The 288,358-nt window shown below is 43.7% G+C and overlaps 4 protein-coding genes and 1 pseudogene across 12 annotated transcripts; 4 read left to right on the forward strand and 1 right to left on the reverse strand.

Moving 5' to 3' along the window:
• The first annotated feature begins 51,982 nt into the window (after positions 1-51,982).
• RNF130 (ring finger protein 130) lies at positions 51,983-173,074 on the forward strand. Of its 3 annotated transcripts, XM_036847172.1 has the most exons (9): positions 51,989-52,285; positions 80,938-81,132; positions 100,632-100,882; positions 131,194-131,265; positions 133,143-133,225; positions 140,394-140,490; positions 142,227-142,431; positions 145,610-145,703; positions 152,794-152,981. In XM_036847172.1, the coding sequence occupies exons 1-9, from the start codon at positions 52,039-52,041 to the stop codon at positions 152,807-152,809; spliced, it is 1,260 nt and encodes a 419-aa protein (XP_036703067.1). In that variant the 5' UTR covers positions 51,989-52,038; the 3' UTR covers positions 152,810-152,981. The 3 variants fall into 3 exon arrangements, with proteins under 3 accessions (XP_036703068.1, XP_036703069.1, XP_036703067.1); XM_036847173.1 differs by lacking the exons at positions 145,610-145,703; positions 152,794-152,981 and adding an exon at positions 172,952-173,074 and having other exon boundaries at positions 51,983-52,285; XM_036847174.1 differs by lacking the exon at positions 145,610-145,703 and having other exon boundaries at positions 51,986-52,285; positions 152,794-152,916.
• Positions 124,921-125,685, forward strand: LOC118892434 (annotated as a pseudogene).
• A 9,177-nt stretch (positions 173,075-182,251) lies between the features above and the next one.
• Positions 182,252-226,502, forward strand: TBC1D9B (TBC1 domain family member 9B). Of its 5 annotated transcripts, XM_036847057.1 has the most exons (23): positions 182,311-182,435; positions 183,960-184,177; positions 185,437-185,547; positions 189,802-189,920; positions 194,465-194,693; positions 195,737-195,995; positions 197,507-197,714; positions 200,233-200,445; positions 210,643-210,804; positions 211,116-211,266; positions 211,780-211,994; positions 213,505-213,622; positions 214,765-215,050; positions 216,793-216,922; positions 217,051-217,149; positions 217,918-217,986; positions 219,005-219,245; positions 219,660-219,725; positions 221,395-221,466; positions 221,730-221,780; positions 223,349-223,408; positions 223,996-224,102; positions 225,209-226,502. In XM_036847057.1, the coding sequence occupies exons 2-23, from the start codon at positions 184,174-184,176 to the stop codon at positions 225,893-225,895; spliced, it is 3,657 nt and encodes a 1,218-aa protein (XP_036702952.1). In that variant the 5' UTR covers positions 182,311-182,435; positions 183,960-184,173; the 3' UTR covers positions 225,896-226,502. The 5 variants fall into 5 exon arrangements, with proteins under 5 accessions (XP_036702949.1, XP_036702950.1, XP_036702953.1 ...); XM_036847054.1 differs by lacking the exon at positions 183,960-184,177 and having other exon boundaries at positions 182,252-182,435; XM_036847055.1 differs by lacking the exons at positions 183,960-184,177; positions 221,730-221,780 and having other exon boundaries at positions 182,252-182,435.
• Positions 226,503-229,777: 3,275 nt separating this feature from the next.
• Positions 229,778-248,235, forward strand: LOC118892050 (MRN complex interacting protein). Of its 3 annotated transcripts, none has more exons than XM_036846082.1 (8): positions 229,778-230,355; positions 232,425-232,484; positions 238,422-238,510; positions 242,605-242,692; positions 243,954-244,111; positions 245,764-245,851; positions 246,126-246,227; positions 247,585-248,128. In XM_036846082.1, exons 1-8 carry the CDS (start codon positions 230,290-230,292, stop codon positions 248,071-248,073), a joined length of 1,140 nt encoding a protein of 379 aa, XP_036701977.1. In that variant the 5' UTR covers positions 229,778-230,289; the 3' UTR covers positions 248,074-248,128. The 3 variants fall into 3 exon arrangements, with proteins under 3 accessions (XP_036701977.1, XP_036701978.1, XP_036701979.1); XM_036846083.1 differs by having other exon boundaries at positions 242,617-242,692; XM_036846084.1 differs by lacking the exon at positions 246,126-246,227 and having other exon boundaries at positions 247,585-248,235.
• A 27-nt stretch (positions 248,236-248,262) lies between these two features.
• Positions 248,263-260,511, reverse strand: SQSTM1 (sequestosome 1). Its single transcript, XM_036846081.1, has 8 exons — positions 260,256-260,511; positions 258,107-258,202; positions 257,013-257,242; positions 256,776-256,917; positions 255,891-255,971; positions 250,607-250,821; positions 250,143-250,338; positions 248,263-249,129 (listed from the first exon to the last, which is right to left on the reverse strand). Exons 1-8 carry the CDS (start codon positions 260,458-260,460, stop codon positions 248,972-248,974), a joined length of 1,323 nt encoding a protein of 440 aa, XP_036701976.1. The 5' UTR covers positions 260,461-260,511; the 3' UTR covers positions 248,263-248,971.
• Positions 260,512-288,358: the final 27,847 nt, after the last annotated feature.

Genomic DNA, 288,358 nt, shown 5'->3' on the forward strand with positions numbered 1-288,358 from the left:
TTCCAGGAGCTGACTAGAAGCACCTCCTGATCCCCTCGTCCCTACCCAACACACTCCCTTGGTGTCTGGGGCAACATTAGACAAGACCCCTACCAACATCAGCAGGGACTGTCCCTGCGTCCTGGTCACACTGAGCGCTGCCTGTCAGGAGCAGGGGCAAGTGGCACAGAAGGGGTTAGTGGCCTTGGAGACATGTGATGGCCGGTCCAGGGCTGATGCCCATGGAGCTCTGGGAGGCCTGCCCGGGGAGGAGGAGGTTATATCCTTCGCCAGCCACAGGGAGACAGGACACTCTGGAGGGGGTTCCCAGTCTACGCATGGGCCCCGACCTTGCCAGTCACCTGGCTCCAGCTCCCTACTCCTGAGCAACTCAGTGCAGGGACCTACGAGGAAACCCCAGAATGCTGAGCTTCAGGAAGCAGCAGGTGAGGTCAAGGGGCTGGGGGCAGCTGGCCACAGTGTCCCCCCTGCCTCATGCAATCCCTCACCCAGGCCCAGGATCCCAGCTCTCTCTTCAAGGCCAGATCCCAAATTCCTCAGCTCAGCCATACCCCTCGCAGTCCTCTCCATCTCATACTGGGAGATTGCAGCATCCTCCCCAGGCTGTGGGGAACATGAAGAAAGGATGTTGGAGAAGCAGTACAGGGCCCGCAGCTGAAACTCTGGAGGTTAGGTGAGAGGCAGGTCAAGCATGTCACTGCAGATAGAGGCCCACCCCCAGGCCTGAGTCTATTTCCTATTTCCTAGTTCTGTGGCCTTGCAATTGCTCTTCCCACTGCCTGGCATGCTGTTCCTGAGCTTGTTGATCTAGTCGGAGCTGCAACCTCAGCTGTAAGTTCCCCCTTCTAGGGAGGGGTTCCTGACATGCAGCCCCCTCACCCACATCTGCTCCCTCTAGCCTGCAAGCCCCTCAGTGGCCCAGTGCAGAATAGGTGTCAGGTGAGGATGGTGGTGTGAGGTCTGGGCTCATCCCCAGCTGGGAGAGGGTCCAGAGAAAGAGGGAAGGAGGCAGCCCATGGCCAGCCCCACAGAGATCACAGGGCCAAGGGGAGTCAAGCTGAGTGCGTTTGTGCCTTAGATTCATCCCAGGGGCCCTGCTCCCCGCCTCGCTGAGCACCCACTTGGTACCAAGCCCCAGGTGCCCAGGCCAGGAGGAGGGCCTTCTCTCAATAACTCCGCAGTTGGGGATCTTGGTGCCCTTTCTCCAGGTGCAGCCTCGGAGCCCAGAGAGGGATGGTGCCCTGCTCACAGTCATTTGGATGGTTCCTTAGTCACATCCAGGACTCCAGGCCCTTCCCTGTAGAGGCCCTTTTGTCCTCCTGCCATCCTGGCCTCAGTCCCTATGGCCAGGTCAGATGGCCCACAGGGGATGCAGCAGTTGGAGCCTATTCCTGGGGGGCAGGTGTCAGCCACACAGGTGGTGCCCAAGAGTGATGCCCGTGAGGCCAAGTTTGGTGCCAGGTGACACAGATCCCTGCCACACAGCAGGTTTGAGGCTGCCCAGCTGAGCCACACAGCAGGCACTTGGGCCTCAGGGCTCCGGGGCGACCAGCAGCCCCACTGTGCACAGGAGGCCAGAGAAGGGCCATGGCTATAGTCTCTCCTTTGTTGTCTAGCACTTTTTCTCTGAGCCCTCCAGGGAAGGAACGGGGGGTTAGGACAGGAAGATGTCCCTGTCTGGGGTTTGCCTCAGAGACCCCTGGGCCTGGCTGGGGTCTCAATTCATCTCATATGGGCGATCTGTGGGTCCTCTGAAGCCCCTGCCCCCTACATTGCTTCCCCACCCGCCCTAGTTTCTTGGGGCGGGTGTCTCCATTGTGGCCAGTGACCAGTGACTTATCGCAGGAACTCAGCCACATCCAGGCTTCTGTGGAGGCCTGTCTATCCACCTGACAGCCCTCCAGGGCAGGACCCCAGACAACCCCAGGGTGGTTCTCAAAGGTGTGTCCAAAGTTCTCCCAGAACACCACAGACCCTAACAACTCAGAGACAGACAGCCACCAGTGTGGCCCCTCGTCCTTCAGATACCGCAGGCAGGTATCAGACCTCAGGGCACTGCATCCCCCACGCTGCAGGGCTCATATGAGGTTCCCAAGGAAGGGGTACCCCACCCACAGCACGCCCAAGCAGTGCCCTCCCCAGTCTCTAACTCTTGACCACTGATACACCCCATCCATGAGTCAAGGGAGCAGGGAGCCAGGTAACTCAGTCAAGAGCCACAGTCGGGGTGTGCCTCAGCTGGAAGCTCCATTTCACCCCAAAACTGAAATGCTTCCATCATGGGTGCTTAGCCCCAGACCTGGCACTTTATATACAGCCTGACACATCCCACGAGATAGGTGCTATCACCATCCCCCTTGCCAAGTGACAAAACGGAGGCTCAGAAAGGCAAAGCCATTGCCCAAGGACACCCAGCTTGCATGGACAGAGCCTGGGCCTACCAGGGTCCATTGTCCACCAAGGCTCTGCTGCTCAGGGTGCTGAGGAGCCAAGGCGAGCTCCAAATGGCCTCTGGGTCTTCCTACAAGCACAGACACAATGACACACATCTTTCCTCCACTCGTGCCACTTCCTCTTTGGAGGGTTGCTGAGTCCCCTCGTGGCCCCTGGTGTTTCAGGTGTGCCATCTACTGTCTCATGTATGCTCAGGACAACCTCCCCGCTCCCCTATTGCACACACCCCTCTGTGGGCTCTGCTGGGCACAGCTGTGCCTCTTCCCCAGCAGCAGAAGACAGTAGGCCTCACCCCACGCTCCCCATCATGCTACCCTTTGCCATCGGCATCCAAGCTGTAAGGTTCACATCCCAATACACAGCGTCTTCAGTGAAAATGGCTCCATTTTTCACTCTCAGGACTCAGATGGGAGCCCTAGATCCCTGGGCCAGGGAACAGATCCAGACAGATCTTAAAACACACACACCAGATGCTTCTTAGCACAACCAGGCCCTTGCCCTCAGGCTGAGCAGAGAGCCTGACACTGCCTTAGATATCCAATGCTGGGCCTCCAGGCCAGACCAGAAGGGTAGGAAAATTAACTGGGGATGAACAGACCTGAGGCATAAGCTAGAACCCCCACCAATAGACCTCCACCAAGTGGGCAAGCTGGGGAAAAGATCAGCAGAGAGACGGGGGAGACAGGAATCCAGTGTGTTGGGAGCAGAGAGCAACGGCAGGAAAGACTCGCAGAGACCAGATGGTGAAATACACCCCCCTCACCTGGGGAAGACCAAGGAGCTTGGAGTTTACCCTGGAGCTCTGGGTTGGGGCAGGAGGGACACTAAAGTGTTTTAGGAGGTGATGTAATTGTTAATTTTATGTGTCAACCTGACTGGGCCACAGGGTACCCAGATATTTAGTCAAACATTATTCTGGGTGTGTCTGTGAGGGTGTTTCTGGATGAAATTAACATTTGAATCAGTGGACTCAGTAAATCAGATTGTCCTTCTCACAATGTGAGGGGACCTCACCCAATCAGTTGGAGGCCTGAAAAGAACAAAAGGTGAAGTAACGGAGAATTCACTCGCTCTCTGCCTATTTTCCACCTGGGACACAGTTCTTCTGCATTTGGACTGGAATTTACACCATTGGCTGTCCTGACTCTCCACCTTGCATACGGCAGATCTTGGGACTCTCAGCCTCCATAATTACATGAGCCAATTCCTTATCATCTGTCTATCATCTATCCATCATCTATACCTATCTATCTATCTATCTATCTATCTATCTACCTATCTACCTACCTACCATCTATCTATCTCTCCTATTGGTTTCTCTGGAGAACCCAGACTAATATAAGAAGTAACATGGTCAGTTTTAGAAAGATTTCTTTGATACCTTTTAACCCAATAATTCTACTTTTGTAATTTATCCTAAGGAAAAAAATTTGATTAGCACAGTATTTGCATAATAGGGAAGTAACTAACGGTTACATTATTCCTGTTCCTGTGACAGCAGGTGGATTCTGCTCCCCAGCCCAGCCCAGAATCTAGAGAGCCCCCACCTGCTGAAGAGGCATGCCTAAACTCCTTCTTGGAGCCCAAGTGGGAGACTGGTGCATTATCCTGGCCTCTGCATGCACACTGGATGGGCTGACAGTGAGGAGCTAAGTCAGCAATAAGATTAGTGCAGCATAGCAATGCAGAAAGCTCTTCAGCCAATTTACTTACTCTTACTGCTTTTGTGGACAGTTACATCTCATTTACTTCAATAATTATTTGCCTTTTTGCATTAAAACATAAATAAAATACATCAGGGTAGAGCACAGTTTGGTTTAAACTAAGATCTCTTAACGCTAACATATACAACCTCTCCGTCTAGGTCTGTCTTTATAGTTAATCACTGGATCTCACACACGCAGGCACTTAGCAAGGAGACCCTGCTAGGAGGCGCTAACAGGACGCAGGCGAGAGAAGAAGGTAGCCTGGGCCAGAGTGTAACAGTGGAGGTAGCAAAACATGACCAGGTTTGGGATATATTTTGAAGGTAAAACCTTCAAAGTATTTGCTGATGGAGTATAAGTCGAATGTGAGAGAAAGGGCAAGGTCAAGACTGACTCCAAGGTTTTGGGGCCTTAGCAAATAGAGGAATGGCACTGCCATTTACTGAGCTGTGGGAGACTGGGAGAGGAGTAGGATTAAAGGGGAAAATCAGGAATTTGATGTGGAGCATGGTCAGTTTGAGATGTTCGTTAGGCAGCCCAGTGAAGGTGTTGGGTACGAATTGGAATGACATGACTCTGGGGTTCTGAGGGCAGATCTGGCCTGGGTATATAAATCTGGGGGGCTTCCCTGTGCAGGCTGCTTTACAGCCAGGGGCACAGATAAAGCACCTAGAGAGCAGGGCACAGAGAGAAGATAACTGAGCCCTGGGGCATTCGAATGTTTAGAGGTTGGGGCAATAAAGCAGATCCACCAAAGGACATTGAGAAGGAGTTTCTAGAAGTTAAGAGGAAAACCAAAGAAGAGACAAAAGCTGATAAAGAAAGATTCAAGAAGGAAGGGATGATCAGCTGTGTCCTGTGCTACTGAAAATTCAAATAAGACAAGAACCAAGAGCTGACCTTCACACTGGGTGGCAGAGAGGTAAACAGCAACCTCAAAGGGAGGAGTTCTGGGGAAATTTGGGGGGGGAACGTATGACAGAAGACGATTCAAAAGAAACTGGAAAGATTGACTATCCAATAGAAAAATGGGCAGGAGATAAAAAACAGTTTCGTAGAAGAAGAAATGCAAATGACTCAAATGTGCGAAGAGATGCTCATGGATGGCAGAAATGTTCAACCTCACTCAAAAGAGGACCACATTGGTATGCTGTTTTCACCTCTTAGCTTGACAGAATAATAATTGCAAAATTGTGTGGGCAAAGATGGGGAAACAGACACTCCCACATTGCTCTTTGGAGTGTAATTGATACAGTCCTATGGAAGTGAATTTGGCAATTTTCACCAGAATTGCAAATATGTGTATGCTGTGACATAGTTATTCCATCTCTTGCAATTTATCTTACCATCATGCTTGTACACCTCCAAATGAATAAGCCTGCAGACAGCTATTCATCACAGCACTGTTTGACAGAAAAAGATTGGAAACAGCCAAGTGTCAATAAATAGGAAACTTGTTAAATCAATCACTGCACAGCCCTACCACAGAATACCGTGCAGCTGTAATGAGGATGCTCTTTACGTACTGATATAAAAAGGTACCCACTCTATGATACAGGTATAAAAAAGCATGTATAGTATGGTAGCATTTGTGTAAAAACGGATGGGAAGAAATATATATTTATATTTTGCTTATATTACATTAAAAGTCCGTAAAATATTTTAAACGTTTTAAAATACACAAAAATCTAATAATAGTTAACTTTTGGGAGGTGTGGACTGGGTGGATAGAAATAGACTTTCTGCTTCTGAACTATGCAATGTATTACCTATCCAAAAATTAAATTGATTAGTTAAAATTTCACACACACAGAGAGCGTGTATTTGAGAATCTGAAGAGTGAAGAGTTCCAGCTTCTAGCTGTGGGAGATTTCTATGCACGTGGGATTACTGGACAGGATCTATACATTCTTAATTTCACAGAATATTGCAATATTGCTTTCCAGGATATTTGCCAGTCTATATCCCCACCATCAAGATTCAGGGGACCCCTCAAATCCTTGCCAACACTTAACATCATCAGGATATGTTCCTGCTGCAAGATATGTGTGCCAAATAAGGAAATAAGAAAGGTGATGAGCACCAGCAATCATAGGCTACAACGCAAGGAGAGAACAAGGGAAGACCTGGGGAGACAGGGCAGACTGGAGCAAGTAGGGCAGGAACTCCTGGAAAAGCCTGCTCTGAGGGATGGCTGGAAGGTGTGACCATCCTAACCATTACCCCAGAGTGCTCTTGGGGAATGGAAAAAGGAAGGGAAGGGGAGAAAAGGGATAGCTGACCTTTGTTATAAGCCCTTTAACACTATAGATTATTTTCAAGCAGTACTTTGATTTTTTAAATTAATTTTAAAAATAATTTCTAAAGCCATATTATAAAATTCCATTCGAGGATTATACCCAAAAAATTACAGTAAATCACTGTGGGAGGTAGAATGAGGCTCCCAAACCTGAGAGGGCTTGTGTACCCAGAGTAATGAGCAGGGAAATGGGGAAGTGCAGGGACAGCAAAAGATGGGTTTATCTCTCAAAGGATATCTCCTTCCAAAGTAATACGATTCCAAACACTTGGGGCTACCAGAGGAGGAAACACCTGGGGACAGGGGACAGGGAGGGCAGGGCCAGAAAAGTTTCTCAGGGCAGTGATGATGAAGAGTCTCTTTCAAGCATCAGGAGCAGAAATCTCAAAGAGCAGGTGGGAGGAGTTCCACTTCTAGAATGGTCATGTAAGGAGCTCCAGGGACCCACTCCCCAGTAAAACAAGCATAGGTGGTGAAAATGATTTTTTTTAAGTTTCTGTAAATTGTCTTAAGAGCATAGAGTAAATGAAGAAAAATTTATTTAAGAATATCTACTGAAACTCAGTAAGAACAGTGAAAGTTTATGGTGTTTGAACCGTGACCCACTTCCTCACTCTTCACTCTCAGCTCAGCATGATAGATGCTCCACTCCAGGCAGGTGCAGCCAAGAACATAGGGCTCCCTCTCCCCCCAGATTCCAGTCAAGGGCTACCATATCTCCCCAAGAGGAAGACACTGCCAGTATTTCTCATCCCCGCACCCCAGTTACATGTTGTAAAGGTTAAACCCTGAGTTAGTACAGCTGAGAGGTCAGAGGCTCCCTTCCTCCACCAGCTCCCATTCATAGAGTGGAAACTCTATCCCAGGTGCTTTAGTCAGAGAATATTGGAGCCCTGATTACCCTCACCCCAGCTCACTTGTAAGGTGAAGGTTCCACGCTGGGAGAGGCAAGCCAAGGAGACCAGATGCTACAGCCCCCACACAGTGCTCTGCCCATAAAGCAAAGATATCACTCTGAGAAAGTGGGTCACTGTCCCCATTACCCATGATGGAGCAGTGGCTCAGAGACTTTGCCCTGGAAGAGGCAGGCCATAAGAACAGAGAACTCCCAAGCTTTACCCAGAGGAAATTACTTTATTTGAAACATAATGTAGCAAATTTCAAGCCTAAGGTCACTCTCAAAAACAATAGAAATTTCGGTAGTAAGCAATTAGTAGGAGACTAGTAGCTTCATGAGAACTATAAGCTAAACCATAAAACAGCTAGGTTACCAGAAAGAACCATGGAAAAAGGCAGCAATGAAGAACCCAACTGGGGTCAGAACAAAACTCAAAAATTGACCTTTAAAACTACCCCTGTAAAGGGGGCTTGCATTTAATTGGATCAGACTGTGGAACAGTATATGTCCCAGGACATTGTCAAAAGCAATAGAAAAATCATCCAAGAATTAGTGGAGCTTAACAGATGGGTGTGATACCAACAAAGACAGACAGATAACAGAGAGATGAGGGAAAGAGACAGTCAAAAAGAACCCTGCCAAAGCCACCGTCATCTCAGGGTGACTGTGCACATGCCCAAGACTGCACCCTCTGAGGAGCAACATCAAAGGCTTCACACTGCCAGCAAAATAGATTTACTTCACTAGAACAGTCCACCTAAGTCACCAAACAAATAAACAAGCAAACAACAACAACTAGGCTGGGGGTGGGGTGTGGAGATGAAGACCAGTATCCAGATTTGCTAACATATATTTTCTAAAATTTCTGGTTTCCAAAAAAAGTTACAAGATGTGAAAAGAAACAGGAACATCTGCCCATGCATAAGGAAAAAAAAAAGCAGACAACACAAACTACCTATGAGAGGACCAAGATGTCAGATGTAACAGAAAAAAACTTCAAAGCAGCCATTGTAAATATGTTCAAAGAACTAAAGGAAACTGTGCTTAAAGAAATAAAGGTTGATATGATGACAATGTCTCATCAAACAGAGAATATAAATAAAGAGATATAAAATTATAAAGAGGAAGAAAATGGAAATCTGGGGTTGAAAGCATAATAACTGAAGTGAAAAAATTACTAAAAGGGCTCAGTAGTATATTTGAACTGGCAGAAGAAAGAAATAGCAAACTGGAAGATATATTGATTCAGATTATACAACTTGAAGATCAAAGAGAAAAAAGAATGAAAAAAAGTAAACAGAGCTTCAAAGAAATGTGAGATTCTATTAATCTCACCAACATATGCATAATGGGAAGACTAGAAGGAGAGGAAAGAGAGAAAGGAACAGAAAAAATTGTTTGAAAAATAATAGCTAAAAATTTGTCAAATTTGATGAAAATTATTAATCTATACATCTAAGAAGCTCAGCAAACTCCAACTAGGATAAACTCAAAGACATCTACATACAGACACATCATAGTAAAAATGCTAAAAGACAAAGAGAAAAAAGTTTGAAAATCTTTGAAGCAGCAAAAAAAAACAGTCCATCATGTACAAGAGAACATCATCAGAAACAATGGTAGGCAGTGAGATGATGCATTCAAAGTGCTGAAAGAAAAAAAATGTGTCAACCAAGAATCTTATACCCAGCATAACTATCTTTCAAAGAGTAGGCTGAGCTCTGGGAAGAGTCTTGTGACTAAATGGCAGGTACAAGAGTGGGGAACGGAAAGCAAAGTAGGTGGCTAATGCACAAAGAGGTGTTTGACTTTTATCCTTTAAGTCCTTGAGATCCAAGGGTCACAGTCCCTGACAGGGTCACATTCCTTTCCAGAAATATGGTCCTATGGTCAGTGTGCTAGGTGAAAAAAAGGGTATAGCTGAGGACAAGGAGGTCAGCAAGGAACTGAGAAAGAGGATAAGAAGTGAAGGAAAGAAACATGGTTGGGTGGATGGCTGGATGGAGGAATGATTGGATGGAGCAGAAGTGATGGGAACAGACAGTGCTAAGGAAGTGGATTGACAGAACTTGGGGACTGACTGATTGTGAGGTGGCAGTGTGGGAGTAGGATGCTGATGACCAGAGCTGGAAGGAAATAATAAAGATCAGAGCAGAAATAAATAAAATAGAAACAAGAAAAAAACAGTAGAAAAGATCAATGAAACCAAAAGTTGATTTTTTGGAAAATATAAAATTGATAAGCCTTTAGCCTGGCTCATTAAGAAAAAAAGAGAGAGGACCAAATAGACAAAATAGGAAATAAAAGAGGAGAAATCACAATCAATAATACATAGATACAATCATAAAAGAATACTATGAACAGTTATATGCCAACAAATTGGCAACTTAGAAGAAATGGAAAAATTTCTAGAAACATACAGTTTTCCAAAACTGAATCAGGAAGAAATAGATAACCTGAACAGACCAATTACTAGTATAGAAATCAAATCAGTAATCAAAAAGCTCCCAGCAAACAAAAGTCCAGGATCAGATGTCTTCACAGGGGAATTCTCCCAAACATATGAAGAAGAGTTAATACCAATCCTTCTCAAACTATTCCAAAAAATTTAAGAGGAGGAAACACTCTCAAATTCATTCTACAAGGCTACCATTGCCCTGATACCAAATCCAGACAGACACTACAAAAAATAAAATAAAATTACAAGCCAATATCTCTGATGAATGTAGATACAAAAATCCTCAACAAAATATCAGCAAACTGAATTCAACAATATAGAAAAAGGATCATACACCATGATCAAGTGGGATTTATTCCAGGGATGCAAGGATGGTTCAATATCTGCAAGTCAATGTGATACACCACATTAACAAACAAAGGATAAAATCACATGATCATCTCAATAGATGCAGAAAAAAAGCATTTGACAAAATTCTATATCCATTTATGATAAAAACTCTAAAAAGTTGGTATAAAGGGAACACATCTCAACATAATAAAGGCCATTTATGGGCTTCCCTGGTGGCGCAGTGGTTGAGAGTCTGCCTGCCAATGCAGGGGACACGGGTTCGAGCCCTGGTCTGGGAAGATCCCACATGCCACGGAGCAACTGGGCCCGTGAGCCACAACTACTGAGCCTGTGCATCTGGAGCCTGTGCTCCGCAACAAGAGAGGCCGCGACAGTGAGAGGCCTGTGCACCGCAATGAAGAGTGGCCCCCGCTTGCCACAACTAGAGAAAGTCCTCGCACAGAAACAAAGACCCAACACAGCCAAAAATAAATTAATTAATTAATTAATTTTTTAAAAAAAAGAGTGCCTCGTGAATAAGGCAAGTCAGAGAAACCTAAGGAAACTGAGCAGAGGTCACTCACTAGTGAGGTGATAAATTCTGTGACTATCAGGGCCTAGTCACAAGCAATCATTATTGAATTACCTGGTAATAACAACCGGGGGAGGACAAAATACACAGTCTAAGCACAATGCAAATGCAAATTACTAGTTTCCTGGAGAGACGATCAAAGAAAACTTAGGTTTAAAAAAATAAATAAATAAAAGCCATTTATGACAAACCCACAGCTAACATCATACTCAGTAGTGAAAAGTGAAATCTTTTCCTCTAAATTCAGGAACAGAAAAAGGATGCCCACTTTCACCACTTCTATTTAACATTATATTAGAAGTCCTAGCCACAGCAATCAAATAAGTAAAAGAAATAAAAGGCATCCAAATTGGAAGGAAAGTAGTAAAACTGTCACTATTTGCAGATGACATGATACTATATACAGAAAACTCTAAAGTCTCCACCAAAAAACTATTAGAACTAATAAATGAATTCAGTAATGTTGCAAGGTACAAGATTTATATACAGAAATCGATTGCTTTTCTAGACACTAAAAACAAACTATCAGAAAGAGAAAGCAAGAAAACAATCCCATTTATAACCACACCAAAAAGAATAAAATACCTAGGAATAAACTTAACCAAGGAGGTGAAAGATCCATACTCTGAGAACTATAATATACTGGTGAAGGAAATTGAAGATGTTTCAAATAAACAGAAATATACCCCATGTTCATGGATTGGAAGAAGTAATATTGTTAAAATGTCCATACTACCCAAAGCAATCTACAGATTTAACGCAATCCCTATGAAAATACCCGTGATCTTTTTCACAGAACTAGAACAAATAAGCCTAAAATTTGTATGGAACCACAAAAGAGAAAAAAAAAAAAAAAAAGAATAGCCAAAGCAATCGGGAAAAAAAGAACAAAGCTGGAGGTATGAGGCTCCTTGACTTCAGACTATATTCCAAAGCTACAGTAATCAAAATAGCATGTTACTGGCACAGAAACAGACATGTAGATCAATGGAACAGAATAGAGAAATTTAATCTATGACAAAGGAGGCAAAAATATACAATAAGGAAAAGAATCTCTTCAATAAGTGGTTCTGGGAAAATCAACAAGGGGACCTAATTAAACTGAAAAGTTTTTGTACAGCACAGGTAACCATCTACAAAACAAAAAGACAACCTACTGAATGGGAGAAAATATTTGTAAATGGTATGTCTGATAAGGGGTTAATATCCAAAATATATAAAGAGTTCATACAACTCAATATCATATCAAAAAACAAACAACCCGATTGCAAAATGGGCAGAAAATCTGAATAGACATTTCTCCAAAGAAGACATACAGATGACCAACAGGCACATGAAAAGATGTTCCACATCGCTAATCATCAGAGAAATGCAAATCAAAACCGCAATGAGATATTACCTCATACCTGTCAGAATGGCTGTCATCAAAAAGACAACAAATAATAAATGTTGGCAAGGATGTGGAGAAAAGGGAACCCAAGTACACAGGTGGTGGAAATGTAAATTTGTATAGCCACTGTGGAAAACAGTATGGAGGTTCCTCAAAAAACTAAAAATAGAGCTACCATATGATCCAGCAATTCCACTCCTGGGTATACATCCAAAGAAAATGAAACCACAAATTCAAAAAGATAAATGCACCCCAATATTGCAGAATTAATTTACAGTAGCCAAGGTATGGAAGCAACCTAAGTGTCCATCAACAGATGAATAGATAAAGAAGATGTGTTATATACATACAAGGAAGATGTGTTATATACATACGAGGAATACTACTCAGCCATAAAAAAGAATGAAAATTTGCCACTTGCAAAAACATAGATGGACATGGAGGGTATTATGCTTAGTGAAATAAGTCAGACAGAGAAGACAAGTACTGTATGTTTTCACTTATTATATGGAATCAAAAAGTAAAATGAATGAATATAACAAAACAGAAACAGACTCACAGATACAGAGAACAAACTAGTGGTTACCAATGGAAAGAGGAGCGAGCAGAGGGTCAAGATTGGAGAAGGGGACTAAGAGATACAAACTACTATGTATATAATAAATAAGATACAAGGATGTAATGTACATCACAGAGACTATAGCCACTCTTTTATAATAACTTTAAATGGAGAATAATCTATAAAAATATTGAATCACTATGTTGTACACTTGAAACTAATATAATATTGTAAATCAACTATACTTCAATTAAGAAAAATAAATACAAAAAAGAAAGAAAAACAAAACTCTCTAAGAATCAGGAAAAAAACAAGTTAAAACCAAGATGAGGGCTTCCCTGGTGGCACAGTGGTTGAGAATCTGCCTGCTAATGCAGGGGACATGGGTTCGAGTCCTGGTCTGGGAAGATCCCAAATGCCACGGAGCAACTAGGCCCGTGAGCCACAACTGCTGAGCCTGCACGTCTGGAGCCTGTGCTCCACAACAAGAGAGGTCACGATAGTGAGAGGCCCGTGCACCGCGATGAAGAGTGGCCCCCACTTGCCGCAGCTAGAGGAAGCCCTTGCACAGAAACGAACACCCAACACAGCCCAAAATATAAATAAATAAATAAATAAATAAATAAATAAATAAATAAATAAAAAACCAAGACGAAATACCACTTTTATGCCCAAACATCAAAATTTAGGAAGGTAGGGACTTCCCTGGTGGCACAGTGGTTAAGAATACAGCAGCCAATGCAGGGGACACGAGTTTGAGCCCTGGTCCAGGAAGATCCCACATGCTGCAGAGCAACTAAGCCCACGAGCCACAACTACTGAGTCCGCATGCAACAACTACTGAAGCCCGTGTGCCTAGAGCCCGTGCTCCGCAACAAGAGAAGCCACCGCAATGAGAAGCCCATGTGCCTCAACGAAGAGTAGCCCCCGCTCGCCGCAACTAGAGAAAGCCAGTGCACAGCAGTGAAGACCCAACGCAGCCAAAAAAAAAAGTTAGGAAAGTAGATAATATCAAATATTGATGAGGATGTGAGCGGATGAGGCCTCTCATTTGCTGATGAGGGAGTTTAGGTGTGCTGGCCATGCTGGCAAATGCTTTAACAGTATTTTGAATAATTGTGTGCATATTTCCTATAAACCAATGATCCCACTCCTTGGTATAATTCTCCTCTCTCCCTAAAATGATTGCTCAGGGATGTAGAAGATAAATCAATCAGATTCCAGACAAGAGAAATTAAAATCATGCTAAATGGGAGTATTTAATACAGGGACCTGATACAAAAACTTAAATGGATTTTTTTAAATATTTATTTATTTACTTGATTGTGCCAGGTCATAGTTGTGGCCTGTGGGCTCCTTAGTTGCGGCAAGCAGGCTCCTCAGTTGCGGCTGAAGGGCTCCTTAGTTGCGGCTCGCCGGCTCCTTAGTTGTGGCACGTAGGCTCCTTAGTTGTGGCATGTGAACTCTTAGTTGCAGTGTGCGTGTGAGATCTAGTTGCCTGACCAGGGATCGAACCCAGGCCCCCCGCATTGGGAGCATGGAGTCTTATCTACTGCACCACTAGGGAAGTCCTTAAATGGATTTTTTTTTAATGCAATGATAGCTCCAAAGGAGAAGTGGGTTTTAAATTTTAGTAAGTATCGACCAATTACTTTCCAAAAAGGTTGTGTCAATACCCAGTCCTTTCAGTCATGAGGGAAAGAAACGGTCAAAGAGAGCCCTGCTAAAGCCACTGTCATCCCAGGACACCCAAGACACCCCAGGAAGGGCATGAGAGTGCCCTTCTGTGATGCTGTGGCCAGCACCAGGGGCTTTTACTCTCTAATTTTTGCCAAGTTTCCAATAAAACTTTATTTAAAAAAACAAAAACAAAAACAGGTGGCCAGTATATAGGCAATAGTTTCCTGATTTAAATTTTTTTACTACTGCATTAAAATATTTATCTTGTTTACTGAGTTTTTTGGCTCCCCTTTGGTTAAATTCTGCACCTGGGTTGCAGCCCTGTTGAGTTGTCTGCTTGGAGTCTCACAAAGGCCAAAGCTGGAGCCAGTGCTGCATGGGGCCACCAGGGAGAGGCCCTTCTTCTGGCACCCCCAACCCAGCTCAGGCATGCATCTGTAGAGCAGGCAGTCCCAGCCAACATGTCCCCAAAGCCATGCTGGGCCTCCTGCACCTCCAATGCCAGGTATCAGATGTCTAACTGGACGGTAAAATTCCTCTGCCAACCTCCCCGCATCAGTTGCTCACAGATCTGTGTCGATTTCTTCTTCACAATGCCCTGGGATCTATTCCCTCCTCTCCATCAAGCAGCCCTCCCTGGGGACTGGCCTCAGTCCCTCTCACCTTGGGTTCTGAAGGGCATCAGGTGAGCCGTGGCCTCACAGCTTGAGAGCTTGCCCTAAATTCAAAGTTGACTGTATACCCCCTGCTCACAGACAATCCTTTTCTTCAGCCAGACATGAGCTTCCTGAGAGCCTGCTCTGTGTGTTGGAGATGGAGCACCCATGGTACTCACACCCTGAGGGGACTAGGGCAAAGGAGGCACTTTCCTCCATGCAAAATGTAAAATAGTGCCCCAAAATTCAACCATCAAGATTAATAACATTTTAATACAATATTTAAAAATATCAAAACTAAAGCAAAAAATCAATGGTGAACAAAAGATCAACATTTTAAATAGAGACAGAATTTGATTTTCCCTTTTGCCTCAGGCTCCAGCACTTTGACGGATCCTATCTTTGATTTTTTAAAATATTGCATAAAAATAGTATTTATGCTGATGACTGAGGTTTGGGGCATGCTTCTTATATTTTGGTTACCCTAACCCTGGCCCTGGTAGATACAGTCAATAAATAGTAGGCCCAGTAGTAATTTCAGAAAGTGATAAGAGCTCTAGGTGATAAGAACTCTAACGTGATAAGAACTTTCATTTTCGAGATGAAAATAGACATTCACACAAGAACATGTATGAGAATGTTCATAGCAGCATTATTCATAACAGCCAAAGAGTGAAAACAACCCAAATGTCCATCAACTGATGAATGGATGAACAAAATGTGGTCAGTTCGTGCAATGGAATATTATTCAGCCATAAAAAAGATTAAGGTATTGATATATGCTACAACATGGGTAAACCTTGAAAATAATGTCCTAAGTAAAAAAAGTCAAACACGAAAGGCCACAGATTGTTTGATTCCATTTATGTGAAATGCCCAAAATAGGCAAATCCATAGAGAAAGTAGATTAGTGGTTGCAGAGTTGGGGGAGGGGGATGATGAGAGAATGCTAATGAGCATGGGGTGTCCTTTTGGATTAATGAGTGTTATGGAATTGGAATTGGACAGTGATGGCGGTTACACAATCTTGTGAATATACTCAAAAGCACTGACTGTATACTTTTAAATGGTGAGTTTTATGTTACATGAAATTTTATATTATGTTAATTATATCTCAAGTTAAAGAAAAATTAAATAAAGCCGGATGACAAATAAAGACTGAGAGGTAGGATATTAGGGAGTCAGGGAAGTCCTCTCTGAGGTGAGGACACTTAATGGGACCTGAGTAACAAGAAGGAGCCAACTGTGTGTTGAGGAGGAAGAAGTTTCCCGACAAAGGCACCAGCCCACGCCAGGGCCCTGAGGCGGAAACAACTTGTAGTGTAGTCCTTCATTCATTCGTTCCACAAGTAGTTATTCAGCACCCACTGTGTGTTAGACACTGCTCTCTGAGGATACAGCTGGGAACAAAACATCCTATAATGTGATGTCAGAATGTGGAAGCAGCTGTGGACTAGGAAGAAAAATTGTTTGGAAGGGAGAGAGTTTGGGGTGGGAAAGACAACATTATACAGGGCGATCAGAGGAAGTCTTACTGAGAAAGTGACATTTGAGCAAAGGGGCAAGTGCAATGGTGGAGAATGACAGTAGAGAGGTGGAGGCCTCCAGGGCCTGAGGCCATGAGATGGCCAAGGACTGGACTATGAATGTATGGGGAGCCGCTGGAGGGTGTGAGCAGACAAGTGGCATGGCTGGACTCGTTTTCAAAAAATCAAGCTTGCTCTGTCTGCCTTAGATTCCATGCTCCCACTGCCCACATCAGCAAAGCTAGACAGTAAACTTTATTTAGCAGGTGGGATTGTTTTTTAAAGGAACTCATATGTCACATAAGTCCCAAATATGACACTGACTGGAGCTAAACAGCTCTGGATGTCTGGATTCCTCAGGGCTCCATGATGAACTTTAGCCAGGGTTCTCAAATCCAGAAGTTTTAAAGGAACTCTTGCTGTGGGACTTGTGGCAGATACAGGGTCCTGAGCACTACCCATAGGTCTCAGGCTCAGGGATCCAAAGTGGGCCCAGGAGTCCCACTGGTAACGTGTGTCCCCAGGTGATGCTGACACAGGTGGTCCACAATCCCCATGTTGAGAAAACGGTGGCCTGGGCACAACAGAGCATGGTGTCAAAGACACTAGCCAGGCAGAAGCACAGTCGGAGACCCACATCCTGGCCCAGAACCCTTGGGCCAGGCCTGCGTGGTGGCTGCAATTTAGTTACTTGGAAGCAAACATTTAGAACTGGAGATTGTATATACCAACCTGGGTCTCAGGCTTCTCTTGAGAAGCTGCTGCACCTCTGCCAGCTCTGGGCCACAGCAATTCTGTACCATCCCAATGGCCTTCTCGTCTCTTCCTGTGGCTTGCCTGGGCTGTAGTCAGTTGTGTTTAGGACCCTGAGGAGGCTGTGAGGCTGGCATCCATTCAAATGAAATCTATCCACAGCCCTCTGTCATCTGGTCTGGGCTTAATTTCCCATTCACTTGAAAATGACACTATTCTTTTTTTCTTTTTTTACACCCAAAAGAGAAGGTTCCAGAACCTGTCAGGGATGCCTGGTGGCCCTTCCTCATAGGTGGGTTCTGAGTGATGGAGTCGGGATTGGTCAAGCTGGGGGAGTAAGTCAGGTTGGCTCCCAGGCAAGGCATATGTCCCCTCTGTCCCCGGAATGGAACTCACCTACAAATCTCAGAGGAGCAGCTGAGCAGTGAAGGAGGCATTGAGGGCACTCTGGTTAGGGACCAGGGAGAAGGGCAGAGGTTCCAATCCAGACCTCCAAGAGGACAGAGGACTTGTTGTGGGCTGTAGCCCGAGTGTGGGCCTAGGGGAACTGCCTCTTCCTCTGTGACTGGCCAGCAGATGCTGTGGAAGCCCGTCCCATGCCGAGCATGGTGTAGGTGCTGAGACAGGCAAGGACATTGAGCAGTGGCCTCTAACCCTAGCTGGAGAGACAGGCATGCATGACAAAATGAATTGAACCTTTTGCCCTGGCCACTGGGAAGCTCACTGGGGCTTGGAGAAGTAGTGAGAGCATAGCATTGCTCATGCAGACACTCAAGAGGAGGTATTTACAGTGGGCCCTCTGAAGAGAAAAAGGCCAGAAGGAGGCACAGGCACTGTAAGCATATTCATGCCAGGGTGACTGCATGAGGCTGAATAATGGCTCCCAAAGATGTCCAGTCCTAATCCTGGGAACCTGTGACTGTTACCTTGCATGGCAAAAGGGACTGCAGATGTGATTAAGGATCTTGAGATGGGAGATTATCCTGAATTATCCAAGTGGGCCCTAAATGAAATCACAAGTATACTTATAAGTGTACTTACAGAAGGAGACTTGACTGCAGAAGAAGGTGATGTGATGGTGGAAGCAGAGATTGGAGTGATGAGCTTTGAGGACGGAGGAAGGGGCCATAAGCCCAAGAATACAGGTGACCACTAAAAACTGAAAAAGTCTGGGAAATGGATTCTCCCCTGAAACCTCCAGAAGGAACCAGCCCTCTCACCACCTTCACTTTAGCCCAGTGAGACTGATTTAGAACTTCTGACCTCTAGAACTGTGAGAGGATAGAAGTGTGTGATTTTAAGCCACCAAGTTTGTGGTGATTTGTACCACAGCACCAGGAAAGGAATACAGTGACTCTCTCCCAAGTAGAGGGGTCCAATTCCATGAGCAAGAAGAATGTGTGGAGCAGCTTCCGTGGTCTGCAGACGATGCTAGTGGTCATTGGGTGAGTGTATTTGACTCTAGAGCCCCAGAGAAAAAAATTACCACAGCTTTGCTGGTGTGGGACCTGAAACTAATAGTCCCAGGCTCCCCCAACCCCCGCACCCCTGCCATCACCAGGAAAGCAAAGCTCACTCCCTCGGTGTCAGCTCCTGAGGACCCACCTGGGGGTCACATCTCCAATACACCCCAGCCTGCCCTACCTGGGCATGCTGACTCAAGGCCTTTGGCAAGAAAATGTCCTAAACCTCTTGGCCAGGGCAGGTGTTGGGGAGGCTTTGCCAAGGAGGTGACATTTGTGCGAGCCTTGCCCGAGTAACAGTTCAGAAGGGAGAAAGCAGGGTGGGAGGGGCTGTGGGCCCAGGGACCCCATGCACAGAACTGACAGGCCCCATCTCTCCATGGGGCTGATTATGAACAGTGGTGCCTGCAAACAACAGAAGCGGACTCTTTCTGACTCAGCAGAAAAGGGATTTATTGGAAGCGTACCAGGCAGCTGACAAGGTCAAGAGGAAGGTGGGAGAACCAGGCTTGGGCAGGAACCAAGGAGCCAAGGACAGCTGAGACAGGAATTGAAGGGGAACCATCCACTCTGGGGCCTCAAAGCCATGCCTCTGAACTCTGTGACATACAGTGGCATCGTGCCCCGGGACACTCCTCGGCACTGCTGTCCCACGAAGGGCCTCTGCTGACCTCAGGCTCCAGGAGGGCCACCACCAGGCTGCATGCCCATACCCTGGCTCCTGGGGACAGGAAGGCAAATCTGCTCCCTCAGCTTCCTTTGATTCCAGGAACCAGAGCCTGGGGCATCTGTGAAACCATTGCAGGTAAAGGAGAAGTTGGTCCTGCACTGTCGGACCCACTGGACTCAGGGCTGTGTGCTCCCTCACTGCTGTGCTCTCTGCCAGGAGAAGCCTGGGCTCAGAGGGAATCCCTCCTTCCCTCCCTTCCTTCCTCCCTCCCTCCCTCTCTTCCTTCTTCCTTTCCTTTTTTCTTTTCTTTCCTCCATGGTACAAATTGAATATTTGTGCCTCTCCAAATGCACATGTTGAAGCCCACATGAATAGGATTACTGCCCTTATAAAAGTAGCTCAAGAAAGCTCCCTTGCCCCTTTCACCATATGAGGTTACAGCAAAAAGATATCTAGGAAGCAGGCTCTCACAAGGCACTCAATCTGCTGGCACCTTGATCTTGGACTTCCAGGACCAAGAAATGTGAGAAATAAATCTGTTATTTATAAGCTACTCAGTCTATGGTATTTTTGTTACAGCAGCCCACATGGCCTGAGGCACTCCAAAATCAAATAATTTTCCCTAATCACTTTAATAATAACTTATTATATTACTATTATTAATTTAAATTTAATAATACTTAAAAACATAAAGGAAAAGTAAATATAAACAGAAGTCCATTTTCCAGTGATAACCACTGTTAACCTTTTAATAAATATATTTCCAGAAATGGTTAAAATGTGTCTTTACATATCTGCCTCCACATAAATAAGTTTATGTGTATGCATTCATGTAATTAGGATTACGTTTCCAGTGTGATTTTTCAACTTTCTTTTTTGCTTGGCCTTTCCCCTTCTCCTTCCCCCTCCACCCAATCTCCATGCTCCAGAGGTAGCCTAATATGCACCCTTCCATATTTTATATAATTTTCATCACAAGGGGTTTGGGTCATTTTTTAAATGGGGTTCTATTATAGATGCTTTCCTGCATCTTGCTTTTCTCACCCACCAATACTCCTGGAAATCCCTCCCAATCCACAGAAAAGCTTTAATTCATTATTTTTAATGGCTTTATAATATCCCACTATATAGATGCACCATTATTGATTCAGCCATTCTCTTTTTTTTTTTAATGCATCTTTACTGGCGTATAATTGCTTCACAATGCTGTGTTAGATTGTGTTGTACAACAAAGTGAATCAGCCATATGCATACACATGTCCCCACATCCCTTCCTTCTTGAGCCTCCCTCCCACCCTCCCTATCCCACCCCTCTGGTCATTGCAAAGCACCCAGCTGGTCTCCATGTGCTATGCTGCTGCTTCCCACTAGCTATCTATTTTACATTCGGTAGTGTATATATGTTGATGCTACTCTCACTTCGCCCCAGCTTCCCCCTCCCCTCTCCGTGACCTCAAGTCCATTCTCTATGTCTACGTCTTTATTCCTTCCCTGCCACTAGGTTCATCAGTAGCATTTTTTTTTTAGATTCCACATATATGCATTAGCATACGGTATTTGTTTTTCTCTTTCTGACTTACTTCACTCTGTATGACAGACTCTAGGTCCATCCACCTCACTACAAATAACTCAATTTTGTTTCGTTTTATGGCTGAGCAATATTCCATTGTATATATGTGCCACATCTTCTTTATCCATTCATTTGTCAATGGACATTTAGGGTTGCTTCCATGTCCTGGTTATTGTAAATAGTGCCGCAATGAACATTGTGGTACATCTCTTTTTGAATTATGGTTTTCTCAGGGTATATGCCCAGTAGTGGGATTGCTGGGTCATATGGTAATTCTATTTTTAGTTTTTAAAGGAACCTCCATACTGTTCTCCATAGTGGTTGTATCAGTTTACATTCCCACCAACAGTGCAGGAGGGTTCCCTTTTCACCACACCCTTTCCAGCATTTATTGTTTCTAGATTTTTTGATAATGGCCATTCGGACCGGTGTGAGGTGATACCTCATTGTAGTTTTGATTTGCATTTCTCTAATAATTAGTGATGTTGAGCATCTTTTCAGTGCCTCTTGGCCATCTGTATGTCTTCTTTGGTGAAATGTTTATTTAGGTCTTCTGACCATTTTTTTAATTGGGTTGTTTATTTTTTTGATATTGAGCTCCACGAGCTGTTTGTATATTTTGGAGATTTATCCTTTGTCCGTTGTTTCATTTGCAAATATTTTCTCCAATTCTGAGCATTGTCTTTTTGTCTTGTTTATGGTTTCCTTTGCTGTACAAAAGCTTTGAAGTTTAATTAGGTCTCATTTATTTTTGTTTTTATTTTCGTTATTCTAGGAGGTGGATTTTGCTGTGGTTTATGTCAAAGAGTGTTTTTCCTATGTTTTCTTCTAAGAGTTTTATAGTGGTCTTACATTTATGTCTTTAATCCATTTGGAGTTTATTTTTGTGTATGGTCTTAGGGAGTGTTCTAATTTCATTCTTTAACATGTAGCTGTCCACTTCTCCCAGCACCACTTATTGAAGAGGCTGTCTTTTCTCCATTGTATGTTCTTGCCTCCTTTGTCATAAATTAGGTGACTATATATGCGTCGGTTTATCTCTGGGCTTTCTATCCTGTACCATTGAGCTATATTTCTGTTTTTGTGCCAGTACCATACTGTCTTGGTTACTGTAGCTTTGTAGTATAGTTTGAAGTCAGGGAGCCTGATTCCTCCAGCTCAGTTTTTCCTTCTCTAGATTGCTTTGGCTATTCGAGGTCTTTTGTGTTTCCATACGAATTGTAAAATTTTTTTATTTAATTCTGTGAAGAATGGCATTGGTAGTTTGATAGGGATTGCACTGAATCTGTAGATTGCTTTGGGTAGTATAGTCATTTTCACAGTATTGATTCTTCCAATCCAAAAACATGGTATATTTCTCCAACTGTTTGTGTCATCTTTGATTTCTTTCATCAGTGTCTTATAGTTTTCTGCATACAGGTGTTCTGCCTCCTTAGGTAGATTTATTCGTAGGTATTTTATTCTTTTTGTTGAGATGGTAAATGGGAGTGTTTCCTTAATTTCTCTTTCTGATTTTTCGTTGTTAGTGTATAGGAATGCCAGAGATTTCTGTGCATTAAATTTGCATCCTGCAGACTCACCAAATTCATTGATTAGTTCTAGTAGTTTTCTGGTGGCATCTTTAGGATTTTCTATGTACAGTATCATGTCATCTGCAAACAGTGACAGTTTTACTTCGTCCTTTCCAATTTGCATTCCTTTTATTTCTTTTTCTTCTCTGGTTGCCGTGGCTAGGACTTCCAAAACTATGTTGAATAAGATTGGCGAGAGTGGACATCCTTGTCTTGTTCCTGATCTTAGTGGAAATGCTTTCAGTTTTTCACCATTGAGTATGATGTTTGCTGTGGGTTTGTCATATACAGTCTTTATTATGTTGAGGTAGGTTCCCTCTATGCCCATTTTCTGGAGAATTTTTATCATAAATGGGTATTGAAGTTTGTCAAAAGCTTTTTCTGCATCTATTGAGATGATCATATGGTTTTTATTTCTTAATTTGTTAATATGGTGTATCACATTGATTGATTTGCATATATTGAAGATTCCTTGCAACCCTGGGATAAATCCCACTTGATCATGGTGTATGATCCTTTTAATATGTTGTTGGATTCTGTTTGCTAGCATTTTGTTGAGGATTTTTGCATCTATGTTCATCAGTGATATTGGTCTATAATTTTCTTTTTGTGTGATATCTTTTTCTGGTTTTGGTATCAGGGTGATGGTGGCTTTGTAGAATGAATTTGGGAGTGTTCCTCCCTCTGCAATTTTTTGGAAGAGTTTGAGAAGGATGTTTGATAGAATTCGCCTGTGAAGCCATCTGGTTCTGGACTTTTGTTTGTTGGAAGATTTTTAATTACAGTTTCAATTTCATTACTTGTGAGAGGTCTGTTTATATTTTCTAATTCTTCCTGGTTCAGTCTTAAATTGTACTTTTCCGAGAATTTGTCGATTTCTTCATGGTTGTGCATTTTACTGGCATATAGTCATTTGTAGTAGTCTCTTATGATCCTTTGTATTTCTGTGGTGTCAGTTGTGATTTCTCCTTTTTCATTTCTAATTTTATTGGTTTGTGTCCTCTCCCTTTTTTTCTTGATGAGGCTGGCTCAGGGTTTATCAATTTTGTTTATTTTCTCAAAGAACCAGATTTTAGTTTCATTGATCTTTGCTGTTGTTTTCTTCATTACAATTTCATTTATTTCTGCTCTGATCTTTATGACTTCTTTCCTTCTACTGACTTTGGGTTTTCTTTGTTCTTCTTTCTCTAGTTGTTTTAGGTGTAGGGTTAGATTGTTTATTTGAGATTTTTCTTGTTTCTTGAGGTGAGATTGAATTGCTATAAACTTCCCTCTTAGAAGTGCTTTTGCTGCATCCCAAAGGTTTTGGGTTGTCGTGTTTTTGTTGTCATTTGTTTCTGTGTATTTTTTCATTTCTTCTTTGATTTCTTCAGTGATCTCTTGATTGTTTAGTAGCGCACTGTTTAGCCTCCATGTATTTGTGTTTTTTACAGTTTTTTTCCTGTAATTGATTTCCAATCTCATAGCATTGTGGTCAGAAAAGGTACCTGATACAATTTCAATTTTCTTAAATTTTCCAAGGCTTGATTCGTGACCCAAGATGTGATCTATCCTGGAGACTGTTCTGTGTGCTCTTGAAAAGAAAGTGTATTGTGCCACTTTCGGGTGGAATGTTCTACAAATATCAATTAAATCTATCTGGTCTATTGTGTAATTTAAAGCTTGTGTCATGGACATTGGTGTAAGTGGGGTGTTAAAGTCCCCTACTATTACTGTGTTACTGTTGATTTCCTCTTTTATGGCTGTTAACATTTGCCTTATGTATTGAGGTGCTACTATGTTGGGTGCATAGATATTTATAATTGTTTTATCTTCTTGAATTGATCCTTTGATCATTATGTAGTGTCCTTCCTTGTCTCTTGTAACATTCTTTATTTTAAAGTCTATTTTATCTGATACAAGTATTACTACTCCAGCTTTCTTTTAATTTCTATTTGCATGGAATATCTTTTTCCATCCCTTCACTTTCAGTCTGTATGTGTCCTTAGGTCTGAAGTGGGTCTCTTGTAGACAGTGTATATAAAGGTCTTGTTTTTGTATACATTCAGCCAGTCTGTGTCTTTTGGTTGCAGCATTTAATCCATTTACCTTCTAGGTGATTATCAGTATGTATGTTCCTATTACCATTTTCTTAATTGTTTTGGGTTTGTTTTGTGGGTCTTTTTCTTCTCTTGTGTTTCCTGCCTAGAGAAGTACCTTTAGCGTTTGTTGTAAAGCTGGTTTGGTGGTGCTGAATTCTCTTAGCTTTTGCTTGTCTGAAAGGCTTTTTATTTTTCCATTGAATCTGAATGAGATCCTTGCTGGGTAGAATAATCTTGGTTGTAGGTTTTTCTCTTTCATCACTTTAAGTATGTCCTGCCACTCCCTTCTGGCCTGCAGAGTTTCTGCTGAAAAATCAGCTGATAACCTTATGGGGATTCCTTTGTATGTTATTTTTTGTTTTTCCCTTGCTGCTTTTAACCTTTTTTCTTTGAATTTAAATTTTGTTAATTTGATTAGTATGTGTCTTGGTGTGTTTCTCCTAGGGTTTATCCTGTATGGGACTCTCTGCGCTTCCTGGACTTGGTGACTATTTCCTTTCCCATGTTAAGGAAGTTATCTACTACAATCCTTCAAATATTTTCTCAGACCCTTTCTTTTTCTCTTCTTCTTCTGGGACCGCTATAATTTGAATGCTGGTGCATTTAGTGTTGTCCCAGAGGTCTCTGAGATTGTCTTCAATTCTTTTCATTCTTTTTTCTTTATTCTGCTCCTCAGCAGTTATTTCCACCATTCTGTCTTCCAGCTCACCTATTCGTTCTTCTGTCTCAGTTATTCTACTATTGATTCCTTCTAGTGTATTTTTCATTTCAGTTATTGTGTTGTTCACCTCTCTGTTTGTTGTTTAGTTCTTCTAGATCTTGTTCTAGATCTCCTAGATCTTTCTTGTATTTTCTCAATCCGTGCCTCCATTCTATTTCCAAGATTCTGGATCATCTTTACTATCATTACTCTGAATTCTTTTTCAGGTAGATTGCCTATTTCCTCTTCATTTATTTGGTCTTGTAGATTTTTACCTTGCTTCTTCACCTGTGACATATTTTTTTGCCATCTCATTTTCTTTTTCTTTTTCTTGATGGTTGGGATTGTGTTTCTGTCTTACTGGTTGTTTGGCCTGAGGCTTCCAACACTGGAGTCTGTAGGCTGTTGGGTAGTCTGTAGGCTGTTGGGTAGAGCAGGGTCTTGGTGCCAAGATGAGGACCTCCGGGAGACCTCACTCCTATGAATATATATATGAATATTCACTGGGGTCTGAGGTTCTCTGTTAGTCCAGTGGTTTGGACTCGGAGCTCCCACTGCAGGAGCTTCAGCCCAACCCCCGGTGGTTCACTTGGGGGTTCCTTCCATCTCCTTGGGCATTGAGGTCCCCCACCAGCATCCAGCAGGTGCCCTAGTTGTGGGGAGACGCGAACTCTGTGTCTTCCCAGGCCGCCATCTTGACTCCACCTCTCCAGCCATTCTCTTATTGATGAGTATTCATTTTCCTTTTGGATATTTTGGCCCCAAAACAATCAATGCTGTAATAGCCATACTTATACACAGTAATTACATACCACTGATTTTATTCCTATGAGATAAATTTCCAGGAGTGAGATTGCTGGGTTGAATACTCTATCTTTCAAATTTTAATTGATGTTGTCAGATTTCTCTCAACCAGCCATGTGTGAGAATAAATTGTTCCCCATATTCTTACCAACAATGGAAGATTTAGCTCTTTTCAATTTTTAGACATTTCGTTTGGGACACACACATACATTAAATGGCACCATAACATAGAGGCTGTTTTAAAACTAGCTATTTTCCATTTAACTTTATGTCATGGACAGATTTCCATATCATTATGGAAATTTTGTACCTCTTAGCATCCCTGATCCTTCTTTTGGTAACTCCACTTCCTTTTGGGATGTGAAATCTGCCCCATTGTATCCACTTTCAGTGGAACTTTAAATGAGAGTCTTTCCTCTCAGGCCAAGGAGAGAAATTGTGAACCAAACTGGACCAGACAGACTCTCTCAAAAGGAAGACGCACAGCAGTTCCTGCTCCATAACAATTCTGAATTCCAGTTTGGAATTTGTTGCCAATTCCTTGACTTGGGTTCTTCTCCCTGGGAATGAGTCTCCATGAGAATCATTGGGTTTGCCTTCTGAGTCATTCTTTTTAAAAAAAAAAAAATACCCTGTGTTTTCACTTGCTTCCTACTCACAGAAAGTTGGGGGGTCCAAAGGCCTCAATGAATCTTTACTGTCTTGTAATTCCTTTTAAAATGTTGTACACTTACTGTGTATCCAATTGTAAGCCACTCCATTGGATAAAAGCCACATCTTCATTTCTTTCCAGACTAAGCCTTTTTCATAGCTTGGGCTAAGAATCAGGGTGCTATGGGACAAGGCCCTCAGGATTCTTGGAAGCCTGCTTGTCTAGTTGAAAGAGTCTGGGAGATACACTCTTAAAATTCTTAGAGACCCACTTGTTTTGCAGGGATTCTTAGGAATCCTACTGAGCACACCGTTAAATCTTTCTTAGTGTTTCAGATCTTTGTCCTAACTTTGAGAATCTTTTGCTGGTAAAGACTAGGGATGAAAATTTTTATTTTTCAAACTTATGTAGTCCTGGCTTTTAACTATTTTATCTAAGATCTGCTTCAAAATAGAACTGCAAATTTTTTACTTCATTTCTTCTCATATTTTCTTACAGGCAGTCAGAAAAGGGCAGTTGGCCTTTTCTAAAATCTCCCCAGAATTCTCCCCAACCAGGTTCACAGGTTCAGTAAGTACAGTTTCTATCTTCCACAATACCACAGGCGACAGTGTTGCCAAACTACATGACAAGGGTCCCAGTCTCCTTTTCTCCCGCCTCCAAATAGCATTCTCCTCACTGTCCTTCAGGTGTTCATCAACAGTCTCCTCAAGGCCCCTTAAGTGCCCACCCACCAACCAGTCCCTATGCCAATGCCACATGTTTCAGGTTTCCATTAAGACAGCACCCCACTGCCAAGTACTGAAATATGTCCCAGTTAGCTATTGCTGCATAAGAAATTACCCCAAATTTTAGTGGCTTCCACAATCATTTTATCTCACAGTTTTGTTGGTCATAAATTCAAGGAGGGTTTAGCTGCAGATTCTTCTGCTCCATGTAACATCAACTGAGGTCATTTGGTAATATTTAACTAACAGATAGGTTGGTCCAAGAGAATCTCACTGTAAAGGAAAAACCCAGATTTTCCCATCCTGTGTAGAGAAAAACCCCATTCTTCCTTACTATGACTTTCTTCCCTATGAGTCTCCTTTATTAACTCACACAGAGCGTTTTACTTCTGACACATCTGGTCACAACAAGCAATTCTCTGTGACACCAGCTGTGTGTCCTAAAATTTAACTCAATTCTAACACTATCTACCTGGAGATAGCTACTCTCAGGTCCCACAGGGTAAGGGTCCAGTCCCGTAAGAGAGACCCCCCCAACTTCAGATGCCAGTCATAAAACCAGGTGGTCACCTTTGTTTCTGACCAACCAGTTACAGATCAGAGTTTCCAACAACCCCCTCCTTGTGTTCAATTAATTTGCTAGAGCTCACAGAACTCAGGGAAACACTTACTTACATTTACCAGTTTATTAAAGGGTATGACTTTTGCACAGATAAACAGTCAGATGAAGAGATACATAGGGTAAGGTCTGAGAGGGTCCCAAGTGCAGGAGTTTCTGTCCCCAGGGAGTTGGGATGCATCACCTTCCCAGTGTGTATGTATTCACCAACCTAGAAGCTCTCCAAACCTCTTACTACTGGGATTTTATGAAGGCTTCCTCACATAGGCATGATCAATTACTAAAGCTGTTTCTAGCCCTTCTCCCTTCTCTGGAGAATGGGATGGGGAATTGGGGCTGAAAGTTTCAAGCTTCTCATAATAACTTGGTCTTGCTGGTGACCAGCCCCATCCAGGAGCCATCCAGGAGCTCACTCACAGTTACCTCAATAGAACAAAAGATGATCCTAGTGCTTTTATCACTTAGAAATTCACAAGGGTTGGGACTTCCCTGGTAGCGTGGTGGTTAAGAATCTGCCTGCCAATGCAGGGACATGGGTTCGAGCCCTGGTCCGGGAAGATTCCACACGCCACGGAGCAACTAAGCCTGTGTGCTACAACTACTGAGCCTGCACTCTAGAGCCTGCAAGCCACAACTACTGAAGCCTGCGCACTGCAACAAAGAATAGTTCCCGGGCTTCCCTGGTGGCGCAGTGGTTGAGAATCCGCCTGCCAATGCAGGGGACACGGGTTCGAGCCCTGGTCTGGGAAGATCCCACATGCCGCGGAGCGGCTGGGCCCGTGAGCCACAACTGCTGAGCCTGCGCGTCTGGAGCCTGTGCTCCGCAACAGGAGAGGCCGCGATAGCGAGAGGCCCGCGCACCGCGATGAAGAGTGGCCCCCGCTTGCCACAACTGGAGAAAGCCCTCGCACAGAAACGAAGACCCAACACAGCCATAAATAAAATAAATTAAAAAAAAAAAAAAAAAAAAGAATAGTTCCCACTCGCTGCAACTAGAGAAAGCTCACATGCAGCAACAAAGACCCAACGCAGCCAAAAATAAATAAATAAATAAATTTTTAAGAAAAGAGAGAGAGACTCACAAGGGTTTTAGGAGCCCTGTGTCAGGGACGGGATCAAAAACAAATATTAGAATAAGAGATGTTTCCTAATGTTTTAATCACTTAGGAAATTACAAGGGTACCAGGAGCTCTGTGCCAAGAACTGGGGGCAGAGACCAATATATATTTTCTGTAATCTCACACTCACTGGTATGACTAGCACACTGGGGGACAACCATAAGGTTGAGCTCAGTGGAGACTATCAACTGGAGCATCTATGGTTGTTCTGTATGTATGATTAGCTTAGGATGCCTCACAGCATGGCAGCCTCAGGGTAATCAGATTTCTTACATGGTCACCAGATTGCTCCAGAATTGGCATTCCAATAGGATAAATGGAAAGTGCATGATTTCTTATGATTTAGCCTGAAAAGTCCAAGAACATTACTTCCACTGCATTCTATAGTTTAAGTGGGTTCTAAGCCCAGCCTAGATACAAGGAGAATAAAGGAATAGATTTTACCTCTTGATGGGAAAATTGCCTTAGCATTCAGGGTGGGAAGTAGTTGATGATGAATATCATGGAGACAAGTTATTACAAATAGAACATATCCAAATTGAAGCACAGAGATTTTTTTTAAAATAAAAGAAAATACAGAAAACAGTGTTAGAGACATGTGGATCACATGAGTGAGAGAGAAAACATGAAAATTGGGGTCCCATAAAGTGAGGAGAGAGAAATGGAGAAGAAGCAATATTTGAGGAGAGAATGGCTGAGAATTTTCCAAAATTAATTAAAGACTTCAAAGCACACATTCAAGTAACACTGCAAACCCCAGAAAGATAAGTACAAAGAAAACCACACTAAAGCACATTATAGTAAGAATGCTGAAAACCAAAGGAAAAAAAGAGGAAATCTTAACAGCATCTAAATAGGTATTCTGAAGCCACTTCCAAGGCAGGGCAGGGGGGCAGTTGCCCACACATACAACCAAGTAATTATTGTACACCAGCGGAGTATCCAAGAATTCAATTCAATTCAACTCAGTTCTGACACTATATACCAGGAGATAGCATCAGATTCCACAGGTTAAGAGTTCAATCCTACAAGACTGCCCGCAACCAACATTTCAGATGCCAGTCACAAGCCAAGGTGCTTCTGACCACCAGCTATAGATTGGAGATTCTCATGACCCGCTCCTTGGACTTCAGACACCAGTCGCAAGGCAATTGTTTTTTTAGATATAATGCTATGTCACACAACAGACAACAGTAACATAACTTTTTATTTATTTATTTAATTTATTTATTTATCTTTGGCTGCGTTGGGTCTTCTTTGCTGTGTGCAGGCTTTCTCTAGCTGCAGCGAGCAGGGGCTACTCTTCGTTGTGGTGCACGGGCTTCTCATTGTGGTGGCTTCTTCATCCTCAATAAGGGGATGGTATACCTTAGGAGCAAAATCTAAGAAGGCACTCATCTAAGGGTTGGGTAGAATTATGTTGTCTTACTGCTGAATTGAGTTATTTATCATTATATGCTATGTCTTGAATGTTTGTATTCCCTCAATTCCCTCAAAATTCATATGTTGAAATCCTAATACCCAAAGATGATGGTATTAAGAGGTGGGGCCTTTGAGAGGTATGTAGGTCAGGAGGGTAGAGCCCTCATGCATAGGATTAGTGCCTTACCAAAAACAAAAAAACAAAAAAAAAAGGCTCCAAAAGGATCCCTTGCCCCTTCCATTATGTGGGGACATAGTGAGAAGGTACCAATTATGAACCAGGAAGAGGGGTGTCACCAGAAGGACACGCAGCCGTGTTGAGGAGCACAGGCTCTAGGCACGTGGGTTTCAGTAGTTGTGGCTCACGGGCTCTAGAGCACAGGCTCAGTAGTTGTGGCACACAGGCTTAGTTGCTCCACGGCATGTGGGATCTTCCCAGACCAGGGCTCAAACCCGTATCCCCTGCATTGGCAGGCGGATTCTTAACCACTGCGCCATCAGGGAAGCCCTAACATAACTTTCATATGCACTAGGAAACCAAAAAAATTTGTGTGACTCACTTTATTGCAATATTCACTTTATTGCAATATTCACCTTACTGGGGTGGTCTGGAACCAAACCTGCAATACCTCCATGGTATGCCTGTACATTACCTTCAAAGAAGCAAAAATAAGATCAATGGCAGACTTCTCATCAGAAATGGAGCAAACCAGAATGCAATGAAACATCTTTAAAATACTGAAACAAAATAATTACTAGAATTTTATAGCCAAAGAAAATGTCCTTCAAAAATGGAGAGATATAAGGACTTTTCAAGCATTAAAAAACCAAGAGCAATTCATTCTTAGCAAACTTATTATAAAACCTAAAAACTCAATAAAGTTCTTAAGACAGAAGAAAAGTAATCCCAGAGAGAATTACAGAATTGAAAAAAGAAATGAAAAGCACAGAAAGGGTAAATATATGGGTTAAAATAAATGAATACAAAACAATAAAAGTAATATCATGTGGGAGTTAAAATACATGTAGAAATAAACACATACCAACAGTAATGCAAAACTCAGGAGGAATCTATGGAATTTAACTGTTTTGAGCATCTAACATTAATAGGGAAAAGGTAAAGGGAATAATTTGTATTAAGAAATGGTAAAAAGTAATAATTTGTAGTAATTTGTTACATTCTTTTTTTTTAACATCTTTATTGGAGTATAATTGCTTTACAATGGTGTGTTAGTTTCTGCTTTATAACAAAGTGAATCAGCTATACATATACATATATCTCCATATCTCCTCCCTCTTGCGTCTCCCTCCCAATCCCACCCCTCTAGGTGGTCACAAAGCACCAGCTGATCTTCCTGTGCTATGCAGCTGCTTCCCACTAGCTATCTATTTTACATTTGGTAGTGTATATATGTCCATGCCACTCTCTCACTTCGTCCCAGCTTACCCTTCCCCCTCCCTGTGTCCTCAAGCCCATTCTCTACATCTGCGTCTTTATTCCTGTCCTGCACCTTAGGTTCTTCAGAACCGTTTTTTTTTTTTTTTTAGATTCCATATATATGTGTTAGCATAACAAGAATGTTTGTTGCACTCTTTAGGTTAACTACGAAAAGACTAATATAAGAAGTATAGTTAACTATAAAATGAAATAATGCAGAAGATCTGATTAGCCCAAAGAAGTTAATAGAGAATAGAAAAAGGAAAATTGGTCAAAGAGAAAAGATTAATAAGATAGTAGATATCAACACAATTATACATTAAATAAGAACAAGCTAAATATTGCAAGTAAAAGATCACAATTGCCAGACCAGATTTTTAAAAATCAACAATACACTACTTAAAAGAAATAAACCTTAAATATAAGGACACCAAAAGGTTGGAATTTAAATGATGGGAAAAGATATACTAGGCAAATATTAACCAAAAGAAATTTGGTCTAGCTATACAAATGTGAGATACAGGAGAATTAGAGGCAAGAAGAATTAGTAAAGGTAAAAAGAGACATCATATAATGTCTTGGTCCATTCAGGTAGCTATAACAAAATATCATAGACTAGGTAGCTTGTAAACAGCAGAAATTTATTGCTTACAGTTCTGGAGGCTGGGAAGTCCTAGATCAAGGTACCAGTGTGGTCTCCTTCTGGTGACACCCCTCTTCCTGGTTCATAGTTGGTACCTTCTCACTATGTCCCCACATAGTGGAAGGGGCAAGGGATCCTTTTTTTTTTTTTAATTAATTAATTTATTTATTTTTGGCTGTGTTGGGTCTTCGTTTCTGTGCGAGGGCTTTCTCTAGTTGTGGCAAGCAGGGGCCACTCTTCATCGCGGTGCGTGGGCCTCTCACTATCGCGGCCTCTCTTTTTGCGGAGCACAGGCTCCAGACGTGCAGGCTCAGTAGTTGTGGCTCACGGGCCTAGTTGCTCCACAGCATATGGGATCTTCCCAGACCAGGGCCCGAACCCGTGTCCCCTGCATTGGCAGGCAGATTCTCAACCACTGCACCACCAGGGAAGCCCAGCAAGGGATCCTTTTGGAGCCTTTTTTTGGTAAGGCACTAATTCTATGCATGAGGGCTCTACCCTCCTGACCTACATACCTCTCAAAGGCCCCACCTCTTAATACCATCATCTTTGGGTATTAGGATTTCAACATATGAATTTTGAGGGAATTGAGGGAATACAAACATTCAAGCCATAGCATATAATGATAAATAACTCAATTCAGCAGTAAGACAACACAATTCTAAATCTGTATGGACTCAACAACATAGCTTCAAATACATAAAACAAAATTTAAAAGAACTGAAAAGAGAAATCCAAAGTTGTAGAGGGAGACTTTAACATACCTCTCTCAACAGTTGACAAATACATATATAAACTTGCAAGAAAGTAAGAGAAGTCACCCTTACCCAACCCTTAGATGAGTGCCTTCTTAGATTTTGCTCCTAAGGTATACCATCCCCTTATTACTTGGCCAAATAAAGAGTTCTTAGAAATAGAAAAGAATAAAACCACACAACATAATAGAAAGATAGGCAAAAAATGAACAAATAATTCATACACACACACACACACACACACACACACACACACACAAAGAAATGAGAGGTCCTTAAATATATGAAACAGTGCATGTTCTCACCAATAACAGAAGAATTGCAAATTAAAATTACACCAGCTTATTTTTTTCACCCATAATATTGACAACACACTCTTGACAACTTGTCAAGTTTGTGGGAAAATGGGTCTGCTCAGGCTGCCATAACAAAATACCATAGACTGGGTGGGTTAAGTAATAGAATTCATTTTCTCACAGTTCTGGAAGCTGAGAAGCCAAGATCAAGGTGCCAGTTGATTTAGTTCCTGGTGGGAGCTCTGTTCTTGGCTTGTCGGCACATACCTGCCATCTGGCTATCTGCTCACATGACCTCTTCTTTGTGCACATGTGGAAAGACAGAGAGAAAGCAAGCTCTCTGGTGTCCCTTCTTAAAAGGGCGCTATGGGACTTCCCTTGTGGTGCAGTGGTTAGGAATCTGCCTGCCAAAGCAGGGGACACGGGTTCGAGCCCTGGTCCAGGAAGAGCCCACATGCCGTGGAGCAACTAAGCCCGTGTGCCACAACAACTGAGCTTGTGCTCTACAGCCCACAAGCCACAACTACTGAGCCCGTGTGTCACAACTACTGAAGCCTGTGCTCCTAGAACCCATGTTCTGCAACAAGAGAAGCCACCGCAATGAGAAGCCCGTGCACCACAATGAAGAGTAGCTCCCGCTCAACACAACTAGAGAAAGCTCACACGCAGCAGTGAAGACCCAATGCAGCCAAAAATAAATTTATTTTTAATAAGTAAATAAATAAATAAAAGGGCGCTAATCACATCAGACCAGGGCCCCACCCTCAAGACCTTGTCTAACCCTAATTACCACTCCAAAGCCCCATCTCCAAATACCATCACATTCAAGGGGACACAAACATTCGGTCCATTATAGCATCCCATGAAGGGCAATTTGGTAATGGCTATCAAAATTACATTACATTTATCCTTTGACCCAGCTATCCTGCTACCAACCAATATAGCAGTTGTTATGGATTGAATTGTATGTCCCTGCCCCCAGATTCACATGTTGAAATCCTAACCCCAAGTAACTCAGAATGTGACTATATTTGGAGATAGGACATTTAAAGAAACAGTTAAGGTAAAATGAGGTCATATTGGTGGACTCTTAATTCAATATGACTGGTGTCCATATAAGAAGATTAGATTAGGACACAGACACACATGGAGGGAAGACCACATGAAAATATATGAAGGCCATGTACAAGCCAAGGAGAGAGGCCTCAGAATTAAATCAACATTGCTGGCACCTTGATCTTGGATTTCTAGCCTCCAGAATTGTGAGAAGATAAATTCCTGTTGTTTAAGCCACCACATCTGTGGTATTTGTTATGGCAGCCCTAGCAAACTAATACAGTAGCACACATGCAAAATTCCTTACTTTACTCATTATTTATGACAGGAAAGATTGGTAACACTCTAAGTGTTCATCTAGAGGGTGCCCGCAGTTAACAGATGGTGCTGATTAAAATTACTGTGGGCCACCTAAGTGATAGAATGCTAGGGAGCTGTGTAAAAAATGGCAGAAACTGTGTACTAAAAAAGACATGATGTTAAGTTTATAAAAAACAAATTGCAGAACAGTATAGTATATATATTTAATATTTAATATATTTAATGGGTAAATATATTCATTTTACCCATGTTGAGAGAGGGGATAAGATATACGAGCCTTTATTTGTATTTGCATAAAGAAATATGAAAAATGGAAGTTTACACAGAAACCAATAAAAGTGCTTATCTGTTTGATGGGGAGGATTGCTTGATCTCTGAAACATTTGACTATATCCCAGTGATAGTATCCCATGTGAATGTATTACATGTGAATATATCCCACATGAATGTCCCATTCTGATAGTCATTAGTGCTGTTCACTGATCCTTCTGGTTTTCCTCCTCCTAGACCCATGATCAGACTGCACTTCTGCATCCCCTGGAAGTTAGATGCAGTCACGTGACTTGCTTTCGTCAATGAAGTGTGTGCAGAAGTGACAGGTGCTATGCATTTCCTCTCGCTCCAGAGATCAGTAGTGTCCAAGCAGTGAGATCTCTGCCAGCCAAAGTCCTTGAGTAAGAAGTCCATGCAGTGAAGCTGCCAACAACTCAGGATGAACATGGAGCCCAAACAAGGTTGGAAAGTCAATGGAACTTTGGCATTGTTTGTTACCACAGAACAACCTAGCCCATCCTGACTGACACACTTACCTGTTCAAGAATAAAATAAAATTGGAATTAAAAATAAAAACACATGTATCAGTCTGAATCCAGCCAGGAGAGAGAAGTCACTGAGTAATTTGAACAGAAAAATTTAATACAACAAATTATTAACCACAAGAGGGGGTTGGAATAACAAGGGGTTGGTTGGTAAGAAGTAAAGAGAACTATAAAGAATAAGAGAGCATTATAAAGAAGAACTTCATGCTAAAAATAAAAATGACAACGTGATAAATGTGGCAGTTTCCTAAAAAATAGAAAATTTTAAAACTGACAAGAAATTGAAAACTTTGAATAGGCCTGTAATCTTAAAGTAGTCAAGCAGCTCTGCATTCTGTTTTATTAAGGAAAAGGGCCTTTATTTCCTCACAGGCTACATCTGCCAGGACTCTTTTGGTGTTGAATAATAGGGATCCAACACAAACTGGTCCCAGCCAAATTCCAGAGTCCTTGGCTCAAGAAACTCGAAAGTCCAGCTCACTATGCCTTGAGGCCCACCTGCACCTGCGATACTGTCAAAAGCGTGTTCTTTCCTCTTGTCCTGGTTCCCCTCTTGGGAAGACCCTCCCCAAGTGGGTGGGCAGCACAACCCCTCTCCCAACTGTAGCTCACAGCTGACCCTCCATGAGTTTGGCAACCCTCCTCCCCATAAATTCCAGCAAGGATCTTGGAACACCACCCCTTTGCAGACCAGCCAGAAGCACATGTCCACACTGGGCTCTTCGCTGGCCTGTCAGCAGGTCTGCATCGTGGCTTTCAGGCCCCTGGGACTTCTGCCCTCATGGGCCCCTTCCTCCATAAAACATATTTTATAATCTATTTCACAATTGCATTGGTATGAAGATGAATATAATCTTAGACCCCTAAAGGATCATGTTTTTCTGATTTTAAGAGAAATTGAAACACTGCTGTGAGCCCCTGGAGGTATTGTGGGCCCCGGACACTGTGCTTTCTGTGCCTAAAGGACAAATCAACCTTGCTTGGGGGTGACTTTCTTGGCCAAGCTGGGACAACCAACTCCTCTTGAACCTAAGGAGGCGGGGCTCACCCAGAAGCACGTGAGCCAAGAGTGGAGTGAGGGTTCCAGAAAGAAAACTCGAGGGTCTTTCATCAAAGAAGGTAGTTAATGTAAAGAGGTTCCATGCAAGCAAATCACAGATGACCCCAGGCCAGGCACAGCTGAGGAGCTTGCACCCCTTCTCAGATCCACACTTCCTGTGCCAGATCTGAACCTGAGCTGGGGTGGGAGTGAGGGAAATGGGAGTAGGCAGTGAAGGTATGGAGAAAAAGGTATATTGAGCTCTGACCTTGAGGGGTTCCCAGGAAGGACCTGTTTCCCTGGAGATCGATCTGTTTGAGAGCTGTATGACTGTTAGCCTAACTGATGCCATCTTGGGCCCTTACAGTTCCTCCTGTCCTTTCTCTGACTCTACCCAGGACTGTACTGTAAAGTAAGTCACCTCTTTGTCATCAAGGGCTTTTTAGTTAATAGATATTGCTTAATAATCATTGGGACCAAGTGGCCTCTATGTCCCCAGACAACAATGAAAAGCTTCACTGACATATTCCCAGTACCCATGAGACTAGTTACACATTCACACATTTTGACTTAGGAATGTATGCCCTATTTCCAAGTACCTTGTGCCAGTGGCCCCTTGATGGTGTGGCATGCAGCTATAAACATGCCTGGATCGTTGTCCCTCAATCCCACCCTGTGAGTAAGTTACCCTATAATCAAGTGCTCCATGGATTATATGGAGCTACCTGCCATGTTTTTTGGTCTCCAGATGCCTTCTCAGTTCAGTGGGCACTTTCCATTCCTTCCATCCTCCAACAAGAATAAAATCCAACATCCTACTAGAAATGCTGGCTGGTCAACAGACCTGGGGCTGAATTCATTCATTTGTTCTTCAGTCAACTTTCATTGAGTGTTGAAACCACTGGTCTAAATGGAAAGCACAAATAGGGCCTGCAGGGCACACAGCAATGACATGGGTGGGGAAGGGAACACACCATATTTTAGTATGTTTAGTGCTTCCTTGAACTTTTAATTAGCGGTCTTAACTATAGTCACCAGGCTGTACATAGATCCCCAGAACTTACTCGTCTTATAACTGGAAGTTTGTACCCTTTGACTAACATGTCCCCATTTACTCCACCCTCACCCCCCAGCAACCGCCAATCTACTCTCTGTTTCTATGAGTTCAGCTTTTTTAGATTCCATATATACAGGCAAACCTCAGAGACATTGCAGGTTCAGTTCTAGACTATCACAATAAGGCAAATATCACAATAAAGCAAGTTACACGCATTTTTTTTGTTTCCCAGTGCATATAAAAGTTATGTTTATACTATACTGTAGTCTATTAATTGTGAAATAGCATTATGTCTATAAAAAAATGTACATACCTTAATTTAAAATGCTTTATTGCTAAAAATGCTAACCATCATCTAAGCCTTCAGCAAGTGGTAGTAGCAACATCACAGATCACTATAATAATGAAAAAGTAAAATATTGCAAGAATTACCAAATGTGACACAGAGATGGCACTGATAGACTTGCCTGATGCAGGGTTGCCACAAACCTTTAATTTGTAAAAAATGCAGTATCCACAAAGTACAATAAAGGGAAGCACAATAAAACAAGGTAAGCCTGTAGGTGAGATCACATGATTTTCCTCTTTGTCTGACATTTCATTTAGCATAATGCCTTCAAGTCCATCCATGTTGTTGAAGAAGGCAAGATTTCCTTCTTTTTATGGTTGAATAATATTCCATTTTTGCTCTTGAGTTGTATGAGTTCCTTATATATTTTGGATATTAACCCTTTATCAGATATATGATTTGCCAATATTTTCTTCCATTCTGTAGGCTGTCTGTTCATTTGTTGATTGTTTCTTTTGCTGTGCAGAGCTTTTTATTTTGATGTAGACCCACTTGTTTATTTGTGCTTTTGTTACTTGCATTTTCGGTGTCATATCCAAAAAATTATTGCCAAGACCAATGTCAAGAAGGCTTTTTCCCTATGATTTCTTCTAGAAGTTTTACAGTTTCAGGTCTTATGTTTAGGTCTTGAATCATTTCGAGTTAATTTTTGTAAGTGGTGTAGGACAGAGGTCCAATTTCATTCTTTTGCCTATGAATATCCAGTTTGCTCAACACCATTTATTGAAGAGACTATCCTTTCCCCATTGAATATTCTCCTTTGTCATATATTAATTGACCATATATGAGACATTTTGTTTCTTGGTTCTCGATTCTGTTCCATTGGTCTATGTGTCTGTTTTTATGCCAGTATCATACTGCTTTGATTACTACAGTTTTGTAATATAGTTTGAAATCAAGAAATGTGATGCCTCCAGCTTTGCTCTTCTTTCTCAGGATTGCTTTGGCTATTCAAACTCTTTTGTGATTCCATACAAATTTAAAGATTGCTTTTACTTTCGCTGTGAAAAATACCGTTGGAATTTTGGTAGAGATTGCTTTAATCTATAGATGGCTTTGGGTAGTATGGATATTTTAACAATACTAGTTCTTCCAATGCATGAAGACGGCACTCAAGGTTTATTCTTATCTTTAGTTTTCATTAGCTTGATTATAATGTGTTTTCCTTTGAGTGTGGTTTTCTTTGAGTTTAGCCTCGAGATTTGCTGAGCTTCTTGAATCTGGAAATGTTTGCCTTTCATCAAATTTGGGGATTTTTCAGCCATTATTTCTTCAATTTTTTTTCTGTACTAATCACTTTCTCCTCTCTTTCTGAGACTCCAATAACACGAGTCATAAACCTTTTGATATTGTTCCATGGTCTGTGAGCTCTTCATTTTTTTCACATTTTGTTTCTTTGTATTTTTCAAATTGAATAATTTCTAGTGCTCTACCATCAAGTCAACTATTTCCTCTGTCATCTCCATTATGCTATATATCCCACCCAGGGAATTTTTAATTCAAATACGGGGGAGGGGGGGTGTTCTTGTTCTAAAATTTCCATTTCATTGTTTCTATTTCTATGCTGAGAATATTTATCTTTCCTTTTTTTAAAGAGTGTTACTTTTACCTACCTCCTGAAGCATAGTTATAATATCTGCTTCAACATTTGGGTTATCTGGGGGTTGGCATATTTGTAGATTGTCTTTTCCCTTTAGAATTAGTCACATTTTCCTCATCGTTGGTACTTCAAGTAATTTTAGATTGTACCCTGGACATTTTGAGTATCATGTTGTGAGGTTCTAGGTACTGTTAAAATCCTCCGGAGAATGATTTTTTCATTGTGGTGCTTTTAGCAATCTATCAGTCCTGGTTAGGTTCAGACTATAAGTTCTGTCTTATCTTCTGTGGGTAGAAGATCCAATGTCACCTTAGTTTTCAAAGGCTTTGTTTGGCAGGAATGTAAAGTGGCACAGCTACTCTGGAAAATATTTTGGCAGTTCCTTATAAACTAAACATGCACTTACCATATGACCCAGCAATTTCCCTCTTGGGCACTTATCTCAGAGAAATGAAAACTTATGTTCACAAAAAACCTGTATACAAATGTTCATAGTGATAGTGGCTTTATTTATAATAGCCCCAAGCTGGAAACAACCCAAATGTCCTTCACCAGGTGAATGGTCAAATGAACTCTGGTATAACCATACAGAGGAATATTGCTCAATAATAAAAAGAAACAGACTATTGATACATATCACAACTTGGCTGGATCTCATAGGAATTGTTAGTGGAAAAAGCCAGTCTTAGAAGGTTACATACTGTATGATTTCATTTATATGACATTCTCAAAATGACAAAACTACAATGGATACCAGGTTAGTGGTTGCCAGAGGACAGGGATGGGGGTGGGTACAACTATAAAGGGGCAACAGGAGGGGGTCTATTTGTGGGGATGGAGCAATGTTGTGTCTTGATTGTGGTGGTGGTTACACAAATCCATACATGGGATAAAACTGCATAGAACTACACACACACACACACACACACACACACACACACACACACAAGTGCATGTAAAAGCTGGTGAAATCTGAATAAGGTCTGTATCTATTAATAGTATTACACCAATGTCAACTTCCTGGTTTTGATATTACATGTGTAAGTTATATAAGATGTCTCCACTGGGGCAGGTGGGTGAAGGGTACACAGGATTTTTAACCTCCTATGAATCTATAATTATTTCAAAATAAAATGCTTTTTAAAAGACTTTGCCACTTTGCTTTGCGTCTGCTCTGTGCAGGTTGGAGGTGAGCCTGGGATTTATATCTGCTCATCCACAGAATTCGGGATCCCTCCTCCAGCTATCTCCTCTCTGGGAATTGCCCCACACTCTCTGGCTCATATGAGTTTCCTATTGGAACTTTAGGTATCCACACTGTTGGTACAGTATTGCAGGTTTGCAACTAAGGCTGTCCTCAGGGCAAGGACAGGGTAGAAAAAAGAAAGGAAAAATAAAATGAGCCGAAGGATTTTACCACACATACTTCATCTTGCAGAGGCCCCTTTCCTAGTCCTCTGGCTAGAGAGATGGTTTCTCTGCACAGTTCTATACTGGGACTGACCTCAATTCAAAACTGGGAGATGGGGGCTTCCCTGGTGGCGCACTGGGAGGTGGTGGGCTTCCCTGGTGGTTGGGAATCCACCTGCCAATGCAGGGGACCACAGGTTCAAGCCCTGGTCCGGGAAGATCCCACATGCCATGGAGCAACTAAGCCTGTGAGCCACAACTACTGAGCCCGCGTGCCGCAACTACTGAAGCCCACGTGCCTAGAGCCCGTGCTCCGCAATGAGAAGCCACCACAATGAGAAGCCCACGCACTCCAATGAAGAGTAGCCCCCACTCGCCGCAAATAGAGAAAGACTTTGCACAGCAGCGAAGACCCAAGACAGCCAAAAATAAATAAATTAAATAAATAAATTTATTTTTAAAAAAAACTGGGAGATGAGAGAAGAAAAGAATCTGGGAATCTTGTGTCCATTATGGGTTATTCTTCAAGTTTTGGCTCTTCTCTCCAATCTGCCTGTCATTGCTAACATGTTTACTTGTTTACTTTGTCCAGAGTTTTTAGTTGTAATCAATGAGATAGATAGAATTTAGTGGTCTTATTTCATCTTGGCTAGCATCAGAACCCTTAAATGTAATGTTTAATCTTTCCAGTTACCATGTGAGATCAATATTAATTCTCCTATTTTAAAGATAAATAACTTGAGGCTTAATGAGGTATAGTCTCCTGCCCAAACCCATATAGCCAATGCTAAGGTGAAAATATATATACAATTAAAATTAGCTCATGAAACAGGCTGTTGAGTGGAGTCAGAAAGCAGGAGGGGGCAAAAAAGAAACACTCTGTTAGAACAGAGTGGTGGGGAGATCAATGGTGAAAAGGGACAGGAAGAGGAGAGAGTAGGGAAGGTGAGGAGGTCTCTTCCTGATGGGTCAGGGCTGTATCAGGCAACAGCTGCTCTGCATTGAGGGTACTTACCCAGAATTCACCCCCTTTACACGCACCTCCATGGATTTCTTGTGAGCAAACAGGCCAGTCTAAGCAATGATGTAATCCTATTCCCTTTTCCAGTCAGGGCCCAGGCTTAACCCAATCAGCCTTGGCATTTCCTTGTTGACCCCATTTGTCCAGGGGCACCTGGGCAGGTCACCACAATTGGCTGAAGATAAGGTTTTTATTCTACAGATGAGAGAAGGCTTTCTCTCTTCCCACCCAACAGGAACAAGGAAATATGTTGTTCTACTTACTGCTGGCATCCATCTGCAGCTGTGAGAAAAGACAGGCTTGGACAAAGCCCATGCAAGATAGCCTGCCTGGAACCTCCTTTTCCGCTAGATTTCCTTCTCAAGTGAGTCAATTTAGGTCAGTGTTTCTGTTACTTGCAGCCTGAAACGTCCAAATGGACCCCTCCCAGCCTGAGCCACTCTTAGACATGTTCTAGGACCCACCTGACCCCAAGTTGGTGCTGGAGAACCTTCTGACTCTGAGCCCAGGACAAGAGCAAGCCTGCCTCTGGTCACAGGTTGGGACTCCAAGTGCATCTGTTATTGTCCCTACCTAGATCTAAGTCCCATATGCTTGTGAGTGCATCCTTGGGAAACCACTGTTATTTTTTTCCACACCAATAACTAATTCCTCAACTCTCCAGACACCAGCCAATTCTGACAACAACTGGGTGTCCTATAATCTAGTTCAATTCTGACACTAACTACTTGGAGTTAACATCAGACTCCACAGGTTAAGGGCTCAGTCCCACAAGACTGTCCCCACTTCAGATGCCAGTTGCAAGTATCAGATCCCCAGGTAATCCTCACTTCTGTCCAGCTTGGCTACAAAACCAGGTGTTTCCCCCCCCCCCCCCCCGCCGACACACACACACATGTTCCATATTTGATAGAATGACTCATAGGATTCAGTAAAATACTAATTATTACCAGTTCATTATAAAGGACACAACTCATGGGCTTCCCTGGTGGCACAGTGGTTAAGAATCCACCTGCCAATGCAGGGGACACGGGTTTGAGCCCTGGTCCAGGAAGATCCCACATGCTGCAGAGCAACTAAGCCTGTGTGCCACAACTACTGAGCCTGTGCTCTAGAGCCCGTGAGCCGTAACTACTGAGCCCACATGCTACAACTACTGAAGCCCACGCGCCTAGAGCCCATGCTCCGCCACAAGAGAAGCCACCACAATGAGAAGCCCACGCGCCGCACCAAAGAGTAGTCCCACTCACCGCAACTAGAGAAAGCCCGCGTGCAGCAACGAAGACCCAATGCAGCCAAAAATAAATAAATAAAATAAATAAATGAAAGGATACAACTCAGGAACAGCCAAATGGAAGAAATGGGGACAAGATATGGGGAGGGAGGGTGTGTGGAGTTTCCATGCCCTCTCTGGGCATGCCACCCTTCCAGCACCTCAATGTGTTCACCAACCTGAGAACTCTCCAAACTCTGTTGTTTAGTAGTTTTATGGAGCTTCCAATACATAGGCATGATTGATGAAATGGTTGGCCATTGGTGATTAACTCAATCTCCTCACTGGAGATTGGGGGGTGGGGCTAAGTGTTCCAACCCTCTAATCATGCCTTGGTCTTTCTGGTAACGAGCCCCTATGCCTGAAGCTATCTAGGGGCTCCCAGCCACCTCACCTCCTTAGCATACAGGAGACACTCTATCACTCTGTAGATGCCATGGTTTTAGGGGCTGCATGACAGGAACCAGGGGCAAATACCAAATACTTATTTTTTTACTGTACCACGGGCTCCATTCTCAGTCTATGGGGTTGTGTCGAAGGGACTCCATGTCTGCCTCCAGGAGTGCCCATGTGGTAAGGTTTGGCATTTATCCACTTGGTCACAACAGCTGTCTCAGTGGTGAACTCATGGCATAAGACAAACCAATGAGACTCAGAATATAGAATGGAAAATCCATTGAGAAAGAAAAGAATTTTCTGTCCTGTTATGCCCTCTGGGATTCTGAAAAAACACAATGTACCCCCTGGACCTGCTGGAGGTCATCTTGTACCCATATGGGGAGAGCCCACCTGAGAATGAATGAAGGCAACCAAAAAGAGAGCAAGGCTGAGAGTGGGTCAGAGGAAGCCCAGCTCTGATGATATCATTTGACCTCTTAGATTCACTTGTGCCTGGGCTTAGACCATGCCCAGACTTTTCATAAGTGACCAAATAAAATTTCCTCAATAATGAGCTGGATTTCTGGTATCTGCAACTAAAATGGCCCCGATTTACATACCACCCCATGCCTACAGGGCCACCAGGCTGTTGTGGGGTCCGCCCCAACTGCCCTCTTCACTCATACCCCCAAATCCTCACTCCTTCTTCATTCTTAGAGTTGGGTCCCCTCAGTCAGGAGGCCTAATTTAAGAGTCTTCTAAAATGAGCGGGACAGGCAAGATTTGTCTTCAGGATGTCAAGACATCCAGAGGCCAGGCATAGAGTTTTTCTGCGCTCCCACTTTCTCTATATCAGGGAGGGCTGCTTTCAGATACAAATAATGGGAAATCTTCCACACAGTGATTTAAAAAAGAAGCACAAAAGAATACAGAAGGACCCAGGCTCCATCACCCTCCCTTCTCCACCACCCTTAGTGTGTGGTTTCCATCCTCATGATTCCATGTGGGCAGCAGAAAGGGTAAGATGTGGCAGCAGCAGACCTTCCCTCCCAAGACACTAGCCAGAAATGCATCTTGGTTGGAATGTGCCCTGAGGGAGGGGATCTTTATTAGCTTATGTATTCCAAGTTCTTAGAACCGCTGCTCAGTCAAAATGAGCTTAATGAAGGAGTGAATAGATGAATGGATGGATGGATGCCCATACAGGAAAACTGAGTTTTTACCTCCTATAGCCTCTACAGTGGAGTCAGGCAAGAGAGGAGGGGCTGGAATGGCCACTGAGTGATACCTCACAGCACCTGCCATCCATTCCCCAAGTTGGCATGCGGTCTCCTGGCTCTCCCCATGGCCCTTCATCCTCCACAGGTAGGATCTCTTTTCATACATCTGAGCAGGTCTGGATACCCCCACCCCAAACTTTCTTAGGAGATTCTCACCCACCAGGGGGCATATGCTTCACTGGGAGATGTGTTCTCCACCTTTTGGTAACGTCTCCCAGGGCAAAAATGATTGGCAGGAAGGAGATACAATTGTGACTCCAGCCTGGGTAACAAGCTGCTCCCCCCTGCCTTCAGTAACAACATTAAAACCAAACTGGCACAGTTTTTGAGTAAGGACTTATAGGAATATTGCCTGCATTCATACCCGATGTGCTGCAATAATGTGAGATTTATCTTCAGCAAAGATGCACACAGTCAATAGACCAAATTTATGTCTATTTTTGCTCCAAGGTCTGGGGATAGAATCATTCAATGTATGGAGAGTATTAGGCCTGTGAAGGAGAATTTGACTGAGGGTCACTGGGAGCCACCGTCCCCCCCAATTCTGCCAGCCCAACACTGCACAATCTCCCTACCCTTGGCTCCACAATCCCACTACTTCTAATAGGTTCTAATAGGTTCCTCAGTGGTCTCTTTTTTTTTTAAAGAATTTCACTTTATTTATTTATTTTTTTGGCTGTGTTGGGTCTTCGTTTCTGTGCGAGGGCTTTCTCTAGTTGCGGCAAGCGGGGGCCACTCTTCATCGCGGTGCGCAGGCCTCTCACTATCGTGGCCTCTCGTTGCAGAGCACAGGCTCCAGACGCGCAAGATCAGTAGTTGTGGCACACGGGCTTAGTTGCTCCGCGGCATGTGGGATCTTCCCAGACCAGGGCTTGAACCCGTGTCAACTGCATTGGCAGGCAGATTCTTAACCACTGCGCCACCAGGGAAGCCCCCTCAGTGGTCTCTTGATGGGTCAACAGAGAGAGCTTTTTTATAATTGCAAAAGGAACACAACATTTTGAAAATAGAAAAAAAAAATGTAAAGTAAAAACGATTACCTTCTTGGCCTTGTTCACACATGTGGACTTATTTTACAGCGTGACAACCAGAGATTTAATTTGTATTCTGTGTCTGCACTCAACAGTACATCATAAGCATTCTTCACATCGCTACAACTTGTTCAATAGATTAATAGCTGCATAATCATCCTCAAATTTGTTGTACCATAATTTGCTTAACAAATAAATGAGCTTATTTCCAACGTTTTGCCCATATAGCTAATGCTGCAATAAACATCTTTGTGCACATAGTTTTATTTTTTGTGTGTTGCACGTTGGTTTAAAAGTAGCATGAAGGTTGGTGTCAGCTCTAGACTGGCAGTTTGCTTTGCACTAATCCACCTGAAACCCCAGGTCAGAGAAAAGCTGCTGGGACTCTAATATTAGTCTTGGAGCTGATCACAAATAAATGGAAGCAGCACGGCCTCCCAGCTGGATGACAGGTCTGAAGAGAAAGATTCGAAACCCCACTTCTACTTCTGGAAGAAACCAGCGGCATTCACCTGGCAGGAAGTAGGATCAAGCAGCCTGTGTGGTTTTCCTGCAGCAGACAGAGCTGCCCTTGTCTCCTGTGCCATTGGGCTATGTCAGCTCTAGGGGCTATTTCTCCTCCATTGATGTTCCCTTGGCAGGCTGACAGTCTAGGTGCCCTGAGTTTCTAGGATCAAGGTGTAGGCACCTGACTCAAACTAGACCAGTCAGATGCTTTCTTCCTGAAGGGATGCAACGCTGACTTAGCCCAACAGCTGTGCCCTGATGAAGCCACCCCTCTGTTCCCACTGCCCAGACTCCCAGAGTCGGCTGGGTGTTGTCCTTTCTGAGACTGGCCCTGCTGCCTTGCCTTCACCAGACAGCTTTCCAAGAGTCTCCTTCTGTACACATCTCTCCAGCCTGTGAACAGAGGGCCCTTCCAGATACAGCCAGGCCCCCTGGCAAGGGGCCCTAGGGATCCGAGGGACCACCACCCCAGGTCAGCCTGAGGACCAGCAGTCAGACATGAGGGCTGGTCTGCCCAGGCTACCTCAGCCCAGCCGGCGTCTCCTCTCTCAGTCATTCGTCACTCTGACCAAATAAATCTTGACAAAGGACGAGGTGATGTCTTCAATCCTGCTAAAAGGTTCCCACCCCAGCAGCCTGTGCCCACTCAGCATCAGCCCCAGGCCCCACCCAAATTCCTGGAGCAGCCTCTGGCTTCCTGGCCTGGGCCAAGTACCAGGAGATCCAGGCATCTTCTGAATCCTGAGCCTGGCACCAACCTGCAGGAGTGAAATGAGTGAGGGTCCTGGAGCTGCCCAAGACTGGTCTCCACCCCAGGGACGACACCACATTAGCTGGGACAAGTTCACTGGGCAAAAATCTCACTTCTCTGAGCTTCAGTCTCCTCATCTGCAGAATGGGCATACAATCCCTATGTTTGACAGTCCTCAGGAGAATCAAATTCTGGATCCAGGACCTTTACAGGTTCCAGACCTGAGCCGTTTTGCCTCTCATCACTCCTCTGTCTACAGGGATTTTCATAGCATCACCTGATCCGACGCCAGGCCCACTCTCATGCAGGTGGCCTATGAGCCCTGGGCTCAGAGGACCGCCAGTGTGGCAGGCCCTCACTCCCCACATCCCGCCATTACTTCCCTGACGCCACCCCACCAGGAAAGGGAGGGAAGGCTGCCACTTCCTTCTTCTAGTGGCCCTTTTGGAGGTGAGAAGACCCTGGGTCACTTCCATTTTTTGAGGTTCTTGGTATATTAAAAATGAGGAAAGTTACAGTAACTGTGGTATAACTTAAGTGTCCACACAAAATGTGTGAAACAATAGTATTCATATTATTGACAAGACAATGGCAGAAAATGCAGTATATTTTTTGGTGAACTCCAAGTAGTGTATCTGGGGTAGGACACAAGCTCACATTTGCAGGACAGCCATCTACTTCTTATAATCTGCTAGAGCTGGGCCTGTGACCTCAAAGTCTGAATTTCTAGAAAAAGACATAACCAAACCCAATGCAGAAACTTCATTTGATCCCATTCAAAGAAAACATGGGGGCCAGGGGGGATTTTTAGACGTTTAGGAACCTTTGAATAGGGTAAGATATGGATTATTTTACATAATTACTATTCATTGTTTTGATCGTGGTAATATAGAAGAACAGCCCAAAGGGTCATAAAATGGTTCAGGAAAACAATTTTAAAATAAAAGCGATAGGTAAAGCAACCAAATGTTAACACTGGTTGAACCCAAGTGATGAGGTACAGGGCTTCACTGTGCCATCCTCCAACTTTTTCTTATACTTGAAGTTTTTAGTTAAGAAAGATTAAGAGTTTTGGATTACCAGTACAAATGTATTTTACATTTTTCTAAATAAAATGCTGTTACCTTGTGCCCCTGCTTGCAGTGGGGCTCCCGGTGCCTGAGTGTACAGGACATTGACCAGCCTGAGGGTCTATCCATTCGGGACGGTCTGTTCTGGGTAATGGCTGTGGGAGGGCAGCACTGCAGTCCTCACCCAGGCAGCCACTCAAACCCTTCACAAGTCCCTGTGTCTCCAGTAGCAAGTCAGAGGGAAATGGGGTGACTGCATTAGCTATAGCTTCCAGGCACCCATCATCTGATTTGTAGCTCTCAGGACTATAGAGGGAGAGGTCATTAGGATCACTTCAGGGAGGGAAACTGACCTCAGAGGGAACATGAGCTTGCAGAGGTCACACAGTTGACATGTAGCCAAGCAGGGATTTGAACCAGTGGCATTCTGGTAAACCACTCACAATAGTCGAAAGGTTGAAGCAATCCAAGTGTCCATTGACAGACTGATAAAGTATGGTATATACATACAATGGAGTATTATTCATCCTTAAAAAGGAAAGATTCAGACGCATGCTACAACATGACTGAGCCTGAAGGACATTATGCTAAGTGAAATAAGCTAGTGACAGAAGGACAAATACTGTATGATTCCACTTATATGAGTGGAATAGTAAAATTGGTAGAAACAGAAAATAGAATGGTGGGCCCAGGGGCTGGGAGGAGGGAAAAGTTATTGTTTAATGGGTACAGAGTATCAGTTTTACAAGATGAGAAGAGACTGGAGGCGGATGGTGATGATGGTTGCATAATAATGTCAGTGTATTTGATATCACTGAACTGTGCACTTAAAATGGTTATGATGATAAATTTTATGTTAGGTGTTATTTCACCACAATTTTTTTAAAAGGTAGCTTTGTATCACTACTTATAAGTGAAAAACCTCTTGCCCTAATGGAAAGGTCTCCATAAAATTAAAGACAATTACACTCCAAATGCAGGTTGTTGTTAACATTGCTCTAGATGCTGGTGACTGCTGAAGCTGTGCAGACCCACTTTGTTTGAAGGGGGATTGTGTTAAAAGCACTTTAGATCCAACTTTCTCCTTGACAAATTCAGAAGGGCCAAAAGAGAGCTTGAAAGGGACCTGCTTTCTCCCCAGCTGACTTAACAGGGTGGTGTCTGTGGGTCTCTATAATTGTTTTTCACGCCAGGGGGCAAGAGCACCCCACACTTTGAAAGACCCTTGTAAGGACAAGGTCGTAGGGGGCATGAGCTTTTCAAGCAGGGGCAGGCCACAGCACAGTAAGTAATAGGAGCAGAGTAAGAAGACCCCTACCACAAAGAGCCCTACCATGTAGGCCCGAAGAGGCCCAGGGCTGTTTGGAAAGGGAATTCCTAGGTCTCAGGTGCCTGAGCAGAGGTACCTTGGTTCCAAGGACTCCTTGCCCTGTGAGAGGGGTCCAGCTGTGAGAGGGCCAGAGCAGAGCCCTCTTTCAGTACAGGGCCTAGGATGGTGGCCTGGTTACTTCCTGTATGCAAGTAAATAAAACGCAGTCTCAGGGCAGGACATGGACTAGACAAACAAAGGTAGTGGGGATGGAAGGAAAGGAATTGGAGGGAGAATTTGTTAACAATGTCGATAAGAAGGCACCAGTGGGCTTCCCTGGTGGTGCAGTGGTTGAGAATCCGCCTGCCAATGCAGGGGACACGGGTTCGAGCCCTGGTCTGGGAAGATCCCACATGCCGCGGAGCAACTGGGCCAGTGAGCCACAACTACTGAGCCTGCGCGTCTGGAGCCTGTGCTCTGCAACAAGAGAGGCCGCGATAGTGAGAGGCCCGCGCACCGCGATGAAGAGTGGCCCCCACTCGCCGCAACTAGAGAAAGCCCTCGCACAGAAACGAAGACCCAACACAGCCAAAAATAAATAAATTAATTAATTAATTTTTTAAAAAAAGAAGGCACCAGTGGACATCTGATGTGTTGGCCTGCACTACATCCATACCTTTTCCCTGGAAATTGCGCCTCAGCTTTCCTTCGGGAAGCAGCCTCTCTCTGGGATTCTCAGTACAGTTGGTTGAGCAAGGATGACTTCCACCCCGTTTCCACTAGAGAACGCAGGAGATCCAGGCCTGGCTAGTCAGAAGATGCCACCCTTCCTCCCCGCTTCTTGGCAATGATGAGTATGCTGCCCAGTATCATATAAGCTCCTGAATTCAGCTACACCCAAATCTAGACTCACTCTTCCCACTTATGCTTTGGAAGGGTGCACAGCTTAACTGACACGGGGTGTGTGTGTATGTGTGTCTGTGTGTCTGTATAGGGTAGTGTGTGTGCTGGGGGGTTCGGGGTGGGGGGAAAGTCTCACCACAGTCTCCGCCTTGTCCAAGGGCCTCTGGAGGTTTCATCTAGTCTGTAGAGGTCCTTCCTAATAACTCAGATGTCCTTAAAGATCCGGGTCTAATAAGACCCTGTACTCTTATTTGCACAGAACCATCCGCCCTCCCGTGATGCCGATTATATGACTTGGAGTTGACCAGTTGAAATGTGAAATCCCATAGACATTTAATCTTTAAATTAATTTTAAAGTTTTAGCTCTTTTTCTTTTGTAACCTCACCTCAAACTCTTCCAGGGGCCTTGGAAAGCCCCCAGGCTCCAGATCCTAGGCGCATCAAGCCTGACGTATATACACGGCCGGGCGCGGGTTAAGAGAGTGCCAGGGCCTTCTAGGGCCCTCGTGCAGGCGGGCGGGAGCGGACAGGCCCTCGCACGCATGCGCATGGAGGCGGGGCTGAGCCCCAAGCCTGCGCCGTGCCACCCAGCTGACAGGGGGCGGGGCGGTGGCGAGCGCGCGCCTGAGGCGGCAGCTCGGCGACCGGGACTTTGTGCTCCAGAGACCCTCCTTCGGACGCATCTCCCACCCCTGTTGTGTCCTTGCGAGGCGCCCCCACTCGGCGGGACCAGCCCCGGGGAATGGAGAGGGCCCGCCCCCACGGCCCTGGAGGGACCCGGAGGAGACGACCGCGCGTGGTCTGACCCGTCGTCCTCGCCGAAGGGGCCCATGGGCGCGTCCCCGCGGGCGGGCCGCGGACGTGAGGGCGGCGAGCAGCAGGGCCGCGGCACCGAGGGCCGTGCTCGTGCCCGGCCCTGCACCGGCCGCGCGCGTGCGCTCCCGCCGCCGCGCCGGCCGCGCCCGCACCGCCTCTCGGCGCCGGCCAGGGAGCCCGGTCCGAGAGCAGCGGCGGCGGCGGCGGCCGGAGGGACGATGAGCGGTGCGGCGCGGGCGGGCCCGGCCCGGCTCGCCGCGCTCGCGCTGCTGACCTGCAGCCTGTGGTCGGCGCGGGCAGACAACGCGAGCCAGGAGTACTACACGGCGCTCATCAACGTGACGGTGCAGGAGCCCGGCCGCGGCGCCCCGCTCACATTCCGCATCGACCGCGGGCGCTACGGGCTCGACTCGCCCAAGGCCGAGGTCCGCGGTCAGGTGCTGGCGCCGCTGCCCATCCACGGAGGTGAGTGCCTGGCAGCGGAGAGAGAAGCCGTGGCGAGGCGGCGGGCGATGGTCCCTGGTCCCTGGCCCCGCGGGAGCCGCCGCCTGGGCGCGGGGGCGGCGGGCGCGGCGCCCCCACCCCGGCCCGGATTGTCGCGCAGCTCGGCGGGCGGCCCCAGGGTCGAGGTTCCCGTCGTGTGCACCCCCGCCTGCTCACTGCTGGGATGAGGCTTCAGACGCGTTATTGGGTTCTTCTTTTGAGAAAGACTTAGAACGTTCCTTTTGGTTTAGTTAGCTTGTTTACAGGAAGGCATTGAACTGCGAGTTTGCAGGGGCAGCTCAGACAAAGGAGGTGGTGGAAGAGCGCAAAACTAGTTCATGATGGATGAGGTCTTAACCTGTATTTCGGAATCCGCAGGTTCGTTCCCGAAATCACAGACTTAGCGCTGCATTGAATCTCGAAGGATGAGGCCCTTTTCTAACGTAGAAGCGTGCCGTTTTTCTTAAGTGGCAAGTGAAAGGAGGGTGGAGGAGAAAAATGGGCATCTTCCCTGTTGCTTTTGGCTGTTATTCTGCCCCACCAGCTTTAGTGTAATTTGACGCCTGAAAATCACACGTTATGAAGAATCCAATACCAATTGGAACCTGTAGCCAATTCTTCAGGTCACGGGAGTCTACCAAAGGGGAAATAGGTAAAATTTTCGAGAGTTGTCTCTGAAGCGTTTGGCTTAACCTTACGTCTTCCTATAATCATAGGCTCTGTTTAATTATTTGGTATAAAGCGTATATTTGTATAAATTTCTGGTCATGTTTTAAAGGAAACTTTTCCCACACTGTGGAGTATGATTTTGTTTTTTGGCCCACAGCAAACTTTTTGGAAAAATGCCTACTATTCTTCTCAACCCCCACCCACTCTCACCCTGAGAATGCTGAGAGGGGACTTTTTTTTAAGCTGCTACTCATGTTAAGATGACCTAAACTAGGCAACCTAAATAAGGTAATGGTGTTTGTTTTTATACTCTAAAATATTAAAACATCATGCACCTTCTGAGATCTGTATTTGAATGCTAACGTGCTAAGCTGTTTTCTTCTTTGAGGCAATCTAGCTGAGGAAGAAGAATCAGGTAAAGCTTTCACTGTAGCCTGTCCCCAGTTTACACCTGCCTTTTAAAAGTTCATTTTTACACCAATAATCAAGTGTTAGGGTACACTTCTCATCTCCACTTTGTTAAAAAAGGCAGCTAGGGTCCCACCTTGCCCACAGAAACAACTTTGGCCTTTGGTTCATTCAGTAAATATTTGCTTGCTTGTTCTGTGCCAGTCACTGTGGTTGGGACACATAATGTTGCCAAACTATGGCACTGACAATGGTAGTCTATTTTCTGGTGCTGAGATCTGTGAGGGTCACGTGGAAGGGGAGGAAGAGGAAGAGAGAGAGGCAAACTGTTCTAGAGCAAGAGCTGGCCCTGTGCAGTGTTTTGAAATCTGTGGTTTGCTTTGGGGCTTGATTCCCCCAGGCACCCCAAATCCATGATCCTCACTTTAGATACTTACCTCATAAGTGATCCATGTTCTGAAACTACTTGTTGCTTGCCTGTCACTCCAAACAAAAGCCCCATCTTTAAGAAAACTTGTTTTAGGTGTTTCTATAGAAAGGTATTAGGCACTGATGTGTGGGTAAAGGTTAGTCCTATTCCCCCGTCAACGAGGAGGTAGCATTAAAGGATTAAAGGTTCTGAGTCGTGCTGTACATAAACTGTGTGACACTGGGAAAGTACTTTGTGACTCTAAGAAAGTCATTTGGGCTTTTAGCCTCAGTTTCATCTGCGAAGTGGAATGGTGAAATATTTACACCATAAGATTATTGAGAAGTTTAAATGATTCCTGCATTCTTACAAGAGGAGATTTGTTAACCTAAATGAATCTCTAAATTGGTGGAGTTTAAACATGGCATCAATGTGAATACATTGGAGCAGTGTGTGGAAACTGAGTCTGCAGTCAGTTCCCCTGAGTGTCTGTCTTCTCTTCCTCTCCTGTGTTCTCTAGAGGCTCAATTTGTATCTGCACAGCATGAGATTGCTCCATGTTTTCTCATGGTGTTCGTGGGATCCTGCAGGTTTGGGTCCGGCTTTGTACTAAGGGGTCTGCACACATAGGTTCTTTCAATCCAGCAAATACTAATTGAAAACCTACTGGTACCAGCCACCATCCAAGGCACTGGGGCAGAGGGAGGGGCCACAGCAGTGAACAAAACAAATCTCTCTCTTCCTGCAGCTCACAGTCTAGTGGCGGTTTTTATGTCAGTTTACCTGTAAATTGTTTCTAAACCGATGATGGATTCACATGAAATCTAAGACATTTTTGTGCTTTTGCAGCAGGAATTTAGGAATGTATTTTATTTTTGTTTTTTTTGTTTCTTGGTTTTTTTGGCTGAGCCATGCGCTTGCAAGATCTTTAGTTCCCCGACCAGGGATTGAACCCGTGCTCCCCACAGTGGAAATGCAGAGTCCCAACCACTGGACTGCCAGGGAAGTCCCAGGAATGTATTTTAAAAACAAGGATGGTGGTAGAAATCTGTTAAAATTTTTCCTGTTTAAGAAAATGGCTTATGTCAATTATACCTCAAATAAAAGAAAGAAAACAGTTTAAAATTTGAGTAATATTTGGGTATTTCACATTATGATATTCTTGATTTAGTGAGTCTCAAATTTTTGTATTTTTAGAAAAAATTATGCATTCCTTCTGACTCTTATGCTCTTATAATTTGATTCTTAACATGTTTATTGAAGATTTACTGTGTGTTGACACTGAACAAAGTGATGTTCAAATTACAAAAAACAGCTATGAGACAGAATTCCTGGCAAAAAAAAACAGCTGTGGTCAATAGATGGGAAATTAATGAAAATTCATTTTGAGGACAAATGTTTGGTAGAAGTGAACATAAAGACAAAATAACTTTACAGTTTTCCTAGAGCTTAACATGATGACTCATTTTAAATCTATGACTTGATTTGTGAAAGTAAAAACCTTTCTTGTTATTTTGCATTGTTTCTATTGATTAGGCATGTATGAATTACTGAGGAAGACTTATTTGTCTTATATCTTTAAAGGGCAAATTGGCCATTTTTTCCTTAGATGCTTTAGTATTTTAAAAGTACATTTTGGAAAGTGTTAAACTTTATAAAATATTTCATAAACAAGTGTTGTACTTTGAAAATATATTCTTTATCATTAAATAGATGTAAATGGAGATTCATTTGTTTGGTGATAACAAATTTCATATTTTAACTGATAAAGAATTCATTTTTAGAAATGGACTTTTGAAAGAACACACCTTATATTTATGCACAGATCGTGGTTGTTCATGGCTGTTTTCTTACTACTTACTCAAAGGGTGAGCTTAGATCTAGAAACAGATGTAAACTAGCTAACATTTACTGTGCGTGGACATTGTAAATGTGCTTTATGTGTGTGCACACTAACTTTTTGTTTGACCCTAGCGTGGGGGTTGGGAGAGGAGAAGGCCCTGTTGTTGATGATGTCATTTTGTATGCAGATGTGCTGGTGGGAAGAATTTGGTAATGGCCACTTAGCCTAGAAATTTTCAGGATTGGATGTTACAGCCTTGGAGAACAATTTTACCAAATAATAAACTTTTTTTGGCCATCCTGCTGACTGTAGGGATACAATAACATTTAAAAAAAAATCTTAGATTCTTATGTTTTATGTGATTCTATTGGATGAATCCATTAAGCCTGAACTTGGTTTTTAAAATTCTGAGAGTAAAGGCGATTGATGTGGAAACAAGATCTTGGATGAAAAGGGCCATGTGATGTTCAATTTCATAATGGCAAAGGCAGGGGCTACTGGATATAGTTAGAGATTTCAAAATATTCAGAGAAAAAGTAAGTGTGATCCTAGAAGCAGAGACCCTGACAGGAAAGAGAATTCAGGAGCTGGAGGCTCTAAAAACCAAATTTTGATATAAATTAGATGACCAAGCAATATATGATAAATTATATTTGTATTGAATTTTAATAATTTAGAATTTAACAATTTAGAAAATGTTTTTACATACTGTATTTTTCCTTTGCTTTTGGATGATTCATTAGCATGTAAATATTTGAATATATATATTTAAACATTTGACCTCCCCACCAAGTATCCATCCTGCTGCCATCCCATTTCTCTGTTTCTCTTTATGGCAAAGCGTTGTCTATACTTGTTGCCTTCAACTTTTCCTCCTGTTATTCTTCACATTGTGAAGTTCTTTGATTGTTGTGCCAGTGATTTTGATAAAGACATGACATATTTAACTGAAATATTGGACTACAGGATCCTCAGGACCTCAGTGTATGGAATGGTGGGCTGAAACTAAGAAAAAAGTTAATAGGAATGAATATGTAGCCTTGATTTGGGTAAAAAAAAAATTAGCTGCAGGGAAGGGAGTGGAGGGGAGATAAGGCTTAGAGCTGCGTGTCACAGGACAAAGCCTGTGAGTGCTCACTGACGAGCTCGTTCTACTCTTGCATGCATTTGAGCATCTGGATCCTGGGTAGCACTGGTTGCACCTCGTTGTAGGCCAAGGACACCTTTAGTTCATGTTCAATTCTGACTATGAGTTTTAAGAGATGAACAAACTACAGAGCATTGTTTTGAATATTATAAAAGGGAAATCCTTCATTTGAAGGAACGTTCGATTAGATGGCTTCTAAGATTCCCTCCATCTTGAACAAAGTATGACTGTAAAGTAATAAGACAAATCTTGTTAAACAAACCTGCCGGAATAAACCCATTAAGGATACTGTTCTTTTCACACCAGTCACATGGGTGTGTATGTGTGCATATATATACATACATACTGTGCAACAATGAAAACAAATTTAAACATTTAGAATTTGTTTTGTGAGATTATCTTTTTGATTGAACAATTTGAAAAATACATGCAATGTACCAAATCTTTGTCTTTTCTGGATAGATTTTAAATTTGACAGTTGAAAATTATTTTTGATGCAGTTTTTTAATGTGCTTGTGAACTCTTTCTTTAGATAATTCTCAAAGAGGTCTGGTTTTGGACCATGTCCACATCACTGGGATGCATGGATAGTCCTCAGAGCTGGTTCTTTTAAGTATAGGAAACTTGACTTATTTACAAAATGAAATTAAGTTGTCAGGATCATCAACATTTGTTTGTTTTATCTTCTTAGAGTATATTATGCACTAGGCATTCATTTTTTTCCGTAAATCATAGTACGTGTAGATTTCTTTACTGTTGGAAGCAATTTTGAGTGAAATAAAGGGAACCCTTCAAATGTCAAATGAAGTAAATTAAAAAGTCCTTGATAAGCACCTACTCTGTGCTTGTGTTATACAGGTTCTGTGTTTGTGCAAAAGACATGGTATGTAATTCTGCCTGAGAGAACTTGGTTTTCTTGTTGAGATCAGTCTTGTCTGGATGGCACAAACAGGACATGCCATTGTAGAAGGTGGTGCAAGCTGTCTGCAAACTCCAGCCAGGGGGCCAGCCACCTGTTATTGTAAACAGAGCTTATTGGAACACAGCCATGCCCATTCACTCACATGTCTGTGGTTACTTTCAAGGTACACTGGCAGAGTTGAGCAGTTATTACAGGAGCCTGTATGGCTTCCAAGCCTAAACTACTTATTCTCTGGCCCTTTAAGAAAACTTTTGACAACCCACAATCCCTGTTCTAAAGGTTCATTTATACCTTAGTTTTTCCCATTAAAACTATGTTATGGATTTATGGGTGAGAATTTGATTCCTCAGTTGTCCCAAACTGTGAGCTCTTGGAAATTAGGGACAGTGTCTTCTTTGTTTCAGCCAAACACCTAGGACTGTGCCTGGCACTAGCAAGCCACTGTAATATGTGATTGCATTTAATCCTGTGGTGCTTGGTCTGGTAGTGAAACTGATAGCAGGCATTGCTGGAAGCTGTATGGTGGGATGGGGGATGGTGGGGTGTTGATGGACAGAATATACTGTAGGGCCTCTGTTATTATGCTAGATCATAAATGGTACAAAGACCAGAGAAATGAAAAATTATTTGGACTTGTAGTCTAGAGAAGTTTCATTGAAAATGTGGAAGTTGAAGTTAAACTTGATTAATTCTGCTTCCAGCCATAATGGAGTAACAGACACCAGGTTTATCTTGCCACCTCAAGTGACTGGAAAACCTGACAAAGTTGTGAAACAGCAGTTTTAGAAATAGGTCAAAAAACAGCACAAGATAGTGATCCCTGAGAGAAAGGAAATAAACAACAGAGCTCTGTGACGGCCTCAGTTTACCTCCTGGAGAGTTTCTAAGCTGCAGCACCGGGAGGGGGGACCCACAAAGAATCTGGTGGTCTCCCCGAGTTGATGAGACAGAGTTCAGAGCTCAAGTAGGCAAAGGCAGCTTGAATGTGTGAGGAGGTCAAGTATAGGAGAGGAGGGAGCTGCACAGAGAGCAAGCTCTGGAAAGCTGCAAGGGGTCCCCTCAAGCCTTTGGTTGAGTACTGATCTGCACGTTTTATGGAGAACTGTTAGAACTTAGCAGGTGGAAGAATTGTTGGAGTTCGCACAAGGCTGGGAATAGTTCATATTCTCACTAATCAGAGTAGAAAGACCTGATGCACAAGGCATGGAGTGAGGCCAGATTAGCCCTGGAGAAAAGCCTGTTCTAGACCCACCTACCAAAGCTTAGAAGCAAACCTTAAAAGGATCAAATTTATTCGAAGTAACTAATCCTGAACAAACCCCAATAATATTTAAAGGAATACAACAAAATCCAGCTCCCAAAAACACGAAATCCAAGACTAGCATCCAATCAAAAATTAGCAGACAAGCTAAGAAATAGAAAAACATGACCCATAACCAGGCAGGAAACAGGCAGTAGAAACAGTCCCAGAAATGGGGCAAATGATGGAATTGCAGATAAGGATGTTAAAACAGCTATTACAAATATACTCAGTTTGTCAGGGAGGTAAAAGAAAACTTGAACATGATAAGGAGAGAAATGGATCTAAAAAAGACCCACATCAAACTTCTAGCAGTAGACTCAAACCTGAAAAAGTGTAGGATTTATATTGACAGAGAAAAGAAGAGGAAAGCGTATATTGAGAGGATGGTATTTCCTGCTTTGGTGTTCTCTCTTAATCCCAGGCAGTGATATAGTTAATATATATTGGGTACCTACTGTGTACCAAGAATAATGCCAAATACTGTACGTGGATTATCCTTGTAACAGCTCTCGGTGGTACTATATCCTCATTCTGTGGATGGGAATTCAAGGCACTCCAGTCTCGCACTTAGTGGTTTTTTTTTTTTCTTTATAGCACTTAACATGTTTGGAAATTATATATCTATCTTGTTTGTTTCTGAAGGCAGAGATCCTGTCTCAGTGTCCACTCTTGCATACTCAGTGCTTAGTGTTGAGCCTGGAACATAGGAGGGTGGCACTGGTAATTAGTGTTGGACGAATTAAAGCGAGTGAGGTAATCCACCAGCTGAATCCTGTGGTGATTCAGTAGAGTTTGGACTTGATGTAGGTCTATCTGACTGCAGAGCTTATACTTTAACCACATCTTGTATCACTTCCCAAGTAGGTTTAATAAATTATGATATATCTATTTAGTGGAATGTTACACAGCCATTAAAGGGGGTCATTGTGAAAGCTGGCTATATCCTACAAAAGTAAATACATAGTGATTGAACTGTGACTGTGTTAAATATGCTTACAGTAGACAGGGACTCAAAGTAATATGCAAAAATAAAAATGGTTGTGTTATGTTGATTGGATTGTGGGTGACATTTCTCATTTTCTTTTCTCTCTCATTTTTTTGAAATTATTTTTAATATAAAACCTTCTCCATAGGGGGAAAGTCATACTCTCTGACTAGAAACTAGAAAGGGAACAAGTAAGTGTCTACGGTTGGTATTTTTTTTTAAGTTTATTCCCTAGCTTCAAGAAGAATTGAATGAATTCCAAGCAGTGGTTAGAATGAGTAGAAAACTGGAAGATACTAGAAATAACTGAAGAGGGCATGTTTTTCACCATTAAGAAAAGAGGAACTCTAAGACCAAGTTTTCTTGTCTTAACAGGAATCAGGCTAAAATGTGTCATCGTTTTGAGCAGTTATTGAATCCTAGAAAGGGACAGGACTTGTATAATATTTTTATCATGATGATATTAATGCTTTTATTGGTTTTGTTGGCTTTCACTGTTTGAGATTAATCTGTAGTTAAAGCACGAAGACTTAACTATGGGCAATCTCCACTTTTTGAAAGTTCTCTTTACACTTTGCTTTTACGAAAGACCTACATTAGTACCTATTTTTGATTTCCTCTTCAGAAATCTGAAGAGGATTTTCGCTTTTAATGGAAAGAAGGCAAGAAGCGAAAATAGCATTCAGCGTTTGTTTTGTAGCGAGACGAGCCAGTGTAGAGGCAGCCGCACCCAGAGCAGTGAGAGCGGCCCCGCCAAGCTCCTGCCCCAGAACATCACTCAGCATCTTAACATTGAGCTGCTGTAGCTGTGAACCGTGTCTGTGAGCATCTGTGCTCTATCTTGATTTATTTTGTGGGTCCGTTAGCAAGATATGTCCCGCGGTAATTGCTTCTTCCCTTTTTGCCATTTTGGCTTACAAAAGGTTTCACAGGAACGCTCGACTTTTGTATAGCAGAGAAACCTGTATAATTGCAGACCAGAAAGGAAATGTTATCAACCTTAAGAGTATACAATTATAGATGACAAAGCTGGAGAAACAGAAGAGAGAAAGGAGATATTAGGGACAGGTGAGGGCCAGTATCTTCATCTCATCTCACAGGTGAGGATTCAAGAGATAGTCTAATTGCAGAAACTAGAAAGGTTTAACTGCAGTGGAAAATAATGAAATAATAAAATCAGAAGAGAGGGAAGATGGAGAAGTGTTAAGTGAGCAGAATCCTAATTTGTGACATCGTAAATCCACAGACAGTGTCTAAAGTTGAAAAACCAGGAAATAATGGCTGTAAGCCTTTTTAGAACTAGTGGAAGGTGACCACCGGAAGAACTAAAAAAGAGCTAGTTAAAAGTGGTTGCCTCTGGCGACTGGGGGTGATGGGGTGAATGGGGCTGGTGCACTTTGCTGTATGCCATTGGGTGAATTTGTCTTTTCTTAATCCGTGTATACAGTATGATTCCCACTCTTTCCCCTGTGTGCACTGCAAATGAATTCTGCCCCCTATTTTTTTTTTTGTTTGAAGAAGCTCCCTGTTTTCCCAATATCTGAGCTCTTCACCATTCATCTTCTCCATGCTTTCTGTCGCCCAAGCAGCTGAATGTTGCTGGAGAAAAATCTTAGAACCCAACTGACTGAGGTTTGAGATCATAAAACTTAAGCAAAAATAAATGGGCACTTAACAATATCCAGTAATCCAAAAATATTTTCTTTTAAAGAAATAAGAGAACTCTTTGTGACAATTTTTCCCTCTCTCTACATGCCTCCTGCGACAGCTTCCTATTTCTTTACTTTTAGCCTAGTCTTCTCCTCTGAGCTCTGGATTCATATATTCAACTGCCTACTTGGTATCTTTAACTTAGATTTCTCAGAGACATCTCCAGATGGATAAGCTTCAAATGGAGCTTTTGATATATATCTATTTTTTTGCCTTCCAGTCTGCTACCACTGTTCCCCAGTCTTCTCCATCTCAGTAAATGATATCGCTGTCCACTCTTGTTATTTAAACAAATTTCATCCTGGCTTCTTTTCCTCACATTCCGCATCTGATCTGTCCTCCACAGTTTACCTTCAGGGTGTATCATATCTATCTGTTACTTGCCATTTTCACTCCTGCCATCTTAGTACAGGCAGCTACCATCTCTTACCCTTTTTTGGTCTTTCTGCTTTTTCTCTTAACTTCCGTCAGTCTTTTCTCCCAGGTAGCCACAGTGATCTTGAAGCTTCACCCAGTCATGTCACTCCTTGCTTAAACTACCCTTCAGTGGCTTCTTACTGTCCTTAGAATGGAAGTCTGAACTCCTTACTGTGGTATACAAGGCACTTGCTGCTTGGTCTGGCTGCAGCCTTTCCTTCCCTCAGGCCATTCATCTCACCCTTGCTCACCATGCTGAAGCTACCTGTATTCTGATATTCTTTCGTTCCTAGGGCTTCTAAGTTTTCTTTACAATGTGTACCTTCTTGCTGGCATCCCACTCACCTCTACCTCTTACTCTCCCACACAGTGTTTGCTGTATTAGTAGAGCTTTATGGTTCTTTGATACTGTATAATGGCCAGTTAAAAGGGCCATGGAGATGGAGACATGGGAAAGGAATTGTAGAATCTAAGAACTTAACAGTCATCAGTGATCATCAAGTCTAACCACCCACCTGAGGCCTCAGCATTACTATCCGATGGTTTTACAGCTCAAGCTTGAAAAAATGAGTGACCAAAATCTACCACATTCATCTCTGGAAAACAGAATGTTAGAAAGTCTTTTTTCATTTGGAGGAAAAAAAAGTCAGTTCAAAAATTTGTAGACAGTAGTTAATTTCCTTGTCTGACTCAAGTCCTCTAACCCTTAGACTTCATATTCCTATTTCTATTGACCATTCTTAAGAATATGGTATTGTAAACCATAGAATGCAATATTCCACTTAAAGGATGCAGTGAGTTGAATAGTGTCCTACAAAACTTCATGTCCACCTGGAACCTCAGAATGTGATCTTATTTGGTAATAGGATCTTTGCAGATGTAAGTAGTTAAGGATCAAGATAAGATCATACTAGTTTAGGGTGGACCCTAAATCCAGTGACTGGTGTACTTATAAGGAGAAGAGAGGATACAGAGAGACAATGGGAAGATAGAAGTAGACAGAGATAGGAGGTACGCTGCCAACGCCAGGGAGTGCCAAGGATTGCTGGCAGCCACCAGAGGCTTAGGAGAGAGACATGGGACTATTTCTCCCTTGGAGCCTCCAGAAGGAGCCAGCCCTGCCAGCACCTTCATTTCGACTTCTGGCCTGAACTGTGAGACAATAAATTTATGTTGTTTTAAGCCACCAGGTTTGTAGTCATTTGTTATGGCAGCCCAAAGAGAAAAGCAAAATTGAACAGTGTTGCAATTTGGTTTCACCAATGCAGAAAAGAGTAGAATGCTTTTTTTCCATCATTCTGAACACCTGCCTAGAGTCATATAGGTTATTTTGGTAGCCCTAATCACTGACTCATACTGAGATTACTGCTGATTAGACCTTCTAGGTCTTTTTCATAGAGGTTGCCCTAAGCCAAGTGATTTTACCTTTACGGGGTTCAGCCTGTTCATTCAGCCTTTCAGGATACTTTTTGAATCCTGATTTTTCATCCAGTCTTTACTCTTCCTAGCAGCTTTGTGTCACCCGTGAAGGTGATGAGCATACTTTCTGTATCTTCATGTAGGTCAGTGGTTCTTAACCTTCTGGGATTATGGATTCCTATTAAGACTTTAATGAAAGCTGTGGACCCTTCTGATGAAAAATACTTTTTTGTGTATATATACACAAAGTTTTCAATAAGGTTTAAGAGGTTCAGATGCCTCTTGAGGCCTCAAGTGGTCCACGGACCCAAAGTTAAGAACCCTGCTCTAAGTTATTGATAAAAGTATCGAAGAGTGTGAATGAACAGACCCTTGTAGTGTGTTTCTAAAAACCTTCTAAGATGGTTGACATTATCCCACTAATCAGCACTTCTGGGGGAGTGGGGAGGGCATTTAACCATTTTCTAATTTACTGTATTGATTTTGCATTTAGTACATATTTCTTTGTCTTATGATATCATAAAAGACATAATCAAGTTCTTTGATGGATAAAAACAAATATATTATATTTACTTTGTTTCTGATTTGCTAGGAAGGAGAAGAAGTGAGTTTTTATAGCTTAACCATAGTATGTTATTTTCCTGTTGCCACTGTAATCAATTACCTCAAACCAGGTGGCTTAAAAGAACAAAAATTTATTATCCTACAGTTCTGGAAGTGAGAAGTCCTAAATGGGTTTCACTGGGCTAAAATCAAGGTGTTGGGCAAGACTGCATTCCTTCTGGATGGTCTGAGGGAGAAGCCATTTCCTTGTTTTTTCCAGCTTCTAGAGATTGCCTGCATTCATTGGCTTGTGGCCCCTTCCTCTATCTTCAAAATCAGCAGTGAGGCATCTTCAGAGCTTTCTGTGACTCTGATCTCCTACCTCTCTTCCACATTTAAGACCCTGTGATTACATTGGGCCCACCCACATAGTCCAAGGTAATCTCTTTATTTTAAAGTCAACTGATTACCAACCTTAATTCCCTCTTGTCATGTTACATAACATATTCACAGGTCCCAGGGATTAGGATGGAGACATTGGGAGGATTGGGAGGAGGGCATTATTCTGTCTCCCACACATAGTGAACCTGTGCAAGCACCCCATGATTATAGCTTTCTCTTCTAAGTGTCTACAAATTATTCCTTGAATAATTATTTCTGAAATTTTGCTAATGATTAATAGTACCCTAACTAGCCCATAATCTACACAGTCCGTCTTAATCAGTTTATAAATATTGGAGTGCTATTTACACAGGTTAGTTTTCTAATATCTCTCTTCTATGATTCCTCAAAGATCATTGTCAGTGATGCAGTTTCTCATTTGCATGTTGTCACCAGACTATAATTCATCTGGATCAGAAATCCTAAACTCATGTGGGACAGGTCTTCAAATACTCATTCAGCAAATAATTATTAAACACGTGTACGGCAGGCAGGACAAGAAGTTCCTTCATGCTGTCTGGTGGCTGTCTAGTGGAAGAAGCAAGGTGAGTCAGCCCCTGTGTATTGTCTAGTGGTGAAAACAGACATTAAACAGATAATAGCACAAGTAATTATTTAATAGTAATTCTTGGGGAAAGTATCAGGATGCTGAGAGGGCATAAATGAGAGAACTAACCCAGTCTAGGATGCTCAGGGCAGGCTTCTCTGAAGAAATGATGTTTAAGCTGAGGCTAAAGCAGGAGCAGATATTAAACTAAGAGGGGCACAGAAAGGAAGACCATTTCAGGCCAGGAACATATATGAAGACCAAAAGGTACAAAGAAACCCTTGGTGTGCTTGAGGAACTGAAAGGAGTTAAGAGAGTAAGGGGGAGAGTGGTATACAGCAGAGGTGAAAAGGTGGGTCAGTACTTTCTAGACTGTGTTAGGATTTTGGACTTTATCCTAAGAGGAATAGAAAATTATTGAAGGGTTGGTTGGTTGGTTTGTTCATTTAATTTTTAATTATGGTAAAATACATGTAACATGAAGTTTACCATCTTAACCATTTTAGGTGTACAGTTTAGTAGTGTTGACTAGATTCACGTTGTTGTGGAACCAATCTCAAGAAGTCTTTTCATCTTGCAAAACTGAAACCCTATACCCATTAAACTATGCCTTTCCTTCTCCCCCCAGCCCCTAGCAGCCACCCTTCTACTTTCTGTCTCTATGAGTTTGACTACTCTAGAAACCTCATCATATAAATGGAGTCATACAGTATTTGTCTGCTATAACATACACAGAAAAATACACCATCATAAGTCCACAGCTTGATGAATTACTACAGCGACCACATTGACGTCACTCTGAACCTTTTCAAGAAATAGAGCATTATGAGCTCCACAGAGCTCCCTGGGAGTCCCCTTTCAATCACTACTTCTCCCTTGCTCCCTCCCCAAAAGTAAATACTGTCCTGACTTTGAACACTAGAGATTATGCCTGCTTTTTAACTTACATACATAGAATCATGGTATGTATTCTTTTTCATCTTGTGATTAGTTTCTTTTGCTCACATCATACTGGTGAAATAAATTCATGTCATTGCACATAGCAGTAGTTTTGTCAGTGATCCAGTGCATGAATATATCACATTTTACCTATTCTGCTGTTGAAGGACATGTGGGTTGCCTGTTTTTTGACTGTTACAAGTAATGCTGTCATAAACATTGTGTACATGTCTTTTGTTACATAAAATATATAACATTTTATTGGAGGTACGCTTAGGGAGTGGAATTATTCTCTCCCTCTCAATTTTCTTTCAAGCCTGGTATGTCCACAACAGTTCATCATCTTTCCTCCAAAAAGCTGTTTCTCCTCCAATGTTTGCTGTTTCAGTCAACACCACCTTCTACCCAGTGTGTTATGCCAGAAACTAGGATGTCATCCTTAGACCCCCACTCCCCCCATATCTAATTAATTACCAAGTCCTGTTGATCCAAATTCCTGAATATCTCTAAAATGTATCCATTTCTCTCCACATCCACTGCAGCCTTCTCTAATCTCTTACCTAGAATGTGGCCTCCTAACTGGCTTCCCTGTGTCTACTGGTGCCCTCTCTAGCCCATTCCCTGTAGTACTGGGGCACAAACTTTTTTGGTTGTGCGTGTACATTTATCCCCAATATATGTATTACACTTACAAATGTTAAACCACTCTATTGGTTTTCTTTGACATAGTACCTTAAAGCCTAACACTTAGGTTAATAGCTAATAACAGCTGTAATAAGTATTTCTAATAGTCTTTCATGATCATTTCTAGTTTGGGGGCTTTCTTTTACAAATCTGATTAGCTGGGTTTTTTAAAACCTTTTATGGTAACTAAAAAGAGGTTGTACAGGAGTAGAAATGTCAGCTCTGCCAATTTATTTTTGCTTTATTTTGTAGGGATGTTTTTAAGACGTCCATTTAGTGAGGGACATTTAGTTAAAAGTAGATGGTATCATGTATAAATCCATGTAACTGAGTATATATGCTATTTTGCAATAAACTGAAAAAACACATGTGTGAGGGAGTCACTGACATCCACTTTACATTTGTGGGATCACTCTTCATTCAGGATACCTCAGATACCATATGAGATACACAACCATCTGACATGGATTGAGAAAGGCAGCCAGTGTTAATCCATAATTAAATGTCATTAAACCTTTGTTTCTCATTTATTATTACAGAGTGATTTTTTTAAAAGTTGAGTAAATTTAGAAAGGTCACTAGATACAAGATCAATACAAACACACACACAGTCAATTGTACTTCTGTATGCCAGAACAAACAATTAGAAAATATATTTTTAATATCATTTAAAATGTCATTGGCCCTGAAAACTACAAAATACTGTCACAGGAAGTTCCAGAAGACCTAAATAAATGGAAAGACATCCCATGTTCATGGATCTAAAGACTTAATATTGTTATAGTGAAAGTACTCCCCCAAACTGACCTACAGATTCAATAAGCCTAAGAAAATACCAGCTGGCTTTTTGCAGAAATTGGCAAGCAAAATTTATGTGGACCTAGAATTGTCAAAACAATCTTGCAAAAGAAAAACAAAATTAGAGGGCTGCATTTCCTGATTTCAAAACTTACGAGTCCCTGTGGACTGGCATAGACATATAGATCAATGGCATAGAACTGAGAACCAGAAATAAACCCTTAATTTATGATCAGTTGATTTTTGACAAAGGTGCCAACACAATTGAGTGAGGAAAAGAACAATCTTTTCAACAGAGGGTGCTGGGACAACTGGATAGCCAAGAGAGGGAAGAGACCAAAGAAATATATATTGTCTCAAAAGTTAAGTGGTTTGCTACCTCTGACACTGCTGAGGAGGATGGCATGCTGAGGACTGGGAAGTATTCTTTGCATTTGGTGATGTAAAGCAAAGTGACTAGAAATTTGGAAGAAAGCAACTATAACATTTTTAAGTTTGCAAACACCAGAGCAAAGAAAGCTGGGTAATTATAAATTATTTTAATGGGATGAGAGATTACTTGAAGAAACCAGCATGAATGCACAAGCTATGAACAGCAGTTTTACTGAGATGAACTGGGAGACCTATCCTAAGAATATATTTGCTTTCTTATGAACTCAGCCCATTTCCAGGGTGCTTTAGCCTTGCTCTGGTCGTCTTAGTTCTCAGGTGGTTCTCCTTTACAGGGAAACAAAAGCAAAAAAGTTTTTGAGAAATGTTTCATCCATTGTTTTGTTGGCCCTGAGCAGTGGACCTATTTCTTTCCTATTCTTCTTGCTCTGAAAAAACTGAAATCTTTTAGGAAGGGATTGAGAGAAGCCCCTTTGCTTGTTCCTGTCATTACTGGCAACTTTCAACTCTTTCTGAGCTTTTTAGTTTTGGGGAGAATTTTTATAAGTCTATATTGTCATCCTGCATTGGCTTTTACTTTGTACGAGTCTTCCTTAAAGTTGAATTTATTTTGTGCATTCTTGCTGATTTCTTCATTTTCTTTCTCATCAAGATGATTTGTAATTACCCAGCTTTTTTGCCTTGGGTTTTGCATACTGTAAAATGATAGGTTGCTTTCTTCCAAGTAACTAGTCACCTCACAATCTGGGTATATGTTATGTTCTGGGTAGCATTTTCCTCTGGTTATCCCTAGCAATTATCCTGTGGAAGATGAAATGAACAGTAAAGCAGATCAGGAACTTGTTAGACATCCTGCTTTTAGCTAAATGAGATTTCTGCAGTTTTGTAGATGACTGGAACCCCTATCAGTACTCTATCTTGTCGGCCAGTTTTGTGATCTGTAAAGAACCTTTGTATTTACTCCATTGGGCCAGTTGACCTTGGTATATTGCCCCCGTCAAAGTCTCATTTCTATCTCTCAGACATGTTCTGAGTTGTTTTCACTTAAATTTTCTTGAAGGATGTACATTATCTTGATGTAAAATAACTGCTTTTCCTTTTTTCCTCCGAATAGTAGGTTCTTAGGTAAAGTATTCTTTTCTGTTATTATCAGCCAATCTTGAGACCCACTTCAACAAATCTCATTGGTTATTTTGTATATTTAGGGTAAACTTTAAATATTTTTCTCATTACTTATATTTATTGGTTTACAAACATCTCAGATTATGAAAACTTTAAACTTCCTGTTCTCATTTGTTTTCTTATATGAATAGTCTCTCACCGTGTTATTTTTTTTCTAATTGTCCTCCATAGGGACTGATTTCATGATTTTTTTTTCATGTTCTCTTACCTCCTTCCTCAGCAGTTTCGCTTAAAGTCCTTCAGTCAGTGGTCAGTTAGCCTCTGGACAAATACTTCTCCTGTTAGTGTGAGTGACACTGTTCCTAGCCCATAATTTTTTTTTTTTTATGAGAATGAGTCATCTCTTTTAACTAACATCATTAATTCAAGGGATAACAGCAATATCACACACTTAGCTAGCACCTGTGAAATGTTAGGAATAGTGGGGAACTGTGTCAATAGAAATTTGCATGAAACAAGGACCCTTGTTTTTGTGTATGGTGTAAGATAGTGGTCCAGTTTCATTCTTTTGCATGTGGCTGTCCAGTTTTCCCATCACTGTTTATTGAAGAGACTGTCCTTTCCCTATTGCATATTCTTGGCTCCTTTGTAGTAAATTAATTGACTATATATGTGTGGGTTTGTTTCTGGAGACTATTCTGTTCCATTGATCTATGTGTCTGTTTTTATGCCAATATCATACTATTTTGATTACTGTAGTCTTGTAATATAGTTTGAAATCTGGAAGCATGATGCCTCTACCTTTGTTCTTCTTTCTCAAGATTGCTTTGGCTATTTGGGGTATTTTGTGCTTCCATACAAATTGTAGGATTGTTTATTCAGTTTCTGTGAAAAATGTCATTGGACTTTTTATAGGGATTACACTGAATCTGTAGATTGCTTTGGGTAGAATGGACATTTTAACAACATTAATTCTTCCAGTCTATGAGCACAGATTATTTTTCCATTTATTTGTGTCTTTTTCAGTTTCTTTTGTCAGTGTCTTATAGTTTTCATTGTATGGGTCTTTCACCTCCTTGGTTAAGTTTATTCCTAGGTATTTCATTCTTTTTAGATTTGATGTATTTATTTATCTATTTATTTATTTATTGGCTGTGTTGGGTCTTCGTTACTGCACGTGGGCTTTCTCTAGTTGAGGCAAGCGGGCTTTCTCTAGTTGCGGCAAGCGGGGGCTGCTCTTCGTTGCAGTGCAAGGGCTTCTCATTGCCGTGGCTTCTCTTGTTGCAGAGCACAGGCTCTAGGCGCACAGGCTTCAGTAGTTGTGGCATGCGGGCTTCAGTAGTTGTGACTCGCAGGCTCTAGACACAGGCTCAGTAGTTGTGGTGCACGGGCTTAGTTACTCCGCAGCATGTGGGATCTTCCTGGATCAGGGCTCGAACCCATGTCCCCTGCATGGGCAGGTGGACCACTGCACCACCAGGGAAGACCCTATTTCATTCTTTTTGATGCGATTGTAAATGGGATTGTTTTCTTAATTTATCTTTCTGATAGTCTGTTATCAGTATATAGAAACACAGCTGATTTACATATATTGATCTTGCATCCTGCAACTTTATGGAATTTGTTTCTTAGTTCTAACAGTGTTTTGGTGGAGTCTTTGGAGTTTTCTATATACAATATCATGTCATCTACAAATAGAGACAGTCTTACTTCTTCCTTTCAGATTTGGATGCCTTTTATTTCTTTTTCTTGTCTAATTGCACTGGCTAGGACTTCCAGTACTATGCAGCATAAAAGTGGCAAGAGTGGGTATCCTTGTCTTTTTCCTGACCTTAGAGGAAAAGCTTTTAGGTTTTCACTGTTGAGTATGATGTTAGCTGTGGGCTTGTCATTATGTTGAGGTACATTCCCTCTCTACCCATTTTACTTTGTTGAGAGTTTTTATCGTAAATGGATGCTGAATTTTATCATATGCTTTTTCAGCATCTATGGCAATGATCATATGATTTTTATCCTTCTTTTTGTTAATGTGGTGTGTCACATTGATTTGTGGATGTTGAACCATCCTTGTGGTGGGAGGAATACATGATGGATAGGAGCCAGCAGAAAAGAAGGCCTCAGAAATAGTTGTATTCAGTGTTATGATGCTTTTGTGGAATGGGGAGTGATGTGGATGAAATAATTAGCACTTGTGTATGTGTACTATGATACCATGATTGTACAAGGACCTAGCAGTGATTTTTAGTTATTTCGATTTATAGCATCTCTTATGCATGAAGTATTTGTTACATCAGTTGTAATAGAAATTATTTCTGAACATGACTTTTCAAGTTAAGTGATTTGAGTTAGCCATCATTTAAAATTACTTTTAAGATGCTTTTTATTATGTCATGGAGAACATCCAACAGATATATATAAGTTCTAAGGATATAAAAAATAATCAAAATCCATTTGAGATCTACAGTAACTAAGTATAGAAGACAAACGATAATGGATAGCTATTGGCAATTAAACTTGCTGACGGTTCAGCTACGTATGACCCTTCTTGCAATGTGGATTGATATATCCAGCACTCTAGGTGTACAGAAGATATTTTATTGTTTCCTTCTCCTTTAAAATTCTATATGAAAAGGTAGTGAAAAGTTTGTTTCTTCAGAATATAACCAAAGAGGTAAGAATTGGTGATTAATCATATTTATTTTACTTCTTAAAAATATTAGATTCAAAAGTAAAAAGTAGGTTACATTTGAGAGTCTACATAATTAAAATGTTTTGTTCAGCCTCTTCTCAACATAAGAAGCAGAAGACAATGGAATATTATCTTTAGTGTGCTGACAGAACAATAACAATCTAGACTTTTTACCCTAATTTATCATTCAAGAATGAGCGAAAGTGAAAGAAGTTTTCAGATGTGTAAAGACAAGTTTACCCAAAAAAGCAAGTTTACCCTTAACAGATCTTCAATGAAAGAACTTCTAAAAGATGTAGAATAAGTAAGAAGGAGGAAACACAGAAGGGAAAAGTGAGATGTGAGGAGTACTGTGATGATTAATTTTATGTGTCACCTTCACGGGGCCACAGGGTTCCCAGGTATTTGGTCAAACATCATTCTGGGTGTTTCTGTGAGGGTATTTTTCGATGACATTAACACATAAATTGATAGATTGAATAAAGCTGATTAAAGCAGATTGCCCTCCCTGTTGTGGGTGGACCTCATCCAGTCACTTGAAGGCCTGGATGAAACAGAAGGGCTGATTCTCCTCCAAATAAGAGAGAATTCCTCTTGCCTGACTGCCTACAAACTGGACATTGGCTTTTTCCTGACTTCGGAGTTAAACTGAAACATCATCGCGCCCTGGGTCTCATGCCTGCCAGCCTTTGGACTGGAACTCCACCATCAATTCTCCAGCTTGCTGACTTACCCTGCAGATCTTGGGACTTGTCAGCCTCTGTAATTGCATGAGCCAGTTCCTTACAAAATAAATCTCTTTATACACACACAAATAACTTACTGGTCTGTTTCTCTGGAGAACCCTGACTAATGTAAGGACTGACAAGCATCTGTAGGTAAAGTGTAACAAATAATTAAAGGATAATTAAAGCAAGGTGGAACTGCATAGTGGGCAATTACACATATGATGAAAGGTGGTGGTTGGAGTCTCATTCTGAAGGGGGGGTGAATGGTAGTCTCCCCGGAGTACATTCATGTCCTAATCCTTGGAACCTGTGAATGTGGAAACGTTATTTGGAAAAAAGGTCTTTGCAGATGTAATTAAATTAAAGATCTTTAGATGAGATCATCCTTGATTGCATAGGTGTGTCCTAAATCCAATGATGAGTGTCTTTATAAGAGACAGAAGTGAAGAGACAGACACAGAGGAGAAGGCCATGTGAAGACAGAGGCAGAGGTTGGAGTGATGCAGCCACAAGCCAAGGTCACCTGGAGCTACCAAGCCAAAAGAGGCAAGCAAGGATTCTCCACTAGGACCTTCAGAGGGAAGATGGCCCTGCCAACAACCTTGATTTAAGACTTCTGGCCTTCAGAACTGTGAGAGGATAAGTTTCTGTTGTTTAAACCACCAAGTTTATAGTACTTTGTTATGGTAGCCCTTTTAAGAGCCTTGTGTTATTTGGGAAGAAGATAGAGACATTGATTAAATGTAAACTTTTTATCAGGTATGCATGTTAATTTTTTAAGGGTAACTTCTAAAAAATAGAACTTGAGTATATAGATGGAAGAAAAGAGGGGAATAAAGAAAATTTTTCGTTATTCATTCAGAAGTTGGGAGTGGGGGGAGTATAAAGAAGCTTAGGGATAATAAGAACAAAGTAAAGTAATAGAAACAGATACAAATATATCATATAAATTAAACAAACTAAACCTGGCACTTGAGACTCCTTTTGCAGTCTAGTGAAAAAGAAAACTATGGATTTCTTAGGATAGTGATCAGTACAAAAGTAAATAGGATTAAAGGAAACCAGGTATACTGAAACACGGTATCAACGTATTTAAAATATTTGTGACATAGTAGTAGATGTGATTCTTTATTAACATATTAAGTAACAAGCTCTTGGTGTGGGTTTAATAACTTTAATTACCAGTATTTTGAGATAACAAAAATTAATGTAGTTGCTATTGGTTACAGAGTTATAGATGAAGAAAATGCTAAATGTCAGTTAGCGTTTAGTGAAAGTAAAGACGATTTCCCTGGCCTCCTGGATTCTACCCATGTATCCTTGTCAAGAACCCTTGCTTTAAATGTTAGTCTTCAAGTGAAGCTCTCCACTCCTGAATAGCTACCACTCCCCTCAAGGGAGGGAGGGAGGCAAAGAATTGGCTTCACAGCTGCCTCCCTGTGTCAAAGGACTTTTCCAAGAAGCTTTCTTCTTATGATTTGATCTTCTTGTTGGGCTTGAGTTGCCAAGGATCCCGATGGATTAAGAGAGCCCCTCAGCAGGGATAAAGCCCCAGTCTTGACCTTTGCCGCTTGACTCACATGAGGAGTGTGAGTGCTCCAAGTAACAAATTCCTGCTTAGATTGATTACAGATAAGGAGGACATTAATCCTGTATCAGAACTGGAAACTCCAAGGTAGGGCAGCTTTCAGGGTTCAGAGATTCAGCGCTCAGCAGTGTTACCAAGGATCTTGTCCCTTTCAGTGTCCCTTTGCCATCATAGCTTTAACTTTATCCTAAGATTGTTCCCCTCTTTATCACAAAATGACTGCCGGCAACAACTGGAGTCACATGTTTCCTTATTCACATCCTGTGGAAAACAGAGAAAAGGCCTCTCCTTCATATGTAATTTAACTTCTGTGTGCCTCATCTTAGGTCATCTGTCTGCCTCCCTCCCCCCTAAAGCTTGCTCTCAAGTAGGTGTCAGTTAAAGCATATGACTGTGTAGAGGTGATGCCCAAATTAAATTAGGTTTCTGTTTCTGGTTTTGGTTTGGGGTGGGTTTTTTTGGCAACTGATAGAATCCATTTGAAACCTCAAGGTGATCCCATGGCCTTGCCTGGAAGTGGGGCAAAGCTGCCAGGAAACAAATAAATTAGAAAGTGACTGTCCATACACCTGCCTACAGGTGCTCTCCTGTGCCTCCTTCTGTGTGAACCAGTAAAGACATTCAAGGATGTCTGTTAGCTCATCAAAGCAAGACCATCTCTTCCCTGCGTGTAATTATCTGTAGTCCTCTCCTGATTCTTAGCATTCTGATTTAGTTGTATATATTGGAAACTATGGATTTATAGAAGTAAAATTTGAAAAATAGTGTCTCAGAAAAGGGCTGATTGGCATTAAATGTTAGTAAGCATCGTTATTCCAGTAAAAAAAGTCTGCCATCAACGTAGAGAGAATTCTAGCTCTGGAGAGTCTTAGACCTACGTCCAAGTGGTTTGAGTGCTCATGTGGAGGGAATGGAGTCAGTCAAGAAGACTAGGAAGGAGGGCTGTGAAGGAAGAGGAGGAAGAGGAAAGCCAGGAGGATGAGAGTCCTGAGAGCCAAGAGAGAAGAGTGCTCAGCTGGGACAGATGTTGCTGCAAGGTCAGTTTGGAAGAGGATTAGGCATGTCCTGGGATTTAGCAACACTGAGGTTATTGGTGCCTTTTAATCAGAGCACTTTTAGTGGAGTGGCTGGATGCAGAGATTAAAATGTGATGAGGAATGGGTGGATACTGAGGAGATGAGAATCACAGGTACAAGCAGCTCTTGAGAACAGTGGCAGTAAAAGGGAATCTTTTGAGATATCTTTCTTTCTTCTTCTCCTTTATTTTTAAGATGGAAGAGACAGGCAGGTTTAAATGAGAGGAAAAAGAAAAAGAGGGAATGATCATTAATACAAGGTTCCTGAGAAATCAAGAAGGGCTAGGGTCCAGATCATTTTGCAGACCATTATGATAACAGATCCTAACAGAAAAAAAATGTAACAGAAGTATGGGGTGGGGGGGATTTTAAAAAGTATATACAAGGTTAAGAAAAAAATTGAAACTTACAAATAAGTTAACAGAAAATTAAAACAAAAGGAAGAGTAAACATTTTCAACTAGACTAAATAACTGATAAAGATAAGTTATAAAGAGAAATAAGATGTTAGATTTAAGTGAAAGTGTAGAAATAGTAAGAAAGTAAATTTATCCATGGAAGTGTGAAGGGATAAAAGCTAGATACTTTTTTTTTTTAACTTTGGGTTTATTTATTTATTTATTTATTTATGGCTGTGTTGGGTCTTCGTTTCTGTGCGAGGGCTTTCTCTAGTTGCGGCAAGCGGGGGCCACTCTTCATCGCGGTGCGTGGGCCTCTCATTATCACGGCCTCTCTTGTTGCGGAGCACAGGCTCCAGACACGCAGGCTCAGTAATTGTGACTCACGGGCCTAGTTGCTCCGCGGCATGTGGGATCTTCCCAGACCAGGGCTCGAACCCGTGTCCCCTGCATTGGCAGGCAGATTCTCAACCACTGTGCCACCAGGAAAACCCCAAAAGCTAGATACTTAAGTCCAGTAGCTGAATGTATTAAATTAAGAAGTTGGGTGAAAAACAAACTTGTGGTTACCAAAGGGGAAAGGGCAGGAGGGAGAAATTTGGGATTAACGGATACGCACTACTATATATAAAATAAACAACAAGGACCTACTGTATAGCACAGGGAACTATATTCAGTATCTTTTAATAACCTATAATGGAAAACAATCTGAAAAAGGATATATATATATATGTATATACATATACACACATACATACACGTACACACACACACGCATATATATATATATAACTGAATCACTTTGCTGTACACCTGAAACTAGTACAACATTGTAAATCAATTATACTTCAATTTAAAAAAAAAAGTTGGGAACAAAAATAAAGAATTGTATTTTTTCCTTTGAATCATAAAATTAAAATTTAACAAACAGAAAATAAAGACAAGGTAGAAGTAAGAAATCTAAAGATTAAAGAGATTATAATTAATGTGAAAACAGAAAAGCAAATAATCAGAACGTACTGATAATGGAAACATCTAAATTTAGGGTAACTAGTTAGGCTCATTTTTATTTTTACTTCTTTTGTAGGAAACAACTGATAGAACATTACCCCTGTCAGAACATTACCACATGAAACAGAGAGGTCTTTGGCACAAGCTTTTTCTTTATATCAGGTCTTGCTTAATCTCCCTCTGTCATTCTTCTCTTGCTCCCGTCATCAGGTAAGTTAAGCGTCTTCTGTATGCCAGAGATACTGGCGGAGATGCTAGATCTCATGCTTTAGGAGAGACTCAGAATAAACAGCCAGTTACTAATAAAGTGTGATAAATGCTAAAATAAATGGAATCTCAGGGTACCATGGAAACATGAATAAAGCACCCAACTCAGCCTTAGGAGACTGGGAAGACGTTCCAGAGAAGATATTTTAGCACAATCCTGAGGCTTAGGAGGTGGTCAGCAAAGGAGTGGTGGGATTGGCGTTTAAGGTGGAGGAAACAAGACACGCAGCCTCTGAGAGCAAGAGTCACATTGGGGTACCTGTGCTGCGTGCCTAAGGAATCCAGCAACCATCCATCAAGTGCCCTAGCCCCACAAGGCTCTTGCAAGTTCTCAGGGCGCAGGAGGAAACATCACCCACACAACAATGTGGACATCACTACTTAGCAGATGGGGTGTTTGCATTTTTAAGAAATGGGGTGAAATTATTAAGTGAAATTAATCAAAGTGGAGAACTTCAGGCTGCTCTGGGGTAGGGAAGAGAGATTTTATTTATTTACTTATCCACTCAGAGAGCCCTTTAAATATTCAAATATTTAGTATCAGCCTTTCAATATATCATCTTATTTGATTTTCACAAGAGTTGGAGAGAGGCTCTTAATCTTTGTTCTGTGTTCTTGTGCTAGTCTTGTACACCCGCCTCCTTTCTGCTTGAGCAGTTTTCAAGTGTTTTAGCCTCCAACTTCCACTAAACCTTAACCATTATGTTGCTCTTTTCCTTTCCTAAATTTCTAAGCACTCTCTGTGTTAGCACTTTAAACTACCTTGCTGATATTTAATTTCTGTGCCAGGCATGCCTCCTCAATACATTTAGTGGTTCTTTAACATTTAAGACCAAGGTGTTTGGTTCTATTGTATTTCTCTTTGGTATTTAGTACGTTGCTGAGCATTTAAGCTAATATTCGTTGAGATGAGGATTCCATAATTGTTCCTGTCCAGAATTGTTTGGTTCTTGTCAAGGAATAAATAAAAGTCTTGTAACTATTTCTGGACTCAACAGGAAAGGCCATACAGAAAAAAACTGAAGTTTTCCAGTAATGTAAAATTTTTTTCCAGATTTACTGAGGTATAATTGACAGATAAAATTGTAAAATACTTTAATGTTTTATATCACCTATAATTTCACATTTTCATTATGACTTTTAATGAAAAAAAATTTACTAGTTCATAGATCTTTTATGCCATTCTACCATGTCTTCACTTAATAAATTGCTTCAAGTATGAACAACTGGTATTAAATTTTGCAGTAGTGCCACTTAATCACAATCAGTCATCAGTCCTCTTGGGAATTTGTTTTAGAGCTGTTGACATTATTTTCATTGTTCAGGTTATTTTTTAATTACAGAAAAGAATAGATAGATAAAATAAGCATACCATGGTACTAAGTGATTATGAAAACCCCTTATTTTCTTTTTCTGAATAACTACTTCCTTGAACAAGAACTGGAGTTTCTTATTATTGCATATTATATTCTTACTGATATAAATGTTTTCAAAGACCTTTTGTGAATGATGATTTGGATAAATTTGGGGGAGCAGGAACATTCTTTTGCTCATACAGTCTGTTGTTGGCATTTGTTTTGATGATGCAGTTGTTCATAGAATCTGTTCTTAGTGGGCGGGCAATCCTTAAGAGAATTTTAAAGTTTTCCTTCAGTGTATTTGATTTTGCTCTGTTGTTGCTCCCCTCGGTGTGTCTTTTCAGTGTTAGACATTGTGACAATTAGTAAACTGCTGTTCTTCTAAGTGGACAGTGATACTGTCAGAGCATCAGGGAGAAAGAATGAAATGGAGTGGTAGCTATTAGGAGCAAGGTATATGGGGTGGAGGCATGCTGCTGGGCTGTGGTAGCTATTAGGAGCAAAGGGTATGGAGTGGAGGTGTGCTGCCGGGCTGTGGGTAGACTTCACACACATTTGTGTAGAACATCCCCATGGCACCAAGCTGGATCACTAGGACAAGATAGGATGGCACCCAGAAAACTAAGGGAAGGGAAGTTAATTTTTTCAGCACTCAAGGGTAGAAGAATTATTATAGACTTTTTCACATACATAACTCTGGTAAGGTAAGAATTGTATTTCAATCTGTTTTTTTTTTTTAATTGGAGTATAATTGATTTACAGTGTTGTGTTAGTTTCAGGTGTACAGCAAAGTGAATCTGTAATAGAAATACATGTATCCACTCTTTTTTAGATTCTTTTCCCATATAGGCCATTACAGAGTATTGAGTAGAGTTCCTTGTGCTGTACAGTAGGTCCTTATTAGTTATCTATCTTATATACAGTAGTGTGTATGTGTCAATCCCAAATTGGAAGATTGGGATTGACACATACAGTCTTTATAAATTAGTAGAAATAGAAGATCAGAAAATTGAACCTGTGACAGTGCTCGACTAATAAATCGTTGATCTAGAATTTGGATCCCAGGTCTTGCTGCTTCCATAACTGTGTTGTTTTCTCTTTACTACACTGTGAATGAGTAAGAAATCATAGGGAGGACAGGATAAGTCACAGGAAAAATAGTGAATGTTTCACAGAAGACAAGCATACAGATCTCTTCAGATATTCTTGAAAATTTTCCCAAGACAGGTTATCATAACACATTGGCTAAACGCTTATATTTTTAAACAGCATAATTATCTGTGAAACAGATATTACTGAAAGTAAACAGTCTGTTTCAGGATTTCAAAGTTTCATGATGCCTTGACTGTGTCTTTCAATAGTTGACTACTAAAATCATTACATAAGCTTTTTTCTCTCTGTTTAATTTGAGAAAGGACTAAAGTTTCAGAATGCAGAAACTGTTTAAGGAAAAGGATGAGTCATAGTCGTCGACAATATCAATCATGGAGAATTGTGAAATCATTTATCTCCCACTTACTGTGTATTAGGAGACCTCTGGTAGCAAATATGCTCTCATTGCCATCCATCACCATGATAATAAGAGAATTTCTTTTGCTAAGCAGTGTGCTTCTGGGGTGTAGAAAGCAAACATTTCCCCACTGGTGTTGTCTTTTTATACACTTTATTATTGATTAATATTTATTTAATATTTTCATTATTTATTTGCTTCTAGTGTTACCCTTTTGTGCTGTGTTCCTCTCCCTCCCTCCCTCTCAGCCCTCAAAGTACTGGCGACCGGCTCCAGGAGGACTTGGGCCCATTGTCCTCTGGAACTGCCTACCTGCAGTCTTGAAAATAACATTTGTGACTTTTCCTCCTTCTGAACTGCCCTTCCCTTTTCATTTTAACCTGTTATAAATGCGAGGATGAGGAGTGGAAAGAGCAACCGGGACAGCTTTTTAAGATTTGCAAAGAGTGCCTGATCTATGATTACCATATTTGCAGGATCAGACGTTGATGAGCTTCAAGTACAAATTTAAATGTACTTGAAAAAACTGTCCCTCCAAATGTAGGACAATGACCATGTAATTTATTGTCCCAAGGGATAGTTTTGGTGTCTTTATGTATCTTGTTAGACAAGTGGATATAGTAAGTTAATATATGTATCCTAATGTGAAATTGTAGGGTAATATTTACCAGTAAATATAAATTAGAGGAATAACATCTTAATTCTAGTTTCATGTTATTTTAGCTTATTTAAACTTTCAAATACAGGCCTGAACTTTTCTAATTTCCTTTGACACTTACTGAGAAATTTGTTCAAGCATGCTTGAATTTCAACAAGACTGCTGGGTAACTGAACCGAAGATTAGTTTGGCTTCCTCATTTACCCCAAGCAAAATCAGTCTCCTTGTGGTGATGGTGGGAGATGGGGATCAAGAGATGAGTAACTACAGAAGTCAGGGTAGCTCAGTCACTTGGGTTTCTGGGGGGTTCTCTGTGTTTGCGTTTTTTCCCTCCTCTTCACCAGCCCACATTGGATATTATCAGTCTTTTATATTTTTGTCAATCTATCAAGTTAAACAGAATTTTTCATGGTTTTAATTTGCATTACAGGTAACATATTAATGAAGCATCTCTCTCCCTGTGCAGATGTAGATTCAGATTCATTGCATTGTCCTTTGTGGATGTATTTATAGCTCTGCTGGCAGTGAGCTGCTTGCAGTGCTTTAGAGCTGTATGGTATCCAGAGAATAGTTGAGCACTTTGATGAAAACTTGATTGATTTTATTTACTTGAAAAAATTAATGTCTGTTTTCTTTTTCTTTTCTCATCTATTTAGTTGCTGATCATCTGGGCTGTGATCCTCAAACACGGTTCTTTGTCCCTCCTAACATCAAACAGTGGATTGCCTTGCTGCAGAGGGGAAATTGCACCTTTAAAGAGAAAATATCACGGGCTGCTTTCCACAATGCAGTTGCTGTAGTCATATACAATAATAAATCCAAAGAGGAGCCAGTCACCATGACTCATCCAGGTAAACAAAAAAAGGAAACTGTAGATTTTGTTTTTCTTCTGAGAAATGATTGCTTTATAGGTAGGAATTCTACCTCTTGCTCAAACCATATCATTTCCAACATAATTCAATGATTATATTTATTTTTGGTATTGCCATTTCTTTGTTGAGGTGCATGTCTTTTTTTCCTTTAGTTGAACTTTTTTCTTTTTCTTAAATAGTGACCATAAAAGCCTGTAAAACTTGCACTTATTAAGTAACTGGCTGTGACTGAATCCTTAGTCATTTTACATTTTACTTGATAACTTTGAAAAATAATATATTAGATTTAGAATCATTCATCCAAGTTATGTCATGGATTCTTAAGGATTACCTGTTTGAGAAGGATGCTTTTTATCTTATCAGGATAAATGTTGAAACTGACTTAGTAATTATTATAATTACAGTAGTAATAATATTTCTTCATTTCTTGTGGAAGCATTTAGGATATTTCTAATGTACCTGTTTTAATAACAGTAGTTGCAATTTATTGAGCACTGCTGTATATATGGCAGGCACTATATGGCTATGAGCTTTTTTGGGTTTTAATAGAATTTATTTTTTAGAGCAATTTTATGTTCCCAGCAAAACCTGGGCTTTTTTCAGACTGGCTTTTTTCATTTAGTAATATGCATTTAGGTTTCCTCCATGTCTTTTCATGACTTGATAGCTCATTTCTTTTGAGTGCTGAATAATATTCCATTGTCTGGATGTACCACAGTTTATCAAGTCACCTACTGAAGGACATCTTGGTTGCTACCAGGTTTTGGCAATTACGAATAAAGCCACTATAAACATCTGTGTGCAGGTTTTTGTGTGGTCATAAGTTTCCAGCTCCCCTGGATAAATACCAAGGAGCATGATTGCTGAGTTGTATGGTAAGAGGATGTTCAGTTTTGTAAGAAACAGTCAAACTGTCTTCCAGAGTGGCTGTACCATTTTGTATTCCCACCAGCAGTGAATGAGAGTTCCTGTTGCTCCACATCCTCACCAGCATTTAGTGTTATCAGTTTTTGTATCTTGGCCGTTGTAATAGGTTGTTTTAATTTATGTTTCTCTGATGACATATGATGTAGAGGAGCCCCTTTTTTATATATTTTCATAGCCAATCCTCACCATAACCATGTATGGTACAGGTACTTTCCCACTTACAGACCAGGAGACTGAAGCAGGCAAAGGCCAGCAGAAGAGAGGCTTAGACAAAGGTTTTTTGGTGTTCTTTCAGTTCACCAGTTCACTCTTTTAAAGTTGAAACCTAGATAAACTTTCATTCCGCATTTATAAAAATTTTAAAGATTAATGACTTATTTAAAGAATTAACTTTTTTTTTTTTTTGGCTACGTTGGGTCTTCGTTGCTACGTGCGGACTTTCTCTAGTTGCAGTGAACGGGGGCTACTCTTCATTGCAGTGCGCAGGCTTCTCATTGTGGTGGCTTCTCGTTGTGGAGCACGGGCTCCAGGCGCGTGGGCTTCAGTAGCTGTGGTTCGCAGGCTCTAGAGCACAGGCTCAGTTGTAGCACACAGGCTTAGTTGCTCCACGGCATGTGGGATCTTCCTGGACCAGGGCTCGAACCCCTGTCCCCTGCATTGGCAGGCGGATTCTTAACCACTGTGCCACCCAAGAAGCCCAAGAATTAACATTTTAATCATGTAGTTAATATTCACATAATCGATTTTAGACAGTTATCTTGCAAAGATCTCACCCTAATTGAGGGTCATTGATACTTTTGTGTGTATCTTGATAGGATAATGCAGACGGATTTAATTTTTATTGCTCTGACTTGTTTTCTTCCCTTCAAATTAAGCGTTTTAGAACCAAAATTTTTTTTTGTAATTGCAAAAGTAACACATGCTCATTGTAGAAAAACTGAAACTAAAGAAAAGTTATAAAGAATAAAATAGAAAGAACGTGTGATTTTCACTATCCAGAGATCACTTTTCATTTCTTCAGGGAAACCAAAAGGAAATTAAGGGTCAGTCTGATTTTGCAGGACATCTTGTGTGGGAACACTGGATTCAAGACTGGTTTTTTAAACTTTTGGTTACCAGGGGGTAAGGTGGGGGGATAAATTGGAAGATTGGGATTGACATATACACACTACTATATATAAAATAGATAACTAATAAAGACTTACTGTATGGCACAGGGAACTCTACTTAATACTCTGTAATGGCCTATATGGGAAAAGAATCTAAAAAACAGTGGATATATGTATATGTATAACTGATTCACTTTGCTGTACACCTGAAACTAACACAACATTGTAAATCAACTATACTCCAATAAAAATTTTTTTAAAAAAGACTGGTTTTTCTGCTTAGGTCTCAGAGCAGGTGACAGTTTGCTCTCCTCAGCTGCCTTAGAGGTAAGAAAAACTATTTGAAATTTTGGACCTTACTGATTTCTTCTTACTGAAAACATGAAAAATGAATAGGGAGAAATTCAGCTGAGCAGAATGTATTTTTCTTTCTCTGTGATGTTATTTTACATACACAGAACCACAGAGAAGTAGCAAGAATGAGAGTCTTTTAAGTATGAGAAGATCTGGGGATTATTAGAGAGGGTATTGAATTTTTTAAATGATTTTTGTTTTAAAAAGGAGGAAATTCTCTATAAATTAACATAGATTTCCCATCTGTGTTCCTTGAAATGTTAGTGTATCCATAGAGGACCCATGGAGAAAAAAGGTAAATGATAAAATAAGTTTTGGAAAATGCTTGAAAAGTATTCCACTTTTATCCTAATAAACATAATGAGGTCTCTGAGAAGTCTTAAAGACTTGTTTTAATTGATTAACCTATGGTTTCCTAAATTTATTTGACCATGTAACTTTTATCACATTTTAGTATATAACAACACAAATAAGGAAATTTAGGGATAGAGTTTGAGGATATATTCTTAGGAAATGGAACTTTCGTAAGGCAAATGGAATGTAAGATCAATAGGAAATGGCTTTATGTTGTAATTAGATACACAGAAAATTAGAAAGAATGATGTGAGACAGTGACTGATAACAATACTTTGGAGAGAAATTTAGCACCATCTGATACATTAAAGAACTCACACATTGTGATCCAGTAATTTCACATCTAGATAAATGCTCTGGAATACTCTTCAAACTTTGATGTGCGTGTGGATCCCCTGGCAATTTTGTTAAAATGCAGATTCTGATTCAGTAGGTCTGGGGTATAGCCTGAGATTCTGTATTTTTAATAAGTTTCTAGGTGAGGCTAATGCCACTGGCCCACAGATCTTGCTTTGAGAAATAGGTAAAGACAGGAAAACTAGGTTTTAGTCTCAGATTTTTCACTGACCTCCTCTGTGATGTAGGCCACGTTGCCTCCTGTGTGGGAAGACCTTTTTCGTCTCTAAATCTAATTCTCTGGAAGGCCATGAATCCCTATTATGTAGGACGACAACATAGAAAATCTTTATGCTCTGAGAACCACTTGTTTTCCTGGCTCATTAATGTGTCACTGCTTCTCTCTCCCTCCATAGAGCCCCTTCTTTTCCTGTTTCTACATGAGGTTCAAGGGCCCTTCCATCAGAGTCACTAGATTCCCCCAGTGACCTATATAACTCCACATCTCAAGGGGTAGACCCAAAGATCCATGCTTTAGCCCTCCCTTGCTCTCATGTCAATTCTATCCACCCTTCATTTAAGAAAAGAAACCTTTGTGCTATGCATTGTGACATGAACTAATACAAAATGGTAGGAGTTGAAAAAAAGACCCCTGGGTCACACCCTCAGTGAGTTTACTATCCAAGGCCCCTGCAGTCTTCATGGTGTCTTTTTGTACCTCTTGACAGTACTGTCCTTTTGCTTTTATGTTGTCATCATTTGCATACTAGACTGGCAGTAGAGAGAAGACTGCGGGTTTCTTTAAGTTAAAGTTTGTGTCTTATCTTTCTGTTCTCTGCAGTGGGCAGCAGAATACCTTGAACAAAATAAGTATGTGCTACATTGAAATGATTTCATGAAGACGTTTAGCTTTGTTAAGGTTTCTTTCCATTTAAGGATATATTTTATAACTAATTTTTAAATTCCACATTGTTAAGTATAGGTATTTCATTTTCTTGCCTTGTTGATGATGTTTCAGGAGCTTGTTCATGTTTGTTCTAATGAATGCCCTTCATCTGGTGACTGAAGGACATCTTTTCTGGCGCAGTGTCCATGACATCACTGACAGGAAAGACCGCTCAATTTGTGGTTTTATTTGTTACGTCTGGTTGGCAGAATAAGTTCTTTGTAGTGAACAGATATGTGGCAGTATAAAGGGGAAGTTATGGGCTCTTGGATAGTTTAAAATAATGCACATTTGTCTGAAAGTTAAGGATTTTTTTTCCTGGTTTTTAAAAATTGATATAGACTTTACTGTTTAACAGTCATAAATTGTGTCAGATCGTTGTCAAATTGGAGATCTCTTTTATAGTTTTATTTGTATGTCTGTAAGAATCTGTGGACATTTTTTTCATTGTTAATAGGAAGATGAGGTAATTTAGATAAACATGTAACCAAATAATAATGTTGCTTTTCTATCTTTATGTCAATTAGCAGTATCAAATGCTGCTTAGTGTTTCTTTGGCTGGTTGAATAGAATTAGTTAAATAGCTCTTCACCTTTTTTCCATCATATTCTCTTTAAAAATATATATATAGCTCTATATTTATTATCTAGCAATGAATAGAAAAAAAACATACTTTGTAAAATATAGAATAAATCACTTTGTGAATAGTAAAAATTCACACTTTATGAAAACAAATAAAGATAAATCACAAACATATTGCAAAATATCTTTAAATATCCATAATTTGGGGCCACTTAGTGTCAATCTGTTATTTTATTCTAAAGCCCATCAAGAAAATGGGCTTTTAATAATATATATTATTAATATATAATAATACATTATAATATCAATATAATAGTCATACTATTGTTTTAACTGTTTAAAGTTTTTAGGTTCTAATTGAATATGGATTTAATTACCTCAGAAAAGGTTGGGCTTGCATTTTAAATGTACTGCTATAGCAGGATATAGAGTCTTAATTGTATCTTTTTGCCTGAGTTTGCATATATCTCTTCTGTATCTTCCATATGATCCATCCACTTTTTCAAAAATTCATAATTATCAAGAAGAATCTGACACTGAAACATATAAGCAGTAGCTTTTAAAAAATAACAGCTTTTTAAAAAAATGCTGATGATTCTGTTTAAAAACTTTTCTTATAAGCTCTAAATTTGTCCTTTATTTCTCTGGAAGTGGAGAGCCCCTCCCTCTGCCAGATACTTAAGACAACTTATCTTCTAGGCTTCCTGTCTAACACGGACATTGCAGGCTCAGCATCCTGAGTAAATTGTTTGGACTCATCACTTGATTTGCCTTTTTAAAATTTATTTATTTATTTATTGGCTGAGTTTGATCTTTGTTACTGCGTGGGCTTTCTCTAGTTGCGGCGAGTGGGGGCTATTCTTCATTGTGGTGCGCAGGCTTCTCATTGTGGTGGCTTCTCTTGTTGCGGAGCACGGGCTCTAGGCTTGCGGGCTTCAGTAGTTGTGGCTCACGGGCTTAGTTGCTCCGCGGCATGTGGGATCTTCCTGGACCAGGGCTCGAACCTGTGGTCCCCTGCATTGGCAGGTGGATTCTTAACCACTGCGCCACCAGGGAAGCCCCTTGATTTGCATTTTTATCTTGCGTGTGCTTATCCTTTCCAGCAACAGAAGAGGAAGAAGCTAAAATAATATAAAGGATCTGCATGGGGTTTAGAATACTGGCTTAGAAATCAGTTCCATAGGTTACAGGACAAAAGACATTTTTTACCTGGTAGCTGTTCATATGATGATGACCTGGATTTACAGTTGCAAGCTCAATTAAGGCACAGCTGCTAAGGAAGATGATGCAGCCTGGCTGCATGTGTCAGAGGTCTGGTGAGGCTACCTTACCCCTTAATTGATGCCTTACAGAGCTCCTCAATTCAGGTTTTTCAGGGGGTGGGATGTGAAGCATATCGGGGCAGGATAATTCTTTGTTCTGCAGAACTGTCCTTTGTAGTTACAGAATGTTTAGCCTCCCAGGCCCATGCCTACTAAATGCCAGAGGCACCCCTCCATGTTTGTAACAGTGTAAAATCCCCCAGAGTTTCTAGACAGACTCTCCCTAGGAGGGCTTTTCTACCTACTGTCAAATTCTAAGTCTACAGAGCCTTTAGAGGAGGAATGAAAAGAGATCCTTTGTTGGTGAGGGTAATGGGAACAGAAAAACTGATGAAGGGAAAAGTGATAGGCTTTTATATTTACTCACATATAAGCATTTCTGGTGTTCTTTTTTTCTTTCTACAGTTACAAGTTCCATCTGGTGTCATTTCCCTTTCAATACAGATAATTATTTTAATCATTTCTTGCAGTGCAGATCTGCTGTGATGATCTCATGATTCATTTACCTGAAAGTGTCTTTTTTTGCCATCATTTTTCAAGGACATAGGTACAGAATTCTGGGTTTCAGCACTTTAAAAGTGTTGTTTGTTTTCTAGCCTCCTTTTTTTCTGATGAGTTGTACCCTTTTATAGAAAGACTCTTTTTAAAAATAAACCTTTTAGAACAGATTTACATTTACAGAAAAATTGCAAAGACAGTACAAATAATTCCCATAGACCCTGCACCCAGTTTCTCTTATTATTAACATCTTACTTCAGTATGGTACATTTGTTATAATTAATGAACCAATATTGGTACATTATTATTAACTGAAGTCCATACTTTATTGAGATTTCTTTAGTTTTTATCTAATGTCCTTTTTTAGTTCCAGGATCCCATCCAGGATATCACATTACATTTGGTCATTATGTCTCCTTAGGCTCCTCTTGGTTATGACAGTTTTTTGAGGACTACTGTTCAGGTATTTTGTAGAATGTCCTTCAGTGGGATTTGTTTGTTTTTCTTATGATTAGACTGAGGATATGGGTTTGGGGAGGAAGACCACAGAGGTAAAGTGTCATTCTCATCATATCATATCATGTACTACCAATATGAGTGATCACTGTTGATATTGACCTTGACCACCTGGCTGTTTGTCAGGCTTCTCCACTATAAAGTTTCTCTTTTAGGACTTCTTTAGTGGTCCACTGGTTAAGAATCCGCCTTCCAGTGCAGGGGATGCAGGTTCGATCCCTGGTCGGGAATCTAAGATCCCACATGCCGTGGGGCAACTAAGCCCACATGCCGCAACTACTGAGCCCACACGCCACAACTAGAGAGCCTGTGTGCTGCAACTACAGAGCCCACGTGCTCTGGAGGCCGCATGCCACAACTAGAGAGAAGCCCGCGTGCCACAACGAAAAGATCCTGTGTGCCACAACTAAGACCTGATGCAGCCAAAAAAAATTATAATAATAAAATAAATAACTAAATAAATAAAGTTTCTCTTTTCTCTCTTCCATGCAACACTCTTCAGGAGGTCATTGTGCACAGCCCACACTTAAGGAGTGGGGAGTTAGGCTTCCCCTCCTTAGGGTAAAGTATTACATATTTACTTGGAATTATTTCATCTGGATGATTCATCTCTTCTCTATTTATTAATTTATTCAGTCATTTATATGTATCAGTATGGACTCATGGATATTTATTTTATACTTTGTATTGTAATACAGTGTTACTTTGCTTATTTTTTTGCTCAAATTATTTCAGCTTTGGCCATTGAGAGTTCTTTCAGTTGACTCCTGTGTCCTTTGACATGTTGCCATTACCATGGGTGTTGGTTTTTTGTTTGTTTTGCTTTTTTGAGCACTTCCTTCTTTTCTGGTGCTGTAAGAAGCTCCAGGATCATCTTGTATATGTTTCCTGTCCCAGTCCTAAAATCAGCCATTTCTCCGAGGAACCCTAGTTTCCATTTACTGGAGAATGATATTAGAAACCAGGCTCTGGGGTATTAGGTATACTTGTTACTACTAAGGTTCTGTTGCTTCTGGGGCTTCCCAGTTGACAGAGCAAGGAAATATATGTTTGTATACTAATACCTGTATATGCACATATCTATAAATATTTCTACATATAACCATTTGTATCTATATTAAGCTAAGAATAAGTTCATACTTAGGTCTCCAACTCTAATCCATTACATTCTAATCCATTACATTACATAGATCATTCTAGTTTTCTCTCTTTGCTTATCTGTAAACTCCCACTCCAAAAACGAGAAACCTGGCTGACACCAACCACCATCCATTTTCTTAATTGTTCAGTTCACTGAGCTCTCAGACTTAGAAGTTCTTAAACATAAGTAACATATTGTAAGGCCTTTGGAGTGCTGGTGCTTGGTGTGAAAGCTAATGTAAATTACTTTCTTCTCAACTTAAATCTTCCCTGGTTGGAATGCCTAACTGTGTACTTAACTTTTCTTTCTCCACTCATTAAAAATTTTTTATCAAGAACTTGTACCTAATCAAACTTATAAGCTTTTACACAGCTAAGGAAACCATAAACAAAACGAAAAGACAACCTATAGACTGGGAGAAAATATTTGCAAGTGGTTCAACTGACAAGGGCTTAATTTCCAAAATATACAAACAGCTCATATAGCTCAATATCAAAAGACAAACAACCCAATCGAAAAATGAGCAGAAGACCTAAAGAGACATTTCTCCAGAAGACATACAGATGGCCACTAGGCACATGAAAAGATGCTCACCATCACTAATTTTTTTTTTTTTAAAACATCTTTATTGAAGTATAATTGCCTTACAATGGTGTGTTAGCTTCTGCTTTATAACAAAGTGAATCAGTTATACACATACAATATGATCCCATATCTCTTCCCTCTTGTATCTCCCTCCCTCCCACCCGCCCTATCCCACCCCTCTAGGTGGTCACAAAGCACCGAGCTGATCTCCCTGTGCTATGTGGCTGCTTCCCACTAGCTATCTATTTTACATTTGGTAGTGTATATATGTCCATGACACTCTCTTACCCTGTCACATCTCACCCCACCCCCTCCCCATATCCTCAAGTCCATTCTCTAGTAGGTCTGTGTCTTTATTCCCGTCTTGCCACTAGGTTCTTCATGGCCTTTTTTTTTTTTTTTCCTTAGATTCCGTATATATGTGTTAGCATACTGTATTTCTTTTTCTCTTTCTGACTTACTTCACTCTGTATGACAGACTCTAACTCCATCCACCTCATTACAAATACCTCCATTTCATTTCTTTTTATGGCTGAGTAATATTCCATTGTATATATGTGCCACATCTTCTTTATCCATTCATCTGTTGATGGACATTTAGGTTGCTTCCATGTCCTGGCTATTGTAAATAGAGCTGCAATGAACATTTTGGTACATGACTCTTTTTGAACTATGGTTTTCTCAGGGTATATGCCCAGTAGTGGGATTGCTGGGTCGTATGGTAGTTCTATTTGTAGTTTTTTAAGGAACCTCCATACCGTTCTCCATAGTGGCTGTATCAATTTACATTCCCACCAACAGTGCAAGAGCATCACTAATTATTAAAGAAATGCAAATCAAAACTACAATGAGGTACCACTTCACACTGGTCAGATGGCCATCATTAAAAAGTTTACAAATAATAAATGCTGGAGAGGGTGTGGAGAAAAGGGGACCCTCTTACACTGCTGGTGGGAATGTAAATTGGTGCAGCCACTATGGAAAACAGTATGGAGGTTCCTCAAAAAACTAAAAACAGAGTTGCCATATGATCCAGCAGCCCCACTCCTGGGCATATATAAAGACAAAACTATAATTCAAAAAGATACCTGCACCCCTATGTTCATAGCAGCACTATTCACAATAGCCAAGACATGGAAACAACCTAAATTTCCATCAACAGATGAATGGATAAAGAAGATTTGGTATATATCTACAATGGAATATTACTTGGCCATAAAAAAGAATGAAATAACGCCATTTATAGAAACATTGACGGATCTAGAGATTAACATACTAAGGGAAGTAAGTCAGAAAGAGAAAGACAAATACCATATGATATCACTTACATGTGTAAACTAAAATGTGTCACAAATGAACGTATCTACGAAACAGAGACAGAGAACAGACTTGTGGTTGCCAAGGGGGAGGGGGTATGGAGGAGGGAAGGATTGGGAGTTTGGGATTAGTAGATGCAAACTATTATATATAGGATGGATAAACAACAAGGTCCTACTACTGTATAGCACAGGGAACTATATTCAGTATCCTGTGATAAACCATAATGGAAAAGAATGAAAAAGAATATGTGTACATATAGCTGAATCACTTTGCTATACAGAAGAAATTAACACAACATTGTAAATCAACTATACTTCAATAAAATTTTTTTAAATTGAAAAAAAACTTGTAAGAAAACATAAATATAAGTATCTTAACTTGAAAATGACACAAAACCAGGTGGATCTTGGAACATATAACAACAAAAAGAAAGTATTCATTAGGTCAGCCTGCAAATGGGTTAAAAAAAAGTTAGTAACAAGGTTTTTTTGTTTGTTTGTTTTTGTTTTTTTTTAAATTATTTATTTATTTATGGCTGTGTTTGGTCTTCGTTTCTGTGCGAGGCCTTTTTCTAGTTGTGGCAGGCGGGGGCCACTCTTCATCGCGGTGCATGGGCCTCTCACTATCGCGGCCTCTCTTGTTGCGAAGCACAGGCTCCAGACGCGCAGGCTCAGCAATTGTGGGTCACGGGCCTAATCGCTCCGCGGCATGTGGGATCTTCCCAGACCAGGGCTCGAACCCGTGTCCCTTGCATTGGCAGGCAGATTCTCAACCACTGCGCCACCAGGGAAGCCCAGTAACAAGGTTTTGTGGAGACGTGGCTTAAGTAACAGTTCAAATGGAGGACAGCTGGGAACCTTCAATCATGTAAGCTCAGCATATGCTAACATGTGCCATGGCTGCTAAAAAAATATATTGAAGGCTTGGCCTGTATCCCTGTGAACATAATACTCAGATGAAGGAAGATGTTAGTCTCATACTGCTCTTGATATTGGAAGTATTCATTCTTTGTTGAAAGAATTGAAAAAGACATTGAAAAATGATGTCCAAAAAAAGAACAAGATGGAAAAAGTCTATAAACGTGTTTTATCAAACACAGTTTGGAATTTGAGCATCAAAATGAATAATGATAGTATTTTAGACGATTAAGTAAAAAAAAAATAGTAACTGTGACTTCATACTGATCTAAAAAGTAAAATAAATTGAAAGTTTGATGAGGAATGGAATACTTAACCTGGTCTCGAAATACCTCCCTACAGAATATTTAATAACTACTAGGGGAAAAAGAGTAACTTCACAGTGGAAATGCCTGGAGGACATCTATTTTATGAAATGATCAAAGTGAACGTCACCAGTAATGGGATATATCAAAACTGTGCCACCTGAGAGTATTCACTGAAAAGAGCACAGCATCACTTCTGTGATGTTACTGCCAGAGGTATATGACCTGAGCCTAGCCACAAGGAAACACCAGATAAATCCAGAATGAGGGACATTCTACAAAATAACTGGGCTGTAGACTTCAAAAGTGTCAAGGTTGTGAACATCAAGCAAAGTCTGAGAGACTATTCCAGACTGATGGAGACTAATGAGACATGACAGTTAAATGCAATGCATGGCTCTCATCTGGGCCGCTATAAAGGACATTATTGGGAAATTGAGTAAATTGAATAGACTCTCAGATTAGTAATGTATCAGTGTTAATTTCCTGATTTTGATGGTTGTACTGTTTATAAATGGTTTTTTGTTTGTAGAATACACACTAAATATTTGGGGGTGATGTGGCATCATGCCAGTAACTTACTCTTGAATGGTTTGTTTCCCAAGGTGGTGGGAAAGGTTTTTATATGATATTTCTAACTTGTAAATGTTAGATTCTTTAAAAAATCTTTTTTAAAAAAGAATAATTTGGGACTTTGTGAATAATTAGTATGGAGAAAAAACTGAGGTGGAGCCCCAGGGAAGATGTCTTTAACTATCAGAAGGACTGTTGTGTAGAAGAGGAATTTTCATTGATTCTAGAAGGTGTTTCTTGTGTTTGATGGCATCTTACAGTTTATTGACAGGATACAGTGACGATGCACCTTACAGTTGATGGTATTTTACACCATCAGTAAGTGAAATACAGTTTATTCAGTGGTGCTTCTCCAGAGAAGAGAACCAAGAGCCATGAATGGGCGTTTAGGAATCAAGATTTTAGTTATAAAAAAGACCTTTCTAATACTTAAAACTACCCATGGATAGAACCAGTTACCTAAAAGAGTTAGTAATTTATAGGGTGTTCCTGTATTATGTTGAAGATGACCCCTAAGAACTCTTCTAACTAAAAGATTTGATGACTCTCTTAGTGTCTGGTGATGCCTTCCTAATTACTTTCCTACCTTTCTGCCTCTCTACATGAAGGAAGAAAGTGGCTTTCTTTTCCATGCTGGTCTTTGCTCCTGCCATCTTTTCTTTTTTATGATGTAGAGATTACCTGATGAGCGCATATAGGCAGGAGATAGTATAAGAAGAAAAGAAACTGACATTTGAGTGCTGGGCATTGAGCCTTTGCTCCGCTTGTGTGAGGTTGAAGAACTTCCTACTCAAGGAATAAGAGAACAAGGATTCAGTAGACCCTTGTTCTTTTTGAGGACAAACTACAGTTGAGGATCATCAGGAATTATCAAGCAACTCTGGAATCGCTCGGTGGTTCACGCATGGAGCTCCTGTATATCAGCCTCGGGGCAGGAGGTTTAGATTCAAACTTCAGCACAATTTCAAGTTAGTCAGTGTTGTGAACCTTGTGGGCATCAGCTGTATACCCATGGTGCTGGCATTTTCTTGAATCGGTACAGCTGCTTTCAAACCAGTGCACTTCCACAATGACAAAACTTCACCTTTCATTCTCTTGCTCCACACCCTGTGTCCCTCCTTTATCACAGTCATTCACTTCGCTGCCTGTCACTTCTCAGAGGCCTTGACTCCTGCTGACTTACCCACACATGGTCCTGCCATCATCCTGGCCAACTTCAGAATCCTTGTGGAGAGTGAACACCCAAACCTAAAATTCTTAACTCTGATCCTTTGACCATTCCACCTCACCAGGAACCTAGGCCTCATTATCTCCTGGAATTTTTATATCTCCGGAGTCTCAACTCCAGTGTCCTATTCTCCAACTGTTGCTTCTCTTTCTCTCCCTCTCCTGTCATTTGGGTTTGTTGAAGCTTCCTGTTCCTTGGGCTCTCTCTCTGTTTTCTCCCACTTATCCACTCCACACTTCACACTTGCATTCTACTTAGATCACGAGCCACTATTTCAGTCACTTTGACAGCTTCATTTGGTTAAGAAGTGTCTACCATCACATGACTGTCAGTTACCTTTAGGTCCATTTGCCTCCCAAAATGCCCTGAATGTCAAGGAGTTTGAATTTTATTTAGTTGATAGAAGGGACACATGAAAGTCTTTGAACAGAGGAATGACATGACAGATGTGTTTTAGAAAAACCACTGACAAATCTCAGCAGGAGATCTATAATTGATATAACCTGTCATCCACATTGATCAGAATTACTGCTGTATTCATTTCATAAAAGAATGTAACATCTTTTTTTCTCCCTTGAATTCTTTAAGGGGTCAGTTAAGAGACAAGTGAATACTACGTTTGAAGAAGTGAAAGTATTATAGAGTAACATCTGAGAAGGACTTAAGTCAGTGGAAGTGAGAGTTAAGAGAAGCCCTCAGATCATAAGTGAGCGGATTCATTGAGACACAAGCACACAGGGCTCAGCCAGTCTGTGCAATGTGACTGGTAGGTTAGTACAGAAAGTCCCTGACCTACACCTACCTGTTCCTTCAGCAGCAGCCATTCTAGACCTTTAAAGAAATTTTAATCTCTTTCACTTAAAATATATGGTGTTCTGCTTTACATATAAAGAGGTCATTGAATTCTATAGGAATAACTGATGCCACTATCAGAAGTTATAAAAGTATCATTGCAGACACTTAATGTGGGAATGCAGCATTCCCCTGAGCTATTTTTTATGGGAAATTTCCTAAAATTATTTAAGAGCTTTAAAATTCCTTAAAACATTGGCAGCTGATTTGAGCTTAACAAACAAGTTCATCTATTAAGGCATAAAACCTCTGCTAAATGGGATTTTGCAGGTAAGCTTATAGTACAAAAGTGAAAGAGCTTATAGTAAAAGCACTTTCTCCACTTGTGGCCTGGTGCCTCAAACAGTTCATTTGCTCTTTTCCTGTATCTGCCTTTCTAGAGTTAAAGTATCAGCTGCCTGGCTGAATTGGGCTTGCCCTGAGAGTCATTCTCAGGAGCGGGGTGACGAAGACAGTTGAGGGGAGAGGCTGGTGATTTCTGATACTTCCCAACTGCGGGGACTCCCTGAGCTGAAGCTCAAATCTTCTTGGAAGCCAGGAGGATTGTGTTGGTCAGCAGATACCTGAGTGTTTCCCAAGGTGGTGGGAGAAATTAGAGAGAATAGGAGTTCCAAAATGTTGTGGTGGGGGCTTTGTGGTTTCCTCCAAAGAATGCCTTCCTCTGCTTTCCATGAGTAATAATAATACAAGTAGAATAAGCTCAGTAAACTGTAGCATTTACTGAGCATCGGCCATGAAGCCTGCAGGTAATATCATTTTTTGAAAGAAGAAACTGAAGTTCAGAGAGGTTAAGTATCATGCTGGAATTTGAACTCAGACATTCTGACTTCAGAGCCCAAAGGAGGTTAATTCTGAGGTTCATTTTTTGGCCCCTGAAAATTGATTTTGTAGTCAGGATTATAGCAGCATTACCATATTTTTTCACTTACCCTTTTTTCCCATTAAAAAATAGAAGTGCTAGGTGTTGCAGCGAGGGGGACTCTTTTTTACAGAAAAAATGCCAACCCAGAAGTTCTGTTTATTTAGTAGGAAATAAAGATAAGTAGAAGAATATTGAGTACAGAACCACTTTACAAAATGTAGAAGAAATCATAGTGTTAGAAAAATCACCATTTTGCAAACACTATTGTAGTAACTGATTCAGGTGGGCATTAGTGGGTGCTCAGAGCGTTGAATGAAAGCTTATTAGCCAAGTGATAAAATTCGCCTTCATCAATAAAGGTAAAACCCGACATATGCTTCCTGATGTAGCACGCTAGAAGGACATAACGTCACCTGTGTAGCATTCCTACCAAAAGTGTTTACTTTGGAGATCTAATCATGAGGAAACAATCAGACAAATCCAGGTTGAGGGACATTTTTTAAACATATTGCCTGGACTCATCAAAAAGGTTAATGTCATGAATGACCAAAAGGGACTGAGGAACCTGTTTTAGATCAGAAGAGACTAACAAGAAGAGACAACTAAGCACAGTGCCCACAAGGCCTGATTAGGTACTGGGTACTCAACTAACCTAAGCAGTTCTGAGAGTCATTATTAGAATCAGTCAGAAGTATTTTGAATGTGGACAGTATGTTGCAGAAAAATGTCATATCAGAGTTCAGTTTCTTGAGTATGATAAATGAACTGTGTCCTTGTTCTTAGGAGATAATGCTGAAGTATTTAAGAAGGAAATGTCATGATGTTTGCAACTTACTCTCAATTGGTTCAGCAAAAATAAATACACACAGAAAAAGTGAAGTGTTACCAGTTGACAAATCTAAATAAAAAAGTGCATGAGTGTTCATACAGTATTGAAACTATACTGTAGGCTTGAAAATTCTCAGAATAGAAGAAGAAAGAATAGAATTGTATATTAAAGTAGCCATACTCAAGCAGAGGAAACAGATTCACATTAAAGAATAACAGTGGAGAAAGTTTTCAATAAAGTAGGTGAAATCAGGTATCACAACTAGGTTTTTACTTAATCGACATCTCTGGCAAATTAATCCTGGCTGCTGGGCATGTTGAAATGCATGGGATTCTGAGGCCATATTCATGATTTATTAGCATTGTTTGCCAAGGGCTTCAGATGTGAGAGTGGGGATGAATGTTCCAAATATTTGTCATCTTTCCTTGAATGTTCACATCGTTACAGTCTAACTAGTTCTTAACTCTTTATCAGTCACTACTTGATCTAACCCTAATTTCATCCTGAGCTTACATATTCTCTGGCATTAATATCCTCCCCCCACCCCACCCCACCCCACCCCAGAAGCTGGGCCAAGGCTTCACAGTCTTTAAAAGTCAAGTGTCTGAGGCAATCCTTAAATTAAGGTCTTTGAGCCCAGATCACCTTTATGGGTGGGGAATGAGGAAGTCTGTGAACCTCTCCTGAAATTAGAAGAGGGTGCCCTACCATCAGATTCTCCAAGGGATTTACGACCTAAAATGGTTGAGACTAATGCCGTTGCTGGTATTCTGATGATCTGCTGTAATTATTTTTCACTTTGTTTGACCAGCAGTGTTTTAGTCTCCTTTCCTGTCACTCTTCCCAGTCTCCTCCATTGTAGTAACATTATGAGACCACCGGTGTTTGGCTCCTCTCTCTAGTCCCTTTAAAATTGTCCTTTGCCCTTTGAGAGCAGTTGCAGTTTTCATGTAATCAAGAGCAGGTGTAAAGGAAAAAGCACTCCTGTGTGTGTCTCTTTTACTACTCACACAGAAAACTTCACTTCCGACGCTTTGGTCACCAAATGTTTGTGGGGTTTTCCCTATACCAAGCAATTTTCAGCAACACTAGCTGGGTGTCTGTAATTCAATTTGATTCTGACACTATCTGCCTGGGGTTAGCATCAGATCCCACAAGTTAAGGGCTCAGTCCCACAAGACATCCCACCCCCCACGCCACTGCTTCAGAAGCCAGTTGCAAGTCCCATGTTGTCACCAGTACTTCTGACCCACCAGCTGTAAGTTGAGGTTCCCACAACCCCCTCCTCCGGTCCAAAAATTTGTTAGAATGGCTCACAGAACTCAGGGGAAAACTTAATTTACTGATTCATTATAAAGGATATAATAAAGAATACAGGTGAAAACATAACATAGGGCAAGGTGTGTGAGAAGGGGCTCTCTGGCATGCCATCCTCTCACCACCTCCATGTGTTCACCAACGTGGACACCCTCTGACCTCCATACTTTGGCATTTTTATGCAGGCTTCAAGTCTCTAGTCCCTCTCCCTCCCCAGAGGATTGGGGGGTGGGGCTGAAAGGTCCAAGCTTCTCATCATGGCTTGGTCTCTCTGGTGACCTGCCCCCATCCTGCAGCTATCCAGGAGCCCACCAAGATTTACCTCATTAGAACAAAAGACACTCCCATCACCCAGGGAATTCCAAGGGTTTTAGGAGCTCTGTGTCAGGAACCAAGGTCAAAGACCTAATATTATATTAGAACAAAAGATGCTCCTAGTGCTGTCACTTAGGAAATTGCAGGGGTTTTAGGAGCTTTGTCCCAGGAACCAGGGACAGAGACCAATATGTATCTTTTCTACTATTTCACAGCAGGTAATTTTCCACTCTCTTTGCAAAGTGAACATTAAGGAGCCTTGATGATAGGATATGCTCAATAACTACTGTTGAAGGGATGGTTGAAATAATTAAATGCTTCTTCTCCCAAACAGCCTTCCAATTGAAATTAGGTGGTGCTCATTTAGTGTTGTTTGAATGAATGAAATTACATGGATTGGTTCCCTTGGCTACCTGTGCAGCTTTCCCAGCTCCTTTTCCAGCTTGAGTCTTCAAGAGGGAGCCTCAGAACTGATTTCTAAAACCATTTGTACCTGGTGTGATTATAAAGCAATGAGACTGATTGTCATGTGTTGTTTGTGGGATCCGTCTCAGTTACTTTATAGCCATACCTGGTATCTTATACTGCAGATCATTGCCTGTTGAACAACATTTTAAAAGCACTTAAGGTTTCTAAATGGAAATTTTAAATGGTTTAGCATCGTTTTATGATTTTTTTTTCTGACTTACTGATCAGAACTCTTACTTCAGAAAGATAATTAGATGTTAACTTTGTTGCTTGCTTTAATTTTGCAGTTTTCTTTCTGTTTTTGGATTTTTAATCAGTATTCTGATAAACTGCTGATAAATTCTGATGAAATGACTGGCACAGTTTTGAATGAGGTTATACAAAGGTATATGTTCCATTGGGTTAAACTTTTCATAAAACTTTTTATTATTAAATTTCTTTTCAGTTGTATATGGTCTTTTGACTGCACATTGTACAAGGATAGTCCTTTTAGTTAAATATGATAAATGAGACATAAACTAAATATTTAGTAGTAGTAGTCATTGAAGCCTTCCAAAGGGCAAGTTTGGGGGGTTTTGATTTTGTTTTGGTGGTTTACATTTATATGCACAAACTTTATTCAAATTTAAGTAAGTGGTTATTATTTTCTCTTTCCCAGAATAAAATACCTGTTCTCCTTCCTTTGACCCCCACAGTCTCGGGGCTCTTTGAAGAAGGAAGGCCTATTGTAAAAGTTGCATGTTGCCACAGGCAGCTTCACCTTATGAAAGGATGATCACTGACAGCTGGATTGGTGGTAGAAAGGCTTCTCTTTTTGCTTAAAAGAAGGTGGGAAATTATTCCCTTTCTGGAGAAGGAAAGGGATAGAAATTTCATGCTGTGTATAGGAGAGAGAGTCACTTGCCTTTACCGTATTACTGCTTATGTAATTGAAAGAACTGGACGACTAGGAGAGCAACTTACAAACATCCTTATAAGTAACTTAAATAGTGGCTGTAGCGCAACCTCTGGATGGCTGTTAGAAGCTACAAGTATTTTGATGCCAGACTAGTCCAGAGCTTTGAAGTTTGGACATTTCTCAGGAAGGGTTTGATTTCTACAAGAGTTCTGGGATAAATGAAAAAGGAACCTTCCTCCAGTCCGACCTACACATAGGATCAAAGTTAGTTTCAACTGTTATTGATTAAAGATACCACCATTTGGCATTTTGCTGTTGGAACTCTATTATCAGATTTGTGTCCTAAGTCAGTGAAATTATAAAACTGTATATCCTGTACTTCTGCTTCTTTCTATTCCTGTGCTAGTTCTACACACAATAGGTGCTCCATAAACATTTGTAAGAAAGATTAATGTAAAAAGTACCAATTTTTGTACTATAAATGTTTTTCACCTTTTTATAAGGAGTTGGGACTCTCGAAAGAACATTTTAAGATGGAAAAAGTTTTACAGTGAAAACCTGCCATGATTTTATCACATTTCTATTGGTGTATAATACAATGCTGTGTACCGTCTTTTGTTACATTTGGCTGATTTAATAATCTGTTTTTTAAATATAGTTGTAAGGTAAGATAATATGGTTCTTAACACTGCAATCATTTTATGCTTCAAGTGCGTTTAAGTCTTAAGTAGTACACAACAAGTTTCTGTTCCCACTTGGTGCCAGCATACCCAACTGCAACTTCATTTCATTTGAAAAGTTGAATCTGCAAACCCTTGCCATTAGCAAAAATTACAGTAGTTTTGCTAAGTAGCATTTTTATGTATTTGATGTTCTATAAATTTTAAATGTCACTTGAGTATATATATTTATTTTACATTACAGGCACTGGAGATATTATTGCTGTCATGATTACAGAATTGAGGGGTAAAGATATTTTGAGTTACCTGGAGAAAAACATCTCTGTACAAATGACAATAGCGGTTGGAACTCGAATGCCGCCAAAGAACTTCAGCCGTGGCTCTCTAGTCTTCGTGTCAATATCCTTTATTGTTTTGATGATTATTTCTTCAGCATGGCTTATATTCTACTTCATTCAGAAGATCAGGTACACAAATGCCCGGGACAGGAACCAGGTGAGCTACCAGTACTCTATATTGATTGATGCTTACTGGCCATAATTCATAGACATCTGTTGTAATCATACATAGTATGAATATTTTTTCATTAAAAAAAGTGGTAACCCTCAGTCATTTTAATATGTCGAAAACATTTCTATACAAGTATCTTAAGGATATTTGAAATACCTAAATGGAGAAATTATTAAATTTACAGTGATCACTTGGAATATTCCAGGTAAATGGTTAGCTTAATATCATAGTGTGATCTAGCTAATTCTGGTAATTTGAAGAAATATTACAAAGTTGCATTTTTAAGCTGGTAACATTTGTTGTCAGTGGCAGGGGAGTTGGAAGGGTGGGGGAGGGAGACTTTTTTTTTCCATGTGAATTTTGAACTATGTATTATCTATTCAGAAAAAATAAATTAAAAATAAATTACCTGTCCTATTTAAGCTTAGCCATGGGGCAGTGATGAGGTGGGGAAGGACCAATAGAAGAGATATATCTAGATAGTCATCCTAGAAATTCCATTGACCAGCGCAGTGGATTTCAGATGAATGAATAAAGACACAGAAAAGACAATATACTGCCCTGTAGTAAAGGGCTTGCAGATGGTTTTCTGTGAGTTTATTACTTAGTTTGTTTGATGTGCTATATATAGAATATCTACCCTGGAGCCAGGTTTGAGGTATTAGGTCCCATTACCAGTCCTATGCTTTTCTAGGACACTAAGAAGTAAATTGCTTGGAGAGTGGTTTGAAGACAATTTTTATATAACACCATCCTCTCCTCAGAGTACATCTAAGTCCCCGTGGTGGGGGGGGGGGTGAAATTTTCATCCTTCCTCATACTAGTGAAAAGAGCACAGACTTTGGTGTGGAGTTCAAATCCTGACCTTACCACCAGTTTGCCCTTGTCCCTCTTGCACAGTTTTTTTAGCTTCTCAACTTGTTTCTGCATCTGAAAATATGTATAAAATATCTGAAAACTATAATTTATTGAACATTTGTGTGCCAGGCTCTGTGCAGCATCCTGTACATCTTTAAAATTTTTATCATGATAATTTTTATTATTTATAATTTCAGACTTACAGAAAGTTGCAAGAGTAATATAAAGTATTTGCCCAAATTCTCCAACTGTTAACATTTTACCATATTTCCTTTTTAACCGTTTGAGATAAGATGCCCCTTTACCCTTAAATACTTCATTGTGTACTTTCTAAAAGCAAGAACATTCTCTTATATAACCACAGTGTATGATTATCAAAATAATGAAATTAACATTAATATCATTATCTGATCTATGGACCTTTTCTAAGTTTTGTGAAATTATCTTAATAATGTCCTTTATAGCAAAGAAAACCCTGGATTGATCCAATCAAATTGTATGTTGTGTTCAGTTGTCACGTCTCTTTTAATCTGTTTCATGATATTGACATTATTGAAGAGTACAGGCCAGTTGTTTTGGATTTGAGCTTGTCTGATGTCTGATCTTCCTTCATGATTAGATCCAGGTTATATGCATTTTTGTCAGGAATACCAGTCCTTTACATTTGTTAGTTTTTTATTTTGAGATAGGTGTAATTTCACATACGTTTATGAGAGATAATACAGAGAGATCCAAATACCTTCACCCGTTTTCTCCCAGCGGTAAAATCTTGCATAACTATAGTAAATATCACAACCAGGATATCAGCATTGATACAATCCACTGATCTTATTCAGATTTCTCCAGTTAAACTTGTGCTGGTGTATGTATAGTTCTGTGCAGTTTCAGGTGACCACCTCCACAGTCAAGATACAGACCCATTATCACGAGGATCCCTTGTGTAAATTCTCTTATAGCCACAGCCACCTCTCTCCTACACCCCTGCCTAACCCCTGACTACACTAGTCTGTTCCCCACTCTGTAGTTTTGTCACTTCAAGAATGCTATATAAATGGAATCACATATTATTTAACTTCTAGAGTTTGGATTTCTTCATCTAACGTAATTCCCTTGAGATCCTTCCAAATTGTTACATGTATCAATAGTTTATTCCTTTTTATTGCTGAGTAGTATTCTATGGCTTGGATGTACTATAACTTGGTTAACCAAGTTGTTTCCAGTTTTGGCTATTATAAATAAAGTGACTATGAACATTCATGTGCAGGTTTTTGTGTGAACATGAGTTTTCATTTCCTTGGCATAAATGTTCAAGAGTGCAATTTTTGAGTTATTATGATAAGCACATATTGAATTTTATAAGAGACTGCCATACTCTTTTCCCAAGCAGCTGTACTATTTTACATTCCCAGTAGAAATATATCCCTGATACAGTTCCTCTGCATCCTTGACAGCATTTGGTGTTGTCACTATTTTTCATTTTAGCCATTCTGATAGGTGTATAGTAATATCTCTTTTGTGATTTTAATTTGCATTTCTCCAATGACTACTGATGTTGAACATCTTTCCTGTGCTAAATGCCACCTGTATATCCTCTTCAGTGAAATGTTTATTCATGTCTTTTACCCATTTTCTACTGGGTTTGTTTTTTACTGTTGAGTTTTGAGAGTTCTTCATACGTTCTAAATACAAGTCTTTTGTCAGAACTGTGGTTTGCAAATATTTTCTCCCAGTTTCTCCCAGGGTCTTTTGAAGAGCAAAATCTTTAATTTCGATGAAGCTTAATTTATCAATTTTTCCTTTTATAAATTGTGCTTTTGCTGGCAAGTCTTAAAAAAAACTCTTTGACTAGCCCTAGATACCAAAGATTTTCTAATTTTTTTCAAAAAGTTTTACATTTAAGTCCATGATCCATTTTGAATTAATTTTTGTGTAAAGTGTGAGGTTTAGGTTGAGGTTCCTTTTTTTGCTTATGTCTGTCCAGTATTGCACCTTTGTCAAAACCACAAAGCTTGATTCCTTGCCCAATCTTTTCCTCCTTCTTTTTTTTTTTTGCACACAGCAGGGCCAAGTCTTTTTTTTTTTTTTTTTTTTTAATTTTATTTATTTATGGCTGTGTTTGAGTCTTCGTTTCTGGTGCGAGGGCTTTCTCTAGTTGTGGCAAGTGGGGGCCACTCTTCATCTTCATCGCGGTGCGTGGGCCTCTCACTATTGCAGCCTCTCTTGTTGCGGAGCACAGGCTCCAGACGCGCAGGCTCAGTAATTGTGGCTCACGGGCCTAGTTGCTCCGCGGCATGTGGGATCTTCCTAGACCGGGGCTCGAACCCGTGTCCCCTGCATTGGCAGGCGGATTCTCAACCACTGCGCCACCAGGGAAGCCCCTCCTCCTTCTAATTCTTGTTTCCCAGCAACAGGTCGCCTCTTTGAACTCTTATCTGTTCCTTCTGTTATTAACTTCATATAACTAAGTAGCATGCTATACTCCTTTTTTAAATAAGTTAAAGGTGTTTTTTTAAATATATTGCCATCATGAAAGACAAAGTAAAATGATCAAGAGTAGCTCTAAAAGGGTGTTCTTGACAAGAAAACCCTAAAATATTCGTTTGAATGTAGCGCATCTCAAGGACTTTTGAAAAAGCAAATGGTTTGTCCCAGGAGCCTGCTCTTTGACGGTACTGCTTTAATTAGCACCCACCATGGGGCCTGTGTGTGATGAAGGACTCAGCATAGTCACCATCTGGCACAGGCCACAAACGGGAACTGGTTTTGCGGCTGACTGCACGCAGACTTCCTAAGCATTCTTCTCCAGACGCTGCTGTAGCAGAGTGGTATTCTGACCTTTGTTCCTCCTTCCGTTTTTCCTAAGGTTGAGAAGCACTTGATGAAATTTTTATGTGGCTTAAAAAGCTTGGCTTATTAAAGTTTAATATGAAGGTGGCAGCAACTCAACTGGTTGAAAACTTTGGCTATTTTAAAAGAGAAACCAGAACTATTAGTGAAGAAAAATAAGTGAGTTTAAGGAGAGACTCATTTTCTCCCACAAACTGTCATCGTGAAGCAGTTCTTTCTACAGAATATGCTACCAAAGAGAGCCCTGTGTTGTGAATAACTTTCTAAGCACAGCGTAATGTACACAACTGACACCATTTTACACTGGAAATAAGAATCTAATGCTTTGGCTTTTTAGTGTACTGCCAGGTATCTGTGGTTGCTCTTCTTGAAAACTTGTTAGAATACATCTGAATACAAATAGGTCAGATGATGGCTGATGGTAAACTTAAATGTCACCTTCTAATAAGACAATGATAGTTATTCCACACAAGAGGATAGATGTTTGGTGTGTTTTATTGAAAACGTACTTAAGGTTTTTCTGAGAAATGTAAACTTGTTCACGGTTACATAGTTAATAATGTACCCTTAATCCCAAAGTGGTCAAGTTTGACAAACCAGAACAATAAACCTTTTATTTTACTGTTGAGGAATAAGGCAGGTATAAAAAAATTCCATAACCTAGGACTACTGAGTTTAGAAGGTCTTCTTATGAAAATCCTCTGTGAAAATGCATATGGTTTTAAGGTATTTAAAACTCGTTATAGCTTCTTGCCAAAATGTATATGCAGTATTCTTAGACTTTATACATATCTCAAGGTTACTGAAATGAAATATGCTTTTGCTGCCCATTTTTATCTCGGAAGATAGCTAACTGGAGAATGCACTTGCATGTGCAAGTATAGAAGAAGACTGAATGTTCTTCAGAGGAAGGCTAGTACTTTGCATGTATAATCTTCAAAAATGGTGGGTTCAAAAGTCTTTTCCTTCCAGATTGGAAGGGGAGAAGTTATTGTGCATACTGTCAAGGTTTTTCCCCTAGGAAAAGATTATTTAGTCAAAAAGGGACAGATTTCTTCATAGTTGGATGGTAGATTGAATTTTATTATGTTTTTTAGGGATTAACAATTCCAGAACTAGAAAAGGAAACTAGATCTTTGAACTGAGACTGTATTATTTTACCACTTTTTAAGTATATTGCAAGTGTTCTATCTTCTTTTTCATGTCTTGCTATTACGATCAATTTACATAAATAAATACCACTTTCTATATTCAGAGACTGTATGCCTTCTAAACATTATATCAAAGCTTAAGACTTTGCTTTTCTAGTACAAAATATTTTCTTGAGATCAGAGTGTTTCTAAGATATTCAATTCTACATCCTTGGGGTTTAGCACAGGGCCTGGCATGTCACAGTATCTCAATAAATGCTTAAATGAATTAAAGAATGAGATTACATTCTATTGGGAAGGTAGACAGGTGTAATCAAAATACCGTGTAGTATAAGAGTTATTCTTTTGGAGCAGAGTGATATTACTAGAGTGTTATCCAGAGGAGGTAGTGACATTTGAGCTGAATTTTAAAGGATGACTAAGACTTCATCAGACAGGAACTGGGTGGAAATTCAGGCAAAGGGATCATTTTCCACAGAGCTGTGGGGAGATAAAGAGAGAGCAGAAGAGTTGAATGGCATCAGAAATAGTAGGGAGGAGACCTGAGGCTGAACTGATACTGGATGAGCATATTGACACTTGAAGATGAAGGGCTTGACTCTCATGCTGAAAAATTTAGACTTTGCTCTCTAAGCAGTAAGGAGTCATCAAAGGTTTTTTAGCAGTGGAGTGATAAAAGATTTTTTTCTATTAGGAGAGGCTTGGGGGAAAGAGTTCTTAAAGAGGAAAATATTGAAGAGCAAAGGAAAATAATATGAATAAAATAAGGTTATGTAGAGAGCTGGGGGAGGGATTGGGGCACAGACAAATGGTTACCTTGGAAAACTGTTGGGGATAACTTCGTTTCAGACAAAAGAGAAAAAGGTAGTAGTGATGAGAGAGTGAATGAAAGAAGGTGCTGACTACAAGACAGTTATTTCAGTCAGGGAAAAATTATATTTACAGCACCTGAATTTCACCAGTGTCTAAAAGAAGAAAGCCCTATTGTCTGCTGATATAGACCTAATTCTGTGTCTATGGGAGAGTTCTGATGACTGAACAGAAACCAGAGATGAGTCTCATTAAAGTGACCTGTCATCAGTATATTGTGAACCATCTGGCTTTGAACAGATCATTCCTGTTAAATTAAGCAGTGTGAGTTGTTTTAAATTGTTCTCTACCAATTTAAAACTTTTGGACACTCTGCATCCAAATATAGAATAGTGTTCACATTGGTATTCTTGATGTCTTTAACCAAGTGAAATAAATTAATCTAGCCCCTGATGGTCAATATCCCTTCATATTTTATAATATGGGAAGTCTTTTAGGCATTTACAATGGAAAAAGAACTGGACTAGAAAGTCAGGAGACCAAAGTTTCTGGTCCCAGCACTTTTACTAACTTTAGATAGATCACCTTAGTTCTCTCTGGATTTGGGTTTTCTCCTTTGTATAATAAAATGATGCATCCCTGTGGTTTTGTCCCATTCTATAATGTTCTGTGTGTGGTGAGGTGGAAACTTGAGTAGCTTTGTTAACTAAAGTCAGAAGTACGGAGAATATGAGTGGGTAGAGGGTTATGAGAAATGCTTTGGAAGCTAGGGTTGGTAGTTTATACTTAGTATAGTGATCTCAGATTTTAGTATGCAAAAGAATCATGTGGGGGCACTTTTTCCCCCTCCTTCCCCTCCTCTTTTTCTTCTCCTCCTCCTCCCTTACTTTCAAAAACTGCAGATTCCCAAGACACCTGCCCCCTCCAGTCTTTTCAGGAAGTCTGGATAGGACATACTTACCAGCTCTCAATCTGAGCAAATTACTTAATCTCTCTGTGCCTCAATCGCCTCTTCTGTAAAATGGGAATAATGTAATTCTTTCGCATAAAATGATTGTGAAGATGTCATGAGTCAGTGCATGTGAAGGACTTACCACAGTACCTAGCACATGGTATGTACTGAATAAATCTTAGTTACTGTAAATATCATCATTATTTCATATTACTATTAAGTACCTGGCATGGTAGTCAGGTGACGGTAAGGGATCTTAAAAAAAAAATGATCTTCACAAAAGAAATTTGTGCTTCATCTTAGATATTTGAGAGTCAGCATGGCGCAAATAGTATTAAAACCAAGAGGTGGGGGAAAAATGGCTTTTAGACAGATTCAAGTAAGAGAACAAAATCATAGCTGAGGTATACCTGTCACAAAGTGATGGGAAATGTTGAGGGAAGTATTTAAAACTCAAGGGATGGTCCAAAACAAGGTAGCAACACAGAAGCCAAGTTCCAAGAAAAATATTACAATGAAGATATTTGACATTATTATTGAACACAAGGAAAAGATGTTTTTTACTTTTGCTGCAGGTTTTGAAAGTTCAGAAGTGGAAGTGATATATCTAAATATTTATGGGAGATCTCTAATTAGGTGCCGTACATACATTCAGATCAACTTGCTGAAGCTGAACTCCTCCCATCAGTGCCTGCTCTCCTCTCTCTGCCAGTCTCTCATCTACCGTGATGCCTCTCCCACATAGCCAGTCACTAACTAGAAAGCTGGGATGGCCATTCTTGACTTCCCTCTCTTCTCATTCCCCCACATCAGTCAGTCATTAGGTTCTGTCAGTCTTACCTCCTAAATCTTTCTTACTTTGTCCTCTCCTCTTGCCCCACTACTACTTGCCTAATTCAAGCCCTACTTATCTCTCTGAAGTACTAGACTCTACCTGGTCTCTCTGTCTCCAGTCTTTTCTGTGTCACATACATTCTTCTCTGGAAGTCAGATCTGAATTCTCCAAAATTCAAATCTCATCATGGAACTCTTTTGTTTAAAATTCTTCAGTAGAATTCTGATCTGAGCAGGATGGAAGCAGTGGGTATTTTGTTTAATCTTCCCAAATCCCTTTTAAAAATACAAAGAACAACTAGGATAGCAAAAGGAAAAACCCACAGACAGCATCTTCAATGATGCCAAGGAGCAGGGTACCTCCAAGAACTTCTGGAAAAGGAGTGGTCATGCCAGACAACTACAGCAGCAAGACCTGCACTGTAGCTCCAAGAAAAGGAGCCAAAAAAAGAAAAGGGTGGTCCTAAGAACCAGAAATCAGAAGGAAAGGGCTTCACTCAGAGGGGAAACCTCAGCAAATAAATCTGAGAACAACTGGTAAAATAGATATAGCACCACAGACTCTAATTTGTAAACAATTGAAAAAATACCTTGGCAACCCATTAAGGAACTTTAGGGAACACAGGGTGGTGGGGCAGCCTCCGCCCTTGAGGCAGTCAGTAACACACATGAGCATACACACTCAGCCTGGATGGATGGATGGATGGATGGATGGATGGATGGATGGATAGATGGATGGATCAATCTAGGTTTAAACTTTAAAACTGTATAAAATCTATATGAGAAAAACTACAAAACACTACTGAAAGACGTATATACTTAAATATATATACCATGTATATATGGTATATACTTAAACAAATGGAAAAGACACCTTCTTCCTATTGCATATAATCATTCAATACAATGAATGTATCGGTTCTTCCTAAATTCATTCATAAGTTTAACTTAAGCCCAATAAAATTATTTTCAGATATTTTTCTGGGGTTAGATAAGGTAATTATAAAATTTATTTAGAAGACTAAGTAATTAAGAAAAAAATCCTGAAAAAGAGGAGCAGTGAACAGGTGGCTAGCCACACCAAGTTTTATAATACCTAATAAAGCCTCTGATTTAAAAGAGTGTTAAGAGTTAATCCATGAATAAACAGAGCAATAGAGAAAAATGCAAAATCCAAAAATAGACACAACTGAGTGTTGAAATTTAATACAAAGCATCATCTCAAATCAGTGGAGAAATATGAACTTTTTAATAAATGGTTGTGGGACAATTGGAAAAAGACAAAATTAGATCCATTCCTCAGTTGTACACCAGGATAAATTTCAAAAGAAGCAGAGCTCTAATTATAAACAATAAAACTACACATATTAGGAGAAAAATGAAGGCTAAATTTTCCTTTTCAATGGAGAATTTGGAAAACTTTGAATTACGGCTCAAAATCCAGTAGAGTAATAAAGATGATTGGTAAATTTGACTATTTTTTAAAGGAAAAATCCAAAAAATGAGTGACAAACTAAAAAAAGATATTTGCAATTTACATTAGAGACAAAGGGTTAATGACACTGATATATAAAGAAGACCTCCCCCCCCTCAAAAAAGACAGAAAACCTGATGGAAAAAAATGGGCAAAAAAATAAATAGTTCACCAGAAAGAAATGCAAATAGTTCTTAAAATGTTAAAAGACGTTCAACCACATTCATAAGTTAAATATGACTTAAAACCAAACTAAGATTTCTTATTAATCAGTGCAGGGGAAAAAATATTCTAAGGTTTGACAACATACTTTCTTGACGAGGTTGTAGGGAAAACAAACATACTCATACACTGATGATGAGAATGCAAAATGGTACAGTTCCTGCGGTGGGGAAGTGGGAATTTGTAATATCTTGCCAAGTGCATATGCACTTATACTTTGTCTTAGTAACCTCACTAGTAGGAAATTAGCCTGATAATGAACTTGCAAAAGTAAAAAATGACATATTTGTTATACAACTCATTGTGATATTATTTATAGTAACAAAAGACTTGAAACATTCAAATGTCCATCAGTAGGAGTTTTCTTGAATAAACTAGTACTCTACACATGAAATACTCTAAATGCAATGGAGTAGTGTATAGCTGTAAAAGAGAATAGTTTCTAAAGCTCTCTGGATGCTGCTATGGGGTGACCTCTTAGTGCAGAACAGTTTTAGCATACCAATTTATTGTAAGAAAGGGGGAGGGGAGAACCATGAAAACGTTGATATACATATAGATAGACATATATACATATATGCACACGTACATATATGTGCGTTTATTTTCAAAAGGAAACAATGTAAGGATAAAGCAGAAATTAACATAAAGAGTTATTATTTGGGGGGAAGGGAACAGGGTGGAGGAGATAGAGATTGATGAGACTTCCCCATACTGGTTTTATAGTTTTGACTTTGGAACCATCTAAATGTTTTAGATATTATTTTTAAAAAAGAAAAGAAATCATCAAAATTGAAAATAAATGGAACCTAAATATATTTCAAGATGATGATATAAGCACATAGAGAAAGGAGTTGTTTTAGGGGACTTTTCTTTGACAGTACATTTCTATTGCGATACATTCTAAGGATAAAAAAAAAGTCTAAGCTGGAGCTTTCAGCAGCAAGGAGGCACTTGAGAACAAGCTCTTGTAAATGTGAAACTCTGGGCCATTGAAAGACAATGTTTTCAAACAATAATGATGAGGACAGGACTCATCAAGCATACCGAGTATATGGAATTTTTAAAAAGCAGCCCACAGGCTAGAACCAAGATGGCGGAGTAGAAGGACGTGCTCTCACTCCCTCTTACGAGAACACCAGAATCGCAACTAACTGCTGAACAGTCATCGACAGGAAGACACTGGAACTCACCAAAAAAGATAGCCCACATCTAAAGACAAAGGAGAAGCCACAATGAGATGGTAGGAGGAGTGCAATCACAATAAAATGAAATCCCATAACTGCTGAGTGGGTGACTCCCAAACTGGAGAACACTTATACCATAGAAGTCCACCCAATGGAGTGAAGGTTCTGAGCCCCATGTCAGGCTTCCCAACCTGGGGGTCCAGCAGCGGGAGGAGGAATTCCTAGAGAATCAGACTTTGAAGGCTAGCAGGATTTGATTGCAGGACTCTGACAGGACTGGGGGAAACAGACACTCCACTCTTGGAGGGCACACACAAAGTAGTATGCTCATTGGGACCCAGGGGAAGGAGCAGTGACCCCAGGGGAGACTGAACCAGACCTACCTGCTAGTCTTGGAGGGTCTCCTGCAGAGGGGGGGGGGGTGGCTGTGGCTCACCATGAGGACAAGGACACTGGCAGCAGAAGTTCTGGGAAATACCCCTTGGCGTGAGCCCTCCCAGAGTCTGCCATTAACCCCACCAAAGAGCTGGGTAGGCTCCAGTGTTCGGTCGCCTCAGGCCAAACAACCAACAGGGAGGGAACCCAGCCCCACCCATCAGCAGACAAGCAGATTAAAGTTTTACTGAGCTCTGCCCACCAGAGCAACACCCAGCTCTACCCACCACCAGTCCCTCCCATCAAGAAGCTTGATCAAGCCTCTTAGATAGCATCATCCACCAGAGGGCAGACAGCACAAGCAAGAAGAACTACAGTCCTGCAGCCAGTGGAACAAAAACCACATTCACAGAAAGATAGACAAGATGAAAAGGCAGAGGGCTGTGTACCAGATGAAGGAACAAGATAAAACCCCAGAAATACAACTAAATGAAGTGGAGATAGGCAACCTTCCAGAAAAAGAATTCAGAATAATGATAGTGAAGATGATCCAGGACCTAGGAAAAAGAATGGAGGCAAAGATCAAGAAGATGCAAGAAATGTTTAACAAAAACCTAGAAGAATTAAAAAACAAACAGAAATGACCAATACAATAACTGAAATGAAAACTACACTAGAAGGAATCAATAGCAGAATAACTGAGGGAGAAGAATGGATAAGTGACCTGGAAGACAGAATGGTGGAATTCACTGCTGCAGAACAGAATAAAGAAAAAAGAATGAAGAGAAATGAAGACAGCCTCTGGGACAACATTAAACACAACAACATTTGCATTATAGGGGTCCCAGAAGGAGAAGAGAGAGAGAAACGACCCGAGAAAATATTTGAAGAGATTATAGTCGAAATATTTGAAGAGATTATAGTCAAAAACTTCCCTAACATGGGAAAGGAAATAGCCACCCAAGTCCAGGAAGCTCAGAGAGTCCCATACAGGATAAACCCAAGGAGAAACACGCCGAGACACATAGTAATCAAACTGGCAAAAATTAAAGACAAAGAAAAATTATTGAAAGCAGCAAGGGAAAAACGACAAATAACATACAAGGGAACTCCCATAAGGTTAACAGCTGATTTCTCAGCAGAAACTCTACAAGCCAGAAGGCAGTGGCATGACATACTTAAAGTGATAAAAGGGAAGAACCTACAACCAAAATTACTCTATCCGGCAAGGATCTCATTCAGATTCGATGGAGAAATCAAAAGCTTTACAGGCAAACAAAAGCTAAGAGAATTCAGCACCACCAAACCAGCTCTACAGCAAATGCTAAAGGAACTTCTCTAAGTGGGAAACACAAGAGAAGAAAGGACCTACAAAAACAAACCCAAAACAATTAAGAAAATGGTCATAGAAACATACATATCGATAATTACCTTAAACGTGAATGGATTAAATGCTCCAACCAAAAAACACAGGCTTGCTGAATGGATACAAAAACAAGACCCACATATATGCTGTCTACAAGAGACCCACTTCAGACCTAGGGACACATACAGACTGAAACTGAAGGGATGGAAGAAGGTATTCCATGCAAATGGAAATCAAAAGAAGGCTGCAGTAGCAATACTCATATCAGATAAAATAGACTTTAAAATAAAGAATGCTACAAGAGACAAGGAAGGGACACAACATAATGATCAAGGGATCAATCCAAGAAGAAGATATAACAATTATAAATATATATGCACCCAACATAGGAGCACCTCAATACATAAGGCAACTGCTAACAGCTATAAAAGAGGAAATCGACAGTAACACGATAATAGTGGGAGACTTTAACACCTCACTTACACCAATGGACAGATCATCCAAAGTGAAAATAAATAAGGAAACAGAAGCTTTAAATTGACACAACAGACCAGATAGATTTAATTGATATTTACAGGACATTCCATCCAAAAACAGCAGATTACACTTTCTTCTCAAGTGTGCACGGAACATTCTCCAGGATAGATCACAGCTTGGGTCACAAATCAACCCTCAGTAAATTTAAGAAAATTGAAATCATATCAAGCATCTTTTCTGACCACAATGCTATGAGATTAGAAATGAATTACAGGGGAAGAAAACGTAAAAACACAAACACATGGAGGCTAAACAATACGTTACTAAATAACCAAGAGATCACTGAAGAAATCAAAGAGGAAATCAAAAACTACGTAGAGACAGATGACAATGAAAACATGATGATCCAAAACCTATGGGATGCAGCAAAAGCAGTTCTAAGAGGGAAATTTATAGCTATACAAGCCTACCTCAAGAAACAAGAAAAATCTCAAATAAACAATCTAACGTTACAACTAAAGGAACTAGAGAAAGAAGAACAAACAAAACCCAAAGTTAGCAGAAGGAAGGAAATCATCAAGATCAGAGCAGAAATAAATGAAATAGAAACAAAGAAAACAATAGCAAAGATCATTAAAACTAAAAGCTGGTTCTTTGAGAAGATAAACGAAATTGATAAAGCATTAGCCAGATTCATCAAGAAAAAAGAGGGAGAGGGCTCAAATCAATAAAATTAGAAATGAAAAAGGAGAAGTTACAACAGACACCACAAAAATACAAAGCATCCTAAGAGACTACTACAAGCAACTCTATGCCAATAAAATGGACAACCTAGAAGAAATGGACACATTCTTAGAAAGGTATAACCTTCCAAGAATGAACCAGGAAGAAATAGAAAATATGAAGAGACCAATCACAAGTAATGAAATTGAAACTGTGATTTAAAATCTTCCAACAAACAAAAGTCCAGGAGCAGATGGCTTCACAAGTGAATTCTATCAAACATTTAGAGAAGAGCTAACACCCATCCATCTCAAACTCTTCCAAAAAATTGCAGAGGAAAGAACACTCCCAAACTCATTCTATAAGGCTACCATCACCCCGATACCAAAACCAGACAAAGATACTACAAAAAAAGAAAATTACAGACCAATATCACTGATGAATATATAGATGCAAAACTCCTCAACAAAGTACTAGCAAACAGAATCCAACAACACATTAGAAGGATCATACACCATGATCAAGTGGGATTTATCCCAGGGATGCAAGGATTCTTCAATATACACAAATCAATCAATGTGATACACCATATTAACAAATTGAAGAAGAAAAACAGTATGATCATCCCAATAGATGCAGAAAAAGCTTTTGACAAAATTCAACGCCCATTTATTATAAAAACTCTCCAGAAGGTGGGCATAGAGGGAAACTACCTCAACATAATAAAGGCCATATACGACAAACCCACAGCAAACATCATTCTCAATGGTGAAAAGCTGAAAGCATTTCCTCTAAGATCAGGAACAAGACAAGGATGTCCACTCTCACCACTATTATTCAACATAGTTTTGGAAGTCGTAGCCACAGCAATCAGAGAAGAAAAAGAAATAAAAGGAATACAGATTGGAAAAGAAGAAGCAAAACTGTCACTGTTTGCAGATAACATGATACTATATGTAGAGAATCCTAAAGATGCCACCAGAAAACTACTAGAGCTAATCAATGAATTTGGTAAAGTAGCAGGATACAAAATTAATGCACAGAAATCTCTTGCATTCCTATACACTAATGATGAAAAATCTTAAAGAGAAATTAAGGGAATACTCCCATTTACCATTGCAGCAAAAAGAATAAAATACCTAGGAATCAACCTACCTAGGGAGACAAAAGACCTGTATGCAGAAAAGTATAAGACACTGATGAAAGAAATTAAAGATGATACCAGTAGATGGAGAGATATACCATGTTCTTGGATTGGAAGAATCAATATTGTGAAAATGACTATACTACTCAAAGCAATCTACAGATTCAGTGCAATCCCTATCAAATTACCAATGGCATTTTTTACTGAACTAGAACAAAAAATCTTAAAATTTGTATGTAGACACAAAAGACCCCGAATAGCCAAAGCAGTCTTGAGGGAAAAAAATGGAGCTGGAGGAATCAGGCTCCCTGACTTCAGACTGTACTACAAAGCTACAGTAATCAAGACAATATGGTACTGGCACAAAAACAGAAACATAGATCAATGGAACAAGATAGAAAGCCCAGAGATAAACCCACGCACCTATGGTCAACTAATCTATGACAAAGGAGGCAAGGATATACAATGGAGAAAAGACAGTCTCTTCAATAAGTGGTGCTGGGAAAACTGGGCAGCTACATGTAAAAGAATGAAATTAGAACACTCCCTAACACCATACACAAAAATAAACTGAAAATGGATTAAAGACCTAAATGTAAGACCGGACACTATAAAACTCTTAGAGGAAAACACAGGAAGGACACTCTTTGACGTAAATCACAGCAAGATCTTTTTTGATCCACCTCCTAGAGTAATGGAAATAAAAAAAAATTAACTAATGGGACCTAATGAAAACTTGAAGCTTTTGCACGGCAAAGGAAACCATAAACAAGACAAAAAGACAACCCTCAGAATGGGAGAAAATATTTGCAAACGAATCAACGGACAAAGGATTAATCTCCAAAATATATAAACAGCTCATGCAACTCAATATTAAAGAAACAAACAACCCAATCCAAAAATGGGCAGAAGACCTAAATAGACATTTCTCCGAAGAAGACATACAGATGGCCAAGAAGCACATGAAAAGCTGCTGAACATCACTACTAATTATTAGAGAAATGCAAATCAAAACTACAATGAGGTATCACCTCACACCAGTTAGAATGGGCATCATCAGAAAATCTACAAACAACAAATGCTGGAGAGGGTGTGGAGAGAAGGGAACCCTCTTGCACTGTTGGTGGGAATGTAAATTGATACAGCCACTATGGAGAACAGTATGGAGATTCCTTAAAAAACTAAAAATAGAATTACCATATGACCCAGCAATCCCACTACTGGGCATGTACCCAGAGAAAACCGTAATTCAAAAAAGACACATGCACCCCAATGTTCACTGCAGCACTATTTACAATAGCCAGGTCATGGAAGCAACCTAAATGCCCATTGACAGACGAATGGATAAAGAAGATGTGGTACATATATTCACTGGAATATTAGCCATGAAAAGGAACAAAATTGGGTCATTTGTTGAGACGTGGATGGGTCTAGAGACTCATGCAGAGTGAAATAAGTCAGAAAGAAAAACAAATATCGTATATTAACATATATGTGGAACCTAGAAAAATGGTACAGATGAACCAGTTTGCAGGGCCGAAATTGAGACACAGATGTAGAGGACAAATGTATGGACACCAAGGGGGGAAAGAGGCAGGGGGGGGGGGGTGGAGGTGTGATGAATTGGGCGATTGGGATTGACATGTATACACTGATGTGTATAAAATTGATGACTAATAAGAACCTGCTGTATAAAAAAAAATTTTTTTTAAGAATTAAGAGAGATAAAAAAAAAAGAAAACAAAGAAGCTTTAGGAAAAGGTTTACCAATTTGGTTGGTCCACATTTTCCTTTTTATGTTTGCAAAAGACTGATGCATGATAAAAACATATGATCAATTAAGTCTAAATTTCTTTCTCTGTGTAAAATACAAATTATAAAGAATAAGAAAGTATATAATCAAATATTAATTAGCAGTATCTTTATCTTTCTAAAATATATAAAAATAATAATATGTCTTAAAACAATCGTACGTTTCCTTGGATTAAAAAAAGTTTGGTATTTTGGCCAAAAATAAATAAATCAACCCACAGTATAAGACCAAATCATCTCTTGTGTGAGGATCTATGTTAAAGATCAGATGACTAAGATGAAAAGTTCCAAGAAGAAGTTTATTATCCTTTAATCCTGAATTTAATTTCCCAAATTAAATTCATTTTATGTTGCAGTTCTGAGGTATCAAAAGCTTTTCTTTTCTTGATATTATATATTATCATAATAACTCAGTATACCATAGGAATTGGAATAAAACGCCAGCTTTCGTTTCTTAGGAATATACTGATAGTCTCTGAAATTCATTTCTTTGTCTCTAAGCTTATTTTATTTTAAAGAGTATATATTTTATCATTAAAAAGAATATTGACAACTGACCTTTTTTGAAAAATAGTTATTTTGTATAATTTTTCTTTTGAAAACAGAACCATCACTAAATAGTGATGTACAGAGTATGTGAGCTAAATGGGAGTGCAACACCAATTAAGATTTCATTTTTGAGAGCTAGAATGTTAAACTGGCCTTTTTATTTTATATTTTTATTTTTGGTGAAGAAATGGTTTAAATGGAGTTTAAAAATCAAATTCATATTTTGTGTCAGTGATACAAAAATCTTAATGGATATCTATTGAATTTTCTTAAATGCAATTTTACTGTTCCTTACTTGGGTATTTCTTTTGGTTAACTTATTGTTTCTGATTACATTTTTTACTTCCACATAATTTTTTCTTTATATTCCTGGTAAAAGGACAATAAAATTCAAATAAGATGTCAGGTGAGACTATATTAAAAAAATTACCCTATTGGCAAAAAAAAAAAAAAGTCTAAGCTGCATTTAATTGTCTTATTGTTGGTAGTATTGATTGTTATTTTGAAACTATTATATGTAGATTGTAGGATAAAGCAGATAACTTGTGTTGATGATATTAGAAGCCAAGAATCAGAGTAAGAGAATAAATATTTAAAATACAGAAATTATATAATAATCCTTTAATCTTATTATTGAATTGAAAATGTCAGTATAGACTCCTGGTTTATTTTCCTTTTACTAAAAAATACAGAGCTCCTCTGTCCATGGCAATGACAACCCAGTAACAATGAATACCTCTCTTTATAGAAGAATTCCAACTAATAAATGCAGAAGGGAACTTCCCTGGTGGCACAGTGGTTAAAGATCCGCCTGCCAGTGCAGGGGACACATGTTCGACCCCTGGTCCAGGAAGATCCCATGTGGCGCGGAGCAGCTAAGCCTGTGCACCACAACTACTGAGCCTGTGCTCTAGAGCCTGCATGCTTCAATTACTGAAGCCCGTGTTCCTGGAGCCCGTGCTCTGCCACAGAGAAGCCACTGCAGTGAGAAGCCCACGCACCGCAACAAAGAGTAGCCCCCGCTCGCCACAACTAGAGAAAGCCTGCACGCAGCAACGAAGACCCAGTGCAGCCAAATAAATGCAGAAGGAATGACAGAATTAGAAAATTATTTTACATTCTTAATAAAATAATGAATCTCCACTCCCACCCCATTCCACCCTCAGACTGCTGTAGGGTTATTTTCAAATACCATTTCCCACTCAAAAAAAAAAACCCAGGCATCCTTGGAGAAAAGGCTTTTTTTAGGTTTAGGGCAGCAAATGTATAAGATGAATACTGTACTAGATAGCAAGGAAGCTATTGAAGACTACTATGGTGGTATCAAAAGGACCTGGGTGCCATCTTAAAGGAGCTCCCTATATCAGTCAAAAATGAGACTGAGCATTCAGGGAATAAATATTGCAGTTGATTGAAACTGCAGGTTGTTAGAGAACCAATTTGTTATTCTGAAAATCAGTTTTTAAAAACTGACTCATCTATTTTTTCTGTACAAATTGTATTGCATAGTAACCAGCTAGTTAATGAGGGAAACTTCTTTTTAGAAGAATTCCAACTAACAAATGAATCATAGAATTAGAAAATCACCATTTCATTACCCTCAATGAAATGATGGATTTATAGTGCTCATTTGTGGATGCTAAAATCAGGTGAAAGACCGATGGGAGCTTCATAATGGATGGATCAAGCGCTTAGGACTGTCAGAACCCATTTTCTCTTCCTTCCACTACCTCAGCACAGCTGCTGATTGTGTATCTGTAGAATAATGCTGTACTTGGTGGTTTGACCCCACCTACTTGTAGTCTGGGGTTTGCAAGATACCCTTTCACCTGGTTTTGTTGAAGATGTTTGTGGGCTTTTACTTTTACTCTTAAAGTTTCTCTTTGCATTTTTATGAGGAAATTTGGTAAGATTTAAAAAGGTACACTGACACCACCACCTTGTCCCAGTTGAAGGCCATTCCATCAGGCTTTTCTTCCTGTCCTTCCACTGAACGGTTATTGTCGAGGCCACCATGACCTCTACTTGCCATCTCCAGTAGTCACTTCTTAGTTCTCGTGATACTTCCTCAAACTTCATACACCCAAAACTGAACTTTTGATTTCTCCTTCCAAATCTGCTCTTCCTGAATCTTCCTTATGTCATTAAATGGTGATTGTATTCTCTAAGCTGCTCAGCATCATCTTTGACCCCTTTCTTTCTCCCATATTCCACACTTAATCTATCAGTTCTCTCAGATCTACCTTCAGAATATATCCTGTATACTAACACTGAACAAAAAGGAAATTAAGGAAACAATTGCATTTACAATAGCATCAAAAAGAGTAAAATATTTAAGAATAAACTTAACCAAGGAGGTAAAAGACTTATACACTGAAAACTACAAAATGTTGCTGAAAGAAATTAAAGGTGCAAATAAATAGACAGTCATACTATGTTCATGGATTAGAAGACTTAATATCGTTAAGATGACAGTAGTACCCAGATTCAGTGCGATCCCTATCAAAATCCCAATTACTTTTTTGCAAAGATAGAAAAATCTATCCTAAAATTCATATGGAATCTCAAGGGGTCCAAATAGTCAAAACAACCTTGAAAAACAAGAACAAAGTTGGAGGTCTCAAACTTCTGGATTTAAGAACTTAGTACAAAGCTACAGTAATCAAAACAGTGTGGTGCTGGCATACAGACAGACCAATGGAATAGAATTGAGAGCCCAGAAATAAACCCTCACATATATGTTCAAATGATTTTTGATAAGGTGCCAAGACCATTCAGTGAGGAACAGACCGTCTTTTCAACAAATGATGCTGGGAAAACTGGATATCCACATGCAAAAAAATGAAGTTGGACCATTACCTTACACTATGTAGAAAAATTAACTCAAAATGGGTCAGAGACCTTAGCATAAGAGCTAAAACTATAAAACAGTATAAGGGAAATGCTTCATAACATTGGATTTAGCAGTGACTTCTTAGATACGACACTAAACATACAAGTAATAAAAATTATAGATAAATTGGACTGTATCAAAATTTTAAATGTCTGTGCATCAAAGGACACAGTAAATTAGAATGAAGAGGCAACCCACAGAATAGGAGAAAATATTGGCAAATCGTGTATCTGGCAAGGGTTAATATCCAGAATATATAAAGAACTCCCACAATTCAACAAAACAAACAAACCTGATTTTTTAAATGGGCAAAGGACTTAAAAAGACATTTCTCAAAAAGAGATATATACAGGGACTTCCCTGGTGGTCCAGTGGTTAAGAATCACCTTCCAATGCAGGGGATGTGCGTTCGATCCCTGGTTGGGGAACTAAGATCCCACATGCCGCGGGGCACCTAAGCCCACACACCACAACTAGAGAGAAGTCTGCGTGCCTCAACAAAAGATCCCACATGCCGCATCGAGGATCCCACGTGCCACAACTAAGGCCCAAAGCAACCAAAAAAGAGAGCGATATACAAATGGCCAATAATCACATGAAAAGATGTTCAGCATACTAATCATTAGGGAAATGCAAATCAAAACCACAATGAAATATCACTTCACAATCATTAGAGCTAATGTTTTAAAACAAAATAAATATTTCTTGGATGAGGAGAAATTAGAACCCTTAGGCATTGCAAAATGGTGAGGCCACTGTGGAAGACAGTATAGCAGTTCTTCAAAATATTAAACATAGAAATACCATATGACCTGGCAATTTCACTTCTGGGTATATACCAAAAGAATTGAAAGCAGGATCTCAATGAGATTATTTTATACCCATGTTCCAATAGCAGCATTATTCACAATAGCCAAAAGTGGAAGCAACTTGGGTGTACATCAGTAGATGAATGTATAAAGGAAATGTAGTGTATACATACAATATTACTCAGCCTTAAATATTATTAAGCCTTATTATTATTCAGCCTTAAAAAGGAAGAAAATTCTGACACATGCTACATTGTGGAGGAACCTTGAGGACACTATGGCAAGTGAAACAAACCAGTCATAAAAAGACAAATACTGTATGATTCCTCTTACATGAGGTACCTAGAGTAATCAAAGACAAAGTAAAATGGTGGTTGCCAGAGACTCAGGGGGTGGGGGTGGAAGGAGGGAATGTTTAATGGATATAGAGTTTCAGTTTTGCAAGATGAAAGAGTTTGGGAGATTTGATGCATAAAAATGTGAATGTATATAACACTACTGAAGTGTACACCTAGAGATGGGTAAGATAGTAAATTTTGTTACATGTTTTTACCACAATTAAAAAAATTTTTAATTTGTAAGATATTTGTCTGTATAAAGAAATATGAGGGCTTCCCTGGTGGCGCAGTGGTTGAGAATCTGCCTGCCAATGCAGGGGACACGGGTTCGAGCCCTGGTCTGGGAAGATCCCACATGCCACGGAGCAGCTAGGCCCGTGAGCCACAATTACTGAGCCTGCGCGTCTGGAGCCTGTGCTCCGCAACAAGAGAGGCCGCGATAATGAGAGGCCCCTGCACCGTGGTGAAGAGTGGCCCCCACTTGCCACAACTAGAGAAAGCCCTCGCACAGAAACGAAGACCCAACACAGCCATAAATAAATAAATAAATAAATAAATAAATTTTTTTAAACTGCTTTAAGAAATATGATAATATATAGTGGAGTTATATAAGTAAAATGGGTGACAACAATAGCACAAAGGCTGAGAGGGATAAAATGAAAGAATATTGTCGTAAGGCTCTTACACTATATGTAAAGTAGTATAATCATCTGAAATTAGACTGTGATAAGTTAAAGATGCATACTTAAACCCTAAAGTAACACTACAAAGAGTTATAGCTAAATCCAATGAAGGAGACAAATGAAATTGTAAAAACACAAAACAAAACAAAAAACTCAATCCTAAACAAAACAGAAAAAAGCAGGAAAAGGGAATAAAGAACAGATGAAAAAAAAAAAAAAAGAACAGATGGGACAAATAGAAAACAAATACCAAAATGATATACATAAACATAATCATATCAATAGCCACATTAAAGTATACCCTCTAAACACCCAGTTAAAAGCAGAGGTTAACAGATTGGATTAAAAAAGGAAGACCCAACCATATGCTGCTTGTAAGAAACCTTTAAATATAAAAATACAAATAGGTTAAAAGGGTGAAGAAGGCTACACAAAACCAACACAAATCAAAATAAAGTTGAAGAGGCTAATTAATATCAGGAGATTTCAGAGCAAACCTATTGCCAGGGATACACTTAAACATTTATGCACATAATAACAAAGCTAAAAAAAATATGAAGTGAAAACTGATAGACCTGCAGTGAGAAATAGACAAACCTGCAATTATAGTCAGAGATTTCATTACCCCTCTCTCAATAATTGAAAGAATAAGGAGACAGAAAATCATTGAGTATGTAAAAGACTTGAACAGCATAGTCAACTAACTTTACCTGATTGATGTTTACAGAACACTCCCTCTAACAAAAGCAGAACATACATTCTTTGGAAATGCTCTCTGGGCCATAAAGCAAGTCTCAAATTTTAAGAGGATTCAAGTTACACAAAATATGTTCTCTGACCTCCTGGAGTTAAATTAGAAATCAGTAACGGAAAACCCCCAAATAGTGGAAACTAACTTCTAAATAACCCATGAGATAAAGAAGAAATCAAAAGGGAAATTAGAAGATCATTTGAACTGAATGAAAATGAAAACACAATATATCAAAATTTTGAAGGTGCTACTAAAGCAATTTCTATATTAGAGAAGAATGTCTGGAATTAATACTCTCATCTTACACCTTAAGAAATTGGAGAAAGAAGAGCAAATTAAACCAAAAGTAGACAGAAGAAAGGTAATAAGAAAGATCAGAGCAGCAGTTGTTGAACTAGAAAACAGAAAAACAGTAGAGAAAATTACTCAAAAGAATTAGTTCCTTGAGAAAATCAATAAAATTGATAAGCCTCTGGCCAAACTGATCAGGAGAAAAAGAGAAGGCACAAATTAGCAATATCAAAAATGAGAGGGCTTCCCTGGTGGCGCAGTGGTTGAGAATCTGCCTGCTAATGCAGGGGACACGGGTTCGAGCCCTAGTCTGGGAAGATCCCACGTGCCACGGAGCAACTAGGCCCGTGAGCCACAACTACTGAGCCTGCGCGTCTGGAGCCCCTGCTCCGCAACAAGAGAGGCCACGATAGTGAGAGGCCCGCGCACCGCGATGAAGAGTGGCCCCCGCTTGCCACAACTAGAGAAAGCCCTAGCACAGAAACGAAGACCCAACATAGCAATCAATCAATCAATCAATCAATAATAAAATAAATCTTTTAAAAAAAAAAATGAGAGTGATGGCATCGCTACAGATTATAGAGATAGTAAGGAAATCTTATGAACAAGTTTAAGCCAATAAATTTGACAACTTCTGTGAAATGGATGAATTCCATTTGTGTGGTCATTCTATACTAATGACCAAAGCTCATTCCAGATGAACAGATAAATTAAATAGCCCTATATCTATTAAGGAAATTGCATTTAAAACTATCCGAAAAAAGAAAACTCCAGGTACAGATGTTTTCTGGTGAGTTCTACAAAAACTTAAGGAAGAAATAATAACAATTCTATGCCAACTCCAGAAAACTGAAAAGATAGGAATACTTCCCATTTCATTCTGTGAAACCAGCATCATCCTGATACCAAAACCAGACAAAAACATTACAAAACAGAAAACTACAGACCAGAATCCCTCTTGAACATAGATTTTAAAATTCTAAACAAATTTTACCAAATCATATCTAACAATATATAAAGATAATTCATCATGACCAGATGGCATTTATCCCAAGAATGCAGGTTGATTTAACATTCAAAAAATTAATCAATATAATTTTCTATATTAACAAACCAAAAAAAGGAAAACCACATAATCTCAATAGATGCAGGAAAAAAACATTTACCAAAATCCAGCATATATTCCTGATTAAAAACGTCTGGGATGATGTAGGGTCCAGGGATGGCAGTGTGCAGGGCCTGGGGGTCAGCTGGCCAGGGGTTGGCCAACCTGCAGTATCCCTGGTCTCTCCAGCCCTCACCCAAGACTATCCAAGAGGACAAAGCCTCCCCGATGGCAGGCTCAGCATGTGGGAACCACCTCTCTGAGGCCTTCCTTGGGCCCTGAGCCAGACAGAGGGCCTGGTTCCTGGAATAACAGGCTGACAGTGACAAGAGTCCCTTCCCCTGGGCTGGGCCCCTCTATAGCCAGGAGCCAATGGCCCGGGACAGAGCCAAACCCTGTGAGCTGAACCAAGAGAAATACGATGCTGATGACAACATGAAGATCATCTGCCAGTGGGACAGCACCATGGGCAAGTCCAAATTTATGGAGAGATTTTTCATAGATGGATTTCAGCCACAGCAGCTGCCCACATACACCCTGACCCTGTATAAGCACATGGCCATGGTGGGCAGTATCTTACTGGTCTCATCCTTGTGGACTTTTTGGACACAGCAAGCCAGGAGCAGTTCCAGAGCACACATGCCTCCTACTGCAAGGCCCACGCCTACATCGTGGTGTTTGATGTCAGAGGAAAGTCACCTACAAGAACCTGAGCACCTTGGGAAATGGGGATTTGGGAGTTCAGGCCAGAGATCCTGTGCATCTGGTGGCCAAAAAAAAATGATGCAGACATAAAGGTGACCCCCAAAATCTTCAGTTTTGCCCAGAAGTTCTCCCTGCTCCCATACTTTGTCTCAACTGCTAATGGTACCACTGGTGAAAAGCTTTCCAATGATGCAGTTCAGTTGGCTGTGTCTTAGAACACCCTGTACACTTCATGGATGAGGTTTTGCAGGAGCTTGAGGACTTTGACATGGATAGAAGGAGCAGAAGGAGGAGGATATGCCCAACTAAGAAGCAATGGGGCAGAATTGTGAGCCCATCTCAAAACTGAGAAGCTCTTCCAAGCCATCTCCCACTCTACCTCCTGAAAACCCACCAATCCAATTTGCCTCCCCTACTTCATGGCCCATGATACCTGACCCTCTCACAGTTGTCCCCTCCCCTGCACTCAGGGACAGGGATGGGGATAGCACCAGCTAGTTCCCTCAACAGGTGTAAGAGGTCCACATTAGACCGTAAAGCAGAATTAGAGATCAGTATTATAACCTTCCTTCCATGGCCAGACATTAAAGAGAATCAGGGAACATGCTTTGTGTGTCTCTCAGAAATTTAGGTGAGTTTTTTTTTTTTCTCCCAGAACTGACCTCAGGGTCCGTTCATTGCATCTCCACCAAGGGAATGATTTCTAATCCTTGACTACCCCCATTTCCATCCCCGTGGAATTTGGGAATCCTCCATCCTTTTTACACATGACCTACCATCCTTTTTCCTCTTTAGTCTCCCAACAAACTTTTTAAAAAATGGTTTTGAGCAGACAGCTGTTCACTCCACAGATTTTTGAGCACCTATGGTATTTCACGAGCTCTTGTAGGTACAGCCAAGACCACAGGCACAGATTTGCCATTAAAATCAAGTGAAAGCAGGTGTCAGATCTGGCCGTACACAAACTTTGTTGGTAAACGTCAAAGGTCAGTAGGCCGTTGGGTCCAAACCCATTTGGATTACAAGAACTTGACTTCTTAAAGAGGTACCTTTAAAACCCCTCTTTCATCATATGAGGCTTTCCCTCATTTTTTTTTTTTTTTAAAGAAATTCACGTTCTTTTATTTATTTATTTATGACTGTGTTGAGTCTTCGTTTCTGTGCGAGGGCTTTCCCTAGTTGCGGCAAGTGGGGACCACTCTTCATCGCGGTGCGAGGGCCTCTCACTATCGCGGCCTCTCTCGTTGCGGAGCACAGGCTCCAGACGCGCAGGCTCAGCAATTGTGGCTCACGGGCCCAGCCGCTCCGCGGCATGTGGGATCCTCCCAGACCAGGGCTCGAACCCGTGTCCCCTGCATTGGCAGGCAGACTCTCAACCACTGCGCCACCAGGGAAGCCCTTTCCCTCATTTTTTGAAGACTAGTATGGACATTGTGTCTCCTTGGGTGACAGAGGCTGCAAAAGAACCATCCTGCTGCCTTTTCCGCTTCTTTCTAGTACTTGTGGTTCACTAATGTGTTTTTATGATCATCTTGTACATTATTTCCATTGTTTTTATTTTTTTTCTGTTTTTTTTTTTTTAACAGTAAGGGTTGAATTACATTTTAGAGATCTCTTAGCAAAGTAGGCATAAAATGTAACTTCCTTAAACTGAAGAGGGGCATCTATGAAAAACTGACAGCTACCATCATACTTAAAGGGGAAAGACTAAATGGTTTTTCTTAAGATTAGGAGCAAGAGATTGATGTGTGCTCTTATGACTTTTGTTTCCACATTATACTGGAGGTTCTAGCCAGCACAATAAGGAAAAAGAAAAATAAAAGGTACCCATATTAGAGATGAAGAAGTAAAACTGTCATTTGCAGATGACATTATTGTCTATGAAGAAAATGTGATGGCGTTTATAAAAAAGCTACTAGAAGTAACATGGGTTTAACAAGGTTGCAAGATGTAAGATCATTATACAGTTTTAAAGCTAATTTTTTAATATTTATTTTATTTATTTATTTGGTTGCACCAGGTCTTAGTTGCGGCCGGTGGGCTCCTTAGTTGTGGCTCACAGGCTCCTTAGTTGCAGCTTGCCAGCTCCTTAGTTGTGGCACGTGGGCTCCTTAGTTGTGGCATGTGAACTCTTAGTTGCAGCATGCATGTGGGGTCTAGTTCCCTGACCAGGGATCAAACCCAGGCCCCCTGCATTGGGAGCTCAGAGTCTTAACCACTGTGCCACCAGGGAAGTCCCAAGATCATTATACATTAATGAGTTTTATTTCTATACAAGCAATGAATGGGAATTGAATTTTTTAAATACCATTTTCATTAGCATCAAACAGGAAATAACATAAACAGGAAATTCTTAGAGATCTCACAAAAGATGTACAAGACCTATACAGTGAAATCTATAAAATATTGTTGAGAAAAATAAATAAAAACTAAATAAATGGAGAGATATACAGTGTTTGGGGGACCACTCAATATTGTTAAGATGTCAGTTCTCTCCCAGTTGTTCTATACATTCAGTGCAATCCCAGTGTAGATCCCAGAAGGCTTTTGTTTTTAATAGAAATTGACAAGATGAACCTAAAATTAATATGGGAATGCAGAGGATCAAGAACAACCAAAAAGACATTGGAAAAGGAGAAAAAAATTGGAGTTGATTTCAGATTTGTTACAAAGCTACAGAAATCATGACAGTGTGGTATTTGCTTAATGATAGACAAATAGATACATGGTACAAAATAGTGTTCGGCCATAGACCAACACGTATATGGGCAACAGGTTTTTGCCAAACGTACAAAGGCAATTCAGTTGAGGAAGGACAGCCTTTTCAACAAATGGTGCTGGGACAATTATGTGTCATATGAAAAAAAGAACTTTGATCCATACCCTGAACCATATGCAAAAGTAACTCAAATGGATCAGAGACCTACATATAAAGGCCTACATATAAACTTCTAGAAAAGAAGATAGGGAGAACTCTTGTAACCTTGAGTTAAGGCAAAGATTACTTAGATACGACACCAGAGCACAATCAACAAATGAAACATTGATAAACTGACTTCATCAGAATTAAAAACTTCTGCCAGAGAGAAAGTATATGCAAAACGAATTATATCTTGAGTATGTAAAATACTCTCTAAGTGGCTCTGTAGCACAATGGATAGCACACTGGACTTCTAGAATATGTAAAATACTCTCAAGTCAATAATAACAACTCTAGAAACATGGGCCAAAGATTCTAGCAGACACGTCCCCAGAGAAAATATGCAGATGGCAAATGAGTACATGAAAAGATGCTCAACATCATTAGTCATTATAGAAATACAAATTAAAACCCCAATGAGATACCACTGCACACCTATTAGAATGGTTAAAATCAAATGAAAAAGACTGGCCATACCAAGTGTTGGTGAGGATGTGGAGGAACTGGGATTTTCATACACTGCTGGTGGAAATGTAAAATGGTACACTCACTTTGGCGAACACTTCGGCAGTCTCTTAAAAAAAGTCACACACGCCTACCATATTAGCCAATCTTCCCTACTTCATAGCTGTTTACCCCAGCACAAGGAAGGTATAAGTCCTTACAAAGACCTGTATGCTGTTTGAAAAGTAAAGAATGCTGTTTTTAGCTTTATTCATTGCAGCCAAAACTGGAAAACAATACAAATGTCCCATCAACAGGGAAAAGGATAAATAAGTTGTGGTATGTCTATACAATGGGATACTACATAGCATAAGAAAGAAATGAACTATTGATGCATGCAGCAACGTGAATTAATCTCAAGATAATTATGCTGAGTGAAGGAAAGCATGCACAAAATAGTACATACTGTCATTCCATTTATATAAGACTCTCAAAAATACAAACTATAGTAGCAGAAAGTAGTTCATGGGGGATGAAGTGAAAAGGTGGCAGGAAGAAGGGATTAAGAAGAGGCACAAGGAAACTTGGGGAGGATGATAGACTATGTTGATTGTTGTGATGGTTTCATAGTCAAGTTAAAACATCAAATTGTACACTTTATGCAGTTTAAGTCAGTTATATCTCCATAAGGCTATTTAAAAAATATATATGTATGTATGCATGTATATGTATATATGCATGTATGTGATAGAGGGGACTCAGATTAAAAGAGACTTGAGACACATAGCAACCAAATGCAATGTTTGGACTTTGTATACTGATTCAAGCGTTCTGGAGGCAACTGGGGAAATTGTCTGAGTGTTAGATTATGTTGATTAATTATTGTTAATTTTGTTAGATAAGACAGTGGCACCAAACAAAAGCCCGTATCTGTTAGACATAGTTCACTTGGGGTGACTTTATGGGTGAAAGCATACAGTGCTTGTGATGTGCTTTGAAATCCTCTAGCACAATAAGGAGAGGGGAATAGATGAAGAATATAGGTAAATATTGATAATTGAAAGTCAATGATAAGTACATTAAAGGTTCATTAAATTCCGGTTTCTTTTGTGTACTTTAAAATTCCTCCTAAAATTTTATGTTGTTTTTGTCTTATCCTCAGGGTAGAATCCAAGGTCTCCTTTGTTTTAACCCCCACCATACCCCTTCAGCCTCATCATCTGCCTCCCACCACAGTTTAGGATCTGGTTATATGCAGGGTGACCGTCTGTCCCAGTGTGTCTGGAACAGTCTTGGTTTGCATCTGTTGTCCCAGTGTAATTATTAACAGGGCCCTCTGACTCTCAAAATATTCTAATTTGAGTAATATACGCTTACCCTAGTTATAGTTATATCGAACTGTAATTTCCTTCACATACCTGTGCTTCACACCTGTTTGTCTTTACTAGACTATTCCTTTGTCCAGAATCCCCCTTCCTATCCCAGTGCTTTCCTTATCTAACTCCTTCCTACTCACTTTTCCAAGTCTTAGCTCAGGCATCATTTTCTCAAAGCCTTCCCTGGCAGTCCTCTGCTGCCCTGTCCCACCCCACCTGCATTATTTTGCCTTCTTTGTGCTGCCACACCACCTGGGCATGCTCCATCGTACGGCACTTGATGAAAATGTGTTTACTGGTCTGCTTTCCAATTCAGTTAGCTTTTCAAGGTTAGGGGTACACTGTCTTTTCATCTTTGGGTCCTTGGTGTCTAACAGTGTTGGCAGTGTCTGCAAAATGCTGGATAAATTCAGCCTTAGAGATTTTCTGACTTAACCTTAGATAAATGAGAAAAACTCAAGCTTGGAAAGGTAAATGCACCTTTCTAAGATCACGGAGCATAGCAGTGGCAGAGTCAGAAGCAGAGCTCATGACTGCATCCCTTCTCCCACACAGTGATATGATAAGCAATTTTAAGGAGCTTTAGAGGCGTCCTTTCACAAAGACAGAGTTTATATATCTAATAACGGTCATCCTTGGAGCAGAATAGGAAAGCTATTAGAACAGTGGCAGTAGCTCTGACATGTACAAGAACTAGATGTTGATAATGCTGTAATATTTCAAATGTTTGTTAGATACAAAATGCAACGGTGATTATGACACCTGGCTTTTTTACTATATACATTTATTTACCAGAATGCTAAATCTATGGGAAAACTGCCAGTTTTTCTCTTTTTTTAATTACTTTTTTAGAATCCTCTCATATGATATGACATGGAAAGTAATGTAGGATAATAGGGACTTTATACATTTAATTATTTTAAAATAAAGAACATCATCTAGAGTACATCTTAAAAGTTCTCATCACAAGAAGAAAAACATTCTGTATGGTGATAGATGTTAACTAGACTTATTGTGATCATTTCAAAACATACAACTATCAAATCATTATGTTGTACACCTGAAACTAATATAATGTGTATATCAATTATACCTCAATTAAAAATTTTAATAAAATAAAGTTAGCTGAAATATCAGAAAAAAAAAAGAACATCCAGAGATCTTACACTTAATGTCTGTTTTTCTTTGCAATTTTCATAGCGTCGTCTTGGAGATGCAGCCAAGAAAGCCATCAGCAAATTAACAACCAGAACAGTGAAAAAAGGTGATAAGGTACAGTAATGAAATCACTTTAACACTATAAAAACAGTAAAGTATTTTGCTTTTGATTTGGTGGGCGGGAGTATACCCTAACCATTTGTGTCTCCTTTGTTAGATTATTCTTTTTCTCCAAGCATACTATCTAAACTAGCTTCTCTTTGAAATCTTATTCTTAGTATGCCTGTCATTCAGAGACCCTCCATACAGTTCTCTAATTTTCCTGGATTTTAAATGCTCCTGTCATCATTAGCATCACTGGACTACTTACGGTTTCCCTAGCTGTGGTGTTCAACAGTTTTCTTCTGCTAAAACCTAGCATACTTTGGGGAAGAACTCTAAGTAGCCAGGAATGTGCATTCTCTTCCTGTGCTTCATGCGACTTTGCCTCTCTCTTCTGTATTCTAGTTCTTCACCAGTTAGCTGGAGAACTAGAGACCCACATTCAAGGGAGTGTTGGTTAACAAGGTGCTTTCTGTACAGTGGGCTAAGCAGTTTGAAAGAAGGGCGCGGTTTGAAAGAAGGGCACAGTTTGTTAGGGTTGGGTCTAGTGGCTTAGGGGGAATGAATCAGAGAGGCAGTGATAGAGGCCGTCTATGGCTGAGATTCCTGACCCGAATTCTCCAGTCAGATCTCAAAATTAGGTAGAGCCCTGCTTCTGCTCTCTATGGACAAAACAGCAACTTAATGTGAGACCCTGTGTTCAATATATTCAAGGTTATCTAGAATGAAGAAATTGCATCTCTGAAGTTATAAAACCAAACCTGTCTTCTGCCCCAAAACCAACTCTAATTTTTTAGCAAAGAGCTCTGGAAGGATAATTACAGGTGATTCTCCATCGTCTTAAGTTTTACCGCTTTCTTGACTTTACTCATTTTTATTCCCACTGCCTTGACACCCCACATCTAGTTTTCCTTGACACAGCTCCAGAAGGTAGAAACATTTTCAGTGAACTTCATGGTATACTATAAAGAAAGAAAAAAGTAAAAACACTTGCAGAAAATATAAGCAGCATCACAACAGCTGTACTTTAACCCCAGAGGAGTGGTCACTGATATAAATGCTTTTTTGACCTGGTAGCCTTCAGCTGCCACATTAATTTGAACTTCCCTGGAGCTCATCCAACCTACCCATCCTACTTTGTCCCCCATGCTAATACAAAACCATCTTTCCTTATTAAAGCCAACACTTTTTAGTTTGTACCTCCTAGACCTGTCAAGAGTTACCCTACTGAGTTTCGGTCCAAGGGGCAGTGACACAGCAAATAGTGTAGCCTTTCCTGGTAGTGCTCTGTTTAATGACAAGGCAGGGGAACCCTTCCCCAATCCAGAGGAGGAAGGAGATCAATTACCCTGGGTGACCAAACACCTGGCTGACTCTTCCTGACCCTTGATAAAGACCTAGTATAGAGTTGAGTCTATGACTGTTCTCTACCCCGAATCTATGACCAGATGCACAGCTCCCATCCTTGGGGTGAGTCTTTTGCGGGCTCAACCATCTTTTCTGCCTGTACTTAACTGTGTGGTCAGATGAGCGTCCTGATGAGGAAAACCTTCTCAGACCAGAATAGTGATGCAGCACTAGATGGTCCAAGGTGATAGCTGATTTGAATCTTGAAAAAAATTAGTATTCTGATTTCTAAGATGTTTCACAAACAGAATTAGTATTAATTGTTACACCATAGTTTAAAAACAAAATAGACTGGCTTAATTACAATTTGGGTCAATACAGTTAAGCAAATGGAAACGTTACATTTTTTTTATAACCTTTCACTTTATAATCACCTGTTTACCACAGTTGCCACAGGAAAAATCTTAGCTGGATCGTATCTCCTCCATTTAGGTACTTATAGCTTTAGCGTATAACTTTTGTTGCTGTGCTTTTCATTTCAGGAAACAGACCCAGACTTTGATCATTGTGCAGTCTGCATAGAAAGCTATAAACAGAATGATGTTGTCCGGATTCTCCCCTGCAAGTATGTCAACTTTCTTCGTTTAAAATAGAATGATACTAATGTGATTTGTACATCTCCCTTTCAGAGTGGGTATCCACTTGCTTTTGAGAGCCACCTTACCCACGGCTTTTCTGGTAGGCAGAGGCCCAGCTGCATACTGCACATAGTGGTGAGCCGTGTGCCTCAGCAAGAACTGATTGCAAAGCCTTTTCTAGTTATGAGAAACACAGGGGCATAACCTCCAGGCACATCAGTAGCCTAAAAACATTAAGGTCAAGAATTTTTATTTCTGTGACTTCTGTGGGTTTCAGAACTAGCCACTGTTCCTCTCCTTCTTAAATCAGAGTACATCACTAGGCTGTCTGATAAAGCCTCAGCAGTGTTCACTTGGTGCTGGGTACCAGAACTCTAGGACTTAGATCAAATCTTTTTTTGAGCCTTGGCTGTGTAAAGTGGGGAGGACTGGTGTGTGCTGTGTGCCTGCCCCACGTCAGGTACTCTGCTCTGTGCAGTTTACATCCACTCTCTCCCCATTGTCCAGTAAAGGATGGCGAAGTCAATAGTAGAGCTGCCAGGGTCACACAAGTCAGAAATGGCAGAGCCAATATAAAGGTGTGCCTCTGTATTATTCCTGCTCTTTATATAGGGCCACATGCCTCCCTCCAAAAGGAGGATGTTCGCCTGTACTCTGGTGCCCTAAAAAGAGCATGTGGATTTCTACCATGGTGCTATGCCAAGCTAGGGAGTATGAGACACTAAGATACACAATTCTGAGCATTGACTGGAAAAATATGAGGTCACCTACTGAGAAGCCTAAAATCAGAAGACTTTTCCTCTTCCTTCTCCCTTCTCTTTTAAAAGACATCCACATAACTCCTGCCTTCTAATAATACGGAACATGTGAATGAATAGAATAATTAGTAGTAGTTGTCTGCATGAGGCTACTGGTGTTAGTTTACTTATTCACATAGTTATATATTTTGAGCCTAGAAAGATCTGGGGTTTTTTAATCAAAACTTAAGAATAATTCCATATACTGAAACAGAAAACAAAGATTCAGGAAGTCAAATCATTTAGTTTACATAAAAAGGGAAATCTGTAAAACTAAATGTAAGCTGTGCTATAGAAAATTAAACTATGTAATTACAGTTTTTCCAGTCTAAAAACATGAGGCTAAAGGAAATACACATACAAATACAGCTGACCCTGTACAGCTCGGGTTTGAACTGCACCGGTCCACTTATTTCCGTAGTAAATACTGCAGTACTACATGATCAGCAATTGGTTGAATGTGCAGAACTGCGGATGCGGAGGGCTGACGGTAAAGTTATGTGTGGATTACCAACTGCATGGGGCATCAGCACCCCTAACCCCACCCCACCCCTAGGTTGTTCAGAGGTCAACTATGCAGATCAGGGGAAAGATTAGTAGGTTACGTTATAAAGCATAATCAGCTCTTACTTGCTTTTAAAAATTGTTTTTACCTGCACAGATTTCTTTTGACACTGGAATAGCCAGGAAGAAGCCGAGTCTTTAAAAATTCTCTGTCTTCTTATCTCAGTCCAGGGGCCCTTGGAAGCATCTGGGACCTAAGAACAAAGGCTTCCAAAACCACTAATGGTTATTAATAAGGTGGCACTGTTTTCCTCAGGGGAGCCTCAGCTGAAAATAGATTATGCTGGGAAGTTTGCTCCGTATTCTCCCTGTCCCTCAAGCATTGGCTTCTCAAGAGTTTCATTCTTAGTTCTCTTTTTTTCTTCCGGAAATCAGAATCAGTGGGGAACTTTCAGAAACACATCCTGAGGGGATCCCCGGGCATGTGTGTTTTTATTAAGTACCCGGGTGACTCTGATGCTGCAAGGCCATACCGTCTATTGAAGTCCAGAGCTTTGCTTGACCTCAGCCATTTCTATGGCTGCACCTTCTGCCAGAGGAGGGGTCTCAACCTTTGTGCTTGTGGTCTGCTTTCCAGTGTTAGAATCTGGCAAACTTAACGGCATCTCTATGCACCTGTAATTAGGGCACTGCTCACTTGGTTGTCTTTTATTCCTAGATCCTTGTCTAGACTATACATTCCCACTGCCCTGACTTCCCCTTTTGCTTTGAAGCAGGTTGTAGCTTTCTCTGTGTTGCACAGCCTGCTCAGCAAAAACATTTCACCTAACTGAAATGGTGACAACAGCATGATTCTCAGGTGTAGTAAAGACTAACTTTGCACATCAAGCAACATTTTGTATGACCTAAGTTGACAACTTTTGACCTAGAGCAGGGTCTCTCCACCTGGGCACTGTGGACATTTGGGACCAGATAATTCTTTGTTGGGCAGGTTGGGGTGCTGCCTGTGCATTGTGGGTTATTTAGCAGTATCTTTGGCTCCGCTCACTAGGCGCCAATAGCACCCCCCACACACAGTTGTGACAACCACAGATGTCTCCGGTTGAGAACCACTGACCTAGAGGATGGCTCCACACAAATACTCATCTTTACTCCAAATCTTCTCCAAGCCTCTGTTTTCCAGTGGATTCCTCTCAAGTACCTTTGAATTAACTCTTGTGCCGCTACTTGCTTTATTCCCTCTGCCTGAGATACTCTGCCCTTCCTCTTTTGTCTATAGGTCTTTAAAACTGTGCCGAGGTGTGACTCTGCTATGTCTCCCTTTAGCTCTGGTTGCCAGACAGCTCTGCTACCTGCCTGCCTCCCGTGGGGCTCCAACCAGCCCTCCTCCAGCTGGGCCAGGAGCGCTGCCCGGAGCCTCTCTCTTTCCCTGGTCATTTCTCCCTACTCCTCAAGCAGCACATCCAGGTGTATTCATTCTCCTTAAACACCCTAACTCATCCCTTTATTCCTCACTCTCATCAGGTAACTTCACCATAAACCTCACAGAAAATAATGGCTGTTAGACAGCTGAAATTCTCCCAGCCTGCTGTCCCCAAGCCTTCATGCGTACCTGCCTCCACACCCACCCTTGCAGCCTTCCCTCCCATTAGGATGGAGAGGACAGCCTCCTTGGTTCTAATGTGCTCTTTCAACCTAGGCCTCTGTGTGCCAACACCTTCCCTTCCTTGGGGACCTTGCTGTATTGACTGTCTGCTCCCTCCAGTTTTTGTTCTTTCTGTCTCTACCCACCAGCATTTCATCATGCTCAAGCATTTTCTATCCAGTTTTTATAATTCTCTTTCAAACCCATCTCCAAAGCTATACCACTCTACAGCTTCTCCCCTTTACAGCCAGACTCTGGAAAGCATCTGCACTCACTGTCCCTTCTACCTCTGAGTAAGGGGAGAAGAAAAGCCCAGATGCCTTTGTCTGTCCTTCCTTTTAACAAGCCTATCCCAAGACTGAACTAAGACTTTCTGTAGATAGCAAACCTCTCATGGATTGCTGGCTTTTTGTTGCATGACCTTTACTTTTTACCTTCTGTCATGTTAATTTACTGTGGACAGATGGCAGTTGGCATTGCTTTGGGACCTCCTACTTGTGGCAGTTGATTACAGTTGATCATCCTTTGGATGTTAGCCAACACATCTTAGAAACTGGAAAACTGGCACTTTATTTAGACCTCTTTTATTTAAAGGTCAGCCACAAAATTTTTAGTGGTTAAAAATACTTTTCAGAAGTAGAGTTCTGCAGCTTGGATGACCGTATGTCTAAGATGCCACTTCGGGAGCTAAGATGGGTCAGTCATCTGGCTGCTGGCAGAGGCATTACCGTGATGCCCCCTCCTCAGAGGGAGGGCCTGTTTCAACAGTGTCTGCTGCCGGTCCCAGTTCAGGGAGAAGAGTTATTTGCTCTGACCTTTAATAATCCTGGATCCTTTTATATTTGCCAGGTTCTTGCACGGCACCAAGAGGCTGCAGAGCTGTGAAAACAACTCACCTTCAATGTAGACTCCTCACCCCACCCCCAGCCGTTGTTCTGATCACACTCTAGCTTATGGTGTACGTGGGAAGTAGGAGAGTGGGAAAGCATCGTATTTCAGTATTATTGGTTTGGTTCCTTTCATGTTCTATACGTTTCACATTCTGTATCCCAAAGTATTTCTAATAGGAATAAAGGACTTTTGCCGAAGCTCTGATACGCTTATCCTTTTCACGTTTCACTGTCCTCAGCACATCACCTGCTTTCCATTCCCGTGCACCACTCAGCCCTAAATATGTTGGGCCCTCTTCTGCTTTTATGTGCATTTTTATTATTCAAGTCTTCTATAAAAGTGAGAAGGGAGCTTCTTTTCAAGGTCTGGCTGGCCCCAGGTGCCGCCCTCTGAGGTGTCTGCGCATGCTTGTGGTATGTCTGCAAGCTTGTACGAGGTCACTCTGGTGCTGGGCGTGCTGGGACCTGAGGCACACTCAAGTGTTCTGACCACGTATCAGGATATCGTGTGAAATGTTGACGTTACTTTGCCTGAATGTATGTTTAGTGACACCTTTCATCTGCATGTCCTTGGTGCCTTTTCTAAGTTTTTCACTTACTGCTCCAAACAGCTTCACAAGGTAGATGGCAGGCAACCTTCCCCACTACGCCCCAACCCCGCAGTGTTCAGATGAGACAGCTGGGAGTCAGAAAGGGCAGTTTGTCAAGGCTCAGAGTGTTGTAGTAGCAGAACTTTACCTAGGAGGAAGGGAAGGCCATGTGGAGTTTGGTAAAACAGTAGACCTGAGGAGATAGAAGCAAGAGGTAAAAACAATGGGTGACGAAGAAAAGAAGCAACAAGTACAGGGCAGCTCTTCACCACAGTTCTGTCAGTGACCTGAAGCAGAGTGATAGGCTTGTGTCAGAAGGGCCAGTAGGTGAAGACAAACGTTGTCAGGTTTTGTTTTCAGAAGAGGGAGATGTGCTGTGGGAATCGGACTGATGGTCTCTGGGCCAGGTGCAGGAGCTGGACTGTAGGGAACCTGGAAAGACAGCACAGATGGAGGAGGGAGTGTGGGAGGGAGGGAGGGAGGGATCACTGGCTGGGGTGGGGACTGGGGGTAGGAAAGCCATGGGGTAAACAGATAGTCAAAAGGAAAAGTTATTTTTTTATGAAAGAAAATACTTCTTTGTGATTTTGAGTCAGCTAAGGAGGGGAGGCTTTCTTTCTCAGCTTGTCCCTAGAAAACCAGTTAGTCTTTGTTTTCCTTCATTACAGTGCCCCACAGCAGGGGACCAGATACTTTCTTTTAGATCAGCAAACCTCCAAGGAAACAATTAAGAACCCCAACATAAGAGAAATCCATTTATAACTAAGGTTAAAGAACAGATAAATAGAGAACACTCAACTTACGCAGCTTTAAAAATTAAATATAGGATTATACCATTTTGTTCCTTTCTGAATAACCAGTAATAGAAAAGACCAGACAATAAGAAAAGGGGAAAGCAAAAACGCTGGTAAGAGTGGGAAGGTGAAAGCCAGGCCACCGCTGCTGGCTTAAACCAAGGTCTCCACAAACAGCCGGCTCAAGTCAGCTGCCCCACACCAAAGCAGCTGCATCAGAGATCACAAAACCTTATCTCTAATGTCACCTGCCAACTGGCCAAAGTCCGTGGTCTACACTACATAGAACTGGCTTAGAGCACCTTCCCAGCCACCCAACACTGACCAAACCCTCAGTGGTCCATAGGCCTTCCAAAAAGTACGCCAGATATTAGGCAGATGCACCCTTGCAAGGGGGAGGATCTGTCATTTATGTCAGACCTAAAGGGTATACGTCTTCAAAAAGGACTAGAGGCCTTGTTCTAGTCTTTGTTGGGCCACAGCCAGCACTGGCACAGTTCACAGCTGCTGGGGACTGAACCCCATCTCTGAGAACACGCCCTTGGTGCAGCCCTGTGGTAAGGAGCCTTCATCTCCCTTTTGGAGTACACTCATACTTGGATGCAAGGAACAGGAAACAGACGTGACAGTGCATTGTGTATACTGAATGAATTTAGGTCTTGCCTATGGTTTGATGACTTTCACCTCTTAAGTAAAAACCTTCAGTTTTAAATAAAAGCTTTCAAGGATGATGAGGTTCTGGTTCATTGCATTATCTGTAAGTTTCAGACTAGATTAATATATTTAGTTGTCAAGATTTTTATTCTTACCCCAAAGAAATGGGTACAAGGCTACCAAGTGATGTTAGGTTGTTTGGGTTGAAGCTGTAAGCATGAATGTTTCTTCCAAATCCCAATTTAAAAAGTGAGTTTTCTAATCTCCTACTTTTTAAAATCAAAACTGCATTTTAAAACACGTGTATATAACTGCTTATACGCTATATATAAATTATAAATTAACAAGGTTTAAAAAGCATACCATGGTTCAATTAGATATCTTTCTCAAAATTTATTCTATCTTATCCAGAGACTCTGATTATAGTGCTTCCAAAGGTGCCTGGAACATCTGTCCTGGCACCTGCCCTTGCCCCTGCTTGGCCAGGACTCGGGGGCTTCCGTGTGGCCTCGTTTCAGGTTCTCAGAGCTACCACGGAGAGGTACTTGAGCTTGAGAAATGATGTCAACAGCTCCCTGACAATCTTTTCTCCTTTCCAAAGGACACAGGCATCTTTTTCAAGAATGCAAAACCGTCCATGATTTATTTCCAGTCACAAGGATGTGACTTTCTACTCTCTGGAATAAGAGAGAAAATCGCCCATCCTTTCTCTCCCTTCAACATTTCAGCTGGAAACTGCTACCAAATGTTATCTGGTCCTCAAGCACAGTGCATCCCTAAACATAGTTCGAACCACCCAATGTTTGTAACTTTACAAACATTTAACCTGGGTTGCTTAGAAGTCTCTTTAAATAATTTTTTAAATGATATTTAAACAGAGGTCCATGAAACTAATTATATAGAGAACTCTTCATTTAACTTCTGGTTAATATTTTCTTGAAATTCTATTTCTACTTTAGATATTATTGAAAACAACTGATTTATAACGTATAATTCATTATCTTCATTGTTAATAAATTTCCTACTTTTCCTCAAATCTTTTTTGGAATTTGGTGGAGTAAAAACACCAAACAGCCAAATACTACGTATCAGTTCTCATTATACAGTGCTATCAACATACAAGATTGGATTCAGGATATTTTCTGCCAGCTCAATTTTAATACATCCCCAATATTTGTCTCTTGGTACCAAACAGACTAACTAAAAATTCCATTTCTTTACATTTTGGCCTAGGAGTTTTTCAGTATATAATTTGTGATATAATTCTCCATTTTTTTATAGGCATGTTTTCCACAAATCCTGCGTGGATCCCTGGCTTAGTGAACATTGTACCTGTCCTATGTGCAAACTTAATATTTTGAAGGCCCTGGGAATTGTGGTATGTTTCCTATTTTGTTAATACTTTTGTGTAGTATTATCTCTAAGCATAACATAACATAGCACAAGCGGATGGTTAAAAGTCTCACAAGAAAACACTGGCTTTCTCTGCCAGATAACCCTGTTAGTCCAACACTGCCTTTTTTCCTACGTTACTTAAAGTCCAGCCCACCTCAGGAAACTTCTGGAAGAGCAGATGAAGAACTGTGCTAGTCCACTTTACAGCCTGCTTCTTCTGTTGGGTGGTGGGTGTGTGATGAAGAACTGAGGTAGAGAGAAGAACATGATTTTCCTCTATTCCAATATTTTTTTTTTAAGGAATAGAATGTAGACTTTTAACTCTGGTCCAATAGTAATTTTTTCTGCATTCAGCATGATATAAAACTATGTCATCACTTATGTTCCTTCCTCTTGAATTTGGCTTTGCTCTCCTGGGTGTTGGTAATTGCAGTCAGTGAAGGTGGGCAGTGCCAGCCCTGGGCAGACCTTTGACAGCTGGGCAGGGGTTTTGGTTGGGTGCCGGCCACATAGGGCACTTCAGCCCTGGCCAGGAGAGTCAGGACTGACTAACTGAGGACCTGGAGACTTCCTGCAGTTCCTTCCTTAAGAGAAGTATATGTCCAGGATTATTGCTTTTTAGAGGAAAGTGAAATACTTTCTGGTCTCAAAAAAGAGTGAATGAATAATCTCCATATAGAGAAGAAAGTTTATTTTGACCCAGCAGATGAATTCCTTGTTTTAGCTTTACAGATCTAAGTAGTCCTATTTGAAATATGTTATCTAGTTAGGTAGTGATGCCCCATTTATCCTCCATCTCCAGAGATCACATCAGTGATGTTGTAGTTTCTTCACCTCTTCACCACTGACACTGGCCTAGGTAATTCCTTCTGGTGAGGGCCGTCCTTGAGACTGTCTAGCAGCATCCCTGGCCTTTCATATCCACTTTTTAGTTGGTAGGCTTTGACCCCACAGCAGCTCTGTACCTCTCCTTCAGCATTAGATGCTTAGGTGTTTTTTGTTTTTGTTTTTGTTTTTTGGTTGCACTGGGTCTTAGTTGTGGCAGGCGGGCTCCTTAGTTGTGGCATGCAAACTCTTAGTTGCAGCATGCATGTGGGATCTAGTTCCCTGACCAGGGATCGAACCCAGGCCCCCTGCATTGGGAGCGCAGAGTCTTAACCACGGCGCCCCCAGGGAAGTCCCAATGCTTAGGTTTTGAAACATAGTTTTCTTAGAGTTCAGAAGTCTTTTCAGTGTTGATCTGCTCTTGGTTGTGTGCTTTACTTATGTTTAAAGATAGAAGATATTTAAAAACTGACTAGCAGATAGGTGGGGGTATTACAGAGAAGTTAATAGGGTGAAAGGATATTTTATGTTACCTGTATTAACATACGAGCCAAAGTGATAACTGCGCTGTTTGTCAGCTTTATAATAATGAATCCCTCTGCCTGTGAGCCATGTCCACAAAAGGTTGTCACTTTGTAAAGATGAAGTATTCAATTTTCTCGGTTCTGCAATGGATTTTGGCTTTCCTTAGTACCATTTTGGGGAAGAAATCGTTTGTTCCTTTTAAATAAAAATTCTTGGATGAGAGTGGAAGGTGTAGATGGGGAGAGAAATGAGAGGAAATCACCTGGAAAAAACTTGGTAAAGTCTTTGCAACAGGATGTCAAACATTTAGAATTGTATAAAAGGATTTGTTAATCTTACAAGTACTTTTAATCTGGAAATATTTTGCAGCCAAATTTGCCATGTACTGATAACGTAGCATTTGATATGGAAAGGCTCACCAGAACCCAAGCAGTTAACCGAAGATCAGCCCTAGGTGACCTCGCCAGTGACAACTCCCTTGGCCTCGAGCCACTTCGAACTTCGGGGATCTCGCCTCTTCCTCAGGATGGGGATCTCACTCCTAGAACAGGAGAGATCAACATCGCAGTAACAAGTAAGTGGGCCCTGTGCCCAGGGCACAGGACAGATTTGCTGCTAGTATTTGACGTGTGGTGGAGAGTTGAGGCAATCACGAGGGCCAGTGACTTAGTCTGTAACTGAGAAAGTAATGGTTACTTTTGTTAAAACAGATATTTGGAATAACGAAACTTCCTTTATAATAAGAAGCTTGTGTACTTGTGTGTAGTTAATAGGAATAGTTGCCATTTGATGAGTAGTTGATCAGAGGTTTGTCTTAATAGCTGTTTATAAGCCTGTTTTGAAATGATTGCATTGCAGGCAGGGACGTGAGGTAGGACGTCAGCAGCATCTCAGGTGTGTCGTGTAACTGTGAGCACCAGTGGTCTCTGGTACCTAGGCTGCAGGCAACCTAGTAAAAAACTAATCCAGAATTTGAACCTAAAAATTCACAACTTTAGGAACAGTTGAGATGGCCAGCTGCTGCTCACTTTATTTTATACTTTTATGAAATTTGGTGTCTTAGCACTTACCTCTTTGGTATAATCGTACAAGAAGTGTGAGAAAAGCCAAAAGGTAATCTACTTTTAAAAAATGCTCTGGGCTAATTATGAACGTCATGATTGTTGAACTGTTGACGAGAAGGAAAAAAAAAAATGCTCTGAGTGTTTTGATGGCCTTGCCAAAGTATGAGTGGGCTGGCAGGCGTGCGAGTGGGCCTTGTGGACATTCACCCCGTAACAAGCCAGCTGTTTTCAATCCATTCTTTATGTGTTATTTTCATCTAACAACCTTTCACCCCATCTTCCTCGTCACCACTCTGGTGCTGCCTTTTTCAGTATATGCTGTTGCTTACCTATAGCTTCGAGCCCTAACCCTAATGGGACTCCTCTCAACTCTGGGAGTCAATAAAATGGATAGAGCTGTTAAAAAGAGTTTTCCCTTAAATAGTAAGACTTGTGTGGTCTATTCAATTGAAGTATACGTGATCTTAACTAACCAAAAATTATTGTTAGAAAATGATTTCCCAAGTTTTATTTTCTCATCTGTCTAAACTCAAGGAGACTTCATTCAGTTATAAAATAAGTAAAACTATTCTTTGATACAATTTGACTGATTTCTTACCATTTACCAATGGTTTGTTTTAACAGCATTTCATGTTGTCCTGCTTTGACATTTAGGTTTTATGGGCTAGATTTTTAAAAATTGATCTAGTAATAATAAAGGAGACAAAAGTTGTCTGTTTACTAATGAGTTTTTGGTAGGTCCTTCATTGATCGACATTTATTGAGCACCTACTACTACATTAAGTACTGATCCCATTATATTTTATATAGAAATAACCTTTCAAAATCTTATGTTTTGATGATAAAAATATTACTTCATGTATCAAATTAATCACCTTTAGCAGAATTTGTACATGTTAATAAATGAAACTCATGTGGTTAAATTAGACCAAAGCTACCTCTGCTTTAACCTCAAAGCTCTGTAGTGCCATAGTAACTACAGTGCATTCAACCAGCATCCACTGTTTGCAAGGCACTGTGCTAACTACACACTGGGGAGAACAGAGGTGACCGAGACCCCAGCTGCAGTAGGTCGGTGCTAAAATACCTCTGGGCCCATCGGGCATTATTACGACGGTGTTTACTTCTTTTTGGTTACTAATTTTTGTAACTGAAATGCCATGCGTGTATGGATGCTATATTCAAAATTGGAAACATAGACGTAATTGAAGTTCTAAAAGTTAGTCTGCTTATCATGTATAAAAGCCTAAGAAGAAAAAAATAAAGAATGCTATGTTAAGCTTCTTGAAATTGATTATCAGCCATCTCTTAATTTTTTTTAAATGCCAGTATATATTTTTTCTAACTTAAAATATATGTGGGTAAAAATGGTGGATTTTGCATGGGTTCTTAAATGTTTATTTTGACTTAAATAAAAACCTTATAAATTCACTCTATTGATGAGGAATTTGTATTCCAAGAAGCAGTGGCTGCACTGTTATCTAAAATGAAAGAGTTTGCTGTGCATTTTAATAATGTAAACCAAGGTGGGCAGAGAAATGCTCATAGAACAACTCAGCATCCTGGAATCCTGAAGAACAGTTCTTCTTAACCTTTTGAAGATCACAACCTTTAAAATTCAGTGAAAGTATAATAACGTTTTTCTAGAAAAATTCCTAGGCACACACAGTTTTGCATAGATGTAGGATTCATGGAAACCAGATTAAGAAACTCCCATGTTATACACAGCTTTCGCATATAAACATTTGGCATTCCAAGTATAAATTTCTTCTCTGCATTATTGCAGATGTATAGGGAACTTTACTGTGTAACACGTTGTTAAACCAGCCCTAGTTTGTGTATATTTTAGGAAATATTTTATAGTTAAGACTTTTTAGGAAGTCAGATTGGTTCTCAGGTTATTTTTGTGGTTCTCAGTAAGTACTGTTTTTGGAATGTTACCTTGATGATACAGAGTTTGAAAAGTTAAGGGAAAATATTAACCTATTTCCTGGATCTAGAGAGAACTAGATAAAAACCTTTAGAGTTCTGTGTACCAGACGTTTTCAACTCTTTGATGAGCCAAGAGTTGAAATAACCTACCTTGTGAATAACCTACCCTTTCTACTTCTGTTTAATAAAGCCAGAACAGCCAGTGCCGCTTCCCAGCGGTGGGGTTGTGAAGGGTAGTTCTCTTCTTTGCAGGAGACACCAATAAGATGTCCTTTTTAAATAAAGACTATAAGTAAACCCACTCATAAGCAAAAAGAATATAGATGTGAATGCCATGGAAGGCCAGCCTGCAGACTGCTTGGAGTACCCACGAGATCTTTGGGAACCACTGCTCCATGTTTCTAAGCCTTTCTTTAAGAATGAGGGGGGAAAAAAAAAAAAAAGAGAATGAGGGACACAGCCATGCAGAAGTGACATACTTTTTGGTGGCCACACTTCTCACAAACCTCAGGACTTTAACTGGAAGAAATGTTTGGGCCATGCTTTCCTTTCTCCCTTGCAGCTTTCACCACTACTTCCACTAACCTTCTCCACTTAGTAGCTCTCTGGCAAACCTCCTCCTGCTTCACTTCCTTGGGCCAGTCTTGGCTTACACCTCCGTTGACGTCTGCTTCGTTGCATTTGAGGGAAATGTTGACATCGATTTGACATAAGCCTTCTCCCCAGAGTGATTTCCTCCCTTTCCTTTGTCAACAGAAGAATGGTTTATTATTGCCAGTTTTGGCCTCCTCAGTGCTCTCACACTCTGCTACATGATCATCAGAGCCACAGCTAGCTTGAATGCTAATGAGTAAGTAACCAATTGTTTCTTGGATTGCATGTGCCAGATGATCCCAAGAAAATATGTAATTTTCATAAAGATCATGAGACTTGCCTTCTACCATACTGATCCTGATGGGATCATACCTAGCAAAATAGTTTATTTCATGAACAGTAACACTGATTGGGAGTTCACCGTGCTCAGCAACAACTGCTCACTTTAGAAAAGATCTCAGGGCTTTCATTAGCCACAAGCTTAGAATAAATCAACAATGGAACAAATGCCAAGGGAACCAATACAGTCGTAGTATGTGGAGAATGCCCATGTCCTAATCATAGACAGGATTAGCCCCACTTTGCTGTGTGCTCATCAGACTTTACCTGGAGTCTTATCTACTTAGCTTTTGGTGGAGTACTGGCACCCTGGCCTATGGTCAAAGGAACATGGATGTTTAACCTGCAAGAAAGAAGCAGTCAGAAAGACCTGTGACTTCCAAATATTAGAAAGACTGTCAGGAGAAAAAGAAAATAAACATAAACTATATTTCCATAGGACAAAATGAGGACCAAAGGGTAGGTTACAGGAAGGCAAAATTTCACCTTGGCAAAAAGAAGAACATCTGTCAGCAAGGCTACTTACCAGTGAGATGGTTTGCCGTGGGGGTAGGGAGTGCGCAGGACTAGGAATGCAGGCGGAAGGAAGCTGGGTGTTACTTGTCAGGGCTGTTGTCGGTAAAAGGTTTTTCAGAGGATGGAAAATTGGGCTGGGTAACAGTTGAGGTCCATTTTGATCCATTGGTTTTCCAAGAGTAGCTTTCCATGGGGGTAAGATAAAGAAAAGGTTTTACTGGCTTTATTTGTTTTGCTTTAAATTTTTGGCATTTACTGTAGGATATTATTCAGTCCTTTCTTTTAAGAAGTATTTATGAAAACTAATTCAAGATGAAAACATCCCTGGGACACTGCCCAAATTTGAACCTGAATTGGTAGAATTCCTGTGCTCTCTGTATTCAGTTATGTCCTGGCATTTTAATGGATTAATAACAACCAACCAAGCTCATTTAATTGATTTAATTAAATACTCGTAGTCCAACTGTGGAAACAATGGGCAAGTAACCTCCACTTCCAATGACATGATTTTATTACCTCTAACCTGATCTTTTGGCTAGATACTTATAAGAAGTACCCTTTGGCATCCTTGACATTGGGAGGATGTCATGTCAGTTGGCATTCTTCAACCTTAAGATAAGTAGTCTCGGCCTCATCCAACAGGTCAACAGCTAGCTGCTTCTGTTGGGCCCACCTGATGCAGTTTTACTTCAACATAGCACAATGTTAATTGCCCAGATTCTGGAGTCAGGCATACCTGGACTTGACTCCCTGCTCCTCCATATTTTTCTTGTGAGACCTAGGCAGTTATATTTATCTGAAGCTCGTTTTGGTCATCCATAAAACAAGAATAATGGTAGGAGTACATCACAGGGTTGTTGTGAGAATTAGCATATAAAGTGCTTAGCACAGTGCCTCGTACATAATAAGTGCTCAATAAATGTTAGCCAAAACAATTCCTCTGCAATTCTTTCAAAGTTCTTTGAATAAGATGGCCATCTGCCTTTATCCTTTGGCAAATTAATTTTCTTCCATGAAGTAGAATACCGAATCATAAGAGCTCGTGAGTACCTGTGATTCAGACCTCAATTTGGAGGGACATATTTATTTCACCTGCAGTCACCTCTTGCTTACTCCCATACCAACCCATAAACTAGATGATAATGTAAGCCCACTTCTTTAAAATTTCACAAAAGAGTGGAAACCAATCACAGCAAGTAGCTGCACACTGGGCACTTTTAGAGAATTATTAAGTAATTTAGTAGTCACCTTACTGCCACTCAGAATCAGCCAGGTGCTCAGTTCATGTATCAGATATTTTAGAGAATGCTCAATAGACATGTTACCTATTGTAAGTTAGAGTTCTGCTCATAAATGCCTGCATGACTCAGAATCTAAGTCATAGATCTTAGATCCATGTCTTAGTCCATCCCTTCTCCCATTAGCCTTTGTAGAGGGTTGATGCTGCAATTGTTCATTTGACTATTATTTCTGTGCCTTCAGTCAAAACCACTCTGAAGGACAATTTCCATGATTCCATTTAGAGAGAGAAATTGAGAGAGAGAGAGGGAGGGAGAGAGAGAGAGAGAGAGAGTGTGTGTGTGTATGTGTGTGTGTGTATACACACATACGGATGCATGAAAGGATGGTCACCAAAATATTAATGGTGATTATCTTAATTTAGTACAATTTTGGGTGATGTTTTACTCTCCTGTTGTGCTTTTATGTGTTGATTTTTTTTGTAACTGTAATTACTTAATCTTTTTAAAGACCCTTTTAATTATAGGGGATAAAAAAAGATAATAGCCAGGAATTCCCTGGTGGTCCAATGGTTAGCACTCTGCACTTCCACTGCCAGGGTCTTGGGTTCGATCCTTGGTCTGGGAACTAAGATCCCACAAGCCGTGCAGTGCAGCCAAAAAAAAAAAAAAAAAGATAGCCACTCTTACTCAATGTCTCTGTCCCAAAAATGTTGATGAAAAATTCCTGTGTGATTTTAATTCCGGAGAAAAGTTTATTTTAGCAAATAAATTTATAATTATTCTTCATTAATGAAGTCTTTGAAATCTATCTTACCTTTTCACTTTTACTAAAAAATTACAATCAAAGTGAGATTGCCTTTTCAATTTAATTGCTCTGTTTCAATTTTCTGGGTAACCTCATCCATTTGTAAGATAGTCTTCTGTATAAATAGATTCTGTCTTTTCACATTTTAATGATTTGTCTGGAAATTAGTAGTAAATTCCACCTTATGCTTTCTACCTACTGTTATAGTTTACTTTTCTGACAGTGTTACACTGATTGTATTGTGATGTCAATAAGACCTTGACCCAGTCTAGTCATTGGTGAAACCCTGTGGGCAAGGTGAAGCAGTACTGGCCATATATAAAGGCAGGGCTGCGGAACCCAGGCAGGTCCAGGCCTCCATGGGTTGCTGTTCCACTAGGGGTGAAAGCACTCCACCTCCCTCACTACGCTCTGTGTGTTCACTCAGGGCCTAACTCAGAGATCAATGAAAAGTCCAAGTATCTGGGGTCACCCCCTTCTATCGTGATGAAATACTATTTATGTAAGTACTCAACCATGACTACAAACAAATCTAGTGAATTTTGAGACTTTGCAAATTTAAACAGGATAGTAGTCAAAGAGACAAATAAATGTAAGTTAAATATATTTTTACATATTAGCTTCCCTAACATTTGTTGTACTTAAGTAAGCAACATTATTGAACTTCTGGCCCAAATGAGGTTTTCTGCTCTACTTCATTATTCAAGTAAACCTTGTTAAATCCCAACATTTACCAGCTTACATTTATATAAATCCATTTTTCCCTCAATATAAAAAAAGTAAATATTTATTTGAAAAATAATATTTGTTTTTATTGGAGGAACAAGTTATAAGATATGTGGATGATATAGGAGAGATTTTGAGTCAAATGGGAGGTTCAGCTAGGTATTCTCTACAGCCCTTTCTTAAGTTCCTGGATTCTGTTGCATAGAAATCATGTTCCGAGATTTGCAGAGGACTGTAGCCCAGGCATTCAAGATTCAAAACAGTCTCAGGAGGAGGAAATGAATCTGATGTAGTTAACTTGATGAAATAACTGGAACAAATATGAAATCCTGTAGCATAACTGAAGACCAAGAAGCCCTAGCTCTGTGGCAGGTCGTTGGGCTTCAGTTGTCCACACCAGTGTTCCTCTTGAGCTGTCCTCCTCTGAGGTGTAGTGGTAGAAATTTATAAGCCAGGTCAAAGGAATTGATGTTTCTGTTTTACTCTCTACTCAATATTTCTGGATTGTTTTGCTTGGACTCTTTAAGAGGAACGTTGACATATTTCAGTATGAAAGAGTCTGAAAACTTAATCATTTCTATCTTAGGGATGCTTACCTTAGAGGAGACTGGGGTGATGTAAGAGGTGTCCCCAGGTATTTGGAGGACTGCCAAAGATGAGAACAGCTACTGTTTATTGCATGCCTACCAAGAACTTACTCCTGTTTTGGGCTCTGTTACTACCCACATTGCCCCATTTAATACTCATAATGGTCCCGTGGTGACTAACCAGTGCATACAGAGGGTGATACTTACTGTGTAGCTCTGGAGATATCTACAGGGAGGTAGATTTCCATTTCATGTAAGAAAGAACTTCCTGCCAGTCAGAATTGTCCATCCATGCCATGGGCTGTGTTGAAAGCTAATGAGCTTGCTGGGACCTGCTTATTCAGACAGAAGTTACAAGGCTGAAGCTGTTTGGAGGCAGATCCTGAGTCAGGTAGAAGTTCTAAGACTCCTTCTAGTTCTCAGAGTTGCTCTTGAATTGTCTGTCCTAAATGGTCCCTTCCTAGGAGAGATCAGAGCCCAAGGAGAGGGGTTGGGGTCTCTGCTGGCTGCCTCTTTTAGAACCTTCAGGGTCAAAAGCAATGTTTTTTTTGTTTGTTTGTTTTTAACTTATTTATTTATTTTTGGCTAAGTTGGGTCTTTGTTGCTGCACGCCAGCTTTCTCTAGTTGTGGTGAGTGGGGGCTACTCTTCGTTGCAGTGTGCGGGCTTCTTACTGCGGTGGCTTCTCTTGTTGTGGAGCACGGGCTCTAGGCTTGCAGGCTTCAGTAGTTGTGGCTCGCGGGCTCTAGAGCGCATGCTCAGCAGTTGTAGCGCTCGGGCGTAGTTGCTCCGCTGCATGTGGGATCTTCCCGGACCAGGGCTCGAACCCATGTCCCCTGCATTGGCAGGTGGATTCTTAACCACTGCGCCACCAGGGAAGCCCAAAAGCAATGTTTTTAAAACACTTTTTTTAACCGTCTCCTACTGTAAGAAATACATTTTATATTTTGACCCAGTGCTCCCACATGTATAACTGAAACAGAAGTTCCACATTTTCCTTACTACATACAGTATTCTCTGATCTATTCTTCTCTGTGCTTTTTTGTTGTGTTGTTGTTAATGTTGGTCATGAACTCCTGCATTGATTTTATGATCCATTAATAGGTTACAGCTTCCAGTTTGAGAAACACTGATCTAAAGAATTTTGAATTTTTAGTTTTCAACCTAAAAACTTTTGCTCACGCTAGCACACATCTCTGATTGTTTATTTTCCTGAGACAGCCTTTTTTGTAGCAATACCAGCAAAGATTTGCCCCCAGTTTGATCATGAATACTCTTCTTTGTCTTAGTATTTAGTTCTCCTTTTAGCCACTCTGAGCCTGAGATATATACACAGAGGAGTAACCTGAGGCCCAGAGGGGCTGAGTGACCCCCAAGAAATGCCATAGGAAGAAGGGCATGGGATTCAAGCCCAGTATTTCTGGTTCCAACTCTTTCCTTTACACTGCTTGTCTTTGACTACTCTGGAGAGCCATTTAAGGGCTCCAAATAATGCGGTTGAAAAAGATAAATTTGGTTTTCTAAAAACATGGTGACAAAAGGATTACAGCAGCAGAAGCTTTGACTGGACTTCTGTCCTGTCTTTGACAGTGGTCAGTCTTTCATTTTTCAGAAGTGCCTTTAATGTTTGGCTGCATAGTTGTTTATAATTTCTTAGGCAGCAAAAAAAAGTAAGCTTAAAAATCTTTATTTGCCCATTAAAAGTCCTATATCCAGTTTTTCAGAGGAAATGTTATAAAAACAATGTGTTGTCTTAAATATGAACTACAGTAAACAAGTGTAGAGCCCTGTTTGCAGTTTCTGTGAATGGCCTTCATACCCAGCCTTTCATTCATTAGGCACCATCTCCCCAGTGTTTGAGGCACCAGGCCTTACCCTGCAGGAACCCTGGGGAAAGGGAAGGGGGCTGCACTGCTCAGTGCTCTGCACTGCGGTGCTGGTTGAAGTGACGGAGGAGCCAGGGAGTGCCTGCGGACCCAGCACAAGATGACAGGAGTGTCACACAGACACAGGGGAACTGCCACTTTTGCCCTGAGGGAGTTGAAAAAGGCTTCCTGGAGGGGGTGACTTAGAAACCAAGCCAGGCATAATTAAAGCACAAGGTGAGAAAAAGCAGAGCAGTTTCAGCGAGTTGTGTGGTTTGATGTGTCTGCTGTAGGTGGTGGCGACGGTAGGCAGACTACAGAATTTGGACTGGTTTTTTGTAACCAGCAGGTGATACCTAAGGCTTTTCAGCAAAAAGAAAATTGCTGATGGCTGAGAAGTTGCTTTCATGGTAGAGACTGGAAGCAAGAAGGTAGGTTAGGTGAAAATACAGAGCTGAAGGAGAAAGTCAGGATGATGGGGAGGAGATAAAACAGGAGATGCTGGAGAGTTGTATGTTGACCAAAGATTAAGAGGTTTGAAGTATGGGTCTGGAATTCTGCCGGGAAAAAAGAGAGCAGAATTGAAGATATGACGTGGGAACCTTAGAAATGAACCAGACTCTATTAGGGTTCAGGAACTAGGGCAGTCCCACAGTGCCAGGCTGCAGAGGGGGCAGCATTAGCCTGAGGGTAATGCAGGAAACTTCCAAAGATGTCAGGTACCTTCAGGCACCTGATTTAGGGACACACACACACACACATACACACACGCACGCACGTAAAATCTGGGGAATTCCTGTAAGAAAGCCTTACATCCCTGGGAGTCTGTACTCCTCAAATCTTACTTCAAAATAAATAAGGACATGTTTGTTTGAGGTATAAAGCAGGAGCATATTGTAAAGACAGCAGCTACAGATTTCAGGGCACTCAGCATTTAGAACATGTGTTCAAACCAGGAAAAGTTGTAAATTGTACGACAGTTGTCCCTGCATTTTTAAACAAAATGCTGTTAGCCTGTACTTTTCCCTGCCTTCCTTTTGGAAGTACTAACACACTTTTAGGTGACTGAGCCACTTGACCTCAGATCTACAGCTGCTGAGTTCACGAAAATGCTAGTGACTTACTGGCTTTACCAACTTGGTCTGGGAAATACTTGGGGACAACCCCAGGCCACCATTCAGTTAGGATTACTTTCTCTGTTATTTTAAAACATTGACAACTACCTGTTAACTAATTCTTGACCTCTCTTTTTTCCTTTTATTCCATAGGGTAGAATGGTTTTGAAGAAGGAAAAGAATGCTTTCTGACTGATTGCCTTGAAGGAAAAAAGAACCTATTTTTGTGCATCATTTACCAATCATGCCACACAAGCATTTATTTTTAGTACATTTTATTTTTTCATAAAATTGCTAATGCCAAAGCTTTGTATTAAAATAAATAAATAATAAAATTAAAAGACTGTGTTGTTGAGTGTTATTCACCCACTTGTGTTTGGAAGGCTGATTTGGAGATCACATGCCCAAATTTCATTTGTGTGTGTTTCAGATACAGAACGTGCTCATACTCCCCAGGGGAGGAACAGTGATGCTGTTTCTTTTGGTCTTTTCACATTGGCTCCTGTTGTGCCCAGATAGGACCCAAGTGTGGGGACATCCTGTGTGGTGATGCCCCCTCGGGCCCTGAACTGAGTTGCTCCATTTTATTTTCTTCAAGGTCGCCATTCACTCTCTGATAATTTCTTGTTCCTTTGTTGGTGGTTGATCTGACTCCTCTAGAACGTCAGCTCCACAGCCACAGAGACATTTAACTGTGTCACTTGCCACTGTATCTCTGGTACCTAGTAGAGTGCTTTGCACATAGTAAGTGCTCAATAAATATTTGGTGGGATGAAAGCGTGAGTGTATGAAAAATTTTCCAAAATACATAACTGATTAGTAATAAATTATATCTGTCTGAGATTTTTTTTTACGTAGTTTGTACTGTATTCTTTTAAAAACAGTGAATTCTGAAGTTGGATGAGAGCAATTTTACATGTAGAAATGAAATTTTTTTGCATTACTTGTGAGGAAGATGTTGAAATATTTTATGTTATATGAATCTTATGCTTGAAGGGATTATCAGTATGTGTAAATGCGCCCAACCTTCCACCTCAGCATACCTGAGAGTTGAGAATATTCCCACTAGTAGTAATAGGTCCACTACAGCAGTCATACTCAAATCAGTAGGGGGTTGAAGATTCTTTTTTTTATTGAGATATAATTCACATACCATGAAATTTACCCTTTTAAAGGGTAAAGCCACTGCAGTGGTTTTTAGTATGTTCACAAGGTCGTACAACCATCACAACTGTCTAATTCCAGAACGTTTTTGTCATCCCAGAAAGAAGGCTCATACCCATTAACAGTAACCTCTCACCCCTGCCAGCCCAGAAACCACTAATCTACTCTATGTCTCTATGGATTTGCCTGTTCAGGACATTTTGTATAACTAGAATCATACAGTATGTGGCCTTTTGTGTTTGGCTTCTTTCACTTAGTATAGTGTTTTCAAAATTCATCCAGTTGTAGCATGTATCAGTACTTTGTTCTTTTTTGTAGCTGAATAATATTCCATTGTATGGATATATGCTACATTTTTTTCATCCATCTATTGATGGACATTTGGGTCATTTCCACATTTTGGCTTTTATGAATAATGCTTCTATGAACATTTGTATACAAATTTTTGTGTGAACATATCTTTTTAATTCTCTTGGGTATATCCCTAGGAGTAGAATTGCTGGGGTATATGTTAACTCTAAGTTTAACTTGTTGAAAAACTACCAAACTGTTCGCCAAGCATCTGTACAATTTCACATTCCTACCAGCAATGTACAAGGGTTCCAGTTTCTCTACATCCTCACCAGTGCATATTATTTTCCTTTTTCTAAAAAATTATAGCCATGTCTAGTGGGTGTGAAGTGGCACCTCACTGTAGTTTTGATTTGCATTTTCCTAGTGACTAATGACGTTTAACGTCTTTTCATGTGCTTGTTGGCTACTTGAATGTCTTCTTTGGAGAAATGTCTATTTAAGTCCTTCACCCATTTTTAATTGGATTATTTGTCTTTTTGTTACTGAGTTGTAAGAGTTCTTTATACATTCCAGATACTATGCCCTTATCAAATATATGATTTGCGAATATTTTCTCCTATAAGTTCTCTATTCACTTTCTTGATAGACTCTTTTGCAGGACAAGTTTTTTTGTTTTGGGGTTTTTTGGGAGGGAGTCCAGTTTGTCTATTTTTTCTTTGGGTTGTGTTTTAGGAGTCATATCTAAGAAACCATTGCCTAATTCAAGGTCACAAAAACTTTCAAGAGTTTTATAGTTTTAGCTCTTATATTTAGTTCTCTCATCCATTTTGAGTTAATATATGTATATGATGTGAGGTAGAGGTCCAACTTCATTTTTTTTTTTGCATGTTGGATATTTATTTGTCTCAGTACCATTTGTTAAAGAGATTATTCTTTCTTCCCCAGATGAATGGTCTTGGCACTCTTGTCAAAAGGCAGTTAGGCATAATATATGAGTTTATTTCTAGACTCTCAGTTCTATTTTATTGGTCCCTATTCTGTCCTTGTGCCAGTATCACATGGTATTGATTACTATTACTTTGTAGTAAGTTTGAAATTGGGAAGTGTGAGTCCTCCAGCTTTTTCACGATTGTTTTGGCTATTCAGGGTCCCTTGCATTTCCATATGAATTTTAGGATCAGTTTTTAATCTCTGCAAAAAAAGCCCCCTGGGATTTTGATAGGGATTACCTTGAATTTGCAAGTCATTTTAGGTAGTAGAGTCATCTTAACAATATTAAGTCTTCCAGTCCATGAACAGGAGATGCCTTCCTATTTATTTATTTAATTTCTACAGAAATGTGATTGATTTTTGTACATTGAGCTTTTATCCTCACAACCTTGCTGCACTCATTTACTAGCGCTAATAGTTTTTTAGTGGATGCCTTAGAATTTTCTATATACGGGATCATGTCATCTGCAAATAGAGATAGTTTTACTTCTTCCTTTCCAGTCAGGCTGCCTTTTATTTCATTTTCTTAATTGCCCCTGGCTAGAGCCTTCATTCATAGAATGTTGAATAGAAGTGGTACAAGCAGACATCCATGTCTTGTTCCTGATCTTGAGGGAAAAGCTTTTAGTCTATCACTGTTGAGTATGATGTTAGCTGTGGGATTTTCACTGATGTCCTTTTATCAGGTTGAAAAGTTCCCTTTTGCTCCTAGCTTGTTGAGTGTTTTTATCATAAACGAGTTTGGGTTCTGTCAGATGCTTTTTCTGTGCCTGTTGAGATGATCGTGTGGGTTTTGTCTTTTATTAATATGGTATATTATATTAATTGATTTTCATATGTTGAACCAACCTTACATTCCTGAGATAAATCCCAATTGGTCATAATAGGATTATGTTTTTCTATGTTTCAGGATTCAGTTTGCTAGTATTTTGCTGAGGATTTTTATATCTATATTCAATGAGGAATATTGGTCTGTAATTTTCTTGTGATGTCTTTCTCTGACTTGGTATCAGTGTAATGCTAGCCTCATATAATGAATTATGAAGTGTTTCCTTCTCTTCTGTTTTTTGAAAGCGTTTGAGAGGGATTGGTGTTAATTCTTAATTGGTAGAATTCACCAATAAAGCCATCTGGTTGTGGTCTTTTCTTTGTGGGAAGTTTTTTGATTACTGATTTACCCTCTTACTTCTTATAGGCCTATTCAGGTTTTCTATTTCTAGTTAAGTCAATTTCAGTAATTTGTCTCTCTCTAGGAATTTGTCCATTTCATCTAGGTTATCATATTTGTTGGCATACGGTTGTCCATAAGATTCCCTTATAATCCTTTTTGTTTCTTCAATGTCAGTAGTTATGTGCCCTCTTTCATTCCTGATTTTAGTAATTTGAGTTCTTTTTTGCCTGGTCAAAGATACATGCACCTAACGCTTATCCATGGTTTAGCTAGTTATGCCTTGCTAAAGGTTTGTAAATTTTGATCTTTTCAAGGAACCAACTTTTGGTTTTATTGCTTTGTCTATTTTTCTATTCTCTACTTTATTAATTTTCACTCACATCTTTATAATTTTCTCCCTTCTTCTTGCTTTGGGTCTCATTTTTTTCTTCTTCTCTTAAGGTGGAAGATTATGTTACAGATTTCAGATCTCTCTTTTTTAATATAAGCATTTACAGCTATAAATTACTCTGTAGGCACAATTTCACCCATCCATAATTTTGGTATGTTTTGGTTTTTATATCATTCATCTTAAGAGTATTTTCTAGTTTCTGCTGTGATTTTCCTTTCGATCCATTGGTTGTTTAAATCCCACATATTTGTGAATTTCCTTCTGTTATAGAGTTCTAACTTCTTTCCATTGTGGTTGGAGAACATACTTTGTATGATTTCAGTCATTTTACTTATACTGAGGCTTGTTTTATAACCTAACATGTGGTCTACCCTGGAGAATGTTCCATGTGCAGTTGAAAAGAATATATAGATTGCTGTTTCTGGGTGGAGTGCTCTATAGGTCTAGTTGGTTAATAGCTCTTTCCTTCTTTATCTTCTATCTAGTGTTCTATCCATTATTGAAAGTAAAGTATTGAAGCCTCCAATGACTGTTGTTGAATTGTCTATTTCTCCCTTTGATTATGTCTGTTTTTGCTTCATTTGTTTGGAGGCTCTCTTGTTAAGTGCACATGGGGTTAAAGGATTTTTAAAAGCTGCACAGGTTATTCATTACATCATTATTCATTGAGATTCACTGGTTCAGTGATCCTCCTGATATTTCCAGCCAACTCTAAATGCTAGAGAGTTAAGCTCAATGTGTTTGATCTTACCCTCTAGAATGGGTTCTGTTGCCTTGACATTCTCCTTAATACCTACAAAATGTTTTTCACTTAGTAGTATTTTCATCAATTAATAGTATAGTTCCTCCCCACCTACCTTTATCCAGTGGAAATCAAATCAGTTGTTCCCTCTCCTCTATTTACCATTTATGGTGAATTGTTATTTTCCTTCATCAACAGTCAGGAGATGTAGGACTATTTAAAGGCAATGTTACTGTTTCTATTACTGTACTTTCACCCTTTTCACATTATTTCAAGTCCTAGCAGAGAGTAAGACTAAAAAAAGTAGGTGCTGTTCAGGCCAAATACAGACTTTTTACAAAAGCTAAGAAATAAAATGAGTGAATTTCTAGGATAGGGCTTTCCATTAATCTTGGGGAAGATTTGCATCATCCACTGAAATTTGAACCTGCTGTTTTGTGGCTTTGAGATTGAACTGACATCATCAAGTTTTTACATCTCAATTATTTCACGGTCTCAGTGCTCTTTAAAGTGTGGGATTTGTTCCTTAGAACCAAAGTTAGAATTAGCATCAAAATACAGTTGCTTATTTCTTCATGGGCATGGTGCTATCAACTAAGAAATCAGCTTTATGAATTGAAGCAATGTATGAAATTGAATAACTTCTTGTTCACTATTTTAAAAATTATTGAGTGATCAGAAATTAGTCTGGAACAGATGTGATATTTCAGAGTTTTTAAACCCTTCTTGGACAAACTTTTGTAATGCATGAGGCATAGGTTGTTTTGTTTTGTTTTTTACACACACACACATAGTATTATTCAAGAGTATTTTATTTCAAGGAAGCCTCAGTGTTTACAATAGACCAAAAGTTGGTAAGAATTTAGTCCAGAGAGCCTCCAACAGGAATGCAGCTTACCTGATCCTGCCTGGCAACTTCAGACCTGAAGAAATTAAATCTGATTTCTCTTTGGCCAGCTGGGTTGTAACTTTAGGCTTTTTAATAGTTGAGAAAAGATCCTGAAGGTTCCTTGACTTTTTATCTACCAAATTATTTGGTTATGCTAAATTCTTTATCCAGGCAGTTTAAGAATAGAACTTAATGGCAACAGATAATACAAAGAATCCAGTTGAAATAGAAACTGCCATTCTAGATCTCTGCTGTGAGGCTGGACAGTAGAAAACTTAACTATAGCTAGCAGTTCAGATCACAGGATGTGCCAGACACCATGCTGAGTGTTTTATATACATTATAATTTTCATCTTGGCAGCATCCCAATGAGAGAAGTTACAGCTCTTCTCTTACAAATTAAGAAATTGAGGCTTAGAGAAGGTCAAGTAACTTGGCCAAGATGACTCACCTATTAAGTGGCAAAGTCAGAAATGAGACCCTGGCAGCCCAGGGTCATTGTTCCTAACTGCTGGCCACCCTTCATCCATGAGACAGTTGGGCCAGTATTTGTTAGGTTGTGCACAGTTCTTGTACTTGAGGAATTCAGAGTCTCGGGAGAAAAACAGGAAAATAAACAGAGGGAACTATTTGAGGGGAAAGCTTTATATATGCACACATATTTTATATATATATATATATATATATATATATATATATATATATATATACACACACACACACACACAAATTATAGGGTATGTGTTTACTTGTTTTATATATAGTGTGTGTGTATCACAGAAAAATGGACAGTATATACACACACATTATGTTTTTAAAGTTAACCACAATAATAATAGCTAACCTATAGTGCTTACTATGTGATAGGCACTCTTCTAAACATTTTGCATATATTAACTCATTTAATCCTTGCAACAACCCTATTATTAACCCCGTTTTACAGGTGAGGAAACAAGTTGAGAGAAATCCAATAACTTGCCACGGTTAAAGTGCTAGTAAGTAGCTGCAGCTAGACTCCAGTGCAGATAGCCTGACCCCGGCGTCTGTGTTCTAACCCCCTTTCTGTTTTGTCTCTTAGAGAAGCTCGCCAAGTGGAAGGTAGGTTACAGGGCATGCTGACCACTGGACCCATGTGTGCAAAGCATAATAGTAGGAAAGTCTGAGAAGTCTGATGGGCTTGGATTTAGGACACAAGCAGGGCTGGTGAGAAGAGTTTTTCTAGAGCTAGAGATGGTGATGCGCTGCACAAAGCATGGGCTTTCCAGTGGGGAGCCATGAAGAGGCTCGTGCATTTTGGCAGGTATGAATTAGACACAGACTGGCTCCTGAAATTAAAATACTGGGATCACTAAAGAAAGCAGGTAGAGGTGCTGGTTTAGAACATTACAGCTTAGAAGCTACCTTAAACAAGCCAGCAGGTAAGAAATGGGATGAAAACAGTTGGGTCAGTGACAAGGGGAAGATTCTAGAACTCTTACTCCGTAAGTAAGGAGACCTCTAGGAAGAATTCACTCAGTGCAGCAGAGCTTGATGAGTGCATTTATGCCCACTCAGAGTACAGCTCAGAGAGAAGTTTTGAAATTGTCTTGGGGAAATACTTTCTTTACTGAGGAGTCAAAAAGCAGGTATAAATAACAGGAGCTAGGGCAGCAGCTAAACCCGAGTTTGACCTGAGCATAAGAAAGGGTAATGGCAAACCCAGGTGATGAAAAGATGCCCAAGATGGGTGTGCTATATTGGTGGCAACAGCCTGGCCATTCTTTGATGAGGCTTCAAAAAACTGAGAAGAAATCTAGTAAATCTTAAAATTATCCAGTTCCTTTTTCATGAAAGTTCCTTTTGAGGAAAGCGTCAGTCGGTCTTTCCTAATCACGGGGAAAGGGGTTTTCTCACCCTGGGAGAGGAAGCTGAGGCACCATTGCCCTCTGCCTTAAGGGGGTGCCTCTTCCTGCTCAGGCTGCCCCAAAGCTCAGGGCGAAGTTGGGCACTTGGCCAGAGGTGGACCTGACCTGACCCTTCCTCTAGGAGGCTTCTTGCCTCATGACCTCCATACACACACGCTACCACACGTGACTAAAACAAGAACAGCCTACACATGTGGACAACGAAGAATCGTTCAGAATTCAAGGCACAAATGACTTAATTTCTCTTCTGTCCCAGAAAAGGGAGTTCTCCAGGATTTTGCTTTTGGTCACAGGCATATCATAACTATAGTGTAGGGAAGTTGTGTCTCAGCAGGTAGGGGTAGTTTATAAAGGCAAAAGACAAAGTGTAGCCCAAATTACATTTGAAAAATCCCTCAAATCCCAGTGAAATGCTGACAGGGGGTATACAGGAGACTGCAACTTACTGAGGAAACGTCAGAGTCATATATTCCTGTCACTCCTGGTATGGGGTGACAGGCAGACTCACCCCCACTATTTAAATGTTCTCTCTCTCACCCTCCTCTTCCGCCTTTCTCTCCTGGCATTTATTGTTGAGTGGGTATAATTGTACATTGAAACTCAGGCTCCCACTCTCTAAACCGGGCTGGAATCCTCTTCCACAGAAGTATTAATGTGCAGCCTAAGACAGACATAAAAGTTCACAGCAGCAGAGCATAGTATTTAGGTTCCTGTCAAGGCCAGCACTGCTAAGCTTTGGGAGAAGCAAATTGAATTTTTATTGACCCTCTGAGTACTTCACCTACACAGCCAGCTAAGTTAACTGAAACACACAAAGCAGCATCTCTTTGGTGCTGTAGACCGATGTGATCCACACATTCGAACGTGTAGTCAGGCGACAGAGGTATGAGTCCCAGACCAGGCCCTTCCTGACTGGGTCAGTCACTTACCCTCTCGCAGCCTCTGTTTCTCAGCAGTGGAATGAAAGTTACAATAATAGCCACACAGGGCTGTGAGAAATAGATGATTTGTGAAGGTGCCTGGCATATAGTGTTACCCAATAATGTTTGTTTCTTCCTTCCTTGTATGGAAAGATGGACTGACCTATAAAAGTCCTTCCTAGTGTTGATAATAGGAAAGCCTTGCTCAGGCATCCTTCAGACCAGGAAAGGCTCCACACTGCTGAGGTTTTACGACTAGTCTTCTATTCCATGCTTGGGTCCATTGGGCACCACTACCTCTCCCTCATGTCTACCCATGCTCATCTTCATCAAGGAGCAGGGGTCCTGGGTCCAGGTGAGAATTCATGAAGCCCTTCGAAAGGTCTCTTGGAAAAGCTGTCTCACCTCCAACCACGATCCCTGTTTTACATGAGAAAAGCTTTATGTGAAAATTCTGGTCATTTATCACTTTTCAACAGGTGCAGCCACCATTAAACCTAAAGCTTTGCTGCTTGTGAGCAAATATTTGCATCTGATCTAGAAATGGGGCCCACAGGCTAGAAATGATGCAAAGAAAATAGGAGGAAAGGGGACCAGGAAGGGGGGTGTAGTAGCCCCGATTCACAGAGCCAAGCACCGTCACCCCTGGAGCCTTACTCCAAGTGAACTCTTGATTCCTCAGGATAAAGAAGACTTGAACATTGTCTAATTTCTTTAAGAAGACACAAGATAAAGATTTGTAGATTACATTGTTACATTAATTATAGGAATGCGAGGTTTCCATAGTGAAAGTAATTCTTAAAATTTGCCAGGTCCTTTAGTTATTTAGCTGGCTCTATTACAGCACTGAGTGCTGAAAACTTGTGTCTTCACTTATGTTCTATTTTTTAAATTTCTTGAAAAGAAAGAGAAGTAGTAGCAACATTGTATTTTTTATTTTTTTTTTAAATTTATTTATTTTATATTTTTGGCTGCATTGGGTTTTCATTGCTGCGTGCGGGCTTTCTCTAGTTGCAGCGAGCAGGGGCTACTCTTCGTTGTGGTGTGTAGGCTTCTCATTGCAGTGGCTTCTCTTGTTGTGGAGCACGGGCTCTAGGCACGCGGGCTTCAGTAGTTGTGGCACGCAGGCTCAGTAGTTGTGGCGCGCAGGCTCAGTAGTTGTGGTGCACGGGCTTAGTTGCTCCGCGACATGTGGGTTCTGCCCGGACCAGGGCTCAAACCCGTGTCCCCTGCATTGGCAGGCGGATTCTTAACCACTGCGCCACCAGGGAAGCCCAACACTGTATTTTTTAAATCCAAGTTGTTACCAGGACCTTTGTAAAGTCCTTGGGAAGTTTTTGAAGTTTAATTAAATTTTGATTGCCTCAGAAAAAGTATACCTTCTTATTTACTATTGCCATTTCTTATGCAGCATAAGAAACAAATCAGTTAATGGTGTTGCAACTAGGGAGTTTTAAATTATTGTTAAATGTTTTTTGCAGTTTGATCATAACTGTAATCCAAGTTACTTATGTTTTAAGAGTACAAAACTGAAAGATAACTTAGTTTTGGATTCAGATTTACCAGGATTCAACTTGTAGCTTTATGATTTTGAGCAAGTTTTTAATCTCTCTGAGCCTTGGTTTCCTCTCTGTGAAATAAGAATAACTTTTCTATCTTATGGGATTGTTGTGAAATTGTATATAAATGTTAAGTTTTTCTGGGACTTCCCTGGTAGTCCAGTGGCTAAGACTCTGCGCTCCCAATGCAGGGGGCCCAGGTTCAATCCCTGGTCAGGAAACTAGATCCCACATGCTGCAACTAAGAGTTTGCATGCCACAGCTAAAAACCCGCATGCCACAACAAAGATCCTGCACTCGGCGACGAAGATCCAGCATGCTGCAACTAAGACCCAATGCAGCCAAATAAATAAATAAATAAATAAATAGAACACCCTTATCAGATATATGATTTGCAAAGAGTTTCTTTCATTCTTTAAGTTGTCTATTCACTTTCTTGATAGTGTCTTTCAAGCACAAATTTTTAATTTTGATGGAGTCTTTTTTTTCTTTCATTGTGTTTTTAGGTGTCATATCTGAGAGACCATTGCCTAATTCAAAGTCACAAAAACTTCAAGAGTTTTGTAGTTTTAGCTCTTATGTTTAGATCTTCATCCATTTTGAGTCAGCATATGTATGTGATGTGAGGTAGAGATCCAAATTCTTTTGCATGTAGACATCCATTTGTCCCAGTACCATTTGTTGAAGAGATTATTCTTTTTTCCCTGTTGAATAGTCTTGGTACCCTTGTCAAAATTCAGTTGAGCATAATATATGAGTTTATTCATGGACTCTCAATTCTATTTTATTGACTCTATGTCTGTCCTTGTGCCAGGATCACATGGTATTGATTACTGTTGCTTTGTAGTAAGTTTGAAATTGGGAAGTGTGAGTCCTCCAACTCTGTTTTTCCTTCTTCAATATGAAATATATTACTTTCTTAATTTTAATTTTATTGGAGTATAGTTGATTTACAATGTTGTGTTAGTTTCAGGTGTACAGCAAAGTGATTCAGTTATACATATAATATATTCATTCTTCTTTAGATTCTTTTCTCTTATAGGTTATCCCAGAACATTGAATAGAGTTCCCTGTGCTATACAGTTGGGCCTTGCTGGTTATCTATCTTATATGAAATATATTACTTTTAAAGCAGCGACAGAGGACTGACAGTTGGTGTCTTGACAGAAACAATGGAAACCAGAAAACAGTGGAATGAAGTGTTAGGGGGAAAAATATGCCAACCTAAAAACCTAGGGGAAAAAATTCATCAGAAATAAAGATGAGGGGACTTCCCTGATGGTCCAGTGGTTAAGAATCCATAGTGCAACGCAGGGGACGCCGGTTCAATCCCTGGTCAGGGAACTAAGAGCCCACATGCCGCAGGGCAACTAAACTCACGTGCCATAACTACAGAGCCCACTCTGGAGCCTGCACACCACAACTAGAGAGGAGCCCACACACCACAACAAAGAGCCCACGGGCTGCAACTAAGACCCGATACAGCCAATGAATAAATAAATAAATATTTTTTAAAAATCATGATACTCTTAAAAGTTTTTTAAAAAATAAAAATAAATTTTAAAAGATAAAGATGAAACAAGACATTTTCCAACAAACAGAAACACTGAAAGGGAGTTCTTCAGGCAGAAGAAAATTATTCCAGATAAAAACATGGAGATGCAGGAAAATTCAAGAGCAACATCAAGGGTAAATATTCAGGTAAAATGACAATCGATGTAATATAAAACACTAATAATAATGTCTTGTGGAAATTAGTTGACATTAATTGCACAAAAAGATGGGAGAGGATAAATGGAATAAAAGTACTCAAGACACTTGTATTTACAGGAATAATTAAAAAACACCAATTTATATTAGATGTTAATAAATCAAAGATACATGTTGTGATCCAGGGTAACAACTAAAACAATAATGGTCTCTAGGTTAGCAAAACCACTAAAAGAATAATAAATAATATATAATAAACTTATGAGGGAGAATGGAATAATAAAGTCATCTTTAAGAAGAGTTAAAAATAAAAAGGAGGAAAATAATATGGAACGGGTCAGATAAATACAAAACAATATAATGATAAATTTAAATCCCAATATGTCAGTAATGAATGTAAATTGATGCTTAAATACTCAAAGATAAATATAGACTAGGTTTAAAATTTATATACATATACATCAATGAATGTGTAATAGTTCTTTAGTATGAGACAGAAATGTTGAAAGTAAAATGATAGAAAAATAAATACCATGTAAATATTAACCAAAAGAAAATTGTTATATAAATATAACAAAATATGCTTTAAGATAAAGAGGGACACTTCATAATGATGAAGGAGTTAATCCGTCATGAAGAAAACAGTTCTAAATTTTTGTACCTAATATATCTTCAAAATATATGAAGGAAAAATTGACAGATCTAAAAGAAGACAGTTCCACTATCACAATGGGAATTTTATTTTTTTTAATTAATTTATTTTATTTATTTATTTTTGGCTGTGTTGGGTCTTTGCTGCTGCACTCAGGCTTTCTCTAGTTGCGGTGAGCAGGGGCTACTCTTCATTACGGTGCACGGGATTCTCATTGCAGTGGCGTCTCTTGTTCTCTTGTTGAGCACAGGCTCTAGGCACGTGGGCTTCAGTAGTTGTGGCACACGGGCTCAGTAGTTGTGGCTCGCGGGCTCTAGAGCGCAGGCTCAGTTGTTGTGGCATACAGGCTTAGTTGCTCCGCGGCATGTGGGATCTTCCCAGGCCAGGGATTAAACCGTGTCCCCTGCGTTGGCAGGCAGATTCTTAACCACTGTGCCACCACCAGGGAAGTCCCACTGGGAATTTTAAACACACCTCTTGGTAACAAGCAGAGAAATATTCATTAAGGATCTAGATTTGAACAACATAATTAATAGACAAGATGTAATTGACATATATATGGCACTCATCAACTACAGGATATATATTATTTTCAAGTGCACATAGATCATTTACTAGAATAGACCATATTCTGGGTGATAAAGCAAATGTCAACAAATATATAAGGATTGAAGTCATACAGAGTATGTTTTCTGACCACTGGAATTAAGTTAGAAATCAATAACAAAAAGATATTGGAATGATAGGAATCAAGTAATAAACTTCTAAAAACAACCTCATGAGTCAAGAAATTGCAGTTGTAATTATAAAAAAAATTTTAATTGAATGCCAATAAAATCACAACATATCAAAACTTGTGTGATGCAGCTAAAGCCATGTTAGAGGGAAATCTGTGGCTTCAAATGCATATATTAGAACAGAAGAAAGGCTAAAAATCAGTGTTGTAAGCATTCCTCTCAGTTAAAGAACAGCAAACTGAATCAAAGGAGATAATAAAGATCATAAATTAATTTAACAGAAAACAAATATACAATAGAAAAAATATCAACCAAGTAAAAGTTGTTTCTTTGAAAAGACTAATAAAATTCATAACCTCTGCTGATCAAGAAAAAAGACCCAAATGACCCATAAGGAGAACAAAAAAGAGGACATCAGTACAGAGCTTACATACATTAAAAATAAGAATAATAAAGTTCATAAAAGCAGAAAGTAAAATGGTAGTCACCAGGGATCAGAAGGAGGGGGGAAAGGGGAAATTGTTGTTTAATGGGTATAGATTTCAGATTTGCAAGATGAAAAGGTTCTGCAGATGTTTCACAACAATGTGAATATACTTAACACTACTCAACTATACACTTAAAAATGGTTAAGATGGCAAATTTTATGTTATGTTTTTTACTATAATAAAAAAATTAATAATAAAAGAGTATTATGACAACTTTGTGTTAAGAATCTCTGAAATTTAAATGAAAATGGACAAATTCCTTGAAAAATACTAATTACCAAAATTGACACAGAAGAAACAGGAAATCTGAATTCTCCTACATCTAAGTAATAAATTAAAGTCATAGTTTAAAATCTTCCCTCAAAGAAAAACTCTAGGGGTAGGAGATTAACAGGTACAAACTACTATTATAAAATAAGCAAGATACAAGCATATAGTATACAGCACAGGGAATATAGCCAAATTTTATAATAACTTTAAATGGAGTATAATCTATAAAAATATTGAATTACTATGTTGTATACCTGAAACTAATGTAACATTATAGATATTATGTTATTAATGTTATAACATCAACTATACTTTAATTTTTTAAATAATTAATTAATTTTTTAAAAATTTTAAAACTCTAGGCCTAGGTGGTTTCTCTGATGAATTGTTTATAATATCTAAGGAAGAAATAAAACAGTCTTACACAAATTTGTCCAGAGAATAGAAAAACAGGAATACTTCCAAGTCCTTCACTGAGACCAGCATAACACTAACACCAAATCATGACAAAGACATTACAAAAAAGAAAATTACAAGTTAATTTACTATATGAATATAGATACAAATATTCTAAATAAAATATTAGCTAAATGAATCTGACAATATATAAGTAGGAAAAATTACAGCCAAGTTAGACTTGTTAAAAAATGCAAGGTTGAAAATCAGTGCGATTCAACACGTTAACAGAATGAAAGTGAAAAGTCATATTTTTATCTTAATAGATACAGAAAAGACATTTGCTGTAATTCAGCACCCATTCTTCCGTATCTAATAGTATTTTCAAAACTACAGCAAACATCATACTTAATAATGAAATATTTAAAACTTTTCCCTAAGATTGGAAATCAAGATACCTCCTGTGATTTCTCCAACATTTTATTGGCAGTCTTAGCCAATATGATAAGGGAAGAAAAAGAGATAGATGTAAGGATTGGAAAGGAAGAAATAAACCTGTCACTATTTACAAACAACATAGTAGTGTATGTAAAAACTCCAAAAGACTCCACAAATCAGCTCTTAAAATGAATAAGTAACTTTAGCAACATCAATTTTCTTTCTATATGCCAACAATAAAAAATTAAAAATGAAATTTTTAAAAAGATACCATTTACAAAAGCATCAAATACTGAGGAATAAATCTAAAAGAATATGTGCAAGATTTCTACACAGAGAACTATAAAGCATTATTGAGAGAAATTAAAGATGACCGAAATAAATGAATATACCAGGTTGATAGGTTATAAGACTCAATATTATAAAGATGTTAATTCTCTCCAAATTGACCTATGGATTCACTACAGTTTCAGTCAGATCCCAGTAGGGGTGTGTGTGTGTGTAAAACTTGACAAGCTGATTGTAAAATTTACATGGAAATTTAAAAGACCGAAAATAACAAGACAATCTTGAAGAATGATAAAGTGGAGGAATTACCGGACTCGATATTAAGACTTTTTATAAAGGTACAGTAATTAAGATTGTGAGGTATTGATACAAGGATGGACAAATAACTTAATAGAACAGAATATGATCCTAAAACGACCATGCATTTATGAACACTTGATTCATACAAAGGTAGCACTGTATAGTAGTGGGTATAAGGATGGTCTTTTCAATAAGTGGTGCTGCATCAACTGAATATCTATAAAGAAAGAATGAATCTTGATTCCTACTTCACACCATACTCAAAAATGAATTTGAAGTGGAGCATAGACCTAAATATGAATGGTAGAACAATGAAGCTTCTGAAAGATAAAATAGAATATCTTCAAAACCTTGGGATAGGCAGTTTCTTAAACAGGACTCAAAAGAGCACTAACCATAAAACAAAAGATAGATAAATTGGCCCACACTAAAATTAAGAAATTCTGTTCATCACAATACACTATTTTAGAAGAAAACCTATAATACTTACAGCAAAGTAATAAGTAATACTTATATATTACTTACATAATGTCATAAGTATTACTTATGACAAAGGACTCACACTCAGAATAAAGAAGGAAAAGACTAAAAAAAAAAAAAAAAAAGAAGGAAAAGACTGACAACCTGATAGAAAAATGAGCAAAAGAAATACACGTTTCAGGATGAGCAAGATGTACAAATAGCCTAAAAACATATAAAAAAGTGCTCATCTTTTTTAGTCATCAGGGGATGTAAGTTAAAACCACAATGAAATACCATTATATACCCACCAGAAGTGCAAAAATTTAAAAGTCAGAAAATATCAAGAATTAGTGTAGATATAGAACAACTGGAATTCTTATCCACTGGTGGGGGTAAAAATTGGTACAGCCACTTTGGAAAACTGCCAGTATCTGCCAAAACTGCCAGTATATGCATACCCTAAGACCCAGCAATTTCACCCCTAGTTTACCTAAGAGAATTGCATACACATGTACAAAAAAGAAACACAAGAATATTCTAACAGCAATATTCATAATAGCTCCAAAATGGAAACAAAGCAAACGTCCATCAATAGAAGATTGGATAAATAAATTGTGGGGTAGTCGTACAATGGAATATCATGCAGCAGTGAAAATGAACAAACTACTGCTATATTCAATGACATGGATGAATGTCACAACATAATATTGTCTGAAAGAATCCAGACACAAAAGAAGATATACTCTGTTTCTATTTATGTAAACTTGAAAATAGACAAAACTAAACCATGGTCTGAAAAGTCTGGACTGTGGTTTCCTTTGGAGGAGAAGAGAGGGCCTAGTGACTGGGATCAATAGAGGTCCTTGTGGGGTGCTTGTAGGGTTCTAGTTCTTGATCCAGTGATTTCATGGGTGTGTTCTCTTTGTAAAAATTCACTGAGCTGTACACTTATACTTTGTGCACATCTGTATATAGGTTATACCTCAAGAGTTTACTTTAATAACATTACGTAGCCAATAACAAAAATAATAATAATCAGTTAATCAGTAAAGAGGATGTTTCCAGGTGTTGAAAAATATGCTGTGCTTTCTTGGCAAAGCCAGCATCATGCCTTTCTCTGAAATTCAGCTGCTTGTGTGTTCCTCTCTTGATATTATATTTTTCTCAAGTAAACTGGTTAATAGCTGGGTAGATTACTGAGTAAATTCTGACCCATTATTTATTACCAAAGATTTGGTGTCAGCTGAGCAGTGCACTAACACAAAAAGTTAGGTCATTTCCACTTCTGGCAGCTTTAGTTCTTCCTGCAGAGCAGGAAGCCTCTTCTTTTGCTGGGTTTCTTTTGTTTGTTTGGTTTGGTTTTTAAATCTTTAACCCTGGGACTTCCCTGATGGCACAGTAGATAAGACTCTGAGCTCCCAATTCAGGGGGCCAGGGTTCGATCCCTGGTCAGGGAACTAGCTCCCACATGCATGCTGCAACTAAGTTCACATGCCACAACTAAGGAGCCCACATGCCACAACTAAGGAGCTTGAGAGCCACAACTAAGGAGCCTTGGGGCCACAACTAAGGAGCCTGCCTGCTGCAACTAAGACCCTGTGCAACCAAATTTTAAAAAAAAATCTTTAACCCTTTAGCCCTGTTGGACTATGCAGATTCCTCTGAGGGTTGAGACTCAGCTGTCAGAGATCAAAGATCCCGTCTTTTACTTGGGACTCCTCTAAGAGGTCTGCTTATACGGATGGTAAGCATCTTTGAATTCATCCCAGTTTTTTAAATGCAGAAGTTTTTAATATAGGAAAGTTAAACAAGAAAATAGAAATGGTCCTACTACTCATACTAGTGCATGAAATGCTTTCATTTAATAATTGTCTATACTCCTTATAACAGCCTTCCTCTCCTCCCTGCCCATCATATCATTTGAACAATAAGAACAAAGTAAAATAAAAAGTTAAAAAAAAAAAAAGAACAAAGTTAAAGAACTTATAATACCTGATTTCAAGATTTAAAAAGCTGTAGTAATCAAGACAGTGTTATATTAGTGTAAAGATAGACAAACGAATTGCTGGAATAATGCCTAGAAAAAGACCATACACATCGATCAATGGATTTTCAACCAAAGTGCCAAGGCAATTCTATTGGGAAAGGATAATCTTTTAAACAAATGATGCTGGAACAATTGAATATCTATAGGCAAAAGCTGAACTTCAACCTTTATTTCCCACCATATACAAAAATGTATTTGAAGTGGATCATCTAAATGTAAGAGCTAAAAATATAAAACATGAACACATAGGAGAAAATCTTAATGACCTTGGATTTGGCAAAGATTTTTTTATTCAGACACAAAAAGCACAGACTATAAAAGGAAAAATCAATAAATTGGATTTTATCAAAATTCAAAACTTTTTGCTTTTCAAAGGGCATTGTTATAAAAATAAAAAGGCAAGCCACAGACCAGGAGAAAATATTTGCAAAACATATATCTGACAAAGGACTTGTTTCTAGAATTTTTTTTTTTAAAAACTCTTACAAGTCAATAATAGGAAGACAACTAAATTTTTTTAGTGGGCAAAAGATTTGAACAAAAGGCTTCACAAAAGAAGATATACAGTTGGCTAATAAGCACAGGAAAAGAAGCCAAATATCAGAGAAATGCAAACTAAAACCACAATGAGATACTACTGCACTCCTACTAGAATGACTGAAATGTAAAAACTTGACCATCTAAATGCCGACGAGGATGCCAAGGAACTGGAGGTGGGGTACATTCACTGCTGGTGGGGTACAGCCATTTTCGAAAAGTAAACATACACCTATCCAGTGATTCCACTCCTAAGTACCTACCGGAGAGAAAGGAAGGCACATGTCCACACTCAGACTTGTACGCAGATGTTCATAGCAGCTTTATTTGTAAAAGCCAATAAATTACCATATGATTCCACTTAAATTCTAGAAAGATGCAAACTAATCTGTGGTCTACCTGGAGATAGGAGCAGAGCTGGAGAAGTGCAAGAATTATCAGAGACACCAGGAAACTTTTGAAGGTGATGGAGGTGTTCACTATCTTGATTCAGGTGATGGCTTCAGGGGTGCATACATATGTCCAAACTTGTCAAACTGTACACCTTAAATATGTGCATTTTGTTGTATGTCACATATACTTCAATAAGGCTGTAAAAACAAACAGTTGTTCAGAAAAGGAAGGACCAGAGTAAGCATGGCTCAGCTCTGAATAGCACAAATAGTCAAATAATGTAGACACAATCTTTTAAATCTTTTTTTTAAATTAATTTATTAATTAATTTATTTATTTGGCTGTGTCGGGTCTTCGTTGCTGCCTGCGGGCTTCCTCTAGTTGTGGCGAGCAGGGGCTACTCTTCGTTGCAGTGCAAGGGCTTCTCATTGCGGTGGCTTCTCTTGTTGTGGAGCACGGGCTCTAGGCGCGCGGGCTTCAGTAGTTGTGGCACGTGGGCTCAGTAGTTGTGGCTTGCCGGCTCTAGAGCACAGGCTCAGTAGTTGTGGCGCACGGGCTTAGTTGCTCCGCAGCATGTGGGATCTTCCTGGACCAGGGCTCAAACCCGTGTCCCCTGCATTGGCAGGCAGATTCTTAACCACTGTGCCACCAGGGAAGCCCTAAATCTGTTTTTAAATTGAAGTATAGTTGATTTATAATGTTGTGTTAGTTTCTGGTATGATTCAGATATATATAGATATATAGGTATGTATCTATATATATACTTTTTTATATTCTTTTCCATTATAGTTTATTATAAGATATTGAATATAGTTTCCTGTGCTATAGAATAGGACCTTGTTGTTAACACACTGAATTTTTTAATCAAAATATAGTTATATTGGGGCAATGGAAAATACGTGTGGATGTGGTAGAGGGGAGGGGGAAAATCCTCATTTTCCATAGTAGGAGTGCGGTAGATAAAGTCTAAGACTGAAACAATTAGGAAGGATCAACAAAGGCATATTATTTAGGGACATGGATCAGCTCAAAGTGGCTGTCTGAGAAAGGAGGACTGGAGATTACTGGTCTTAACATGTGTAGAATTAACCATGTAAATGAACTTGGATATAAATAAAAACTTTTTAATGCATTATCAGAGCTTCAAAGTCACATCTGTCAGTCTGCTCAGCTGATGAAGGGGCTCTGTGCCCACCCTACCCCCACCATCGGGCTCAGCCCAGAACAGGTGCTCAAACAGGAGGTTTGAGAGTTCTCCACGTGACCGTGTGTCCCCAGACAGAAGCCTTCAAATGTATAAGTGGAGTCTTTTTCTCTTAAGAAAAAGACAGGCAGCTTTTGCTTGAAGAGCTCCAGTGGTTATCTCTTGGGGATCCAAGCACTGGAATTTACATGTTTAAAGTGTGCTTACACTGAGGGATGCCTGTATTCTTTTCATGATAAGAGCCCAAAATGGAGATATTTGAGAAAATGTGATGCTTTGAAGTAGTCCGTGTTCTTTCCTTCAAGCCGTGTGGGGAGTATAGGCCTGACAACCTATTAAGTCTGTTTTTCTTTTTCCTTTTCTAGGCGGTCACTTCTTTCATCGGAACTCTCTGTCCCCTCGGAGCCTGGTGTATGAAAGTGAATTCTCCACAATCGAACCTTCTTTGGACATGTATGATGAGAACAAAACCTGATTTTTAAAAATGGGCTGTCACCTCTTTTGTGATTTGATTTATGATCACCTTTCTTATTTTGTATTCTTCTGTCAGTGTCCATTTTGGAAGAATGGCAGTGCTTTTCAAGCACAGGTTGGGGCTCAGGGTTAAATTGCCAAGTTCCCCCAAGGTGAGGCTTTGAGGACAACGTTATTGCCCGGGTAGCCTCATGGCACTGAAAACCTACCCAAAGCTGGCCACTGAACATGGGCCCCAGCAAGCCTGGCTGTTTCCAGAGAAGAGGCGGGGCCCAGGGGTTAATGTTGCATTGCCAACGTGTCTCTGAATAATCACATGCTATTCTGTGTCGGGGTGCCGCTGGGTGTTTTTAAATACCTTTTGTGCTCCCCACTTATAATGCGTACTAAAGCCTGCAGGCACTGCTTCTTACTGATGCAGGGCACAAGTTGCTGCTCCTTGGCCCACTCTGTATTTTCCTGTCTCTTACTTTACTTCCTGTCAAAGGACTTCTTTCTAAGGGTTCTTAAGAGAAAGCCTTGCCTTGTGTCCCTCCTCTGAGACTGACCCAGCGCACTGCAGTGGAGCTGCAGGCTGTGCAGTATAGGCAGTTGTCTGTGTTGTTGCCAACGTCCCTCATAGAGCATGACATAAGGTGACGAGTGCTTATGTGACCACTGAAACACTGAAAGCCCTGTCCCTGAGGCCAGTGGACTTGTCTTCTTGGCAACTGCTGATGTGTATGGGGAGATAGTGCCCGGGAGGCCAGCTGGGCATGGTGATCCCCAGGTGACGGCCAGTGGTTGTCAAAATCAGAAGGTTCTGAGTGCTTTCTTGAGAAAACCAAACCACCTCCGTGCTGTTAGATACCATATAAGCACCCGTCTTCAGTCTTCACCGATCCAGCCCAGTCCCCTCCCACCAGCCTCAGCTTCAGCATGAAGCAGGCACAGGAGCTTACAGGAAAGCCTTGGTAGCCAGCGTGGCAGACATGAGGGACACACATGCTCTTCCCACATGCCTGGGATGACATCAAGTTAACATCGCAAGAAACATGTATCTTAAGAGTAATGCCAACACAGAACCACAGTGAGCACATTTATAAAACAAATTACGCATCCTTTTTGCTTAAGGACACACCGTAGTTCAGCCTGTTTCTCCCATCGATATAAGCTACGGAGAGATGTGAATGTAAATCCTCAGATCCTTGTATGAGAGTGGAAACTTCAGTTCCATATGCCTAGAGTTAGATCCAGCAGCAAGCCATGCAGAGTTGCCCTGTGATTTGTATTGACTCTGTAGGACAGAGTTTGAAGTGAACACTTGCCATTTTTCGTGTGCAGCTGGCTTCTCCTCTTGTGATGTGTCGCTAAGATGCCTCAGACACAGTTGTGCCTGGAACAAAACCCCTCAGAGAACCAGGGAGTGACGTCACCTCCGAGTGACCAGCAGCATGTTATTATCATTTGAGGCTGGAACAGTGCAGAGTTTTGAGGTTGTAGCAGCTTTTTCTTTTTACCTTTAACCAAGGGCTTTTGTTTGGTTTTCCTTTGTACTATAGTCTTTGTACTGTAAAAATATTTTTGATAAACAGTTCCAAGAGAGCACTATTCAGAAAGACAGGTTTGCCCCACTGGCTTTACAGTGAGACAATATGTCTCAAGGAGATTAGAACTCCGTCTGCCAGAGGTTCCAGACACTCACCTGCGTTTATATTTGGTTTGGCTCACCTGACAGAGAAAATGGCTCAGTTCTGACTATGTCGTCCCTACCATGACCTTGTTTTCCTGAACCAGAACTCAGATCCGAATGGAGTGTTTTCTTCTGATTAGTACAATCTTACAAAAGTATATACAGGGGCTTCCCTGGTGGCGCAGTGGTTAAGAATGCACCCGCCAATGCAGGGGACACGGGTTCGAGCCCTGGGCTGAGAAGATCCCACATGCCACAGAGCAACTAAGCCCGTGCGCCACAACTACGGAGCCCACGCACCTAGAGCCCGCGAGCCACAACTACTGAGCCTGCATGCCACAACTACTGAAGCCCGCGTGCTTAGAGCCCGTGCTCCACAACAAGAGAAGCCACTGCAATGAGAAGCCTGCACACTGCAATGAAGAGTAGCCCCCACTCGCCGCAACTAGAGAAAGCCCGCACGCAGCAACGAAGACCCAAGGCAGCCATAAATAAATAAATAAATAAATAAATAAATAAATAAAACAAATACTACATTTCATATATATTAAAAAAAAAAAGCATATACATTAAATTTCACTCCAGACATTACTGAAAAGAAATGAAATTACTTGAGATGAAATTAAGTATTCAGGTGCCTAAAAGTCCACCTATTAATATAATATTTGAATTTCTGGTAAACCTAGGCACACATTCACTGTCAAATAACCAAGGAGGCATTTCCGACAGGCGAATTCTCTCAGCATAGTGCTTCAGATCCCAGCTCAACACCCTTTTCCTAAAAATTGGGGCCACTTTCCTGCTCAGCTAGAGAATGTCCTGCCTTTGTCAGGAGAGGCAGTAACTTCTCCAGGGAGGTCATACACTCCAGGAATAGCGAGGGTAGCATTTTTCATCCCAAACAACAGAGCTTCACTGGCTGCTGTGCCGAGGGGAAAGCCTCGGCACAGCCACCCTTGGGACCCTGGCAGGGGGTGGGACACCAGGGCTGCTTGCCCTGTGAGCTTTGTGAGAATGCACTTCTCACCATGGGCAGTCCTGCCCGTGAGAAGCTTGCGGTGCGGGGGGCCGAGTGCCTTGGCCACGTGGCAAAGTTGGGGTGTGGAGAGGCGCTTCTGCCCTGTATGAGTATCTCAGTTGTTGTAAGTCTTCCGGCTGCAGTGATCATTAGCCAGGAATAATATGATAACCTCTGATTGTTTTTTGTGGGCTTTGGGGGGAAGGGGGCGGGGAGTACTATTTGAAGAGTGGAAGGGGCAGAGGAGTGAGCTTCTTACACCATAAACCCTCTGTCCCTCCAGTGGACTGCTCTGAGCCGGGCCTGGCTCCAGCCTCTTCCTCCTGGCAAGGCCTCCACCCTGTCTCCAGGCCGAGCTGGGTACAGAACCAGCAGGCACCACAGGACGAGGGTGGAGCAATGTCCGGAACAGCCAGAACCGTCAGCTGATCTGCGAGGAATTCGGTTGTGACAGTTAAAATGCAAACGCTTACAATTTGGTGATTTTTAACTTCCTAAGGGAAGAACTGCCCATAGCCCTCCTTTCCTGTTATTTTCGGGAGAGCAGAGAGGCGCCTGGCCAGATAACAGCCAAGCTGCCCGCAGTACAAGGGTCGGGCTTGGTGGTGTGAGCGGGCAGCGTGTCTGTTGAGGGCTGCCTGCCTCTACCCCCTCGGGGGAAGACAAGTTCCATCACCAGGTGGTTAATACCACCTGGCAAAGTCTGGTGAGTCCCACTTTTGAAGAAAGGCTCCATCTCCTGGTCCCTCCTCAGGCCTGGCTCAGAGGAACATCATGAAGCACTTCCCTGAACACCGGTTTGAACTGATGCATGCAACAGCCTAGCTTCCAAAAGATGCGGCCGCAAAGGGTTTAAGCAAAATAGGATTACTAAATTTGACTAACTTGATATTTCCTGTGGATTTCATAAGCTCTTCTATTTTTATTACCCCTCACATCCAGTTCTTTCCTTGATCTACATGTTAAATGAAACTGGTTTTAATTGAAGAAAAATCAAAATGTTATCTTGCTTGCTGTTCACCTTTATTATCTAGGCAGTGGTTCTGCTGTAGGAAAACAAGGAGATGGTGTTAATGTCAGGTCACCTTGACAATGGTTGCTGCTCATAAATGTCGTGAAACAAAAGCACTATTTCCAGGAAGCAGCATTTAGAAGGGAAAAGGGAGTAAGTTCTCACTAGGTACCAAACACATATACAGGGAGTTAAGGTGGATCCAGTGATCATTAAAATTTTGGCTGTTATGGGAACTGGCACATTAACAACCAACTAGGATATGAGCCCAAATGAAATGATGGTGAATGGTGAAGAGGGGGTTTCAGGGCCTAGATGGAAGGGGGCGGTGCAGCACAGGGACCCCACCAACAGGACCTGTGGTTACCGAGGATGATACACCCCAGTGAAGACAGGCCAAGAAAAGCTGAGACCAGCAAGGCCGTGGGTTTCACCTCCTAGGCAGGGACGGCTTTGCTGTGGGGAGGGCCCAAACCTCTGTTTTGGAAAGAGAGGCAGATGGGGTCAGGGTGAGCCGGGTAGGCCCTGCAATGCCTGAGTGCTGGGGTCTGACAGTGGGAAAGGAGGGAGCCATGAGATTGAAGAGGAAGCCCAGGCACCGGTCTTGGTGACCCAGTGGTTGTTGGTGGGACACAGGGACAGAGAGCCCTTGTGGGGACACTTTAGATCTGGGGGCTGGCAGGACCTCTAGGGGAGGCACAGAGATGTAACCTTGGATCTCAGGCAGTGGTTTGGTGAGGCAAGGGTGGTCAGTGTGTGGCCCCTCTGTGCCTCAGAATCCTGGGAAGCTGTGTTTTAAATGTACACGTCACCTAGACCTACCAAAGTAGTCTCCATATAATCCAGTCCCACAGGTGCCCCAAATCTCTCCCTCTCCCCCCTCCCACACACACTCACTGGAGTTAGAATCTCCCAGAGTGGGTGTCCAGCCAGGCCTGCGGTTCCTAAGCTAAGTTCAGATGATGATGGAAACCAGAATGGGGTGAAAACTGCCCAGTGATTTGAGAACCAGGCTTGGGATAAAGCCCTGGGGACACTGATAAATATAAGGACAGAAGGGGCTATAGACAGCAACTGATTTAGAAAAACCACTGAGTGTAACTTCCCTATTCAAGAAAAGTGGTGTTCACCTCACTGCCATGCCAGGAGAAGCCTCACTCACGCCCAGAGATGGGGTTTGGAGTTATTAAACTCAGCATTCACTCCCAACTCCACATATGGGAGTTGACACCCACAGCTTAAAATAAGTGTCTCTTCCCTGTTAAAGGCAGTTGTTACAAGTGGGATGCATCTAGTGTTGCCTTTTCTTTTGGCTTTGTTGGTAAATCATTCCAAAGTCCATTTGGAAAAGGATGAAATGAATGTCGAGTATACAGGTTCATTTGACATCCGTAGATGGTTAAGATTCTTTCAGCAGGACTGGAAAACGCCTTAAAGATTTTGTTTCATAACATCAGAGAAAATTCAGAAAGAAGGATACAGAGGTAAGGTGCCTGTGTTTCCTTCATGGAATTGTGTGTTTTTTTTTTTTAACTGTCCTGCAAAGCAGCAGGAAAAGCAAAGCATGCCAGTTCCCACAACCAGGGAGAAGGGTTTCTCCCACAGGGGCCGTGTCCCCAACTGGCCAGCTTCTATCACTCCTCTGGAAGTCAAGTCAGGAGGTTTGCCCTCTTTCTTAGGGGTGCCCTGAAAGATCCCAAAAGACTGAGCCTTGAAGAAGAGAGTCCAGTGGGTCCTCACCAGACATGGGGTAAAAGCAGTCACCTGTGTTCTCCAGAGCTGCGTCCCACCAGCCTTCAGTGACCACGGAGGGGAGGCGATGCCGCCGGTCTCGACTGCTAAAAGGACACGTCTGCCCAAGACTTGGTTCTAATGGTCTCACGAGGCCCTGGGGTGGGCCCCAGTCTGTAACCTGGGACTTACCTGGGGTTTTGCCTCGCAGTTCCACCATAGCTCAAGCCACTTTTTTCTTCACTCTGACTTGGGGAAGGGGGAAGATAATTTATGACAAACAAAAAACAAAGAAATGTTGAACTTCATACAAACTTGAGAATTAAAGTTTCAGAAGGATTCAGTGCAGTTGGAGTCACTCAGACCTGTCCCAGGCTTTCCTGGTCCCTCCCACTGACTCTTCCACATGCACATACACAAAAAGACGGAGGTTTGAGGTGACACAGACCCAGCTTGGCAGCCTGAAAGGAGTGACTTTCTCAGAAACAACAGGCCTGGGTCTAATTTGCTCTTAGAATTATCCTTCATCCATAATTTGGTCCAAGGATATTTACACTATGTGATATTAAAGGAGTTTTCTAGTGACTGGGCGGTACTGAGCCAAGATGTTTGTGGAATACAAAAGATGTGGGGTAGGTAGACTATCACACCTCAGGCCATTTCTTTCCCAGGTGAGTAAGCTGTTCCTAAGCAGAAAGGCTAACTGCCTACTGCTTACTGCCACTGCATCCCACGTGGACCAGGTCAGTAGGTGCGGCCAGTGCCAGAGTCCCAGCTCCTTTGCTGGGTGCCCAGCCTGAGATGACACGTGCCATCCTAGAGAGGAGTGGAGAGGGCACTATGTCTGTTCATCCCCTAGCAGCCCAGGCCTGTCTTGCTGACCCAGCTGGATGAGGGGCACCCTCGGACCATGCTTGGGGCCAGAATCTGGTGTCTTAAGCTGAGAGTGCAAAGCAGGGTCTACTTCTGAGCAGCAAGGCTCTGGCTAAGGAAACTTGACCAGTGTGATTACAGACACAGGAAAAGACTCCAAGCTAGGACATGCTATTTGGAATATGGGGAACACCATCACCTAATAGAACAATCCTGTTCCTGTACAAGAGAAGGAGTTGGTCCAAGTCCTAGGCCACATATGTCACAATTGTTTTTTTACCTTCAGTAGCTTTTATACTCATATCAAAGTTACTGCTTTCATATTTAGGTCACTCAAAGAGTTCCTCTTACTCTGGGTTCCTGCTAACTATGCACAACCTCTCAGAGGGTGGGTTACAAAACTATTTTTCTAACTGTAGCAAAGGTAATTTGGGGTGGGGGAGGCTTGGGATATACCTAAATGTAGCTAATGACATTGTCCACCTTGAGGGATGAAAGGGAAACTGCACTTAAATTTAATTCACCATTGGATAGCCTGTGCCGTAAAGAACACACATCAAATATCCAAGAAGCAAAATTGATCATTAGCTTAATTTGGGGGTTCACTATAGGGGGGTTACTTTGTCTAGAACACAGGCACCTGCAAGTAGAATGTGAGCTGACTTCTTGGCAATCAGATCTTAGCCCTTTGAAATGTATGGTTGATGTAAGTATAATTAAGTAGTAAAATTGTATGGTATATACCTATATTCCAATAGTGTATACCTGTATGTGTGGGATTTGCTAATATAACCATTTCAATAAAAACCTATTGAAAAAGATGCATTGGCCACATGGAGTACTATTGGTGGTAACCTGTATCAGTGAGGACTCTTGGTTGCAAATGTCAGAAACCCCAACCCAAACTGCCTTAAGCCAAAGAGAAGTATAGTGTCTCACAAAAGCTTAAATGCCATGGGTATGCTTACGTCACTTATAGCATGGTTTGGCCCTCAAACACTGACTCCAGGACACGTTTGCTAGCCTTGCTTCCTCCAAGTAAAATGCATTCTCAGGCTCAGAGAGGTCGTAGCCCCATCAGCACAAGAGCTGGTTTACTTCCCCAGGGGACCAGAATGGCATCTCCTTGACCCTGACTGGCTTGGTTGGAAGCACATGGACATCACCGAACCACTATGGTCACAGAGGTAGAATGTGCCATTAGCTAAGGCCAACATGGGCTCTACTTCTGCAGCCCAGGAGTGCATTCAGCTTCACCTGAAAGATAGGAGCTGAGAGTTGTAAGGTGTGGTTGTCACAGCAAAATCATGATGCTGCACAGGAAGAAAAGGATGTTGGGGCAAAAACAGCAAATGTCCAATACATGTAGAATAGAGTTGGAACCTTAAAGGTCTGGACATTAATATTACCTCTGCCACTTATTAGTATGAAATTGGCAAATCACTTCACCTGTCTGGATTTCAGTTTTATCTCTTTAATGTGGATATTAAAACATCTACCTCGTAGGGTAAATGAGTGGGGATTGGATTTAAAATAATGAAAGTAGCCTTAATATCATATATCCAATAACAGTCTAGTATCTAGAATATATAAATAACTCTTACAGCTCAACAATCAAAAAGACAACCGGGGTTTCCTTGGTGGCGCAGTGGTTAAGAATCTGCCTGCCAATGCAGGGGACACGGGTTCGAGCCCTGGTCCAGGAAGATCCCACATGCGGTGGAGCAACTAAGCCCGTGCGCCACAACTACTGAGCCTGTGCTCTAGAGCCCGCGAGCCACAACTACTGAGCCCACGTGCCACAACTACTGAAGCCCGCTCGCCTAGAGCCCGTGCTCCGCAACAAGAGAAGCCACCGCAATGAGAAGCCCGCGCACTGCAGCGGAGTAGCCCCCACTCAACGCAATGAGAGATAAGCCCACGCAGCAACAAAGACCCAACCAGCCAACAACAAATAAATTTATAAAAAACAAACAAACAAAAAAACACCTTAAGCCTCCAGGGATGATTCTCAAGTGCCTCCTTCCCTCTGGCCTCCTGCCGGATTCTGGCGGCCTCAGGCCAGATCCTGCATCCCAGTTAGCCCTGGATATTCTGGATTCATGCCTATTGCCCCAGACGGCATTAACTGCTCCCTCTTTCATTCAAAAGGGTCAATGTTTGGACTGTGAGGCGGTCGACCCCTACAGGCCAGCACTGGGAGAGCGGAGATCTACATCCCCAGCCTCCCTTTGCTGCCCGCCCCATGCCCGTTCAGAAGACCCTGCTGGCCCCAGGGCAGGCCCTGCCCCCGACCCCAAGACCATTCAGCCTCAGTGACCCCATCTATCAAGTGAGGGATTGCACTGCTTTCTGAGGACCCTGCCAGCCTCAGGGCTTCCTGACAACCTGTCCTGGGCTCCCGGAGGTTCTCTTCGTCTTAGGCCCAAGTGCCAAAATTGAGTTACCATGATCAACTAACCCTTTTCCAGCCACCCTTTCCAATGTTAACACGCACTGGCTTGCCCTGAACAATCAGCCAAAACTGTATCTCCAAATGCTGTTTCTCTACATTTTCCCCGCAAACCCTGGATGGGTTTTTACAAAAGGTCAGAAGCCCTGCTATCTGTGGACCGTGGACTCAACCATTCCGGCCAGAGGCCCGTGGCCCCGGCACCTGGCCGCTCCTCCTAGATGAGGCTGCAGCGCAGGGGCCTGCAGCGAGAAGGGCGAAAGGGAAGCGGACACGGCCGGGCTAAGCCGGCCTGTGGCCCGAGAACTGGGCGGGAGGGCGGGGCCGGGTGGGGAGAGCGGAGCGCCCAGCGAGCCCGAAGGGCCCGCTGGTCCCGGCGGCCGCCAGGGGGCGCCGCCCGCTCGCCTCGCCTCGCCCCGCCCCGTCCGCTCGGCTCCGCGCGGCGACTGCGGCGGCGCTTCCGCCTGGCCGGCCACGGCCCGGTGTGAACGGCGCCGCGATGTGGCTGGGCCCGGAGGAGGTGCTGGTGGCCAACGCGCTGTGGGTGACGGAGCGGGCCAACCCCTTCTTCGTGCTGCAGCGGCGCCGGGGCCACGGCAAGGGCGGCGGCCTCACGGGTGAGAGGCGCGCGGCGGCCGGGCCTGTGGGCGCCGCAGCGGGGCGGACGAGGAGGGGGCGCCGGGCGGCGGGGCCCAGGACGAGCGGCCCAGGACAGGCCCAGCCTCGGCGCGTCACTGCGGACGCGCACGTCAGCGCGTGCGGCGGGGGCCTGGGGGCGCGAGGCCGGCACTGAGTTGGGGGGTGGGAGGTAGGAACGCGAACCGCGGGTGGGAGGCAGGGACGGGGTGGGGTGGTGCGAGGTGAGGACGGGGCCAGGGACTCGAGGAAGACAGATGCGCTTGCGTTAGGAGGCGGGTGGGGAGACTTCGGTCAACCAGGGCAGCCAAGAGAAGGCCGCCTCTGCCCGGACTCGCTGCCCGTGAGGTTCCCGGCGCTTAGCGGAGGCGTGTGCAGCTTCCTGGAAGGGGATTTCACAGCTGAAAGTCCGCGAGATCTTCCGGTCCCCTGCTTCTGCTTTAGTTTCTCCAAGTGCCTCTGAGGAGGGGTCAAGTGACACAAGCATTCGTTTTCTTTTGCCTCCTTCATTCCCAACTCACCAAAGAATTGCCTTTTCAGCAAGATCAGAGTTCCTCCCAGCTGCTGCTGGCCTCAGCCCCCATCCCTCCAGCTTCTCCTCACCCACCTTTCCTGCTTCTTGGTGCGTTGGAGCTGCAGACCGAGGCTTAGCCGAATCACCAGTATATGTGTTCCGGTGAACCAGCCAAGGTGCCTCTTTGCCCGTCTGGGTACTACACAGGACTAGACCAGACAGGCACCTCCTGGAGTGTGTGGCATTTGGGATCCAGGGGATGCCTACTGGGCATTCCCTCTATGGGTGTTGTCCCAGGTCCCTCATGCTCCAGGACCTGCCCCAGGCACTCCCAAGCAGACCTGGGCCAGTCTTAGGGCCAGACCAGTGCCTGCGCTCCTTGGGTGGCCCATTGTTGCCATTTAGGACCTCAGGCCCAATGTTGACAGGTCTTCCAGTTATCAAGAGAATTTTCTGTGAAATGTCCTAATTTTCAACATTAGCAGCTAATGCAGTCCTACCAGATGCAGATAGAAGCTTCCCATAGGAGAGCTCTTCCGTCAGTCTTTCCTGGGCCACACCTCCAGATGTGGAAGAGACTGTACCATTCCCAAGAAACCTGCTCCCTTCGGTGCCTTGAGCTCCCTCCCAGAGGCCTCTAGAATCACAGGAGCCAGTGCTGGACCTGCCTCCTGGACTAGGCTGTTCAGTGGAGGTTAGACAGCAGCCCCTCTGGAGAGACTGACCAGTGGTCAACCTTGAAGCCCATGTAGAAAAGCAATGCTTGGGCGACCAGTATCTTTGGTTGCAGCAGCATACCATTGTGTCAGATTTCAGTGCTTGTTCTGTGCTCTGTTTCTCCACAGATCATCTCAGCAGGTGGGTGGGTCCCTCTGTGCTCTGCTTTCCTGTACAGAGAAGGCCCTTTCTACCACACTCATCTCTCCATGTCCCCCAAGGCAGAGCTCCCCAGGTCCCCCCTGGTAACCACACCTTGAACTCTCTGCTCCAGCTAGGTTTGGTGAGTCCTGGCATGGCCTCTGGCATGGCCTTCCCTGTGCCATCATGGACATCGTGGCTTCCTGACCGCTGTCTCCCTGGGGGAGGAACAGTTAGTGATGTGGTTTTATTCAAGCTGTCTTTTAAGAACAGATACCAACCTAGATTCTTCATTGAAGCGTGTGATGAGATGGCCTGCCCATTGAAAAGTTTTCAAGTCTTGCAATATGGGTATGCCAACAATATAGCAATTAAAATAAAATTTCTGAGACCAGAAGAGAAACCTCAACACAAACAGTAAAAAGCAGTTTATTCCAAACACTGATAAGGCTTGAATATGCCACTTCAACTGCAATTTAGAGAGGCATTTTAGAACATTTCAGTAAAACAAGGGAGAGATTACAGACTCCTGACTTCGATGTATGTGAAGAGTACCTTCTTTTGTAACTGGTTATTTTATTTATTAGCGACTGGAGGGGGGAAAAATCAAATTAAAAATGGAATATGAAACAGAAGTGTTAAAATCGAGCAAGAAAATCAACAGAAATTATTCTGATATCAACAGGAAAATGGTAACAAAATATTTTCAGATCATACCAAAAGTAGCACTTCATGAGAAGGAAAAAATAAGTTTCAAATAGGAACAATGGACAGGCTTTTATGTAGCTGGGTAATTCAATTAATGAAGAAGAATGAATCGAATAGTGGTAAAAGGTAGACATTTCCTCTAATTTATTGGGGAAATAGTGACATTGCCAAATGTCGATGACATTGTGATGAGAAGGAAAACTTGAAATGCCCTAAAATGCTTCAGTTCAGAGATGGAAAAAAAAAACAAAACGGGATCGGTGTTTTCCTAAATTGGACAATTCTAAAAATTTCCATGTTCTTTTTATTCATGACTTTTGAGGCTACATTATCTTCCTGTCGTTGATGTGGAAAATGATGTTACAAAATCATTGTCTTATGAAAAAGGCATCAGAGTACACAGCCAAAAAGGCCGCACATGTCAGACAAACATGTCTTAAGAGATGTGTCTGGCAGTTAATGAAACATATTATTTTTCTGGATTTTGTGATATTTGTAGTATTGTTGTTTTGTTTTTAATTGTCATTGTTGTACTTTCTCATTCTGAAGAAATACTTGTTTTCAAACCTGATTTTGTATTTTTCTTGAAGAGGGCCTCCCAGATCATCTAAGCTTTGGGCCCCGTAAAACATGAATCTGCCCCTGCCTGCAAGTGTTTCTGAGTCAGGAGGACAAGCAGAAGCTTCCAGGAAGAAGTGGGAGGGGATTTTTTGATAGGGATCAGACACTGGCTGAAGGCCTTTGAGGAAAAAGAAGTAATTTAGTGGACCAGGGTAATGTAAGTTGTTTCACCCTCTGGGCTGGGGCTTTGGGGGCAGTGCTACCCTCATGGCTGCCTCCAGCCAGGCCCAGCTCTCAGCGCAGCCCTCCCTCACCCTCCCCTCTCTCTGCCCTGTTGCCAGGTCTTCTCGTGGGCACCCTGGATGTGGTGCTGGACTCGAGCGCCCGGGTGGCCCCTTACCGCATCCTGCACCAGACCCAGGACTCGCAGGTCTACTGGACAGTGGCGTGCGGTAGGTGCCCTGAATCACGAGGGGTGCTGGGCAGGGCCTGCCCCAGAGAGGAGGGGACGCAGCCTGCATTCCTGCATTGGACATGGCCCACTGAGAACCTGGCGCTGCCCCTTGTTCAGACAGCACAGCCCAGGCCAACATCCAGCTTAGGAAGGCAGCTCAGCTGTGCACAGATGCCGGGCAAGCGCACACGGGCCCCACGAAGCCCTGCGTGCCTCTCTGAGGGCTTGGCCTTGGGCAGTGTCCATGTTCTCCTGCTAACCTTTTCTCAAGGTGGATACAGCCGATCATTATCCATGGACTACATATTTTTTAATTCACCTGCTCACTAAAAGTGATCTGTAAACCCCAAAATCAATACTTGTGGTACTTTTGGGGTCATTTGTGGACATCTGTGGAAATGTGTGTCTGCAGAGCAATGAAAAATTTGAGTCACCAGACACACAGGTTCCCAGCTGAGGTGGAACAAGGCATCCTTCTGCCTTCTCGTTTCAGCTCTCAAACCATAAACACGTCTCCTTTTAGAAGTCTAAGCACCATGCTTTTCACATTTTGTGTTATCTGTTGGTGACTTTGCTGTTAAAAATGGCCCCAGGTATAGTGCTGAAGTGCTGTGTGGTGTTTTTAAGCGCGGGAAGCTGTGATGTGCCTTATGGAGAAATACGAGTTAGATGAGCTTCCTTCAGGCATGAGTTACAGTGCTTCTGGCTGTGAGTTCAATGCTAGGATATTAAAAATATATATTAAATGAGGTGTCTTTAAGCAGAAAGACATATAAGGCAAAGTAGTGTATTGATCGGTTGGTGAAAATGTTGTGACCAGAGGCTCGCACGAACTTAGCCCTGTAGCTCCCCTGGGAGCAGTACTGGCAAATTCAGTGTTCCAGGAGACTTTGTAGAACATAACCACTGTGAATAACGAGAATCGCCGGTAGCTGTCCTCCTCGGAGGACACACCCACCCTCCCAAGAGTCCAGGAGGAAGTCCCCTTTCAGCTGGACCAGCCTGGCTGAGGTCCCTGGGATAAAACAGCAGTCATAGCTGGCACTCAGACAGCACTTCCTGCATGCCAGACATGTGAACCTCCCAACAACTCCAGAAGGTGGAACTTTGATTTTCCCCATTTTGAAGATGAGGAAACTGTGGCCCAGAGGGGTTAAGTAACCTGCCCAAAGTCACACAGAACCACAGATCAGACCCAGAGCACCTGTTCGTGTCCACTGTGCTGAAAATCTCTCTGTGCTAGAAGCCACAGTGTCACTGTCCCCCAGGATAATGGTTTTCCTTGGAGACCTGAGAAGAGGTGTTGGGAGTGTTCACAGCTGGACTCCAGCTTGGGGGGCTGGGGGAGAGGTTAAGGGGTGAAGGCACCAGGGTGCCCAGAGTGGGGCACTCGCAGGAGAGAGGCTTCCTGTGTGGTAGGGCCCAGGGCAGTTGGTGTGTGCCTGGGCTAATATGAGACGCTTCACTCTAAAATGGGCCCTTGAGATGTTCATCTTTGTCTCAAGGTGTTCCTTCTCAGGAAGCAGGTGGAGAGGGGCAGTGGCAGTGAGAGCAGCCTCTCTGTGGGGAGAGAGGAGTGTGGCTACTCTGGGGGGCCTTATGGGAACCCCATTGGTGGCATCAGGGCCTGCTGCTGGGGAGGGACCCAGCTGCACTGTGGAGCCCCTGCCCTGGTCAGGCCCCTGTGCTCATCTGCTCATGCCTCTCTGTTTTTACCCACCACCTCTCTTCAGCTCTCCAAAAGCAGACACTTACTGACACCTGCCACTGAATCTCCACTCCTTAGACTGCCATTAAAGGACTTTTCAGGGTCTGCCTGCCTTCATTTCTGTCTTCCTCCCCCCACCAGCTCACACCTGGCCTTCGGCCAGACAAGACACTTGCAGGGCCTGTAGTTCTCAACCGTACCTGTCCTGGCTGGTGTACCTACAGCGTCGCCCCATGTCCACTTTACCTCCTCCTGCTCTGTTGAGTACCTACGCAGATGGCACATCCTATGGAAAACCTTCCCAGATTCCCCAGACTCATGTACCTACCCTTCTCCCTCCTCTAGACTTGCCATGTCTCCACCGGCACTTTTGCACTGAAGGCTCACTGGCTTTCCCACTAGGCCAGCAATTCCCTGAGGGTGTGGGCATGTTCTGCAGCTGGGCAGCGTGGATCAGCGTTATGGTGTGGTCACTTCCCAGCTCGGTGACCTTGGGCAACATACTCAGCCTCTCTGTGCCTCAGCTTCATCCTATAAAATGAAAATAACTGTACCTGTCTCCAGGGTGCTCTAAGAATCAAATAAGATAATCCATAAAAAGTTCTGGAAAACAGAAGTAGCACTTAATAATTTAATTAGCTATTATATTTTTTATTCCCAGTACCTAGCATAGAGATGACATAGTTTCAGTGTTTACTTAGTGCTAAATGAAGATTGAGTTGCTTTTAACTAATAATTCTTTTAAGTGAATATATGTAAATATTTATAATTAAAGTGCAGACAGATCCACACAGGCATTGTGGACAAAATTCCTCTGTTTTAGGCTGCCAGGAACATGTGTGTAAGAGGGTTGCATCACATGCAAATCCAACTTGCAAATTCAAATGTGGGTTCTTGGCAAAAAGAGCAAGAAAGAAAGAACTCCCTTCACCTAGCAACTAGACCTTGGCCTCTGTGCACTAGGGAAAGGAGGCCATAATAGATACACAAAGAAAAATGAAAACAAAAATAATTTATGGATGATTTAGGGACTTCCAGAGGTAATTTCTATTTATAGTTATCTATTGTTATGATTATCACTGTTGGTTGTATGATTCTGGGTTTAATCATTTTCACATGGGCATCCTCCCACAGACCCATGGGAGAGGGTCTTTCTGTGGAATTGCTTGTTAGGGTGGTGAGCCTCTTGGGTAAATGTAAAGAAACAAACAAATCGACCCTAACCAAGTCAGGCTGGACTGTGACATGTGACAGAGCAATGAGCAGATGCCTGGGCCAGAGGAGATGACAGGGACCAGCTCAGCCTGGCCAGGGTGGGATCAGAGCTGAGTCTTCAGCTGTTGGAAAAGTTGTAGCCAGGCAGTGAAGGATGGGGTGACCAGGGATCGGGCGCCCAGCAAAAAATGTCTGTGGTCCACAGTCATGCCGGACTCATGTCTTCGCTGACGCTCCCTCCGTGCCGAGTGTGTGGGCCTTCCGTGGTCACAGAAGCAGCTGGGCCTTCTGGGTGCTTGCAGTCCACAGACTGTCCCACCCCAGGATGCTGAAAAGGAAGCAGAGCCTTCACTCCTTTTCCTGTTCTTGTGTTAATTCATTCAGAGAAGAGTTCTTAAGTGCAAAAACCCCATGCCAGACACATGAAAAACCCCAAAAAGTGGGGTGCCAGAGGGGCAGCGGAAGCCAGGCCCGGCGGGGACTTCCCTCATCCCTTCAATTCTCCTCCTGGGGCCCCTTTTCCCAATTCCCTGATGGAGGCAGAGAAAACAGCTGCCTCACTCTTTGGGAGTGGCAATGGGCTGCCTCTCTGAGTTCTCCTGTTTCCACTGGGCCTACAGTGCCCACAAGGACCCCTCCCTGAGGAGGACAGGGACCCCCTCCCAGGTGGGGCAGACACTGGGGGCCAGCCAGACACTGAAAGGGTCAGACAGGGGTTCCTGGAAGAGACGGGATCCAGGTCGGGTTGTGAACTGGGATGAGGAGGAGGAGGCAAAGACCTGGGTGGGGCATCTGGCTTCAGAGAGAGGGATGGGCACCTCTGGCCCAGCAGGAGACCAGCCAGCCAGGGGCCTGGAGTCCTGCAGGAAGCTCCAGCTGCCATCTGTGGATGCCTAAATTCTCAGGAGAGCCACAGTCACCTATACCAAGTCTGACTGTGCCTGGCTAATCACCTGTACGTGGAAGACCACATTAAGTCCTTTTATCTCGAAGAAAAGTAAGTAAGCAAACCTGCAAATGTATAGACTATTTCTGGTAGGACACAGAGGAAGCTAGCAGTCACTCTTAACTCTGGGCATTAGAGGGAAATTGAGGCTTTATTTTCCTCATGACTCTGTAATTCTATCTGAATTTTTTTATTTTGTGTTTTTATCAGGACCATTTATGACTTCTGTCATATACATAAAGAAGGAAAGAGTAAGCAGCGCAAAGATTGTAGTCACTTTGGTATAGCAAATTAGGTCACCCATTTTAATCTCTCTTGAGTCTATGTTTAAGGCCTGGTGATTTTATGATTTTCCTTTTCTTTATGCCACCAAACCTCCCTAGGTTCTTCCCGCAAAGAGATCACAAAACACTGGGAATGGCTGGAAAATAACTTACTCCAGACACTGTCCATCTTTGACAATGAGGAAGATATCACCACCTTCGTCAAGGGCAAGATACACGTAAGATTCACTTTCCACTACTGGTTCTCAGTCCCTTTTCTGGGCTACCAGCGTTCACCTTTGTCATCTTCTATAACTTTCAGACAACACCATGTAGTTCTTTCCCCCATTAAACAGAGATGGAAACGAAGGGTCTGATCTTCTTCTTTTAGTGTTGAAAGGGGCAGTTGAACTCATCGTATGCAGGCCCCATCTACTGGCCAACCACCGGAGTTTAAGCTTAGCTGAGAGTTTCCATTCCCTGCAAAGGGCCTCAGCAAATATGCAGATACACAACTCTGATAGCCAGTTCTTGGCCAACAGAGGAAGAAGTTGGAAATGACAGGATAATTTAAAGTATATTTCTTTTATAAAACTAACGTTACTTCAGAATGCACAGACACTTTGACCCAGCAATTCCATTCCTTGGAATTTACCCTGCAGTGTATTCATATGTCCAGAATGATGTATGTATCAGGATGATCTCTGCAACACTGTTAGCAAAAAGGCTGGAAACAATGCCTCCCAGTCCCAAGGTAAGAGGGGAAGCAGCTGTTCTTTCCTCTGCAAATTGAGAGCGCTCATACTTGCTAACATAGCAGTTATTGAGTATTTTCTTTACAGTACTGGGCTGAGCACTTTATATTCAGGGGACTTGGTCAGTCATATGTGGTATTCTTAGTGGAATATTTTACAGCTAGCAAAATAATTATGAAGATTGTAGCAATGTGTGAAAACTTAGCACAGTGATGTTTAGATTGTTTCCTCTTTAGGGAATAATTACATAATGAGCATTTATCTGAGTGTGTGTGTGTGTGTGTGTGTGTGTGTGTGTGTGTGTGTGTCTTTTTCTTTCTGTTGGATTATTGCCTTGGGTTAGATTCCTCAGAGGGCAGTTACCAGGTCAAAGTTTCATGATGCAAACTTACGTTGGGCAAGCCCTTGTGACTTCATTATGCCAGAACCTCCTAGACCTGGGCAGATGACACCAAGAGTTCCTCAGCAGTTCTCTGTGTACCTTGGGGTTCAGGGTGGGACCTGTGTTGCCTTTCTAGTTCCAGGAAAATAGACAAAGAGAACAGAGGCAAGTCTTCACTCTCCTAATGAGCCAGCTGGGCAATAATAATAATAACAGCAACATTATGGAATGTTTCCGTTACGCCAGGCCCAAACAAACTAACCAACAAAACAGAATAAAGTTCTAGATGAGTCAAAGGAAAAAATGGAAATTAGAAAATATTGAGGGAATCCCCAGGCCATCCAGTGGTTAGGACTTGGCACTTTCACTGCCGGGGCCCAGGTTCAATCCCTGGTCAGGGAACTAAGATCCTGTAAGATGCGAGGCCACAAAAAAAAAAAAAAAAAAACTGAGAACTGGACAATTATGGAAATACTACTGTTTATCAGAATTTGTGAGATGTAGCAAAAGCAGCACACAGAAGGAAATTTAAAGCCTTACATTTTATGTTTTATAATGTGAGGAAAAGAAGAAAGGGTGGAAATTAATGAGCCAGGTGTCCAATTCAGTAAGTTAGAACGCCAGAGAAACCAGGAAATTAGAAAGAAGGAAATATAGTTATCACAAAAAAATTACTATTCGCTGAAGGCTCAGATTATAGTTAGCAGTTTTTTAGCAATAAAGTATCTTTTAATTAAGATAGGTACCTTATTTTTTTAGACATAATGCTATTGCGTATTTAATATACTACAGTATAGTGTAGACGTAACTTCTATATGCACTGGGAAACCAAAAAATTTGTGACTTGCTTTAATGCGATATTTGCTTTATTGCTATGGTTCAGAACCAAACCTGCAGTATCTTCAGGGTATGCCTGTAACAAAGGGAAGAAGTTAATTCCTTAGAAAATAAAGGAATGATACAGAAAAGCAACAGCTGTAAAAAACATCTGTCCAAAAACAGATGTAAAATATAAACAAACCTGTGGCAAAAGTGATCCAGGACAAAAGAAACCTCAAATAAGTGATGTTGGGAATGAAATATGAGAGCATCTATTTAAAAATCAAGGTTAGGGGCTTCCCTGGTGGCGCAGTGGTTAAGAATCCGCCTGCCAGTGCAGGGGACACGGGTTCAAGCCCTGGTCCAGAATGATCCCACATGCTGCGGAGCAGCTAAGCCACAACTACTGAGCCTGTGCTCTAGAGCACGTGAGCCACAACTACTGAGCCCGCGTGCCACAATACTGAAGCCCGTGCGCCTAGAGCCTGTGCTCTGCAACAAGAGAAGCCACCGCAATGAGAAGCCCGTGCACCGCAACAAAAAGAGTAGCCCCCGCTCACCACAACTAGAGAAAGCCCACGTGCAGCAACAAAGACCCAATGCAGCCAAAACTAAGTAAAATAAATACATTTTTTAAATAAAGAAAATACATTTTTTAAATAAGAAAAAATAAGAAAAAAGAGAGTAAGGGGACTTCCCTGGTGGTCCAGTGGTTAAGACTTCACCTTCCAATGCAGGGGGTGTGGGTTTGATCCCTGGTCCAGGAGCTAAGATCCCACATGCCTCGTGGCCACAAAACCAAAACATAAAACAGAAGCAATATTGTAACAAATTCAATAAAGACTTTAAAAGTGGTCCACATCAAAAAAATCTTAAAAAAAAAGAGAGAAAGAGAATGCCATAAACAGCTTTAAGCCCATAAATTGTAAGAAGTGAGACAAGATGGACACTCTTAAAATAATATGTTTTAGTTTCCAGTTGCTATTGTAACAAGTTACCATAAACTTAGTGGCTTAAAACAACACAAGTTCCTCTTCTTACAGTTCTGGAGGTCAGAAGTCTGAAATGAATCTCACAGGCTAAAATCAAGGAATTGGCAGGGCTGACTCGTGGAGGCTCTAAGGGGAGAATCTGTTCCTTGCCTTTTCCAGCTTTCAGGAGCTTCGTATTCTGTGATTCTTGGCACTTAACCTTTCTCTTGAATGCCAGCAGCATGACCTCTTCAGTCAACCAGTCAGTCTCTCTCAACCCTTCTGGGGATTGGGATGTAAACATCTTTGGGGGGGCTATTATTTGGTCTACCATATAATAGAACTTAAACTGAGGCTCACAAAGAAATAGGAAACTTGAATATGCCTAAAATTATTAAAGAAATTGAATCAGTAATTTAAAATCTGCCCAGTGATTTTTACAGTCCAGTTGTATCAGCCAACAAACAAAATCCCAGTCCCGTGAGCCAGGCCGTTCATTCCCATTGGTGAGGACCATTACTCCTGAGTAGAGGCCAGCGGACAATGCAGAGGAAAATGCAAAGCAGAGTGTCAGCCCCTCTGCTCCCTGCTTGAGGGTCTCCCAGGTGCAGCTGAAGGAGTGGGGAGAGGGGGCTGCCAGCTGAGACCCAGGAAGGTGGCCTGAGGGACAGGGTGCCGTGACGGCCCACAGGCTGTCTGGGGCCCACCTTTCCACTGGTGGGACCCCTTCCCCAACCTCCCAGTAGGTGCATTTGAGGGCAGCAGAAGACAAGGGCAGGGCCTTAGTAACGAGAAGGGTGTTTTGCCAGAGCCTCTTTCCCAGACATAGAGCTAGTTCCTGCAGTAGTGTTCTGGGGAGGCACCAGAGGCAGCTTGAGAGAGAGAAGAGGTTGGAGTTGTTGCAGCTACAGTGGTACTGGCTATACTGAGATGGAGGTACACCTTACCTTTGGGTCCTCACCCCAACTCCTGGCTGTTCTCCCTGCTCATGGATACAGGAATTCGAGGCTGCCAGGAGGCTCAGCAGAAGCAGCAGTCTGGGCCGCAACACTTGCCTTGAATTACTTTAGCTTATCAAGTCATCATCCCCCTGGAAGATCTGCATGTACATTTTGAGCCAAACGCGCTAAGAACCTGTTTTACCCCAGGAGGTTTGGGGTTGGCTTTGTGGCCCAGGGTGATGTCTCTGGGCACGCTGAGCCCAGTGAAGATGCTGGCGGGATACAGCATAGATATGCCCTGAGCTGGGTGGGACCTGTGGCTGGTCTCTGGACCCTGAGCTGGATAGGTCCTGAGCTGGGTGGGTCCTGCAGCTGGTCTGTGGGCCTTGAGCGGGGGCAAGAGGCAGGAGCCCCCTGGTGTGTGTGTGGGGGGGGGAGTATCAAGTACAGAACATCCCCCAAGACATTGTCACAAGAAATGCACGTCACAGAACAGTGCCACAGCAAGATCCCATTTGGGCAAAGAAAGAGGGGAAAGAGCAGATTGCATGTATTTGCTTAAAGGTGCATCAGTGCCAGCCTGTCTGGGAGGAAACAAAGTGGCTACAACAGCAGAGGAGATGGAGACTCCCTTCTTATTGAACACACTTTTCTACTACTTGCATTTTTTTACCATGTTTATGTATTATATTTTTCAGATATTTACATTAAAATAACTAAAATGTAAATTTAAAAGTTCCCTTCTCTGATCCAGTAGAGATAATAGCTCAGAGAGTTAGGGGAACTTGCCCAGCATCTGTCTGGCCAGAGCAGACGACAGGCCTACCTGCTTGTGGCCCTTGGGCCAGCGTCCAAGAGTCCTGGGTCCCACCACTTGAGTTCCCTGCGGGAACCAGTCCCCTTGTCCTCCTACAGGGCATCATCGCAGAAGAGAACAAGAACCTGCAGCCCCAGGGAGATGAGGACCCTGGGAAGTTCAAGGAGGCCGAGCTGAAAATGCGGAAGCAGTTTGGGATGCCCGAGGGAGAGAAGCTGGTCAACTACTATTCCTGCAGCTACTGGAAGGGCCGCGTGCCGCGGCAGGGCTGGCTCTACCTGACCGTCAACCACCTGTGCTTCTACTCCTTCCTGCTGGGCAAGGAGGGTGAGTGCAGGCAGCAGGAGCGCCCCCTGTGTCCCCCCTAGCCCCAGTCCCCCAGCTGGCCCCGTCATCCTCAGGGCATCCTCCTCTGCCCTCGCCCTCGCCCTCGCCTCTAGAAAGTGTACCGCCTCCCCAGACTGTCGGAGTTCCTGAGGGCTATCCCTCCTCGGCCCCCGGATATTCTGTCCCCACACACCCACCAGAGGGTCTCCCCAGAACCTAGTGGCCCACGACCAGAACTCCAGACTTGAACCAGGCATCACCGGGCTCTTGGGGGCTCCTGTCATGTATACATCAACCAGCACAGTTCTTCACATAGTGACTTTCTGCACAGGGCCTCCCCTCTTTCAAGTAGAGTACCAGGGCACCGATCGTCCCTGAGCGCCTCCAGGTTACATGGTGCCTTGGACGTGTGCCCCTGCAGCCACCTGCTGCAGGTCCCTCCCCACAGGAAGCCCTGGCCTCAGGACAAAAGGCAGACTCCCAGCCAGTGCACTCTGCTGCCATGTCACCCCCAGAAAGAGCCCCCAGGGCTTTAGCTGCTCTCAGTGTGGCCTTTCCTGGGCCCAGCAAGGCCGGCTCCCAGCCATGCACACACACCTGTCACGACCTCCGCTGCCTTTCTCCCACCTTTGCATCTCCTCGTCAGGCAGGGGCCAGTGTCCTCTCTGTGCTGGTCACACCATGTCGTGACTTGTTCCCACATCAGTGCACTCCCACTAGGTGGGGCTTCTCAAGTCCAGGGTCTCAGCTAGCTCACCTGTCTGTTCATTCATCTCATCCTTTAGCCGTTTGGTGGGCAAACCCAGGAGATTCTCGGGGCTGGGCACTGGGTTGGCCCAGGACAGCCCAGTCCCTCCTCGTGGAGCTGGTGTCCCAGCATAGCTAGGCTCAGGCACGGGGGCTGGGGGGTGGGGAACGGGCGGGCAATAAATGCTGCCCACTCCCCCAGGTGGGTTCTAGGCCCAGGCAGGAGTCAGGAGCCTGCCTGCCCAGCCCTCCAGCTGGTTTGACCTGATGGTGTGTCTGTCCCCTCTGGTGTCCAGTGAGCCTGGTGGTGCAGTGGGTGGACGTCACACGGCTGGAGAAGAACGCCACGCTGCTCTTCCCTGAGAGCATCCGTGTGGACACCCGGGACCAGGAGCTCTTCTTCTCCATGTTCCTCAACATCAGCGAGACCTTCAAGCTCATGGAGCAGCTGGCCAACCTGGCCATGCGGCAGCTACTGGACAGCGAGGGCTTCCTGGAAGACAAAGCACTGCCCAGGCCCCCCCGGCCGCACAGGAACATCTCGGCTCTGAAGCGGTGCGTTGCGCCTCCCCCACCCCCAGCAGGGACCTGCCCTCCTCACCCTTCACAGCCTCCCTGCGTGGAAAGGGGGCCAGGTAAAGGGGTGGTTTTCGATAGTGGGGAAGGCACCAGGAGATTCACGGAGGCGTCATCCTGAAAAACCTACCGCTGACACTGACGTGGAGGGAGTTCTTCATGCGTTACTTCTCGAAGCCCTGGGGTGGGGAGGCTCTCGCAGGCTCCTTGGTCTCAGACAGGAAGCTGAGGCACAGGGAGGTAGAGCAGCTTGCCCCAGGCCCCAGTGCCTTAGCCCGAAGTGAGCAGTGGAGCCCAGGACAGGCACCCCACCACGTCAGCCAGGGCATCCCCAGAGGCCTCTTCGGGAAAGCTTCAGAATCCCAGCTCAGGGTACACCACCTCCATCCCGCCATGATTGACAGCTCTTCTCAGGACCCCTGGGCCCTGACCCCAGGCCCCAGGAGACAGCCCTGCACAGGTCTGAGGTCTCTGCCACCCTGTCTGTGGGAATTGGTAGACAGAGGAATGATTCACTGGGGCTGGCCCCTCCGGAGCACTCCGTTCTCACTCTTCCATTGCAGCTTCAGGGGAAACCTGTAAGCCAGCCAGGAGCTCAGAGATTCCCTGAGCTCCTGGGTCCCACAGCCAGATTCACACCTGTGTGCGCAGAGACTGTGGCCTAGGCCCAGACTCTTGGGTGCATCTTCAGGACCAGAATGCTGTCCAAGGATGTTACTTTCCTGATGCGAGTGACACGGTGGCTTTCAGAACCTTCCAGAAAGAAAATGAGCAGGGCCGGACTTGATAGTCTCTGGCATTGTCCATCGAGGTGTGCCTGCCAGGCCGAGCTCAGGCTGCTAGCGGCCCCCATGGGGCTGGGAAGAGAGAGATGTTTACGAGGACAGGGCCACCGCAGGGGCGAGGAACTGGCTACTGGGCCCCTGCCTCACACAGCCATCGGACTGGCGAGTGTGCATTTCCGTTGAGCAACAGCACCCTGTGTTTTTTTCTTTTGGCTGCACCACGCGGCATGTGGAATCTTAGTTCCCCTACCAGGGATCGAACCCATGCCCCCTGCAGTGGAAGCACGGAGTCTTAACCACTGGACCGCTGGGGAAATCCCAGCACCCTGTGTTTTAGTCTTGACTCCACACCTGCCTGTCGGGAGGCCATGTCTGAGTTTCTAGGTGGGGCTGGTCTTCCTAGTGAGAAACGGCGGGGCGGGTGCAGGCACCCTCTGGGCACTACCCACCCTCAGTACCGAGCGTGCTGTTTGTTGACCACTCCTCTGCTGGTCATACGGATGTCCACATTTTACTACTTGACCATTCACTGTGCATGTGTTATTGAACTCTGAGATCCCCTCTGTGTGAGGGCACAACTTGCTCACAGGAGGACCCCCACGAGCCTGAATCCAATGTGGAAACCGAGGGCATGAGGCCGCCTTGTGAGTGTGCTAGCCCCAACTCTTGTCCGCTTTTCTATCTCCCCCACCTCGGTTTCACCAGAGACCTGGACGCTCGAGCCAAGAACGAGTGCTACCGTGCCACGTTCCGGCTGCCCGGGGACGAGCGCCTGGACGGCCACACAGGCTGCACCCTGTGGACCCCATTCAACAAGCTGCACATCCCTGGCCAGATGTTTATCTCCAGCAACTACATCTGCTTTGCCAGCAAGGAAGAGGATGCTTGCCACCTCATCATACCCCTGCGGGAGGTGAGCCCTGGGTCCTCGCCAGCGCTGCCCTCTCTTACCAGGGCACGTGGCCAGGTCCCCAGCCCAGGAAGCCCCTCAGGATTTAGTGATGTGAGTGCAGAGGGCACATGGTGGTTCATGTGCTCCCCGAGCACCTGTCGTGTACCAGGCCCTGGCGGGAGTGGGGTGCACTGGATGCCCCCTCAGGGATCAACCTCACCTGGTGGGGAGATGCGGTGGGCCTTGGCCTGCCAGCAGAGCTCACAGTGGGACATAAGGAAACCTCAACAAGGACCCAGACCTCCCTGGTCAGAGCCCAGTGGCCTCCTGCAGGTGAGTGTCCCCTAGTCCTGCCTCCTTGGGCCTTGCAGTTAGACTTTGGCAAAGCCCTGCTTTGGCTGGGCGCGGAGGACTCTGATCCCACCCCAGCCCCATGTTACTCTCAGAGGCCACCTCACTGTTCCTCTCCTGACACCTGCCTTGGCTGTGGCTCGGGCTCTAGGAGAGTCATCGGAAATCAGCTCTTACCTTTCAGGAGTGGGGTCAACTATCACCTGTCAAGGGTGGGGTCAGCTCTCACCCGTCAGAGTTATTTTTTCTCCAGTTTCTTGGGCTTCCACAGTGACTCTGGTAGAAACAAGGCCATTTGTTCTGTGCTGTTGTGAAGGTGTAGACAGTGAGGGAGAGCCCCCCACCCCTCCAAGGCCTCCTTTTCCTCATGGCCCAACAGGGCATACTGGCTGTTTAATTGAGGTTTAAGTGAGGTTCTTAAGCTATAAGCTAAAACACAGTATTTTGATTCTATTTAAAATGTAAAGCAGTGGGACCTCCCTGACCTTTGTGCAAAGCCCTGAAGTTGCAGGTATAGTTGCGAATAGGTGTGAGGTAGTGTGCTGCCTCAGTTTCCCCAAGGGAAGTCAGAGACAAAGGACTTAAAGGAGCCACAGCTCCAGGCTGAGGGGCTCAGAGGTGGCCCCTGACCCCACACTCTCTTTTGGCACTAGGTCTGTGGATTTGTCGTGGGTGCTGTACTGACCTGACCCTGAGACCTGGGGGCTGGCTACAGGGTCATCTTAGGCCCAGCTCCATTTCTCCTGATGGGTCCTGACATTCCTGATGGCAGAGAGCTCTGGCTGAGCCAGGAAGCTCTTGGGATGGGGCTCTGCAGCTGGTCCTGATGGAGGCCCCTGCCCAACACTGACCTCAGTATCCTAACCAGGGGGCTTCACAGGGGCTCCTCACTCATGCCAGCCACACTCATGTGTCCACTGGGCTCTTGAATTTGTGCTCCCAAATCTCATCCTCGCCTCTGGAAGTGACACCCCTTCCATCCATTTGCTGAGGTGGAAAGCGGGAGCCATCCTTGATTCTGACCTGGCCTCATTCCCACGTCCTGACCGTGGCATGTCCTGTCAGCTTGCTCTCCGGAGCATGTCCCTTCCTCTCTACAGCCACCATCTAAGACAAGCTGTCTGCTTGGGTCACCTCAGCAGTACCTTGTCTGCACCTAAGGCTGGAGGACCTATCCTTTAGATCCCATCCTTCCACAGCAGCCAACATAATTTAAACATCTGCTCACCCTGGGTAGAATCCTCCGGTGTCTTCTGTGATTAGAAGAATCTCCAATTGCCTGCTGTGACCTGTAAGACCTTCAGTCCACCCACCCCTAGTCAGACCTTGGCCCACATACAGACGTGCAGGCACACACACTTACACACCGAAATACACACACACACACACACACACTCTCTCTCTCTCTGTCTCTCTGCCCACCCCTTCTCACCCTGCCCCAGCTTCTCCGGTCTTTCTTTCTCCATCAGGCCAGTCTGGCCCCCTCCTCGGGGTGGCTGCTGGCCTCTCCCCTAGCTCTTCGTCTGGCTGCACGAGGTCTCAGCTCAGTGACTACCTCCCTAGAGGTGCCTTCAACAGGAAGCAGCCCGGCGGCCTCCCAGCTTGCCCTGTGGCCCCCACCAGCCCTGGTGACCGTGTTCATTAGCCTGCATGTCCATTGTTTGTACCCACCCCAGGCTGCGGGCCCTGCAGAGGTGCCCCCTAAAAGCCCATCCTGTGCCCTGCACACTTGTACTGCTCTGTTCACACACCTCGCAGTCAGAACTGGGCCCAGGACGCACATCAGGAAGTGCCGAGGGAATGAGTGCTCAGGAGGGCTTGCAGGCAGGGCTGCTCACTGTGCTGTAGGGCAGGGACATGACTGTCCATCTTGGGGAAGCTGATCAGGGCCAGCAGCTGGGCTCAGGCTTTACCTTCTGTGTCACCACCCTGATGACGGTCCTGCAAGGCTGATATGCTCACACCCATCAACAGCCGAAAAAACGAGGTTCAGACATGCCCGTAACTCACACAGCAGCAAGCGGCAGAGTCAGAATGTGAATCGGCCAGGCCTGGAGAGCCCCTCGTCCACTCCCTGCCCCATGCCTGAGAGAAGACGACCTAAGCCCACTATGCTCTCAGCTTCACAAAACCATCTGGCTTTACATCCCAAGATACTGACCTCCAAATGGTGTTTTTGTCTTCTCAGGTGACCATTGTCGAAAAAGCTGATAGCTCCAGTGTCCTGCCCAGCCCTCTGTCCATTAGCACCAAGAGCAAAATGACCTTCCTGTTTGCCAACCTGAAAGACCGCGATTTCTTGGTTCAGAGGATCTCTGACTTCCTCCAGAAAATGCCATCCAAGCCACCAGGCAACAGCAGAGCGGGGAGGAAAGCCAGCATTGTGGACTCAGCCCCAGAGGTGAGAGGGCCCTTCAGAGCAGTGGGGTGGGAGTCAGGGCCAGGAGAAGAGCCCAGGCAGCCCTGTGGTGCCTGCCTTGGGCCTTGGGTGGGGAGGGTCCTCGCTTGGTGCAGGGTGGAAAACCTAACCCAGCCCCAGTCTCAGGTGTCCTGGCCACACACGCGATGCCTAGGGTCACAACCCTCTCTGTACCCCGAGACGTGCCCCAGTCCTCCTGAACGTCACCCCTGCCTGCCTCAAGTCCCATTCCACATAAGAAGCCTTCTCTGCCTGGACCAGCCACCCTCATCTCTGTCCCTTATGAACTTCTGCTGCACTGAGAGCCACTCTGTTTACGCCTGTCCAGCTTGTGTTCATTTACCTGTTGGGAGATTGATTTCTCCCATCAGTCTTTCTTACAGGGTTACCTTTTACTGCAATCTTTTTACTATACCAACAATATTAGCAATAATTCTTTAACATCAAAAACTTGTATTTACATTTCCCCAGATGCACATGTTCTTTTTACAGTTTAATCATTTGAATTGAGGTAAACATAGGTCATATACATGTTACAGTGGGTTGGTATAATCCCTTTTTATCTATAGGTTTCCACTCCTCCCTCTCTCTCTCCCTGTCTCTCTCTCTCTCTTTTCTTTTCTTTTCTTTTCTTGCAGTATTTTGTTGAAGGAATTGGGTCATTTGTGCTATAGAGTTTCTCTCAGTCTGGTGTTTGCTGATTGCATCTCTTGGAAACACTTAACGGGTTCTTTTGTGCCCTGTTTCTTGTAAGTTGGTGGTTGAGTAATGAGATCCAGCGCAGATTTGGATTCAATTGTTTGTGTTGGGGAGTGGGGGGCAGGTCCACTTGTAGGCAGGATTGAGGTGCTGTGTACTTCCACCAACAGGTATGCAATACCTGGTTATGTGCTGTTACCAGTCATTGATAAGCATTGCCTAGATAATTCATTAGGTAACTCATTAGGATTGCAGATGGGGGCACTCTAATTCTATCATTCCTTCTGTTCATTAGCTGGAATATTTCCATATTGAGAAATTTACCCTCAACAACTATTTGGTTACCGTGAGGCACAGTTCATATAGAAAAGGCAGAATAAATCTTTTATTTTTTTTTATTCACCAGTTGTTAAAATGATGAATTGGTTTTCAAATAGCCTCAAAATATGACCAATTCAGTTTTTTATGTTTACTTTTTAGTGTAATTATGAACTTACAGATTTAAGCAACTTGATGTGTTCCAGTCCATGACAGTTATTATCCTCATTCCATCTGTGACCAGAGGAAGCTTATTCAGGTGACATCTGAGTCCTTTTGACATTACCCTGGCCATGTTTGATCACTTCCTTGCTTCTTGGTATCTTGGACAAGACGTGTGTGCTATTATCAATCTGGATTTGTGAAAACACTTCATGATTAGAAGAGTCCATATAAAAATCCACATATCTGGCTGCTCTGGAAAAATCAGGGGCCCTGACATTACAGGGCCCACGTTCCCACTGAGTGGCATTGGAGCTGAGTGGTGGCACGTACGCTTCAGCTCCCCAGAACCCCCACCTGGTCTGGCCCATGAAAGCCTTTAAATTTTTCACCCCTGTAATCGATGCTCAGTCAACTATTAAATAGATAAGGAATGGAAGGGAAGGGAGTGGGCAGAATCAGTGTGCAGTGGAGACATCAGGAAAGGTTTCTTAGAGGAGGTTGGGCTTGATCTGGGATTTCAAGAAACAGTGAGGTTGAATTGGGTGAAAAGGGATGTGAGCAGGAATGTTGAGCTGCCTTCTCAAGGCCCAGTGCCACAAATGGCAGGGCCCGACCAGCCAGTGTAAGCTTGGCCCACTGGCCCCTTCCAAGCACCTGCCCTTCATTCACCCAACACATTTTGTCGCATTCCCGATAGGTGCCAGGTACTCTTCCAGGCACTAGGAATAGAGCAGATTAGACAAAATTCATGCCCTCTTAGAGCTTATATCCTAGTGAGAGAGACCGTCCGTAAGCAAATAAACATACAATATGTCAGGTGGCAATAAGGGCCAAGGATAAAAATAAAACAGGGTGAAAGGATCAGGATTGCTAGGGGAAGCGGGGAGCTCTGATCAAGTGGTACTTGAAAGAAGTAAGGGAACAGCCCTAAGGTATCTGGGGAAAGGGTATTCGAGGCAGAGGGAATGGCAGGTGCTAAGGCCTGGAGGCAGGATTGAGCTTGGCACAGGCTGCTGAGATGAGTGGAGAGAGGACACAGGTAGTGAGATTAGAGAGGGAGTGGGAAGCCAGGTCATGTAGCGCCCGTAGGCCCTTGGGAGTACTTAGCTTTGACTCTGAGTGAGATGGGAGCCAGTGGAGGGTTTGACCAGAGGAGGGACACGATCTGTTTATGTTTTAATAGAATTGCTATGGCTGTCATATTGAGAATGGAATAGAGGTGCAGCTGTCCAGTACAGTAGCCACACATGACTTGAGCACTTGAAAGGCAACCACACTGAAATGTGCTGTAAGCATAAACTACACACCAGAGGTGGAAGGTTCAGTGTGAAAAAGAGAATGTAAAATATCTTGATTTTTTTTATATTGATTCCATGTTGAAATGATAATATTTTTGACTATATGAAATAAAATATATTATTAAAGTTAACCTCATAATTTCTTTTATGTTTTTTAATGTGGCTACTAGAAAATTTTAAATTACCTGTGTGGCTCTCATTATATTTCTCTAGAACAGAGCTGGACTAGAGAGTGACGAGAATAGAAGCAGAGATGAGTTGGAAGGCTGTGACACTTATCAGGACACAAGATGATAGAGCCTTGGTCGAGGGTGGTAGCAGTGGAGTTGGTGAGAAGTGGTCAAATTCAGGATACATATATATATTTGTGTGTTTGTGTGTGTGTGTGGTAAAATACATATAACATAAATTTACAATCTTAACCATTTGTAAGTATACAGTTCAGTAGTATCAAGTATATCCACACTGTTATGCAGCCATTACCACCATCCATCTCCAAAGCTTTTTTCATCTTGGAAACCGAAACTCTGTACTCATTAAGTACTAACTCCTCATTTCCCACCCTCAAGCCCCCACCCCCAGGCCCCAGCAATCACCATTCTGCTTTCTGTCTCTATGAATTTGACTACTCCAGGTACCTCATATAAGGGGAGTCATACAGTATTTGTCCTTTTGTGATAGGCTTATTTCACTTAGCATAATGTCCTCAAGGTTCATCTTCATTATGGAATGTGTCAGAACTTCCTTCCTTTTTAAGGCTGAATACATACGTGTGTGTGTGTGTGTGTGTGTGTGTGTGTGTGTGTGTGTGTGTGTGTGTGTATACGCCACATTTTGTTTATCCATTCATCTTTTGACGGACGTTTCAGTTACTGTCACCTTTTGGCTGTTGTGAATAATGCTGCTATGAACATGGGTGTTCAAATATCTCTTCAGACCCTACTTTCAGTTATTTGGGGTATGTACCCAGAAGTGGAATTGCTGTGTCATATGGTAAATCAGTGTTTAATATTTTGAGGAATTGCCATAACATCTTCCGCAGTGGCTAGACCATTGTACATTCCTACCAGCAGTGCATAAGGGTTCCAGTTTTTCCCCATCCATTCCAACACTTGTTATTTTCTGTTATTTTTTACAATAACCATTCTAATGGATATGAAGTGGTATCTCATTGTGGTTTTGATTCGCATTTCCCCAATGATTAGTGACATTGGGCATCTTTTCACATCTTATCGGCCATTTGTATATCTTCTTTGGAGAAATGTCTATTCAAGTTCTTTGCCTATTTCTTTTAATCGGGTTGTTTGTTTTTGTTGTCACGTTGTAGAACTTCTGGATATTAACCTCTTATCAGATACATGATTTGTAAATATTTTCTCCCATTCCATGGATTGCCTTCTCATTCTGATTGAGGATGATTGTGTCCTTTGATGCACATAAGTTTTAAATTTTTATGTAGTCCAATTTATTTTTCTTTTACTGTGCTTTTGATGTCATATCAAAGAAATAGTTGCCATACGCTTTTCTTCTATGTTTCATTCTAAGAATTTTGTAGTTTTAGCTCTTACGTTTAGGTCTTTGATCCATTTTGAGTTAATTTTGTAAATGGTATGAGATAGGTGTCCAACCTTATCATTTTGCATGTGGATATCCAGTTTTCCAATACCATTTGTTGTAAAAAAAACTATCTGTTCCCCATTGAATGGTCTTGGCACCCTTGTCAAAAATCAGTTGAACATATGTATTGCAAGATTCATTTCTGGGCTCTCAATTCTATTCCGTTGGTCTGTATCCTTACGCCAGTACTATACTGTTTTAACTACTGTAGCTTTATAGTACATTTTTAAATCAGGAAATTTGAGACCTCCAACTTTGTTCTTTTTCCAAGCTTGTTTTGGCTATTTGGAGTCCCTTGAAATTCCATATGAATTTTAGGATAGATTTTTTTTATTTCTGCAAAAATGTCATTGGGATTTTAATAGCGATTGCCCTGAATCTGTAGATCACTTTGGGTAATATTGACATCTTAACAATACGAAGTTTTCCAATCCATGAACACAAAATGTCTTTCCATTTGTTTGCATCTTTAATTCCTTTCATCAGCGTTTTCTAGTTTCCAGCATACAGCATCCGGTCTTTCACCTACTTGGCTAAGTTTATCCCTAAGTATTTTATTCTTTTCGATGCTATTGTAAATAAAATCATTTTCATAATTTCCTTTTCGGATTGTTCAGTGTTAGCGTACAGGATATAATTCGAAGGTAGATCTGAGAGAACTGACCAATTAGATGGAGGATATGGGAGAAAGAGAAGGGTTTACAAAAGGATGACCCTATAGTCTTTGGCCTGAGCAGCTTAGAGAATAGAATCACCATTTAATGACATGAGGAAGAGCAGTTTTGGAAGGAGCAGTCAAGAGTTCAGTTTGGATTTGAGGTCAGGTATCATAAGAACTAAGAATTGACTACTGGAGATGGCAAGTAGAGGTCACGGTGGCCTTTTCAAGAGTTGTTCAGTGGAAGAACAGGAAGAAAAGCCTGGTGGAGTGGCCTTCAACTGGGATAAGCTGTTGGTTATTGGGGTAGCTTTTTAAACCTTACCAAATTTTCCATTAAAATGCACAAAGCAACTTTAAGAGTAAAAATAAAAGCCCACAGACAACAGCTTTAACAAAGCCAGGTGAAAAGGGTATCTTACAAACCCCAGACTACAAGTAGGTGAGGCCAAACCACCAACTGCAGCATAATTCTACAGATAGAGAATCAGCAGCTGTGCTGTGGTAGTGGAGGGAAGAGAAAGAGGGTTCTGACAGTCCCAAGAGCCAAGGAATCCAGAAATCACCAAAAATACTCCCCCACACACACTCCTCAAAAGAGACTACCCACTGAACAGAAACCTCAGCAAGTGACCAAGAGAAACCACCGGTGAAACTGCGGGCATATTTCTCAGGCTCCAGCTCACAGATGAGTTAACCAACAACACAAAACATGGGAATCCACTAATGAGCTGAGGGAAGATCAGAGAATGCTAGGACAAATCTGAAACACCCAACGAAAACTCCCTTCCAAAAGGAAAGAGCCCTCCCTGAGGAAAAAAGCTGAAACTGAGCAGGGCAGGAATACTGAGGAGTAAAGAGAGAGAAGCTTCTGACACTAGAGGAGGCAGATCAGGAAGTCCTGGAGGGGGCCTCCATAGAGAGACTGCAGCAGAAGACAGACCCCCAACTGTGCAGTGCAAACAGCTACCCCATACATACAACATCCTCCTGTAAGTACAGAAAAAGTCATGTTATTCAAATGTGAGCAGCAGAAGAAGATTATGAGCACACCCTATACAAAGAAGAAAACGATCCAAAAAACCTTCCACAGACAAAGCACACCAGAACAGCATCCCCTCCAAAGCGGATGAAACCTGTACCCTAATATTTCAAAATGACCTAAAAAAGAATTAGAAAAGGGTTTAGAAACTACTAAAGAATGGTATAAATAAAAAATTTTTAGAAAGCTCGGAAACTAAGTGACTAGGCAACAGAAAAATGTGAAAAGAGAGTTGACAGGAGTCAGGAAAGAATTAGAAAAGAATACAGAAATATTTCAGAAATAAATATCATACAACCAAGAGCACAAGATTGAATAGACCCCACAGAAAGTCCATTAAGGGAAATAAGGACAAGACTCGGAGGGAAAGGCTGTAAGAGGAGAGTCCAATGAAGAGAGAGAGAAAAAGTAGTCAAGAGAAGTGATAAAGAAGTCAGGCAAAGAAAATCCAACTTATGTATAACGTAGCTCCCTAAAAAAGAAAAACAAAGCTGTGGAATAACAACTGATAGAAACCACGATTCAAGAAAAGTTTTCTGAACATAAAAGACTTAAACCTGCCTGGTGGAAGAGCATGTGTACAACTGGAAAATAAATACAGAATAGTATGCAGTATATACACACTGAGATATAATCTAGTAAAACTATCAGATTTTAAAGATTAAAAAAATTATTTTGGGCAACCAGTCAAGAAAGACCAAGTCATTTATGAAGGAATGAAAATCAGAGAGGTGTCAGACATTTTGATAGCAAAATTTTATACAAATAGAGTAACATTTTGTAAGATATACAGTAAAAAAGCTGTGACCCCAGGATTTTCTATCTGGCAAACTGACGTTCAGGTATCAAGACCACAGGCCGTCAGGAACATGCAGGAATTCACAGAAGCTATCAGCGTTTGAGGAATCTAATAGTGAACAACCTCAGACAACCAAGAAATGATGGAAGAGGCTTTGGCAGAAGGTCTGGTGGGAGCATTGAATGTATCTAGCTGTAGAAATAGGACTAGATAACAAGGATAAAGGTGACAAGTCATGTGTAATTTTATATTCTCTGAATACATAGAGTACAATGAAAACATGAGAAAAGAAGGTATGGAAAGTAGAATAAGCTCACTGACTGCCTTATTAAGTAAGAGCAAGGTATATCACTTTAAATTATATGTCGGCAGGGAAAGGAGTGGAGGGGGAAGATCAGGGCTACTCGCTAATTTTAGTATTGCCCCTAGGAGGGAGTCCAGTGTATAAAAAGAGGGGACCCAGGGTACTGTATAAAGACATTAGTATAAAGGTAACTGTTAGAACATAAACATACATTTTCTGACACTTTCTCAAGAAAACACTGGAAAGAGCGGTAAAGGATACAGTGAGTTTAGGCAACTCTTTCCAGAAACTTTGTAGAAAGGCCAGCTGAGAATCACAGGGGTCCCGTCAGGGTGTGACCTTGTAATCGGACTGTGATGTATATACTCTAAAGTGCATGGATCCTAAGTACACAGCTTGATGCACTTTCACAAAAGTGGACATAACATGTGAGCACCACCCAGTTGAAGAACGGGAAGGGCTTGTAGGGACAACAGCATGATACTATGCTGATGGTAATTAATCCAGTGGAGAGGGGGCAGTTGCCAGAAGAAGGTCCTAGAGGCGAGAGCGGTAGGATCGTGGGCTCAAGTCGGGGGAGAATTGGACCTGGCATGCGTGGCCACAGATGTGGGAAGGTGGGCCGGTGGGGGTGACCGTGGATAGCTGTCAGATTGCTCCTGCTTCTGCTTGCTCAGTTCAGTAGTTGGCAGTAGGAAGTGAGGAAGATGGGTGGTTTGGGAGGTTTGCGCTGGAAAAATGTGTGAGACAGTTACCAAGAGGAAGGAGAGAGAGACTGGATTCCCAGGCAGCATGGGTCTGTGAGCTCACCATCACCCCAGGAACCTGTCTGTCACAAAGGATGGTTATTGCTGAGGTCACATCCTTGAGTCAGTCTCCTTTCCGGCACTGAGATTTTTGATTCTCTGCAGTGCTCTGTGGCCTGCAAGTCCATCTGTGTCCTTGTCTCTGCAGGGAACCTCGAGCCAGAAGCAGGCTCTCTGCATCAGGATGCTTGGGGTCTGGACTGGGGTCATGTCCCTGGATTCGGGCAGTTTGTCATGAAAATGTATTTTAGTTGATCTAAAATCCATTTTGAAAACACCAGCCAGGGGCAGAGGGGCAGGCTGTGGATATGAACCTAGCAGAGTTCTCTTTTTTTTTTTTTCCTTTTTATTAAAAACAGTTCTACTGAGGTAAATTTGGTATACAATATGCTGTACATATTGAAATAGCACAGTTTGATGAGTTTAGCATGTGTTCCCTGTGAGGCCATCACAGCTGTGGTGCGGGTTCTGATGTAAGGAACACAGAGAGGGTGAAAGTCTGGGGGGAGGTGTCCAGCACCCCTGCTTGACCACAGCCAGTGGGATCAGAGCTGACAGGCACAAGGGCAGAAACTCAGCTCAGACTGGAGCACGCAGAAGGGGAGCTCACTGGCCCATGAAGCCAAGAAGTCCACACAGTTGGCCACCTGTCATCAGAGCTGGGCTCTCTCCACTGGTTGAGCGTCATCCCCGGGGCATGTGTGGCACCAGCATGGTGGTGCAGCCCCTGCACCCTCCTTGGCTCACCCCGACATTCCCTGCAGAGTGGCCGACACAGTACCCGCAAGCCCCCGCAGGCATGGAAAATGCTGATTAGCTTGTGGCCACCACCGCAGACCTCAGTGGATTCCACGAAGTGTGGGTCCAAGAGTGGAGAGAGATGTGTTGTGCCCCCCCCAAAATTGGAAGCCACTGCTGGCAGAAGGAGAAGTGGATTCAAGGGAGCCAGTGACCAGTGTCCACCCAAGAGCGGTGTTGTTCCTGCTGGTGGGCACTTGGGGAGGGAGCTGAGAGGAGGACAGACAGAGTGGGCACTGACTCTGTTCCACCTGACCCCCGGGCTAGGGAACAAGCTCCCTGCCCAGGCCATTGCCCACGGCAGTGAACTCACCTTGAAGTCAGGTGCCTGCAGGTAGAACACAATCCACAAGCAGGGGCAGTTGCCTGGTGTCACCCACACTGTACCTGAAGGGTACTAAGAACTTCCTCACTAGCCCTGCTGGGTGAGGGCTGGGGGTAGGGGTTCCAGAAAGCCAGGGGAAGAACCCTGAATGTTAGGGCTTCCTTTTAGACCTTTGTCCTTGATGCCCCCCTTTTCTTCTCCCAGCCCCATATTGCCCCCCAGTATGTTCCCAGAACCACCCAGGATCCATTTCACTTGCTGTTTGGCCATCTGTGCAACGGGAAAGCAGATTCCCAGGTTCCTACACTGGGGAGGGTCCTACAGCCATACCAGCGCCCTGTTTATGGTTAGAGATGGCCCACAGGTGGGGACCCCCCTCCCCACACACCTAGTTCTAGGCCTGTGTCTTTATTTTCGCCTCCCAAAGCCCCCACAGCCTTGTTGCAAGTGTGGCGGACTGCCAAGGAGAACCCGGTCTTGAGCTGCACAGGTGTCCAGAGGAAAGAGGTGGTGTGGCCCAAGAGATGTGTGGCCGCTGTAGGCCACACCACACGCCAGGCAAGTGGCCCAGAGAGAGGGAGCATTGCGGACAGCCACCAGCCCTCAGAGGGCCTGGGAGCCCCTTCTTCTTTGAGGGGCCCTTGAGGGTGCAGTGGACAGGGCCTGAGGGAGGGAGGAGAGGAAAGGGGACTCCTTCCCACACTCAGCTGTCACTGAGGGCACCCGCAGGAGGCATGCCCTCAATTAGGACTCTGTCAGTCTGAAAAGGGTGAGGCAGGCTATCAGTCTCAGGACGTACTGGGTGAGCAGGCCTGATGTCACCCTGCCTCTGCTCCGCTTTCCCCTCCATGCTTGGGCTCCAGTGGGGGCCCCAGTGCTCTTTCCCAGCACTCTCCACTTGAGCCGGTCACTGTGGCCAGGGGCCCCATGGGGCAGCGCTACAATGGTGGGACCCGAGAACAGTCCGGGCAGACGCCACCAGCAGCTGTCCCTACAGGGCTCGGCAGGGTCTGCACCCCAGAGGCTGGAGCAAGGAAGGCATCCCAGGGAGCACGCACGAGTGCTGCCAGTCCAGCCCTTGTAGGGGACACAGAGTTCAGGAAGGGGCACGTGGAGCTGTCTCCTTGCGGTTTCTCCTCTCCTGGCCCTGACCTCACGGAGAGAGGGCCCGACAGGATGAGCACCAGAACCTGTGCCTGGTGAAGGAGGACAATACAGGTGTGTGTCTGGCCAGAGAGGAGGTAGGGCTGAGCCACAGCATGGCCTCCTGCTCTTTCCCGCACGGCCACCCCGCAGGCAGTGGGGCAGCTCACTCGCTCAGTGCTTTCCTTCCCATGTTGTATTTCCCAGTCTTCCCCAGCTCCTCAGGAGGTGTCAGAACAGCCTGCCAGCCCGACCTCACCCCTCGGTGGCCTCCAGGGGTCCCATGCACAGGAGGCTCCAACCGCTTCCCAGGGCCTGCTCAAACTCTTCCAGAGAAACACGCCCGTGGAGGACCTGGGAGCCAAGGGGGTAAGCCCAGACTCGGGGCTCCACCACCATGCAGGCCAGATAGGGGGAAGGGCAGGGCCAGTCTGCGGCCCTTGGGTGACGATGTGCAGTGCCCAGGGACACCCTGTGTGACCTGTTCAGCAGTGCTGGTCATGGGCTTCAGGCCTCTGCAGGGGGTCCCGTGTCCCTGACGCCCGAGGGTGATGCCGTGCGCAGCCCAGCCTGGGCTCATGGCATTTTCGCCACAAGCCCTTGGAGGAGAGGTGGAGGGCCTGACACCTGCCTCAGCACTCGGGTCGCATCCACAGACCCCCTGTCTGCTGTTCCCCCAGGCCAAGGAGAAGATGAAAGAGGAGTCATGGAACATCCACTTTTTTGAGTTCGGGCGCGGCATGTGCATGTACCGCACCACCAGGACGCGGGAGCTGGTGCTGAAGGGCATCCCCGAGAGCCTCCGGGGGGAGCTGTGGCTCCTCTTCTCCGGTAAAAGGCCCTGGCCTCACGGCCCCACAGCCTCAGCTTCCATGTGGGAGCTCGGCTGACCCCCAGCTGGCCTCCTGAGTCGGCCAGGCAGGAACCACCAGCCTTTAGAGGGCGGGAACAGGACTCTCAGCTGTAATGAAGCTCATGTGTGCCAGGAGGGGCGTTCCGGGGAGCAGACACCAGTGGGGTGGTGCCTTCCCACCGGCAGTGGAAGGCAAACAGGCCTCCTGAGGCCTCCTTTCCTTGGGGCAGGCTCTGACAACATTCACGCCCTTGGCCACTTGGATGGTTTCAGGAGGGGAAGTCAGCCATTTGAACTTGGTGGGGCGACCCCCCTCAGAAGCAGGCATGAGGGAAACTGCCTGGCTCCTGGCCAACTCTTTTGGCCTCCCTGCAGCCCCAAAGTGCCACTTCTCTTCTGCAGTGCATTGACGTCTCCACCCTGCCCTGTTGCCCTCAGAGTCCCGGGAGGGGAGGAGGAGGGAGACAGCTACACCAGCTGCGTCTCCACAGGGGCCTGGAACGAGATGGTGACTCACCCTGGCTACTATGCTGAGCTGGTGGAGAAGTCCACAGGGAAGAACAGCCTGGCCACGGAGGAGATCGAGCGAGACCTCCACCGCTCCATGCCTGAGCACCCTGCCTTCCAGAATGAGCTCGGGATCGCTGCACTCCGCCGGGTGCTGACTGCCTACGCGTTCCGAAACCCCACCATTGGCTACTGCCAGGTACAGGGGCTTAGCAGGGTCCAGAGACAGCACCTCCCACCAGAAGCTCACAGGAGCAGCTCCCCGTGGCCCTGGGCCTAAGTGATGGCCTCACACACCTGCAACTGTGCCCTGTCCCCCCAGGAAGATCCTAATCACAGAAAAAGATGAAACTAGAAGCAGTGTTCATCGCTCACCTCATCCCCATGCCATGTATGTGCTTCTGGTCTGGGTCCTGAGGCGTAGGATTGTTTTGTGTCTGTGGTAAAATACACATAACATAAAACTTACCATCTTAATCGTTTTAAGTGTACAGTTCAGTGGCATTAGGTATATCATTGTACAACCATCACCACTATCCGTCTCCAGAACTCTTTTTCATCTTGCAAAATGGAAACTGTACCCATTAAACAACTCCCCTGCTTACCCCTGGCAACCACCATTATCTTTTCTGTCTCTATGATTTTGACTAAGTACCTCATATAAGCATCATACAGTACTGTCTTTTTGTGACTAGCTTATATCATTTGCATAATGTTCTCAAGTTTCGTCTATGTTGTAGCATGTGTCAAAATTTCCTTCCTTTTTAAGACTGAAGAATATTCCATTGTATGTATACACCGTGTTTTGTTTATCCATTCATCATCCATGGCCACTTGGGTTGCTTCCACATTTTGGCTATTGTGAATAGTGCTGCTATGAGCATAGGTGTACAATATCCAAACCCAGTTCTTTTGGGCATTATACCCAGAAGTGGAATTGCTGGATCATATATTTAATTTTTTGAGGAGTTGTCATAGCATTCTCCACACGAGCTGCACCATTCTTCACTCCTACCCACAATACACAAGGGCTATAATTTCTCGCCACCCTCACCAACACTGGTTATTTTCTGTGTTTTTGATAGTAGCCATCCTAATGGTATGAGGTGGCATCTCACTGCAGTTTTGATCTGCATTTCCGGGGGCATTTGATTTTAAATCTAGTGGGCATTTTCATGGCCAGGTCAGATGGCTTTCTGTTTCCCTGTGACTGCCTCTGGATTTCAGAGAAATCACTTTTCTGTAGGACCAGTGTTCTGCAGGACATATTTCCAGTGCATGGAAAACCAGTGTGCTGGCTCTAAATCATTTTTAAGATAATTTGCCACCATTGAAGCTTTTTCTTACAAGCCTTGGTATCGGCTCAGGCTGTGCGTGGTCGCTACTTTGCCATGGCCTCCCTGCAGCCATGTGGCCATTGCACGCAGCTCACTCACACATCCTTCTGGCCCCGTGCTGCACCTGTGACATCAGACACCACGCCGGAGAAGGGCCTCGCCTTCTCGGGTGTCCAAATGCCTGCAGGCCCAATTTGAGGAACTTGGTTGACCATTTTGGTCAAATTGATTTCCTGCAAATTGCCTTTTGGCAGATTGCCCGGAGTTGGGTGGAAGAGTTTGTTGTTGCCAGGCTTGCTGGTAGAGGAGGATGCATAGGCCACTTGGGAGGGGACAGCTCCATGACCCCCCCAACTGTCTCTGTGCCCATAGGCCATGAACATCGTCACCTCAGTGCTCCTGCTCTATGGCAGCGAGGAGGAGGCATTCTGGCTGCTGGTGGCCCTCTGTGAACGCATGCTGCCCGACTACTACAACACCAGGGTGGTGGGTGAGTGCCCGAGACTGGCAGCTCCCTGTGGGGGTGGCAGGCCTCCCTGGGCAAGGTCTACATTCAGCACATCCCACAGGTGAGCTCTTGGAGGCCTCGCAGCCTTGCCCCGGGCTGCAGACAGTCACAGCTTCTGCTCCATAGATTAGGAAGCTGCTGAATCTTCACACACCTAAAAAGTGGAGAGCCAAACACAGACCCCAGCCGTCTCTCCCAGACTTTATGCGATTCTCTAGGAGTTGCTGGCAGTGAGAGAAGAAGTTAGCTTGGGGCCTAAATTCATATCCATCTAACTCTTCTTAAACATTTTTATTGTGGAAAATTTCCAGTATCACAACTTAGAGCATATAGTTATACCCCCATGTCAACTGTTAGGAACTCACAGCCAGTAGAATCTGTGTTATTAAATGGAAGTGCACTTGCAAATATATTTAATTACATATATAATTAAGTCTGTTATTCTAAAATGTCCTTCCCTTACTGTTTGCTTTTGGGGGTTTCCACTCTTGGGGTCCTTTAGAATTGCATCTGTTCACAAGCTTCAGGTCAGGACACACACAAGCTACTGAGATCACTGTTTATTTCTTTTTTTTGTTTTGTTTTGTTATTTTTGTTTGTTTTTCTTTTTTTAATTTTTCTTATTATTTTTTTAACATCTTTATTGGAGTATAATTGCTTTACAATGGAGTGTTAGTTTCTGCTTTATAACAAAGTGAATCAGCTATACATATACATATATCCCCATATCTCCTCCCTCTTGTGTCTCCCTCCCACCCTCCCTATCCCACCCCTCTAGGTGGTCACAAAGCACCGAGCTGATCTCCCTGTGCTATGCAGCTGCTCACTGTTTACTTCTGACGCCCTAGAGAGAAATTAGTATTTCCCAAAAAGAAAATCCAAGTATAGTGGAAGAAATCGTTCTTTTCACACAGTGGTTTGGAAGTAGTAGAAAGGAAACTTACAGGATTTTTTCCGTTCTTGTTTTCTCCACCCCACCTGCCCACCTCCAGCCCTCAGTTGTAAGCAGAGCTGGCTGGGGACCAGGTGGGCTTCTTGCAACTCAGACCCTGGGGTCCCACATGAGGTCCTGCCTGAGTCAGGGGTGTGAGCTCACCATTCAGACTCCTTCGTTCTCTCCCTAGGGGCCCTGGTGGACCAAGGCATCTTCGAAGAGCTCACGAGAGACTTCCTGCCCCAACTCTCCGAGAAGATGCAGGACCTGGGGGTGATTTCCAGCATCTCGCTCTCCTGGTTCCTGACCCTCTTCCTCAGCGTCATGCCCTTTGAGAGCGCTGCGGTCATTGTTGACTGCTTCTTCTATGAGGGCATCAAGGTGATCCTGCAGGTGGCCTTGGCCATCCTGGATGCCAACATGGACCAGCTACTGGGCTGCAGCGACGAGGGCGAGGCCATGACTGTCCTGGGCAGGTGACCGAGCCGGCCTCCCTCCTCCTGCTGGGGAGCTGGCCAGCACTGACTGCAGCACCCCCCCAATCCCCAGCCCTATGTGCTCCTTGGTCAGCATCCTGGGACTGTATCTACCAAGTGCCCAGACAGGGCTAGACCCGGGGATACTCCATGGGGGCGGAGAGAGCCTCCTTTCTGGAAGGAGGCAGAAGAGTACTGGAGTAGTAATAAGTGCTGGGAGAAGGTAAAACAGGTAGTGGGCCAGAGAACACTGGGCTAGAGGGCTTGGTGCGCAGGAGGCAGCCGGAAGAGCAGGGCCTCCCGCCTCTAGCGAAGGCTGGGTGTCCGTTATTCCCACAAAGCAGTCCTGGTCGTGCCTTTCCCAGCTCAGCAGCATCCCTCTCACCCCGTCACCTAGACAAGGGCCCATGTTGGGCCTACGGTAGCTGCTGAATGAGCTGATATCCGCCAGGCACGCCTAAGGCCCGGGGTCATCCTGGCTGGCTCGTCCTCCCTCAGTCCCCGCATCCCATCCTCGTGGACTCTCTCTGGCGTCCAGCCCCTCCCTTCAACCCCTACAGCCTCAGGGCAGACCCATGACACCCCTGCCAAGGGCCCTGTGTCTGCATCGTCACAGTTTTCCCTGCTCCAGTCTCATCCACCAGCATCCCACAGGGCTCTTCCTGATCAGAATCTGACCCTGTTCCTCCCTTGGGACATGGGGACTACCTGTGCCACTGGTGGTTTTCTGGACAAAGGATCTAAGTCCCCCAGCCTGGCCTTCAAGGCCTTTATATCCAGGTGCCTTCCTTGGGGGGGAGTCCTCACTGTGGCCCAGGCCCTGAGCTCTATACAGCCTTGCCAGCCCACGTGCATGTATTTGCCCAGCCTGGAATGCTCCCAGCCACTGGGGACAGCCAGGAACGCTGCCACCTGCCTGCCGAGCCAGCCCAGGTGCTGACTGGGAACCTGCAAGGGTCCCAGGCTGGCAGAGTTGTTGCTTCTCTGCTATGGGCCATGCTAGCTCTTTGTCCTCAGTGATGACAAGATACTCAGCTCGTGACCAGAGTCGGCAAGTGGTTTTCATGCCCATCTCCCACACCAGACAGATGGGGCCCCTCCTCAGCAGCAGGGCCTGACCAGGAATGGTGCCGGAGGCAGTGGGTGTCTCCCACCTGAGTGTCAGGCCCGGCCAGAGAGCCTGGGAGAGTGTGAGGTCCTGGCTGGGCTAGTCCAGCCAAAGTCAGGCCCTGTCCCGAGGCTGTGTTCCTCGGACACCCCCACAGCAGGGCTTCTCCCTCGCCTTCCTCCTGGGACACTCCTTTGGTCCCTGATTCTTCCTGGCCAGGCAGGGAGTCCTCACATCTGGCCCAGTGACCCGCCAGATGGAGGAAGCGTGTCATCCCTCCAGCTGGGACAAACCTCTCTCCTGGTTTGGTAGGGTCTGGACTTGTAAAGGCCGCCCCACCCCCCCTCCATGGGACCCCAGTGGACAGCCTAGCTTTCTCAGAGTTAGTGGTCAAGCCTCTCCACTGCCTCCAGGGGGCATCCCTGATTTGCCAGGGTACCCACCAGGGCGTGCCTCTCCCCCTCCTCCCTGCAGTGGCTCATCTTTCTCTCTCCTGGAGGATGCCCAGCCCTCAGCACACTCGCTCATTGATTGGGAGTCTGGGCAAATTAGGTCTCTCCACATCATTTAGCCATGGGTAAGACACCCCTGTCACCTGTGGGTGATCTAGATTTCTGTCCTTTAATCCTTACAGATACCTGGATAATGTGGTCAATAAGCAGAGTGTCTCTCCTCCTATCCCACACCTCCATGCCCTGCTGACCAGTGGAGATGACCCTCCTGAAGAGGTGGACATCTTCGACCTCCTGAAGGTGTCATATGAGGTCAGCATTCCCTGGGGGCTTCTTGGCCAGACCACTCCATTGGGCCATGGGTGTAGCTGGCCATGGCGGGTGGCTGTCCTCTGCTCTGTGGTTCCACCTTATCTCACTGAATCATCTCTGACTGGTAGAAATTCAGCAGCCTGAGGGCCGAGGACATTGAACAGATGCGGTTTAAACAGAGGCTGAAAGTGATCCAGTCCTTGGAGGATACGGCCAAGAGGAGTGTGGTACGGACGGGCCCGGGCTCCCATGGCCCCAGGGTGCAGGCTGGAGCCGGGGTGGGGATGGTGACCAAGTGGGCTGCTTCTGCCGAGCAATCTCCAGACTTCCCCGAGAAGCAGGATGCAGAGTCCCCTAGCACTGTCTTGTGTGGGACTGGAATCCAGGAGTGAAGGTGCAAATTTAGGGAAGTGGGGAGAGGGCTGGTCACAATTTTCTGCTTGTGGATTGGTCACAGGGAAGCTTCTCTGATGCCTCAATGCCTAAAGGCTAAGCATGATCCCACTCTGGACTGAGCCCTCAGGCCTGGCTTTAACCCCTGCCCCTGGGGAGCGACACTCAGCCACCCAGCCTTCCATCCACTCAGCCCGCTGACCTCTGCTGCAAGCCTTTGTCCTCCTGTCTCTGGAGAGAGAAGTTACTGGGAAGTTCTAGGTCACCTTCCAAAGAGCCAGTGCCAGGACCTTTCGAGGGATCCGGATAGCAGTTTCTTGATCACCGCCCCTCACCCTGTGTCCCTGACTGGGTGTTCAGAAAGGCACCCCCAGTGCCCACCAGCAAGGAGCTCAGGGAGTGTGAATTGAGTGGCAGGATGGGTGATGAGGGGTAAGAGTGTGGACCACACCTTCTTTCCTGAATGGACTACCCTCATGTGCTCAGCCAGCTGGCAACACCAAGAGGGCAGTTCGTGTCTTCGCCCTCATCCCCATGGGGATTCTCTCAAAGAGCAGGAACTTGAGAATTCATTAATACTTCCTGTTTCTCTTTCCTTCTAGGTCCGAGCTATACCTGGGGACGTTGGTTTCTCAATTGAAGAGCTGGAGGACCTTTACATGGTGTTTAAGGTGACAGCCGAGAGCAAGGGAGGACCGCTATCCCATCCTAGTCCCCTAAATTCATCCTCAGCGTAGCAGCCTCCTGCCAGGAGACAAGTAGATTTAAAAGCATCCTCAGATGCAGTTACTACAAAGTTCACATGGTAGAATTTAATCCTTCTTGGAGTTTAGGCAGGACACTCTTTTAAGTGGAAGAAAATCCACTCAAGTCAGCTTATATAAGAGGGAATGCATTGGCTCATGAAACTGAAGAGTCTAGGAATGCACAGCTTCAGGCATGACTGAATCTAGGTGTTCCAACATCCTGTCAAGCTCCCCTACCTCAGGTATCACCTGGACTGCTCTTCCTACAAAGTGGCAGGACTGTTGTCAGCACCTCCAAGGTCATCCTGTCCTCTCAGTAACCCCAGTGAAAAGAAAATTTTTCTCTCTAAGTGGTTTTAGCAAAAAGCCGAGGGTTGATTGTTGGAATGTCATATGGAATGACTCAAGTTAGGTGCTGTGGCTACAGGAGGGTGTTTGCTGCTGACCCAAAACTGGGCCACGTGCCCACCCCATGGCCTGAGGGTGGGACAAGAGGGGCTCTCCAAGAAAAGTTCAGGTGCTGTTAACAGAAGAAGGGGAAAGGGTGTGAAGAGCAGGCAGAAACAGCCATGTCTACAATGCCTTTCTGATCTCATTGTCGGGTCCCATCTGCCCCTCCAGCTGCCTCTGGTTCAACCCCCAAGATAACCACCCTGCTGTGGCCTTAAGGTCAGAGCAGTCCAGCCAGTGCTGCCTCTCACCCGCTCTGGCCGCTGTGACTGGCAGTCCTAGGGCCCTGTCTTGACTCCCACAGCTATAAACAAGGGGCTGATGGTACCAACGCAGGAGGTTCTGTGAGGTGCTGTGTCTAGCCCAGTGCTCACTATCCAGGACTCTGCAGACTTGGATGGAGGAGGAGGGTGAACACACCAAGCAGCCTGGTAATCCTAAGCAGCCAGGGGCCAGGAGGCCAGGCCATCTCACCAGGCTATGCCCCCTGCAGGCCAAGCAGCTGGCGAGCCAGTACTGGGGGAGCAGCCACCCTGCAGCTGTGCGTCGGGACCCCAGCCTGCCCTACCTGGAGCAGTACCGCATTGACACGAACCAGTTCCGGGAACTCTTCGCCAGCCTGACACCCTGGGCCTGTGGCTCCCACACACCCGTGCTGGCGGGGCGCATGTTTCGGCTCCTGGATGAAAATAAGGACTCGCTGATCAACTTCAAGGAGTTCGTGACAGGGATGAGTGAGTGGCCCCAGGGCCTGCAGGGGCCTGTCCGTGCCCGCGCCCTTTCTGAGGAAGCCTTCAGATGCCAGTCCTGGCCAGTCTTCCCACTGCAGCGAGCTGAGGGCAGCCTGGAGCCCTTGACCCTTGTTAAAGGAAGTGCAGTTTTCCCACTGGAGATACATGGAGGTCCAATGGGAGCCCTCCCTCCCCTCCCCTCCCTCAGTCCACTGCTGGAGGCCGGGTCTGCAGGCCCCAGAGAAGGGGAAAGCCAGAGGCCTGGTGCTCACCCCCAGGGTCCTGTCCAGGAGAGAGTCAGGTGGCGAGGAGGGTCCCACCAGAACCCATTGGAAGGGGAGGTATTCGAATGTGGACTGGCCGTGGGACTCTTGTGCCCTCTTGCCAGCGTGCCTCCTTGCTGGCCTTCCTCCACAGGTAGGATGTACCATGGGGACCTGACAGAGAAGCTCAAGGTGCTCTACAAGCTGCACTTGCCTCCAGGTGAGAGCCTCCCGTCCCACTCCTCAGCAAGGGCTTCTCACGTGTCCAGAGCTGGAGCTGCAGCATTCCAAGGCACAGGCCTCTGTGGAGTGCTGGGCCTTGCGGCAGCTAGGAGACCCACCCGTCCTGACAGAGAGCGTGGAGGAGCCAGAGCATGGGGGCTGAAGCCCAGCCCAATCTTGGTCTGAGAGCAGGGCCATGACCTGAGTGGCCTGGGAAGGGATGTGCGGGAGTCTCAGGGAGGACTCTGCCCACAGGCAAAGGCCCAGATGGAGCACTGTGTCACTCAACCAGAACACCCCCTCATGAGGGGGACTCACAGGAGTGGGTATTCAGGTCTGAGTCTCTTGTGTTGATTAGCTTACCCTTAAGCCTCTCAGGCTTCCTGTTTCTCACCAGAGGAGCGGCCCGGGAGTGCCGAGGCCGGGGCCCTGTATGGCTGCTCTCCTCTGCCTTCTCTAGCAGTGCCGGGCCTGCTGGGACACTGGCAGTGGATAGTCCACGGTAGCTGGTCCCAAAGCATGGGGTCTCACTGCTTCATCAGCCTAGCTCGCCTGGCTCAGCAGGGGTGGCCACTCAGAGTTCTCCAAGTGCAGGGGGGAGGGCTTCCCCATTTTCACAGGCGGGAATTGAGACGGGCAGGTGAAAACTTGGCCCCAGGGGTTCTGCTCTGGGGTGGAGCTGTCCTGGGTTCCTGCTGCTGTTCATGACCTGCCCTTGGGAGTCAGCGCTGCCTCAGAGTTGGCCTGAGTGATTTTTCATCCCAGAGGCTCTCACTTGATTGGTCTGGGGCGGGGCCCAGACTGTAGTTTTAAAGTTTCCCTCAGGGTTGTTCTCTGCATCCAGAGTTGGAGAGACAACTGCTCCTGACACAGATATTCTCACCTGTGGCTGGTTTTTCCCTGTAACGCAACAAGGAACAGTGGCCTTGGGGACACTTCCATGGAAAGATTGGTATAGGCCACCTCTCATTCTGCTGAGAGAGAGGCCTGGGCTGGGCAGACCCCACTGTGCCGAGAGCCTGTCCATGAGGGCACGTGCGGCCAGCCCTGCCACTCCCAAGCCACCTCTGCCCACCTTGCTTCATCTAGGGCTCTAGTGGCGGCCCACACCTGCCACCTCCCCTTGTGCCACGCACTGTTAAAACTCGCTCACTTCCTCCCCCTCCGTACAATGGGGAGAATAAGCCCCCTGCACAGAACCAAGTGGATCCGACACCCCAGAGACTACTTTATTGCAAAATGAGGCAGGCCAGTATGTGCTGGTGTGGAACAATGCCCAAGTGTATAAAGTGAGAACAAGTCACTTGTGCCTGGCCGGTCCCTGCATATGTACCTGCAGGGGCATAAAACATCCCAAAAGAATCCTCTGGACCGCATCATCATGGGGTGGGAGAAAGGATGGCCGCTCAACCAAGTCCCAGCTGCGCTGACTGGATTTTTATCCGGGATATGTATATATTACATTTTCAAACACAATGCACGAGTCAGCCAGAATCAGTCGTCAGCTGTTACCACTATGACCGCACACCATACTGGTGGGGCTGGGAGCTGTGGAGCACGCAGTGGCAGGTGGGGGGAGGGCCTTTGTCCAGGGCTCAGGGAGGTTTCGTTCGGTGAGAATCAAGTTGTTCCCTCCTGCCCTCACTCTTCCTTCACTCCGAGCACAGCCCTGAGCCCAGAGGAGGCTGAGTCAGCCCTGGAAGCGACCCATTATTTCACCGAGAACAGCTCCTCAGAAGGTGAGCACTCTGTATTCCACTGGCCTCAGGCCCTGTGCCGAGCAGCACTGCTGTGGGGCGCCTGCAGGCGGCTGGCGGCCCTCCACGGGCTCCGGGAGTGTGCTGGGTGGGGAGGTGCGGAGCGAGAGCCGGGGGAAGCTGCCTCTCTCTCTAGGGCCAGGCCCCCCGGGGGTGTTCTCACTCCTGTTTCTCTTGTCTCTGCCTTCCCGGACCCGGGCTTCTCCCTCCCTCTGCCTCTGCTCCTCCTCTGCTGTCCCTTCCAGCATCTCCTCTGGCCTCCGACCTGGATCTTTTCCTGCCCTGGGAGGCTCAAGGTCAGTGCCTGGGGGGCAGGGGCGCCCCCTTTGCACTTGGCTTCCCCAGGGCCTTGGGTTTTATCTCCTGAACGCTCCCCTGCATGGTCAGGAGGCCTGGAAGCTCTTAGTTCCAGAGACGCCTCCTGTGTGGCTAAGTTCTGAGGAGGACCCAGAGCCAGCCGTGGACTGGGGTGGAGAGGGGCAGCTGCTGTGCTTGCGTGGGGGCAGTAAATGAGGACACACAGTATAGCGGGTGTTGCACAGGCACTAGGGTGTCACCTCCCCAGCCACATGCAGAAAGTATTCTGTCATCATGGTCGTAGGAAAACACAAAATGCTATCATTGCAAAGCTGTCATTGTGAAACAGACAAAGCACAGCTGAGCAGAGGTGCAGGAGAGTGGTAGATGCTTTCTTTGGAAACATTTTCATGTTCCACACAACTTTTTTGTTGGGGAAAAATACGTATGTTGAGTGCCTATTAGAAGTCATCCCTGTGCTACACTTAAAACCTGTTGGGAGTACTGGGTCCAGGGTGATGGGGCATTCTGGGCCTGGGATTTGGCAATCAAGCTGGTGGTATGTAATACACCTAGAAAACCAACCAAAACACCGCCCTATAATTTCTCATGGGGGATAGGTAATAACACACCAAGGATAATACACGCTCAAAAGGGAAATTAAAAGGTACTATCAAGATATTATCAAGATACCCAAAGCAATCCTGTTGACAGTGCCAAAGGCTTACTTAACTTGACTATGAAGCTTGAGGACCTTGATTTCAAGTATACAAACTAAAGAAACAGATGTATCTTCTGTTATACTCGAGCAAATCAAGGATGCTTTAGGCTTGTCCCAGGCACTTCCAGGAGAGGCCAGGGACTCGGGGTACAGATTCCTGTCCTCAGACCTCACGTAGCCTACAGGCAGCGGTCCGTTCCCTGGTGAGAAGCCTGAGCCCGGAGCGCTGTGCCCTTCCCTGCCACCACATAGCTGCCAAGGGCCATTCAGAGCTGGGACACTGCCGTCCCACCTGAGGTCCCCCCACCGGCCACATTCCCTCAGGGAACAGGTCTGCAAAAGCTGGGCAGCCTGCTCGCCCCAAGTTCATGGTCACCGTAAGGAGCATGGTGTATGCACACTCCAGCAAATATGTCACTTTAAGAAATACAGTGCTGAGCGCAGGATTCACGTACATAAAATTCCTCATCAGCTAGTGTGGCAGTTGCAGGTTGAATTGGTAATTAGGACTCCCCTGAGTTTGACCTTTATCAGCAGAAACTATAGAAATCATTGGTCTCAGACTTTTTGCCCATAACGTGCGCCATCGTTCACTTAAGAACTGTGTGGTATGACTTGTATTCTTTTGAAAGAGAGGATGTGAGGGTTCAGTGGCTCTCTGGTTCAGTGTAACCAGGTGGAGTGAAACAGCCCTGCTCAGAGAAGGCAAAGAAGCAACATCCAGGGCCCAGGGCCAGGTCCGCTTCTGCAGGAGAGCACAGACTAGACTGACCACTCAATGACCTTAGTGGTTTGGAGTCATAACAGAAGAATGTTCTTGTTCTTTTTATTCATCCCATTGTCCAGAAGCACTACAGCAGGAAGAGCAAGAGGGAGCTGGAAATAACATCCAAGAAAAAAGAGGAGGTGTGTATATAGGCCAACATCTGCTGATGCTGGTAGAGGCCCCAGGGTGGGTGGGGTCTGGTTGCCCTGTCACTGCAGAAGAGCCCCGTACCCTGGGGAGATGGCAGATGTATGCCTGACACCACAGCTCTCCTTGAGGTGAATGCCTAGCCCATCAGCTGCCCAGCTCTCATCAGCCCCAGGCCTGAATCTCCTGTAGCTGTGAACACCCCCAGCCATCACCGCCTCCCTCTGGGGGTGCCTACTTCCTGCCAGGACTCCTCTAGGTGCCCAGCCGGCCTCTCCTTCTCATGCCGCCCTCTCTCCAGCCTCCACATGGTTCTGTCATCATCTTGGGGAAGACAGATTAGGGGCCATCCTCATCAGCTTAGCTCAGACCTACTTCAGCATAACTCAGGGGAGACCCATGAGTGTTCTAGGGTGTTTTTTCCTATCACCACCTCCCCAAATGCCGGGGTGTTTTGTAATAGGGCCCAGGTAACTCCGTGCCAGACAGTACTTAAACCCACTTACCCCCTGCTACCAGCCCCCAGCCCTCTTTCTCTCATTTGACAGATGGAGATTAATTTTTTTCTCCCAACTCGCAGAGGAGAAGGGAACCAGCCCTCCCGACTATCGGCACTACCTTCGAATGTGGGCCAAGGAGAAAGAGGTTCAGAAGGAGACAATTAAGGATCTTCCCAAGATGAACCAGGTAGGCCCAATCAGAACACACAACAGATGTTTCTGGAAAATTCTGACTGAGGCTGAGCCCTCCCACCCAGCACCTCACCACCGTCCCAGCACCCCCTGGAATGTAGGGATTCTCCTGCCTACCTTTAGAACATCTAGTCAGGCAGCAGTCAGGGACTATTCTAGGAGGACAAGGGGTCAGTTGCTTCAGGGCCTTGTCCAGAACACTCCGCTGGTGATGACTTGCTTTGGTTTAATCGGTATCCGTGAACCAGAGGAGCACTGGGGAAGGTTAGCCTCAAAAGGCAGAGACTCACACCACCATTTATGAGACAACATCACAGCGCTTCTGCTCCCTGCCAGGCCCCGCTCGGAGCTGTGCACACACAGGCCCGCTCGACCCACCACCCGATGTTTGTTTGCTCGTCTCTGCGTCAGGACCGTGGCATCTTGCCAAGGGTCTTACAGCCAGGACCACAGACATGTAACCAAAGGCAGTTGTTGAGCTGCAGCCTGACCACGGTCTGCTCTGCCCGAAGGGGGACCTTGCAATCTGGGTGCTCTCTCATCCACAGGCCTGAAGAATGGGGTGCCGTGGAGGGAGGTTTCATCCCATTCTCAGGCCAGGAAGCCTAAATATGGTTTCAGGACCTGGAACCTGACCTCTTCACCCCTCTCAACCAACCCAAGCTGCCTTACCTTGTCATCACTCTCTAAAGAGCTTCTTAAAGGAGAGTTGAAGGCGCTTCCGATTAAAGATATAAAAAACTCAGAGTGATTCTAAAACACAGTGAAGAAGCACTTGTTGTAGTCACTGGGTTTGGAAAGGTATGATAGAAATAGGTCTGTCTCTGCTAACAGAATGGACATAGAGACAGGGAGAGACTCTAAATGTTCCTATATGTGCTGAAAGAAAGGCAGCTGGAAAAGAAAGCCCTTTCCCTCTCTGCACCTCAGTGTCCTAATCTGTGAAATGGACATGTCAAGACACAGGTGTACGGAGACAACTAACGGGACAGCACCCTCACGCCAATCAGAATGGCCAGCACTGTGAGTCTGGATCATCTGAGGGCAATCTGACCCATTCTTTACCATCTCCCTGCCCTTTTCTGTTTTTCCCCTTAAAAGGAGCAGTTCATAGAGCTGTGCAAGACGCTTTACAACATGTTCAGCGAAGACCCCATGGAGCAGGACTTGTACCACGCTATCGCCACGGTGGCCAGCCTGCTGCTCCGCATTGGGGAGGTGGGGAGGAGGTTCTCTGCATGGTCGGGCAGAGAGACCAGGGACAGTGCCCCTGAGGAGGGCGAGCCGCCAGCTCCAGACCCCCCTCAAGACGCGGCCCAGGAGCTTCAGCCGCCAGCTGCAGGGGACCCCCAGGCCAAGGCGGGTGGAGACGCCCACCTTGGGAAAGCACCGCAGGAGAGCCAGGTGGTGGGCGAAGGGGGCGGCGGCGAGGGGCAGGGCTCGCCCTCCCAGCCTCTGTCTGACGACGAAACCAAAGACGACATGTCCATGTCCTCGTACTCAGTGGTCAGCACGGGCTCCCTGCAGTGTGAGGACCTGGCTGATGACACAGTGCTGGTGGGTGGGGAGGCCCACAGCCCCGTGGCCACCACTCACAGTGGGGGTGCCGTTGACACAGACTGGTGCATCTCCTTCGAGCAGATCCTGGCCTCCATCCTGACGGAGTCCGTGCTGGTGAACTTCTTTGAGAAGAGGGTAGACATTGGACTCAAGATCAAGGACCAGAGGAAGGTGGAGAGACAGTTTAGCACCTCCAGTGACCATGAGCAGTCTGCGGTTTTGGGCTGAGGGCTCCAAGGCCTGGGGGCTGGCCTCTCCTCCCTCCCTCCCGTTCTGTTTTCTCTTTAAGGACACACCCCTCCAGTTCTCCCCAGAAGCAGTGAGTTGTAAATGGAAAGAAGGCTGAACAGTCGCAGTTGGGGCCCAGGCAGGGGCTCCCCACCCCCTCGTTCTGCCTTGGGCCTCCTGGCCCCTGCATAGTGTCAGGGGCTCTCTGATCTGCCCTTGCTTGCCCTGCACTGTGGCCAGGCCACACCCTGTCCTCCACCTCCTCTTCTGCAGCTGCGTGCTCTGGGGGCTTTCCCGCCACTTGGCACCAGGTAGGGGGGTCGAGTGCCTATTGGGCACCAAAATGGTGAGAACTTCGAGATGCTTTTCGGAAGCCCCTGAGCCTGAGCTTCTGGCTGGGGGACACGGGCAGAAAGCATCTGCTGCACCAGGGTGGGTGCCCCCTGCACAGGTGTTACTCTCAATTCTCTTTCAGCTTGTCGTCCTCACCATTAACCTTAAAAACATATCCCTCAGGTCCTGATATATTTCCTTGTATTCATTTCAGTTGGCTAAAAATCACACTATGCTCAATGCCTTAATAAATCCCTGGAAGAACTAAAAACTACACTGTGTATAGAGAATTAATGTGACCCTCAACCACTGCTTCGGCCTCCTGGCTTCTCCCCAGGCAGGTATGGGGCCCAGGCCATATTCCAGAGGTTCCCAACACTTAGTCTCTCACAGGAGGTGGGAGTTCAAGACCCCTAGGGAGGATGGGGACGTGGAAGCTGCTGATGCAGGCTGGGCAGGGCCTGTGAAGACCTGCAGCAGCAGAGGAAACCTGCTCTGCAGGTATAAACAGCCTGGGTCCAGGTGCAGGACATGTGTGCTCAGGCCTGGGCTGCAGCAAGCCTTTGGGTTCAGAAAGCAGACTGTGGGGACACGGGCAACAGGCTGAGCCATGAGGACCCCTTAGCTTTGCAGCAGGAGCTGATCATCATGTCCAGCGTTTGCCCCCAACACAGGGTCACTCTTATTTGTACTAAAAGATAACATCTCTGTGGCTGTTTTTTGGTTTTAAACTTAATAGCTTTATTGAGGCAAACTTACATACCATAAAATTCACTTGTTTTAAGTTACAATTCAATGATTTTTTAGTAAACTTAGAGTTGTGCAAACGTCACCACAATTCAACTTTAGAATATTTCCATCACCCCGGAAAGATGCCTCCTGCCCATGTGCTGCCAATCCGTGTACCCTCCCCCAGCTCCAGGGAACCACCAATCTATTTTCTATCTCTTTAGATTTTATGGATGGTTTTAAAATAACAATCTCCATGATTTTACCTTGTTTACAACTGCTGAGTCACTTCTCGATAAATGCAGCAAAACAACATCAAGGAAACTGAACAGCTGTTTTCTTTCTTAATGACAACAACAACAAAAAGTCAGTAATGTAATTTCCTTTCCAGTATTTACACAAACTGACTACATGCTTTGTCATAAATTAATTTCAAAGAATTTATTGCTAGAAAGACTACGTTCTTGGGACTTCCCTGGTGGTCCAGTGGTAAAGAATCCGCCTTACAATGCAGGAGATGTGGGTTCAATCCCTGGTCAGGGAACTAAGATCCCACATGCTGCGGGGCAACTAAGCCTGCACACCACAACTACTGAGCTTGCGTGCCTCAACTAGAGAGCCTGTGTGCTGCAAACTACAGAGCCCACGTGCTCTGGAGCCCACGCGTCCTGGAGCCTGCGGGCCACAACAAGAGAAGAGAAAACCTGCAAGCCACACTAGAGAGACGCCCACGTGCCACAACGAAAGATCCCGCATACCTCAACGAAGATCCCGCGCGCCACAACTAAGACCTGATGCAGCCAAAAAAAAAAAAAAAAGACTGTTCTTGGTCATAATAAAATTAAGTAGAGATATACATAAGAATTCCACAAAATTGGCAGAGTCAAATTGATTGTAACCAATTAGAAAGATTTAAATAACTTGGAATTTTAAAATATTTATTTATTTGGCTGCATCGGGTCTTAGTTGCGGCACGTGGGATCTTCGTTGTGACATGCGGGATCTTTCGTTACAGAGAGCGGGCTCTTCGTTGCAGCGCACGGGCTCAGTAATTGCAGCACGCAGCCTTAGTTGCCCCGTGGCATGTGCAATCTTAGTTCCCCGACCAGGGATCAAACCCTTGTCCCCTGCATTGGAAGGCAGATTCTTAACCACTGGACCACCACCGGGGACGTCCTGGAATTTAAATAAATGTTTTATATGCCATGTAGAAGTATAAATTTGAGAATATACCAAAGAAAGTAAACATAAAAGAGGACACTATCCTTTTCACGTGATAAAAGAAGGTACAATAAAATAGTACTTTCATCCATTATTTAACCTCGCATGATAAAATGTTTAACAAGAACAGTAACACTAAATAATAAATGGATAATAAAAATAAAGTTTTAAATATATTTGTGTTCTGAAAGTAAACATAATTGTATATTTTAAAACTCCTTACCAAGTGATATGTTGTACCAAACCATTCAAGTCATTCTTATAATTTCCAAAAAAAAATATGTATATGAATTTTTAAAGGATTATATGTTTATTGCAGAAAGGAAGAAAAAAACAGAAAAGTAGAAAAACAATTTTTCCTTGTATTTAAGACTACTAATTATTTTGGTGTTTCTTCCCTATATTTGTCTTTTTCAAAGTTGAACTCATACCACGTGTGAAATTTTTATTCTTCTCTTTTCATTAACCACAAAACATTCTTTGTAGTTGCCAGAAGCTCAGCCACAATGAGACATGTAGAGATAAACAAAAACCACCCAAATGAGAACAGGGACCATTTATCCAGAGCTTGCTATAGAAAAGAAGACAGTCACCATTACTTGCGTTTGGCAGAGACTAAAATGTAGTCAGAAGAGTGGAAAGGCCTTATGGTGAAAGCAAGGGAAGGCTTCAGGTGTGCTCTGATTAGAGGCTGCTAGTGGGGAAACAGGCTGGCTAACCAGAAGCAGGATATTTTATGTAATTGGTTTGGGGAGCATAATTGGCGTTCTCTTGGTTGGTCCTGAGATGAAGTGGGGAGGTGCAAAAAGGAGGGCAACTGGCAGTCATTGACCAAGTCCTGACTGCTGTAGAAGTTGTGGTTTGGGGGGTGATGAGGGAGTCTGGTCACTCTCTCTTCACATATTCAGTCTCAAACATAATTTTTTAAATTAATTTGTTTTTTTCTAATATATGCTATTGTGCAAAATTTGGACAATATTAAAAAGTTTAAACCATTTATAACCCTTGCCCGTGCACATCTGGAAATAAATAATGCCTGGTTTTACCTGATATTATGTACACTTTGTAACCTCCTTGCTTCCCAACAATACACATGCCAGCATTTTCACTCCGAACTCTTTGTAATGGACCTGCATAATGGTCCATTCTTTAGAATACTTATTTCCATTTTTTCCTGTTATACTTCAGTTAACACTACTGCATAAACAATAAATCTGCGTGATTCAGATTATTAGGATAGAGATAACTGCCAGGTTGTTTTTCCCTTTTACCGTTCTATCAGCATCCTTGTCAGGATTGGGCGTTTTTAATTTTCTTTTAAGATTATTTATGTTGTCAGGCACGTGGGAATGTCTTGGCGGGCTGGCGTTAAGGTGAGGTTGGGACATGAGGGGTGCAATATTTTTCCTCTGTGCCCAGACTGGGACTTGGGCTCCACCTTTTAGAGCGGGTCTTCCTGGGGACTGCAATAAGGACTGATTTCGTTTTCAACCGCCAGGCGTCTCCGTTTCCCTCTCTGAGAAGCGTAGGGTTGGTGAACTGCCTATTTTCCCAGGATTCTCGGTGCTCCGGCTCAAACGTTAACTAACCACCTCTGACCAGAGGTCCTGCAAATTCCTACCGTGGGCCCCAGGGAGTGGGCCCGAGCAGGGAGGCGCCCTCCGGCTCCCTCTCCCCGACTTGAAGAAGCAGAAGAAACTGTACCAGCAAAGACCGGACCCCCAGCGGCGGCTGGAGACCCAGCCCTTGCAACTTCAATCTTCCCAGGGAGCCCAGGCGGAAACGCTGGTTTGGATAGAGGCGGGAACTGCTTCGGGCTGAGACAGACAACCGGTGACCTGACTGACGCAAACCCCAAACAACGCTCGACTGAGCAGCAGAGATACGGCCCGAGTCCTGAGGTCGCCAGGGCTCCCAGCTGACCGCCGACTAACGCTGTGCTTCTCCGTGGCCCAAGTGCACACTAGAGGCGAAGCTCGAGTGGGCCCGAGCGCAGGGCGCACGCTCTCCAGGGGCGGTGCCGGAGACCAGAGGGGCCCCAGTGCCTGAAGCGGGCGGAGCCAGGGCGGACAGGGTAGCGCGGCGCACGCGCGGCGGCGACGGCGGTCGCAATGGCGCCCCCTCAGCGGGTTCGGGTGTTGCGGTGCTCCTGCTGCCGCCTCTTCCAGGCGCACCAGGTGGGGCCTTCCTCTCCTCAGAGCACGGGGATGGCGGGCGGGACGAGGTGGGGCGCGGGGGCCAGACCTCCTCCCCCAGGCGTGGGCACCGTCTCGTGCGGTTGCGGAGTGTGTCTGGGTCCCGGACAACTGACGATGTCTGTCCTGAGAACTAGGTTTTATTGATGTCGCTTCTCCATAACGTTGTTCTGGCTTTTTTCGTTTTTTGCTTGGTGGTTGTAAGATTCGCAGAAACCAGGCATAATGGTTTCTGCCGAGGCGGCCTCGTGAACTCTATCTAGCGGGTGGTCGGGCACACCAGGTTGAGGGTAGAGGATAGCCTCCTTTATGCAGAGCCTAGCCCCCAAAATGGCTCTTTCTTCATTTAAATACAAGGGAAGTGATAGTTCTAAAAACTGAGGCACGACTGGGCACCCCTGCTGGCACTCTTTGGCTCTGACCGTAGTGAGGGACTCGACGCCTACTCAGAGTGTAAATAATCTCGCGCCTTTAAACAGGATAATCGAAGTTTCTAAAACGTATTGCTTCCCTGACTCAAGACGTAAAATAGGTGATGTCACTTAACCTGTTCTTTCCTGAATCACGTTCTGTCTCCCTGCTTGATGCTGTCAAGGTGGTCATTGTATCCGCTTCTGGTAGTCCCCTGCTAATCTGCTGTGCCCTGAAGAAGGGTAGCATCAAATTGCATACAAAATGTATGTACAAACATACAAAATGTATGTTTAAAAGCCAGTAAGAGGCTGGGTATGCACCTGTAAGTTCGCTGTAACTTTGTAAGGGTCATTTTAGGGGCTTAGAAACTTTTTACTTATTTCATTTTTTTGGTTCTAGGAGTTGAGAATAAATGGGAATCATTTCCACTTTTAAATTATTATATATATAATGTAGTTCGTATTCTCATGGTCATTTTCAACTCTGAAAAGTGATTTGAAACCAAGTGGGAAAAGAGGGTTAACAGTTAAATTCCAAGTCGGCTGTGTATCAGGCAGTTTCACACATCTCATTTAATTTCAACAGCCTCTGAATTCTGTATCTTCATTCCCCAGAGCTAGCCAGTTACTGTGTGTCCTTCCAGAGCTTTTATTATTTTTTTCATGCATTTCTTACCTGCATATGTACCTGTAGAAGATACACAGTATTTTTATGGTGTTTGAAGGTAGATGCTGAGAAGTGGAATCTTAGGATATACCCACTTAAATTTGTAATAGATGCTGCTTGTCCTCCTTAGAATCCTTTTAGGTACTTCCCCCAAAGCCCTGATGGTTTTTGTATTAGGATCATATTAATCATGTTAATTTTTATGAATCAACCGAGACATCTTTGTGATGTTTAGCATGGCATTTCATTCCATCTCTTAAAACAGTTTTGGTGCCCCTTGATAACATTTTCTTTGTTGCCTTTACAAATGGATTTCTTTCTTTAATTATCTCTTCTAAGTAGATGTTTGCTTATAAGCTATATTAATTTTTGAAGATATATTAATTTTCTACCTAGCCCCTATATTAGATTGTCTTACTGGTTTTAGTAGTTTTTCATGTGATTATCTTGAGTTTTAAAGAAATAAATCATATCATCCATAAATAAGGATAGTTTTTTTTTTTCCTTTCCATTTTCATACCTCTTGCTATGTTCTCTTTTCCAATTCCATCAGTTAGTACATCCAGAAAAAAATGGTAAATAATAGTGCAGATCCTTGACTTGTTCTTGACTTTCATGGGAATGCTGGTGGTGATTCTGCAGCTTTAGAGCTGGATGTAAGGCAGTTTATTATGTTAAGAGAGAATCCATCTAGTCAGATTTATCGAGAATTGAAATATGGAATTTTTTTTTGAGAACCACAGATAGTAGAGATCTAATTTGACTTTGTTTCATATGGATAGCCAGTTTCCCAGAACCACTTATTAAATAGTCTCTTCTTTCTTCACCTTTATAATATACTAAATTTTCATACATGTGTTGGTTTGTTTCTGGACTCTTTATTCTTTTCCACTTATCTCTTTATTATTTCTGATCCAGTTTCACCTGTTTCAAATAATTACTTTAGCTATAATTCTGAAATTTCATTGTAGGTGAAAAAGAGTCTCAAATGGACATGCAAAGCTTGTGGAGAGAAGCAGTCATTTTTGCGGGTGAGTCCCAAGCAGCAGAGTGTCTAATACCCATACCAGGAAGCAGGTGGGACCCAGCCCTGCAGAAGCATATTTCTCATGGAACCCAGTGTTCCATTATTGGCTCAAGTTCATTAGATATAGCGCTCCTGCTCCCTAAGATCATCTTCCTTCAGGAAGCGAAATGAATGGAGCAGTGCCTGGAAAGCTACCTTCCTTTTTTTATTCAGTCAGTAAGTATTTACTGAGTAACTTCTGTATGCAGGCATGGGACACAATGGAAGGTAAGACCATGTTGTTATTGCCTTCACTGATCTGCTCTTGTGGAACAGGAAGAGAAACTAAAACACACGTGTAATTTAAAACTAGACTGAGCAAAATGAGAGGAAAGTACAGGGGTCTGTAAGAAGATAACTGAGTAATCAGACCTAACTGGGGATGGGCAGACAGCTGTTGGTAGATGCAGGGGTGTGAGAGGGGGCAGGCAGGGTGTGAAGGTAGTTAGGAGAAGAAAGAGCATGTGGACTGAAGGGAGCATGTTGTAAATGCTCTCATTAGCCCAATTTTTTCACCCAGCATCACAGTTCTTTTCAAGTCCATACTTACCGACCCACCTGATCTCTAGTATCACGGTCCTCATTGAGCCCCTTGTTCGCCTGCTCCAGCCCTTGATGCCACTTCTCCAGCCTCATCTCATCATTCTCCTCCTTCAGCCGTGGGGGCTTTTCCTTCTGACCTTGAAACAGTCCAAATCTGCTTCCCTCTTAAGGCCTTTGTGCTCATTGTTGGGGCTTCCCCTAGTTAATCTCATTACCCTGATCAGAAATATAGGCAAGTGTGTTTATGTGAGTATTGTCCACCTGAGACTGTAAGTTCCATAAGAACGGAGGCTTTGCCTATTTTACTTATATACCCTTTTTAAAAAAATTGAAGTATAGTTGATTTACAATATTATGTTAGTATCAGGTGTATAGCAAAGTGATTCAGTTATACATATTTTTTTTCTTATTCTTTTCCATTATAGTTTATTATAAGAAATTGAATGTAGTTCCCTGTGCTATACAATAAATCCTTGTTGTTTATCTATTTTATATAGTGTGTATCTGTTAATCCTGTACTCCTAATTTATTCCTCTCCCCCTCTTCCCCTTTTGGTAACCATAAGTTTATTTTCTATGTCTGTGAGTGTGTTTCTGTTTTGTAAATAAATTCACTTGCATTATTTTTTTAGATTGACATATAAGTGATATCATATGATATTTGTCTTTGTCTGACTTGCTTCACTTAATATGATACACTCTAGGTCCGTCCATGTTGTTGCAAATGGCAATATTTCCTTCTTTTTTATGGCTGAGTAATATTCCATTATATATATATGTGTGTGTGTGTCTATATACACACACACACACATACATACACTCCATATCTTCTTTATCCACTCGTCTGTTGATGGACACTTATATACCCTTTTTTGTATGTTTTGCTGATATACTCTTGGCACCTGGCACAGTGCCTGTCACATAGTCAGTGCTTGCTCAAGTAATGTTTGTTGAATGAGTAAGTGACAAACCCCACATTGATGGGCATTTAGGTTGATTTTAGTTTTCATTGTTATGAGCAACTCTGCAGTGAAGCTTCTTACAAATACCTCTTTCTTCACTTGACCAATTATTTCCTTAGGACAAATTCCTTGAAGTTAAATCAGAGGAATTCTTTTGGCCAAGGTTCTTTTAGTTGCAAATAATAGGGAAAAAACACTTCAGCAAAATTTAAAATGTACTAGCAAGGTAATGGGGTATCTTGGGGGGATCCAAGGGAGGAGCTTCATCCTTGACCCCTTGAAGAACCAACCCTAAGAACTGAAAAGCTGCCAACAACACAAGCATCATCTTTTCCCTCCCTTCTCCTCCCTTCACCCAGTTTCTCCCTATACCTTCCTCCCTCTGTCCCTATCTCCTCTCCTTCCCTTCCTCTCTGTTCCCAGTTCACAGTAACATACTCCACTCACAGACCACAGAATCTTATTTCAAACCAACTGGAATAGCTGAGTCCCAATTATAAACTCCTGGGAGAAACAAGCTGATGGACCTGGTTGATTCAGATGTCCACCGCTCGTCCAGTCAGTTGGGATGGGTGGGAGTGGGGACAATTTGGTCATCTGTCAGTAAGTATAGCTGCTGAGGCCTACCTTGAGATTGGGTCTCAGAAGGCAGGGGCTGGCTTATAGCTAGCGACTACTGCTTGTTTTAGATGTCAGCATGTATTTCTGAACTCCTGAGGAAGCTTTGCCTTCCTCTCAGCACCCCCATGCTTGTGCAGTGGTATATGGCTTTTGACTAACTAGGCCACAGTAACAAACAGACACCAAAATTGTGGTGGCTTAATGCAATAGAAGTTGTTTCTCTTGCTCTTGTAACACTCCTGGGAAAGATTGAGATCAGCAGGGCAGCTGTCCTTGGTATGGTCATCCGGGGACCCAGGCACCTGTAATCTTGAGGTTCTGTTATTCCCTGAGGCTTGTCTCCCACGGCCTCTTGCCCCTCAAAGGAGCAAGATCAGGGAGGAGCTACCCAGGAAGGATCTGGAAGTGGCTTACCTTCCACTGGGAAGAACCTAGTCTCATGGCCACACCTGACTGCAAGGAAGACTGGAAAATGTAGTCTAGTCTGCTCCCAGATGAGGGGAGAATGCATTTCAGTATTCAGGAAGCAGTCTCTGCTATGCAGGAGAGCATACACCCTACCGGTTATGCCAGACATAAGTTGTCAGTCATTTTAGAATTTTTTAAAAAATTTATTTTGTTGACGTATAGTTGAATTACAATGTTGTGCTAATTTCTGTTGCACAGCAAAGTGATTCAGTTTTTTATATACATATATATATATACACACACACACATACACACACATTCTTGTTCATATTTTTTTCCGTTATGGTTTATCACAGAATATTGAATGTAGTTCCCTATGCTATATAGTAGGGCCTTGTTGTTTATCCATTCTATATATAATAGTTTGCATCGCTAATCCCAAACTCCCAATCCATCCCTCCCCCAACCCACTCCCTCTTGGCAACCATAAGTCAGTTATCAGTCTTTTTAAACTTTGCCTTTCCCCTCTCCAGTTCCTTTCCTCCCATTCTCACTTGAACTTTCCCCAAACGGGATTTCACTCCCCATCAGTCCACTAAAATTGCTCATGTCAAAGTCAGCAATGGTCTCTATGTTGCTAAAAATAATGGTTGGTTCTCAGTCCTCAAGTGACTTGACTTATTGGTGACATTTGTCAGAGTTTGTCACTTCCTCCTCCTTGAAGCATTGTCTTCACTTGGACTTCCAGTCATCCTGCTCCTGGTTTTCCTCCTATCTTCCTGGCTGTGTTTCAATCCTCTTTGCTAGTTTTTTCCCATCTCCTCATCTTCTAAACCTTAGAGTGCTCTGGCACTCAGTTTTTTGACCTCTTGTCTAGCTACACTCATTCCCTTGGTCGTCTGAGATGAGACAATCTGACAATTCTCAAATGTCCATCTCAGACCCTAGGCCTGCCCCTGAACTTGTGTATGCTTCCAACCACTTACCTCTCTGCTGGATATCTAACAGGCATCCCAAACCTGTATCCCAAAACGAAGCCCTCACCTTACCCTCACCAACCTGCTCTTCCCACAGTCATCCCCAACTCTTAAGTGCCAAGTCCCTCTTTCTAGTTGTTCGGGCTAAAAACCTTGAACTCATCCCTGACTCCTCTTTTTCTTTTACACTCTTCATCTGATCCATCAGCAAATTTTGTCGGCCGTACCTTCAGGATATACCCAGACTGTGCCCACTTGCTACCACAGTGGTCTGAGTTGCCTCAGTATTTGCTGCAACCTCCTGACTGGTCATCTGCTTCTGCCATACAGTCTCAGCACCACAGCTGAAGGGTTCTACTGAAACATATGCAAGATCATGTCAGACCTTCCAGGTTAGAGCAACATTCATGCTCCTACAGACAGGGCCAGGTTGGGGCAGGGGGCTATGTGAAATGAAAATGTGGGGCCCCTTTTCAAAAACAGAAAAAAAACTGCTATTAAAGGTACTAGAATATTAAGCTTTTCCTTTCTTTCATGGTCTCCTGACTTTTCCTGATGTCTTTTGTTTACTAGTTTTAAAATTTACTATTTAATATCTTCCTCTGTAAAGAAAAACTAACATTTAAAATTGTGCAACACCATTTATATTGTGCAACACCAGTTATAAATGCAAAGAGCATTTAGTACATATGCGGAACATATGCAGAATAATATAAGAGCATTTGGTGTATACATAGAATCATCAAAGTTGCACAATTTGTATTTTGTAGCTCATACATGCCTACATATTTCATTCCTACCATAACAGTGGAGATGTTGCACAAAATTAACTATTTTTACTTCACTGCTTGATACACGCACATTCTACCCATACTCAACCTTTAGCTCACTGATGAGTAAGGAAGTACTGAGAGGAAAAGGAACTGGGAAAGATTGCCCTATCTTTCCCTTTTTTTTCTGTTATTATTTTCAGCATAGGCTATTCCAGGGAGGTAACAGGAGTAAGAAAAGATATGACACGTTTCCTTGGTTGTTCATGTTTTTTAGAATACCCTTGCCTCCTTTCTGCAACTGAAGCAAGTTCTGATTCCAGTGGAAAGCCCAGCCTCTCAGGCTAAGGTTGCCCCCCACGTACTTTTGTTGTGCTTTACTTTGTGTTTCTGTAAAGAAAGTTCTAATGAGGAAAAAATAAGTAATAAATGTTCTCTTTTTGGGAAAAAAAAAAAGACTTGCACACACCGTCTGAACTTGGAGTCTCACTGAACTCCCACACCTTGTGAGTTCACTGCGATTCTGTGCTCCTCAGTCATCAGGCATGCTGTATGCAAAAGGAGTGACAAGAAACAGTGGACACATTTGGTGTCCACGACTCACAAATATGCTTCATTATCTCGTCAGACTTTACTTACACAGTACAAGTTCAAAGATTATTAAGAATTTCAAGATGGAGACAGCAGAGCAGATCTCATGCCTATAAGGCTGACTCTGCCTGTAACAGGGCCTACACTCTCAAACCTCATCTACTGTCTTCCCCCTAAACCATTCAGCTCCAGCCACTTGGCCTCCTCACTGTTCCTCCAAAATGCCAGGCTCAGGGTCTTTGCACTCTTTTCCGTTTCATTGCTTCTGCTGAATGTTCTTCCCCCAGGTATCTACGTGGCTTGTTTCTGCCTATCTTCCTATTTTGTGCTCAGATGTCACCCTCTCAGTGATCCACTCCTTGACTCCTTGAACACACATATAAAATTGTCTACTGTGTCCCCACTCTGCCCCACCCCACTTCATTGCCTTACTTTCCTCAGAAGCACTTCTCACCATCTGATGGCCATATAGGTGACTTATGTGCTTATTATCTGTCTCTTCTCACTACAGTGTGAGCTCCATGATGACAGTAGTGTTTGTCCATTCCTGTATCGTGTTGTCCTTACCTAGTTCAGGGCCTGGCACATAATAGGTGCTTAATAAATTTTTATTGAACAAATGAGTGACTGCTAAGTGAAAAAAAGTATCTCATCTATTTTATATTCTTTTGATTATGAGTGAGTGAGGTGTATCATTTCATATGTTTATTGGCAATTTGCGTTACTTCTCTTCTGAATTTCTTATGTTCATTAACCAATTTGTATGGGATTTTGGGTTGAGTTTGGCTTTGATATATAAAGTTCAGGGTGATGGTGGGCAGCCAGATGGACTGAAACTATTAGTCCCTGAGACTGTTAGTTTATAAATCCCTGCAGAAACAGCAATCATTGTTTGGGTTCCTGCATGGTGCTTTGGGTCTTGCAAAGTACAGTTTTATCCTCCCTGGGTTGCATCTCTAATGGATCTATTTCTCAGCATTCTGTCAACACTTTTTAAACTTGATATTTTTGTTTGTTTGTTTGTTTCTCAGGCTTACGGTGAGGGCTCTGGTGCTGACTGTAGACACCACGTCCAAAAATTAAATCTGCTGCAGGGACAGATTTCAGAGATGTCACTCAGGTATAGTAATTTGAGGGAGGCATGGTTATCTTGCCCTGTTTTTATCTTGAGTGGGTGGTGGAAGTCTATGATGGAGAAATCCCTTAGAGTTCCGTGTCTTACAATATGGCAATTAGATATTGAACAATCTTCCCACTGAAATTAATTTAAAATGCCAGCCACAATATTTTAAATGCACTGAAGAGATGACAAGAAGGTAAGTAACCATCAGAGGCCAAAAATGAAGCAAAAGCCAAAATCCAGAGAATACGCAGCTGGGCTGCTGAGGCGATTGAAACCTGTTGCCCTTCAGCTTCCATGCATCTGGGAGGGAAGCAGGAGACAAAGACAAAGCCGAGGGTCTGTTCACTGTGGGAAGGTCCATAGGAGACCACCACATAAAGCTGAATCCCCAAAGGACTACACCCTCAGCATACAAGTGAACTAGAAATGCACCCCCTCCGTAGCAGGGACCCAGCCTGTGTTGACCTTGGCACTGACTGAAGCAGGGAAATACTGCTCCAGGATTTTATAAGCACAAGGAATCTGTCACATGGCCTTTAAGCCTTTTACACATGCTGTGTGAAAAGTCTCAAGCTGAGAACTTATTTTTTTATTTTTTTATTTTTTTAAAGAAATTCACGTTCTTTTATTTATTTATTTATGACTGTGTTGAGTCTTCGTTTCTGTGTGAGGGCTTTCTCTAGTTGTGGCAAGTGGGGACCACTCTTCATCGCGGTGCGCGGGCCTCTCACCATCGCGGCCTCTCTTGTTGCAGAGCACAGGCTCCAGACGCGCAGGCTCAGTAATTGTGGCTCACGGGCCCAGTTGCTCCGTGGCATGTGGGATCTTCCCAGACCAGGGCTCGAACCCGTGTCCCCTGCATTGGCAGGCAGATTCTCAACCACTGCGCCACCAGGGAAGCCCAGAACTTATTTTTAAATTGTCCCAGGAAGCAGAGGTAAATGCAGCTCCTTTTTGGAGCAATACATCTTCAACCCAGGCATCAAAGAATTCCCACATATAAAATTCCAAGGAGCATATACCCAAAGTTAAAAATCATTTAACTTACTTAAGGAAGTATGTCAACATGAGCAAAAGACAGCAGAAATGACAGAAAAGTCAGACCCAAAAAGAGCAGAATACATAATATTTCATGTTTAATATATTTAATGAAATTAAAAGAGGGGAGTTGCTAATATGAGGAGCAAGAGACTTTAAAAAATAACCAGTTTTTAAAAAAAACAACCAAAAAGTTTGTAGAAATGAAAAGTATAGTCATTGAAATTAAAAGTTTAAAAAAAAAAAAAAAAAAAAAAAAGTTTAGTGGACCATTAAACAGATCAAGTGCAACTGAAGAGAGAATTAGTGAAATGGAAGATCAATCTGAAGAAATTAATCACAGTACAGCACAGAAAGACAAAAAGGTGGAAAATATAAGTTCAGAGACATGAAGGATACAGAGAAGAGTTCCAGCAGGAGACAATAAAGAGAAGGGGACAAAGGCAATATTTTCAGGGAAATGAACAGAACATTTTCCAGAATCAAAGAGCTTACATTCTTAGATTCAGGAAACACAGTAAATCCCAAACTAGATGAAAACATTGTGTATGTAGGAAATCCTAATGAGCCTGTCTATACAAAAGCTACTAGAACTAATAAGTTAATTTAGCAAGATCACAAGGATACATGGTCAACATACAAAACTAAATTTTATTTTTATATAAATGCAGTAAACAGTTGGAAAATAATTTAAAAAATCAAATACCATTTATAATACCATCAAAAAATAAAATACTTAGGGATACACATAACCCAAAAATGTGCAAGAAATTTTCAGTAAAAACTACAAAACATTGCTGAGAGAAATTAAAGAAGATCTAAATGAAGAAATATGACATGTTCATGGATTGGAAAACTCAATATTGTTAAGATGTCAGTTCATCCTAAATTGATCTGTAGAGTCTGCCATTAGGTTCCAATCAAAATTCCAGCAGTTTTGGGTTTTTTTTAAGAAATTGAAAAACTGATCCTAAAATTTATATAGAAATGCAATTGCCAAAACAATTTTGATAAAGAAAAAACTGGAGGACTTCTACAGCCTGATTTCAAGATTCACTATAACACTATAGCAATCAAGATGATAGTGTGATTTTGCTGAAAGACTAGACATATAGATAACATCAGAAGGCAAATGAAGGGACTTCCCTGGTGGTCCAGTGGTAAAGAATCCGCCTTACAATGCAGGGCACATGGGTTCGATCCCTGGTCAGGGAACTAAGATCCCATATGCCGTGGGACAGCTGAGCCCGCGCACCACAACTACTGAGCTCACACGCCTCAACTAGAGAGCCTGTGTGCTGCAAACTACAGAGCCCACATGCTCTTGAACCCGCGCACCACAACTACAGAATCCACGCACCCTGGAGCCTGTGCGCCACAACTAGAGAAGAGAAAACCCACACACCACAACTAGAGAGAAGCCCATGTGCCACAAATGAGACCCGACACAGCCAAAAATAAATAAAATAAATAAATAGATTCAATGAAAGATGAAAAAGCAAGTGCATAAACAAATAGTGGTATTTTCATACAATAGAATACTAAGCAACAAAAACAACATGGGCAAGCCTCAAAAACATTGCTAAGTGAAAGAAATCAGACACAAAAGACCACATACTGTAGGGATGAGTGGTATTCTGGGGAGCGGGAATCACCTACAAAGGCATGTAAGGGAACTTCGGGGTGATGACAGTTTTCTATATCTTGCTAATTATATCTCAATAAATTTTCTATATCTTGATGGGAGTAATAGATTCAAAGATATAATTTACCAAACTCATCTAACTGTACACTTAAATTGGTACATTTTAGTGTATATTAATTATAAATTATACCTCAATAAGTTAATTTTAAAAGATAAAAAAAATCTGCCCTTAGACACAACAACATAATGAAATTGCAGAACATGGAAGACAAAGGGAAGAGTTGAAAAGTAGCTGGAGAGAAGAGAGATCACCTACACAAGCACAGTAGACACCCAGCTTCTCAGGGGTAACATTAGAAGCGAGAAGACAGACCATTACCTTCATATTGCTGAGAGATGTTCTGTAGTTGATGGAGTTGAGTTCCTGAATCATAGTACGGTGAGCAGAGTTCTGGCTAGTAGCTGGTAGGACACTGCTCAACTGGACATTGGAGTATCGACCATGTGGCAGGGTAGGTGGTTCATATGCGTGATCTTATTTCATCTTCCTCATCACCCTGTGAGGATCATTGGCTTCTGTTTACAGATGAAGAAACTGAAGTAGAGGTGCCCACATTTGGTAGAGTTGGGGTTCTCATTGTAGTTTTCTAGAGAGAGCTCCAATCTGATCATGTGATGTAACAACCCTGTCTGACATGGGTGGATGTGGCTTTGGCGCTAACCTTCAGTCCTTGCACTATGAATGTTTTCACTGGCCATCCAGCCCTGCTCAAGGCTGCAAAGTTTCCAGCTCCTTACTCTGCTTTATGTGGTAAAAGAGCCCTGCTGTCCCTGGGAGGCTGGATGAAGTCACTGTGACACATCAAGCTCAGTAAATGCCTTCTCTTGTAGTGGTTGAGATATAATACAACTGTAAAGACACTCATATGACCCTATGCAATGGGGACATCTCCATTGCTGATGGGAGGGACTCTGTGCTATCAGAGTTCAGCTGACATTAGTCTCTGTGTTCAGGCACTGAGAAGGGCACATGCACACGTATTGTCTCATTGATCTTCACAGTGACCCTTGCAATATTATCCCCATTTGTAAATAAGGAAACTGGGATATACCCAGAATCACACTGCCAGTGACAGCCAGTCATTGGCAAAGCCATGACGCAAACTCTGGTCTCTGGATTAAAAGTGCCACTTCTGCCCTGTGTCACTTTTCCTCTTGCTCCAAGTAACAGATGGTCCCTCTGCCTTCTGAACTGCTGGAAGATTACCAAATCACATCGAAAAAACAGAGATAAGTTCTAAGTTCCCCTAAACAGGCTTTGATATCCACGTCAAGTCCGTGCATCTTGCTGTTCCCATCTTGATTGTCCTTCATCTTCCTGGTCACTTTACAAAGGACAACTGTACAGTCTTTCCCTAAGGTCTCTGGAAGAATCCAGAAATGCTGACGAGGAGGAAAATGCACGTCCTCGGCAGCCTGCGCCTGCAAGTCTGCAGGTAAGCCAGCAGCACCATCTCAGCCCAGCTACCTGAGCCGGCTCTGTCACAGAGGGGGGTTCCATTTATTCATTCATTCCCCATTTGTTCAGCAAATGCTTGTTGATGTCACCGAATGATGAGCACTTGGCTTAAAGCTACAGGGAACACAAAAATGAATAAACCTATCCCTTTCATAAGTGTGGAGACAGCAGTGTAAAATAATGACAATACTGTGAAAGACCTTTTTCTTCAGGCTGCTTGGTGAATTCTTCTGAACTTAGCTTGAACTTCACCTCCTTGTGGTTCTCCCCTTGTCCCACAGCACTCTCAGCACACCTGTGGTAGGGAAGGCATGCTATTGTAAAGTGCCTGGGTTTCCATGTTCCCTTTCTCCAGACTGAGCCCCACAGCAGGGCTCACATCCAGTTGTTCATTCCCAGGACCTGGCTAAAGTAGGTGCTCAAACAGTGTTTGGATGGGCAGTGCGTGTAAGAGCTTGAGTGACTGAGTAGGTGACGCCATTGGTACATCCAAGTTGCCGTGGGTACGCGGAACACTGTGTCCTGCCAGGGACGGGGGGAGTGGGAACAACTGACAGGCTCCCTGGCAGAGCCCCACCTCTGCTCACAGAATCACACTGGCAACGCCCACTCTCCAGGTGCTCTTCGTATTTTTATTATATCAATAAATAGGGGAGATGCTCGTAAGCACACTAACACATCAGCTCTTGCATATTTGGGTCTGTACTTCCAGTTTCTTTACTTACAGACTTAATCTTTCATCATTCCTTCTGTAAGAAACACTTGTTTGCATCCTGGAATTTTCACTTACATCATATCTTCTATGTTGCTATATAGCTTTCAATTCTTTTCATTTCTAAAAAGTACCTACAGAATATAGTGGATATGGCAATATTTATTCCTTTCTTATTGGGCATTTAGGATGTTTGCAAACATTTGCTACTATAAATATTTGCTATTATTTGTAACACTTGGAACATCTTTATGCCTTTGTGTTCATTTGGAACTACTGGGCCAGGGAGTGTGGACATTTGCAAAGTTCTTGGTAAAGTTCTTGTGACCTGCAGCTTTCCCAAAGTGTGTGCCAGTGTGCTCCATTCAAGATATCTGTCTCCCGTTACCTTCCAATCAAATTCCTTTCCTGGTGGCGGCATAGACATGGGTCCTGAGGCCCTTAGGCCTCGGAGTTGCACTGGAGATTTTCAGTAAAGGTGTCTGCTTTCCAACTCTGAGAATAAACTTACTTCCCAATCCTGTAGGAAAAACTCCAGCCCTCAAAGAACCGCTGGCTGAAGTATCTGGAAAGGGACTCCAAGGAACTGGAGCTGGAAGAAGGAGGAGTGTGTTTCAACAGGCAGCCCTCATCCAAGAGAGAGAAGCCAGACCCTCCCTTCAGTACAAGCCTGCCTAGAAAAAGGTGCCAAGCTAGTAGCTGATCCAGCCCTCACCCATGCCCACCTCGCTGACCTACGGTTGGGGGGACTGACGAGCGGCTTCCTGTGGCCAGCAGGAAGCCTGAGGGATGTGAGCCAGCAGGCGCCATCACCGCAGGCCCTCTGGCCTGGCCAGGCACCAGGTGCAGCCAGTGCAGAGGTGAGGGCTAGGCAGGATTCCAGTGGGGGCGCCTTTTATGATGCTCACTTAATTCTGAACATCTAGACTGCACTGACCTCAGGGAAGAACTTAAGGGCAAGGTTGAAAAAGTGAAGTGGGGCCAGAGAAGCCGAAAGGCCTGGGAACCTTTAGCTGAGAGCAGGAAAGACCTGACTTTCATGGGTCTCTTCTCCAGTCTTTTTTTTTTTTTTTAAAGCTGATGTTTTTTTTTTTTTCTAATTTTTATTTTTTTACTTATTTATTTATTTATTTATTTATTATGGCTGCGTTGGGTCTTCGTTTCTGTGCAAGGGCTTTCTCTAGTTGTGGCAAGCGGGGGCCACTCTTCTTCGCGGTGCGCGGGCCTCTCACTATCGCGGCCTCTCTTGTTGCGGAGTACAGGCTCCAGACGCGCAGGCTCAGTAATTGTGGCTCACGGGCCCAGCTGCTCTGCGGCATGTGGGATCTTCCCAGACCAGGGCTCGAACCCGTGTCCCCTGCATTAGCAGGCAGATTCCCAACCACTGCGCCACCAGGGAAGCCCCTCTTCTCCAGTCTTAATCTGCATTTCAGTGAGTTTTCTTCTTTTAAGATTTATTTATTTATTTTATTTATTTTTGGCTGCATCGGGTCTTGGTTGCAGCACTTGGGATCTTCATTGAGGCATGCGGGATCTTCCGTTGTGGCACCCGGGCTCTTCATTGTGGTGCGCGGGCTTCTCTCTAGTTGTGGCATATGGGTCTTCTCTTCTTTATTTGCAGCGCGCAGGTTTTCTCTCTATAGTTGTGGTGTGCAGGCTCCAGGGTGTGTGGCCTCTGTAGTTGTGGCGCGCGGGTTCCAGAGTGCGTGGGCTCTGTAGTTTGCGGCATGTAAGCTCAGTACTTCTGGCGTGCGGGCCTACTTGCCCCATGGCACACGGGGTCCTAATTCCCGTGTCCCCTGCATTGGAAGGCGGATTCTTTACCGCTGGACCATCAGGGAAGTCCCTCAGTGAGTTTCCTGAGAGACTGCCTCATCTAGATTAGGATGGCTCTTCCGGGGCAGATGCTATTGGGAGGTAGATTCCAGTTCAGAATAAGAACTCTCTAGCAACTACAAGCTATAGAGCAGAGAAATGGACTGCCTTAGATGTCATTAGGCAACCTGTTGTTGGCAGTGGGGCAGAAGCTGAGCAGCCAGTTGGGAAGCTATAAGGGATGGCAAGGTCCCTACCTGTGCTAGGTGTCAGACCAGGTGACCACCAAGTCAGACTAAGGGCCACTGTTCAATGGTAGAACTGGGTTCTTTTTTTTTTTAATTTTTATTGAAGTATAGTTGATTTACAATGTTGTGTTAGTTTCAGGTATACAGCAAAGTGATTCCGTTTTTTATATATATATATATACATTTATATGTGTATATATATTCTTTTTGAGATTCTTTTCCAGTGTAATTACAAGAAAGACTGGATTCTTGACAGCACTTTCCCTCTGCCAGGAAACGGAGCCAGAGCACAGTCCAGCCTCCATGCAGCCCTAATGTCCAGGACTCCAGGAACTGTGAGGTCACCTTGAAGTCCCTGAAGGTCAGTGATTGAGGACAGTGTCCCAGTGGCCATTGAGCAGATACAGGATTTTTAAATTGTTTTGTGGACAATTAAAGTATCAGACTTACACCCCCTAAAAGCCCAACTTCCCACGTGGGTGTCTTGTTTTCTGTGTCTTAAGCCAACTCCTTTCTCTGGCCTGCACTGTTTCCCTGCCACGCTCCTCCTGTCACTGATGTTAACTCGGGGTCAAAAGGGCAGCTTGATGCCTTGGAGGCAATCAAGGTTGACCAGTAGGGCTTTTCTGCATCAGGACCGTTCCCTTCATTCTGTATGGAGTACCGGGTCTTTGTCAGACTGTTCAGCTTGGGACCTGCCCTTGGTTTCTGAGGAACTGTCACCTTCATTTATCCAGGTGGGTTCTTGTGCATTTGAGGCACTCTCTTCACCTAGGACCTGCTCTTGTTCCTGATGCTTCAAACCTAGCAGACCTTCCAGGCCTCAGAATGCAGGTTTTGCTTTATGCCACAGGCACCCAGGCAGAGGAACCCTGCCAGGCATTTGTCACTGCCACGCCCCAACACAGGCCAGGGTCATCCTGGCCACCTTCAGACAGTAGTGGAGAGTGCCCGTCCAAAGCCAAGAGGCAGCGGTCAAACTCTGGTGTTGCTACTAACTAGCTATGTGACCCCCAGGTAAGGATGTGGCCCTGAATCTCCAAATTACAGAATAATGAGTGTGACAGTTACTGATGTACCAGTCCCTGGGCTAAACATTTTTTATGCACTAATTCTCACCACAAGCCTGTTTTGTTTTGAAGGTGAGGAACTAAGGCTGGTGAAGGTTCAGTTGAGGTCACAGCAAATCAGTGGCAGAGCTGGCAGTCTCGAATCACTAACAGCTGCCCACAGAGCCTCTTCCATACTGCCTGGGGGTGGTGATGCAGGGTCCCTCCTGTCATTGCTTTCAAATTCCTTTGTAAGCAGTGAAACCCAATTTTTTCTTATTTTTTGAATTTTAGAATTTTTTTTATACAGCAGGTTCTTACTAGTCATCCATTTTATACACATCAGTGTATACATGTCAATCCCAATCGCCCAATTCATCACACCACCACCCCACCCCCCGCCACTTTCCCCCCTTGGTGTCCATACGTTTGTTCTCTACATCTGTGTCTCTATTTCTGCCCTGCAAACCGGTTCATCTGTACCATTTTTCTAGGAGTGAAACCCAATTTTCAATGCATCCTTGTTTCCTGAGGTAGAAGGGAGAAGCCAGGCCTCTGTCACTGTCACATCCCCTGGGGTATTCTGTGCAGCCATTTCTACAGCTTCAAAACCCTGAACATGGTTCTAGAGAGACCTTCCCAGCTGCCTGGCAATGAGCACATGGTCTTTCCAGGTGGTCTCTAGGGCCCTTCCTGCTCACACCCCTCAGGCACTCCCTCACCTGATGCTAAGGTCCCCATGACATCCCCTGATCACATGAGACCATCTCCCTTTTTTGGGAAGCCTGGTCATGGAATTTGGCAGAGGATTTGGAGTGACGGAGAGGGCATTTATTTGCTGTGCTTTGCTAAACCTCAAAATCAAGGCATGTCCCTAGCCTGCCAGGCTACAGAATAGTAGACAGCACAGAGCAGAAAGTGTCAGCGCCCAGAGGTACAGTCAAGGACTAGTACAGGCACAGGACCCTCCTCTCCTTGTCCCTTGAGCCTGCTGGGCATTCTTCTGAATGGAGAACATGGCCGTCATCTCGTGTTTCCACTTCAGGACCACACTGGCCTGACAGGGAAGGTCACAGAAGGAAGCAGTCGGAAGGACTGGGACACCAGGGAGCTCGTCGTTCCTCGGGGGAAACCACCGTATCCTGCCCAGCACGTCAGGACCATGTCTCCTATGTGGGAACAATTTCTTCCGCCACTTGGAAACAGCTCACGTTTGGAAACGGAGCCCCTGACCCCCCTGCAAAGAGGCCCCAGGCCAGCCCGGGCAGCACGGGCTGAGCAGGGGACCCCCAGGACCCACACCCCAAGTGAAGGAGGCCTCTGCAGGACCCCTGGTGCACTCCAGCCCCCTCAGGCTACACACACTCCCACGCCTGGGCCCAAGAGGCTCTGCGGAAAGACCCCCGAGCAGTCAGGGGGCACAGGCCCTTGGGCAGAGGGTGGGCCCTTGGTCAAAGGGGTGCAGGAGCCTTCTTCACTCGTGCGACTGTGTGACCTCTTTAAAACCGGAGAGGACTTTGATGATGATCTGTGAATTGAAACTAATGTGTTACTAATGTAGACGTATTTGTTACGTGAGCCCTTCTCCACTTGATCTCTGTGCCACCGGAAACAGGGCTCCCCAAGTTGCTTTTAAATAGTAGGACTAAGGATGACTTATGGGAACTACCAAGAACCAACAATAAACATGACTATCAAACAGATCATCTCTCATTGCACCATCTCTGATTAAAGTGCTTATACCATTTAATTAAGATTGTTTACAAATATAACAGAATGGCTACAAAGCGATTTTCTTACTTTAAAAGCAGTTGACACATTGGGAAATGAGAGAATTACAGTAGTTGTGAAACAGGCAGTACTCAGTGAACAACATCAGTTCCCCTGTCAGCCCTTCTTTATTCCCAGCTGTTTAGCCAAAGTCCTGAGCTGTCCTACCCTCTAGTAATCACTACAGGACAGCCTCCTCCGCCCCAGCAGAATGTTGGCTATACTCTAGCCAAATTCAGAGTATATCAGATTTCTAGCAGAAAATCAATTACATATCAGTGTACTATAGTCGTTTTAAAAAAAGCAAAAAAGCAGAAGGCCATTAGGCAAGATCTATTCTGGACTGCTGGTGTAATCCTGCAGGGGAAGAGCGGGAATATGATGCAGTGTGGCCTCCGCGTCCTCCCCAGCAAGGAGTCTCTCGCTCTGCCCCAGGGGGGCACCCCCGGCTGCAAGGAGCCAGGCGCCCACAGGAAGCTGGTTGGAACTACCCCCTCGTGTCACTTGTTCTACTGCCCTAAATGGCTTTGTGCGTCCCCACCCCCCAGATTCTGGAAGAAGAATGCAGAGAAACTGGCCCTTAGAGAGGCACTGGGGTTCTATACTAGCTCAACACAACTATGAGAGAAGAAAGGGGACACAGAATGGGTGAGCAGACATTGTCACAACGGTGGTGGGTGTTTTGAATACTGGATGGTGTCCAGGGCAGCCCCGATGTCATAATCCTTGGTCTGTAAGAGCCTGGTGAGCCAGCCGCCTTCATCAGAGAACCCCATGGATAGCATCTGGGAGAGGGACTCAATCAGCCGGGGGTCAGCTTCTGCCAGAGAGAGTAATGACAGCCATGAGAAAGAGTCACTGGGCCCCAAATGTGACCTGTATGTGGCAGCGTCCTGTCCAGCCAGCAAGTACCCAGCGCCTGCAGGGCCCGGCCCTTTTACAAGGGCTTAACCCTCACAGGGACCCTCCAAGGCAGGAACTGGCAACCTTTTTCTATAAAAGGTCAGAGAATAAATATTTTAAGCTGCTTTGCAGGCTATTCGTCCCTGTCACAACTACTCAACTCTGCTGTTACAAGCATAAAAGCAGCCCAACAAAATGTAAACAAATGATCATGGCTGTGTTCCAGTAAAACTTACATTTATGAACACAAATTTGAAGTTCATCTAATTTTCCCATCTTGACTTTTTTCCAACCATTATAAAAGGAAAAAATCATTCTTGGCCCATAGGGCATAGTTTGCCACTCCCTGCTTTAAGGCAGAGAAGATAAATACCGGTAGCCCAAGGGCTAAATTTGGCCCACAGAATGGGTTTCCACTTGAATATTGTTTTAAAAGTCATTGCCGTGTGACAGTGATGAACCAGAGCAGGGTGTGAGTGGCCTCTTTCATTCAGTGTGAGTTCTCCAGGCTGGCACACTCTCCACCCAGCCCTACTGCTTCCACACCACCTACTTTACACGGTGGCTTCCTGCCTGGCTCCTACCGGAGCCTTGGCTATGACCCCTGATCCAAGGTAAGCACTTTCCATGAGGAAACAGTGGAGATGGACCCCGAGTCCAGTTTTAGTACTGCATGGCAGTGCCAAAGCCAGCGCCGCCACCACATCACATCTGCCTTCGTAATTCTGGGTCTGGATGTTAAGTTTTAGAAAGCTGAGCTTACTAAGGCTCAGTATAGACACAGGGGACAAAACCAACTCCCAATTTTCTCTTATGTCAACAGACAAGCCATGCAGTACAGAACATAATGTCTTTCTGTGTTGCTAAAAGCAACTGATAGGATGCTCTGAACGGAAAAGATAGAAATACAAAATACTTGAAATCTCTTGCCTGGTGGCAGATGTGGGTACAATGCAGCTTCCTTCAGCCCTGTGGGTCCTTCCTGGGAAGGGTCCAGAGAGCTTGGCCCTTCAGATTCAGGCATCTGTAAAGACTGGAGTTCACCTGTAGACGGGTCCACCTCTTTTGAAGACAAATGAGTCCAGTCATCATCTCCTCCTGAACAGTTATCAGACTCCATCTGTTCCTGGAACAAAACCCCCCATGAGCACAAGGACAAGGACAACAGGCCACCTGACCACAGCCTGGGAGAGTCAGGGCATGGAGAACTGGCAAGAGGCTTTTGCTTTACAAAGTTCTAGCGGAGGGTTCACAGAACAACTTAAATGCCGCCGACACCCTGCAACAGAAATGGGTCCCTCTGGTTGTGTGAGTGCCAGGGAAGGGCTGTGCTTGGGGTGCTGGGAGAAGCTCTGGGCGGCCACAACCTGGGGATGGCGTGGGAGGGTGCTTGCCTCAGGCTGACCACCTGACTCCAGGGTGATCTTGTTCACTTGCTCCACCAGAGACTGTGCCATGCCCTCCACGTCCCCATCCGGCTTGCTGGGGTTGGAGCAGCAGCTGCTTGGCTGAGAGCTACACTTCTCCTCTGGGCTGGAGCTGCCTGGGGAGGTGGGTGTCAGGCGGCTTCTCTTTCCTCCATGTTCCACGTCAATGTCAACTTCAATGCCTGGAAGCCAAGGAGAAAACAAAAACTTGATTAATAGCTAGCATCCCAGGTGAGCTTCAGAGCCAGACAGTCCATAAACAGACCTTGTTTTCCCCTAACCATGTAGAACACTGGCTGCACAGCAGGCAGGGCCAGGCCCTTGGAACAGGGTGAGAGCCAAATACCACATGTGGCCAGTACCACCTGTGCCACAGTGGTGAGGACCACATAAAGCATCGCACTTGCGTGCAGGGGCCTAGTGATGTGAAAACATGCACACTGAACACGCGAGTTTTGTTTAGGCAGGCAGACAGCCCGTGCAAGCTCTGTGCAAGGCCCATTAGGCTGCAAGCACTGGCTGGCGTGTCTACCTCCAGTCTCTCATACTCTGGGGCACATGCTCACTGAGGGGAAGGGAGGGCACAATCACCGGGGCTATGTCTTTCATTATTTTTAATTTCTCAAAGGGCATGCCCATAGCTTAGAGTCAAACTATTTTAAAAGGCTATAGAATGGATAAACAACAAGGTCCTACTGTATAACACATGGAACCATATTCAATATCCTGTGATAAACCATAATGGAAAAGAATATGAAAAAGGATGTGTGTGTATGTATATGTGTTTGTGTGTGTGTGTGTGTGTGTATATATATATATATATATATATATATATATAAAACTGAATCACTTTGCTGTGCAACAGAAATTAGCACAACATTGTAATTCAACTATACTTCAATAAAATTTTTTTTAAAAAAAGACTATAGTCTTCTATAGAAGATTCCCAGTCCCCCACCACACAGCCTGGCCCACTCCCCAGAGACAGCTTTCAAGCCACAAATGCTTTCTTTCTTTCTTGATTGCTCAAGTTTACTGCTTATTTCTTACTCTGGAAGATCAACACTTTATCACCCCTTCCCCTATCCTTTCAAAAACTCAAGTTTTGGTAAAAACAGCATTCAGTGTTTACATTAGTGCCACTATATAAATATTGTTCTTTGCTGGGCCAAGTACTGGCCTTATTTACTCATAGAGTCTTTCTGTTTCTGTAGCAGTAACGATGTCCTCCTTTTCATTTGCTAACTTTCCCCATATTCTCCCACAGCTTCTCTATAGTGTTTTCTACACAGGTTAAGTGTATCAGATACTGCATCCATTCTGTTTTTTTCCCTGGAGACCACCCCTGGCGGGCATGGAGCTTCCAGCTCCAGCCTGGACAGGCAGCTCTCGGGGCCAGAGGCACAGCTACACCTTTCCTCCCATCCTGGCAACTCCTCTTGTCACTCTTTCATGTGTTGGGTACCATTTTCAAGCACCTCTTTCTTCATTCTGGGCTTATTTCTTCATTTTGGCCAGAGGGAGGGAGTTCAAGCCCAGGTAAGATGATTAAGACCCTTGCATTCCTGACAACTTTGTTCTGCTCCCACACGATCATTTCAGTTGGGTACAGAATTCGAGGTTGAAAAACCATTTTAGATGAGCCTTTTGAAGTCACTTAGTCTTCCAGCTCTTGCTGTGCTCCTTGAATTCCCAAGCTTTTATAGCAACCTGGAGAGTTTCCAGAGTCTCTCTTTATCCCAAGGGTTCTGACACTTGACAATAAGCTTTGGTATGGGGTCCTTTTCTTAGTCATTGTCCAAGGCATTTGGGGTCCCTTTCAATCCAGAGGTTAATGTCCTTAGTGCCAAGAGACTGTCTTGTATTCTTTGTTCATTTCCTCCCTACAGTTTACTCTGTTCTCTTTCTGGAATTCCTTCATCCTATATTGGACCTCCAGGATTAATCCTCAAATTATCCCATCTTTTCTCTCCTGCTGCCTCTGTTTTGCTTCTAGAATATTTCCTTGAGATGATCTTAAAATCTGAGACTTCTTTTGAAGTTGTCTTTTTTCTTTTTTTTTTTTTAATTTCCAAGAACATTCTTATTCTGTTCCTTTATGTTATCATTTTTATGGTATCCTGTTTTTCATGGATACAAATACTTTTTTGTATCTCACTGAGGATGTTAACATTCTCTTCCCTGTTAAGTCCTTCCTCAAGTTCCTTCTTTCCCGTGCATGGAGGTTTTCCCCAAACTGCTGGTGACCCACAGCTGTCTGATCCTAACGAGGCACTAAGGAAAAGATGATGGGAAGCACTCTCCATGGGGCCAGCGCCGTCAGTATTTTCCAACTGCAGGGTGACGGGGTGCCCAGCCAGGCACTGGGATCCTAGATGGCAGAGCTGTCAGATGCTCCTCTGGTGCATTCAGCCTCTCCTGAGCAGGGAGTGCCCAGCTTCTGCTGGACTCACTCTCATTCACGATGCCCAGTTTCAGGCTGGTGCCTCACCCTGCCCTGTGTCCCTAGTGTCCCCACCTCTGAAGCTTCCCTGGGTCAAGTGCTCCAGCAATTAAACACCAGGTCTCCTGCAAGGGTTGGCAAGGGCCAGCATCTGGCTGACTGGGACTTTGAAGTCTCTACATGATCCTTAATAGGCGTCTTCAACCCCTCCCCTTGTTCCCCGGCCTTCTCTGGTCCCTGCACAGCCGGTCTTGCTTCTCAGTGGCATCCCTACGCAGGCGCATACGTTTCTGATGCCTCCACTCTGTTGGTTACTGTCCTCCATCCACTTCCCATCTTCCAAAGTTTGATAACTTCATTTTATCTTGTCCTCTATTACTTTTTTCTCTTGTTCTTTATCCATGATGCTTTATATATTTTTGTTTAATCCCTTCACTATTATTTTAGTGGAGTTTGAGAAGCAAGCAGAGATGAAAGCAGGCTTACTTAGCTACTGGTGCCCCATCTGCAAAATTTAAATTGTTCTTCTTCTTCCATTTCCCCCACAGCTTTTCATTAGGAAAGGTTCAAGCAGTCAGAAAAGCTGGAAGAACAGTACAATGAATACCCATATACTTTCTCACTTTTCTAAATGGGTGAATGATGTGACGCTTCTGTAAATGGATCATTGAAATTTTTGAACTAGGGTTTCTCCAACTTAATGATAATCTAAGACTTCAGGGCTTACAAGACTGTACCAGTCTCTGCCATGCTGTCCCCAAAGCCTCTGTGTGGGGGCATTTATGGAAGACCCCATGACGAGGAAGGGCCCTGCTATTTTACATCCTAGGTGTCAGTGACTGCGACCTCCACCCTGGGCCTCATGGTGTTGCTCAGCTAGCTCTCACAGCACCTACCAAAAAAAGGCCTCAGGTTTGCACTTTAAAGCCACCGACTCTCTGCACACATTGCCCTCTGGGAGGTGTTAGTGGTTACGTCCCCTCTGGGCCCATGCTCTGGGAACAAATGGTCCCTTGTAGGCAGTTAGCAGACTAAGTCATCCTGCTAGTTCCTCATAAGAAAGGAAAATACCCGTAACTCCAACAACAGAGTTTAACCCATTCCTCGAATGGCTCTTGTCAATGAAAATTACGCAAAAGCATATTTTACTGAAACTTTTCTTGTTTTGTAGGGTTCCAGGCTCCTCCCTAGTTAGTAGAAACCAACTCCATCCACTTCAGAAGATCTGAAAAGGCCTTAATCCTTATCCCAAAAGACCTCTGAGCACTTGGGTCCTGAGTGGGGAATCCAGGTCAAGTTCTGAAACACTTCACAAGCTCAGATGGGTCTCGGGATGGAGAGCAAGCGTGACGCAGAGTCTCCTGGGAAGCCTTCAGAACACACAGACCCCAGGCCCTACCCAAGACCCACTTACCGAATCAAGGGACCTGGGACTCCGCACTCTTTTAAAGTCCCCTGCCTGAACCTAGACTTGGTATTGTGACTTTCAGGTCGTCTCGTTCATTCTTTTAGTGAAAAATTTTGTTCTTCAGAATAATTAGTTTTAATAGTTTCCATACACCAAATTATATACCAAAAAAAAACCCCAACCCTTTGTTGGTGATTCTGATGCTCAGCCAGAACCACTGTCCACTTATTATCTTCCAGAGAAAAACTTCCCATGGCCCCTAAGTAGCAACCCATTAGTTGGAATTTCTTAAAATTCTACTATGTCTTTCACTATGTCTTAAGTGAGTGGCAGGGTTTAGGGATAACCTATCTCCCAATTATTTCATCACTACTCCACTGTTACCCTCCTTAGAAGGCATTAATTATAGCAATTCTTTTTCCTCACTCTCTCAAGAACCTTTAACTCCAGTACAGAAACCATGTGTGAATTGAGCTATTTCATGTAGCAGCAATACCGAGATGTCACTGCTGCTTCAAAGCTACTTCAATGAGTGTGAACAGAAATGGTCTCAGTTCGGAAGCAATGGCAGTCATGCTCTGTAAGCCACAGGGTGGATGGCGGGTGGGGTTGGGCACCCTCCTACAGCATTCTTTCAGACATGGACACAACTTTTGGACAGACCAGGTGGGCACTTCCTGCCACTGCAGTCACAAAGATGAGCTCTCTTCTAGTCCAAGATCATGGATTCATCATAATCACCTTCACTAGCTGATTCTCGCTGCCAAAACACAGCAAGTGCTTTCTAAATTCTTGGAGCTTTTGGCCTCAGGCCGGGCACACTACGGAGGCTCATCCACCCAGACACCTACCCTGGGCCTGCGCACTGGGAACCTGGCAGCACACAGAGAACCTTCCTCCCTTACTCCTTTCTCTCCGGCACCGGCACAAGCCCAGCACTCAGGAAGTGCCAGGAAAGGTTGGGGGTTGCAAAAAGGGAGGAAAGGCAATATGGCATCTCAACTAACTACTCACCCAAGTCCTTGAAGAAACCCCAAGACTCATATTAGGAGAAATACAGACTGGTCTTCTCCCAAAGGACAAACAGGCAGAAGATGAGAGGCCAGCCCTGCAACTGAGCCTGGTCACCCTCCCTAGTGGGATTACCCCAACCAAACGTTGGCTGATTCCACACTCCGTGTGGAAAGCTCAAGAATCTGTCAGGGAATGCAACTTCAAGTGGCCTGTGGTGCAGGACTTGGCAAAGTTTGATATGTGGCAACAAATCCTTACTGGTCTCAAGGACACATCAGCTGCCGCTCCTCTGCAGTATCCCAAGCGAAAGCCACAAAACAGCCACCTACACACTGGTTACCAAAATGCTCTGCTGATATCAAAGGACGGACAACGCAACCACTTACCCAGAGGGCTGAGGGCAGCTGCCACACTCTCCCCTACATTCTTGAGGAAATTCACACTGGGATCCTCCGATGGACCAGAAGCTTTGATTTTAAAAAACAAAAACAAAGATACACTTAATGCAAAGCATGTCTCTCAATGACTGATACCTATCGCAGTCCTGTCACCTTCATCCCAGGAGCCCTGCCCCCGGGGCTTTGTCCCAGCAGCCTACACTCCAGTGCTTCCCTCTCTCCCTCCCTCTATAGGCCACCTCCTGGGCCCCTTCGTCCTTCAAACCACTTCCCCTTCTGCTCCCCCTTCATCTGTGTTCCTGGTGCGTAGGTACTCCGCAGGGGGCTCAGTACATACAGTATAAAATATTATTTACTCAAATCAAACATCCCCATCTTTGTCCCTAAAGATGAAGTGAATCAAAGTACACAGTAAGATTAATAAAATCAGAATAAAACCAGAATCCAAAAGTTCAGAATGCAAGCTAGATGTAAGTTTTTAACTTGGGGACTGTGTTTTAAAAGACTCGTGCAAATTTGGCTCTGACTTTCCTGACAGCTAGCATAAAAGAGAAAGGAGTACACTGCGGAGACGCAGGTGCTGGAGGGGGCCTCCCGTCTGTACGTGAGGACCACCTCACAAAGCAGCGTGAGGAGGTGGGCAAGGGCAGGTGCATTAGTGGCCTTGGGCACTTAGGTGCCTCAGTTTTCCCACCTGTACAATGGGGATAATGCTCCACACTTTGCTGGGTTTTGTGAGGATTAAATGCCAGGAATGGCCATGAAGTCCCAGCCCAGCCATAGGCACATAGGATTTCAGGACACAGGGAAGGCCCTCCAGCTCTGCCAGCCCTCACATCTCGCCCTTCAGAGGCCAGCAGACACAAGCCTCACCTGATTCTGCAGCAGGGCCAGGGTGGGCATCCCCCACTCGAGGAGGACGTGGGCTCCAGTTCCCCGGTGGGCCCATCTCCCAGCCAGGCCACCCAAAGTGCCCGTGTTTCAGCTTCCGGAGCCAGCGGCTGTGAGAGAAGCCCTGGGGAGGGGTAGACAGAGGGGCAGGGTGGTGCCAGGTCAGGGGGCTCCTGCCACCCTGCACCCACCCCGAGCCCACAGGGAGGCCCCACTCACCTCAGAAGGGTGCCCGAAGGGGCTGGGGAAGGCAAGCTTGCTGTGCTCCCTGTGCATGCCCTTTCCCTCGCAGACGGAGCATAGGTCGTAGTCAGGGCAGACGCTGCACTTGTAGCGGGTCCCCACCACTGGCCCATTGCAACCATCACAGATAACGTTGGGGTGCACCATGTTTCGGGGCACCTCCTGAGCACACGGGGGTCGGTGGTCCCGCCGGCACTCCTTCTTCTCTGCAGGCAGGGCAGAAAGCCATGACACTCTTTGTGAGCCACGTTAGACTCCTGCTTGTCACCACTATGGGGCCATCACAGTCAGCAGGTCCCTCACGCCACCCTTCAGACACCGAATCCACGCGAATTCACTTACTCAAGTGACAACAACAACGCAACCTCAGAGCCTGCTAGGAGGTTCACAGTCCCTGTGCCTGTGACCTGGGGACGAGTGGCCCAGGCAAGAGCAGAGCAACAGAGAGTTGTGTCTGCATGGCTTTGGCCTTGCCCCGCACTAAAATAAACCCTCAGCTCGTGGGCACAATCAAGAGTGAACCCAGGGACTTCCCTGGTGGCGCAGTGGTTAAGAATCCGCTTGCCAATGCAGGGGACATGGGTTCAAGCCCTGGTCCGGGAAGATCCCACATGCCACGGAACAACTAAGCCCGTGAGCCACAACTACTGAGCCTGCACTCTAGAGCCCGCGAGCCACAACTACTGAAGCCCACGTGTCTAGAGCCAGTGCTCTGCAACAAGAGAAGCCACCGCACTGCAACGAAGAGTAGCCCCCCCTCGCTGCAACTAGAGAAAGCCTGCGCACAGCAACGAAGACCCAATGCAGCCAAAATTAAAAATAAATAAATTTAATAGATTTTTTTTTAATTTATTAAATTTTTTTTTTTTTTTTTTAATGTGAACCCAGAGACCCTCCGACCTCACCCCCTGTGGTGGGCATGTACTCCTTTTTCAGGCCAAGCACAGCGATAACTATGGCCCTGTCTTAAACAGCCTTCAGTCTCCTCACCCCTTCTTTAGGGGAATGTCTCCATAACCTCAAGCCAGTTGTACTCAACAGGGAACACCTGGCTTCAGGCTGCCCCTTACCTTTAATGTAAATACGGAAGATGTCATCCTTCACATATGACATCGCCATCTTCAGTTCCTCGTCACTGGAAAAGGCAACCAAGTCCCCGTCCTCATCTAGATTGTTTAAAAGACAGCAAGTGAGCACCCAGGGCTTCTCAGTTGGACACCACCTGCTGAAAAGGGCTGAGGCCAGCGCGAAAGGGGCACTTGCAGGGCTATAAACTGAAGCCCTCTTGTCTGAGCCAGGGGAAAGCAGGGCTGAGGCCAAACTGCCCATTCACTCTGCCACTGCCTGGAGAGTAAGTACTCCAACCTGGGCCCTGGGCGCACACGAGAGGCAGAGTACGTGTGTGCAGGCGCAGCAATGGTAGCACCTGGCACTCTGCCTCTGCGCCAGCTGCCCCGTCAAAGAGGTGCTGTCTCCATCCACATCCAACCAGACCCAGCCCCCCATCAACTGTGGGAGATCCCCATCTGTGACCTGCTCCTCAGGGGTCCAGTCCCTCCAAAGGCCTTGGACCTCTTGTAGCTTAGGAGAGTAAAGTAGAATACATCTGCCTGCTTCCTCCCCCAACAAAGCTAAAATTATGTATTTACATGTAGTCTCCAGTTTTTAGATGTTGGCTCAAATGGTTTAAAGCATCACCATGCAAGACAAACCACACCATACATCTGCAGGCTGGTTCAGGTCTATGGGTCACCAGATGCAACATCTACCATGAAAACAGGGGCTGTGTCAAAAGGTGGAAACAACTTAAATGTCCATCAACTAATGCACAGCTCAACAAAATGTGCTGTGTCCATAAAATTGAACCTTTCCCAGCCCCAAAAAGGAATGAAATACTGATACATACTACAACATGGATGAACCTTGAAATCATTATGCTAAGTATAAGAAGCCAGTTACAATAGACTACATATTTTTACATGAAATGTTCAGAATAGGGAAATCCACAAAGTAGATTAGTGGTAGTTTAGGGCTTGGGGTATGGGATGATGGGGATGGGAGGATAGCTAAAGGGCAGCGTTTCTTTATAAGGTGATGGAAAGGTTCCAAGATGACTGTGATAACGGCTACACAAATCTGTAAATATGCTAAAAACTGTACACTTTAAATGGATGAATTCTATGGTATGTGAACTGTAGCTCAATAAAACTGTTATTTTAAGAAAAGGTGGAAAAAATCCAAAAGAGGGAATATATGTATATGTATGACTGGTTTACTCTGCTGTACAGTAGAAACTAACACAATATTGTAAAGCAAGTACACTCCAATAAAAATTTTAAAAATAAATAAACAACGATCTACTCTGAAAATAAATAAATTTTAAAATTTGGGGCCCTGGCAAGATGGCAGCAGGCCTGAGGAAGGTCCTAGCACGGGCCCACCTACCGGCAGGCCCGCCTCCGTCCCAATCACAACAACCTCCCCCAACCCCACCCCCAGCAGCCACCAGTCTTGCCACCGCAGCTAGAAACTGAGCTGGCTCCTGGGCTCTGTCGCTACACCAACACTTCTCAACAACGTTTTCATCTGGTTCCTCTATCCACTGCCAGTGGGATAACGTCTGGACTCCGCCTGGTCTTGGGCGTTCTGTGGTCTGCCCCCGATCTCCCCTCCGAGCCGCCGGCCCGGAACTCGCGGGCCAGGCCGCACAGCTGAGTCCTCCTCCCCAGCCGGCCCTTCCTTCTAGTCTGCCGGCCCAGGCTCTTCCGGGTTATTATCACAACCCCCACCTGGCACTAGGAGGCCCAGACTCGGCAGCAGCAAGATGTCACTGTAACCTGAGTGCCCCTCTGACCACCCTGTGCCTGCTCGCGAGCCGGTGAGGACGCCCCGGTGCGCCTTCGCCAAGATCGGCAACATCATGGCGGGCGGGGGTGGGGGAGGAGGTCTCTTACGCCGCCAGGCCTGAGATCCGCCCGGAGAGCCTGGCAGCGCCTGACCCTACAAAGGCCGGCTGTAGTCACCACTCCTCGTCACCAGGATGGCACCCGAAGCCGAACTAGGGACCCTCGCGGGCCGCCGTCCACCCAGCGAGCAGCCAGAGCAAACCCCCGCAGACGCCACCAGGCCCGACGAGAAAGAAGGGGCAGCCACCCCGCCGGCAGGGCAGGACTGCGTCACGACCCCGCGCCGCTGCCTTAGGGCGCCCGGCCCGCTCACCGCGGTAGTGAGCCTGGAAGCCGCCGGGCCGTAGTACGGGGAACAGGGCGGCCACCCGGCTCAGCAGCCGCTCGCAGGGCCGGGAGCCAGCTGTGGACTCAGCTTCCGCTTCGGGCTCCGGGCTAAAACAGAAGCTGAAGCGACGGATCTCGCGGGCTGCGTCCTCCTTGCCCAGAAGGTAGGCCTTCACGGTGAGCGACGCCATCACCGCGAGCTGGGAAGCAGGAATGGAGCCGCTGAATAGCCGCTTAGGCGTGCGGCTTTTGTAGGGCACGCTGGGAGCCCCGCCCTCCCCACTTCCTGGGGGCGGGGTCTGAGCGCGCCAGGTCCAGCCCTTGCCGCCAGGCCGTCGCGCGCGAGCCACCCTGCGGGAGCCCCAGACTCACTACAGCCTCCTCGCTGCTGGGCCCCCTCATTGCCGCCCCCTTTCCTCATTGCCCCTAATGCATCAGGGACCCCAAGAGGCCGGCCCCGCAGTCCGACATCTCGGTCCGGCGCCCGCCTCTGCACCTAGGGAAAGGGACCGGCCAGGGTCCCGCCCCAGATCCTTCGCAGGTCTGGTCCTGGCCGTGACTCAGCAGGGCAGAACCCAGGCCGCCTGGAGATGGCCAGTGCAGGAGGGAGGTGGACAACAGAGGCCGGAAGCCAGGAAGTTCCTAGGCGCTCAGCGGGCACCGCCAGCTAGAACAAATTGGCTCTCGAGGTGCTGTCCTGACCTTGCCACTCTTGGCAGCCGAACCCATTCGAAGCCATCGGCTTTTCAGGTGGCAGCCCACTCCAACATCCCCAGCATCCTCCATGACTGCCCCTTACTGAGTTGAGGGACAGACCCCCAACTGAAGCCTGAGCACCAGAGGAGCTCCCAGTTTGATAGGGGGTAGGGTTGAGAGGTGCCAGAAGAGCACAGGATCTTCCCATCCCCACCTGACTGCAGGAACTGCTAAGGCTTCCTGGAGCCTCAGTGGCCACCAAGTGTTCACTGCAGCCCAAGAGACTCCCCACTGGTGCCTGGACACCCACTAGTCAGCCGGTGGTGCCCAAGGGCCTGAGGGGTCTCAGGTCTGTTGGCCTCATGGGCAGCCCAGTACTTAGCTCAACAGCCCCCAGCTAGGGACCCAGAAACAGAGGCTTTGGGCCTCTGTTGCCCACTTCCTTCCTACGCTGGACATCTCTGGCTTTATGTGACAAAAGTGACCTGTTCAAATGGCCTGGGGGAAGGGGGTTGTTGGGGGTGGGTGTCTTAGAAGAAGGTAGGCAGGAAGGTTATGTCACCCTATGAATCCTCCCAGATACGGTTCTGTGAGTAGAAAGTCAAACCTACTGAGTCAAATTCATCCTTTTTCATGGTAGGGTTTGTGGAAGCAGGTAGAACTTCAAGGGATGGGGAAACCTGGAGACCACAGGAAGGTAGGTTGGATTTGGTTAGTCAGGTGCAAGGGGGACTTGCTTGTGGAAGCACAGCAGGGACCTGTCCACAGGTGTGGCTTGTCCTTCGCAGAGAGCTCCAGAGCAGCCCTGTAGAGAGGACAGTCCCCTCTCAGGCTTCTCTCTGCATCCCTGCTGTAAGCCTGGGAAAAGTGACCCTATCTGCGGGCTGCCCTACAGACAGGGTCAGGGGACAAAGAGGGAACAGCCTCCGCTGGGCGGAGGCTGCAGTGGCCCACAGGTACCCCCGTGTGACTCAGCAGCTTGGGAGCCACTCAGCCCTGGGCAGGCCAGGCCAAGAGCCCAGCTTCCTGACCCCAGAACTTTGTCATCCCCATCTGAGAGCGTGAGGGGTGCACAAGGAAAGCCTTGTGGCTCTAGGGAACCTCAGGTTTCAGGAAGGACTCCAGGCACAGCCTCTGTCTAAACAGGCAGCTGAGACAGAGGCCGCCCCTAGGAACACATTTGCTTTCTTGCCTTTTGACTCCGTTTGGGACAGTGGTGGGTTTGCAGGGAGGGATGGAAAGCTCAGGGAGAAAAGGGTTGGAAGGAAATGGGGCCCTGGGAAGCAGGGAGACCCCCACCCCTGGAGAGCCCAGGTTCTGACCTTCCCAGCATGCCCCACTGCTGAGCCCCGCCCTCCTCCTGCCCTCCCCCAAGGCTTGCTAGAGGTAAACAAGGCAGCAGCTGGGGAACTCCCTGGCAGGGCCCTCTCCGCCTGTGCTTGTGGTCAGGTGGTCTGGCCGGCAGTGAGTCAGCGTCCCATGACCAGCTGTCATAACCAGGGGATCCCCGGCCCCCGTGCTGCCACCCATCTCAATGACATCAGGCAGCCAGGCAGCCGAGGTGAGGAGCTGTTGCATGGGTCTCTTCAGGACGCAGGGGCCAAAAGAGCGAGTAGAGGCCAGGGTGGCAGGGAGCTGGCCACCAGACCCTGTCCCCATGATCCAAGGCCTCCTTCCCACATCTGATTTCCTTACCCTCCCAGGGCTGCAAGGAGCTCCCTGCCCACTGACACCCCTCCCTACCCTCCAGGACATAGCATGCACACTCCGCCAATGGGAAAGCTTGGTGCCTGAATCAGGAGACCCACTATCCACCAGCCCTGCCACTGTTGGGCAAATGACCAGCCTCTCAGTTTCCTCACCTTTGAAATGGAACTGGAGTGGGACAATCTGAGTCACCGTTCCCTGGTGATGCCCTCTAGGTGTGTTAGTTGTTTGATTGCCTTTGGGGGTGTCAGCTGGGAGGGGGTGTGTCAGGCAGGAGACTACAGCCAAGATTGAGGTGAAAGAGTGGGGAGCACAGAAGAACCTTGAGTCAAAAGGTTCTGGAAGATGAGAGGAGCAGGGGTGCCTGGAAAGCCTTCTGGTTTTATTGCTCTCTGGTGTGTTGTAACCACCCACTCAGTTCTCCCTTCCAAAAATAATCCTGATACCCACCAGGGTTCTGGGCCTTCCCCAATCAATAGAAATTGACTAGAGGCCAGACAAGAAATTCAGGCAAGCCTTTATTGGAGCCCCTGCTGCAGCAGGGGGTAGCAAAAACACATAACAGTTTCCCTTACTCATTCTCTCTCTGGGGGCGGGGGGACACGGTGAGCTTGTTTCTTATACGGGGTGAGGGTAGGGGCGTGTCCAGGGACCGGGCCAGAGGGGTGGCTTAGGTGGTTTGCCCACCCCTCTGGTGGTGATGAGTGTAGGGGGCATGTACAGTACCCTGCTTTTGCTGCCAACACCCCGTTTTTGCTCCTGGCTCTTCAGAAGTGGCAGTTGGGTTTTTTTGGTCTTTTTGTATCTTGTTGTCCATAATTTGCCCCAAATGCATATGTGAGCAGTTATTTTTTAGTCCCTTTTAGTTTCTTTGTGTTTCGTTGCTGAAGAAGTTTGTCCAGGTGCGGAAGAAGTTTGTCCAGGTGCAAGCACTGCAGCAAAGGGTCACAGGTCCCAGCCTGTCTCAATCCCATCCCTTGACAATGGTTTCCTGAAGTTCCCTTTAGTTTATTTTCTTTGGGGTATGGAGCCAAACCTAGAGGTAGCTGGTGGGGCAGCCAGAGACAGGGCCACCACAGGTCACAGGCTGAGCTGCTCTGGGCCACCATTTAGATTGAAGATCACAGGGGATCAAAGCCTCTCCCCACCCCAACCCCAGGCCCAAGGTTTGAGTTTGTTTCTCCATGGGGGAACAGTGTCATGGGTATGGTGCCTCCAGGACACACTGCCCTAGGACCTGTCTGATATTCTCTTCCTCTCCCTAAGGAGGAAGGCACACACCCTCTCCTTGGTTCCTAACCAGTCAAATCATTCCACCTGATGACTTTTTCCTGGCTCCTCCCCTTGCCTGGACGGCTTTCCCCACTGCCTCCAGTCACTGCTTCCAGTGGCAACCTCCCACCCTAAATGCCACCTTCTCAGTGGGGCCTTCCCTGAGCAACCCCTCAGGAAAATCCCCAGGCACTGGACATCACCTCATTTTAGCCCTTCCTGCAAAAGCCCACAGCCCAGCCCAGAAAGGCCATGGGGGCGAGAGGGGGGGCTTCTGAAAGAAAAGGAGCTCAAACAGTCAGTGGTCCTGGGGAAACAAAGCTACGGAGGAGACATGGTTGGAGAGTTAGGTAATGCCAAGTTGTGGGCTCCCTGGGAGCCCCGGGGCCCTCCTGCATGGCTGCTGGAGGGCACGAGCGGCCTTTCTGGGCTGGGCTGCTCACACTAGAAGGGGGAGAGGGGACACGACAGGCCCTGCGGGGGTCATCGAGGGGGCACGGGCTGAGTTGGACGTTACCATGCTGTGCGCACGGGACTGTGGAGACGGCTCTCACCTAAGCTGAACCGGCAAAGGGAGGCCGAGGGAGGCCCAATGCTGGGCCACGTTTGTAAATACGTATCCGAAAGCCCGGCGCCCAAGATAAAAAGAAGCATGAGATCAGACGGGCGGCGCCAGGGACCTCTCCTGTTGAGACCCCGGCCCTGCGCGCCTGCCCGGAAGGAACCTGCGGCCCGGAGCGGAAGCGGCCAGGGCTCGGGCCAAGGTGGGGGTCCCTAGAAGGGGGCCGCGGGCCACCTGGGGGAAGGCTGATCCCACCCCGGCAGCGTCCGCCAGCCAGCGCCTTCCCCTGCAACATGTGTCCTTGGGCTCCCGGCGCCGGGCGGGGTCCTTGCCTGACTGAAAAGCCCGCAGGGGCTTCGGTTTACCCGCACGATAAGGAGCGCACACCTCGCTCTATGCGTCAGATCCGCTGGTCAGAAGTGGTCTGGCCAGGCCGCCGGGTCGCAGGTCCCCTAAGACACTTAACGAAGTTAAGTAGAACCTGCCTCCCCCTGCCTTGGGGGGGGGGGTGTGTAGCGGGGCTCGGACGAGGGTCACGACTGGGATCCGAAAGCCCCGGCCCTCGCCGGCCTCTCCGGTCGTCGGTGGAGACCTACCCCCGGGCGCACAGGGCCCGGGGCCCCCAAAGCAGAGGACCAGCCTGACTGCGCAAGGTTCTGGAAAAATCAAGGGAGGAGCCATGAGGTGTGGGGGAGAGGAGCTGTGAGGAAACCACGCGGCGACCCCTGCCGGGAACTGGTGCCCCCGGCGGGTCCAGGCCGGAGACCCGCGGAGGTGCCTGGGCCTTCAGGACAGGTGGACAACAGCTCAAGGCAGAGGGGGAGGAGGAGGCGCGGGAGAAGGTGCGGAGGCTCCCAGCTGGGCTCGGGGCAGCAGAGGTCAGCGTAGCAGTCTTCCAGGAGCGCCACACCCAGGCCCAGCAGTGAGAGGGTGCCCGGGGGGCGGGAGCCGCTTTCCCGACCGGGTTGGGAGTTTAGGATCACGTGGAACGGGCGGCCGCTGCCGGTCAGGCACAGGGCCCTTTCCCTCCTCTCTCCGTCGAAAACTTTATGGAAAAGTTATCTGGCGTTCTCTCGTGCTCCGAAGTCCTGGCGCACGGCCCCTACGGCCAGGCTCCGGCACCCGCCAGTGCTTCTCTGGGAGGGGTACTTAAACGGTCGCCCCCGCCCCCGGCCCTACACGCCCCGAGCACGGTCTTCTCTCTTGCCGCTCGGCCTCATGGCTGCGGCTGGCTCTCGCCACGGCCCTGCGCGCCCTCTGCTGCTGGCGCGGGCTCTGGGCACCCCCTTTGCTCAGCCTGGGTGCCCGCGCCTGGCATTTGAGGGAGCTCAGGTAGCGTTTGCGGGGTGCGTGTGGGTCGTGCGAGTGTTGGACGTAGCGTGTATTACTTATCGTGTAACCCTGACTCTCTGGAGCGGGGGCGGCGCGGTCCCGCTCAGACCTCTTGTAAAACCGTATCCTGGGTGTCCCCTTCCCGTGACGGCCGCGTCGCGCAGGAGTCACCAGACCTGCCCGCGAAAAGAAGGGGCCACGAGCACGGGCTCTGCGGGGGCCGCGGTGCGGGGATGCATTGTTCCAGTCGCGCTATCGCGGTGGCAAAAGGGTGTGCCCGGGCTTCGCGCAAGCGACCGGGCAAGGGGAGGGCGTGCCCTGGCCCTGGCGGCTGAGGCAGGGTCCTCAGCAGCCGCTCTGCCTGGCGCCCAGGAGTTACTGTCTGGCAGGCCCTGAGCGGAGGATAGAGTAGAGGACTGGAGAGCCCACAGAGCCTGAGCTTCTCGGGGCCATGCTGAAGTTGGCAGGATGGCAGCCACTGCGACCTGGTTAAAAGCATGTCAGGTGGGGAGAAGTCCGCAGGGCATGGGTCACAGCTACTGAGAAGGGCACAGCCCCCTCACCCCCAGGGACCCACACTCTTCCACCCTCAGACTGCAGTTCTAGAGGAGGAGCTGAGGTTCCCTTAGATAGGACTTATGGAGAGAGAAGGGGGCTAAAGCCCCTCTCCACCCCTGGATTTTGCATTCCCTAGTCCCCTTGTTAACACCTGGGCTTATGGACTCTTTAATCAATAGAAATTGATAAGAGGCCAGGCCAGAAATTCAGGCAAGGCTTTACTGGGACTCCTGCTGCAGCAGAAGGGAGCGAAAACAGGTAACAGATTCTCTTGCTCCCTCTCTCAGGGGATGGGGGAGGGGGGTGCAAACTGGTTCCTTAAATGGGGTGAGAGTAGGGGCAGATTAGTGCGTCACTCTGGAGGGGTGGCTTAGGTGGTCTGCCCATTCCCTTGGTGGTGCTGTGTGCAGGGATCATGCCTGGTACCCTGTTTTTGCTCCAGGCACCTCAGAAGTGGCAGTTGGGTTTTGACCTTTTTGTATCTTATTGTTCATAATTTGCCCCAATTGTGCAAGCATGCAGTTTCTTTTAGTCCCTTATAGTTTGTATTTTGTTGCTGGAGAAGATATTTGTCCAGGTGCAAGCACTGCTGTAAAGGGTCCCAGTTCCCAAGTCCCAGCCTATCTCACCCTCACCCTGCTCAATTTCCATCCCTTTTCCAGATGGGCATTTTCCTTTGGGGAGTCATTTCTCCTCTGCCATTGTGGGTAGCGTGGGGTATGCACATGACCCAGGCTTGGCCAGACAGAGCATTTGTAGCCCCCTGGGTCAGGGATGGTCATGGAAATGCCCACTGGGGCCACCTGCAAGCTTCTGGGTCCCTGCAGGCTGAGTGCTGGATCATGAAATGGCTTAAACCAGTTGATTTTGGTCTTGGTCAGTTGTATCCAAGAGTACTGAACCACCACCTCCCCACACCCCGTGCCTGCCACAGGGTTCCCAATGGCGGTGATGGTCACCACAATGCAGACCGGAAATAGGGGGGTCAGCTGTGGCCATGCCATGCCCTCAAACCACCAGCAGTTCCTGTTGATTGTGCTTCCCAAAAAATAAAAGTAATAACACTCTTGTAATGCTCCTCTTATGCTGGGGAGCATTCTCAATTTTTATATATGTAAACTCACCTTCTCCCTTGAGGTGAGACCATGTGATTAGCTCTGGCCAAGCACCTGAGACAGAAGAGCCATTTATTTATTTGCCAAAGCCAGAGCTTCTAAAGCTCTCTTTCCCTTTTCCAGGGAAGCCTCAATGTTCAGGTGGTTACTCCTGTAGCCTGGGCAGGAACTACCATAAGCAGGACCCTCAGGCTTTGAAAAATATACCTTTATTAAGTCATAGAGACTTGGGATTATTGCAGCAGCATAATCAAGCCCATCCAGACTGATTATTATCCCCAGTTTACATGTTGATGAAATGTGCAGAAAGGATAAAGTAACTTGCCCAAGGTCACACAGCTTGTGTCAAGTGGAGCCAGTATTATGAACCCAGGCAGGCTGTCTTTCTAGTCCACGCTCTTGATCTCAATGATTAAAACTCTTCTAAAGAATGTCCTGAACCCATTTACTTTTTATGTCCAACCCCTGTCCCCCATTCCAGACAATGTCTCTCCTAGCTGCCTATGTCAGGGCAGAAAACCTTTTCCTCTACCCTCTTAGATTCAGTACTTGGGGCCCGTGAATTAAACCAACAAAAGACAGATGAGCAAGAAAATGTTTTTATTCATGTACTAGACAGTTATAATTTGGGGCTTATATACCAATTTAATGGGGGCAGCAGAGAGGGAAGAGGGGGAGAAAGGTACTTATGTGGAAAACACATGACTTTTAGGAAGGATAAATGGGTCCTTAGGAGAATATTTGGGAGTTTTGTGACAATGTCTATTTGAGTTATCAGGTGAAAAGAGTCAATCTGTTACTGAATGCAAGTTTGTGTACCTGATGCACAGTGAGGCCAAACAAACCAAAACGTTGGAGTCCGGAGCAGAGAAAGGTTTATTGCAGGGTCACACAAGAACGCATGGCTCGAGCCGAAAAAACCCCTAACTCCCCAAAGGGCAAAGCATTTTTAAAGGCAAGGTGAGGGAGGGGCGTGGTTGGTTGTTGCAAACTTCTTGGTGCAGGAATCCTTTGTTCTTGTACCTGTCCACATAGGTCACAACGTTCCTGTAAACCTCCAGCAAGACAAATGTTATTCTCTGTTCTGCAACTTTTTATCTCTATATGAATGGAAAGTGTTATACCCTTAAAGGTCAGAGCCTTGAGAATGGGCTATCTTGTATATTTCATGCTATAGGCAACATTCTTAACTCAAACGTTAAAGTAAAAGAAACATCTAATATGGAGTCAGATTTGTTCTTCCCTATTACAAATCTTTCCCTACCTAGTTGCTCCCAGGGAGGGGACTTAGGACACTGGAATTCTCTGGGGAGGCTCTGCTTTTAGGCAGATAAGGAAGTTCCAGGAGAAAAAAAAAAAAAGAACTATTCTCGAATGCCTTCAGCTCAAAATAATTTTTATGTCACAGTGGCACATTCTGGACCCCCTTCTCGACAACAGCCCTGGCTGGTCTTCCTGCTTCCTCTTACTCTCTCCAGTTCCTTCTCCATGCCTGCCAAAGCGATCATTTCAAAATGCAAATATGACTCTCACTCCCACCACAGCCCCCACTCCTCTCCCTGCTTTGGATGGATCCCACAGTTCCAAGAGTAAAAACCCAAATCCCTGACGAGGTGTGCTAGATCCTAGGCTCTGCTCTGCCCCTGTCGGTTCCAGACCTCCTCTCTCACTGAGCTCTACCCAGGCTGGCACTGATTGCTTATGCTAATCAATCCTGTACTGAGGCAACACCTTTTCTCCCCTGGGTCATACAGCTAACCTCACTTACCCAGGGAGGCCCTCTGTCCTTGTGTGGTAATTCCCCACATTATAAGCTTTCTGAGCCTCATGGACCTTACCTTCCCAGCACTGGGCACAGTGGCTGCAGATGGGACTCTGGCAGGACAGGGACTAGGTCAATGTCAGTGCACAGTGCTTCTATGTCGCCAGTGACTCAAGCATGATCTGGCACAGGTGGACGCTCAGAACATTTGTTATGAATGAATAAGGAAATGCGGTTGAGACAGGCTGGGACCTGAAACTTGGGATCCTTTGCTGCTGTGCTTGCATCTGGACAGATGTCTCCTCCAGCAACAAAATACAAAGAAACTATAAGGGACTAAAAATAACTGCCTGTGCATGCACAGTGCATGCACAGGGGCAAGTTATAAATAACAAGACACAAAAACCCAACTGCCACTTCTGAGGAGCCAGGAGCAAAAGCAGGGTACTGCACATGCCCCCTGCACACAGCACCACCAAGAGGGTGGCAGACCACCTAAGCCGCCCCTCAGGCCTGACCCCTGGACCCACCCCTACCCTCACCCCATATAAGGAACCAGCTTGCCCCCGCCTCGAGAGCAAGCAACAGAAACTGTTAACTTGTTTTCACTCCCTCCTACTGCAACACAGGTCCCAGTAAAGCCTTGCCTGGATTTCTTGTCTCGTCTCTTATCAATTTCTATTAATTAAGGAGTTCAAGAACCCTGGTCAGTAACACACTTTGTGGAGACTCCACAAAGGGACATTGTCTCCCTCCTGGGAGAGGATGTGGGCACCTCCAGGACCACTGAATGCAGCTTCCCTGTTGGTGACAAGCAGCTGCCTGAACCTCGTTTCAGTGTCACATTTGGTAAGTCTCCCTTCCTGGTCCCTGAGGACCTCAGTACCCTCATTCAAGCAACGCTTTGCCCCTCCCCTTTGTCCTTTTACCCTCACTGCTTTCCCCCTCCCCTTTGTCCCTTTCCTCTCCTGATATCTACTTCTCTCTCCGTCTTCTCCTCTCTCCGTCCTCTCCTACTTCTGGCCTATCCTTCTGAGAGAGTGGATGTTGCACAGCTACAGCATCACTCCTCTCAGCTCGTGAGACCTGCTCCCTCTGGCCGGCAATGGTTCACCTTGATTGGTGACAGAGGTGGGAGGCTCCCCTCATGCCATGCAGATCTTGGTCCAGCAGGCTCTCCCTGAATGGGAGATTTATGAGAGTGACAGAAGTTCAAATCTCATATCCTGTAGTGGCTAGAAGTCTTATCGTCGCAATATGCTCACCTTTATTTTCCTGCTGCCAAGAGAAGTCCTGTCGGGAGGGAACAGGCTGAAGCAGCAGATTTCTATATACTGGTGAATGTGTGGGTGAGAGTCTGACCTGTGGGTTGGAGTCCCACAGACGACTTACAACTGACTGGTTTCCAGGCCTGATCACCCTGGTGGGCAATGGACAGGGTGCTCCCTCCTTCACTGGTCCTTTCCAGAAGCACACAGTCTGGTGCCTGTATAGACACCCACAGGGGGCAGGTTGAAATGGCAATCCCTCTCTTTTTTTCAGTCTTTTCTGTCCCTCCTCCCTTTACCTCTCCCTTGGTCTACATACCTGTACTCCCATCCCTTTCATCTTGGAGACTCCCTGTTGGCTCACCTTTTTCACGACCCCCCCCCCCCATACTTTTCTGTTTTGTGTTCCTAACTCTGGCTGGCAGAAGGGCCAGTTGAGAGAGGAGTTGGGCTGGACAAAGTCCTCCAGAGGCCACCTCGCCATAACACCATGTCTTTGTTTCTTGTTTGTGTCTTTAAGTTTCTGTCATTGGTACATGTTGAGTCTGAGTCAGTGAATGTAAAAGGATATTTGTTTTATGTAGTTTTGTCTGTCCAACCACTCCCGCAAGTCTCTGCCTCATTGTGGGTATGGGTCGAGCACTTAAGCCTTGAAATACAAACACAGCTCACGTTGCCTGAGACTCCAGCCTTGGATTACTTAGTAGGACTTTAAAGAAGGGAGAGGGGGAGAAGGGAGCTTGCATTTCTCTCCCCTGCTTTTAAAATGTAACTGTTCTGCCTGAGCTCTCAGGAACTATCTGATCCATCTGTAGCCCCCAAGACTGAGGAGGAAAAAAAAAAAAGAGGCCTTTTTAAACTCAAGCAGGAAAACTGTGGTCTCTGGTGCCGTCTTCATGTAAAAATCAACCTGTAAATGAGCTATATTTAATTGGCTTAAAGGAAATTAAGCACTTATATAAATTCTCAGAAATATAAAAGAAACTCACCAGAATACATTTCAGGTTCAGGTTCGTGTGATCTGGGAAATACTCAGTATTGAATTAATATCTGGATTAAAGTTAGCTTAAACTTGTAGGTTTAATTAATACAGACCTGTCTTTAGAGTCATCAACATTAAGTATAATACTTTTATTGTACCTAGGGTTACTGAAAGTCAATAAGTGCATATTGTTTCTGTTATAAAATTTGTCAACAAGGAAGATAACCGGATATGATTAAACTTTTAAGTAAATGTAACTGAGATAAGAGCTTTTTGGTAAACTCTACAGAAATAATTATATTTTGGAAATGTGCATCTAAAATAGTTTCTCCAAATTTTGATAACTTGAAACTAAATTAAGTTAAATGATAGGAATTCATTGCATATCCAGGCCATTTCAAATAAGATAAAATATTGGAACATTAATTGCTATACAGGTCTAAATTTACCTACTTTTATCTTACAAGAGGGAAATTAAATGTTTGGGTTTATTAGACATGTCTTGGTACATGTCTTGTACCACACTGAGGAAAGAAATAGTGCTTTGGGAAGATGCATGTTTCTAGAGGTTATGGGATATTCCAACCAGAAAATGCTGGTATGACAAACAGTTTACAGTTACTTGCTTCTTAGTTTTTTCTAGAGATTAAGACTTTAGGGCTTCCCTGGTGGCACAGTGGTTAAGAATCCGCCTGCCAATGCAGGGGGACACGGTTTGAGCCCTGGTCTGGGAAGATCCCACATGCCGCGGAGCAACTAAGCCTGTGTGCTGCAACTACTGAGCCTGTGCTCTAGAGCCCGCAAGCCACAACTACTGAGCCTGCGTGCCACAATTACTGAAGCCCGTGCGCCTAGAGCCCGTGCTCCGCAACAAGAGAAGCCAGCGCAATGAGAAGCCTGTGCACCGCAACGAAGAGTAGCCCCCACTCACCACAATTAGAGAAAGCCCGTGTGCAGCAACGAAGACCCAACGCAGCCAAAAATAAAGAAATTAAATAAATTTAAATAAAAAAGAAAAAGACTTTAAGGTTAAGAATTATAAGGAAAACATTTCAGTATGCAAGGAAAATGGGAAACATGTTTTCAGTAAATGCAAGTATGAGGAATGGAAATGCATTTCGTTAAAAGGAAAAAGAAAGGTGATTTTGTCCTAGAGCTGGTTGTTTCTGAATGAAAAAGAAAATGAGGGACAGAATAATATACGATACAGAAAGTTGGAAAAGGTTTGCTGGAAAAGGAACATTGGGAAAAGAATTTTGTATGTGGTCAGGATTTTCTAAGATTGGATTCAATTTAATTAGGAAAATGGATTTTAAGAGTAGACTGGTACAGGATTTGGTTTCCCTCTCTCTTAAGAGAACAAAGTTTTCTTGGAACGCTGCTTTTGATAACAGACTGTGAGAATTTCTTTGCCTTTAAATAATTTGTTCCGTTTGCCCTTTGAAATCTTTTATTGTCACTTTGGTTAAATGAGTAAGTATTAAAGTGACCTGTGATCCTGTCTGACCAAGTGTTTTAAAACTTGTTGATATTTTTGACAGACTTTCCAAATAGCAAATTCTAATTAAAGTTCTTTTGACCTCCAGCTAACTTTGGGATGCTTCAAGGGCCCCTGGAGCATCCCAAGGATGGACGTCCTAAAAATCTGGTATGTCCTGATAAAGTGTTATCAGTCATAATTCTAGTTGTTATGACCAAGTTTCTTTGTCAATTGCATTGTGATCAGGTGTTCAACTGTGCCTTAATTTTAAGTCTTTTGTCATTCATAGACAGTTAAGCTGATGGTTCGCAAAAAATCCTTCAACTTCAAGAAGATTCACAGAAAGAGCTTTTTGACAAGTACAGGTTTCTCGTAACTTTCATATCATACCCCTAAATTGGGTAAATGTGATGGCCTTATAAAACTGCTAAATGGGATTGAGTGAACTGATGGATATGGTTACAATTTTTCAGTTTTGTCTGAGATATTACTGGCTTTTATTCTGTGTTTTCCAGATACAAGGAAATGCTTCCCCTCAAGCTAATTATAATTTACAGCAGTTTGGTAATTTACACCCCAAAGTAGAATTGAAACATTTACCTTTCCCTCTACCTGATCCCTCCAGAAATGGGAAACTCAGAGGTTCCCAGCAGCTTCCTCAGGTAAATAAGAAAGGCCACCTCCTAACAGGTGCAAGAATCTCAAAGTATTTTGGGGAGACCTCAAAAAGGGAGGAATTCATCCAAATCCGTAAGGCAAAATCTGTGATAAGTCCTTGGCATTGCTTTCCTGGCGCTGAGCGGCCTTTTAAAGGTTTAGTCTGAGATTCCTTATGAAAAGTTCCAGCACAATCAATTTAAAATAACCTATGTGATCAATTACACTTACATAAGTAATCAAGTCAAGTTTATTGAAATCAGACTTAATTTGCAATCAAATAAATTGTAATTTGGCTGTATTTGGGAAAAACAAGGGTAATTTTAGAGCGAAAAAGATTGTGTTGCAGTGGATATCAAATTCTGATTCTGTTTTGAGGTCTGTATTTACTAAGACTACTTTCCAGATAGTTTTGTTGTCATGCTACATAATTGTAAGGTTTAATTGAACTATTATTTTTTAAATTGGGTTATAGTTGCTTTACAATGTTGTGTTAGTTTCTGCCATACAGCAAAGTGAATCAGCTATATGTATACATATATCTATCCCCTCTTTTTTGGATTTCCTTCCCACTTAAGTCGCCACAGAGCATTGAGTAGAGTTCCCTGTGCTATACAGCAGGTTCTCGTTAGTTATCTATTTTATATATAGTAGTGTATATATGTCAATCCCAATCTCCCAATTCATCCCACCCTCCCTTTCACCCCTTGGTGTTCATACACTTGTTCTCTACATCTGTGTCTCTATTTTTGCTTTGCAAATAGGTTCATCTGTACCATTTTTCTAGATTCCACAGATATTTGTTTTTCTTTCTGACTTACTTCACTCTGTATGACAGTCTCTAGATCCATCCACGTCTCTACAAATGACCCAATTTCATTCCTTTTTATGGCAAATATTCCATTGTATATATGTACCACATCTTCTTTATCCATTCATCTGTTGATGGACATTTAGGTTGCTTCCATGTCCTGGCTATTGTAAATTTTTATTTTATAAATTTATTTATTTTTGGCTGCATTGGGTCTTCGTTGCTGCACGGGCTTTCTCTAGTTGCAGCGAGCAGGGGCTACTCTCAGTTGCAGTGCGTGGGCTTCTCATTGCGGTGGCTTCTCTTGTTGCAGAGCACAGGCTCTAGGCACACGGGCTTCAGTAGTTGTAGCGTGCAGGCTCAGTAGTTGTGGCACACGGACTTAGTTGCTCCGTGGCATGTGGGATCTTCCCGGACCAGGGCTCAAACCGTGTCCCCTGCATTGGCAGGTGGATTCTTAACCACTGTGCCACCAGGGAAGCCCTAAAGTCTTAATCTCTAGAAAAAACTAATTAAAAAAAAAAAGAAATAATTCCTTAGTTTGGACTTCCAAAGTCCCTGTAGAGTGATAATGGGCCCTCTTTTATACCCAAAATCACACAAGGGCTCACAACAGCCCTAGGGATAGACTATAAGCTACACACTTCTTGGCACCCCCAATCTTCAGGGAAAGTAGAGAAAATGAACCATACTTTAAAGAAACCTTAGCAAAACTCTGCCAAGAGACTCATGTACCCTGGACCAACTTGCTTCCTATTGCACTCCTCAGGGTCCATGTAGCCCCGAGGAGTAGTCTGAGTCTTAGCCCATTTGAAATGACCTATAGGAGGCCTTTTCTTACTACTGACATTCTGCTAGATAAGGAAGTGAACCAGACCCTTAGATATATATTTTTTTAATATATTTATTTATTTTATTTATTTTTGGCTGCGTTGGGTCTTCGTTGCTGCACATGGGCTTTCTCTAGTTGTGGCGAGCGGGGGCTACTCTTCATTGCAGTGCATAGGCTTCTCATTGCGGTGGCTCCTCTTGTTGCGGAGCAGGGGCTCTAGGTGCACGGGCTTCAGTAGTTGCAGCACGTGGGCTCAGTAGTTATGGCTCACAGGCTCTAGAGCGCAGGCTCAGTAGTTGTGGCACACAGGCTTAGTTGCTCTGCGGCATGTGGGATCTTCCCGGACCAGGGCTCAAACCCACATCCCCTGCATTGGCAGGTGGATTCTTAACCACTGTGCCACCAGGGAAGTCCCGAGATATATTATTAATCTAGGACAAGTTCAGAAAGCAGTCGAGGACTATGCCAACAAGGCACTGCCAGCTCCCTCTAAAAATACAGTGGAAGGGGCAGTTCCTTCACAAGTAAACCCCGGGGACCAAGTTCTTCTTAACACCTGGAAAGAAGGGTCCCCGAAGACCAACTATGGCTAAAATGGAAGGGTCCCTATAAAGTAATTTTAGCCACCCCCACTGCTGTCAGACTGCAAGGGATAGCTAGTTGGGTACATTTGTCCAGACTAAAGCTTTTACCTCCAAAAACCCCACGGGTCACAACAGAAGAACACTAACTACACCTGTGAGCCAGTGGAAAATCTGAGATACCTATTCAGAAGACAGGCACCATCGACAGATAAGTAAAATGATGTGGCGGGTTGGACTCCTGTGTGCCATTCTTGCTATTGTAACTCTGGCTTGCCTTCTACCACTTTGCTCAGCCACCCCCAGCAGGGAAGCAGCTCCTTTGTCTGTGCTGGGTTTAAGGGTAACAGTCCACTACAGAAATGCTCCTATTGACTCTGTCTACCTTACTAGTCCCTGTAAATAGGGGATAATGGCAAGAAAACTCACTTATCAACATTTCCAGAATCATATCCTAAGGAGAGCATTTCAAAGAATGCTAGATGTACCATCAACACCCCCAGCTGGCTACTGGCCCTCCTCTTGCATTTCCCCTGAACTTGCTGGTTCCAATAGTAATTAACTATCGAAATCAGGGACAATTACCACCCCCACGACCTCTGCTGGTCACACTTGCACCTTCCAGGGGGCTATTCCAATGCTTTAACCTGACTCCTCCATACAACTGGACGTGAGGTGTGGGGCACGCTATGTTAAATTGCACAAATGGCATTTGTTTCACATGTCCCACGAACCCCCCAAGATATAATTACACCTCCTCTATAGAGATAAACTGTATCTACAACCTTACTCACTGGTGCCCTGTTTCAAATTATGGCCCCATACCCCTAAACAACACAGAAGGGGAATGTGAGTGGTGGAAAGGAAATGTCATATCCACCTGGTCAATCCAATTCAACCCACCTGTGGGATTCTTTGCTGTCGAGTGCAACCCTCTGATGGTACCAGCAGGATCACGCACGACCATCTTGTTAAAAATATCATAGAGCTTTATACGCTTAATTATCAACATAATGGTCTGCTGTCCCCTAATTATTCAAGTACTAACAACAGTTATGTCCTTCAAGGACTGTCCGCTCTTAACAACTGTGAGACAGACATCCAGGTCTGCATCCCTGAAGGGTTTGTCTTCCTCTGCAGGCACCCAAACCAATATGTGTTATGGAATTATGGCCAGGCCCTGTCCTTTTTCCAACCAAGCTATGGCCTATAAATGCATTGATAATGTCCACTGCATAGGAGAGTACACTCTAGGGGCTACAGGAATATGAGGGATTTTTTTAATCTATACCAGGACCACTCCAGCTCACCACTGAACCCAGAGAGCACTAGGAATGATCTCAGCAGGGGCAGCGCTGGCCACAGGACCGGCAGCTCCATGGGGAGGCTTTACCTATCATGAAACAACACCAAGTAATCTCACCAGACAGCTTGGTTATATGATGGAACAGACAGGTCAGGCCTTAACAGGACATAAGACCTCTCTTCTTTCTTTGGCTAATGTAGTTCTTGACAGTTGTCTAACTCTTGACTATCTTCTGGCAGAACAAGGTGGAGTTTGTACAATAACTAATACTTCTGCTGCACCTGGATCAATGCAACAGGACAGGTAGAAGTTAATATTAAGGAAATATACACCCAAGCAGAATGGCTTCACAGTTTTGGCAGGGGCGATATTGCCTCTACTGTCTGGTCAACAGTTAAGGAAGCCCTCCCAAAGTTAATCTGGTTCCTTCCCTTCCTAGGCCCTTTAGTGGCTATTGTTCTCTTTTTTGGCCCTTGTTTCTTTAACCTTTTGGTTAAGTTTGTGTCTTCTAGGCTCCAACAATTTCAAGTAAGGCTCATGATGGCTCAAGGAATTCAACCCATTCCAGCAGAGGGCAGCCCAAATCCTACAGGTCCTTGGAACAGTCAGCGAGGGACTTCTACACCTCTAGGTTAGGGTAGGGTCTGTGGCCCCTGTCCAGCAGGAAGAAATTTCAGGAGACCTTTGACTCCTTTAACATAGGAGATAGATGGGCCCCAGGCTGAGCAGTTGGAGCTTGTCAGGCTGAGCAATTAGAGCTACCCCTGACATATCAAGAAAAAGTTGAGCCTACCCGGGCTCTTTGGTGGGGCTAATAGCGGACTCTGGGAGGGCTCATGCCAAGGAGTACTTCGCAAACTTCTGCTGCCAGTGTCCTTGTCCCCATGGTGAGCCACAGCCACCCCCCACCTCTGCAGGAGACCCTCCAACACTAACAGGATGCCTTTGGCTACAAGTGAGAGAGAATTCTGGACTCAGCTAATTTAAAACAATGAGGAAGGGACTTCCCTGGTGGCACAGTGCTTATGAATCTGCCTGCCAATGCAGGGGACATGGGTTCGATCCCTGGTCCGGGAAGATCCCACATGCCACGGAACAACTAAGCCCGTGTGCCACAACTACTGAGCCTGTGCTCTAGAGCCCGTGAGCCACAACTACTGAGCCCGCGTGCCACAACTACTGAAGCCCACGTGCCTAGAGCCCGTGCTCCACAACGAGAAGCCACCGCAATGAGAAGCCCACGGAGCGACCGCAACGAAGAGTAGCCCCCGCTCGCCGCAACTAGAGAAAGCCCGCGTGCAGCAACGAAGACCCAACACAGCCAAAAATAAATAAATTTTAAAATAATAATAATAAAAAAATTTAAAAAGAAAAAGTTAACAGCAGGAGCAGAGAGGAACTAAGCTCTGCTGGAGTAAAAAAATAAGATGACCACATCTTTCATTCTTGAGGCCTAGAATGCTCCCCACTGCACATGCACAGAAAAGTTTCCTCAGGGGTCAAAAAGAGAGGGGGCACTAGCCCATAATATGTCTCGTCAACCTCCCAGAGACCCTCCCACTGGAATCCATCTTGGCTAAAAGATGCGTGTGCACATCGGGGATAGCCTTGAGTCAGTTCAGATATGGGCAACGAGCAAGGCAATTGGCCAAAGGGAACAAAGAAAACTGCCCCTACATAAATGATTAAGCCACCCCTTTAGTGCGCTCCTCATTAGCAAGGACACCCACACTCTTCTCTGAGTGTGTAGCTCCACTTTGCTTCTGTCCTAAATAAACTGCTTCTTTGTGTGCTCTCCCACACATACTGTGCTTCTAATAAACTCCGTGCCTATTTTACAGCCTCAGTCACTTCGTAAAATACTTTTTTCAAAGAAGACAAGAGCCAGGGCTCTGCTTCTAGCCACTAGTCCCTGGTGGTCTAGCAGTTAGGATTCCTGGTTTTCACCCAGGTGGCCCATGTTTGAGTCTCCGGTAGGGAACTAAGATCTCACTTCAAGCCGCCACACACTGCTGTCACCCCGAGATCACTTTAACCCTTATGAATAAGGGGTGTAGAATCCCTCGGGGGGAATAAGACAGGCTGGGACCTAAAACTTGGGACCTGGGACCCTTTGCTGCAGTGTTTGCACCTGGACAAACCCCCTCAAGCAACAAAATACAAAGAAAGTATAAGGGACTATAAATAACTGCGTGTGCATGGACAGTTGGGGCAAATTATGAATGACAAAAACCCAACTGCCACTTTTGAGGAACCAGGAGCAAAAGCAGGGTACTGCACATGCACCCTGCACACAGCACCACCAAGAGGGTGGGCAGACCACCTAAGCCACCCCTACCCTCACCCCATATAAGGAACCAGCTCACCTCTACCTCAGAGAGCGAGCAAGGGAACTTGTTACTTGTTTTTGTTCCCTCCTGCTGCAACACTGAGTCCCAATAAAGCCTTGCCTGAATTTCTTGCCTGGCCTCTTACCAATTTCTGTTGATTAAGCGGTCCAAGAAACCTGGTTGGTAACAAGGTGTCTAAGGAAAGACCAGTGGAGGAATGAGGTGAGCCTTTAGGGCTGCCAAACTCTCACTGTGCCAGAGACACCCGTGAGCATCTGGAGAAGGACTCCTGCTTAGAACCATGTTTTGAAATGCATAAAATAAAGTATGTTGCATTACAAAAAGACTTCTAACGTTGAAACACAAATATCAAAATATAAAAACAGATACAAATTTGTGATATAGAAATACCTGTGACTCTTTACTAACTTATTAAATTATAAAACAGACATTAGAAGTAATGACTCTGGATTAATAAACACCAGAAACATGAGGCAGTAGTGAGTACATAACTGCTATTTTGAAGTGTCTGCAACACCTGTAGTGAGTATGAAAATACCTGTGATTTCTGTTTGACAGTCGCAAACACTGCTAATTCTGCTGGACTTTGCTGCCTCCGTTCATAATTGAAGGAAATTCCAAGTTTCAGTTAGAGGTTAGTGAAAGTGAAGGATTTTTTTTCTCAGCTCTTGGATGGCACCAATTCTGGATCCTTGGACCACAGGTTAAGAAGCTCCGTGCAGATGGATGGAAGGACTGGCCACCTCCAAGTGCTATCCCAGCAACTCTACAGGAAGGCAAAATGAGCTGAGAGCTGGCATGTAATCCCAACACAAAAGGGCATTTTCACTCTGTGGGAAGCAAGAACAGAGGAGGAAGGGCCCACAGCCTGAGGTCTGGCGAGAAAGCAGAACTTTTCTGTGCCCATTGGGCTCCATCCTCCTTCCTAGATGGGGGCCAGAGTTGCTGTCTCCAGGCACAAGCAGCTGAACCATTAGCAGGGTAAGAGGCAGAACTCACCTGCTTGGAAGTGCCCAGAGGGAGTCTGGGTTGCAGGCAGGCCCCAAGGAATTCATAACTGCAGGGGCACAAAGAGCAGTGGGAAACTGGCCCAGAGCCAGGCAACCACCAGTTTCAAAGGGAAAAGTTGGGAGTCAAGAGGCTACAGTGAGGGACAAGCTAAAGGCCTGCCAGTTCTGGGTCAGCAGGGCCTAGGCGCACCGCCCCCCCTCCCAGCAGTGGACAGAATGAATGCATGCATGCATGCCGGAATTAATGAATCAAGGGACAGTAGGCCTTCCCTCACTGTGATGTCACTTCCGCAGGCCCAGGGTGACGTCACCCCCTTAGGCTTCTCTCTTTCCATGACTGCCTCACCTTTAGCCCCTTCTGGTGGTAGCATCGGTTTTCATTTGGGATGAAATGAAATGAGGCAGGCTGGGACCTGGGAAGGCTGGGACCCAGCCTTCCCTCCCTCAGCATACAACCCTGGCAGATCAGTCAGGCATGGTACTGACCCATTCTCAGGCAAGTGGTGGGTGTGTGTCCCTGAGTGGATGTGTGGCACAGAGGACCCTCTCCTGGAACTCTGAAGGGGCACTGGGGAGAAGGTACAGAAAGGCAGCCTGGCAGTTGGAGGGGTGGTGGGATCTGGAAAGACTACCCTCAGTCTCCACTGCCTGCACCCCTATAGCTGCCCAACTCCAGACATCAGTTTTGGTGCGTGGCGCCACCAGCTTACTTACCCTTGCCCCATCTACCACTCTTCATGACTCCAGACCTCACACTTCCCAAAGTCAATCACCACCCTTCTCCCTCACCCTGGCCCTGGACAGTCCCATTTCTGACAGAGGCCCTATATTCACCAGATGTCAGGGCAGAATTCTGTCCCCTTCCCAGGCCTCCCCATTCCTGCTCCTCCTCCCCAAAGCCAGAGTGTGGAGGGGGAGGGGACGCAGATGAACTTCCCAAATTTACAGCACTGACAGACCATCTCCTTAACTTTTACTGTTTAGTAATTTTTCTTAAATCAATTTACTTTTAAACTTAAATATGCATTTAGAAAAAAATTTAAACCCTTTGTATAATAGTCCAAATGAAAAACCATTATCCCTGCCACAGATAAAAGATGTCTGTGAAAACATAAGAACACAAAACAAGACAGTTTACTCCAGAAAGCTCGGACAGCCCAGTCTGTTAACAAAGTTCATTAGCAAGTAGAGAGCAGTACCACTGTGTCAGTGTTGGAATCTGGTCTGCAGGAAAACTGAGGCCACTCATTTAATCAGGCCCCAGAGTCAAGCCCTCTCAGCCACTGGCTCTGCCTCACATGCTCCTGGCATAAATACCTCTGCAGAGGTGAATGCCCAGAACCTACCACACTCCCAGGCTTCCATCCTGCCGGCCTGGGCTGGATGAGGAAGATAAATCCCCAGCGTCTCCCGGTCTGAACCCACCCAAGAGGCCTCTCCCACTAGCCCCCCCCAACCCCCAACCGAGTCCTTACAGCCAATGCTGGGAACCAGGACTCTTAGGAATAGTGCCCAAGCAGGGAAATAGCAAGGGCACTCCCCCAGTGCTTGCCCAGAGCCTGAGTTGGATGAATCCCTTTCTTGCTTGCACCCGTCCTGGTTCCACAGAGCACTGGGAAAAGCCTGCAATTAGTACAGGTATGAAGGTGTAAGCGTCCTGTGGTCAGGGAGAGGAGGTGCCTGGCCCAGCCCCCATCACCTGGCAGCTCCTCTGCCTCCCGCCCTCCCTCTCCTGGCACCCGGGAGGCCAGCCCCACTCTGGGCTGGTGACTGAGCCCAACACCCACATACACTGGCCCTTTTACTCCTGAAAACAGCCCACTTGCCCCATTTCGCAGAGCAGGAATGGCTCCTGGTCCTCAGCATGCCTGTATCCAGTAGAGAAGAGAAAGTAACCCCCAAAGGGAGGGGGAGTGAAGTGCCCACGGGCATCGGTGCAGGCAGCCACCACTCTGCCCTCTCCCAGCTGGAGGCAACGCCAGCTCCAGCCGCATCTCTCTCCATCCTGAGGAAGAAGATAGATGGACCCCAGGCTGAGCAGCTGGAATCTGTCCCCTGTGGACAGATGCCGGGAAAAAAGAAAAGGAGACCACATATTTCTCATTCTTGAGGTCAAGGAGACCTCCCCGACTACACATGTGCAGAACGGTTCCTCAGGGGTCAGAGAAGGGAGGGGGCACCAGACCATAATAGGTCCTGTCAACTTCTCAGAGACCCTTGCACTGGAATCCCTCTTAGCTAAAAGATGTGCGCACACACAGGGGAGGGCCCTGAGCCAGACCAAATATGGTATCAGAGCCAGACAAAGCAAGATGATTGGCCAGAGGAAACCCGGAAGAATTGCCCCCATGTAAGTGACTTAAACTACCCCAAGAGCGCACGACTCTTTCTCTGAGCCCGCCCGTGTGTCTATCCGCATGTAATTTTTGTCCTAATAAACACTTTACTTGTTTCGCTACTTTCCGTCTCTTTGCTGAATTTCTTCTCCAAAGCAGATAAAGAGCCAGGGCCCTACCCCTAGCTACTAATCCCTGGTGGTCTAGTGGCTAGGATTCAGCACTTTCACCATTGCAGCCCAGGTTCAATCCATGGTTGGGGAACTGATATCCTACTTCAGGCCACCGCAGGCCACGGCCACCCCACAGCCACCTGAGATCACTCCCACTGTTACCGATCAGGGTTCTTGGCTTTCCTTAATCAACAGAAATTGATAAGAGGCCAGACAAGAAATTCAGGCAAGGCTCTACCGGGGCCCCTGCTGGAGCTGGGAAGAGTGAAAACAAGTAACAGGTTCCCTTGCTCGCTCCCCGAGGCAGGGCAAGCTAGTTCCTTATATGGTGTGATGGTAGGCGTGTGTCCAGGGCTCGGGCAGGAGGGGTGGCTTAGGTGGTTTGCCCACCCCTTTGGTGGTGGTGAGTGCAGGGGACATGGGCAGTACCCTGCTTTTGCTCCCCACACCCTGTTTTTGCCCCCAGCTCTTCAGAAGTGGGGGGGGGGGGCAGCTGGGTTTTTGGCCTTTTTGTATCTTGTCGTCCATAATTTGCCCCAACTGCACATACATGCAGTTATTTTTAGTCCCTTATAGTTTTGTTGTATTTTGTTGCTGGAGGAGACGTTTGTCCAGGTGCAAGCATTGTAGCACTGTAGCAAAGGGTCCCAGGTCCCAGGTCCCAGCCTGCCTCATTCACCCTTGAGAGACTCTACACCCTTATTCTTAAGGGGTAAGGGGCTAAAGGTCTCTTCTTCTGAAACTTCTTCCTGCTGGACAGGAGCCACAGATCCTACCCTACCGTAGAGGTATAGAAGTCCCTCACTGACTGTACCAAGGACCTGTAGGGACCTGGGCCACTCTCCGCTGAAATGGTTTAAATTCCTTGAGACATCATGAGCCTTACATGAAGTTGTTGGAGCCTAGAAGATACAAACTTAACCAAAAGGTTAATTAAACAAACAAGGGCTAAAAAGGAGAAGAACAACAATAGCCTAGAAAGGGAAGAAACCAGGTTAACACTGGGAGGGCTTCCTTAACTGTTGACTAGACAGGGGAAGTGATATCGTCTTTGCCAAAATTATGAAGCCATTCTGCTTGGGTGTATATTTTTGTTAATCTCAGGGTTAAAGTTTGACATGTTTCTCTATTTTTAGAATGGAAGGTCTGGACCTGTTGGTCCCAGGTCTCCTTTTTGGACCAAAAAGTCTTAGTCACAGATTTACAACAGTAGGGAAGACAACAAAACACTAGATGAAATATAGCATAAATCAGTATGACTGAAAACAGAAGGGTTATGAGAAAATGAAAACCTCCCACCAGAAAGTTTTTATACCTTGCGGGATCCAAGAAAACAAACTAGAGAACCAGTTTTCATTTCCCTGCCCATATTGAATAGTGAGGATTGTTGGTTAATTGTACTACTTTTGGGTTTTGAACTGCTTCTATGATATGTAAAATCTCAGCCCCATATTTTACAGGGGATTTTTTTGCATTTGAAAGTCCTCTTTTTTCTTTTTTTTTTTTCAGAAAGCTGCATGGGCATGTAAAACAAGGAAGCCTGTGTATATATTTACAATTTTTCCTTCCCCTAAACTTACGGTTCAGGTTAGAGCTATCAGTTCAGCTCTCCGGGCCAAAGTGTTGGGCAGCAAAGGTTTTGCTTCTATAACACTAGGGGTGCTCACAATAGCATACTCTGCTCTCCTGGCTCCATCTTTAATGAAACTACTGCCATCAGTAAACCATTCTTCCTCAGGGTTTTCTATGGCCTGCTCTGTTAGATCAGGCCTACAGGCATAAACCTGGTTGAGGGTTTCGAGGCAGGAATATGTTAGTTTTGGGCTTTCATCAGGCATCAGTGTAGCCGAGTTGAGGGTGTGGCAAGTTTCGAGGGTTACCTCTAAGGAGTCAAGGAGTAAAGACTGGTATTTAGTAAGGCAGCCTCCAGTTAGCCAATGGTAGCCTTTAATCTCCAGAATCCCTTGTACTTGATGAGGGGTCTGGACTTCCAGGGGCTGTCCAAAGGTGAGCTTGTTAGTTTCTTCCACTAATAAAGCAGTGGCAGCTACTGCCTGGAGGCAACCAGGCCAACCTCAGACCATGGAATCTAGTTGTTTGGAAAAATAGCCTATAGGCTGAGGAACTTCTCCTAGCTTCTGTATAAGGACCCCCAGAGCTACCCCTTGCTTTTCAGCCACCTACAAAATGAATGGCTTTTTTAAACTGGGGAGATGTGCTCATCCCTTCTTACAAGAACACCATAATCACAACTAACTGCTGAACAACCATTGACAAAAAAACGCTGGAACCTACCAAAAAGATACCCTACGTCCAAGACAACGAAGAAGCCACAACGAGATGGTAGGAGGGGCACAATCATGATAAAATCAAATCCCATACCTTCCAGGAGAGTGACCCACATCTGGAAAACAATTATACCACAGAAGTTCTCCCACTGGAGTGAAAGTTCTGAGCCCCACGTCAGGCTTCCCAGCGTGGAGGTCCAGCAATGGGAAGAGGAGTCCCCAGAGAATCTGGTTTTGGAGGGCAGTGGGATTTGATTGCAGGACTTCCAAAGGACTGGGAGAAACAGAAACTCCACTCTTGGAGGGCACACACAAAGTCTCAGGTGCATCAGGACCCAGGGGAAAAAGCAGTGACTGCATAAGAGACTGGGCCAGACCTACCTGCTAGTATTGGAGGGTCTCCTGAAGAGGCAGGGGGTGACTGTGGCTCACTGCAGGGACAAAGACACTGGCAGCAGCAGTTCTGGGAAGTACTCATTGGCGTGAGCCCTCCTGGAGGCCACCATCAGCCGGACCAAACAGCCTGTAGGCTCCAGTGCTAGGTTGTGTCAGGCCAAACAACCAACACAGCCCCACCCATCAGCAGACAAGCAGATTAAAGTTTTACTGAGTACAACCCTGCCCACCGGAGGGACAAGACCCAGCTCCACCCACCACCAGTCCCTCCCATCAGGAAGCTTGCACAAGCCTCTTAGATGGCCTCATCCACAGAGGGCAGACAGCAGAAGCAAGAAGAACTACAATCCTGCAGCCTGTGGAATGGAAACCATAATCACAGAAAGGTAGACAAAATGAAATGGCAGAGGAATATGTCCCAGATGAAGGAACAAGATAAAACCCCAGAAAAACAACTAAGTGAAGTGGAGACAGGTAACCTTCCAGAAAAAGAATTCAGAATAATTATAGTGAACATGATCCAGGATCTCGGAAAAAGAATGGAAGCAAGGATCAAGAAGATGCAAGAAATGTTTAACAAAGACCTAGAAGAACTAAAGAACAAACAGAGATGAACAATACAATAAGTGAAATGAAAAATACACCAGAAGGAATCAAGAGCAGAATAACTGAGGCAGAAGAATGAATAAGTGACCTGAAAAACAGAATGGTGGAAATCACTGCCACAGAACAGAATAAAGAAAAAAGAATGAAAAGGAATGAAGACAGTCTAAGAGACTAGAAGAAATCAATAGCAGAATAACTGAGGCAAAAAATGGATAAGTGACCTGGAAAACAGAATGGTGGAAATCACTGCTGCAGAACAGAATAAAGAAAAAAGAATGAAAAGAAATGAAGACAGTCTAAGAGACCTCTGGGACAACATTAAACACACCAACATTCACATTATAGGCGTCCCAGAAGGAGAAGATAGAAAGGACCTGAGAAAATATTTGAAGAGATAACAGCTGAAAACTTCCCTAACATGGGAAAGGAAACAGTCACCCAAGGCCAGGAAGCGCAGAGAGCCCCAGGCAGGATAAACCCAAGAAGGAACATGCGAGACACATAGTAATCAAATCAAAATTAAAGACAAAGAAAAAAAAATTAAAAGCAACAAGGGATAAATGACAAACAACATACAAGGGAACTCCCATAAGGTTATCAGCTGATTTTTCAGCAGAAACTCTGCAGGCCAGAAGGGAGTGGCATGATATATTTAAAGTAGTAAAAGGGAAGAACCTACAACTAAGAATACTCTACCCAGCAAGGCTCTCATTCAAACCTGATGGAGAAATCAAAAGCTTTACAGACAAGCAAGAGATAAGAGAATTCAGCACCACCAGACCAGCTTTGTAACAGATGCTAAAGGAACTTCTCTAGGTGGGAAAGAGACCAGAAACTTAAAACAACCTTGTACATATATAGACTGCTATATCAAAACCTTGTGGGAACAGCAAACCCAAAAACTACAATAGATACCCACACACAAAAGGAAAAGCAAGGTGGTCCAGTGGTTAAGACTCTGTGCTCCCAATGCAGGGGTCACAGGTTTGATCCCTGGTTGGGGAACTAAGATCCTGCACAGCGTGGCCAAAAAACAAAACAGAATAAAACAAAAAAACCCAACCAAACAAACAAAACCCATAAGATACAGCAAAAGCAGTTCTAAGAGGGAAGTTTATAGCAATACAATCCTACCTCAAGAAACAAGAAAAATATCAAATAAACAACCTAACTGTACACCTGAAGCAACTAGAGAAAGAAGAACAAACATAACCTAAAGTTAGTAGAAGGAAAGAAGTCATAAAGATCAGAGAAGAAATAAATGAAATAGAGATTAAGAAAACAATAGCAAAGATCAATGAAACTGGGCTTCCCTGGTGGCGCAGTGGTTGAGAATCTGCCTGCCAATGCAGGGGACACGGGTTCGAGCCCTGGTCTGGGAAGATCCCACATGCCACGGAGCACCTAGTCCCGTGAGCCACAACTACTGAGCCTGCGCATCTGGAGCCTGTGCTCCCCAACAAGAGAGGCCGCGATAGTGAGAGGCCCGCGCATCGCGATGAAGAGTGGCCCCCGCTTGCTGCAACTAGAGAAAGCCCTCGCACAGAAACGAAGACCCAACACAGCCAAAAATAAATAATAAATAAATAATAAATAAATTTTTTTTAAAAGTTGTGCTCTAAGATTAAAAAAAAAAAAAAAGATCAATGAAACTAAAAGCTGGTTCTTTGAAAAGATAAACAAAATTGATAAACCGTTAGCCAGACTCATCAACAAAAAAAGGGAGAGGACTCAAATCAATAAAATTAGAAATGAAAAAGGAAAAGTTAAAACTGACTCCACAGAAATACAAAGGATGGGGACTTCCCTGGTGGTCCACTGGCGAAGACTCTGCGCTCCCAGTGCAGGGGGCCTGGGTTCGATCCCTGGTCAGGGAACTAGATCCCACATGCTGCAACTAACAGTTCACATGCCAGGGCTTCCCTGGTGGTGTAGTGCTTAAGAATCCTCCTGCCAATGCAGGAGACATGGGTTCGATCCCTGGTCCAGGAAGATCCCACATGCCGTG

The sequence above is a fragment of the Balaenoptera musculus genome, chromosome 3 (assembly GCF_009873245.2).
Source record: "Balaenoptera musculus isolate JJ_BM4_2016_0621 chromosome 3, mBalMus1.pri.v3, whole genome shotgun sequence".
In the NCBI taxonomy this organism is placed as follows: domain Eukaryota; kingdom Metazoa; phylum Chordata; class Mammalia; order Artiodactyla; family Balaenopteridae; genus Balaenoptera; species Balaenoptera musculus.

Coding starts and splice junctions, on each gene's coding strand:
- RNF130 (XM_036847173.1), top strand. CDS start 52,039: ATGAGCGGTGCGGCGCGGGCGGGCCCGGCCCGGCTCGCCGCGCTCGCG. Junction 52,286..80,937: donor GCCGCTGCCCATCCACGGAG/GTGAGTGCCTGG, acceptor TCATCTATTTAG/TTGCTGATCATCTGGGCTGT. Junction 131,266..133,142: donor CAGTGAAAAAAGGTGATAAG/GTACAGTAATGA, acceptor TTTTCATTTCAG/GAAACAGACCCAGACTTTGA.
- LOC118892050 (XM_036846082.1), top strand. CDS start 230,290: ATGGCGCCCCCTCAGCGGGTTCGGGTGTTGCGGTGCTCCTGCTGCCGC. Junction 242,693..243,953: donor CTGCGCCTGCAAGTCTGCAG/GTAAGCCAGCAG, acceptor CCAATCCTGTAG/GAAAAACTCCAGCCCTCAAA. Junction 245,852..246,125: donor TCACCTTGAAGTCCCTGAAG/GTCAGTGATTGA, acceptor TTTCTGCATCAG/GACCGTTCCCTTCATTCTGT.
- TBC1D9B (XM_036847054.1), top strand. CDS start 182,318: ATGTGGCTGGGCCCGGAGGAGGTGCTGGTGGCCAACGCGCTGTGGGTG. Junction 189,921..194,464: donor TCGTCAAGGGCAAGATACAC/GTAAGATTCACT, acceptor GTCCTCCTACAG/GGCATCATCGCAGAAGAGAA. Junction 223,409..223,995: donor CATCCAAGAAAAAAGAGGAG/GTGTGTATATAG, acceptor CCCAACTCGCAG/AGGAGAAGGGAACCAGCCCT.
- SQSTM1 (XM_036846081.1), bottom strand. CDS start 260,460: ATGGCGTCGCTCACCGTGAAGGCCTACCTTCTGGGCAAGGAGGACGCA. Junction 258,203..260,255: donor CTTCCAGGCTCACTACCGCG/GTGAGCGGGCCG, acceptor TAAACAATCTAG/ATGAGGACGGGGACTTGGTT. Junction 256,918..257,012: donor CCTTCGGGCACCCTTCTGAG/GTGAGTGGGGCC, acceptor ACCCCTCCCCAG/GGCTTCTCTCACAGCCGCTG.